This window comes from Barbus barbus (genome assembly GCF_936440315.1).
Source record: "Barbus barbus genome assembly, chromosome: 4".
Lineage (NCBI taxonomy): Eukaryota > Metazoa > Chordata > Actinopteri > Cypriniformes > Cyprinidae > Barbus > Barbus barbus.
In genome coordinates this window covers 38,683,906-38,915,530 of record NC_136732.1, presented here as the reverse complement: position 1 = coordinate 38,915,530, position 231,625 = coordinate 38,683,906, and the positions used below count along the sequence as shown (strand labels likewise).

The following is a 231,625-nucleotide window of genomic DNA, read 5'->3' as shown; positions in this document are numbered from 1 at the left end:
CCAGAAACTGGGCTAGATAATGTAATTCAGTAGCACAATAAACAATAGTTCAATGCTTCAAGGGGGAAAACTCGTTTTACACGTATTTGGTGCCACCTACTGTTGCGGGTGTATTATTGACATGTCGAAGTCTAGACGCCAAATATTGTGATCACACAGGAAATTAGTGTTAGTTCAAAATGTTTTTTTTACCACATAAATTCCAATCCACTCTGCTGAATTTCAGAAAAACACAACCAAGCAGTAATTATTAATGCCTAAAAATGACTGTGTTGGCGCCGATAGCCTTGGGCAGTGCGTCAAAATGCACCGTTGCATTACAGGCGTCCCGAGTTCGAATCCTGGCTCAAGTACCTTTCCCTATCTCTCTTTCCTGCTTCACTTCCTGTCAGCTCTACGCTGTCCTATCATAATAAAGGCAAAAAAGATAAAAATAAATCTTTAAAAATAAAATTACAGTGCCTTTGACATTGCATAGCTGTAACTTACTGTATTGTTCCGAATATAAGACAACCCTAATTATAAGATGACCCCCTTTTTTCAAGATGTATCTTTTGGAAAAAGGAATATTGTGATCAGGTAAGAAATTAGTGTTAGTTCAAAATGTTTTTTCACCACATAAGTTCCGATCAGAAAATGTTTTACAAACAGCTGTTTTATAAATATCTACATTCTGCTCTAAGGTGAATTTTAGGCTGTTGGCTTGGAAAAAAAACATAGCAAAGATGACAAGTGACAAAACTGGTTTTAGAGAAGGGTGTTTGAATTACATTTTTTTTTTAGACATTTCATACAATTGTTCTAACATATGCCTTTATACTGCATTAGTTAGTTTGTTAGTTCGATCGAAACCATAAACGCTTTACAAAGCAACACCCCATGAATTTTTTACTTTGGATTTAAAAGTGAACGGCATCCACACTTATATTATCCTGGGCTTCCAAGAGTCATTCTAACCCAGTCTATATCCAGGCTAGATGTGTGGCAAATAACCAGTTAAGACCACTCAGTCCTCTATGAAATAGCAAAGACCTCAACATAGACCACTGTGGCCAGTTAAAACTGTGGCACCGACTCCAACTATCAATGATACTTTTATAGCTTGTCCGACTACAAACACTGTTTATGATTTACCTATGATTTCAGCCTGTTTCCGTCACAATCTCCTTGGCATATCCTGTCTATATTATTAATGATGAAACTATGAACTGAAACTACTGGCTGAGAACACTGAATTAACTATTGTGATAATTTATTATCCTTTGTTGATTTAAATTGTAATTGAAATGACTAATTCACTGAAGACTCAGACACTAATTTTACTGTAAATAAATCTGTATTATATAGGACAAGTGACCCATACTCGGAATTTGTGCTCTGCATTTAACCCATCCAAATGCACACACACAGCAGTGAGAAGTGAACACACACACACACACTGTGAACACACACCCGGAGCAGTGGGCAGCCGTGGAGCAGTTGGGGTTCGGTGCCTTGCTCAAGGGCACCTCAGTCGTGGTATTGAGGGTGGAGAGAGCGCTGGACATTCACTCCCCCCACCTACAATCCCTGCCAGACCTGAGACTCGAACAAGCGACCTTTGGGTTACAAGTCTGACTCTCTAACCATTAGGCCACAACTGCCCCAGACTCTCTGTCCATTAGGCCAAGACTGCCCCAGTCGTTATGTGACGCACTACACAAGTAAACTTTACTATATCTGTGATATATAAGACATTTCAACCTACCATGTGACTGACTGACTGTAAGACACTAGCAGAACTGGTTTTAATGCCCCTGAGTGTTTTAGAGCTGTTCAATGTTAGTAATTATTAAATACCTTTTTTTTTAAATCAGTGAAAGATACAAAATTGACGTAGTAAAGCGAGCTGAATAATAGTTCAATTTTTAATTTTAATTACTTGTTATCAAATGTTTATGGTTCACAATGCTAGACACACATTTATTTTACAAGTAAAAAAACAAGGTGAAAGTGAAAGCCACTGCTATTAAATATAGTGATTGAATTTATAATTCTTACACTCTGCTATATATTTTCATAATAAAGCAATAAATACAAATGTTATAAAGAAAGTTGGTACCTGTGTGTTGAAGTACTGCTGGAGTGCAAGGAAGAACTGACTCTGTGTGTACAGGTGGGTGTCACAATTTGGCTCCAGTAACATGAATGACGAAGAGGATTCAAAATATTCAAAAAATTCAAAATAGTCTTTAATAATATAGACAGGAAACTCCAAACGAAGGCGGGCAAGCAAACACAACCATTAGGTCACAGAATGACTAATCGAATAAGTAACCAAAGGAACTAACTACTAACTCAGGCTGACAGAAAAACATCAATGACAAAAACCAAAGTCAAAACTAAACATAAATATGACAGTGGGTGGAGTTAGTAAAATGTAGTTATCACTTTTACTCTTCACTGGTATGAGGAAGAGTCTACGACTCCAGAATGAATGAAACAACCAACCTACAGTGGAATGTTCTGCACAAGAATAAAAACAAACTAGTTACATAGCAATGTCACAACCCACAACCATGCTGAGAATTCTGGGCTGAGAACAGTTTGTAATCGAGCTGTGTCAAACCAATCACAAACCAATTCGGCCTGATGGTGTATAAGTAGCTATTCAGTCCCTTTGAAGATATGACTTTAAAAATACTTTTTGATTTTCATAATTGCAAAAGTATAATTGTTATGCAGAATAGAATCATAATGCTTTAAGAAAACTGTCTTCTCATAAATCCTTATTTTTGTCCCAACATCTATTCTATTAAAGTGTAAGTCACTTTACAGATATTAGCATGTGGAACAGATAGAACGAAGGCTTGAATTCTTCTGTATTGTGTGTACTGAGATTTAAAGAGCTGGAACTTGTTTTACTTGTTCAAATAAATGTATTTATCCAAACTCTCTAAAGCATCCTGCTTAGAGTAGGTTTTCCATTCAGCTGGAATATTACCCTGTCCATCAAATGTTTTCCTAAATTTTTTTTCCAGATGCTTCTGGAATCTGCACACTAACCACTTCCAGTAGGACAGTTCATAGAGACCAGGGGTGGTGCTCCATTTCGCATAATCTTCTCCTGCTGTTCTGTATTCTTTCCAGAGGACTTTATGTGATTCATTGGGAACAAAATAGAGAGTGCTGCTTGCTACTGCAGATGTGCAGATATGGGCAGACAGGTTTTCTGTATTAAAGAAATATATTCAATTTAGTCCAATGACACAATGAAATGAAACACTGTGATCTCCAGGATGGTTTTCTATGTTGTTGGTGCAGATGGCCTTACAGAATGGACACTGAACCCAACAGCACTGACAGAAGTGAGCAATCAGGAGCTCATCTGGTCTGAATTTATGATCCAGCTTTAGTGGCAAAGTATTTGTTTTGAATTTACTGCTGATGTCTGACATTATAGCAGGAAGTTCATTTATTATCACATCTTCTAGGAGGTTGCAATCATCAACATCACCATGTTTCACTCCACTGAGGTCTTTTTCAGAGAAGATCAGCTCATCTGAGAGCTGCTGTGTGAAACTCTTCAACCACAAACCAACATCTCCTCTGTTCACTTGAATATGTTCAGTAGATTCACGTGCTGCTTTCATGATCTTCTGCTGTAAGAGTTTAATGTTCTCCTTCATCTTTGGTGAAACACTGACATTGAACTGATCAAAGATGTACCGACTGACTTCATCTCTGATGAATCTCTTGAAGTAATCTTCGGGTTTATGAATATAGTTCATGTATTTGTCAAAATCCTCCTCTTCTGCCAGTGTCTTCAGGATGTGCTTCTCCAGATTTGATCTGTTTCCATTCAGTGATTCACAGTTTGATCTCATTTCATCTGCTAAATCTCTGGCAGTGTTTTCTGATTTGTCATTGTGTTTTCTTATTGTTATAATGTTTTCTGATTTGTTGTTGTGTTTTCTGAATTGTTATTTTGTTTTTTAGATTTGCATTTGCGTTTGTAATTTGTTATTTTGTTTTCAGAATCGTGATTTGTTTTGCACTTCTCGACCACCGTAGTATAGTGTACTGTCTGTTTGAATAAATCTCTTACTCCAAATCACTTATTTCATTAGCAAATTATTCCAAAAAAAAAAAAAAAAGTTTGTTACAGCCAAGATTTAAAAGATTTGCAGTAAAATATATTTACTCTCAATTCAATCTACTCTTTAAATCAAAAGGGCATTTCCTTTTGTTATCATTTAATATTACACAATAAATCATAAGAACAAAAAAAGAACCATCCAAATAAGTAACTCCGATCTAGTTACAGATACAGTCTAACAGGATTTACAGCTTGAAGAAATAAAGGCTGTCTAATCTCCAGTAATTCAGTTTGCTTTTCAAAATGTGGTCAGTTTTACAGATCAAATGCTTTCTTAACCTCCTGGGACCCGGGGGAAAAAAATAGGAAAAAATTAGTATTTTTTCAATGTCATTACATTGTTTAGAGCATAAAAAAAAAAGAAAAAAAAAAAGAAGATGTTTCATTCTTATGTTATGCTATGTCCTTGGTAGAGGACATCCGGACACAATAAAAAAAAAAAATAAACAAATAAAAATACATGAATGAACATGCATAGGCAAAAACAACAGATTTTTAAAATCACCAATGCATTTTTAGTTTTCAGGATTTTTTATTTTTTTTATTTTTTAACAATCATTGTATAAAGATGATTCTCAGCTATGTTATAAAATAATGATTCGATATACCATTTTTCTTTCTGCAAAATGTGTGTAAAATGGCCATAAATGGCTTTTCTCATATACAATGTATCTATAAACTAAATCTAATTGGCATATTAATGTGTTTTTGGGGCAACATGTAATGAAAAAAAGAAGTGCAATAATGGGAGTAATAATTGACAAGATTTTCATAATAATATATAATATTTCATATTGAAATATGATTTCTTTCCCCATATGAGGACATGTATGAAATCAATTTCCTGTTTCATAACAGAAAGTCGTATTTTGATTTGAAACCCCATAACATTTTCCAGAGATGTTGAATTGACACAGTTTAAAAATTAGACAGATTTAAATATTATCATATTTCCATAAGAGTGTCACTAAATTAATTTCAGACATTTTTGAAGACCAAGGAGAGGGAGTGGTCATGGTGAATCATCCAATCATCTAGTATCCCTGAAAAGCCCTGAATGTGCTCTGTACAGGACATCCAGACTTAAAACTGTGGCATGTATAGTCTCAGAGAAATTCACTAAAATAGAATGTCCTCATATGAGGCCGCAGGGTCTCAGGAGGTTAAATGCTTCTTTAAAAGCTTTATTTTTACTATTATTATTACCCCCCACCCCCCACCCCCACAAGTTGAATGTTGCCCCTAAAAATAAAGATGAAATTCTATGGTATCCCTGCCATGGCAAATTAAGTAAATCAAATTCTGGTTCTGAAAACACTGAACAAATTCAAAACAATCTAGTGGAATTTATCTTAAATACTGTACATGTGCAAAGAGAAACATTTTGAGTTCAGCAGCTGGTTGGGGAACAGTGCAGGATGATTTGTAGTGCATGAGCATGTAAACATACATACAGTGGGTACGGAAAGTATTCAGACCCCCTTCAATTTTTCACTCTTTGTTATATTGCAGCCATTTGCTAAAATCATTTAAGTTAATTTTTTGTCCACATTAATGTACACACAGCACCCCATATTGACAGAAAAACACAGAATTATTGACATTTTTGCAGATTTATTAAAAAAGAAAAACTTAAATATCACATGGTCCTAAGTATTCAGACCCTTTGCTGTGACACTCATATATTTAACTCAGGTGCTGTCCATTTCTTCTGATCATCCTTGAGATGGTTCTACACCTTCATATGAGTCCAGCTGTGTTTGATTATACTGTTTGGACTTGATTAGGAAAGCCACACACCTGTCTATATAAGACCTTACAGCTCACAGTGCATGTCAGGTTACAAAAATAATTCTGGCCAAGGTTACAAAAATAATTCTGCTGCACTTAAGGTTCCTAAGAGCACAGTGGCATCCATAATCCTTAAATGGAAGACATTTGGGACGACCAGAACCCTTCCTAGAGCTGGCCATCCGGCCAAACTGAGCTATCGGGGGAGAAGAGCCTTGGTGAGAGAGGTAAAGAAGAACCCAAAGATCACTGTGGCTGACCTCCAGAGATGCAGTCGGGAGATGGGAGAAAGTTGTAGAAAGTCAACCATCACTGCAGCCCTCCACCAGTCGGGGCTTTATGGCAGAGTGGCCCGACGGAAGCCTCTCCTCAGTGCAAGACACAAAAAAACACCTGAAGGACCACAAGATGGTGAGAAATAAGATTCTCTGGTCTGATGAGACCAAGATAGAACTTTTTGGCCTTAATTCTAAGCGGTATGTGTGGAGAAAACCAGGCACTGCTCATCACCTGTCCAATACAGTCCCAACAGTGAAGCATGGTGGTGGCAGCATCATGCTGTGGGGGTGTTTTTCAGCTGCAGTGACAGGACGACTGGTTGCAATCGAGGGAAAGATGAATGCGGCCAAGTACAGGGATATCCTGGACGAAAACCTTCTCCAGAGTGCTCAGGACCTCAGACTGGGCCGAAGGTTTACCTTCCAACAAGACAATGACCCTAAGCACACAGCTAAAATAACGAAGGAGTGGCTTCACAACAACTCCGTGACTGTTCTTGAATGGCCCAGCCAGAGCCCTGACTTAAACCCAATTGAGCATCTCCGGAGAGACCTAAGAATGGCCATGTTTCAGGAGGTAGGGGTTTGCATGGGGCTTCAGAGGGGGGCGGGGTGGTTTGAGTTCAGGGCTCTCACAGCCTGGGGGAAAAAGCTGTTGAGCAGTCTGGCGGAGCGGGCTCTGATGCTCCGGTAACGTCTTCCTGATGGTAGGAGCTGGAAGAGACTGTGGGAGGGATGGGTGGAGTCCTTCAGGATGCTGTTGGTTTTGCTGGAGCATCGTGTAAGGAAAATGTCCAGGATGGAGGGGAGAGGGGCACCGATGATCTTTGCAGCTGTGTTCACTGTCCGCTGGAGGGTCTTGCGGTCAGCAGCACTGCAGTTTCCGTACCAGACAGTGATGCAGCTGGTCAGCACACTCTCAATGGTGCCTCTGTAGAATGTGGTGAGGATGGGTGGAGGGAGACTTGCTCTTTTCAGCCGGTGGAGAAAGTATAGGCGCTGTTGTGCATTTTTGGAGAGTGACATGGTTTTGGCGGTCCAGGTAAGATCCTCTGTGATGTGCATAGCACATCACAAGCAATTTACCACAGCAACATAATGAAGCTAAAGCCACAAGTCTACTCATGCTTCATTTCAAATCTGAGGACATTATCTGTAAAACTGGGCATTTTATGAAACATTTTCTAAGACCATGTCATGTGTGTTTTTAGAGAAGGCTAATAAAAGGCTAATAAAATTGATTTATGCTCCCTGTAAACTCTCCTGTAAGCTGTATCCTCGAGTCTGGCTCGGCAAACTGTCACATTCATGATTCTATTGTTCTTACTCGACGAACATTTCACACCTCGGCCAGGTATGAGACATTATCCTCATTATTCATTTATCATAATTATTTTGTTTTATTCAGCCATTATTAACCTTTACATTTCAGGCATGTATTTCCAATGAGCCTGGGTTAAGATCCATAAAGTGTTGACAGTCACATGAAAAGCAAACATCATTTGGCGTCAAAAAAGACCCCACCAGCAGTTATCATGACAGCTCTTCTCACAGACGAGAAGCTGTGTTTCTGTTCCTCCATGATTCATTTTCAATGAGGACTTTTTCTTTGAAAACTGTGAAGTGAAACTTTTTACATTCCTCAATCTTCTTTCTGTTCTGTCAGTTCTTTTATTTTTAGCTCCTTCAGCTTTTATTTGAGCTCCTTTAGTCTGCCAGATTAGAGACACAGGCCTCAAGTTGCCTTCGCTCTTTCAGAGCATCTATTGTCATCTGAACACTTTTTCTGTTCTTTTCCTCCAGGAGTGTGAAGAACCAATTCATGCTTTTCTCTGCCATTTAAGTGTGTTCATACTGTTTGTCTCTTTTGAACAGGTTCATTGTCTTTATCTCTTCTGCAGGGTATTTCTGCTGTTTTAATGGCATCTGTTGGGTATCCTTGTTTATAGTGATTTAATCTTCTTTTTTTTTAAACAGTCAGCTATGAGGAAGGAAGGAGGAAGGTTCAAGAGGCTGAGGTTAGATCTGACCTTCATTCACATGGCAACAAGTTCAACCCATTCTGTAATTTTTGATGTTATATTCTTACAGTTCTAGCACTAATTTACAAAATGCTGACAATATATTATTTTTAAGCAGCATCAACTCAATTCAAAGCAACTCCAGGAAACCAATTATGAAACTGAACTTGTACTTGAAAGACACAGAAATGGCAAGCAAGTGATTTCAAAGAAAAACTGGTGAGTTGAGAAGTTTTCTCACCAAACAGAAACAATGTATGGGATTATTGTTTTTTTTTAATGATTCACACCTTTATTTTCTTTTTCAGATTTACAAAATATATTCCATTTTACAGATGTACATTTTAGCAAACCCCTCCCCCATTCCCCACCCCAAACAGTGTCAGTTATTATAATGAAGATTGCTAACATACATCTGTAAGAAATAATTCCAAAAATAAAAATCAAAAAAATTAATCACCATAAACATTACTTCTCTTATATTGCGTCTCACCAGCAGGTCCAATTTATGGGACTATTAAATAAATATTAAACTTAATAAAAAGAAAATATTATATTGTGTGTGTGTCTTTGTCACGATCACACACACACAGCTCCAAGATCCCAAACAAATACTATCACTAATCACCATTATGGTAACTTCAAAACAATTACAGTAGTAAACAACTAAATTTCTTACAGTGTAAGTTCAGTTAAAATGACAAATTCATTCACATTTTCATTCATACATGGTTACCCACTTAACGTTCTATGATTAAATAATGCTTGATTATTATAATATCATGATATAATGCTTGATTGGGTGATGCTAAGAGTGTACTTTCATATATGACTGCAAGTCAGTCCATGCTCGGACACCTTTGTAACCAGCATGCATGTCGCAGTGATCACCGGTGATTGGTTCTGCGCAGATTTTGCTCTTCTGAAACGAGCCTAAGATCATAGCGGAGGATTGGACATGCCTCTTGAATTTTTCAGATGCTGCATTCACCACACTTTTCACTCGCTATTACTAACCAGTGTTTCCCAAAACCAGCTATGGTGGCAAGTTCCATCGCTACTAATAGAGTTCAGTGGAACTTACCAACATAGTTAGCTAATGATGCTTTTGGGAAATGCACCCTAGATTGATTTCAGTCAAATGTCTACAGAGGTTTAAATATTGATGTTTTATTGAATGTTTCATTTGAAGTCACCAATATCATGATTATTGGCTCCTTTGTTTGTGTTCATGGCCCTTGACTCTTTGACATGAGTTGCTTTCACACCACCTAGTGAACTCAGTTCTAGGAACTAGCCAGGGTTGTGTTTCCCAAAATACTAACTATGGTTAACCATAGCTAACTATGGTTGTTCGTTCCACTGAACTCTATTGGTAATGACTGAACTTGCACCCATAGTTGCTTTTGGGAAACGCACCCTAGCACGATGGTTCCTAGAGAACTAATTTAGTTCCCCTAAACGGAGTTCCTAGAACTTAAACCATTTCTAGTTCCTTTGGCGCACACATTTAAAAAAGCAGGTACTTTTTATTTTTGCTGTTGTTTTTATTATGGCTTTATTTGCTTTTTGTGAAGTTCAGAGTTGATCTGTTTATCTGAATATTTTGTCGATTGTCACAATTGTTGAGATTTATATGCAGATTTCTGATGTCTGTTTTTGTCTAATTTATGCTGCAGCTCAAAACTTTATATCATTTTCTTAAAAAAACATAAAACAAAATAAAAACTTATACTCATAAGCTTCAGTATACTCATAAACAGAGTATATATTATATCTGTGTACTCATAAACAGTTACAGCAGCCAGATAAAATGAAACAGTCAACAGCCCAAAATAAAGGTTACACTAATCACAATTTTGGTGACTTCAAATGAAACATTCAATAAAACATCAACATTTAAACCTGTTAATTCATAGAGATAGATTCAAACAGGTTAGTAAAGTGAAGCTGGTAAAGATGTATTTGTTGTTTAATGCTCTGAGATCTTCAGAGATGTAATGTCTTTTATCTTCAGTTGATTTTTGTGCCGTTTATTCCAACCAAAATTTAAAGTCTGACCGATCCAAGTTCTGTTCAGATTTATCAAAATTAACATAACACACATATCACGACACAAGGATTCAACATACTTCTGTGTTAAGAGGAATAACACAGTTGAATTACAGGTAACATATATATGACACAGAACAGCCAGAGTATCACACCAGCCAATCCCAGCGCACTCCCTCACCAGAATTATAATCACATGCACCTGTCTCACATCAGCACACTCATCAATTTGGCTTTATAAGCAGCTCCATCACCTCACTCCAACGTCCGGTCTCGTTCACACGTATTGGACTCGTCACTACGCAAGTCAAGCCTATTGAGTGTTTATCTTCAAGTGTTATTTCCTGTACTTACCTCCTGTGTTTTTCCAGCGTGTATTCCTCGTCCTCCATCGTCTCCTCGTCCTCCTAGTCTCCGATTAAGTTCCTGTTGTGGACTCTCACTCCAGTGCATCCATCCACGATCTCCTGGTTCAGTGAGATACAGCAACCATCACCAACCTCCTCAAGTTATCCGAAGTTACATTGCTCTGAATACTCACCTGAACCCCCTGCTCATTCTGCTGTGTTGTTTGAATAAACTATTTAACATTCCTCTCTTTGTCCTGGGTATACTTCTGTAACAATATAAACAGATATGTTTAAAGAAAACATCCCAAAAGCAGCATTGTTAATTAGGGGTTCAAGCGTGAATAATGTACAGTACAGTGAGTCTGTCCAGTTATAACCCATGGAAACAGTTTAAAAGTAGCCCAATTCTGTAGAATGTTTTTACAACAATGCATCCAACATGAGCTGCAGGAGATTTTACTGATCATGGGTCGAGAGTAAGGAGAGATGACTGACAAGACATTGCTGGAGGATTTGCCGCTCAACAGATTCTGAGCTCACTGACTAGGCCTCCCTTTACAGACTGTATGCGTGATCGCGAAAATAAAAATGAACAGCACTCATTCAAAGGCGATTTCACTACACCGCATATGTCATTACTCCCTGATGTGCAAAATATACAGTTGCAGGAGCGGGCGGTAATGGTGAGTAATTCAAGGGAGCGTGATTAAGAAAACAGTCCCGCACACTAGTCGTGACTAATGCCAAGCTGCCAAAAAGCTCCTCTCCCTCCCTCCAGAAACAGTTCAGTGGTATGAGTTCAGAACCGGCTGGTGTGGATTTGCCATGTTTTTTTGTCACATGTGCCACACCTGATTCTGTCTAAAAGGTGTTTTGCCAACCAGATTAATTTAAAATAATTTGCTTTTGTCACTTGCCATATTCTGAATTAGTATCTGTGGTTCGAAGTAGACGTCTTGACGGAGGACCCGGGACCCGGGTCTATATTTTAAATGGTCAGCCGGGTCCGGGTCAGGTCCCAATCTATTATTTCGGGTCTCGGGTCTGTTTAACATTGTGTGTAATACCCGAGTCGATCGGAGAACACCTGCAAGTGGTCAGTGTCAGTCGGCACTTTGCCTGTGTTTTATAACTTGCAACTTGTAAAATTAGGATGAGAAAAGTGTGAGCGGGAAATAAGGTGGGGAAAAACACGCGTGGCGTGTGACCTCACCCACAAGAAGCAGAGCTGGCGAGATTTTTACTCTGCCATAGTACGCATAGTACGCGTTGCATTCCTTCTTACATGTTTATAATAATATGGAAGAACCGTCTTGTTATATTTAAAACTTTTTGGTCAGACTCAACAGGCTCGACTTTTTGGTGACTAATTTAGTTCCCCCAAACGGAGTTCCTAGAACTTAAACCATTTCTAGTTCCTTTGGCGCACACATTTAAAAAAGCAGGTACTTTTTATTTTTGCTGTTGTTTTTATTGTGACTTTATTTGGTTTTGTGAAGTTCAGAGTTGATCTGTTTATCTGAATATTTTGTCGATTGTCACAATTGTTGAGATTTATATGCAGATTTCTGATGTCTGTTTTTGTCTAATTTATGCTGCAGCTCAAAACTTTATATCATTTTCTTAAAAAAACATAAAACAAAATAAATACTTATACTCATAAGCTTCAGTATACTCATAAACAGAGTATATCATCATCATTATCAATATTATTGATATCAGCTGTGTGTATCAACAATAAGCAGTTGTAATGGCTTGATTAGTATGGTGTACGGACCTTTTATTGACACCTTCTCTCGCCGAATTAGCAGCTCACTGGTCTCACATTAGTTTTGAAAACCAAAACAGAAACCTTACTAAAACAACCTGTTATTGAACACTCACACAATAAAGTTTAACGCTCTTATTGTTCTGTGCATTTTTGCTAACATTTTTTTTATAAAAATAATTGCGCCGAGTCTTTATTACAACCTACAAAAAGTATTGTTATTGTAGTTCAAAATAAACACAACAGTCCAAGTTGACTCAACATGGAAAAAACAACAACTGCGAAGTTGCATTAGTCATCCGTCAGCGATCGTGACAGCAAGTAAACTTTTAAAGCTGGAATAATGAGTGGATTAAGAAGGCTAGTCAGCAAGAGAGAGGAACAGCCTAACATGGATGTAAATTTATTGGCAAGGAGGATTATATGCATTGCAGTCAGGGAGAAGGCTACTAACAGTAGTTAAGCTCATTTGTTTTCTTCGCAAATTATTTTTTACTTGTTAATAGCAGTTGGCTGTGCAATATGTGCCGATCAGGTGCAGTTGGATCAGTGTCTTTCCAGCCGGGTTCGGGTCCAACTTTCGAATAATGGTCGGGTCCGTGTCGGGTCCTGGTAGTACATTTAAGGCATTTCTCTGGTCTGCACGGGTTCGGGTCCCACTTTCAAATAAAATACGGGTCCGGGTCGGTTCCGTGCAGCACATTTACAGGTCTCTTCGGGTTCGGGTACAAATTTTTGGACCTGTGAAGACCTCTAGTTCGAATTTTCAAACTGGTATGGATACAATTTAAAGGACATACGGCTGTAAAATATTAAGATACTGAATAAAGTCTAGTTTAGGCTTAGGGGGGTTGGTATAAAAAATGCTGACTGATAAAGTAGCCAGTTTACTCAAAACTCAATGACTCTGATTGCTTCACCAATAGACGGCCAGTATCTCGCTCTGGAATTCAAATCGCCTGCAATTGACTCGAGTACGCATGCAACAAAACAAACAATTACACTAAGCTATATATGAGCTTATATATAGTCAGTGTGCTAACTAGTAAGTTAGTGAAGCTAATAAATGTTGGAAATCCTTAACTAAGTGAATTAATTATTAAGATCACACCAGCTAAGTTACTTTATTTATTTATTCAATAAATCATCTAATTGATCGATCGATTGATCAATCAATCAGTTCTACATTTTGAGTTCTGTAAGGCTCTTATAATTTCTGTAGGATGTATCCTGTCCTGTAAGATTTTCATTCTGCCTGGCAGGATTCCTGCATGATTTTCTTTTTTAAAGAAGTTGAGAACTTTTTGAGTGTGGACTTCGAGGGAGGGTTTTGACAACACTGCTATGGGGTCGTTTTTGGTAGGAGGACAGGAAAAAAGGAAGGATATAAAAGCTTGATCATGGTGTGGCCGGAACAACCTCTTTCCTTTCTATCTTGATTCTTTTGAAGAAACAGAGAAGTGAGTAAGAGTACTACTTTTTACTCTATTTGTATACGATAACATGATCACTGTAGTGCAAATTGTTACCAGGGTCTGTTCTAGTGCTCAGATATTTCTGGACGTTTCAGGGAAATATGTGTAGCTTGTAATTGGCGTATAATATAATTTTTTTTTATTTTTTTTCCCAATAACCTGTCATGCAGAGCAAAATAGACTATTCTATGGTAGATAGTTTGTAAAGTACACTGTATTAGTCCAAATAAGATGAGCTTTTATTTTTTATTTATATCGATTGTGTGTGTGCGTGCATCACCCTGTAAGTACTCAGATCATTTTTGAAAGCTTTCAGCAAATATAAAGACAAACGCTATTCCACCTGTATCTGTGTTTACATTTAATGTTATTTACATGATTCGGCTGATATGACATTACTGCCATCCCTTATTTATTTATATCACTGAGTGTCAGTATTAGGCAGGGGCAGATTAAAGCATAGGCTAGCCTATACGCTGCAGAGGGGCCCTTATGATCATGGGGCCTCTGTTCATAGTTTTTGCAAATATTTACTCCAATATATTGCAAATGTTACTGAATAGCAGGCAACTGACGAGCACACAGCGCGTATGACACGTCACCCTCGATATCACAAAGGTTTGGCATTTCCAATTAATGTATTAAGCTATTATTATAATTATTATTACTATTATATTATTAATATTAATATGCTACTTTTATTATTAATGTTACAATTAATTTGCCCTGCAGTTATTTCATAGCTCATCATCTGCAGATAACGATTAGAGAGATTAGTTTACTCACTGAAAATGTTTTTAAAACATTTAGCTCTTTTATACAATGAATTATTGGCCTATAATTACAATTTTCAACAGCCTATAGTATATCCAGTTACACTTTATTTTAAGGTGTCGTTGTTCCAGGGTAATTATACATTTAAGCACTGAGTAATATTAATTAACTACATGTACTCATGGATAGGGTTAGGATTTGGTTTAGGGTTACTTGCATGTACATGTAAGTACATGTAACGTGTAACAAGGACACCTGAAAATAAAGTGTTACCATATATCAGAACACTGCAATCATCAGTCATCAATAAAAATAGCTTTTTCAAATGCAGAGTTTCAAAAATTACTTCTTTAACCTTCTTTTCTCATTTCGGTATGTATGGGTCACAAGATAAATAGCAAAAATTAAATTAAAACAGTTAGGCTAAATGTTATCTGTATATTGAAGTAGATTCGTCTCTTGTGAGAATACACGCCGTTAATACAGCAACAGATGCATGAAAGGTCGATCAGTTTTTACTTTCGCTTTCTGCAGTGAATAATTGACTGGAGTTTGAGACTTCATAAACAGCATACGCAGCTCGTCTTCATTGATATACTAAACTTTACTTTTGTTATTCGAATTTTTAATGAATTTATTTTTATTTTATTTTTTTTAGCCAAATCTCAAAACTGTTCTATGTTGTGACTGTCCCAAGCATGGTTCAATAAATTATAACTTTGATCAATTATATAGAAAAGCATAAAAATCTTAATAAATACCTCAGGCATAATTTTAGAAGTGGCTATTTTATTATTATTTTTTTTTTAATCAATATAGGCCTATTTCTAAAAGCGTAGGACCTTGATACATTTTGTCACCGAAAACCATGACACCATATTCTGATTTTAAATCAGTCAACTCCACTGACAACTTCAATTAGTTGAAGGACTCCATTCATGATCATGTTACTGAAGCACCCATCAAGCCCATGATGTGTGCACATGGTACATTTTTGTCTCAGAAATGTTCAAATATTTAACTTTTTTGGAACCACTACAAAAGTGTTACGTCTTGTTGTCCTTTGGTGTGACACCACTAAATTAGATGTGGCCGGCTTGACGTCCTTATTATATGTTAAGGGAAAACACAAAGTCAAGACATCTAGCAAAAGGATTCTTTTATTCCTGACTGAGCCTAAAAAGGGGACAAAGCATTAATGTTTTGTTGGGGGAAAAGATTTGGGATTCTAATCCAATTAGATGAGAAAAATTTTACAAAACAGAGTAACGAAAACAAAGACAAACACCCACTTTTCTTCAATGGGTACAGGAAGCAAAACAGTAAACAATAATATGTAAAAGGGTTCTTCACACAATCTCAAATCAAAAACTCCAAATCACAAGCCCCATTCAACTTAAACCAGTGCAAACCAGGTTACAAAACGTATAAAGGGTGTACAAAACAACGGCAGTGGCCTGTTTGTGCCTAATAAAACAAATAGAACACAGAATATGAGCAATCAGCACATTTCACCACATGAATGCATCACCCCCTTTATACATAGTTCACATGTTTATCTTCTTTTGAGCATATTAATCAGTAAATAAACTAAAGGTAACAGTACACACTTTACACAGGGAACAATCCTTTTCATGCAATATACGGAAACAAACTTTGGGAGAATAAAATGAACAAAACACTCTTATTATGCCTTATTATATTAATTGGCACTTGTGTGATCTCGCGTATCGTTTCTCTCCCCTCTAACACAGTATAAAGGACAAGAGTTACTGCATCTTTAGTTAATATATGAAATAAACAGTTATTTTACATTTTAACAACTCTTACAACATATTTAGGGTAACTCACGCTCAATCTCCGTCAATGTGATCTCAATTCCCCTCCCCGACGGGCGATCTCTCACGTGCAGGAACACAATGCTTGTATGATCGGCAAATTAAACCATCCACTCAATATAATCACACAACTGTAATCCCCACACACTCAGAAGTTGATATAAAGCTGGAAATTTCCTCTCTTTAACAGTTTTATCAACTATTTCTTCCTCTGTGTAACTCCCGTTTCTAACTTTGCTCTCTTCCAGTCTGACATGCACTTCCCTCTAGCGCATGCACAAACTATTAAAGGGGATAGCACACATAACTTAGTTAAAGCAACAAAGGTGAATTACTGGGGAACTTAACCAAGTATAAAGTGAATCTTGCCCCGGTTACACTCTCCCCTGCCTACAGTCAACGTCCCCGATGACTGCAAACACCCTTTAATCATTCACTACTCCTTTGCTTCCTGTACCCATTGAAGAAAAGTGGGTTACTCCCGCTAACACTTGGGAAAGGACATCGGGACTGAAGGACACAGCATTACAAGTGGATTTAGGCAGTCTGTTTGGGTTACTGTGAACACCAGCAGTTGAACGCTGGGTCCTGCTGGCGTAGGAAGTGGGCGCATTTCGGGGAACAGGAACTGGTCTGGTCCACACCATGTCTGAAGGTGAATCAGTTCTCTCCGTATCAGGCAGAGAGAGCTCTCCAACGACACTCGCTTCATTATTTACTTGTGCATCATTATCTTCCATTACCACCATCTTTCCTGTGCTTCTTCAACTCCACCCTCAGCACAACTGTCTGGTTCCTCATCTGACTGCTGTGACTCCTCAAGCACTGGATCCTCTGGGTCCTCCTCAGGCTATCTGGTTTCTTCCACAAGCACACATTCCACATCTAAAGAAGGCATCTCATCCACCAACACTGAGGTAGGTGCTTCTTCTACAGGTCTCACTTTTCTCCGTGGCATTGGGACTGGTCTCGGACAGGGCCTAATGTCTGATCTATGTACTCTTTTTGCAGGACAGTCTCCTACTGGCTCCACAGTGTAAGTCGTACCATGCACCTCCACCTCCTTATAGGCTGTGGGTGCCCAGACATCCTGGATCTTGTTCCGTCCTGGGGGATGATACCGTAAGTACACCTGCTGACCAACTGCCACCTCTGGACAGTATACCCTACTCTCACACTTGGCAACTCAGTCTGCTGCCTTCCTTTCAGTGTACTCACGTGCCTGGGCATGAGCCTCCCGAAGCCGCTCATTATGGACAGACAACTAGGCAGGCTCCTTCTCAGGCACTGGCTCCTGGCCCAACAATGCATCGAATGGTAAATGTGGCTGCATCCCAAACAGCATATAGTAAGGTGAGTAACCAGTGAAGGAATGAGGTGTCACATTAGGCGTACACCAGCTCAGTTAAGTACTCTGGCCACTTCCGTTTCTTTTCAGGTGGCAAGGAACGCAAGAGTTCTGTTAAATCTCTCGCACTGTGCATTTCCCTGGGGTTGATGTGGCATAGTGCGGGACTTTCTTACCATACAGTTTACAGAGCTCTGCAATAATGGCACTCTCAAAGTTCCTTCCTTGATCTGAATGAAGGCGCTGGGGCACACCGGACTTGAGGAACCATTCCTTCAGAAGGATCTTAGCAGTAGTGTCTGCCTTCTGATTGCATACTACTGTAGCTCCTGTCATTTCGCTCTGCGCCCCTCAACCGCCGGCCTGCATAGGCTATCAAAGTCTTACTTCCCCCTTGTTGCTGGTACAGCACAGCGCCCAATCCCAGGTTACTGGCGTCAGTCTCCAGCACAAAAGGTAGGGTGAAGTCAGTGTAGCCTAGTGTCAGAGCACAGGTGAGCTTCTTCTTGAGGTGCTCAAAGGCTTGCTGGCACTCCGTTGTCCAGGAGACCTTAAACAACTTGTTGGCCTGTTCAACACTCCCCTGGTGAACATAAGTGTTTACGACATCATGAAGCAGACCAGCCACCTTAGAGAAGCCCTCAATTAATCTTCGATAGTAGCTGCAGAATCCTAAAAAGGATCGCAGCTCCTTCAGAGTGTTAGGGACTGGCCACTGTCTTACTGCACTCACTTTATCTGGGTCTGTAGACACCCCTTGAGCAGATACCACGTGCCCTAAGAATTTTACCTCAGACTGCAGGAAGTGGCACTTTTCCACCTTAACCTTAAGTCCGGCCACCCTCAACCTCTGTAACACAGTCTCAAGCCTCACTAAGTGTCCCTCAAATGTACTTGAGTACACCAGAAAATCATCCAAATAGACGAGTACCATTTGAAAGACCAGGTCACTCATTATGGCCTGCATGAGATGTTGGAATGTCGCTGGTGCGTTACATAGGCCAAACGGCATCCGCTGGCACTCATACAGGCCAAATGGTGTAATGAAAGCTGTTTTGTGACGGTCCTTCTCGTGAACTGCTACCTGGTGATAGCCACTCGCGAGGTCAATAGACGAGAACATCTTGGCCTTACTCAAAGCATCCAGACTCTCATCTATTCATGGCAATGGGAATGCATCACGCCTAGTTTTACAGTTCAGCTTCTTGTAGTCAACGCATAGCCGAAGACTCCCATCATTCTTCTGGACTAACACCACTGGAGATGCATACGAACTGGAGCTTTCTTGGATGACACTCTTTTTTTGGGGAAGTCGTGGCCTAATGGTTAGAGAGTCGGACTCGTAATCGAAAGGTTGCGGGTTCGAGTCCCCGGCCGGCAGGAATTGTAGGTGGGGGGAGTGAATGTACAGCGCTCTCTCCACCCTCAATACCATGACTGAGGTGCCCTTGAGCAAGGCACCGAACCCCCAATTGCTCCCCGGGCGCTGCAGCATGGCTGCCCACTGCTCCGGGTGTGTGTTCACGGTGTGTGTGTGTGTGTGTGTGTGTGTGTGCATTTGTTCACTACTCACTGCTGTTTGTGTGCACTTGGATGGGTTAAACGCAGAGCACCAATTTCGAGTATGGGTCACCATACTTGACAATACGTCACGACTTTTTTTTTTTTGAGCAGTCCAGAGATATGGTCCTTCACTTCCTGGAATTGGTTTGGGGGTATCTTGCCCCGGTTACATATATGTTTAAGTAAAAACTGTATGTTAAACTATGTAATCATAGAATGTAATCATTTGCTAAACGCTAATGACAGGTTAGCTTGGAATAGCAAGGTATAATGCTTGCACCGTCATGTCAGATCAAAGAACAAGGTCTCTTTAAGAAGCATTTTAAGTAATTAAATAAAATTTGTGTAACTCTTTTTCAAATATTTTTTCCCCCTCATTTTCAGTGTTCTTAAATACAAAAATAGGGATCAGGGGGTAGAGACGGGGTAGGTTTAGGTATATGTAAGGTGGGAGAAGTTGGATCTGGATTATGCAGTGAGGACCATCTCCAGATAACATGTCTATGAAATAAAAGACCCGTGGTAAAGGGTAAACAAAACAAAACAGACGGAGCTGAACATAGCAAAACAAGCAGAAAGCTAGCTATAACTAGTCTTGACAGCAACCAGGGAAAGAATTAAGGACAACTAACTATCCCAGGACAGAAAACACAAAAAAGCAGACACAGGTGGAGAAAATGAACCAATAACCAGATAACAAGAAGGGCGAGCACATGGCAAAAGCAAACACATGACAAGCCATGTGCTCAAACACAGACACAGACCTCTGGTGGGCATCTACGGTACACCAGCTGATAACAGTGACAAAAAATAAGTGTCTAACAATGAAGATAAATCTCTCTCATGCTATTTGTATATAAATTTTTTTCTATGTTTCACCATAGGACAAATTTGCTGTACAGTTCAGTAAGTTAGTGACCCTTTATACTGTATCTCAAACATTTCTCAAACTTCAGACTTCACATTACATAAATATATGTATTTCTTCTTCAAAAGTGGTCTTTTACAAAAGCAAAAAAAAAAAAAAAACCTATTTGTGAACAACATTTGTAAATACAGTACAACGGTTATTACAAAGAAAAATGCTTACAAGCCAATAAGGCTTGAGTATGAAAGACAAATAGTTTCACTGGCAATGTGTTCTTTTAATCACACATTAGTAAAAAAAAAAAAAAATAGAAAAAAAAAGAGAGAGAAAGGTTCCCAAGTTGATCAAAATAAAATTATGAATAAAATTCCACAAAGAATGTTCTTTTTAAACAAAACTTTAACCAATTGATTTTGAGAGTATTATTTAGAGAAATCTATAAAAAGAGGCCACTATTTTTAAGCAAATGTATAACAACAGATTTATGAATGTAGTGTGCACGATTCTTCCATAAATAATTAAATAAAGTCTGATCAATAGTTTAAAAAGTTTTATTGTCTAAATGTATTGATGAATATAGGTTAGTCTAGAAATTCCTTCTTCTTTTGACAGAAAACTCTACCTCTGAGGAACAGGTCCATTAATAACCAAAGATTGCATTTGCTTTTCATTTTTTCAAAGGCAGGATTAAAATTCAGAGAAACTCTGTCACTTTCCACATTTTTCAATATTAAGGCTCAAACCTGAAGCATCTACAAATAACTGAGTATTTTTAATTGTCTAAATAACCTGCCTAGAGTTTTTTGTTTTGTGTTTTTATTTTTAATTAAAAAAAGCAATGACAATGACATGAAATGAGCGACAATAAGAAAAAATATATAAGAGAATATATAAGAATTTTATATAAAATATATAAGAATATAATAATTAAAATATATAAGAATTTATATAATATATAAATTGCCAAATTCCTCTTTCTAAAATAAATCTCTGTGTTGTAACATGGCCTATTTTCACTGAGCTATTTCCCCCCACAAACTTTTCATAGCATTACAAAAATAAGTCCTGAAATGCTCTCTCCACACACACACAGAGAGAGAGAGAGAGAGACGTTTGATAAAACCTTATTTTGAAAGACATTTCATAACAATATTCACATTATAACAAATAATAAATATTACTAAATCAAAATTAAATAAACATAATAAATATTAAACTGAAAAATTCCAACCCAAATGTCCATCATAAACAATATACAAAACATCATTAACACAACACAGGTCATGGAAAACCATCTCATTATTTAAGAGACTATAATATGCTAATTATATTTTTGGTCTACCAGCTACTAATTTCATGAATGTCACTTCAGCGTTAATACTATATTTAATACTACAACCTGCTTTCCGGAAATGTTGGGACGTTTTTTATTTAATTTGAATAAAATGAAAACTAAAAGAATTTCTAATCACATGAGCCAATATTTTATTCACAAGGGAAAGGGAAGTGGTGTGTGGCCAAGTATGGTGACCCATACTCAGAATTTGTACTCTACATTTAACCCATCCAAGTGTACACACAGTAGTGAACATACACCCGGAGCAGTGGGCAGCCAATGCTGCGGCGCCCGGGGAGCAGTTGGGGGTTCAGTGCCTCTAGGGTCTCACCTCAGTATTGAGAGTGTAGGTTATTCACTCCCCCACCTACAATCCCTGCTGGACCTGAGACTCGAACCCACGACCTTCAGGTTACAAGTCGAACTCTCTATCCATTAGGCCACGCACAAAATGAGCTCATTTGAAATTTGATGCCTGCTACAGGTCTCAAAATAGTTGGGACAGGGGCATGTTTACCATGGTGTAGCATCTCCTCTTAATCTGCAGATGGCACGGCGGATTGTGTTTACCGACATTGGTTTCTGGAAGTATTCCTTGGCCCATTTAGTAATGTCAATGACAGAATCATGCCGATGAGTGATACAGTGTCGTCTGAGGGCCCGAAGACCACGGGCATCCAACAAAGTTCTTTGGCCTTGTCCCTTATGCACAGATATTTCTCCAGTTTCTCTGAATCTTTTGATGATGTCATGCATTGTAGATGATGAGAGTTGCAAAGCCTTTGCAATTTGACATTGAGGAATGTTGTTTTTAAAGTATTCCACAATCTTTATACACACTCTTTTATAGCTAATCATGTTACAGACCTGATGTCAATTAACTTAATTAGTTGCTAGATGTTCTCCCAGCTGAATCTTTTCAAAATGTCTTGCTTTTTCAGCCCTTTGTTGCCCCTGTGCCAACTATTTTGAGACCTGTATCAGGTATCAAATTTGAAATGAGCTCATTTAGTGGATAAAAGTGTAACATTTATCTATTTTGAATAAAATTGGATATGAAATCACTCATATGATTTTAAAGTCTTTTAGTTTCCATTTTATTCAAATTTAAAAAACGTCCCAACATTTCCGGAATTCGGGTTGTATAATATTTTCTGAGACAGACCCACCAATATAGAAGTTGAACTCAGAACATATAAAGCGTGACCACACTATATGTCGGGATGCAGCCCACAAGGCTATCGGCACAGATATATCAAACGTATTTTGCAAATATGCTTTCTGACTATCTGACAAATTTTCAAGTACAATCTTGATAATAGAAGAGATTTCACTGACAACTATAATATCTTCAAGACGTTTTGATTTAGCAAAAACATTTAACTTAATTATTTCCCAATTTCAAATTTTAACAGGTACCAAATATTTTTTCTTGTTTAATTTTGCTCTATAAAAACCAACAAGTCTTTCCAGCTCTAACTTAACTTCATTATGGTTAAGTAATGAGCTATTCATTTTCCAGTAATACGATCCCCTGTTATATCTAGCTTCAGGAGAAAACAAAATTTTAATAGAAGCAGTCTTATGATCCATTAATAGGGATGTAGACATATCATCATACATATTATCTTATTCCTAGAGACTAAATAAAAGCCAATTTGTGAAAGTCTAGATTAATATTTATTGCTCCCTGTGTGCACTGTCATTTATATTTTTAACTCCATATATTTATAAGCTCAAACATATTTATAAATGTGTTCAAAGCTGAGTGTGAATTTGTTGGGTGACCAGGTGGTGAGCTATCAAGGGTTTCATTTAGAACAATGTTAAAATAATCACCAATCAATAAGTAGGCATTTGGAATTTTTGACCGCCAATAAGTAAGCTTAGCTTCCAAAAAGAAGAAGAAGAAGAAAAACTAGATTCTCATATCTAGAGTTATATCCATAATAATTAACAACAATAAGTTTCACATTATTACACTTCAGAATTAATAAAATACTCATCACAGTATGTATGCAACACATCACCTGGAAAGGAAACCCCTGTTGGGGGCCACTGCTGGATGGTGAGAATGCGTTACCATTAGCCATCTTAGCATCGACTGAAAAGTAATTTTGGTACCACTTTATATTAAGTTGCCTTAATAACTACTTACATAAAAAAATAAGTACAATGTACTTACTGTGTTCATATTGTATTGAAAAACACATTTGCTGCTATTGAGGTGTGATACGGGTAAGGCTAGGGACAGGTTTGGTGGTGTGGGTAGGTTTAAGGGTAGGTTAAGGTGTAAGGGATCGGTCAACAGTGTAATTATAAATGTAATTACAGAAATTAATTTCAGATGTAATTACATGCACGTATTTGTAAAATATAAGTACAATGTAAAAATGGTGTGACAAAAATACAATGCAAGTGTGACTCAAATGTTTAATATCATGATTGTTACTATCTATTTGCATTAGTTTATATGCAGCTGGTCGCTGTTATGCATTCGTCATGCAGCGAAGTTGCATATTTAAAGCTAGTGATGTCAGAAAGCAAACTGCCACGCCCCCTTGTTTAGTCCTCTTTGTCTGAGTGTTGTCACCTGCCCCTCATGTCTCTGTTCTCGTTTGTCTGAATGTTCTCACCTGTTCCTCATGTTCTCCTCTCCTTTATATTGTGCTCCCTTTCTCTCTTGTGTTGTCAGTTAGTTATTTCTAACCTGTTGTGCGCATGTCAATGTTTACTAGCTCTGTCTACCAGTCCTGTGATTCGGCGTATTCCCTGCCAAGTTGTTTTTTGTTTTAGTCTCTCGTCGGTCCAGTCTTGTCTTGTCTTGTCTTGCCCTGTCTTGTCCTGTCCTGCAGGCTGAGATCCTGGTTGACTCCCTTTTCCTGCCACTCAGCTAATCCTGTGCAAGACTTGCGAGACCTTGAGTGTGGAGTAGCCGCGCCACATGTTTCTGTCTGGCCCCCGCTGCGAACCACCGGCCTTGAGCTGCACAGCCTTCCCTGCTCTCTGGTGGATTACCATCCTGGGCTGGACTCTGGCTGTTCTGCCAGTCTACCCGTCTATTAGCCTTTGCCTGCCTATTGTTTGGACTCTCTCATCTTGTCTGCAAGTTTGTTCAATAAATCTGTTTACACTCATTCTGCATTTGAGTCCTCCCTCCAGATCCTTGACACAAGATGCCAAATAGAAACAAAATGAGTGTAGCTGCTGTTCAAATCAAGCAAAAATGATGTTGAAATAATCAAAAAATTGTTACAATAATGAAATAATGATACTCAGTAAAACTACAAAGTAGCCATATACTCAAGTACAGTAACTAATTACATTTACTCAAATACTTTACTGCATTTCACCATTTAATTGGTCTTCTTACAATGCACTTCTCAAAATAATAATAATAATAAGAGTTCAGTATTATTAAACATTATTTTTACGGATAATCACACAATGTTTTTCCATGTTTAATGATTGAATTAATGAATGATGGGGGGTCTCTCAGCATCCACTTGTATGATGCAACGATAGCCACAGTACAATGGCACCAATGCGCTCACCACACACCAGCTACAGGTGGAGAGGAGAGAGAGTCATAGAGCCAATCAAGTGGATGGGGATTATTAGGAGGTCATGATGTTCAGAGGCAAAATAAATGAAGAAATTGTTCAAATTTAATTTCATTTAGATTTTAAAATATTATTTATCTATCCCTCTCTCCAGCATCCCCACATCTGAACTTGCAAATGGGGGAAGTGGTGCATGTTGGAACCAAACTGTCCCACTCTGTTGCTGCAAGCTCCCAGGTATCAACCAAAAAGTGTCAGGCCCCGCCACCACAAAAGCCTGTGGGCCCAGTTTGCACTCCCCGTCATCCTGTGATAACTCTCCAGCCACTACCACAATGCCAGGGCCCACACCCTCCTCTATCTGCTGTAGGTGAACCAGAAACAACTGATAACAGTGATATGTATAGCCCCTTTTCCACCGCAGGAACTTTCCCAGGGACTTTGGGCCGGTACTTGGTGTGTTTCCACCGAGAATGTAGTTGTTTAAAACTCAAATTTAAAACTAAAGTTTATTTATAAAGACAGCGCCTATTTGAAAATGTGCTTTGCCGATTTCAGAGACGTTAGCTCCACGCGATCGGTGCTCATGTTTCCCGACGAGAGCAGCCTCAACTCGGCTAGTCTGTCTGACATTTGCCACTGGCTCTGATGTCTCTGTAGTGGTTAAACATAAGATGTAATTAATTTTGGGTAACTCTAACAGGTAACATTCGGTCTTTATTCTATTATTCTATTAATCTATTACTATGTTAAAATTAAAAGAGGCAATACTGTTTGATATAAAAAAAAAATTCATTGTAATGTATGTACGTCCCCTGAATTACATTTCTGAGGCTATTAAAATGCTTAAATGAAACTGAAAGAAGCAGTGGTGATTGATATCATATTTCATCTTATTGTAAATATAGTAAGGAAAACTGCCGTAGCCAAAGTGAGCTGACTGATGTTATCTGCTCTTTGCAGAATTACCGGACTTGCATCGTCCCGTCTGTGGGAATTCACACTGCCGAGTCGAACTTGTGAAGTCCGAACTACTGAGGATGCAAGTCAGAAATTTGCGTACTTTGTAATGAGAAATTTGCCTAATCTTCTCAGTACTTTAGGCCGCGATGGAAACGCAGACAGTAACAGGTCTGGGGGAAAAAAGTTCCTGGGACAAATTGTTCCAGGTAATTTCGGTGGAAAAGTGGCTTATGTGTGTGTCTGTGAAACAGAAACAGAGGGCTGATGTAATGAAAAATGAAAATAATTTCACCACAAAAATAAAAAATTGTATTTAAATATTGAATCAGGTTACTAAACAATGATGATTACAAAATTAACTAAAATCACCAAATCAAATTTTTTTTTTTACCATATTTACCATAACAACTGTGCCGTTAAAGCCACCAGAGAAAATTTAATGTTAAAAGTCAAGGGTCAAGAGCCCAACTAAAGTAAACACTGACCGCCATGATGGTAACATCAAACAAAACACTTTCATTAAGACATCAACATCAGAAACTCAACAGCAGTAAAAAGCATGAAAAGACAATGCAGAAAAGCTGAGCCCATGTGGCAGAAGACAAAACGTCTCAGTTATGTACGTAACCCTTGTTCCCTGATGGAAGGAATGGAGACATTATGTCTTGATGACATTGGGGGTCTTACTTGGGAGCCCCATTCACCTCTTAGTTTAAGAGAAAACGCCAATGAGAATTGGCGAGTAGATTTTGCATGCCAAGCCGACAGTGTACATCTACTAATTCAGGTTTATGCTGAGGTGCCGAGGTGCGTGTGCTGGCATTCAGCGAGTGGTTGTGACAAGGGGACATAATGTCTCCATTCCCTCCATTAGGTAATGAGGGTAATGTATGTAATCGGGACGTTCCCTATCTGTCGGTCACTACGAACTATGTTGTGGCGATATGCAAAGCACCACAACCATTGAATGGAGTTACAAACTGTTGTGCTGCAAATGTTGACACACCATAGCATGTCAAAGCAAATGCAATGCATAAGTCGTTACTTTCCCAATGCCCCAGCGCAAATTCACTGATGTTGGTGCCAAGAGGGGCCAATTGTGAGTACAACCCGAATTCCGGAAATGTTGGGACATTTTTTTAAATTTGAATAAAACAAAAACTAAAAGACTTTCAAATCACATGAGCCAATATTTTATTTACAACAGAACATAGAGAACATAACAAATGTTTAAACAAAAAATGTGATGCCTGACATAAAGACAGCGATCATGGCCGTCATCGGAAAACAGGAAACGACGACAACCAAGAGGACACGGATGGAATGGCATCTTTAAAAAGATGCAGACTGTCTGCAATTTGCTCTTTTAGGAAACTGCTCTTTTGTGAAACTGAAGCGCCCAGGGGAATCACCGCTGAATGGGGGGATGCCGCTGTTGCACCGTAACGCCAGTCCAGAAAAGCAGCAATCTCTTTTAGAGGTGAAATGGCTTTGTGGCTCGTAGAAACACAACCATTCGGCTCCGAAGCAAAAAATCTGAATGAGTGGATGTACAATGTGGGCTTATATACCTGTATGTACGGGGAGTGGGTCAGCAACCAAAATCTCTTAAACTCAGAGATGATTGGGGCTCACAAGTAAGACCCCTAATGTTATCATGACATAACTCATAGCGATTGACAGATAGAGAACTTGAAATACACTTTAACATCCATAAAGAAAGCCTTCATAATTTCAATGTGGAACTAACCACAGCTAGACAGAACGTCTTCTTAAATACTATAAACAGCAGCTTAATGCACACACACACACACACACACATACAAACAAACACACACACTTTTTGCTACTGTTGAGAGACTAAAACCCCCATAATTTTCAGGACCCTGAAGTGCAGAAACATGCCACAAAAATCCTCAGAAAGATGTTGGAGCAGGAGGAGGCAGAGCTACAGGTATGCGTTCAGTGTTCCTCTAACACATGTGTTCTGTCATGTCACATTTAAACCATTATAAATGTCATTTGGTGCCCTCTCTGCACAGAACCTTCTGGAGGAAAAGTCTCGAAACCCCTCTCCTTTACTAGAGAAGCGAATAAAAAGTTCCAGACGAAGAGCCAATCAAGTCAGAAAGAAGATCCAGCAGTATGTGGTGAGATTAGTGCTTAACTTATTTCACTAATGAACTTATTAATTATTAAATATTATTAATATGTTCATTAATTATGAACTAATATTAACTTATTAACTTGTTCCTTGTTTATTTTTCATTACTCTTGTTTATTTTAGTGATAACCCAAAATAGTCTAGATCAACTAGTGTATATCATATAATGTCATATAATTTTAGTCCATGTTAAATCAAAATCGATTGTTTTTACTGTGTACTTGACTGCTTAATGTAAATTTGGACAATCCAAAATAATTAAGCAACACATAATAAATACACATAATTCCATAAAAGCTCCTACTTTATGTCTTTTTGGCAACATGTAATGAAAAAAAGAAAGAAATAAAAATAATAATAAATAAATAAATATATATAATATTGGGAGTAATAATTGGCAAGATTCTCATAATAATATATAATATTTTATAGAAATATGAAATATGAATTCTTCCCTATTCACTTGTTGTGTCTCCCAAAATGCATAACAAACGTGCTCTATGTTTTGGTGTACAGTGAACATGTATGAATCTGTAATGAGGCAACGGGAAGCAAGAATAATTTATTATCGAGCAGAGAAAAATATTCAATATTCACCCTCTGAGCAGTTTGAGACTTGTGTGGGCATCCCATGCTGATGTGGCCTGCCTCCCCACAATAAAAGCACAATCGAAGTTGTCTATGCCTTGTCCTTTCATCTTCAGACAATCTAGAAACACCAATTTGCATGGGCTCACTGTTCGCCTTGGTCTCTGCTGTAGACGAATCCCGGGGTGGAATTATTGAGTCGTGTCGGATGCCTCTGTTGCCTCTTCGTTTGGGTGCTTGTCTCATCAGATTGTCTATTTTAATAGCGAGCGTAACAAAATCTGAAAATGGTAGATCCTCCCCTTTACAAGCTAGCTCTGCCTGCAGATCAATGTTAAGACTTTGCTGGAATATGGCCTTTAAAGAAACATCATTAAAACCGCTTTGAGCAGCGAGTGTTCCAAACTCCACAGCATAGTCAGCGGCAGTACGAGTACCTTGTGAAATGTGTAGGAGTTGAGTTGTTACAGTTTTCCCTCCAGCAGGATACTCAAACACTTCTTGGAGTTGATGAATGAAGTAATCAACAGAGGATCTAAACCGTGAGTCTGTGTCCCAAACAGCGGCTGCCCAGTCGATAGCTTTACCGGTCAACAAAGTCATCAAAAATGCACATTTCTTCTCTTCCGATTCAAACTTATCATCTTGATGATCTAAGTAGATCTTCACTTGACGAATAAAGGCTCTACATTGTTCAGGAGATCCATCAAACTTATCAGGAAGAGCAAAGCTTACCGTCTTAGGTGTTGGTGAGGGAAGTGCCCGTATGTAATTCGTCAGGTGCTCGTTGATTGATTGTAGACTAGAGAGCTGTTCCTGATAACCCCTCAGCAACTCATTTTGATAAGCAAACGCTGCTTGTAAGTTTGAAACATCCGCTGGACTCATAGGTGGCGAAGTATTCTGTAATGAGGCCGCTGAGGCTGAGTTAGAATCCATAAGCAGAAGTTTATTAAGCAGACTTTTAACAGGCAGAAACGAGAATTCAGGCAATGGGTCAATACCAGGATAGCAGTCCGATCCGTCGACAAGTACAGGGTTGATCCAATAGACAAAGATGAGTAGGCAAGCATAAGGTCCAAACACAAACATCAGAAGAATCAGGCAGGCACAGCAGAAGGGAGAATCCAGAACAATCGTAGTCAGATAAACAGGCAGAATCATACACAGCAAGGCAAACTAAATACAGGATGAACGCTCGGTAAGGCAGTGTAACTGGCAATACTTTGCATGGTCTAAAAAGGTCAGCATGCTTATAAATGTTCCAAACAGGAAGTGATAAGAGAAGCAGAGGGAGTGGCGCACAGTCAGTATTCAGGTGAGGGCTCCCCCTGCTGGTTTGGCATTACAGAACCCCCTCCTCTAGGAGTGACTCCTGGAGCTCGACGTGGCCGTCCCCGTGGTCGTAGCGCTGGTCGGTCGGGTCTGGCTCGATGGAATTCCTCGATGAGCGATGGATCCAGAATATCCCGGGCAGATACCCAGGACCTCTCCTCAGGCCCATAGCCCTCCCAGTCCACCAAATATTGGAGTTGACCCCCTCTCCTCCTTGAATCCAGCAACACATTCACCCGATAAGCAGGATTTCCATCAATGTCCAAAGGTGGTGGTGGCTCTTGGATCTCGGTTCCGGGGTCAGTATCCCGGTGGACCGGTTTGAGGAGGGAAACATGGAAAGAAGGAGATATACGATAATTAGCAGGAAGCTCTAGCTGGTAAGTGACCTCATTTATTCTTCGAAGAATTTTGAAAGGGCCAACATACCTTGGGCTGAGCTTCCTGCTGGGTAGCCGAAGCTTGATGTCCCTCGTTGAGAGCCAGACCCGGTAGGAGGGATGTGGGCGACGTCGTTTTTTAGCCTGGAACTCCTGTGTTCTTACGGCTCTCTGAAGACGGACGTGCGCACTGTCCCACACCCCCTCACTACGCCGGATCCAATCATCCACAGCAGGTACCGAAGAAGGTTCGCCAGACCATGGGAACAGTGGGGGTTGAAACCCTAGGACGCATCAGAAGGGGGTTAGGCCTGTAGAGGGATGCGTGATGGAATTCTGGGGGCGTATTCAGTCCAGGGCAAGAACTCTGACCATCTGTGTTGTTCTCGCATGCAATAGGTTCGTAAATATCTGCCCATCTCTTGGTTGAGGCGTTCAACTTGGCCATTTGACTGAGGGTGATAACCAGATGTTAGACTCACGTTAATGTCCAAATGTTTACAGAAGGCTCTCCAGACTTGGGAGGTAAACTGAGTGCCTCGATCACTGACAATATCTTCAGGTAAGCCGTAAACTCTCAAGACCTGATGGAACAAGGCGAGTGCGGTTTCCATAGCTGTGGGTAATCCTTTGAGTGGTGTTAAGCCCGGCTCACACTGTGCGATTTTGGCCACGATTTGTTCGTCTGAGACAAATTTTGAAAATCCTAACATCCTAAAAGATTCCTATAATCCTAGGCTAAAATCGGTTGTCTAGATCGCTGGTTTGACATGTTCACCGACAGCCGATTAATGGCCGTTGCGATCAATTGTTTCCTCCGATTAAATTCTGGCAGTGTCAGAAGATTTCAGACACTTTCCTCAAGTTTTCTGCAGTGTGACATCTCCTACGACGACCGTCAAACCAAGAACCAATAGGAGCACTGAACTTGATGACGCAATTAGCGCGACAACTTCAAACCATTCATTATTTGTAAAAAACAATATATGTACAACGTAAAGTTTACTTAAAGTTTATTTATTAAGGGGCAGGATGTTTAAACTCGAATAACAAAATTACCTCAAGTTCGCTCTGTAGAACTGGAAGTCCATAAAGTCCTCTTTTGCCCAGCCATGACTTGCTCCACACACGTAGTCTTTTTCGTTTTTTTTTTTTTTTTTTTTAACATCAAGGCATGTAATTAATAAAACTAACGCTACACGTTGCTGTTGTTTGCTAGCTACCATTATAGCGAGAGAACGCGGGTCACGTATTGATGACGTAAAACTCCGGACAAGTCTTCTTGATTATGTCCGTTTTTATCGCGTCTTGACTGTCGTACAGTCTGACATTAAGACAACTGAGATCCTACAGTCTGACATGGGGATCATGTTCGTACAGTGTGACAAGCAGCAATCGCAAAAGATTATTAAAAATCGCACAGTGTGAGCCCGGCTTTAGACGACAGGATTTGGAGAATCGATCTATAACTACAAGTATGGTGGTAAAGCCATCAGATGGGGGAAGATCAGTTACAAAATCGATGGAGAGATGGGACCAGGGACGTTGTGGGATGGGTAATGGATGAAGTAGCCCTGATGGTAGTTCTTTGGGAGTTTTGGATTGTGCACAGACTTGACATGACTTGACATACATGGTAATGTCCTTGGTCATGGATGGCCACCAGAACGAATTTTGAAGTAAGTGGAGGGTGCGAGATATCCCAGGATGACCCGCACTGATGGAGGTGTGGACCCACTGCATAATTCGTTGACGTAGATTGTGTGGTACATATTGTTTGTTTGGTGGGCAGTTATTAGGTGAAGGATCGTGTTGTTGTTCTCGTTGAAGCTCTTCCATAATATCCCAGGTTACGGGAGCAATGATAACAGAAGGAGGAAGAATGGGTTCTGGTGAGACATTTTCATTAGGAGGGTCATAACGCCTGGATAGGGCATCAGCCTTGCTATTTTTACTGCCTGGTCGATAAGTGACTGTAAATTGGAAACGGGTGAAAAACAGGGACCAGCGAGCTTGCCGTGGGTTGAGACGTTTGGCACCTTTTATATACTCGAGATTTTTATGATCAGTAATGACTTGGAATGGGTGGATGGCTCCTTCTAGCCAGTGTCTCCACTCCTCAATAGCGGCTTTCATTGAAAGAAGTTCCTTATTACCCACATCATAATTTCGTTCTGCTGCTGTCAACTTTCTTGAGAAAAATGCACATGGGAACAACTTGCCTGGTTGACCATGACGTTGGGAAAGTACAGCTCCGATTCCACAGTTTGAGGCATCGACTTCAACCACGAATGGTAAATTGGGTTCAGGATGTTTCAGGATTGGTGCTGTGGTGAATTTTCCTTTCAGGGAAGTAAAGGCGGTATCAGCTTCTTCTGTCCATGTAAGTTTTGTAGGTTTACCTTTTAGGAGAGATATCAGAGGGCTGGAAATCATGCTGTGGTTACGGATGAAACGTCGATAGAAGTTAGCAAAACCTAGAAATCGTTGAAGTTCTTTGACTGTAGTAGGCCGAGGCCATTCAGTGACTGCTTTTACCTTCGTCTCATCCATTTTTACCCCCTCGTGGCTAATATGGTAACCCAAGAATGTTGTTTGTTTGACATGGAATTCGCATTTCTCTGCTTTAACGTATAGTTGATTCTCTAGAAGTCGAGAGAGAACAGTTCTTACATGGTTGATATGTTCTTCTTCTGATTTGGAGTAGATTAGGATGTCATCAATATAGGCTACCACATACTTATTAAGCAGGTCTCGGAATATTTCATTGATGAACGATTGGAAAACAGCTGGTGAGTTCGCAAGCCCATAAGGCATGACCTGATATTCATAGTGCCCCCTGGTGGTAAGAAAGGCTGTTTTCCATTCATCTCCCTCCTTAATTCTGATAAGATTATACGCACTCCTTAAAACAAGCTTGGTGTATATGGTGGCCTCACGAAGTAGTTCTAGGGCTGATGGAACTAAAGGGAGTGGGTAGCGAAACTTGACCGTGGCATTGTTGAGTCCTCTGTAATCGATGCAAGGCCTTAGTCCGCCATCCTTCTTCTCAACGAAGAAAAAGCCTGCGGCAGCTGGTGAGGTAGAAGGACGAATGAAACCAGAGTTTAGAGCTTCATCGATGTATTCTTCCACAGCCTGGCTTTCGGTTCTGGACAGGGGATACATTTTGCTTTTGGGTGGCATGGCATTGGGAAGAAGATCAATGGCACAATCCCCTGGTCGGTGTGGTGGTAGACTAGTGGCTTTGGTTTTACTGAACACTTCAGATAAGTCATGGTAGCAAGAAGGGATGTTTACGGTCTTATTAGTTTCTGGACTTTCGATGCTGGTTGTAAGACAAGGTTGCGGCAGTAAATCAAAACAGTGGTTCATACAAAACGTGGACCATTGAGTGAGCTCACCATGATGCCAGGAAATGTTCGGGTTGTGGATGGATAGCCAGGGGTGACCGAGAATGACTTCATGTTTAGAAGAGTTAACAACATACAGGGTAATGGATTCTTGATGAAACAGTCCAACTTTCAGTGTGAGAGTTTGTGTTCTTTGAGTGATTCCTTCCCCAATAAGTGCTTCGTCGATGGTTCTAATCTTAATTGGGGGGTTGCATGGTTGGGTGGGAAGGCTGTACTTTTCAATGATGTTTTCACTGATTAGATTAAGAGCGGCTCCAGAGTCAATCATCGCGGTTAATTCAAGAGAAATATGTTCAGTCTTAATGGTAACGGGAAGCAAGAATAATTTATTATCGAGCAGAGAAAAATATTCAATATTCACCCTCTGAGCGGTTTGAGACTTGTGTGGGCATCCCATGCTGACGTGGCCTGCCTCCCCACAATAAAAGCACAATCGAAGTTGTCTACGCCTTGTCCTTTCATCTTCAGACAATCTAGAAACACCAATTTGCATGGGCTCACTGTTCGCCTTGGTCTCTGCTGTAGACGAATCCCGGGGTGGAATTATTGAGTCGTGTCGGATGCCTCTGTTGCCTCTTCGTTTGGGTGCTTGTCTCATCAGATTGTCTATTTTAATAGCGAGCGTAACAAAATCTGAAAATGGTAGATCCTCCCCTTTACAAGCTAGCTCTGCCTGCAGATCAATGTTAAGACTTTGCTGGAATATGGCCTTTAAAAGAAACATCATTAAAACCGCTTTGAGCAGCGAGTGTTCTAAACTCCACAGCATAGTCAGCGGCAGTACGAGTACCTTGTGAAATGTGTAGGAGTTGAGTTGTTACAGTTTTCCCTCCAGCAGGATACTCAAACACTTCTTGGAGTTGATGAATGAAGTAATCAACAGAGGATCTAAACCGTGAGTCTGTGTCCCAAACAGCGGCTGCCCAGTCGATAGCTTTACCGGTCAACAAAGTCATCAAAAATGCACATTTCTTCTCTTCCGATTCAAACTTATCATCTTGATGATCTAAGTAGATCTTCACTTGACGAATAAAGGCTCTACATTGTTCAGGAGATCCATCAAACTTATCAGGAAGAGCAAAGCTTACCGTCTTAGGTGTTGGTGAGGGAAGTGCCCGTATGTAATTCGTCAGGTGCTCGTTGATTGATTGTAGACTAGAGAGCTGTTCCTGATAACCCCTCAGCAACTCATTTTGATAAGCAAACGCTGCTTGTAAGTTTGAAACTTCCGCTGGACTCATAGGTGGCGAAGTATTCTGTAATGAGGCCGCTGAGGCTGAGTTAGAATCCATAAGCAGAAGTTTATTAAGCAGACTTTTAACAGGCAGAAACGAGAATTCAGGCAATGGGTCAATACCAGGATAGCAGTCCGATCCGTCGACAAGTACAGGGTTGATCCAATAGACAAAGATGAGTAGGCAAGCATAAGGTCCAAACACCAACATCAGAAGAATCAGGCAGGCACAGCAGAAGGGAGAATCCAGAACAATCGTGGTCAGATAAACAGGCAGAATCATACACAGCAAGGCAAACTAAATACAGGATGAACGCTCGGTAAGGCAGTGTAACTGGCAATACTTTGCATGGTCTAAAAAGGTCAGCATGCTTATAAATGTTCCAAACAGGAAGTGATAAGAGAAGCAGAGGGAGTGGAGCACAGTCAGTATTCAGGTGAGGGCTCCCTCTGCTGGTTTGGCATTACAGAAACTGATCTTTTTTTGTAACAGAAAGTCATATTTTGATTTAAAACCTCATAACATTTTCTTGAAATGTTGATTTATGAAAATCTATTGGAAAATGTGTTATATTAAAATGATAATTACAAATTATTCCCGTAATTCCATAAGAGTTTTAAATTTGATCACTACATTAACCCTCTGGGGCCTGAGGGGATTTTGGGGCCCAGAAGAAGTTTTGACGGCCAAGACTTTTGTACTTTTTTCAGTTTCATAAAGGGATAGTACACCAAAAAATGAAAATTTGATGTTTATCTGCTTACCCCAGGGCATCCAAGATGTAGGTGACTTTGTTTCTTCAGTAGAACACAAACAACGATGTTTAACTCAAACTGTTGCTATCTGTCAGTCATATAATGGCAGTCAATGGTATTCACAGCTTTGAGAGAAAGAAAACAAAAACATACACAGACAAAAACAAATTTTCACAGAGACGACTAAAAGTGCACCCTGTTTATTTTCTTTATTTTACAAAACCACAAAGTTTTTTGTTGATACGGTGAGCATACACAAATAAAATTAGACCCTTTACAGATTCAAGTGGTGTATTACTTTTATGTGTCCAATTAATAATGACGGAGCAGTTTAAGTTCTTTTTGCTGTCATCTGGAAAATATGCAAGTGCTCCTACTGATGCCTTTGCCATCCCCAGGCAGTTAATGCTAGCCATTTTTCCATGAAAATAGCCAAACTAAAGAAAACACTGATCTCTATTAAGTCAAACAATAAATCATCAACATCTAAACCTCTGTTAATTCACAATAAGAATTTCTGTAGACATATGACAGAAACTGTCCAGTCAAACTGGTTAGTAATTATTAGAAACAATTCTAAAAAGCTGAAAATAAAAGTTTTCAGCCAATGACCCTGCATCAGTGTGGAAAGGAATGAATAACATCACCAATTACATATACCATCCCCCAGCATGGCTGATGACCTGAATTAGTTTTACTGCAGGTTTGAAAAACCTGGGGCCTCATTTATAAAATGTTGTGCAGAAACCATCCTAAATTTGATCTTACAATCATTTCTGAAATATGTTTACGTGTGATTCATAGAATGAACGTATGTGCAGAAAACGCATGTACGCCTCTTTTTCAGATGTGAAATCTATGAATCGCAAATTATCTTGAACTTGGGCGCAACTTATCTTTCCAATGCTGATGCTGCGCACTCTCCTATTGCTATCTTTCATCTTGAAAGCAGTTGATAATTAATAAAATGCAGCGCTTATCTTTTGATTTCGATGACGTGAACTTCGTTAAATTTAAATTAAATTAAATTGAAAATCGGATTTATATCCGTTTTGCGACGACACATTTATGTGGCCAAGTGTAAATGGAAACGTTGTAACAAAATCTGATATATATCCGATCAGCGAAAACTCATGAAATGACCAGGTGTAAACAGGCCCATATCGCCTCCCAGAAGGCAGCAGTATGAACAGAGTGTTTCCTGGGTGAGAGTCCTGGAACACAGCCCTGAATTATGTGTTCTGCACATTACAGGCATCTAGCTCTGTATCAGTGAGGGAATCTGTGTCCTCATGCTTATGATGTTCTCTGCTGACTTCCTGACTCTGTCTAGAGCCCTTATATCAGCCATAGTGCTGCTTTCTGACCACACCAGGATGTTGTGGGTGATGATACTCTCCACAGAAAACTTGTAAAAAGACAGCAGCAGTTCCTGGGACCGACTGTCTCTACTCAGTGACCTCACAAAGTACTGTCACTGCTGTGCTTTTTCCCCCACAAGGGTATTAGTGTTAACAGACCATGTGAAGTCCTGAGAGATGAAAATTCCCAGGAATTTAAAATCACTCACCCTCTTCACAATGTCCCCTTTGATGTAAAGAGGGGCAGGTTCCTCCCTCTTCCTTCTGAAATATATCACCACAAAGCACTCTCCTGACCTCCATACTCACAGTGCACGCAAGTTAGGTGGTATTGGTGTGGGCCCAATCTCTGCCTCAGTCATCTTGAAACATGCATAGAAGTGGTTGAGCTACTTGGCCAGGTTAATGTTGGTGCTGATGGCTGGATCTTTGGAGCCCTTAAAGTTTGGTGCTGGATGCCCTGCCAGATGGGCTGGGTTCCCCCTCACAGACACATATCGATAAAAAAATAAATTTATACAACTATTTTGTCAGTTTGATCAAATGAATCAAAATGTCAATATTAAAAAAATGCAGTTGGTGTTTCCTTTTCTTCTCTTGTTTTGTGTCATTGTTAACTAAAACTAGTGCAAATCTTTTTCCTTAATTGAAATAAAGCTGGTATAAAATTAAATGTTAGATTAAAATGTAAATTTAAAAAACTCAAAATCATGTAACAAAATTACTAAAATGTAAACAAACTGAAAAGAAAGCTACATAAAAATATTAACATATAATATAATCTAATACTAAATCTAATACTAAAATAGCATTGCTTTGGCTAAACTGGGATTGTAGTTGACATGTAGACAGTGACGTGAATGGAGTAGATTAATGTTGAAATCTTTCCCTTGCTTCATATAAGATGGACGGGTCTGAACTTCAGCAACAGGTGCTTCCAGACATTGAAGTCCAGCTTCAAGACTACAGGTGTCTTCAACATTCATTTTTATGTTGTTTTCTAATTCCTGATTCTCTCATATCGTTTAATCTGTCAAAAATTAAAGTTTAATTTAAATGTCCATCTGAAATAATTCATTATCTTTTCATAGTGCTGTTAAAGACCCTGTGAAAGGGAGAAAGGTGGTGGACAAACAGGTGGTGCCGCTCAGGGAAATCCTGTGAGTTACTCTCTCTGTGAAAATGACTTCAAAGACCACACGAGCTCAACACTGACACTGACTTTACTTGTGCTAATGCATCATTCATGACTGCAGAAGCCTATTTTATAAAACATGTTTACCAAATAAGCCAGGCTTAATTCAGTTATTCTGACTCATTGTCAAATGATTTTAGTTTCATAAAGAAAATATTATTTATATTTTATAGTTATTTTTTACAGAAATTTCACACAAGTTATGTTTATGTTATGTTTATATAAGCACACAGAAAACAGCCCGTGCTTGTCTGAATGCAAACTGCAGTAGAATAAGGGGACTGTTGCAATCAATCAATCAATCAATCAATCAACTACATCACAGTCACTTAATGATGGTTGTGGGACGTTTAAAAAAAAAAAAAAAAAACTTTTAAATCACATGAGCCAATATTTTATTCACAATAGAACATAGATAACATAAATGTTTAAACTGAGAAATTGTACAATTGTATGCACAAAATGCTACAGGTCTCAAAATAGTTGGGACGGGGGCATGTTTACCATGGTGTAGCATCTCCTCTTCTTTTCAAAACAGTTTGAAGACGTCTGGGCATTGAGGTTATGAGTTTCTGGAGTTTTGGTGTTGCAATTTGGTTCCATTCTTGCCTGATATAGGATTCCAGCTGCTGAAGAGTTTGTGGCCGTCTTTGACGTATTTTTCATTTAATGAGGCGCTAAATGTTCTTTATAGATGAAAGATCTGGACTTCAGGCAGGCCAGTTCAGCACCCGGACTCTTCTGCTACGAAGCCATACTGTTGTAATAGCTGCAGTATGTGGTTTTGTATTGTCCTGCTGAAATACACGTCATCTGGAGGGGAGCGTATGTTGCTCTAAAACCTTTATATACCTTTCAGCATTCATTCCAGAACATGCAAGTTGCCCATATCATATGCACTTATGCACCCCCACACCATCAGAGATGCTGGCTTTAGAACTGAAAGCTGATGACATGCTGGAAGGTTTCCCTCCACTTGGACGAGGACACGGAGTCCGTGATTTCCAACAAGAATGTCAAATTTGGACTCGTCTAACCATAGAACACTTCCAATTTGAAACAGTCAATTTTAAATGAGCCTTGGCCCACAGGACACAATGGCGCTTCTAGACCATTTTCACATATGAGCTTTAGTTGGCATCTGCAGATGGCATGGCAGATTGTGTTTACTGACAGTGGTTCCACTTTTTACGCACTCTTTCACAGATTGGAGAGCCTCTGCCCATCTTTACTTCTGAGAGACTGTGGCTGCATCCGGAAACTTAGGCACCTGACTTGCTGCCTTGCTGCCTCATGAGGCAATGACTTTGCAGGCAGCATTTTTGCACGATGGCACCTCACGAAACTGATTTCGGACAGGATTCAGAGGCAGCGTAATGGTTTAATGATCTACAACAAAATAGAACGAGTTTTGATGATAACTAAACAAATATTTGATTACTATAATACTAATTTCTCGCTCGAAATAACATTAAAAGTGCACAAAGTTAATCAGAAATATACATTTACACACAAACTAACCACCAAACGCAACTTTCAGACGCCATCTTTATTTTTTAGCTTAACTGTCACAGAATTGAACGCACAGTATTGTGGGATATTAAAGGCAGCAAAGGATACATCTGTGCTGCCTTCAAAATCGATCAGATGAAGGTATCTCATGAGACAGGAAGTGAAGCTAATTTTGGATTCGGACGTGCCTTGATGCCTTCCTACCTTGGAATGTGTCTTCCGAAGGCAGTATTTTTCAGTTTTCGGATGCAGCCTCTGCCTCTCTAAAACATCCCTTTTATAGCTAGTCCTGATGTCAATTAACATAATTAGTTGCTAGATGTTCTCTCAGCTGAATCTTTTCAAAATGTCTTACTTTTTCAGCCTTTTGTTGCCCCCGTGCCAACTTTTTTGAGACCTGTAGCAGGCATCAAATTTGAAATGAGCTCATTTAGTGCATATAAGTGTAGCATTTCTAAGTTTAAACATTTTTTTATGTTCTCTATATTCTATTGTGAATAAAATATTGGCTCATGTGATCTGAAAGTCTTTTAATTTTAATTTTATTCAAATTTAAAAACACGTCCCATTTCCGGAATTCGGTTGAAAGAACTTCAAAATGACCAACATTTAACTGAAATCACCTAATCACATTTTTCTTGTTTTAAGTTGCCATAACAAATGGTTGTTACAGCCATTAGAGTATAGCTAATGTGATAAAGTCAAGGGTCAAGAGCCCTAAAGCAAACACAACCAGCGATGCATTTGCCAAAAGCAACTATGGTTGTAAGTTCCATCATTACCAATAAAGTTCAATGGAATTAACAACCATAGTTAGCTAACAATGCTTTTGGGAAACGCACCCCTGGTTAGTGATAAGTGAAGCTGGAAAACGCACCCCTGGTTAGTGATAAGTGAAGCTGGTAATGCTTTTTGTGGAGTTGTTTAATCCTCATCTGCTGATTTCATCAACTGGAAGTCAGTTGTAGTTCTTGTGTTTCTCTTGTTCATTTTTTCTTCAGTGATTCTGCTTGTTAACATCAGGTTGCATTACTAATAGTCAATCATCACTTAATGAATGATGTAAGTATCTAATAACAGGCAACAGTGTTAGTTTTTAACACTAGAGTGAACCCCATGAGACACCAAACGGTGTTAATTTAACACTGTGGGTTTTGTTGCGTACCTTCTCAACCATACATTTGTATTCTCATAGTTAACTTCTGCAGCATTTGTCATTGCATCATACACTGAATCAGCTTCTTCTGCATCTTTCCATCCAGTGACTCCTCCTCCAATGGCTCCAGCAAGAGCAACAACTCCAAGAACACCTCGAAGAATCGCAGGACCTGCTGCTGTTGCGGCACCTCCAGCTGTTGCTGCTGCTGCCTCAAGTGCTGCAAATGCTCCTCCTGCTGCCCTAACTGCTGTAGCTGCTCCTCCTGCTGCAGCTGCTCCTCTTGCTGCAGTTGCTCCAACTGTTGCACCGACTGCTGTAGCTGCTCATCCTGCTGTACTGACTGCTGCAGCTGCTCCTCTTGCTGCAGTTGCTCCAACTGTTGCACCGACTGCTGTAGCTGCTCCTCCTGCTGTACTGACTGCTGCAGCTGCTCATCCTGCTGCAGCTGCTCCTCCTGCTGCCCCGACTGCTGCAGCTGCTCCTCCTGCTGCCCTGACTGCTGCAGCTGCTCCTCCTGCTGCCCCGGCTGCTGCAGCTGCTCCTCCTGCTGCCCCGGCTGCTGCAGCTGCTCCTCCTGCTGTACTGACTGCTGTAGCTGCTCCTCCTGCTCCTCCTTTTGCACCCACTGCTGCAGCTGCTCCTCCTGCTGCCCCGGCTGCTGCAGCTGCTCCTCCTGCTGTACTGACTGCTGTAGCTGCTCCTCCTGCTCCGGATGCTCCTCCTTTTGCACCCACTGCTGCAGCTGCTCCTCCTGCTGTACTGACTGCTGCAGCTGCTCCTCTTGCTGCAGATGCTCCTCCTGTTGCACCGACTGCTGTAGCTGCTCCTCCTGCTGCCCCAACTGCTGTAGCTGCTCCTCCTGTTGCAGATGCTCCTCCTGCTGCCCCGACAACTGTAGCTGCTCAACCTGCTGCTCCTCCTGCTTCAGCTGCCTCAAATGCTGCTGCTGCTCCTGCTGCCGTTGCCTCAAATGCTGCTGCCGTTGCCTCAAATGCTGCTGCTGCTCCACCTGCTGCCGCTGACACTATAACCCCAGCTGTGGCTGGTATCTTGGATTTTAGCAAATTCATTGCATTATACACTGAATTAGCTTCTTCTACATCTTTCCAACCAGTGACTCCTCGTCCAACAGCTCTGAGAACACCTTGCAGAATCTCAGAACCTTTCTCTGCTCCGGCACCTCCAGCTGCTGCTCCTCCTGCTGCCCTAACTTCTGCAGCTTCTCCTTCATCAGCTGCATACTTAAATTCTGCAGCTTTTCCTCTTGCATTCACAGCCTCAACTGCTGCAGCTGCTGCTGCTCCTGTTGCCTCAACTGGAGGCTTTCTCTTGCTTTTTTTTTTAAAGTTCTGGAGACAAATTGTTCTAATTTTTCATCTCCTTAGAGAGTTGGACTTGTAACCTGAAGCTTGTGGGTTCGAGTCTCAGGTCCGGCAGGGATTGTAGGTGGGGGAGTGAATAACCAACACTCTCTCCACCCTCAATACCACGACTGAGGTGAGACCCTTGAGCAAGGCACTGAACCCCCAACTGCTCCCCGGGCGCCGCAGCATTGGCTGCCCACTGCTCCGGGTGTATGTTCACTACTGTGTGTACACTTGGATGGGTTAAATGCAGAGAACAAATTCCGAGTATGGGTCACCATACTTGGCCACACACCACTTTCCCTTTCCCTTTTTAAGCAGCTCATTGTTGTAGCAGCGATACACTTTCACCATCTTTTCAATGGTGTCCAGTAGATCTTTTCACCTGAACGCTATTTCTTTTGAAACCCCATGAATGGTTTTGCATTGCACATTTATTGACATGCTCCACTAATTTGAAATAAGCCTTAACAAATTCTTCAATGGTCTGGCCTTCTAGTTGCTCACCAAAAATAAACCTGTGTGTTTCAAAGCATGTTCTTCTGTCAGAGTGTTCATAGATTGTTGTACCACCTCTTTTTCATGTCTTGTGTATCTTCCAACATTTAGAACAATGGCAACGGTATAAACACCAAGAGCACATTCAATAAGAGATTTGATGATCTCAGATTTTATCTCCTTATTATCCCAATCTGTGTCATAGAATCCAGCTGTGTCAATAACTGTAACCTTTCTTCCATCCACCATCCCATCACTTTTAACAGATTTATCTATGACAGAATTAGCTGAAGCTATATGGATGGATTCCTTTCCTGCACTGCTTTTGCCATCTTGTGTTTTTCCAATAAGGTCAATCCTCCTCCCTATTACTACCACTACTACTAATAATAATTGTTACTATTATTAGTCCTGTCAATCAATAAAAAAAAAAAAAAAAAAAAATATATATATATATATATATATATATATATATATATATATATTAAATTATAACTAATCATGATTAAGTATATAGAGCAAATGCAGGAAATTATACTTCACACTTAATAAATAGATGTATACAGTAATAGCAAACATATTAAAGACAAGTTTACTGAATATCAAAGCAACACTTAACATACAGTATGCCTTAACTGAAAATTGAGTGTTTAATCTTATTTTTTATACATTACTAACACTATCCTCCAATTTGATACTGCTAAGTGCTTTGACACAATCTGTATTGTTAAAAAGCGCTATATAAATAAAGGTGACTTGACTTGACTTATAATCTATTAAAACCACAGCAAACTCCAAAAAACGTCTGTATAGCTTTGTTAGTTTGTGCATAACCATTTGTTGTAAAACTGTGGTTATACAAATGCAATAAATCCACCAAAAAACAACAACAAAAAAACATGGTTATTACACTTCTGCTATTATGACAAAAGGGTTTGCTGTCCAGTTCAATTCACGTGACCAACAATATCAGCTTCTTTGGGACAACATACAGGACAGGATGTATTCTGCTTTTAAAAGCAGATAAGAACAGAAAGAGGAGAACCTTTATTTGGTGAAATTATACACATAAAATACACAAAATAATGTGCACTTATGTTCCTGAGAGTAAAATATTTTGATGAGCATCTCTTTAAAAAAAAGGAATTTGCTGCATGGTGACTTGATGGACTATAGACCTTTATATATTGTATCATTTTGTGATCAGCAATATGTCACTCCTAGATACAAAAATTATTTGTGAGAAGGTCAACACCTTAGGTAAATGTATGAACTATGTGTGTGGTGATTATTTCTTTGATTACAATTTTCAAGTTAATTAGTATATTTCTGTTTGTTGGTAAATTGGAGAACAAATATGGTCTTATGTTGGAAAGGGTTTCAGATATTGTTCTATTTGAAAATGTATTTGACAGTATATAACAGAGTTTTATCATATTTGATTAATATTTTGTATGATTAATGTTTTGAAATGCTTACAAATCTATTAACAGTAAGTTTTTATAATAGTATTTCCTTGTAAAAAAAAATAATTGTGGTGAAAAAATGCAAAATAAACACAAAAAGTATTTAGACAGTATTCAATGCTTCAGTGTAATTTTATGATAAAGGTGTATTCTGATCTGGAATTTTTAATAATATATTTTATATTAAAATAAATAATTATTGTAAATAATTACTAAGTAAAACACAGTTGTTTTGGATGTATACAAAAAGGTCAAACTAATGTGTTTACTAAACTAACACATTTGTCTGTTTTTTTGTTGTTGTTTTTTTTTGCTTGAATTTAACACAATGTATGTGTTGTTCCTGAGCACACGCAGAACGTGTTGAAAATGACATTGTGTTTTTTCAACACATTTGTTTTAAGAATGTACACTGTTTTATGTTGTTTCTACATTATTTTAGATATTAAATGGGAAAGTATTACAACATAGAAATACATGAAAAACTTTAATATAATTGCTGGAGGAGATGTGGAAGAGGAGTGATGACCTCAGTTTCATTAGATAGACATTTGGGATTAACTAACCCGTCTAAAAATGTACGCAAGTTCACCCAGGCCATATGAGTGATCAAATACTTCTTAAAACGCTATGCTTTTCACCCCCCCGCCCCCCCCCCCCCCCCAAAAAAAAATAAATAAATAAATAAAATTCTGTCAAATATTAATTTTGTATAGTACTCGAGCATCTTACTTTACAATAAATTACACTTGATTTGATATTTTATATAATGCAGACACAATTCAGACATTTTAAGACATTATTTTCACTAAATCATGTATTAACGCGTATTAACACGTTCACGTTGAACATTGTGCTCAGGTCTCATTGTACAGTGTCTGAAATGTATAAAACTAGACACTGACTGTGCAGGCCCGAGGAAACTAAGTATTAATTGTGTTTTTTGTGTGAAAAATACACTCTCTGTGAATAGTGGCACTTCATGAAGCAAGGTTGGTTCTGGAGAGCTCTTCTTTTCCCTGTCTTTAGTTCTAGATATCCAGATGCAAGTGAGAATCCAAATGAAGTGGTGGAAGAAGAAATGGATTGACATTTTCAAAACATCCAAACATTTGAATTTCTTTGTTGATTTACTCTCTTGTGTGTCTTTTTCCTCTAATGATTAAATGTGGTGAATCCAAATCAGATACAACCAATTTAGTCAAACATGAGATGCATATAACTTAGGTCAATGGTAATTAGGATATAATAATAATAGTGCTGTCAAACGATTAATCACATCAAAAATAAACGTTTTTGTTTACATTATATACTGTATGTGTGTATACTGTGTATATTTATTATGTATATATAAAGACAAACACATGCCTATATATATATATATATACACATAATAAATATACACAGTACACATACATATGTTATGTGAACAAAAACGTTTATTTTGGATGCGATTAATAATAATAATAATAATAATAAATGTTAATGTCAATACTTTCATAGCATTTCAAAGTTACACATAGCAGTGATAACCAATACTTATCTATTGACTGACTTCAACGGAATCCTAATCTCCATGAAAATCATATAAATTGTGAAAGTATGTTTCAGTTTCTGAACTTGTGTTCATTTATTTCTAAATGTTGTCTTCGATTGCTGACTTTAGTTTGGACAACCGATTTAGTTTTCTCTGTGCAAAAAGAAAAGTTGAAAGTTGAAAAGTTACATAAATCTCAATGTCAACTTTGTTGTCGATTTGCATGAAGAGGATTGAAATTCATGTTTCCCTCAAACACACTGTGTAAGACAGCAACATGGCACAAGATAACTATTAAAAATGAAAATCAGTTAGATACAATACATGCAGTACAATAAAAGATATCACGGCACAGAGTTTGAATAAATATACATTGTAGTGTACATCAGTCTGGTGGATAAACCTGTTCTTCAGTCGAATGCAGGGGTGGTAAACTTTGGTCCTGGAGAGCCACAGGCCTGCAAACTTTAGCTTCAACCCTGATAAAACATCACCTGCCTGTAGATTTTTAGTAACCCTTCAGACCTTGATTAGCTTGTTCAGATGTGTTGCCAGTCCTCTGTCCTCTGTGTCTTGTGTTCCCACCTCTTGTGTCCTTATATGGTTTGTTTCCTGTCCTTGTTGGGACAAGGGCAGTCGTGGCCTAATGGATAGAGAGTTGGACTTGTAATCCGAAGGTCGTGGGTTTGAGTCTCAGGTCCGGCAGGGATTGTAGGTGGGGGGAGTGAATAACCAACACTCTCAATACTGAGGTGAGACCCTAGAGCAAGGCACCGAACCCCCAACTGCTCCGGGTGTATGTTCACTACTGTGTGTGCACTTGGATGGGTTAAATGCAGAGCACAAATTCTGAGTATGGGTCACCATACTTAGCCACACACCACTTCCCTTTCCCTTGTTTAATGTGATTATTAGTTAAGTCTGTTCCAACTGTGTGTTATTAATTATCCCTTGTATTTAAGTTCCTGTCTGTTTAGTTACTTTGGTCTGGTCTACTCGTTACTCCTGGTGTTCCTGTGTGTCAGCCCTGCCTTGTCTTGCCATGCCTTGTTTACATTAAAAGCCCTATTCGGACGGTAATTTTTCTTAGGGGGACGTAAGTGATTTTCACCATTTACAGGGGGTAGTTGATGATTTTAATGCCGTCCGAATCCAGGATGTCGTTGTTTTTCTCTCACCACCCTCGTAAAAATCCCCGGCCGAATTACCTACTGTTTTTTGACAAACACCAAGGTTGTGTGGTGATTTAATTGCCGTCCGAATCCACATCTCTTAGTTTACCAGAATAAATCAATTCAAAATTCAGTGTTTAAACCCTTTTTGAGCACTCCCGAACACCGTAAGGTAGCTGTTGTACTTTGGTGTAATTTGCATCCATATTTATTTCTGAAATGCTGGAAAGTATTTAAAAGAACAATACTTCATAACTGCTCCACGTCAGTGACTGGGAGCAGAAAGAGAAGAAAATCATGTAAACATTCAAAATGTGTCTTTATTATGGCAGCTGCAGGTATGCAATACAATTTTAAAATGTGTATTATAAACGGATATATATCGCGTATAATTATATTACACGTCAAATGTCAAAGTCAAGTTCGCGGGCTGCCGCTCGCTCAAGCCGCCGGCTGCGACTCCCTCAAGCCCACCGTCCGCAGGGAAATCAACGCCGTCGTCCGCGGCTCCCTCAAGCCCGCAGTCCACGGGGAAATCAACGCCGCCGTCCGCGGCTCACCCAAGTACGCCGCCGGCCGCGGCTGATTCAAGCCTAGAGCAAGTTCCCGTGGATCCAGTCCACACATCACGGCCAGGAGTGCCGTGCCATGTCCCCAGAGTCATGGATTTTAAGTCTTGTCGTGCCCACAAGAACAGTTTTAATCCATCTTGTCTTGTCTGTCCATGTAGACTCGTCGGGGGCAGGCGGCTCCTCTGGTTATGGCCACAGAGGCCATTCCCAGCTGCCTGCCTCTCCTGTCAGGGAAGTGGAAGCGGTTGCTGAGGGACCCTGTGAGGGCCCCTGACTCCTCGTCATGTCCAGAGGAAGCCTCAGCTTCTGGTCTACTCGTTACTCCCGGTGTTCCTGTGTGTCAGCCCTGCCTTGTTTACATTAAAAACTGTATATTTGAGTTTACTCCTCGTCTTCATCTTCGTGTTCCTCGTTCCTCCCCGCTGTGTGCACCGTGACATGTCTTTGATTAGGGTTGAAGCAAAACTCTGCAGGACTGTGGCTCTCCATGACCGATGTTCACCTCCCCTGGTCTAGTGGTTTGAACCTCCTCCCAGATGGCAGAAGACTAAAGATGCCATGTGACTGTTCTCGTTAGTTACATGACATTAACAGATAGGCACAGTACTATAACAAAACGTTTTTTTTTTGTTTGTTTTTTTCCAATACAGATATTTATGGTTTATATGGGATTGGGAAAAAATTGAAAAAAAGATCTGCACACTGTTAATCTCCCTTTATTCATTTTTTTTTTTTTAAAGTAGCAACGTTTCGGTCAAAGACCTTCATCAGGCAAACACTTTTTTGCCTGATAAAGGTCTTTGACCGAAACGTTGCTAATTTAAAAAAAAAATGAATAAAGGGAGATTAACAGTGTGCAGATCTTTTTTTTTCTATTTTTTGATAATACTCTTTGATCTTGCACCTGGCCAAGACATTTTTAGATGTGCGTACCTTGTTCCTCCTTTTATATGGGATTGTGGACATCACATTTTAATGTTCCTTTAAGATATAAAGAATAAAATGTTTTTTCATGTAGTTGCCCAGTATCATTGGAAAAAAAATTAATAAATAAAAAAATTCTCTCAGAATCATAAAAGAACCTCTAACTCTGAATCCAAAATTCGTGAAATTACTTCGTTGTCTGTGTTAGGACTCTAGATGTTGTCTAGGGTTGGATGAAGTAACATTTAATAGATAATTATTGTTGTGTGTGGATAGCAAGAGACAAAACATGGGTCAAAATGAGGAAAAATAATTGAGTTTATTTTACACAAGCGGGTGAAAATAACAAAATATATAGATATATACAATATTTATGATGATGACAAAAAGAAAAAAAGAAAGCACCAAGGGAAAAGGGACACAAGTGGCGCCAAAGAAAACAAAAGAACAAAACAAAACCCAATTCTAATGGCAATAAAATAAAAGGTCTTCTTTATTTGCACGCCCTACCCATCCAAACACAAAACTTACAGGGGATGGTGCTCATTCCTAACCTAGTGTATCTAATACAAATACACAAACATCTATATGCTGCACTATATGTCACGTGATGTCTTACCTGTACGCTTTTCCCTGGTACACAGAATGACTAGTCACTAGTAGAATCATAACGATACAAAAATAGACCGTACAAGGTGACAAAACACAACAGAGCAGACAAAAGAATGACATAGTAGCAAAAGGTTATGATAATTAATTGCAATAACAAAAGCAAAGACAGTCAGCGAGTCAAAGTAAACTAGCCCGCACTGTATCTGTCATTCTATTTAAAGCATAACAGGACAGTCTGTTAGCACTGAGAGTTGTGAATTCATGCAGGTAAATTAAGATGAACACCCCATTGGGCAGACTGGGGCGAGTCTAAGAAAAGACAGAGAGAGGCACACACCCACAGAGACGTAACTGGCTATTAATCTTTGGGAGATAACTTTTTCCTGTCTGAAGAAGATTTTTGCAACACTAAGCAACAGTGAGGGAGAACAGACATAACACTGTACATCGAAGAAATGTTTTATTTTGGGTCTGTGTAGCTGCCTTTGAACAAATGTACACTGTAAACCCGAACAGTACAACTAACTTATAAAAAATGAGAACACCATAATTATAATCAATTACATAGTTTATTGAACTTAAAACTATAGCATTTTTTGAACAAATGACTTAATTTTAATTTTGCGTTGCTCATCATTTTTGAGTATACATTGCTACTGAAGTGATATTTTTTAAGTATACGGAGTGACGTTCAATGACGTCATCTACGTCAGGACGTACGCCATCGTTCTGACTGACGCTACCAGAAAACATAACCAAGATGGCGGACACTCGTGTGAGTATTTCATGCACATTTTTTAACCATTAACCCCATTGCCATATTTAATTTATTATGTAACGTTAATATTGTAATCAGTTAGTCAGCGGAACCAAGTCAGCAACATAGTTTTGGCCCAGATCCGGTCTATATCTGGCCTGAGTGAAATCCATGCGGGCCAAATGTGAGCCGGATCTGGGCCAAAGCTGCTTGCTGTCTGGGAAGTCATAATTTTTTATTCTGTTTTTGTTAAGCGATCTGTTCTGGAAAATGCTTATTTATGCTTGCCTTCAGCTGTTAATGTGCTTGCGGCTAGCTGTAACTTGTATCCATTACGTTAAGGCTAATGACACAAAGTTATATATTGGAAAAATAGTTAATAATAAGAGTTGTGAAAACTAGGTATGGTAGAGACACCGGCAAGCTCGTATTAACAGTTACATATTTTTTGCCTTGTAGGCTAAAGTGGATGCAGAGTCTGTGAACTTGGTAAGTATCCTTTTTTCGTTTACTTCAGATATTTTTAGCAGCTTCACACATAAACCTGCATTGAATATTTATCTAATTTTGTACAGATCAAGTTAGCAAGTGAGTGAAGTAAAATAACGTGTTCAGAGTTTACCACGCAATGTACAAATTGTACAAAACAATGACTGAAAGTCTGAAACATGCTTTGGCCTCATTGGTCGACTTTGTAGCATTTGCCAGATCTAATCCATTATAATCATGAAAACTAAAATGCTGCTATTTTTTGTTTTCCTGTATAGATGTATAGTACCTGTTATTGTGAAGATCTGATTCAATTCCAGTGGTAAGTTACATAACACAATGTAAAGTTAAGGCTAAATTTCTTGGTTTTAAAAAAGTATTCACCCCAATTGTAGGGATAAAAAAATCAATGGAGTGGAAGTGCAAGTTGTGTGCCGTCTAAAAAAACATATTTCGAAAAAACATTTCCTGTGGTAAAGCCAGTGCAGTACGTGTTGGAGTCTGGGCGCACAGTCGTTTATGTCCCAATACTTCAGATGATCCAGGAAATATTCAAACATACTGACATCCTTGACCGAATAAAAGGAAACCAAGGCATCACAAGAAGGTCATTATATGAGCCATAAAGATGGCAAGTATTTCCAGGAGAATACTTTGTTGTCATCTTCAGAACTGTCACTGCCATTGATTTTATACATAGATGATCTAGAAATCGCTAATCCACTTGGGACTTCACGTAAGATCCACAAACTCTGTTCAGTCTATTGGATGTTTGGTGATCTGCCATCTAAATATCGATCTGCACTGCATGTGATTCAGCTCGCAGTCCTATGTAAGGTACCAGATCTTCACAGCTGTGGCTATCAAAGAGCACTTTCTCCTTTGTTGCAAGACCTTGGCTGCCTTGAACATGATGGGGTTTTTATCGAGTCCCTTGGTCAGTCAGTTCGGGGTACTGTTTCAGTTGTTGTGGCTGATAATCTAGCAGCCCATTCCTTAGCAGGCTTTGTGCAGTCTTTCAGAGCTGGATATGTTTGTAGGTTCTGCAAAGCTACACGAGAAGAGATTCAATCTTCTGCTGTTGGAGATGGCGAATTTACCCCAAGGACAAAAGCCAACCATGATCATGACCTGCAGGATGTTTTACAAGGGGATGGTCACAGTCAGTTTGGTGTCCAAAGAGACTGTGTCTTGAGAGAGAGTTTGCAGTGTTTTCACACAATCACTGGTTTCCCGCCTGATGTCCTTCATGATCTTTTTGAAGGCATTGTTCCAGTGGAGTTGGCCCTGTGTATTATATATTACCTTAATATATATTCAACTTTATTTCACTCTACTTTTGCAAATTCTCTATGTGTGTTCTTGTCTAGTTTTTAAATTTGGGCCAATTCTGTGTAAACTGAAAAGGCCTGCCTGGTTAAGTATGATACTATATTAAAGTGATAGTTAACCAAAAAATTCTTATGATATACCTGATGATGTAATTCATTACTAGACATGTTTACAGTTGGACCCTCTTTGTGCATTCCAGGTGGAGGAGTCGGATGAGCCAGACATCACTGGTACCCCTCTTGCCCTTGTGATGGAAGTCACTGAGAACACTGGTCCTGTCTGTTTCAATCCGGCAAGGACCGCTGTTGTGGTGGAAGATGAGTTTGTGCTGAGCGACATCCCCACGTTTCCTGAGGCCTTTGTGTTACTCTTTGGGTTAATGTATGCATTGCATTTGGATTACCCAAGAAAATTGATTCACACCTTCACATTCATCCAGAAAATGCTGATGGGGCTTGATGGGGGAAGTCGTGGCCTAATGGTTAGAGAGTCGGACTCGTAATCGAAAGGTTGCGGGTTCGAGTCCCCAGCCGGCAGGAATTGTAGGTGGGGGGAGTGAATGTACAGCGCTCTCTCCACCCTCAATACCACGACTGAGGTGCCCTTGAGCAAGGCACCGAACCCCCAATTGCTCCCCGGGCGCCGCAGCATGGCTGCCCACTGCTCCGGGTGTGTGTTCACGGTGTGTGTGTGTGTGTGTGTGTGCATTTGTTCACTACTCACTGCTGTGTGTGTGCACTTGGATGGGTTAAACGCAGAGCACCAATTTCGAGTATGGGTCACCATACTTGACAATACGTCACGACGACGACAACGACTGATGGTAAACCTCTGAAACCCTGCTTACTCAATCTAAAAAATTAACTATTACTTACTTTGTAGGCAAATTCCATCTTGTCTACAAGTGCTGTTTTAAGTGCTTGGATGTTTTCATTGGGTAGGTTGTGTCCTGGCCACCAAATCTATCTTGATTGCACTCTGGGTTTGTTAGTTCCTGCTAAGTCGTTTTGTAAGCGTATGTTGTAGAAAATGTAGTTTAAAGCATTTATACATTTGGTATGTTGTCTTCTGCACCAAATCCACCTCAGTTGCACTTCTACAACAAAAACTTTTTGCAATCAGATTGTATTTTTTTATTCTAAGGTGTTTTACAAGTGTATATTGTTAAACATGTAGTTTAAACATTTGGTAGGTTGTTACTTTAATATTGTCACTTCCTTTGTTTATCTCAATTTGTTTTATAAGCTAAACATGTAGTTTACAGCATTTTTACATTTGGTAGGTTGTTTTCTGCACCAGATCTACCCCAGTTGCACTCTTACAACAGAAACTTGATTTTTGTTATCAGATTTTGTTTATTTTAAGGTTGTTTACAAGTGTATATTGTTTAATATGTATTTTAAACATTTGGTAAGTTGTTAGATCTACCTCAGTTGCACTTTACACAATGGAACATGTAGTTTAAAGCATTTAAATGTTTACATTTACGTTTTGTACAATCTATCTCTGTTGCATATTTAATGCAATCAGGTATGTATTATTGTTTGTGTTTTGACTTAATTTATTGTTTTTATTTCCTATAATTTATAATTTTTTTAACATTTCTTTTTGGAGGAGCTTTATTTATTTTATTGATTTTATTTATTTTGATTTGCCATGTTGCAAAATAATGGCCATGGGTGTAAAAAATTATAATCAATGTTTTAACAGTTTCTAATTTGATTTGTTACATGTTTACAGAGATTTATATAAACAGTTGTGCAAAATAGACAAAGAATTTAATAGTAAATAAAAACCCTTTAATTATATGTCAACAGTTCTGTGTGTGCTTTTTAGTATTTTGAACTCAAATATGTATCAGGCTATGAGTTATTCAGGAGTTTATTTCTTGAATAAAATATTTTATTTATATAAGTGGTAATTAGTTAAAAACAGTTAGTATTGAAAACATAAAACTTTAGTGTAGCATATGTAAAGTTTTTAAGTACACTGTACTTAAAATTATAAAAAAAGGAAAGAAAAATATTTAAGTTTAGTGTAATTGTAATTTTTAAGTATGTTTACTTAAAAAATCTTAGGTAATCAGTTTCCACAAAAGTTTTGAGTACTCTGAACTAATCGGGTTTTACAGTGTAGGCATGTCATTATGACCTACCAAAGAGACTCTGTCTGTAATTTGCAAGTAACTCTGCTTGTTCTAATGTGTTTTGAAGGGTTAGAGCTGAACTTAGCAGGACATTGGCCCGCCATGACTGGAATTGAAGAGCCCTGACACACATCAATGTGAAAAAAAAAAATCACAATTTCAAGAAAAAAAAAAGTTAGCTTAACTAGTATTTCAGAAAGCTTGAAAAATAAATTATGGCCCATTTTTATCATTTGTGTCTGACAAATTCTTGCTCAGTACTACAAAAAAGGTGGGTAGCTAAAATCAACATAGCAACGAAATGCTTTGGGTCTGTACAGTTGTCAAATTGACCTGCAAACTTCAAAATAGTAATAGAAATTTTGTTTACATTTCAAAAGTTTCATGGGTTAACCAGTATTTCTGACAACTCCTGAAAAAAAAAAAGGTAAAACCAACCCGAAACCTAAATATTAAAATCAATTAAAGGGATAGCTTATGCGTTCCTCTGCTCGTAAACAAGGTGCAGTGCATGTGTGTTCTATATCAGCATCACTACGTGCTTGCGTTGTTTACATGCAGAGGTACTTTGGACGTGATTTGGAGGAGAAGAATTGTTGAATAAAGTCATTATTTTTGTTTTCTTTGCACACAAAAAGTATTCTCGTAGCTTCGTAAAATTACGGTTGAACCAGTGATGTCACATAGACTGTTTCTGGCTATGCAGGGGCAGAAAGCTCACCGATTTCATCAAAAATATCTTAATTTGTGTTCCGAAGATAAACAAAGGTCTTATGGGTTTGGAACGAGATGAGAGTGATTTATGACAGAATTTGCATTTTTTGGTGAGCTATCCCTTTAATATTGTCAGACAGTGATTTGTCAAGAAAAGATCCTATTAACATGTCAAGATAATATAGTTAAAGGGAATTTCTAATGCTATTTCATGCATTCTGACTTATTTACACTGAGCTGGATTTGAATGCTAAATATGGTCAAAGTTTTAAAAAATTATTTGGACATATGACAGTGCATTTCTGTGCCAAATACACTCCTTCCGGGTTCGAAAGTTTTTTTTTTAATATGGCCCTGTATGATGTCATAAAGGGCAGAACTTCTTGAATGGGCACTTCTCCCATCAATGTGCTTCATATGGGTTATCATCAGCAGAGCTGCGCAGGACTTACTCAAGGAGTATTTGTCATTTTGTTTTTAGAACATGAAATCAACAATGTCACCAAAGAAGTGTTTTTTTGGTTGTGAGGGAAAAATAACCTCGTTTTTTGTATCTCCCCTTTAATTACAAAAAGTAATAAAAAATAATTGTTATGAAATGATTGCAATGCAGAGTCGAGTCAAACGGCTTTGTAAAGGTACTTTAAATCTGATACTTAACCCTCTACCGCACACATTATGATAGACCTATAAAAAAATTGTTTGACTCTTTTTCTTCTCTTGGAATGGCTTAAAGGGGTGGTTTACTGCCTTTTTTCTTTGCTTGATTGTGTTTATGGGGTGCAATATAACGTCTTTGTGTTTCGTTTGTTAAAAAACGCCTTATTTTTCATAAATTTCACCTTTATTGTAAGCCGCACTCCTCTGTCATTTGAACGACCGGTTGACTTCCTGATTCTATGAAACCACTCCCTCAGAAACAGGCAATGGGCTCTGATTGGTTAGTTGGGCTGGTGTGTTGTGATTGGCTAAACTGCGTACGCACACTGTCCGGAAACTTCACGCCCATTACCTTTACGGGCGACAGTTGCATGTGCTCCGGTCAAATGTAAATAATGGTGTCAATATTGCCGTATCAGTTTGAACCAGAATCAGACCCAGAAAGCGGTAATGAAGAGAGTCAAGCAGAACCTCCGCAAACACGGCTCTTACAAATGTTTCTGAATGGTCAATTTTTTTATTATTATTTTCTCAAAGAATTTCGATACGCTGTTACTTGAAAATGCTGTTTGTTAGCTTTTGAGATACGGTTTTCTCCTGATTAAACATTTAATATAACTGAATACATGACTGAGTAATTACATGAAAAATTACGTCATAAAGTATACATGGAAAATACATTTACAAAATTAGTACATAATTACAAATTCAGGTCCAAAATGTTTGTACGCGTTTGTCATAGACACACGAAATAGCATAACTAACTGGCTACTAAAGCCAGCGTTGGCATTTGTTTACGTCCTTGATAAAACGAAAACATTACGTCTGAAATTATACACTCACCTAAAGGATTATTAGGAACACCATACTAATACTGTGTTTGACCCCCTTTCGCCTTCAGAACTGCCTTAATTCTACGTGGCATTGATTCAACAAGGTGCTGAAAGCATTCTTTAGAAATGTTGGCCCATATTGATAGGATAGCATCTTGCAGTTGATGGAGATTTGTGGGATGCACATCCAGGGCACGAAGCTCCCGTTCCACCACATCCCAAAGATGCTCTATTGGGTTGAGATCTGGTGACTGTGGGGGCCATTTTAGTACAGTGAACTCATTGTCATGTTCAAGAAACCAATTTGAAATGATTCGAGCTTTGTGACATGGTGCATTATCCTGCTGGAAGTAGCCATCAGAGGATGGGTACATGGTGGTCATAAAGGGATGGACATGGTCAGAAACAATGCTCACTTTAGGCCTGCACTAAGGGGCCTAAAGTGTGCCAAGAAAACATCCCCCACACCATTACACCACCACCACCAGCCTGCACAGTGGTAACAAGGCATGATGGATCCATGTTCTCATTCTGTTTACGCCAAATTCTGACTCTACCATCTGAATGTCTCAACAGAAATCGAGACTCATCAGACCAGGCAACATTTTTCCAGTCTTCAACCGTCCAATTTTGGTGAGCTCGTGCAAATTGTAGCCTCTTTTTCCTATTTGTAGTGGAGATGAGTGGTACCCGGTGGGGTCTTCTGCTGTTGTAGCCCATCCGCCTCAAGGTTGTGCGTGTTGTGGCTTCACAAATGCTTTGCTGCATACCTCGGTTGTAACGAGTGGTTATTTCAGTCAAAGTTGCTCTTCTATCAGATTGAATCAGTCGGCCCATTCTCCTCTGACCTCTAGCATCAACAAGGCATTTTCGCCCACAGGACTGCCGCATACTGGATGTGTTTCCATTTTCACACCATTCTTTGTAAACCCTAGAAATGGTTGTGCGTGAAAATCCCAGTAACTGAGCAGATTGTGAAATACTCAGACCGGCCCGTCTGGCACCAACAACCATGCCACGCTCAAAATTGCTTAAATCACCTTTCTTTCCCATTCTGACATTCAGTTTGGAGTTCAGGAGATCAGGACCACACCCCTAAATGCATTGAAGCAACTGCCATGTGATTGGTTGATTAGATAATTGCATTAATGAGAAATTGAACAGGTGTTCCTAATAATCCTTTAGGTGAGTGTACATGCAAATACATTTAAAATGATTAAATCTTACTTACATGTTGTGGCCCAACAACTGCTGCCTCTGGTTTTAAAGTTGGAACTGCTCCATGTTTTAGTAAAAGTTTCTGGTTGAATCCGGCATTGAACTCATGTAGATTCTGGAAGCTGTCTTCCGTAAAATGCGCAGCACAGAGAGCTAAGTTACGATTGTAATTGTCAGGAACATAATCAAACATAAATTTTAACCATTGTTGACAAACTACAGAATCCGTAGGAAGCCCGAACACAGAAGACCTGACAGCTGGGTGAAAATAACACACTTTCGACGGCATGGCTACAGCTCTCCACTATAACTCTTCCTCTTCGACAAAGCCACAGAACATGGCCTTGCCCCCTTTTTTTGCATGTTCCGGAGGGAGGGTTGATGTAAATGTATGGGTTTGTTACGTATGAAACCCAGGAAGTATCTCGTTGTAGTCCCATTTGAGTCGTTTTTGTAGGCATTAAACTTCCTGATTTTTAAAAGACATAAAGACACAAAGATATCTCCGCTTACGTTGAACTTTCAGCGCAGCAACTTTGCAGATACTGTTCATGCACCAACAGCAACATTACACACTATTTCAAATGAAAAATCATCAGGCGCAATAAACCACCCCTTTAACTTGAAGTGCTGTAAAAAAAAAAAAATGGGGAAAAAATATTATTTTAAGGTACTTTATGATATGTTGCCATACGGCAACAACATACACTAGTGGATCTAACCTAGAATAAGTGTAAGTTTACTTATAGCTAATATTTTTCCTCAGAAATGTTTGTGGTGATTCAATTGGTGTCATCATAAGCTTTAACACAGTACTTATAACCTTATACATACTTTCCAACAACTTCTGCTTTCATTTATTCCATTCTTTTTAGTTGAATAATGCTTTATATTTTTTGAATTTCATTACATGTTTCATGAATATTATTTAAATGTCAAATTTAAAACAAATATAATACTGTATATCATGTATCATAAAACACTAACATAAAATCAAAAACACTGCAGTTCATGAAAATTCAACATTACACAATCTTATGAGAGGAAGACTATGAACTTTTAGTTTGCTTTCAGCAACTATTGACAAGAGATGGCAGTCTATCAGAAATCGCACCACAGAAAATAACTGCATGTCATGTGACTTAACCAAAGCACATCATTGGCTAAACTAAGGTCTTCTCTTTCCAACAACAAAAAAAAAAACGAGAATGTTCTCTTAACTTTTTGAGCGGTACAGTCCCACATATGGGATTTAGAACGTTCGGTGATGTCACATAACTACCAAATTCAAACTGCACTTTCGCACGTTTGCTGGCCCTGAGAGAGGTGCACTGTACTTGTCATGTTATCACAACTATGCAGTGTTCTTAACCACATACTGCAGCACACGCTTGTATTACCTCTCTGCATTCTAGCCCTGCTATGCCGTACATGGCATCTTCGAAGAAAACCAAATTCGGTCTAAAAACACATTATTTATCTCTCCTTCTATAAACGTTAACTCTATTCATATATAATTTACTCCTAACACTTATAACCTCAGTTGTTTGATTCCCCGTAAGAGGGTTCGTGCCGTTAAGAAAATCACTACAAACCATCGTTTCTCCATCTTTATTACACAAATTAGCATATGAAAAACCATTATAATCTATTTTCGTATAAAAACATTTCTTCCCATGTCTCCTTTTGCTGATCTCCTTCCTCACGCATTTATCCAACAATTTTACATTATTCTGATAATGCTCTTTGATCTCTTTATCTGTCTTCAATGATCTATTTAGCTTCATTTTGGTCAAATATGTATCTGTCTCCCATTTAAAGTTATCAATGTCCCAGTAACCTATTTTGAAATTAAATTTAGAGTCATCTTTTTCTTCCAAATCCACAGACATGATTTATTTAATTTTAAGTCGATCCAAGTTTTCTGATAGACTCCATTTCTGCGTAACCCTTTTTCCGTGAATTTACTAGTCTATCTCTCGCCGTGGTTAGCAAACCAAATTCGCCTTCTGGGTTAAGGATTTTACTGGTTTTAATCCAGTCTTCTATATTTCTTATTATTTTTCCGATCGATGCCTCCTATTCTTTTCCCTTATTTCTTTTGCTCCTCTTTACTGTCCCCTTATATTTACACTGGCCTATTTTCCATGCATTAAAATTTTCCCGTGACCTAAATATCCAATATCCCCCGATCTGCTCGCTTGTTCTGGTTCTATAAGTTGGTCCAATAAAATATTTAACAGTTTCATTTCCATCTTGCTCTTCAATGAAGCTGTTTTCCTCATATTTCTACTACTCATTTTTATGTCAGTGCCTTTACAGTACTTTTAAGTTTCACTTTAGGCTTCCTGACCATATAATACATTATTTTGTCTGTACTAACGTTATCCAACCATTTCCAGAAATGTATGGTGTTCTTCACAATTTCACTTTTTACTTTGTGACTGGCTCAAACTGTTAATTCATAACCGGAAAAAATTTCCCGTTCCACCTGCACCTCGGCTAAGATAATTTTACCGGTCATAATTTCCCATTCTAAAAGGTAACTTACTCTAATTAATATCAACAAAAATATTCCTAATATTAAAATTGACCATAATATGACACTCATCCATCTGCAGAGTCGCCACTGTGTCCACCTCCTCAGAGGAAGCCATTTGTTGAATGACAAAAAGCAAAAGCCGCACGTGCTTTTATGCTTCCTGGTTGATTACATCACCCGTCTGTGACGTCTCGCCCTTCCATTGGACAGATTACACAGATTACACGCCTCACTAACACCTCTTCCAACAGCAACCTAGTTTTCAACGGAGGTCTCCCATCCAGGTACTGACCAGGCTCAACCCTGCTTAGCTTCAGTGGGCAACCAGTCTTGGGCTGCAGGTTGATATCTCAAAAAATGAGCTTTCAGTAAAATTTTGTTTGGGCGCAGTAGTGTTTGTGATTTGCAGTAGAGTTTCTCTCTCTCAAATTTTACAAGAACACATGCACACACACACATTTTGTTTATGACACACATACAAACCACACTCTGACAACTATACCAACACACCTACACAATTATAGCTGCATTATTTATCCAATTGGCTCTATAATACATAGAAGCAGAAAACAGGAATAAAGCAAGTATTTGCTTTATAGACCCTTTATAGACCAAACCTGAAAAAAAAAAAAAAATCTGGTAACAAATTGTAAAAAATAAAATTTTGAAGCCTTGCCAACAGAATGAAAGCCTATTAACAAAAATTGCATCATTTTACAGTTAAACGGCACTGAGATTAAAAATAGCAGTTTTAATGGGTTTCAATGGGGACATTTTGTCCAAACGGTGCTGAATGTTTTACTTTTTTGTACCTAGTGTAAAATAGATTTATTAAAGGAAGTGAGGGTGGAATATTAAAATTACAATAAAAATACACACCTGAGCCAAAATTTATGCAGTTAGCATTAACAAAGGCAAAATTATAAAAAAAAAAAAAAAAAACTCAAATGGACAAAAATGTCCATAAGGGTGCACAAGGGTTAAGAGAATGAAAATGTGAAATCCCAAGTTTATAGCAATATGTACAATTGCATAGACCACCAATCACCAATCACCATCAACCATCAATCACTTAAAGTCTGTGTAAAGTCAATATTAAATGTGTGTTCTGAGTTTACCACATGCACCACAGAAAAATGTGTTATTACCCACCCAGCCAAATTTGAATGCTAAAAAACCACCAAGTGAATAAAATAAGCTATCAAAATCTTGAAAAAATAAGCAGTATTCTCTGCTCTCATACACTGGGGGCGTGTCCGCTGGCGTTGCTGAAACCACGCCCACTCAGGGAAAAGCTGCCAGCTCCCTCAACTGTCTTCCTCTACAGCTTATTTAAATGAGGAGACCAAGCTGTTTTGACAGATAAAAAATCAACAAGTGACTGACTCTGTTAGAAATATAATAATGGGCCATGTTTGGATTTTCCAACCGTACAATAATCCAAACACAAACCTCAAAAACAACACAAAAATGGGTCACTGAGCACAAAACCAAGCTTCTGCTGGCCATTCCAGTCCTCTGACCTGAACCCTGTAGAAAATGAGTGAGGTGAACTGAAGAGAAGAAGCACCGGCATGGAGCTGTGAATCTGAAGGATCTGGAGTGATTCTGGATGAAGGAATGGTCTCTGATCTCTTGTCAGGTGTTCTCTAACCTCATCAGGCATTATAGGAGAACATTTAGAGCTGTTAAACTGGCAAATGGAGGTTTCAAAAAGTATTGAATAAAAAGGTGTCGTTAATTGTGTCCAATGTGTATTAGAGAAAAACATTTATTTCATAATGATATTTCCCCCCCATTTTAAATTCTTATTATCCAATGAAAGGTTAGCTTTTTGTGATTTTTAAAAGATAAAAGATCAAAAGGATTAACAATGCAGATTCATTTTCACAGCCTTTTTTGATCATATTTACCAAGGGTGCCGATATTTTTGGCCATGATTGGATGTACAGGACAGATTCTTTGAATACTTGATTCCAAGTTTAATTCACAAACAAATACATTTACAGCTGAATGTTTGTTTATCTGAATGATGTTCATTTATAGAGAAAGACTTCAGATGGCTCTCCATTCGTGCCCTGACTGTATAGTAGTTCTCTTTCAGGTCCTTTAAAATGTCCAAAAAAAAAAAGTATTAAAAACTAAACTGTCTTTGAAATCAAAATGGTTTTTAATATCATAACTGTCCATATGTGTAATTAAATGTTCATACTTTGATTTCTTCCTCCGTCTCAGTGAAGCTGTATGGTGTCCGTGTGTGTCTAAAAGATGAAGGTCTCTGACGCTCTTCTTCAGGTCTTCCTCCTCCAAAGTGATGTGATAGCACGCTAGAAGCCTGCTGTAACCTCCTGGGCTCGATGGCGACGTCTTCTCCGATCGGACGCCTGACTGAAGCATCTGTTGTCTGACATTTATGATCCGTCTCAAACACAGCGCTCTGCTCCTCCTCTTCCTCAATCTCCTGATCTGGACGGCTCTTAATGAGGCAGCAGGAGCTGTCAATCAACTCCAGAACCTCGCTCATGAGGGAGGGGCCGAGGTCCAGCGTGAAGGACGAGAGTGAATCAGATCGTGTCATCGAGACCTCGCTGTTCTCCAGTAAGGAGCTCCGTCGACTGTCTGCACTGAGCTGTTCAGATGCTTCTGCAAAGCTATGGTCGAGTCGGGATAAACGAGGCAGCGTGATGAAACCAGAATGAAGACCTGCAGGAGAAGAGAGGAAATTTAAATATTACCACATTAGTTAAGTGTGCAAGGATTAATCAGAAACACTAATACGATCACTATCAAACATGAAAAATAAAATGAATTGCCTGAAACTTATTTTTATGACTGATTTTTCTGCAGTGTTTATTTGTCAATAATATAATGGCACATTAAACCGTCAGTTCTCATTCTGTATAATGAATATATTGTAGGTCTAACAAAGTTATATTTAGTACATCTTTATTATAATACTATAGTAATATAATATAAACTTATATAAGTTTTTTTTTTTTTTTAATACAAACATTTCATTACAAAGTATATCTTTAGCATACAGTTTGAGAAAACCAGGGCTCCTAGGGCTTAATACATATTCCTCCTTTTGATAAATAAGACTTTTTTCAGAGAAGACCGTTGTTCTTGTTTGTTTGTTTTTTCACTAACATTTTTGACAAACACATTTGAACCTCAATTTAATCTTCTGTATAGATATATAGTACTAATAGCTAATATGCATATATACTCAAGGGGTCCATTGGCTATATTTTGTATTTGTTTTTGCTGTTGTTTGTTTGTTTAATTTTAATTTATTTACATTTGTATGTACTTAAAACAAGTGTTTCATTAAAAAATTATATTTATATATTGAATGCAGTCTAAATCACTATGGATTATAGTGCCTGGCAAATGCATAAATGCAAATGAAATATAATGTCTGCATGTTTGTTTTGTGTCTGTATTAGGGATAGGGAGCTACATGAGCAAAACCTGATAAACAACTGGCCATAAAAGTCACATAATCTATGACACTTTTTCACATTTATCTGCTGTACTTACAGTACATTTACATTGAGGTCACTGTCCAGTAGGTGGCAGGATGAGACCTATGTGCTGTGTGTGTGTGTGTGTTATATTTAGTTGTCTCTATGTCAGTCTTTCAGAGTTGGTTTGGGGTTTCTGAGAATAAGGGAATTCCAGACACATTAAACACACACAGCACTGAAAACATCACAGCACTTTTCTTTTCTTCTGTCCCTCCCTCATATACTGTTTGAGTCTCTGCTTCATTTCCTGCAGGTGTGTGTGTGCAGGTGTTTGTACTCAAACTGATAAAGGTCATTCAGTCTGTCTGTGCCTGCGGCCCAATGTGCATATTATCCATCCTAAATTCTATGTGATAGTAGTCATTTTCAATACTCTTTAGGGCAGATAGGGTGGATAGAATGCACATTGGGACGCACGGTCTGTCTTTGGTCATTACAGATCGTATCTGTTTTCTCAGCGTCTCATTTTCAAGTGGGAGGTTTATAAGATACTGTGTCAAGTTAAAAATACCTCAATTTAAGATTACGTAGTGCAGCAGATCAACAACAGTTTTCACCAATAAACCAATCAGATTAATTAGAAAGAGGTATACACATATTTACCTACTGACAAATGTATTGAGTTTACTTTGGGCTTAACTTTTCATTGGGATTTCAAAATAAGCTCAAACCCACACTCTGCGTTTACACATTTTGATGTCCACATATTCAAGAAATGACAGTGGCTGTAGCAATTCAGTTGTGAAGAAATGGCCAAATATTAAAAATTAAGTGGACGTTTGAATTAAATATTGTTTAGTCAATATTAAACAATGATTAGATCATGCTGTAAAGTGTAAAAACAATCATCAGGCCGTTGGCGGTCTCTGCAAGTCTTTGATATAATGCATAATGTACATTAATTCTACTGTTTATAATACATTATGTATCGTCACAGTTTTGTTCAGTAAAACCATATAAATTTCCATAATGAATACCATAATAAACCATAATAAATGTCGATAATAGATGTGTGTTGGTACCGTAGGAGCAGAGCGGCTCGTCCGGTGAGCTGGTGGAGGTGGGCAGCAGCACCCTCATCAGGCTGTCATTGTTCATGTTGAGCTGAGGCAGAGATATGGCGTTTTTAATGATGGGCGAGATGGGTGGTGGATGGGACGAGAAGTCACGTGACCCTCCTCTCAACCGGGGCAGAGGAGTCTTTCGTACGTGCTGTAGCGTTCTCGACAAAAAACGTGTCGGTTTGGAGCCGGGGGGTGAATCCGGGTACCGTTGGCCATCGCTGTTACTTGATCCGCCATAGTTGCTCAGAAACGAAGTGTCACCGAAGACGTCCCCGCCGCGGCCCACGTGCATCGTGTGGCGGAAGTCACCGAGCGGCGGACTGATCATGTCCACCGACAGGTCACTCTTAAGTCGCCGTTTGCCATGAGACGTGGACACCAGGCCTTTGATCGCCGGCAACTTCCCCAGACTCATGACGAGAAATATGATTTAAATGATCCTTAAAACCAAATCCAAAATGTCTGTCAAAAATATAACAAGCTGCTGATGATGTGCTCCTTAAATGTAAACAGATGCCAGATATAAATGCAGCAGAATAAAAAGTAAATTAATGTCAAATAATCATTAAAAAAGTCACTGGTGGAAAAATTGAGGTGTCAGAAAATACTTTAAAAATGCTAACTTAAAGCGATTAAATACCCAAATAAATGAAGCATTATAAAAGCTAAATGTTAAATAATCATTAGGAGACATCTACAGAAAGAAAAAGATGTGTCTGAAAACAAAGCTTAATGCTTAACAAAGCAATCAAACACCCAGATAAATGCAGCTAAATAAATGGTCAATTAACTTCAAACAATTATTTGACTATAGATCCAGAGAGAGAAAAATGATGAAAAAAACAAATATAAATGTAAATATAAAGGCATTAATTAAACAAAACAAGAGTTTTAACTAATTGCTAATACGCTAATAAGTGTTCCTCCGTGATCTGATCAGATTCAAACACAAAATCTCTTACTTTGAATATAATATCCTGCAAAAATGCCACTGAAGACCGTTTTAAAGAGTGTTGTTATGACAAACTCTCAGGCGAAAGATATGCACGCCATCAAATCTACTAATAAACATGAACTACTACTACAAAAGTGTGTTTAAATGTTCACAGGTCTGTAATATATGAGCTCCATCGGTTCATGATCTGCTGCCCATCCCGAGCCGGAGTTTAAAAATAACCTGTTAAAGAAGCCTAATAGGATTTACGAAGAATTTAAACACCTTCCAGTGAACACAGACAGCCGGCACGCTCTCTGATAGCAGAAAAAAATATGTTTCTTAAACAAAATGTCTTCAAAAAATATCTAACATGTCACCGTCCTTTTAAAAGATTTGCTGAATCCCACAGTTTTTAGAGACTTATTCAGATTTACATGATGCAGAACTTCTTCCAAACATCACCTCTTTTATATATCCTTTAAAACCGCATCTGAGTTCATGTCCACATCAAAGTTGAACGCTGTTTCTCCAGAAACATTTTCCTTCAGCTCTGTCCTGACACACCTGGCATCCAAGGGTTGCTCTGATCTGTTGTTTTAGTGTTCACGAATCCCACTGCAGGCCTTCAGCGTCCCAGGATCCCCCAACACAGCCCGTCTAAAGCACATCAGACGCGCGTGTGATCCGCCGTGTTTTGTCTGTGACTCCAGAGGAGTCTGAACGGCTGGGATTGTCCGGGATTAGCTGGATTATTCATCCTCGCTCTCTCACTCTCTTCTCTTATTCTTTCACTCGACGGACCGTCTCAATCCATTTAGCTGCCTGTCAGTCAGTATTTTCCTTTCACACTGTGACACGCGTCCTGAGAAAGAGAGAGTCAAACACCAGACGACTGGAGTAATACCATGTCATCTTTACATAAAAACATACATACATATACAGTATATATGAAGAATTCAAATGCAAAAGCCTCTAAGTATGTCTAACGTTTTTCTTAAAATTAGCATTTCTTTCTGGCTACTATGTTTCTATGTAAGAACTGGTACTTCTGAATGGGTTGAGGCTGGGATTTAGTGCATCTGAAGTGAAAGTACTTGATGAATACTATGTGTGGAGAACATTCACTCAGTATCGTTATCTCATTTTTGACAAAGATGGCTTTTACATTGGAACTCTTCATATATATATATATATATATATATATATATATATATATATATATATATATATATATATATATATAGTATGCATGCATATGGTAGCATTTCTTTTACCTATATGGTGATTTAATTTTCAAATCTTTATTTATTTTTAAATAAGTTTTTTTAAATCAGAGATATTATAATAATGTGAATTCTGGGGGGAAACATGCTTAATCATCATGAAAATACAGAATAAAGTCTCTCCTCACAGACTCATTTACACAGTTTAACATACCGTTCAAACACACGTCTCCATCCAGACTGTTATTGTTGGAGTTTAATTACACCTGTGTGTGTCTCTGCACACACACACACACACACACACACATGTTGGGTTTCCATGTTTTATGGGGACATCCCATAGGCGCAATGGTTTTTATACTGTACAATCTGTATGTGCTATTGCCCTACACCAACCCTACACCTAAACTTAGCCCTCACAGGAAACATACTGCAGTTTTTGATTTTCAAAAAACTTTATGCTGTATGATTTATAAGCTTGTTTCCTCATGGGGACCAAAAAATGTCCCCACAAGATTAAGATTTACTGGTATTACTATCCTTGTGGGGACATTTGGTCCCCAGGACGTGATGAATACCAGGTGCACACACACACACACACACACACACACACACACACAAAGTAAATCAGACAGACTGAGGAAGTGAGTGGGAAGTAATGGAAACATTCTGTGTGTGTTTAGCTCATGCTGCCCTCTCATTCACTCACAGACCATGCATTCTTCTTCATGCATTATGCTTTTTATCATGATTTTTCATCTGCATAGCAACACCTTGGCAAACTGACAACCCCCTAGCATCGACATTAAAAATATTTTAAGTAACTTTTTAGCAATATGTTTCATAAATACAAAATAAGAAATATTTACAAATACATAAGTTTTAATTTGCAGAAAATATTTTACTTTAAAGGCTGGTTAATAGCCTACATGATAATGATATTGAATATCAGAGCAGATCCAATAGAAGATCATAGACACCTTAGCAACCGCATAGCAACACCTTGGCCGTCTGACAACAACATCATTTTAATTTTTTCATATTATTTGTATTTATTTTTGTATGCTTGATAGAAGATATTGAAACGGTTTGATTAAACTGTGTTCACCTTTCACGCCAAAATCAAAAGATTTCGGTCTGAAATATGTAGGAAAAGACACTTCACAAACACACTTATGATGAATGAACCATGTCAGTATAACGTGTCAGTTCATTATAACCCTTCCTTCAGTCTTCAGTTTAGCGTCAAACCTTTAGTTTGTTTCATAACCGAATAAAATAACGAAACTTCCACATTTGTCTATAAAACGTCTGATAATTTGTCCACACAAGCCAGTTTTAATTTTCTCGGACGTTATAAACATTTAAACTTACCTTAAACCCCGAACAAGAGCAAAGTTTTAGTGCGTTGATGAATAAACTCCAGACCAGACGCGCCTCCGCTCAGCGCGCAGAGAGACGACACCCACGCGCATGCGCACGGACGGAACCATTTCAATCAGACACGCGCCTACATCAAAAGGTCCAGAATAAATTCCATCATTTCTGTTCTAATTCTGGATCACCCCCTTGACCCCTTGACCTACAAGGACAAACGTGAAGCTCCCAAACACAGAGGAGCTGTGGTCCAGCTGCGAGGAGGTGAAGGAGGAGCTGTTTTCTGTGCTGAGACAGAGATGTTTACAGTGAGGAGGTTTGTGCATCCCAGCTAACGTTCTCAGAACTTTGGTTAACCTTGGTGTATATGCGTCATTTTTGGAACATTTTTCTGAAATGTAATAGTTGGATGTTCATCTAACTTTTTTAAACGTTAATAATTATTAGTTTCTGATGGTTCAGAGAACTTTTAAATGTAACATTTCCATAATGTCTCTAAAAAAATGCTAAAATGGAATTGCCCTAATATTTTCTCTAATATTCACCTTTTTTAAAATATTTTTTTCATAACTTAACAGAAACATTAGCAACATGTTTTGTCATTTGGGATTAATGTGTTTGTGTGAGTATGGGTAAAGGTTTATTAGGTTAATGAACTCGCTCCTCAACATGATTTTTCCTCTTTTCCCTCTGATTCTCATCCTCATTCCATTCATCTCCAAGTAAAACACTCTCCGACTGAGCGACCGAAGTGAAAAAGGTTTTTTGGACTTGGATGGCAGACAATTGCTCCCACTGCAAGGACAAAATGACATCCTGCACCTTCTCAGTTTCTTTGATGCCATCTGGATTTCTTTTTCTCATTCTCACAAATATCACTGTGTAGACATTTGATCTTTTCTCTGTTCATTTTTTGTCTGTTTTCTCTGTTTCAGAGGATGATTCCTCCGCTCTAATACTTAGCTGTTTTTCTCTCCTCCAGCTGCTGTTTCTTCTCAAAGTCCATGACCACAGACACAGCCTGGTCCTCGAGCCAAACGCTCTCACTGCCCACACTGGCTTCCCGCAAGACTTTTACAAACTTCTCACAGCGTTTATGCAACTTTAATAGCGTCTGCGTACTGGCACTCAGGGTTTATGAAGCCTCAAACTCTCCAGACGTCCCATGAGGATCCATCACGGTCCGGTTATGCTTAGAAATGGTTTGCTGGTGTTTTCTGGTGTGGGTTAATGGTTTCGACGATCACATGTTCCCATGCAACATACAGACTGATAAAATATAGATCAAGAAGTCACATTTTGTGATAAATGCATAAATGTAAATCAGGAGTCACTCAATCTTGACAGTTTTTAAAATGTGTTGATTTCTTGAATCTGACCGCTGATAGCTCACAACTGCAATAATAATAATAATAATAAATAAGTAAATAAATAAATAACAGGCTAATAATAAAATAAATGAATAAAAGAAAAAAAAATAGCTGCATTTTCAGTTACTTTCCCATTAGTTTATGTATTATATTTTTGGTTTTGTGCTCTATTTTTATTTAATTTGCATATTATGTTGCAGTGAAAAAAATAAACTCAGAAATGCCTAATTTAACAAAAACAGCAAATAACACATATTACATTTATTGTCTTAATAATTATAAAGTAGATTTCTTTTTTAATCGTATGTTACATTAATTATAGTATTTGGTCGGTTTTTATAATATATAATAGTGTATAATATTTATTAATTTTTTTGTATGAAATAGTGTTCCTAGCTCAAACATGCAACATATATCATAGTGTATTTCTGATGGTTTACAAGAGATCTGGGATTTGTCCCGTACCCACTTAAGAGTCAAAAACCATTGTCGCAATTACATGAAATTTTAAATAAAACCTTTATGTGCTTAAATCACGAATACATGAGGCATTTGTGTGCAAGTATTCGAGGTACTTCATTTGCCTGCACAGGTTTCAGGTTTTCCCACCCACTCATCCATAAACATGATGTCATGGAGAGAATGATTCTAATGACCATGATTGTGGTTTGGGGGATTTTAGTCATGGATGACTCAGCAGCAATCCCAGGATTCCTCACTGTGTCTTTCACTGGAAATTCACTTTGGATAAGTGTCTGCTAAAGGAATGCATGTACAGGTACATCTAAAAAAAATTGAATATCGTGAAAAAGGTCAATATTTTTTGTCACTCATTTCAGAAAGTGAAACCCATATATTATATAGATTCATTACACATAGAGTGAAATATTTCAAGCCTTTATTTCTTGAAATGTTAATGATTATAGCTTACAGATAATGAAAACCCACAATTCAGTCTCAGAAAATTAGAATATTACATAAGATCAATAAAAAAAGTATATTTTAAACAGAAATGTCAGGCTTCTGAAAAATATGTTCATTTCTATGCAATTAATACTTGGCTGGGCCTCCTTTTGCATGAATTACTGCATCAATGCAAGGAGGACTTTGGACCACTGAGCAACAGTCCAGTTCTTTTTCTCCACAGCCCAGGTAAGATGCTTCTGACGTTGTCTCTGGTTCAGAAGTGGCTTGGTAGCTCTTTTCCTGAAGACGTCTGAGCGTGGTGACTCTTGATGCACCGACTCCAGCTTCAGTCCACTCCTTGTGAAGCTCTCCCAAGTGTTTGAATCAGCTTTGCTTGACATTATTCTCAAGCTTGCGGTCATCCCTGTTGCTTGTGCACCTTTTCCTACCCAAATTTTTCCTTCCAGTCAACTTTGCATTTAATATGCTTTGATACAGCACTCTGTAAACAGCCACCCCTTTCAGTAATGACCCTCTGTGACTTACCCTTTTTGTGGAGGGTGTCAATGTTCGTCTTCTGGATCATTGCCAAGTCAGCAGTGTTCCCCATTATTGTGGTTTCAAAGAACAAGAGATACCCAGAATTTATACTGTAGGGATGTCATTTATTGAAACTCAAATGTAAATATTCTAACATTTTGAGATACTGATTTTTGACTTTCATGAGCTGTAAGCTCTAATCATCAAAATTATTATTATTATGTTTTAAATGTTTTACTTTACATGTAATGAATCTAAAATATATGAAAGTTTCAATTTTTTTTTTTTACTTTTTCACGATGCTGCAGAGGCAGACATTTTTACTCTGCTGTAAAAGTACTTTTCAAGTGTCTGTACTTTATCAGAGCGTTTTTCTTTAGAAAACTTAACTTCACAACATTCCAAAGCGTATATATTGAACTTTTTACTGCACTATGTTTCATATTAAATATAATTTAATACTTACATTAGAAATCACTACAATATTCCATCTTATCTCTATGGCTTTTGTGTTTCAAGTTAAGATTATGTTCATGGTTATTTAGCTAATAGTCTGTCAAATTAAAACAGTAAAATTTGTTCTTCCGTGTCTCCAGGAATCTATTGTTCCTCAGATTGACTGCAGCTGGTGTCGGGACAACCGAAGAGCTCGAGGAAGCAGCTCGGGACCGAAGCGAGAGGAAATTCTCATGTTTTTGAGGAATCAATCACTGCAGAAGGAAGCTCACAGTCAGAGCACATTTCAATGTAAATGGTGCTTTATTTTAGCCTCCGCAGCAGAATTCCACGGCCTGATGTCTCCTTGGTTTCGTTTTTCACAACTGTACCAGAGTCCACAGCAAACACTCTCTGTCCAGTTTGCATGCGTGCTGACTGTAAAACTGCACAGATAGGGGTGGAGTGGGGGAAAACGCTCCCCTACTGTTTTTCACAAAATAACCACAAGATAAATTGAAGATTTTTTTATTGTAACTATGGACTACGTTGACGAGAGTGATGTGGAAGTTTTCACCATGAAGCTTACACTGGTGTAGGCTACTGGAGAGAAAACAGATTTCACAATAAATTATCTCATTTTCAGCAATAAGAACAAAGTGTTTTAAAGCTTGTTGCTTTGTAAAACATCACAGTTATATATGATATGAGAACAGCTGGGCGTGTAGATAAGGAGTACGTGTTATTTAATAAAAATATAATTATATTTTCAGAATGACATGTTTTTTTTTCTCAAACATAGTGTGTGGGGTAAAATGCCTCCAGGTTGGCAATGGGCAATTACTGTAGTTATTCTATTCTGAACATCAAATCCTTTGTTTTTCCATCAAATGTATTGTAGTTGGTTGAATAAAAATATTTAGCCAGTTAGCATCAGCTAACATTAATTTTATTTTTTAAATTTTTTTCAAATAGATATTTTGTAATTATTGATTATATTAATTTTTTTTTATTATTATTTTAAGCTAAAACTACCTGTACTCTGATTTTGCTGTAAATGTTTAAAGCAAATTGCTTTGTCAGACTGGGGGGCATTTTTACCTCACCCATGGGGGCGTTTTGCCCCATAGGTGGGTAAACGCCCCCTTGATACAATTTTTGTTAAAAATCTAATAACATGAAAACTGTACATTTTTCATACATGGTTTATATTTTATGTCATTGTCACTAAAACTATGATAACTTTTCTGAACACATTTAACTTTTGTTTCGCTGAAAAGAACAACACAATCCTTAAGGGGGGCGTTTCCCCCCACTCTACCCTACTAACTTGAGGGCTGTCGCGGGAGAGAAAGATGGCACAATATTGTTTCAATGCTGCTTTACTGAAAATATTGTTATGTTCATGGCCGTGGCCGCGTAAATTGTTCATGTTCAAAAATAAAATTTGTTCTTTGAATGACTGTAATAAGCTGTTTAAAATTCCTCATTTGAGTGTCTGCATGTATATTTAAGTGTGTTTAGAAACGCTGGGGGTGCGGGCGCGTCCTCCATTGCCAGATCCAGCTAATGTACACGTCCTTGGATTAGTATTTTTCCACTTAATTTGAAACTTTAGTTTAGAAAGTTATTAAAGTGGGAAGTTGCCGTTTAGGGTTAGCTTTATCTTATCCATTTATAGAAGATTTTAACAAATTTTGGTTTAATATTTAAGCTATTTATTTTTCGGCTTTTATGTGTTTTCATAGCCATATCTGCAACACTGTTTCACCGACGCTTAAAACATCATGATGTTGTCTGTCCAAAAAATGATCAACGCAATCAAAAACAGTAGCATTTAACATTAGTACACAGAACAACATTAGCCATAAAGAAGGCTGCTGTTTCACTCAGTAGAATATCTATATTCAGCTTTATAGTCTGTAGCAGTGCGAAATATCCCACATTTTTGAATCAAGCAGGCAAGAAGCCTATTCCTGTTGTATACTGTAAAGAATGCTGGGTTAAATACAACCCAGTGCTGGGTAAATATTGGACAGAGCACGTGCTGGGTTGTTTTCAACCAAGAATTGGGTTAAATGTTTAACCCAATCTTCTGAGCAGTAACCCAATTGCTGGGTTCGTCCATATTTTACCCAACACTGGGTTGCATTTAACCCAGCATTTTTTAGAGAGTAGGATATCAATTTTATTGTTTTATTTAATTTTTTGTTTATTATTATTATTATTTTAATCAATGGACGATAATAGTTTACATTTTGCCACAAAACCACTGGATTCTATGCCCTTTGATGTAATTATATCTGTAGTGAGAGTATGAGGTAACTGACTGAATCAGAGATTCCAATGAAATTCAAGGCTCATGTTCAGACATGATCACCTGACACTGTGATCATGCAATCGTTGTTTAAGTTATCAACTGTTTAAGCCCCTCATGATTTAAAGATTGTTTGTGAAGTCATCAACTGTTTAAGCCCCTCATAATTGAAAGTACTCACAAAATTTTAACTTGGTACAACTAATGATTCAAATAAAATGTGTTATTTGAATCAATTTATTGAAATGACTCATTCTACTGTATGAAGCTCAGGCTTACTAAAGTCACAGATCTCAATATGAACTCCAACATTTATCATTACATATATATTTTTTATCTCTATACTCTTACTGTATGATAACTATTGATTCATGTGTCCGTTTACAGTTTAGAAACATGCTCTTTTCTGTATCTTCTAAGCAGTGAAATGGTCATGTTCCTCTGGCATGCTCTGGTGATGTCAGATCCTATTCAGCTGTCTATTAATGGCACAACAGTATTAATGTGTCTGAAAAGAGTCATAAAGCGTCATTCTTCTGCAGAACAAAGCTCTGATTATGTGTTCGGATCAGATGGAAAGAAGCTGCTCTCGGCTGCCCTTCGACGCATTCCTCCTTTGCAGAATCGCTGGATGTCTCTTGATCTTCTGCTTCTGGTCGAGCGTTTGGTTTTGTGGCTGGTGGCACAGAGAGATGATTGAGCATAAGACAGACAAATGAACAGAAGATGCAGAATGAGACACTACAATACTGTCATAATAAACCTTAGTCAGGGTGGCACCATAGTTAATATTTGTCATGAAACTGAGGCTGTGATAGAGGTACAGTGCCCTGTTGTTTAACAACATGCCAGTTGTTCAGCTGATGAAAAATCTTTCCAAAAACTTTCAAGAACTATGTAAAAATCAATTTGGCATCTACAGAAGACTTTACAGACTATTTAAAAAGTCTATTTCGAGACTCAATCATATTTTAGGCCTACAAACAAAAATACTTAACCCAACATTCCACGGGTATACAAAGGAAAAAAGACAATCAATCAATCAGTTGTCAATAAAAATCAATTAATTAATTAATTAATAAAACGTAATGTGTGTTAAACGACATAGTTCATATTGCTTTCAAGCTCTTACTTTTAGATAGCCTATCGTTATTGATATTTTAATGTCAGGTTTAAATTGTTCAAACAGACAAACATGTTCACTCCTTTGCATTTAATGAATAAAACAATACGCAAATATAAAAATCAAACAAACTGCTATTTATCACCATCCGATGAGAAACACATTAACATCACATATAGCTTCTACAAAGATAGATAGACAGAGAGACAGAGAGATAGATAGATAGATAGATAGATAGATAGATAGATAGATAGATAGATAGATAGATAGATAGATAGATAGATAGATAGATAGATAGATAGATAGATAGATAGATAGATAGATAGATAGATAGATAGATAGACAGATATCTGAAGCAGGAGTGTCTGTCCGGTCAGTCCGTGTTTCATGTCCAGTCTGGTGTCTCCCTCCAGTGGCTCATCCTCATCCTCACAGACATGAACTAACAGGTCACTGAACTCTCTGACCCGCCCGGAATCTGACTAATCACGCCGGATATAGGCCTACGTTAAATCGATTCATGAAGTTTAAATGTAAATAGTGTGGGTGTCAAGGGAGAAAGGGAGGCGAATGTAAATGATTATGCCAATGTAGCTTTGACTCCTGAGAGAGAGAGAGAGAGAGAGAGAGAGGAGCGCCTCACATCTTCTCATCTGGTTTGTGTCTGTCTGAAGTGCAGCTGTGTTCATTTCTCTCATCTCATTCGTTCTTCAGCTGAATCATGAGCGGTAAGACCTTTAACTTTCAGTTCTTTATCTGTTCAGCCTCATCAGCAGCTTCACAAACCGAATATACAGAATCAAATCAATCAATTAATCAAAGGATAGCTACTAAGGCATTATGTGATATTATGGGGAAAAAAAGCACGTTTATATTTAAAACTTGACTAGTTTTTTCAGTGTCCTTGACACACAGGTGATTGCATCATTCTTGTGTTGTTTTTAACGTCATTCTTGTGTTTTGTAACGAAGCCTATTGCTTGTTTGTATATCAGTTAGTGTATAATAAAAAAAGGATTTAAGCTGAAACAAATTTAACTCCAAAAAGTGGTAGTCATTTTCACAAGTAGCCTAATTACAAAAACGGCAAACGTGACAATTTTATGCATTTTTATTTTTTTTGTAAAACGTACTTAATTTATGTTTTATTTCTAATTTTGGATTAGCTTTATGTTAGCATTGTGTTAATATTACTGTATTAGTATTGCTTGTTTGTAATGCAGCCTGTCATGTGTGTAGTAGGCTATATTTGTTAGTGTACAGTAGTCTAGTGTGCTTGTGTTCGTGTATAATAAAGTGTTGTTGTTCCCAGCACTGGATTCTTTCACTATAAAGTCAAAAAAAAGTAAAGTCGTGACGTATTGTCAAGTATGGTGACCCATACTCGAAATTGGTGCTCTGCGTTTAACCCATCCAAGTGCACACACACAGCAGTGAGTAGTGAACAAATGCACACACACACACACACACACCGTGAACACACACCCGGAGCAGTGGGCAGCCATGCTGCAGCGCCCGGGGAGCAATTGTGGGTTCGGTGCCTTGCTCAAGGGCACCTCAGTCGTGGTATTGAGGGTGGAGAGAGCGCTGGACATTCCTATGAGACATTCATTGAGACATTCATTGAGATTCCAGCATGTGTTTGGACCTGCCTGACCTGAACTCAAACCCCTCACACATCTCTAATCTTAGAGGTGGTGATTTCGTGTGACTATTTTATTATGTGATTTGTACAAGAATTTTTTTATATATACAAAGTAGCTACCAGTTCACCAAAACACAAAGAAAGAAAGAAAGAAAGAAAGAGAAATATCTGTTGAAACAGTCTTCACTTACTCAATTACAAAGAAACAGCAAGTAACACATAGTAAACATAGATTTTTTTTTCTTCATGGTAGAAAGACTGAAATATTATTGTCTTATAAAACTTACTCCAATAATTTAGATTTATTTAAAAGTTACAATGAAAAAATCTTTTTTTTTTTTTTACCATTGGGACTTATTTCGCTTGTGATCTGATGCTGCAAATCTCCCATAGCTGTACAATCACTTGAATCCTTAGAATCAGGTTGTTTGACAGTCTTTCTCAGATTCGTTCACCAATTCACTGCACTGTAAAAAAAAAATGTTTCAAAAAGTTGTTTCAACTTAAAATAATTTGTTACTCACTTAAAATTTTTATTTTAGTCAGCTTGAAATTTTAAGATACTCAATGTTAATTAAAGGGACAACTGAAATATTTTAGTTGTCTAAACTAAAAAATTGAAGTCAGTGGGGTAACAAATTATTTTAAGATGAAACAACAATTTTTTGTCCCAAACACAATGAAATATTTTACTTTTGCTTGTTTTACTCTGGTTGAGTCTGCATGCTGCTAGATGACGCACAATATTTCATAAATAGGCTTCTTATCACTGTAAAAAGTGATGCTGACTTAACTTAAAACGAAATGAGGAAACCCATTGCCTTAAAATTATTAAGTAATTAATAATAAAAAAAGTATAAGTTAAGTGAATTGTCAATTGTCACTTAACTTTTTTTCACTTATTATTTACTTAATAATTTTAAGGAAATGGGTTTCCTCAATTTTTTTAAGTTAAGTCAGCTTATCACTTTTTACAGTGTGGTACGAAATGATTAGAAGTTTGTTTCGTGAATGAAGGGCAGTAATTTTATCATAACGCCCATCTGGAGTGTTGATGATTTGTTATGTTGATTTGTAGGTGTCTTATGACCCAAATGTTGTTTGACCTTTGACTTTTTTGAAGTCGGCTACTAACTAAAGCAACCACAAAAACAGGAAACAGGCACAATTTGGTTCCCACACCACCTGCCTCTTGAGCATCACACTGCTTTGTGTTATGATCGTGAACCTCATAAACGTCTTCTGTTTTCCCACAGGTGAATGTCCGCTGGGAGACGAGAGTTCGTTCATGTCTCTGTCAGAGGAGGAGAAGTACGAGGAGCTGTGGGAGCGAGTGGAAGGAGTGCGACATAAACTGACCCGCATTTTAAACCCAGCGAAGCTGACGCCGTACCTGCGGCAATGCAAGGTGATCGACGAGCAGGACGAAGACGAGGTGCTGAACTCCACTCAGTATCCACTGAGAATCAGCAGAGCCGGTGAGACACAAAACACCACACATGAACACTTTCCAAACACTGCGACGTAAATGAAGTTGTATAGAGCAAAAACAATAAAAATACATAAATAAATACATACATAAAGTAAAAACCAAAAGCCAGATGAAAAAAATAAATTCAAACAAGGTTAAACATTGCGAGTAATTGTTTTTCTTTTTTTAATGACTATCAAAGACCAAACAGGAATTATGACATTAGTCTATTCTTACCCCCAAAAAAGTCGATTTATGTATAAAAAAAATATGAAGTATAACAAAAAAAAATGAAAATCTACTGAATATGAGAATTTGAGTCATGGATAAAGAAATTTTCTACTGCAAGTGTTTATTTTGCGATATACTATTTTGAAAATGTTTGGCATCTTAAAAAATATGGTGAATTTAATGAACCAGTGTCTACTATGGTTTTAATGAATTTTGGGTCGGCTTTATAATTTCGGTTTAGTTACAAATGTACTAAGTGTCCAAATCCTCCCAAAACACACACAATAAAGCAGTAGAAACGAATGGAAAAACACACATTTTACATTCATATTTATATTTCATATTTAATGATTTTTTTTTTATTTTATTTGATGGTTTACTCTTTCATCAAAATATTTTCCATTGCTTTGTAAAAGTCTGTACATGATTTCTTACTGCATTTGCAGCAGTTTCATGCGAGAACCAGAAGAGAATCGTTTTGCATTGGTAGATTGCATTAATAGATCAAACTTTTAGAAGAGATTTTCTGTTGGTTTGTAAAAGGAGTTTATGCATTTTAATGTTTTGACCAGCTGATTTGAACTGTGTTTTCTGAGTGCTTCAAAAGAGTGAATCATTTTGAATTTGTAGAATGCATTTAATAGAGATCACACTTACATGAAAATGTGTGATTTATTTGTAACATTTCTGTATGTTTGGGTTGAGTTCTTATTGCATTTACACTGTTTCGACCAATTTCAAGTGAATAATTTTGAATTTGTAGAATGCATTTAATAGATGACTCTTTTATTAAAACAGTCCCACCTGTGGGATGCTTGGCACTCTTTTTTGTTGTCCTTTTTCTCTGTCAAATCTTTTAGGAATTTTCATAAATTATATATTGTTTGAAAGCTTAGAAGCTCAAGATTCATCCTATTTTGAAATCGGACATTGTGTTACCATGGAAATGGTACTTTAAAATCTTTTAGCGGTCTCCTCCCCTTTAGCAGGCGGTGTCAAGTGTCATATTACAAAATGCATTACGGCCTTTTATAATCAAAACTTTTTATAATCTTGGCAATATCATTGGAAAGATCTGAGTCTGAGGATTCTATATTTTGTGATAGAAGTTATACTGACAGAGAAATCTAGACATTTGTGTCAAAGAAAATCATAAAAAAAATTCAATGACACCGGTGGCTTCTTGTGGTATAACACCCTAAATGAAATCTCACAGGAACCTCAATTTTTTTAAAATATCAACTTCAAATTCAAACTTATTTAGACCAGTAAAACCTGTTATGTAAAATATTTATTATGTATAAGATAAAACAAAATTAATGCAGTCTATTTGCTTTACAGTACATTTAAACTTCTGTAACTTTTTAATGCTTTAATTTATTTTTTTATTCCAAAGTGTTCATAAATTACAACAATTTAAGTTTGGATAGTGCACTTTCATGCTTATTTAAAAAAAATGGGGGGTGACAGTTAAGGGGTTAAAGTGCCTTTTAAACGTGTCTTTTTGATATGTTTCGGTTGAGTTCTGCATTTCCACAGTTTTGGCCAGCCGATGTCGTCAGCACATTTTCTGAACTCTTTGTAAGTGTGAATCATTCATATTTCTCCCATCGGTAATGGAAAGTACATTTTTTTTAGAGCTTGTAGTCAGAATTTTGCCATGTCATAATATTTTGTTATTAAACTACAGACACTTTTGTGCCAAATGTTTGCATTCAGTTTTGTTCCTTGAAAAGCTTCAGCCTCATTTCCCTGACATTTTTTTATCTGGAAAAGTCAATAAGGAACCAAATAAGCTTTTCCTCATGTGTGGTGCAAAGGGTTGTGGGTAATATTTAACCCTTTTACATTGTAATGATTTAGGATGTACTCATAGCCAGTGTTGGGCTAGTTACTCAAACAATTTAATATATTACTCATTACTAGTTTCAAAAGTAATATTGTTACTTTACTTGTTATGTTCTGGCAACAATAATTAGTTACACTACTAGCTTGCCTGCTGCACTGGGACACCACATGCATGTGCGAGTCCTGAAAATTATGAAAATAAATAAATTATTTGATTGTTGGACTTTAAATCAGGGGGGTTGATGCATCAAAAGTAACTAAGCTGTTTTATGGATGGCAACTGTAATATTATTACTGAAATCTTATTAGTAATTAGTTACACTACTAGTTACTGCAAAAAGTAATATTACAGTTACTAGTAACTAGTTACTGCACAACACTGCTCATAGCATACTATTTATGGTGGATAGTAATTGAATCTGGATGCAAATGTTCACATTAAAAGAGAATCAGTGGAGGAATGAATGTGGAGTGGAATGTGATTGGTGCCCGTGTGTGCCTGTATCAGTGTGCAGAGATTTGATTGGCTATTGTGCTCAGGGCGTTTACTGGACATCCTGAGGGGGCGTGGCGAGCGTGGTCTCCAGGCCTTCATGGAGTCATTGGAGTTTTACCATCCGGAGCAGTTCACGCAGCTGACCGGGCAACAGCCGACACAGCGCTGCTCCATCATGCTGGGTGAGTTTGACTCAATTCACAATCCTACACAAGTATACTACTCATACTATTTCTTATATGTTTGTGAACTTGCATCATCTCACTCATTATTATATCAAGTGGAGCGAATTCTAATTTACTGCTTTCTGAATACTGGTTCAGTGAACACAGTAATAGTATGTGAAACGGAATATATTATTTTTGGAATTTTAGTTGCTATTTAGAATTTTTAACTTTTGTATATTTAATATGTTATCCAGGCATTATTTGCATACTATGCACTGTGTGCATGCTATATACTTCAGAGGTATGACAGCATGATAAATGAACAGATTAAAGTTAAGTGAGTTTATGCTGAAACCAAAGACATTTTCATAAAATTAAGTGATTTTTGCTTAAAGCAAGAACAATTTTATCAAAGATATGTAAGTTTATGCATAATGAAACCGATTTATCAAAATGATGTGGACTGTATGCTTCAGACAAGAACAAATTTATCAGAATTAGGTGAGTTTATACTAAAAACTAAAAATGAACACGCTACACAATTATGGATTTATGCTAAAAGAAGAACAACTTTATGAAAATTATTTAAATTTATGGATGACACAAGAACAAATTAATTGAAATTAAGTGGGTTTATGCTAAAACACAACTTTTTTTCCAAATTAATTAAGCTTATGCTTAAAACGAATAATGTTATCAAATTATGTATATTTATGCATAGATACATAATTGATCAAAATTAAGTGATTTTATGTTAAAACAAACAAATTGAATAAAAAGTGATTTTATTATATTTTTCTTCACTGTAAAAAATGATTGTGATTTTAACGGTAAAAAACTGTGAAAATGCTACGGTAAAAACCTGTTACATGGTTAACGGAAAGTTCCTGTAAAATGTACAGGGAAAAACCGTAAACTGACGTTCCCAGAATTCCCTGCGTTCCATTTCAAATTCTGTTTGAATTTGATGTTTTTTCTTTGAAATAACTATGTTTCTTCTTAGTGTTTTCTTATCAGTTATGTTTATTAGGGTTGTATGTTATATCTAATATTGTTAAATTAATGTTTCTTGCATATTTCAGTTTAAGGAGTCTCACCATGATGGTGTTTAGTGCTTGTGTGAATGACACTGTGCACCTTCTGTATATGCTATTATTTAAAAGTTGCTTGTGATGGGCTTTGGCTCATCATGTGACTTTCTCATCATCACCTGCATTTGGTGGTTATCAGTGTATTTCAAAGGAACAAAACAGATTTCAGTACTTTAATAGGTTGGTATATTAAGATTATGTCAGTTAAAGAGATTACGGTAGTTAACTGTAAATTTAAGTTAAAACCGTAAAACCTAAAACATTGCTACCGTATTTTATACGGTAGAATTCTGGCAACCACAGCTGCCAGTTTTTTACCGTAAATTTTACGGATTTTTTTTTACAGTGTTGTTTTAAACAAAATTCTAATTTATTAAATTTGATAAATTTATCAGAAAACAAGACTTAATATCTTAAGTCCTCTTGTCTGACTATTTAAGAATGTGTAGATATTTGCACTGGAAAACAAGATAAATAATGAGAATTTAACTCAATAAAGTAATAATTTTTTGCTATATAGAGCCCAAATCTTCCTCTACGCTTCATTTCCAGCGATATCGCCGACCTTATTGCAAAGACACAATTCAAACTTATTGACACTTTATTTTCCTTTTTTTTTTTTTTTTTTGATATTGTGCAGTGCTTTGACACAATTTGCATTGTAAAAAGCGCTATATAAGTAAAGGTGACTTGACTTGACTTGACTCTAGGAAGAGACATTAATCAGCACGCAGCAGTTCTAGCTGTTTGTTGATGTTTTGTGTGTAGATGAGGAGGGTCCTGAGGGTCTGACTCAGTTTCTGCTGCTGGAGGTTCGTAAGCTGCGAGAGCAGTTGCACTGCAGCCGTGTGTGTGAGCGGCGTCTGTCTCAGCGCTGTCGCGTGGCTGAGGACGAGCGCAGCCGAGCTGAACGCAAAGCGCAGGAGCTGCGACAGGACCGCATACAACTGGAGAGGTGAAGAAAACACAGATCCAATTTCTTCTCAAACTGAGTGTATTTAAAGTGCATTTACACTTTTAAACATTTCTTATTTTCACTTAATCAGAACTTGATATACTAAAAAACTGTATAGACAATTAAAAAAATTACAAACACGTCAAAATGACTAAAACTTTAAATTAAATGAAAAAGGAAAATAGAAAAATAAAATCAAAGTCTAAATAAGAAAATACTAAACACTGGTCTATATATAGTACAGATATATATATATATATATACATATATATATAGTACAGTGATACTAAAGACTAATTTCTATTTATCTATATAGCTAGACAGACAGACAGATAGATAGATACAACATTTACTGTTGTAATCATTTACATTTAGTCATTTTAATCATAAAATATGTATTGGCATGAAATCAGTATGTTTACATAAAATTAAAAGTATAATTGTCAGCTTCATTTTGTTTTAACGTGTGAATCATTTTGTATTTAATGAGGTTTGTCATTTTAAGATATATCTCACAGTTTTTCATGTAACATGAAAAAATATTTATTTATGCTTACATTTTGTTGCAATTGACAATGACAAAAAAAAACACAACACATCGCTAGTAAATAGTGATTTGTTGTGTTTTTTTGTAATTTTCTTCAGGTTTGGTTCATATATACAAAGTTCTGGCATGAAACTCTAGTGCAGTCCGCTAGATCTATCTCAATATGACATAAAGACATCTTTATCATGTCACAGCTGATTGGTTCTCTCCTGTATTGGTAGCCAATAAGCTCACTGCTCAACACTTGGCGTTTGCTGTAGCAGTAGCAGCTCACTTTAGAAACCTTCCACCTTCCCCAGCTCCACCTGTATAGATCTGCTGCGTTGTGATAATATATGGTATGGAGTATATACATATATGTTATATGTGCAACAGCAGTATTTCTTACATGCTCACAGCAGCATGTTGTGAATGTTTTGGCAGTAGCAAGTCTCGATACTTACTCTCCCCCAAATACATTAAAGGTGCAATAGGAGATTTCGGAAAATGCTAAGTTTAGCCTGATAGCACTGAAAGCGAATGTCCCACCCTCCCAGCAATCGCCGTCCAAAGCCACGCCCCCTGCCCCTGAACACACATATGCTCAAAGAGCAGAATACCAGAGACAACATTAAATTACTACAATAGGCTACATCAACGGTTTCCAATTACAGTCCTCGAGCCCTCCCCGCTCTGCACTTTTCATATCTTATCACGTCTGACGGTTGTTCTGTGCGACCGTAAGTCATAAGTGCCCTGCGAAGTGGACATCACCAGATATTCCGCCATGATTCCAGTTCAAAGCGAGCGTATATGTACAAACGGCATTAAAGTGTGCGAGACGTGAATTTAAATAGCATTTATTTGCAGAGGTATATTATGTCACACTTCTCTAGTAAGTTTCTCGTCTGTGTGTGAAGACGCTGCGCAACGCATTCCATGAGTGAATGTTCCGAAGCGAAATAAACTTCAACGGATTTTCCCTGCTCAAGGAGTACGGAGCAATGAATACTGTGTAGGGAGCATGTCAATCGGAACACAGGTCATGCACATAGCTCTCTTCTAACGAGCTGGTTATCTGAATCAGGTGTGTTAACTAAGCAAGACATGCAAAATATGCAGAGTGGGGGGGGGGCACGAGGACTGGAATTGAGAACCGCTGGGCTACATCATGTTTCATTCACCGGTGAGAAAAATTTATAGCACAGTATATAAAAGTACTAACTGTGGAAGGAAGATTGGGTTGTTGATGTTTGCCTGCCATTCTTGCTGCACAGCGTGCGTGAACGCGCTGATGACGTATCGTGTCTGCGCGAACGGGGTGCGCAGAGGTATGCAAATAAATACATTGACAGGCAGGTAGGAAAGACAATTTGATTGGACGAACATTCCTTAGTCCTACACCTTTCACAGAATATATAAATACTAGGGGTGGCACGGTACATGTATTCGTACTGAACCATCACGGTACGGACATCTCGGTTCGGTGCATGAGGCCTTACAACGAATACCGGCAATTCACCCCCAATCCAGAAGGGGCCGCCCGCAGCAATGCAACGCTGTTTGATAACCGCCAGCAAAAGAACAGCGAATGCCATGTAGCGCCATACGTATCCCTTCTAGACTTAGAGTTGCGCACTTGAAAACAATGCCCACTAGACAGTGACCATGTGCTGATTCTGAACACGTCTCTCACATAGACTGACGAGTATATACTTTAAAGACTTGCGCACTCAACTGTTTGCAAAATGTGGCTTTATGCTCGTGTATCCTACCTGTCTCATTCGTCACAAATCCAAATATTCCATAATATTTCCATATTTGCGATGTAACGTATCTGAATGCTAAACTATTAGTTATTATGTAAATGATAGGCTTTGTACTTCAGTCACGTTACAACGGTGACACAGAGGCGGCTGCGCTGATGTTTGGCTCACTGTATTTTATTTTTATAAAGTACCAACTGTGTTGTCAAGTTAACAATGCTGGAACTGATGTGTGTGTTTTTTTTGTTTCTTTGTTTGTGTGTGTGTGTGTGCGCGCACGCGCTCCGGCGCGGTCACTTCAACTGTTTCTTTAAACCAGCAGAATCAACTTTAAACACTTATTGTCTTATTAATAATCACTGTTTAAAGTCTGCTTTTATTTGTGTACACTCACAATGAAAACAAAACAGATTTTATATATATATATAACGTAATAATATTTAGTATTTTCACATCTAGATGGATTTTTTTTTTAAATTTTCTGTCTGTTCAAAATAAATGAAAAGAAACTGAGCATAGTAGATTTCTCTTTTTTTCCCTGTTGCACCGAAATCGTATCGAACCGTGACCCCGAACAGAGTTACGTACTGAACCGTGACATCTATGTACCGTGCCATCCCTAATAAATACAGATAAATACATTTAGACCACTTAACTTAATGGCTGCTATCAGGATGTGAAGAGACTTTCAACCAGAATAACAAAAAATGTTTCTGAAGACAATCACCTATGGCACTTTTAACATTGTCATGTTCCAATCCCTCAGAGAGTTGTCATGACAGAAATATATATATATAATATATATAAATTAAATGTAGATCTGTTTCTATGCGTGTGTTTGTGTTTATGGGTCAGGTTGAGGCAGGACTGGGAGTCTGGCAGTCGTGAGTTGGGTTTACTGAAGGAGAGACATCTGGAACAGGCTGTAAAATACTCACGAGTGTTAGAGGAACAACGCAGAGCTACAGCGCGCGAGAGAGAACTGCTCACAGAGGTAGTCAACATTAATCAGTATTTCACACTCTAGATACACAGTTCATGTCAGGCTCAAAGTGAGTGTGTCCATGCGATGATACCACTTACAGGTGGAGCAGCTCAGGAAGAGATTACAGGAGGTGGAGAAACGAGTTCATGGTGGCTCCGGGCCCTCGTTGTCTCATCACTCGAGCATTGGGGTGTGTGATGGCACCCCCGCAGGACCGGAGGAGACACCACCGCTCGCCGTGAGAAACAGAGAGCTTAACTCTGGAAATCAGGTCAGAGTCATGTGAGGGACCCTGCTGACACTTACAGGAGTGCGTGTCGGTCGTCTGATGTATTGTGTGTGTTTTAGGCTCTGTTGGACATCCTGAAGCAGGACCGGCAGGAGGCGTCGGAGCAGCGGCAGGAGCTGAGCAGCACCATCGCCCGACTGCAGGGGGAGCTGGAGAGCTCTGAGACTCAGAGAGAGAAAGTAAGAGCGGACCTCTGCATGTCTGTGGTGTTTACAGGCTCAATGTGGAATCACATACTAGCATAGTACTCATTATCTGCCAAATATGAAACAGATAGTATGAGTACGCCATTCTGAAATCAGCCTTTATTTTGTATGCTCTGTAAAGGTGGATTTAACGTGTAAATAAAGTGCAGTTGGAAATGTAACTAATTAACATTCATTACAAAATTACAGTTTATTTCTATAGTGCCTTATACAACACAGATGCTTCAAGCAGCTTTTAAAGTAATACACAGGAAAAACGGCATCAGTGTTCAGCAATCAGTTAATTCACTTCAATAATTCAATTTCAATAAAGCAGCTCTAAAGAAGATAATATAGTGTCATGAATAAAATTTTTCAGGAATGTCTTGCGATAGCTTTAAATAGAGGTAAATTGATTGATTTTACTGAAGGTTTTTAATGAATACGTAATATCCTTTTACTAAACTCTTAAATACAGTATGAATTCCATGTTTAAATGTCATGGTGATGGTTTGACTATACTGGTGTAGCTAGTCAAAAATATCTGTATATGCACCTGTATATGTACATACACGCATACATATATAATATGCTTGTGTAGTTGGCGTCTCAGTGTGAGCAGCTGCAGCTGTGTCTCAGGACTCTGCAGCTGGACTGGGAGACGGAGCAGAGCAGAAATGTGTCCTACTTCAACCAGATCATGGAGCTGGAGAGAGAGAGAGACCAGGTACCAAACACTCACTCACACATACACACACATATACACAAACATGCACTTAAAAACTTGTGTGTGTATGTGTGTGTTTGTTTGATTGTTTAAGGCGCTGCGCAGTCGCGACAGTCTGCAGCTGGAGTTCACAGACTGCCTCCTGGACAAGAACCGTCTGCGCAAACGTATTGCGGAGCTGCAGAGCAGCCTGGAGCAGCTGCAGAGAGAGACGGAGAGAAACCAAGAGCGGAGAGAGCAGAACAACACCTGCATGCACTGCGTACGTCTGCATCACTACACGCTACATACTATAGACTACACATGGCATGCTTGTGTTTTTTAATTGGGGTGGTGTCTAAAAAACACTACTAAACTCCCACCATATACTATACTATACTGTTACATACTATACTCTGTTGAATAATATTGTAAAATATGCTTTACTGTACCATAATGTACTATTCGATACTGAACTATACCCACTCTATACTACACTGCACTATACTATGCAATACTATACTATACTACATTGTAATATACTACACTGTACTATATGACACAGTACTGTACTATGTGGTACAATACTATATCATACTGTACTGCACTACACTGCCCCATACTGTAATATACTACATAATACTCATTACACTGTACTGTACTGTACTATATGGTACAGTACTACACTGTACTTCACTGTATTGTACTTTAATGCACTACACTGTACTATACCATACTATACTACACTGTACTACACTATACTATACTATACGTGTGTGTATGTGTGCGTTTCTGTAGTCTCACCTGTCGTTGTTCAGTGAGGATCAGTGTTTCGGCCCGTGTTGTTCCGTTGATTTGAGTGCCAGTCCACTCACACTCAGAGCTCAGCTGAAGGTCAGAGTTCACACACACAAACACTGTTGTATTATGAGTGCACATGTGTGTGTTGTTCCCTCATGCTGTTATTGTGTTTTTACAGTCAACCTCTCAAGCTCAGATCTGTGAACAGTCTGAAGGTGAGTGTTACTGTGTGAATAGTAATAGTATGGATTTAATTTACACGAATGAGAACAGAATTTGATATGGATTTGAATTGAAGTGGATAACAACACTATTATCTTCTGTAGAGCTGCTGTACAGCTGAGATTGTTTCATAATTGAAACATTTTACAACATTAACACTGTTCTTCTGTTATTTTATACTGTGAAGCAGCTTTGAAACAGTCTGTATTGTGTAAAGCATGTTGATGTTGTTTTTAATGCTGTTGTGTGTTTGTATAACAGACTCCTGCGGTTCTAATTCAGATGAGAATCTGCTCACGCCGGTAAATAATATATCATTTCAGTTGATGATTCTGTGATGATCTTGTCCTGTGTTTGAATCTCACTGTGTGTTTTGTGATTGTGCAGGAGTGTAACGCTGAGAAGGATATCAACAGACTCTCCACATTTCCCTTTCCTCCCTGTATGAACTCCATCAACCGCAGAGCAAACATAGAGTAAGACAAATCAAACATTGTAAATTGTGTTAAATACGTTAATCTACAGCTCAAGCTTTAGTTTACAGACATTACTAAACTAGTGAAGGTCAATGCCTGATCCATGATTCACTGGCGTCTCACTGTCTGTGTGTGTTTGCAGGTTTGATCTGAACTCTAGGGGGAGCGACGAGAATGAGCCGTATACAGGTGTGTGAACCAGCTCTCTGTCTGTCTGTTTGTGCATCTTACTCCAAACCTGTCTGTCTGTTACAGGTGGGAGAAAAAAAAAACAATTCTCTTATGTCACCATTCTTTGTTCAACAATTCTGAATTGATTCTAAAGAACTGCAGGATTGATTCATTTTTAACCACATTTTGTAATTGCAACTTTTTATCTCACAATTCTGACCTTTTTTTCTCAAAATGTAAGCTCAGAGTGATGAAAAAAATGTCAGAATTGTGAGATCTAAACTCAAGTCAGAATTCTGATTTTCTCACAATTCTGAGTTTATATATCGCAATTCAGACAAAATAAGTCAGAATTGTGAGACATGAAACTGCGGTAATGTTGATGAAAAGATACAAATTCATTGCGCTTTACTAAATTCAATTTTTTTTATATATAAAATCCTTCATTTTCCTGTTTATATTTATATGTTTTTGTGTGTCTGTTGTTTTTTGTTGATTTTGTATTTTAATATCTATTGATTTGGTGATGTTTTTTATCATGTATCTATTGTATAGCACTTTGGTCAGTGTCAGCTGACTTTAAATGTGCTTTACATTTACATTTAGTCATTTGGCAGACGCTTTTATCCAAAGCGACTTACAATTGGGGAATACAAGAAGCGATTCATCTTGAAGAGGCAATCAGACAGAGGAAGTGCTCGTAACACCAAGTCTCAGTCATTGTTCAAATAAGTACAAGCTAGCCAGGGAAGGAGAGAAAGATAGAGGGAAAGATTAAGGTTTTTTTTTTTAGTTTAGGATGAAGTCAAGTAGTGCCGAAAGAGATGAGTTTTCAGTTGTTGCTTGAAGATTGACAGGGATCCAGCATTCCCTATAGGGGTGGGAAGATTATTCCACCAGCCAGGAATGGTGAACGAGAATGATCTGGAGAGTGATTTTGAGCCTCTCTGTGATGGTACCACAAGGCGTTGCTCACTAGCAGATCTCAGACTTCTGGAGGGGATGTAGATTCGTAATAGTGAGTGGAAGTAGGAGGGTGCTGAGCCTGTGGTCGTTCTGTATGCAAGCATCAGTGTATTGAACTTGATGCGAGCTGCCACTGGTAGCCAGTGCAAGGAGATGAAGAGAGGTGTAACATGGGCTCGTTGAAGACCAGTCGTGCCGCTGCATTCTGAATCATTTGTAGAGGTTTGATTGTGTTTGATGGCAGTCCAGCCAGAAGAGCATTGCAGTAGTCCAACGTCAAGGGCCTGGACAAGAAGTTGTGCAGCATGCTCTGTCAGAAAGGGCCTGATCTTTCTGATGTTGTGTAGTGCAAACCTGCAGGATCGAGCAGTCTTTGCAATGTGCTCTTTGAAGGTCAGCTGGTCATCAAAGATTACACTAAGATTTCTGACCGAAGTTGATGGGGCAATCTTTGTTGAGCCTAACTGAATCGTGAAGTCATGCTGTAGAGTCGGAGTGGCAGGGAAGACAAGAAGCTCTGTCTTTGCCAGATTGAGCTGTAGGTGATGTTCTTTCATCCATGCCGAGATGTCCGCCAGGCAGCCTGAGATCCGTGCAGCTACCGTTGGGTCATCTGGTTGAAAAGAGAGATAGAGCTGTTTGTCATCGGTGTAGCAGTGATAGGAGAAGCCATGTGCATGTATGATGGGACCCAGTGATGTAGTGTACGTGGAGAAGAGGAGGGGTCCAAGAACCGATCCCTGAGGAACTCCAGTTACCAGTTGATGTGGTTTGGATACCTCCCCTCCCCAGGCCACCCTGAAAGACCTACCGGTGAGATAGGATTCAAACCAGCGAAGTGGAATCCCAGTGATGTCCAGTGATGAGAGGGTGGACAGGAGGATCCGATGATTGACAGTGTCAAAAGCAGCAGAACGATCCAGCAGAATCAGGACTGATGATTTGGAATCTGCCTTTGCAATTCGCAGGGCTTCAGTGACTGAGAGTAGCACCGTCTCTGTTGAATGGCCACTCCTGAAACCTGACTGTTTAGCATCCAGTTTGTTGTACTGTGAAAAAAAACAGTGAGAGCTGGTTGAAGACAACTCGTTCGAGTGTTTTCCCTACGAATGGAAGGAGAGAGACAGGTCTGTAGTTTTCTAAAAGAGAAGTGTTTAATGTAGGTTTTTTGAGCAGTGGGGTTACCCGAGCCTGCTTGAATGCTGTGGGGAAGATGCCTGTGAGGAGAGATTTGTTGATAATGTGTGTGAGTGCTGGTAAGAGTGTGGGAGAGATTGTTGGAGAAGGTGTGAGTAGATTGCGTCGAGAGGACATATTGTAGGATGGCTGGAGAGGAGAAGTTTGGATACTTCTGCCTCGGTAAGGGGATAGAAGGAGAAGATGGGAGTTTGAGCAGTGGATGTGGTTGATTGGAGGTCCTGTGTGTGTGGAGTTGAGAACTGGTTACTGATTGTTCTAGTTTTGTCTGTGAAGAAAGTGGCAAAGTCGTCAGCTGTTATCGAAGTGGTGGGTGGTGGAGGAGGGAGACAGAGGAGAGAATTAAATGTTCTGAAGAGATTACGCATGTCTGGAGTAGGGTTGTGACGGTGAGGAAATTTTCCAACCGGTTAATCGATGTGTGACAACACCGGTAATACCGGTATCACCGTGGTGGTGGTGGGTCGTTGTGAGTTTTCCATCTTTCCATCTCACTTTCCTTCAGTTTTAAATATAGCCTGTAGGCGCCGTGCGCATGTTACTTTCACTTTTAATTTGCGGCAATTAGGCGTCAAGCAGTTGTTTGTTTTTAGTTTTTCCCTCTTTTCCTCACTTTCCTTTGCTTAAATAGCTTATAAAAGCTCCGTGCGTGTTTTACTTTCTCTTTTAAATTAGCGGCAGTTCGCCTTCAAACAAAATACAATATAGAACATAGAACTTTTATTAATAAAACGAATAAAAATACACCATGCTCTATGCCTAATATAAAATAACAAATAACTTACACAAATTTTAAATAGGAATACAAAACTAAAAATCAGTAAAGATTGAGGAACAAATAATTATGAAACGTAGAACATTAGCAAAATGAATAAGAAAGTTTGGAGGCACGGACGGCATAGGCCTACACCTTGATGTGAAATAATGGGAAATAGCTGTGAAACCAAATAAATGAGAAACAAATGTTTTTTTTATTATTTTTAACTTCCATTATCACTTAGATTAATGGCAGAAGTCAACAGGCTTTTCAAAATCCAAAATATTTTTTAAAACAGGCGCTTTTACATTTCGTTTTGAAACTCTTCTTCCATGGTCTTGTCTGTCTCACCCGGGTGTGTCTCACTCATACTGGAAAGTGAAGCTGCGGGCTCTTTGATCGCCCCCTGGTGGCTGGCTGCACTACAGGTCATAAACCCCTGCAAAAATCTAAATGACGGTGGGGGACGGTGCCGCGGTGGCAAGTGACGTAACCGGTGTTGCGGCTTATCACCGGTATCACCGCTAACACCGTCTATCGCAGCAAGCCTAGTCTGGAGTGCTGTTGATCTTGTAGTGGAAATGTGAGGATTTGGCATTGTGGACTTCAGTAGAGAAAGATGAAAGCAAAGACTGATACCTACTCCGGTCCGACGGATCGTTTGATTTGCACCATTTTCTCTCTGCCACTCTGAGTTTGGTCCGATGCTCACGAAGAACATCGGATAACCAGGGGTTAGAAGGGGCAGCCCGTGCTGGCCTGGAGGAGAGAGGACAGATGTCGTCTAGACAAGAGGTTAAGGTAGAGCATAAAGTGTAAGTAGCTGCATTCACATCCAGAGATGAGAAATGTGAAGGCGAGGGAAGAGAGGAGGATACTACAGAGGAAAGAAGGGAGGGGGAAAGGCTGCGTGGGTTACGTCTGAAAGTAACCGGTAAGGGAGATGGTGGCACCCGGGTAGCAAGTAGTGGTAAGGCGTTTGTGATCAAATGAAGCTAGGAGTGAATGGAAGTCTGTAGCATAAGGCCTGTCTAGGTGAATGTTGAAATCGCCGAAGACTAAGAGTGGAGTGCCATCCTCCATGAAAGAGGAAAGCAGCCCGTCCAGCTCCTCTAGGAAGGTGGCTAGAATTTGGCCAGGGGGACGGTAGATTACCACAATCTGGAGTTTTATAGGAGCTGTTACAGTAATGGCATGAGATTCAAATGAGTTGGGATTGCTTAGGGGAGAGTGGGTTGAGTATTTCCAATTGTTTGAAATGAGCAGACCAGTGCCCCCACCCCAGCCAACTTGCCTTGGGGTGTGAGAGAAAGAGAAATTGTGAGAGAGAGCAGCTGGGGTTGCTGAGTCTTCTGGACGAACCCAGGTCTCAGTCAAGCCCAAGATGCTGAGTGTGGAATGTAAGGAAAAAGCAGAAAGGAAGTCAGCTTTGTTGACAGCTGACTGGCAATTCCAGAGACCCACAGAGAAAGAAAGAGGTGCAGTGGAAGATGTAGAGATAGGGCACAGGTTAGCCGGGTTACGTAGCCTTATGCGTGTGTTTTTAAAGCGAGGTTGAGAGAGAACCGGAATGGTTTGGAAACACATGATAGAGGTGGAAGGATAGAGGATAGGAAAGGAGAGTGTGTGAGGGAAGATAGAAATGATATTTAAGTGTGTGCTCGGTGTCGTTGCTTGGTTAAAGTGGTGCAGGAAAAAGTCGTTGGTCTTCACACGAGGAGGCTGAGCACGACGGCTGAACGCTTCCTCAGACGCTTCCGCGTCAGCGCTCGGACATCAAATACATACAGTCTAGGAAACTAGAGTGTAAACAGCTGTGGCCGGCTTCTGATCAGCCCAGCCAATAAGGTTAAGGGACTGCTAATAGATCAAGACGAAACTAAACACTTAAAGGACTGCTAATAGCTCAAGACGAAACAATTCGCACAATCACACAGGCTCGTTCTTAGCTGAGGCACAAATTATTCTAATTACCAGTAAGTGCAGTCAAACATATAAACCTCAACGAAAATGCAGAGTAGATATAGGTAGGAAACTAACTATTCCTTCCTAGCAGCAAGTAAATAATTTAAACAACATAACTGCGACCAAGTATTCCAACACTTACGCGAGCTGGCGTTCGTCTCTTCTGGTGACTAATCGGCTTTAGAAATAAAATTATTAATTTCATTATAATTAAAAAAAAAAACCACTTCATAATTAAATTGTATCAATTAAAAAAAAAATAAGTAAGAAAGTTGGTTTTGAGAATCATTGCAACTGAAATGTTGGTGTCTTGACAAACTGACCGCTGTATTGTATTGTAAAAATGTGAGATCTTTACCTTTTAGAATCAAATTGAATCATGGGACCTGTGAAGATTCTGTCTGTGTTCAGTTTGTATTTAGATTGTTAGTAATGGTGTGTGTGTGTTGTAGAGGACTCCGACTCGTGTCTGTTGAGTTCGTGGAGTTCTCTGCCGTCTCAGCTCTTTCCTCCTGACGTGATCACCGTGACCCCGACTCTCCCGATCAAACCTTCATCATCCTCCCCACAGTACGAGCCCTTCATCAGCATCAAAATGTCCTTCATCCTGTTTGTTTTGTCTCATTTTCCTCTTGTTTGTTTCTCAGATTGTGTCTGGCACTCTCCTCCTCTTCCAAAAGCGTCAGTCTGGCGGAGGACATCACTATCATTGGAGGAAACCGGACGGGTGTGTTTGTGCAGACGGTCAGGGCGGGTTCACCTGCTCAGATCTGCGGCCTGAGGGAGGGTAGTGAACTACTAGAGGTGAGAGAGACAGAAAACTGTTTCCTGTCAGACGTTCTTCCTTCACTGAAACACATTCAGATCATGTGCTCTGTTGTCAGTTGGATCAGGTGTTGTTCGGCGAGGGTCGCGTTCGTCTCAGTCAGTGTACGGCTGAAGTGGCTCATTTCTCGCTGCAGTGGTGGACCGAACCGAACGTGCTCAAACACACACACAATCCCGACGGTGAGAGACAAACATGTGCTCCATCAGTATTTCTGTAAAAACATACATGGAAAATTTGAAATTGATCATGTTCAGATAAACATCATGAGATTGTGAATGTTTTGACATTGTATTTTCTATTATGATTCAGTCTTTTCCTCTCTCTTCTCAGGTTATTCTCGTTTACTCGCTGAACTCTCATCTCCGTCTTTCACTGGCGCCGACTCGTTCTACGTGCGCGTGAACCTTGACCTCTGTCACCATGGCGACGCACCGTGTCTCAGGGTTTGCTGTGACGATGTGCTGCACGTCACAGACACGCGTTACAATGGTAAATATCAGTGGCGCTGCGTTCGCGTCGACAAACACACAGGGGCGCCGCTGCAGGCCGGAGCCGTGCCCAACTACAACAGGTACATAATGCATACAATACATGATCACTGAAATATTATCAAGTATTTAAATAGCATCCCTTTAGCTGTAGTGACTAAAAATCTATGAAAATGCACATAATTGGTGGTTTAGGGTGGGATGGACTTTGGGATGGAAAAATTGTAAATCCATTATTTTATGCCTGGAAATTAAAATGTTCTTTATGTTGTTGTTGTTGCTATTTTGCTGTCCTATGTTTTTTCCACTCCCGTAAAATTGTTTATATTTATATATGGCTTTTCCCCTGGTTAAATAATAATATCCTTTTAACTGTATTGACAAGAAATTTATTAAAATTGGTGGTTCAGGGAGGAATAAACTAAAATAAATCAATTATTTGATGACTGAAACTACAATTTATTTTAATGTTGTTTAATTTATGTATGTTGTTTTATTAATAATACTCAATTTTGTCATCCTATCTCTTTTAAACTCCTGTAAAAGTGGCATTTTCCTTGTAAAACAAACACACACACATACATATATTATTATTATTTTATTCTATAAATAAATGTTTGATGCTTGTTGCCATCATCTCCAGTCTCACAATCTTCTCTAATAAAGCAACAACTGCTGACAATATTGAATAAATATTATTTATTATATAACCACATCACAATTCAGCATGCAAAAATATTCAGGGAAGAAGAGCAATTGCAAATTCATATTCAGATGTCGTGGATGTTTAATTTTAAATTGATCATATCAAACATGTCAGACTTGTGTTTTCTCTTCAGGGCTCAGCAGCTGCTGTTGGTGAGACTTCGTACGATGGCGCTGGAACAGAATCAGTGCAGGAGGAAGGTGACGGTCTTTCCGTCCGTCTGTCTGTCTCTGTCTCTCTCACAGACACTGACTGATTGTTTTTTGTCTGTCTGTAGTTCTGTAAGAAAATCCCTGAGCGCGTTCGGCTCATTAAAGCAGTCGCGGCGAACTATCGCGAGATTGGCTCATCTAGTGCGGTGCTCTACACACTCAGTAACCGTAAGCCCCGCCCACTCTAACATTTAACCAATCAGAGCGAATATTGTGAGTTCTGAATGTGTGGGTGTTTGTAGGGCATGAGGAGCAGCTGATCCCGTTCAGTCTGGTTCAGAAGGTTGGGGTCTTCAGAAAACGGCCAGTGGTCTTCTCCCCGTCTATTCTGTCCCGCGGGATCATCGAGCGGCTGCTGCAGCCGGCAGAATCTGGTCTGGACTTCAACACCTGCCATCCAGGTACAGCGGCGGATCCTAACTACAACCACAACCATGCTGCCTGTCCCTTGAAATAAACTAAATATATTCACTGAAAATATACAAATAAACAGTGCACAATATAAAAACAATAAAAAGTATTTATATGCTTTATATTTATATTTTCCCCAGATTTCAACTTAATTGACAGCTGGTCAATTTTATAAACCTACTAAAATTACTAAAGATGACTAAACAAAATAAAGACTTAAACTACACGAAAATGAGAAGTGTTGCCTTGTAAACCAAGATATATATAAAGATGACATAAAAAAGATGGCGTTAAACAAATATTAAAACTATACTTTCTTTATGTTGTTTCTACATTAATTTGAAGATTGAATGTGAAATTATTGCAATATAAAAGTATAATTAAAAACTTTAATGTTAGGTGGGATTAATCACAATTAATTTCAGAAAAAGGTGCGATTTAATTATTTTTTTAATCGATTGACAACATACACATACACACACACACACACACACACACACATATATATATATATATATATATATATATATATATATATATTATAGAAAAAACAAAGTATATTTTTAATATTTGTTTAATGCTGTCTTGTTTATGACTGAAGGCAAGTATCACTGATGTCTCTATTAATTTTTTTCCTAATATTTAACCATTGACTATAGCCATTTAACATGCAGTATAAGTGAGAGCTATTGTTAGACTTTAAAAAATAACTTCTAATTTAAGTGAACTTAAAACAATCTTCACATAACCCCATTATAATAAATGTCATATACCTGTGCCCCTCAGCAAGAAAACATAGCCTAATTTAATAAAGTTATCAAATACTAAATTCTATTTTAAATAAAGATAAAGTACAACTAAAGAAGTTATTGATTTCCTCTTTTTAATTTTGTTCTTTGATTAACAGACATCACAGCAGCTGGTTATTAGGTTATTTTGTCTGCTGCTTTAAAAACTGTCACATTTGATGCAGATCTGACACTGCTTTGAATGTGACTATAAATAACAAACACTTGCATGCACAGTTTTAAGGCAGCTTTAATAGCCTTCTTTTGTAATTTCATGACTTAACTGATGACATATCTACGACATTGCATACTCGTAGTTTCATTTGGGTTTGAGTATGATACAGCGCTTTAATATAGTCTAACTATTTGTGGTGCACTTGAAGAGCATGCTCTACGAGCACAGTATGACAGCTGACAGGACAGGAAGATTCGTTTATATGGCCTGACAACATCTCATCTGACCGCAGTTTACTGATATACTGATGCTTCTCGTCTCCGGTAACGTTTCCGTGCTCGTTTGATTCGCGTCTGGTCTGGCGCAGAGGTGAAGTTGGAGCTCACGTCTGAAAACTGTCCCATTTAATGTGCTTGTAAAGACGTTCTGCATCTGAATAAACGCAATTCTTTAGCAGGGGCACGTTCAGGCTCACACCGGTGTCCAACGTTTTGCTCCGGTTTCCAGGTTGAACGACATGCGTCCTGGAAACGATGTGCAACGGGGTTTGAGATGTTCACTACTCACTGCTGTGTGTGTGCACTTGGATGGGTTAAACGCAGAGCACCAATTTCGAATTCAAAAAGAACACAAAGAATGGCCTTCTCAGCTTCCATAGTTGCAACTCTTGTGTCATCAGAACAAGGTGTTCAACGAACCACCATTTCCGTTTAATAAACCTTTTGCACCGTTTTTTCGGGGCTGATCGTGGCCCAGTTTTGAGTGGGGTGGCCAAAACTGGCCCCGCCCCTGTGTTAATAGCATTAAATATTTTTAACGCGCTAAACTGAGAAACTTATTCGTCTGTGTTAACGTGCTAATTTTGACACCACTTATATATATATATGCTTAAATAACCTACTAAAATTACTAAGGATGACAAAACAAGCATAAAATAAATAGTAAAACTTGAACTAAAATTTAAACGAAGATAGAAAAATTTACTAAATGCTACAGTACTACCACTAAAATATATAAAAAAAAATACTAAACATGGCACAAACACACATGGAAATTACTACTTTTATTACTACTTATAAAAATAAAGTTACAAAAGAAAAAATGGAAATATAAAAAACTAATTCAAAGTTTAATAGTATCAAAAAAAACAACAAAAAAAAAAAAAAAACGAAATGAAATGAAAATGGATAATCTTAAACTTCATTTAAAATGAAAACGAATACTATATAAAAATTCAAAATATTAATAAGGGGGAAAGGGAAGTGGTGTGTGGCCAAGTATGGTGACCCATACTCGGAATTTGTGTTCTGCATTTAACCCATCCAAGTGTACACTCAGTAGTGAACATACACCCGGAGCAGTGGGCAGCCAATGCTGCGGCGCCCGGGGAGCAGTTGGGGGTTCGGTGCCTTGCTCAAGGGTCTCACCTCAGTCGTGGTATTGAGGGTGGAGAGAGTGTTGGTTATTCACTCCCCGACGGACCTGAGACTAAAAATGACTAATAAATCAATGATACTAAAATAACACTGCTACTGCATTTACAGCTGGGATTTACTTTGTTTATTTGAAAATGGTTTGTTTTTAACATGTCATAAAATTTTTTGTGTTAAAAATCTTGATACCTTTTAGTTCATAATTTCAATAATTTATTATCGCAAAGCTACTTCTCAATCTATTCTCAATTTAGTTGGCAATTCATCAGCAGAAAACAAACAGCAGGACTTAAATCTCCCTCGATGAAACTAAACACGAATCGGGCGTCTCTTTCAGAAACGCCAAGTTATTTTTGGTTCCATCGTTCTGTGCTTTATTTAAGCTGCTTGCAATCATCTGCACTAATAGCAGTGATACTAATTATTGGAAACATGCTTCATTTTAAAGACGGAGTTAACAAGTTCAAGATAAAAGATGTAAAATCATTGCTCGAAAAGGATTTTAAATCTTTTATCTTCAACTTATTAACTCCGCCCTCAATACATTTCCATTGCTTGAAAATAAAGCATGTAATAGTAGCAGGTTTAAGCCAAGCTTATTTCAGTTAGTCTGACCTATTTTGAACCAAATCAACTGACAATAAGTCAGACTAACTGAAATAAACCTGAGGGGTATTGCACAAAAGTAGAATTAAGAAAGCCAGGATAACAGAACAGTCGCAGCTTGACCTAGTTTAATCAGTGCATCCTGTCTTAATCCGTTGCACGTTTGCTGAGCCAGGATGAGAACGCGTGGATATGTCAAGCCAGGAGTATACAGGTCCTTTTCAAAAAATTAGCATATTGTGATAAAGTTCATTATTTTCTGTAATGTACTGATAAACATTAGACTTTCATATATTTTAGATTCATTACAACACAACTGAAGTAGTTCAAGCCTTTTATTGTTTTAATATTGATGATTTTGGCATACAGCTCATGAAAACCCAAAATTCCTATCTCAAAAAATTAGCATATCATGAAAAGGTTCTCTAAACGAGCTATTAACCTAATCATCTGAATCAACTAATTTACTCTAAACACCTGCAAAAGATTCCTGAGGCTTTTAAAAACTCCCAGCCTGGTTCATTACTCAAAACCGCAATCATGGGTAAGACTGCCGACCTGACTGCTGTCCAGAAGGCCATCATTGACACCCTCAAGCAAGAGGGTAAGACACAGAAAGAAATTTCTGAACGAATAGGCTGTTCCCAGAGTGCTGTATCAAGGCACCTCAGTGGGAAGTCTGTGGGAAGGAAAAAGTGTGGCAGAAAACGCAGCACAACGAGAAGAGGTGACCGGACCCTGAGGAAGATTGTGGAGAAGGACCGATTCCAGACCTTGGGGGACCTGCGGAAGCAGTGGACTGAGTCTGGAGTAGAAACATCCAGAGCCACCGTGTACAGGCGTGTGCAGGAAATGGGCTACAGGTGCCGCATTCCCCAGGTCAAGCCACTTTTGAACCAGAAACAGCGGCAGAAGCGCCTGACCTGGGCTACAGAGAAGCAGCACTGGACTGTTGCTCAGTGGTCCAAAGTACTTTTTTCGGATGAAAGCAAATTTTGCATGTCATTCGGAAATCAAGGTGCCAGAGTCTGGAGGAAGACTGGGGAGAGGGAAATGCCAAAATGCCTGAAGTCCAGTGTCAAGTACCCACAGTCAGTGATGCTGGTGTTGGTCCACTGTGTTTTATCAAGGGCAGGGTCAATGCAGCTAGCTATCAGGAGATTTTGGAGCACTTCATGCTTCCATCTGCTGAAAAGCTTTATGGAGATGAAGATTTCATTTTTCAGCACGACCTGGCACCTGCTCACAGTGCCAAAACCACTGGTAAATGGTTTACTGACCATGGTATTACTGTGCTCAATTGGCCTGCCAACTCTCCTGACCTGAACCCCATAGAGAATCTGTGGGATATTGTGAAGAGAAAGTTGAGAGACGCAAGACCCAACACTCTGGATGAGCTTAAGGCCGCTATCGAAGCATCCTGGGCCTCCATAACACCTCAGCAGTGCCACAGGCTGATTGCCTCCATGCCACGCCGCATTGAAGCAGTCATTTCTGCAAAAGGATTCCCGACCAAGTATTGAGTGCATAACTGAACATAATTATTTGAAGGTTGACTTTTTTTTTTTGTATTAAAAACACTTTTCTTTTATTGGTCGGATGAAATATGCTAATTTTTTGAGATAGGAATTTTGGGTTTTCATGAGCTGTATGACAAAATCATCAATATTAAAACAATAAAAGGCTTGAACTACTTCAGTTGTGTTGTAATGAATCTAAAATATATGAAAGTCTAATGTTTATCAGTACATTACAGAAAATAATGAACTTTATCACAATATGCTAATTTTTTGAAAAGGACCTGTATAGTTTGGATAAATGCACGTTCACGGCATTCTTAAAAAGATCACGAAATCGATCACAGAATCACCGATGCAAAAATCGACAAAACCCGTGCGGCATACTTTTCGCCTAATGAGCAACAGCTTCTTATGGAAACGTATGAAGAAGTGAAACATATAATATGTAAAAAAAGGCAATACAGCTGCTGTAATAAAGCAAAGAGAGAATGCCTGGCAAACAATAGCGGACCGATTGAATGCGTAAGTAGTCCAAATAACCAGTGCTCCACTGAAACCCTCATAATTACAATTCAAGGAGTTACTTGTCATTTTCCAAAATAATTGTATACTTTGCCTTAAATGTGACCAGTGGACATGCATTTAACATGAAGAATAATTGCAAACACCTACCCACTATGTGCATCTATTTGATCTATTTAGTTTCTTTTATGTCTATAATCTGTTTAATCTTTTTACTCTTATCTATTTGTATGTAGGTTTTGTTTCTAATTGATTTGATGTAATCTATAATCAGATAATTTGCTCTATTTTTATCCATCTAATCTATTTTATCATTTGTATCTATCTATCCCACAGCCATATCACCCTGTAGCCCAAGACTGGTTGCCCACTGAAGCTAAGCAGGGTTGAGCTGGTCAGTACCTGGATGGGAGACCTCCTGGGAAAACTAGGTTGCTGTTGGAAGAGGTGTTAGTGAGGCCAGCAGGGGGTGCTCACCCTGTGGTCTGTGTGGGTCCTAACACCCCAGTATAGTGACGGGGACACTATACTGTCAAAAAAAGCACCGTCTTTTGGATGAGATGTTAAACCGAGGTCCTGACTCTCTGTGGTCATTAAAAATCCCAGGATGTCTTTCGAAAAAAGTAGAGGTGTATGTATTGAATATGGCAGAGGGAAGCCACATCTACGGCAGTGGAGTGCACTTCTGCCGATGATGAGACCGTGTCGCTGGACTCCAGAAGGCTCGAGGTATCATGTCAATTTTGTGGAAATGGACACATTTTTTTAAGTTCATAATAGATAAGTCAGGGAAGTGTTACTAATAGAAAATATCATTTGTTACAGGATCCTGACATTGGGCAGCCTGGTAACATAGTGAGTATTGCCTAAAGTAAATTTACATTATGCAAAAATTCTGCTATGCTAAATAAAAGGTGTTGACAGAATTCACAAACTGTCAGATATCTCTACACAACACATCTTAAGAGACAGATCGAGCTGACAGAAGTCAAGATTGATGTGAACAAAAGAAAGCTGCAGGACATGGACCTTGAGATGCAAATTAAACGCAAGACACTGAGGAAACTAGAACTGGAAATCCAGAAACTAGAAAGAGAAGTAAGTGACTTCAGTTCATACTGTAACCATGACTGTAACACAATGTATTAATCATCATAATTGTTTCTCTCCAAAGCTGACAAGTGATAACAGCTAAATAATAAAAGAAAAATATTCCAAAACCAATGTGGTCTTGTAACTTTTTTTTTTATGAATGTCAAGTACACTTTATAGTTATTGAGCCAGTGAAGTGGAACTAGAATTTGGGAAGATAACCACAGTGTGTGCTACCGATGCCAAATAAAATTCATGTACACATGAAAAAGTTATATAGCCTACATTATCCCTTATTAAGGGATGGGCTAAATCAAAACTAAATTAACTGAAATAATTTGCAATGTATTGTTCTCTAACAAGTCTACCATTTCTGTTATCTGGGAATATGGCAGCATTGTCCCAATCAACATCCAAAGCAACTCTGGGAGCCCTTTCTTTTCTTAGGCTGGCAATATTGTGCAGCACTGTGCAGGCAACAGTCACGTCACATGTTCTGTCTGGGGAGACCCTCAGGTGGTGCAGGCACTGAAATAGTGATTTCAGGAGGCCGAAGGTCATTTCAATTCGAGCCCTGGTTTCGGCATGGGCATGGTTGTAAGCTTGCTGTGCTGGAGTTTGGGGGTCTGTAAGGGGAGTCATCAGAAATGTCTCACAGGCATAGCCTTTGTCCCCCAGCAGCGCACACCAGAGAACTCCCCTGCGAATACAAAACATAATTCTTACAAGTACTGTACTCTTGATGTTCAAGGTGCTTAAAAAAATGGGGTGGCTTACCTAGAGAGGAGTCTCTGGTGAATTCTACTGGCCCGAAAGATTCTGGAGTCATGGACTGAGCCAGGCCACTTTGCCTCTAAATTTGTGATAGGGCAGTCAGCATCACAGATCATCTGTAAAAATATATAGCCTATTAAGGTCATTTAATGCACAGAATAATTATGTAGCTGACAGTAACCATAACTCATTCTTAACTGAACATTGACACAGTGGAAGGATTTCCTGTTAACAATCTGAGGGGCGTTGGATACGAATATGGGTGCAATCCACTGTACCAATTACATTAGGAAAAGCTGTAAAACAAAATAATGAGTGTCATACTGTGACTGCTAATGTACCATTTGTAGTAATCTGTTATTATTCGTGTTACCTGCAATCTTGTAGAACTCCTCCTTGATGTGGATGAATCTTCTGTGACCAGGGAAGGTGATAAATATGTGCACAAGAGATTTCAATGTCAGACTTACATTTCTTATTGTGCGGCAAATAGTGGCTTTATTGAGGTTTTCTGCATCACCGACAGAATACAGAAACATGCCACTTGCAAAGAATCGCAGTGCTACGCAGACCATCTGTGGGACAGTGAGAGCATGGCTCCGTGCTGTCCTGTGCTGTATGTTTGGACCCAGCAGCCTACACAAATATCTGATGCCATCACCTGAGAAACTGTACCTCTCAGTCAGATATTCGTCTGAAAAGGCCAATGGGTCTGCCCTATCTCGGAAGACTCTTTCATGCCTGAATGCTCGTCTGAGTATTAAAACTTCCTCATCAACTACATCATCCAACAAAGGGCAAACCATTGTGAATAGGAAACACACAAATCTTTAGTCTATATATACTACATATTGACCTCATTACGGACTTAATTGAAACCACATTTGCAACTTCATGAGCCATTTCTTATCTCATCAACTGCAATAAAATATAATATATTGACATTTGTTCTCATTCAACAGTACATTTCTACTCTATACTTGCATATATAGATATACACAGTCTATATTCTATTTCTCATATTGTATAGTATAGTTCTTTTGCACTGTGTTGGCATTCATTGTGGACAGCAAAGTAATAATTGCTCAGGAAAATCCGCTTTCCTCACTGGGTGTATGACAATAAATGCTTTAAATCTCGAATAATATATATATTCATCAAACCTCTGACAGTGAAATGAACAGCAGTTTTCAATAATAACTAAAATAACAGTACGCATACTTAGATGAATGACAGTATATCTACCCCCGGTTTCATAGACAAGGCTTAAGCTAGTCCCAGACTAAAATGCATGTTTGAGCTGTCCCAACTGAAAATATCTTGCTCTGACATATCTTAAAATATGTCAGTGTCATTGTTCTGTGTCAAGATGCACACCTGTAATGTTTTCTTCTTAGGCATTTTTGTAAAAGTTGTTTAAATATCTTAATTGAACTAAGGCCTAGTCCTGGCTTAAGCTAAGCACCGTTTGTGAAACCGGGCCCTAGTATTTTAATGCAGGACCATGAAGTGACTACAACACAATATCTAGTAGGATTTAGGGAGGAACTAGCCGATAAATCACTAGGATTAATCTTAGCCTGGATGTTAGCCTGCTCCGGAGCAGGCTACCTGCAAAGTGTAAATCTCCATAGTAACTTAATGTAGATTAATTTAGCCTCCCTTCATGCAACCGAGTCAGGGCTAAATTCAGACAGGATAACTGGAAAATCCCAGCTTAATCCCTTATCTTGCTTTTGTGCAATACCCCTCTGGCTTATTTGGTAAACTTGTTTTATGAAACAGGCCCCTGTATGTATTATGTTTTAAAGCTAAACTAGATTGTAATAAACCGACCAAATTATTCCAGGTTGGAGGTTAATTATTGAAATTAACGAGCTTAATGATTCCAATTAAGAGCGTTTAAATATTGGCCATTGGTGCAGGTGATTGAGAGTGACAGAGCTTGATAGAGTTCTGCAGTGTTTCTGAAGTTCGTGACCTGATTTGGGGCTATAGTCTTGGATGATTGTGCTTCATGGCTATGAAGGCGATTTGTGTTTGGAAAGGGCTCATTTTAGCCCTTTTCTTCTTTGCTGTTGATGGACAGAGATCCAGACCGTAAGTAAATTGGTTTTGAGAGAGAAAAGTTGTTTTTGTTTTAACCTGTTTCCTTGTGGTCCGTTTTTAGTCTCTCCTAATATTATGGAATGTTTGCTGATCTGATTTATTACTGCTGATGATAAATGTCAGTCTGATGTTTTCACAGATCCTTCTTGGTGACGTTTCCTGCGTTGATTGAGTCTGGCTCTGCTGCCAACTTTTGTTGGAGTCTCTTAAAACCCAACGAAAGTCTCACAATGACCATGTTTCTGGTTGATGAGAAAAATAGGACAACCCTGCTTGGGCAGCGGAGCTCTTTGACAGAGTTTCACAGCTGTTTTAGATTTCAGGTTTGTCAATGTGTGGCACATGCAACACTCATCCCCCCTCATCCTTAACAATGTGTTTCTTTACAGGCTCCTCGAGTAGATGGTGAATTAGTGCAGAGCTTGAGGGTGATACTTCAAGGGAGGTTCTTCAAAATGACTGAAGAGAGGAAAGTGATGTTTAGATCCTACCTGCCTTTGACCTTCATCCAAACAGACAAACCCATCTACAACCCAGGACAAACTGGTGAGCTACAAATGACCCTTGGATAAATGCTAGAAGTGATCAGAACTTGGCTTAATGGACTCCCCTTGTTCAAATTCTTTATCAATTTATCCGTGTCCCTTCTGCAGTCAACTTCAGGGTTGTGACCATGGATGCTAAATTTGTTCCTCTTGATCAAATGGTAAGGCCTGATCTGCTTCTAATCTTTCAGTGCCTTTTTTAATTTTTATTTTTTTTAGTACTTGAATGCCTAATATTACTGTTTGTCTTTACAGTATAGTCTAGTGGTGGTGGAGGTAAGCTTGTTCTGGATCAGGTCTTTGGATAGAATCAACACTGGTTTACTTCTACATGTTCTCTGTTTTTACTTTAACTTTTGGCTTGCAGTTTCTTATTCCAAGCTTTGTCCCTCTCAATAGGACAGTCATAGTAACCGCATTGGTCAGTGGACAAATGTCTCATCAATGACATGGATATTGCAGCTTTCTCACCAGTTAAACCCAGAGGCTCAGGACGGGATGTACACATTGAGGGCTTTCATTGGTGACCGAATGTTCTCGCAGGTTTTTGAGGTGAAAAAGTATGGTAAGTCACCACATGTGATGTGCAACTGGTAGATCTGATGACACCTCTCCGGTCCTGACTTGAAGCATTTGTTTCTGGTTTAGTTTTACCCAAGTTTTCAGTCACTGAAACTGTACCGCAGATGCATAGTGTGGGAGATGTGGGACTGAAAGTTGAGGCTTGTGCCAAGTAAGAGTAAGCTCTTATTTTCTTGACGTTTTGTTTGGTGTGCGTTTGATCTCAACGTTTTTCTCAGATACACATATGGTCAACCTGTACCTGGTGACGCGTTGGTGGAAGTGTGTCGTGAGCCATTTCCATACTCTGTGGTCCCTGGCGTGTCTCGTGTGTGTCTAATTAAAACCACCAAGGTATGTGACTTGCTGTACAGAGCAGGATCTTTATTCCCCTCTTTTCTGCAAATTGCTGTTGGGCAGAATCCTCTCATTTCCAACCATTATTTCTCAGGAAATGAAAATACAATATTGAATTATTAAACATTGTATCATTAAAGTTGCAATTATACCTTATATTGCTATCATATACTGTTGTGTACCAACATTAACATTTCCCCAAAATCACGTTTAATCGGAGATAAGAATGCTGGCAGCAGCGCCGTCTGTGTTCATTAAAGTCTGTGGCCACGCTGAGCCTTTTGACGAGAAGGCTTCAATGGTAAACCAAAGCTAATGACCGTGGTTGCATGCATCTTCCTAAACTCCATTTTTAAAGGCTTAAAAATCTATCCTCAGAAACGATACATTACACCTTAGCACTACCATTACTTCAAGAGAGAGATGAACCATTATATAATTCATATAACGGAATCATGAATAACCAGTGTTTTGAGGACACTTGCCTCGAAGGACGTGTTGCTCGACGAGGATCCGTTGTGACTTTCAATCTTGAGACCTAATGCCGCGAGGCTCCTGTGGAGTTACGAGACTTCTCAGACAGTTGAAGTGTCCAACGGAGTTAAGAGATTTGCTCTAACCAAATCTAAAGTGTTGAAAAATGGCTAATTTGTAAATAAATAAAAAAACAGACCCATGTGGGGACTGGCCAATAGCATCGATTTGTGAAATGACGCTGCCAATTTGGACGTAGGTGGTTTCCACCCGACAGCGAAATCTACTCTTAAATCTGACTTTTTGTTCTGCTACCAGATGAACGACACTGGTTGTGCTTCCCTTACCTTCAGTACGTCAGCATTTTTCGGCACCAAATTTGAAGATAACCTGCAAGATTCATTTCTTGTTAACGTGAACGTCACCGAGGAGGGAACCGGTGAGTTGTTGGTAGATTTGAGCCAGTGACTTGTCTTTATTTGGTGCATTCATGTTTGTGGCACTACTGTCCTCCCAGACATGGTGATGTCCAAATCCACAACTGTGTCCATTACGTTTGAAGTTGGCAAGGTCACGTTTTTGGAGCTGCCAGGTTTCTTTGACACTGGATTAGTGATTAATGGAAAGGCAAGTTGAGGTTTATTTCTTAATAGAAAGTTATGCTCGCTGGTTACCTTTTTTTTTCTAACCTTCTTTCCCAACAGATCTTGGCATCTTATTTCAATGGGACTTCAATGGCAAGCAAGGCAGTCTATCTCCTGGATGGTAGCCAATGGCCCAACAAACTGCTGTTGAATCTGACCACAAACCAAAATGGACTTGCTACTTTCTCCCTCAACACTGCCGACTTCCCTAAAGCAGATCTGAATTTGGTGGTACGATTTGCCTTTTATCCTATTTTTAAATGAAGACTTCTTGCAAAAACCAATTCTATTATCCGGTTCCTCAGGCAAGTGCAACTGCAGAGGTTGTTTATGGTTATAAATCGCCATACTTCAGCACCGATACGAGGACTGTGTCGCTTTTCCATACTACTCCAGACAATCCAACATTCAGTGAACTGACAATAGTGAAGCTTGAGCAGCCACTGAAATGTGGCACCAAGTATCCAGTTTTGGTCAAGTATTTGTTTGTTGGAGAGACTGGTGACTACAGTGCAGACATCATCTATATGGTGAGTGGACTCTGGTTCTGTGACCCTTTGTTTTGATGACAGTGCTATAGTCCACTTGTAGACACTCTTTATGCACCAGTCTGTCTTCTGTCAGGTCTTATCCAGAGGAGTGATTGTTCGGCATGGATTTCAGAAGGTCACAGCGAGGGCTTTGAATACACTTACAAGTGGTACAGTGTCGTTTGAGCTGTCTGTCGGTGTCCCTATGGCTCCAGCAGTCCAGATTCTGGCCTTCTGCGTTCTGCCCAGTGAGAATATTGTTGCTACAAGTGCATCTTTTGACACTGAAACGTGTTTCCAAAACAAGGTATCTGGACCTTTCACCGCTCTACTTCATGCGAGTACTCATGATTTGTCCTTCAGCGTGTGAGCTGGTTCTTGTTCCAGGTGTCTCTGCAGTTTTCTCCTGATACGGCTGTTCCTGCTGAGGGAAACATTTTGACTGTCTCTGCTGAAGCAGGATCCCTGTGTGGCCTCGGCGCTGTTGATCAGAGTGTCCTGATCATGGAGTCCGGGAGACGTCTGACTGCAGAAGCGGTAACCATGTGCCACTGATCAGATCTCCTAGTTTAACTTGGCTGGATTAACATCTATTGCTGACATGCCTATTGGGGGGGTGGATTTTTTTTTTTTTTTTTTACTAAATCGTGTTTGACTAGGTTCCCCAATGTGCCATAGTTGGTTTGCTTCAAGATCCCCACCTGGGGTTTTCAAGCAAGCCCTGGAGCACTGCTTGTTTGTGCAACATTTTGTACGTTTCCCTTCTTGGACACCCAATCTGGTCTCTACGGAGCAGTTGAATTGGATGTTAAATCAGGGGGACACACAAACAGTACAGTGCCTTGGGTGCTCCAGGACATGTCTTAAATTTAGCTTAACGAGGTGTTTTTGACATTGACCCCCCCCCCCCCCCTGTTTTTAGGTGTTCAACTTGCTCCCAGTGCGTTCGCTATCAGATTATCCATTTGGCGTTGAGGATGAACAGGAGTGCCTGAATGTTCGACCCCGTCGAGCTGTTCTTCCTGACCAAGCTTACGAAGCTTTCAAGGTAGGAAATGGCTTGTAATGTAGTGTGTGGTTTTTTTTTTTTTTTTTTTTTTTTTTTAAATGCGTCCTCTGCTTTGACAGAGTGTGGGGATGAAGGTTGCCACGAATCTGCCTGTCCGAGAACCTCACTGCCTGACGTACAGAGGCCTGAATTACTATCGCAACTTCCATGACGGTATGGCTGATAGGGTCTTGATCTAAGTGTCTCGTAAGTTTAAAGTGTCTAAGGCTTGCTGGATGATGGTCTGTATAGGGTTGTTACCGCAAAGGCCTAAACGGTGTTATTCCCGATATGGTGCATTGAATGGCAAGATGTACTAATTGGTGTTAACTAAGCTTTCAATGCAAAATGAATACTTATTCTGGTGACGTGAATCCTTGCATGTACCCTGCAAAACATGTAATGAAACGACTTGCACCCCTTAAGACCACCATTTAATATCTTATCTTGGAGTTAAGTGTGCTACCGCACCATCAGAATGGCTCTTAAAAATGAGAGCCTGGTGCACAGACTTCACTTATCTAATGAATGGACAAACCTCAGTTGGCTGTTGCAGTCCTGGTATTAATGGCTCTTCTCTTACAGTGATGTATGTTCGTGGTCCTGTAGCCTTTGCAATGGCTCCTGCACCAATGGCAGAGAGTGCTGGAGGCGAGAGCAGCTCCTTTGACGTGACCGTCAGGACTTACTTTCCAGAAACCTGGATCTGGCAGCTTGTTCAAGTGGGGTTAGTAAAGCATCTCGTTTCATGTAGTGCTTGAAGAACTTGTCTAGCTGGATCGGGTGACTTATAGGGTTGAATCCTAAATTCTGCCAGGCTGTGGCCCTCCAGGAACTGGGTTTGATTCCCCTGGGCCTGTTTTCACAATCTTGAGGCTAAAAGTAGCTCATAACTTGCCAATTTGGGAGAGAACCCTAAAATTGATGGGCAAGTCCGTCCTAAATTTAGGACCCCTAAACGTTTGCTTTCAGTGTTTTGATGTTAAAACTACCCTGATAGCGCACGTCCGTCTCGCAGATGTAAATCCAAACATGAAAGACATCTCCAAGACGTGTTTGCTCCTCTGCAATGCGTCTATAGGACGTTTCCTTTTAGATGTCAAATGGACTTCTATTGGATGTCTTTAAGAGGGTTATGATTCAGATGTCAGACGTTTGTACACCGCAGATGCTTTCCAGATCAAGAGATCTTTAACCTATCTTGCAGATGTACATGTGCTATCTGGGTAGCTCCTAAATCTGTGAAACGTTAGTAGTGAAGAGGACTCCTGAGTCACTAAGACCGAGCTACAAACTACCCTAAAATGGCTGTTGCTGGCAATCTGCCTCAGAAGGAAAGCTTGGGGCTAACCTTTTAAAAATAAAGTTTCTAAAATACTTGCGTTCTATGTCCTTGTTTTCATTAACATCCAGTTGTGTGGCTTTTTTTTTAACTGTTTGCATGCATTACTATCAGCCAAGATGATTCTGCTGTTAATTAAAAGGCCATTTACGTAGACCTAGCCACTAACTGTTTTTGAAAAGCATGCATGTAAAAGGCAGACACTAAGCTGAACACTTGCTTAACTAGTGACGCTTATCCTGCGTTTTAATCTGTGGCACTTTTTTTTATTAAACCTTTTGAGTACAGCAACAGCATATTGTGCTGTACCATTTCTATGAATAAATCTGACAGTCTATCACTGTGCATGGTTGGTAAGCATGCTGAACTCATCCATAGCAACTAGGTAAACCCCACCCCCTTACTCTTACTATAAGGAAGTCTTTTAGCTAAAAGTTTGTCTCAGCAGCTTTATGAAGGGTTTAAAAACACTTGGCTACACTTTTACTGCCATTTAGGAGAAGTCTTAGCGGTAAGACTGTTTGTGACAACGGGCCCAGATCTAAAGCCACTTGGCCCCAATTGGTTTACCTCTCCTGCCCCCTTCATTTATACTTTCGTTTGTCCTTCAGAGACTCTGGATCCACACGAGTTCCCCTTAAGGTTCCTGACACCATCACCACATGGGAAACGGAAGCATTCTGCTTGTCCTCCAAAGGTTTTGGTTTGGCTCCTCCTGTTAAGATGACTGTCTTCCAGCCCTTCTTCCTGGAGCTCTCCCTGCCTTACTCCATCATCCGTGGGGAGTCTTTTGAGCTGAAGGCCACAGTCTTCAACTATCTGCCCAAGTGCATCAAGGTCTGGATTCACTAATGCAATGTGTCTTTGGTTGTGAGATCTATAATATCAGCTTACACATCTCTAACAGAACTGGAGTATGTCACCTTGCTTTGAGCTCTCACTGCAAGATGTAGAGAAGATGCCCTTATCTTTACTAAATGTGCACTAACAATGTGACTTTCATTGGCAGGTTAAAATGAGTCCAGCTCCCTCCTCGAACTTCACACTTCAACCTCTTAATGAGCTTTACTCATCGTCCCTCTCTGCCAATGGGAGAAAGACCTTCAAATGGATTCTCTCAGCTTCTGTTCTCGGTCTGTTTTGGACTTTATTTCTTTCCTCCTTCCTAAATTGAGGTGTTGTTGCTCTCTTCCTGTCTGTCTCTGCAGGACCTGTCAATGTGACCGTCAGTGCTCAGGCTGAACCATCCCAATGTGGCACTGTGTTTGTGCCTGCGCCTGAGAGAGGACGTGTTGATGTAGTCTCGCGAAGTCTACTTGTTCTGGTAAGTGTTAACCAACCTTCTGTAGCCTGATCGTGGAGCTCATGCTGCTTTACTGATTTGGTGCCTTTTGTCTTCTAGCCTGAAGGAGTTGAAAGGATCTTCACCCAGAATTGGCTACTGTGTCCAAAGGGTTTGTTTGGCTTTACAGGGAGGATGGATTTATTCAAACAATAGACTAGTACTCGGTGCTGATCTGTTCTGTCCACAGGAAGTGATGTTTCAGTAAACTCGGCTCTAAGGTTTCCAACAAATGTTATCCAGGGATCAGCCAGATGCTCCGTTTCAGTCCTTGGTAAAGTGTGGGTTTTCTTTTGAGGGGACATTCAACAATTTAGTTTCTAATATGGCTTTTTGGTTTGACCTTTTCCTCTAGGGGACATGATGGGCCGAGCACTAAAGAATCTTGCCAACTTATTACAGATGCCATATGGCTGTGGAGAACAAAATATGATCATTCTTGCTCCCAATATTTACATCCTGCAGTACTTGGAAGTCACAGGCCAACTCACCGACGCCATCCGACAGAACGCCACCAGTTACCTTCGGAAGGGTATGGATAAACCGATCCATTGTTTATTTGGACTAAATCCCAAATCCTACGTATTGGGGCATATTATGCTGTAATCTGTTTCCTGACCGAGTTCCCGGGGTTTTGTTTTTGACCTGTACAGGATACCAAGGGCAGCTGAACTACAGACACAGTGACGGTTCATACAGCACATTTAGTTATGGTGCATCCAATACATGGTGCGTTTCATAGTATTCTTGTGTTGCACATTGTTGTGGTTTGTAACGAGACTTTTTTCATGGCCAGGTTGACCACCTTCGTCATGAGGTCTTTTGGCCTAGCAAAGCGTTTCATCTTCATTGATCCGAATGGCCTCCAGAGCTCAAAGGATTGGCTGATCAGCAAGCAGGGTTCAGATGGCTGTTTTATGCAGCAGGGGACTCTGTACCACAGTGACATGAAGGTGCGTGCTGGTTTTAAATGTGCCACAACTGATCTGAGTTGAGACCGCTCTTAATTATGCTGCTCCATTTTTAGGGTGGTGTTGGTGATAACGTGACCATGACCGGCTACATTGCTGCATCACTGCTTGAACTAGGCGTCCTTGTCACGGTAAAAACATGCCTACCAGCAGTTATACAAGCTCCTAGCAGCTGACCTTCAGTTACGTTGTGTGTTCCCCTTTGCTTTCAGGATCCAGTAATCACCAATGCCCTGTCTTGCTTGACGCCTTTTGTTGGGAACCTGGGAAACACTTATGCCACAGCTCTGCTGGCCTACACCTATAGTCTGGCTGGAGAGACCAGCACTTGTTCACAGCTTTTAAATGCCTTGGACAGGGTTTCCATTTCTGAAGGTGAAATTTTACCAGCTTGTTTGAGATTCACCATGTTCTTTTGCCGTCAACTTTCTCTCCTGTCTCTTCGTAAGGCGCTAAGCTCCATTGGTCTCAGACTACATCTGGTGACACTCTGGCGGTGGAGATCAGCTCTTATGTGCTGCTGGCGGTTCTCTCTGTACAGCCTCTCACGCCAGCTAATCTGAGCTATGCTAACCGCATTGTCAACTGGCTCGTGGCCCAGCAGAATCCCTATGGAGGCTTTTCTTCTACCCAGGTGTCTTAAAGTACCAAACAGAAGTGCAATCGTCCATATCGGAGTGGTTTTTAATCTGGTGCTTTGTTTTTAGGACACAGTGGTGGCTCTTCATGCTCTGTCTCTGTATGCCACTGAAGTGTTCAGCTTGACGGGCTCCAGCACCGTTACTGTAGAGTCATCTTCGGCAGGAGAAGTGTATAACTTTGATGTGATTCCGAAAAACAGGCTGCTATATCAGGAGAAGCCGTTGAAAAACATTCCTGGCGAATATAGTGTTAAAGCAAAGGGCTCCACCTGTGTGTCCGTGCAGGTCAGTATCTTCACCTGTTTAACTTCTGCTTCTGTTGAGCCGAATTCTAAATTTTGACTTGTGTTCCCAGGTTGCATGTTTCTACAATATCCCCACACCCATTAAAGCTGCCAGAACACTTGGCGTTGAGGTGACGGTGGTGAGGGACTGCAAAGTGCGTGGAGCTGATCTCACGTTGAACTTCACTGTAAGGTAAGAACAACTTGGCTGTGTAAAGATGCCCTAGTCAAACCGGACAGTCAAAGGCCGCTGTGTGCCTGAGCCGTTCTGTCCCATGAAAGGCAGACCAAATCATACTGTTCTGATGCACCACATCCCCTAGTATCAAAGCATGGTTGAAATGGCTGCCACCTGAGCAGCATTAAACCATTATTGTTGAGACTTGTGTGGAGATTGTAAATTCAGAAGAGCTTGACTTGACGGCATTTTCCCCTCCATTCAGATACAATGGTGCAAAACCAACTACTAACATGGTTATCGTGGATATTAAACTCCTATCAGGTTTCACAGCAGATACATCACTGGTTCGTATGTTTGAATGAATTGTCAAGCCCCAAAATACTTGAAGCTGCTTCGGCTGCAAACAACGGTATCTATCTTCACAGCTTGGGTCTCCTCCAGATTCACTTGCACCATTAGTACAGCGGGTTGATGCTGGAGATGATCGTGTGCTCGTGTATCTGAAAGAGGTGAGATGCCCACTGGGTATATTCTCTATCTGCCCTCCTTCGTGTATATGTATGCTCATGTACTTCTCTTTATCCCTTCTCTCTCACAGGTTCCCAAAGGCGTCCCCATGACCTACAGGATGCAACTTAAACCGGTTATTGCAGTGCAGAATCTCAAGCCAGCAGTCGTTGAGGTTTATGACTACTATCAACCAAGTATGCATTCAGTGACTGTTTCTGGCCAAATTCTGTTAAACCCCATTAAGCTAATTTTCCCCTTTCTTTCAGGTGACTCGTTTGAGACCACGTACCTGCCCCCATGCCCATGATTGTGCTTCATGTCTGGCTTTAGAATTCATGAAAGAAATAAACTTAAATCAGTCACTTTGTTGCCTCGAGCATCTGTTTTATTTTCTTTGAAGCTGGTCAAAACTCAAACTTCTGTTTGACCTGTGATCTGAGGTTCTTACATGGTTGAAATGCATTTGTCCACACAGTGGCTGTTAAAGGGGTAGTTCACTCAAATTCTGTCGTTCCGAACCCTTAAGACCTTGGTTCCAAGAGATGAACGAATCACGATTTGAAATCTGAGAGCATTCTGACCCTCCATAGACATCAACGGTAGGACATCAGTGGTTCAACCGTAACTTTACAAGGCTAAGAATACGGCTTCATTCAACAATTCTTCTCCACATCACCCTAGGTGCCATTATGCCGAGTATTAGGACTAGGGATGTGCATCTCCTCACTGAGGCTGAGCCAATGCACAGCCTACAATACATTAACGATGCATAAAGCAGCTACCGACGTGATTCACCCTATTACAATGCCGTGTCATTCAATGCAATATGATGTAATGGAAAGAGATGATTGCTCTCTTCGGTACAGACAGCAAATCCTAAATTCTTAACCTGTTAACCATCACCGGCGCACTGAACGCTCTTTGTTTGCATGTGTCATTGTTTTCTAACAGAATAAATTAAACGGGACAAAGTTAATCTTGACAAACTATATCATTCTGAAGGTTTAAGCCTCAAGCATCGATGACAGATCGCTGTTTTTCGATGGAAAGCTTAAGGAATGTATTTGCTACATTTGTGTAAGCAGTACACATCAAAACATGCAGAGTAAAAAAAATCAGTACGTACCTTTTTATCATTGTAATAACGAGTCACAAACGCGTCCACTGCTGAAATCCCAGTTTAGTTAGAGGTAAGGGTCCACAGAACAACATCCCAGCGAGCACTTTTAGTCCAGCGACACAACATTGTAATAAGGATGACTATTCCTTTGTTTTAATTTCTTCTGGAGTTATTGTTCGCGTCTGTAAATTACGCTCAAAAACAGAGTCTTGGTGGTAAAAAACAACACTGTGCTGTAGCATACAGTTTTACAAACAGAATGAGATCATCCACGGAAAAAAGTCTTAAGCGGAATATAGTTTATTTGAATTTGGCGCTCTCTCCAGACAGCGAGTGATGCAGCTGTTATCTGAGCGGGCCGTAACTTGGCGATCTGCTTTTCCATAAACTTTTTTTTTTTTTTTTTTTCTCTAACATTTTGTGTATTGTGTGGGGAATGTGGCCGTATCTGCATGATTATCTGTATGGACGCAATACATTTGGTGGTTATTTTTTCTCAAACGGGGGCTGGGGGGACTATAAATATTTTCAGAAAAAATATTGCAGGAATCGCATTTATTTTTTTTTCATGGTATCGTCTTCAAATTTGAAATATAAACTCATGAGACGTGTGGCTTTCAACCCATTACTTTTCTGGATTGCTCCAGGACATATTTCATGTATATGAAATAAAAAAACATTCAGTGTGGGAAAATATTTTTCAATGCACGTGTCTATAACTTTTTATCTTTTTGAGCATTATCAACTCTGGATTATAGATAGTAAAGCCAAGAGTGTCTTCTTTCCAAAGATGCCTAATTTGTTTGTGTAGCGCACTTTGTCAGGAAATGTTACCTTTTTAATTTAGGTATGTTATTTTTACCTGTGAGGCCCCAAATGGGGGGTGATGGTTAACAGGTTAAGTGAAAGAAAGTGAAGAGGACTTTGACGATCTTGAAGAAGTTTATTGATGCATAGCAGTGACAAAGTACATGTAGTACCTTGGGTTCAACGGAGTCGGAATCAGTCCCGAACATAAGTTCTAACTTTTTGTACATTTCCAGTCTACATGTAAATGAAGATGCTCGTTTTGTAACAGCTGTGGTCTGTAGGTTAAGTTCTGACACCCCTTTGTCTGAGGTGGTTCTCTGTGTCCCACACCTGCTACCATTTTACAATTGGTCACCTTTTGCTCAGGATTGATCATCCCAAATGGTCTACAAACAACTGTTGACTTATTTCCCAAAATGGCTTAATTATAGAGAATGAGCATGATCAAATATATTGTGGAGTGGAAGTTGGGTCGAGGCAGACTATAGATTCTTACAGTCCCCTCTTTGATGCTCTTGGCCCAAAAGAAGCATCACATCCACTCCCTTACACAGATTACACCTCCCTTCCTGGGTATAGTGCCCAGTGGCGGTGAAGCCCTGTCTTAGGTTGTCCCCCTCTGGCCAAAGGAAAATCTTACCCGTCATTGGGTCATCACCTCATGCACACTGGTTATCGCTCCGTCTAATCAGGCAAAATTTATCAGAGACTTTTCTCAAATTTGGCAATTATTTTATTTATTTTTATTTTTTTTGGGGGGGGGGGTTTGGGAGAGGAGCACTTGAGAACCACAACAAAAAGCAAAAGGAATTTTCTAAATGTACTAAACATGATGACAGTACAAACATAGCCAAAGGAGCAAAAACATCAATCAACAGGCAACGTGTGTGTGCTGTTTTCTTCACATGTGTTCTGTCCCTTTTATCAATGTGAACATCCTTTGTCCACGTGTGTATTCAATAGACAATCCTGTATTTGAGTATGCATATGTGTCTTTCTAGTGTCATGTGCAGTGAGTCTGTGTCTTTGTGCATTTCTTTGTGTGGGTATGTCCTTTGCCCACTCGTTTTTCATCTTGGTGGAACGACTGCTGTCCATAGTCTCTGAAATGGTTTGATCTCTCCTTGTTTCTCTTTTCCATTTTTTTATTCTTTTTACTTTGAAAGTCCTTCTAGAAGCAGTCAATGCTGTTGTTGCAGTTTGTGAAGTTCCATCAGGCCCATCCATCCCATGGTGGGTTTCTAAATCTTTTTGGCTTGGAGTCCTGAATCTTGTAGGTCTGGAAATCTCTGGATTTCTGGTTCTGATGATCACTCTGTTCTTTAATAAGTCTTTTTCTTGTGGAAGTTTCCTGGCTCCACTAGTTCTGCTGGCCTTCTTGTCCTTCAGATGACCGAATCATCATTCTCCTGGAGGTACTTATAAAAATAAAGTTCCAAAAGAAAAAATGGAAATATAAAAAACTAATTCAAAATTTAATACTATTATCAAAAAAACAAAATGGATAATCTTAAACTTAAGGGGAAGTCGTGGCCTAATGGTTAGAGAGTCGGACTCGTAATCGAAAGGTTGCGGGTTCGAGTCCCCGGCCGGCAGGGATTGTAGGTGGGGGGAGTGAATGTACAGCGCTCTCTCCACCCTCAATACCACGACTGAGGTGCCCTTGAGCAAGGCACCGAACCCCCAATTGCTCCCCGGGCGCCGCAGCATGGCTGCCCACTGCTCCGGGTGTGTGTGTGTGTGTGTGTGTGTGTGTGTGTGTGTGTGTGTGTGTGTGTGTGTGTGCGTGCGCGCATTTGTTCACTACTCACTGCTGTGTGTGTGCACTTTAAACGCAGAGCACCAATTTCGAGTATGGGTCACCATACTTGACAATACTTCACGGCTTTTTTTACTTTACTTAATTTAAAATGAAAACGGATAATATATAAAAATTCAAAATATTAATAAGGGGGAAAGGAAAGTGGTGTGTGTCCAAGTATGGTGACCCATACTCGGAATTTGTGTTCTGCATTTAACCCATCCAAGTGTACACTCAGTAGTGAACATACACCCGGAGAAGTGGGCAGCCAATGCTGCGGTGCCCGGGGAGCAGTTGGGGGTTCGGTGCCTTGCTCAAGGGTCTCACCTCAGTCGTGGTATTGAGGGTGGAGAGAGTGTTGGTTATTCACTCCCCGACGGACCTGAGACTAAAAATGACTAATAAATCAATGATACTAAAATAACACTGCTACTGCATTTACAGCTGGGATTTACTTTGTTTATTTGAAAATGGTTTGTTTTTAACATGTCATTCAATTTTTTGTGTTAAAAATCTTGATACCTTTTAGTTCATAATTTCAATAATTTATTATCCCTTTTATGGATTGTTTCCCCTGTTGTTATTATTGTGTGCAGAGCCAGTGGAAAGTTGTGTGCGTCAGGATAAGAGTGTGTTCCTCATAGACTCTACAGATCAACCACTGGAAATCAAACTACAGAGTATTCAAGAGGTTATTAACCAGGTAAACATTAACACACACACACACAGTCACAGCTGTGTCAAAACTTTGTGTTTGTGTGTCTGTGTTCAGGACAAGCACTGTCTGCTTCAGCTGGGCTTGAATCATGTGGAGAATCTCCTAAAGCAGAGCATCTATCCCATCATCATCTACATCAAACCCAAAGACAAGAAGGGACGCAAGTTCAGGTGCGGATCTGTATCTTTCTGTCTCTTGACATTGTACTCACAACATCAACCCGACATTGAGCTCTTGATATCACGCAAACATTAATCCCCAATGAAACCTGTGTGTGTGTGTTTCAGGAAGGTGTTATCGGGCCACCGAGAGGAGGACCTGATGGAGACCTGTCAGATGGAGGAGCTACAGCTCGAGACTCTTCCTGTGATGTTCAGCACGGTGGAGCCAAACGTGTGGAGCAGCACGGATGAGCTTCTGGCCGTCATACGCAGCACAATCCTGAGCCAGCAGAGTGCCATGGTGTGGCTGGAACAGGAGCGACTCCAGTAGATACGCTTCCTAATGCGTTTCACACTTACTGTTGTTTAGGATTGGTTATGGGACAGATGGTTAATGACCATACCTGTCATATAGTGGTTACATCTCATATACTTCATAATGTGAATCCACTAATTTGAATAAAAAGAAAATAAAAAATATATTTGAACAAACTAATGCTGGAGATTGGGTTTTCTAAAGTTTTATGCTCATTTACATTTATGCATTTAGCAGACGCTTTTATCCAAAGCGACTTACATTGCATTCAAGTTACAGTTTTTACATTTGATCAGCTCTTCATTTTATCAGTTCATGTTTTATATCACCTTTTTACTGTGCACTTCATTGAAGTAGTTCAACTTTAGATATCACGGAACTGTACTGTATGTTCTTTTTTGAGATGTATCTGTGAAATTATCTGTATTTATTATGATCTCCAACCAGGAGAACTGCATGACTACATTCATACAGTGTTTGGGATTGACTACCATCAGGGGTTACAACAATAGAAAATATTTTTTATATTAATCAAATCTGTGATCCATATATTATCCATATGACTGTAAAGCAGCTCATGTTCAGATCTTCTCAATGTCACAATCATTTCCAGCATCAACCTGCTCCACTCGTGGGTGAGAGGAAAAGACCATCTTTTAGATAAACATTTACATTTGAAAAAGCTTCAAGCATCTTGGGATTTTGCAAGTCATCTTAAAACACATACAAACCAGGGACATATCTGCTGTGAAGCCTGATGAGGCATGTTAGTACTTTTGCTCCTTTGCATCTCTTGTTTTAAACTAGTATAAAACAACCAAAGAACACACTTTACAGACTCTTCATATTTATTATTGGTATTTGATGATTTGTAAATTGCACATTTTCAATAAAACATTTGCAATTGGTTGTATAAGGCATTTTCATGCATGTTTGGCTTGAGTTTTGTTGTGCTTGCACAAAGGTTCAATTCTCTCTTAAAAAATGTTTCGCAAAGCTCCTTCTCAATCTATTCTCAATTTAGTTGGCAATTCATCAGCAGAAAACAAACAGCAGGGGGCTGTTCCATAAACCAAGATTAGAGTATAAGCCAGGCTTATTTCGGTTAGTCAGGCTTATTTTTGGTAGATTCGGTTTCATAAATCAAACTTAAAAAAGTTCAAACTCAGTTACCCCGGCAACTTATGCTGGCAAACTAACCTGGTCCGGAGCAGGCTAACTGTCAGGCTAAGCTGAGCTCCTCTAACTCTGACCAATAGGAACGCATCCATATTACCACTGACTCTCTCACATACAGTCAGTTTAATTTAGTATCGGTCCAAAAATAAAAGTATACAGAAAATACACCTTAAATAATCAAATAAATAAAAAATAGGCTACAACCAACTGTATTTAATGTATTGTGCCCAAAATGTAGGCGAATGACATTTTAACATTGTAGCTACTTGTGCATGCAGTTGATCAGAAGTTTCTAGCCATGCAGCCTTTCTCTCTGAATTTATGACAGCTGTACCTTTTATGGTTATTAGAACATTAAAACATTACAATCTAAAATGTCTCTTTAAAGCATTAAAGCATAAAAACACAATCAAAAGTTAAAATCACTGAATTAAAAATTTAAATTTATAATAGAAATCAGAGTACATTTTAACTGATAAGAGGAACACACATTTAACTCATTTGAGCTAGTGATTAACAGTTGCTGCTATCATAAAAATACACTTATATGTAGTAAAATTCTATGTGTCACATTTAATGTCCAACAACAAATATTTTAGCAGAATGTATATTTTATTCAGAATTCTTGCGCTAGTATTCTATTCCGCTCTGTCTGTGTAGCGCGCATGCGCGCCGCAGCGCTCGTTCTGTCGCATAAGCCCCGCCCACTCCTGACAGCTAAATGGATATATTAGCATGGCTTTCTGACATTTACAGATGTAAAAAATATACCTGTGACGTATCAGTTATGCACTGAGGAAAACACAATGTTTCAAATGCGTTAAACAGCACAAATATTCGCTGTTTGCTATGGTGGATCGATTTGATCCATGATCGACATTAAGGGCTGCTTCAGAATAAGCGTGTACGTCACATTATCCTGACTCACTGAACCTGGATAGCATTAGTCAGATTGCGTTAACTTGAATTGTCGTTTATGGAACCGCTTTAGTCCCGATTGATTTGTTAGGTTATTTCAAGTCAGGTTTTGGACTTTAATCCCCGCTTTTCTTAGCGTCTTTTATGGAACAGCCCCCAGGACTTAAACAAATCTCCCTCGATGAAACTAAACACGAATCGGGCGTCTCTTTCAGAAACGCCAAGTTATTTTTGGTTCCATCGTTCTGTGCTTTATTTAAGCTGCTTGCAATCATCTGCACTAATAGCAGTGATACTAATTATTGGAAACATGCTTCATTTTAAAGACGGAGTTAACAAGTTCAAGATAAAAGATGTAAAATCATTGCTCGAAAAGGATTTTAAATCTTTTATCTTCAACTTATTAACTCCGCCCTCAATACATTTCCATTGCTTGAAAATAAAGCATGTAATAGTAGCAGGTTTAAGCCAAGCTTATTTCAGTTAGTCTGACCTATTTTGAACCAAATCAACTGACAATAAGTCAGACTAACTGAAATAAACCTGAGGGGTATTGCACAAAAGTAGAATTAAGAAAGCCAGGATAACAGAACAGTCGCAGCTTGACCTAGTTTAATCAGTGCATCCTGTCTTAATCCGTTGCACGTTTGCTGAGCCAGGATGAGAACGCGTGGATATGTCAAGCCAGGAGTATACAGGTCCTTTTCAAAAAATTAGCATATTGTGATAAAGTTCATTATTTTCTGTAATGTACTGATAAACATTAGACTTTCATATATTTTAGATTCATTACAACACAACTGAAGTAGTTCAAGCCTTTTATTGTTTTAATATTGATGATTTTGGCATACAGCTCATGAAAACCCAAAATTCCTATCTCAAAAAATTAGCATATCATGAAAAGGTTCTCTAAACGAGCTATTAACCTAATCATCTGAATCAACTAATTTACTCTAAACACCTGCAAAAGATTCCTGAGGCTTTTAAAAACTCCCAGCCTGGTTCATTACTCAAAACCGCAATCATGGGTAAGACTGCCGACCTGACTGCTGTCCAGAAGGCCATCATTGACACCCTCAAGCAAGAGGGTAAGACACAGAAAGAAATTTCTGAACGAATAGGCTGTTCCCAGAGTGCTGTATCAAGGCACCTCAGTGGGAAGTCTGTGGGAAGGAAAAAGTGTGGCAGAAAACGCAGCACAACGAGAAGAGGTGACCGGACCCTGAGGAAGATTGTGGAGAAGGACCGATTCCAGACCTTGGGGGACCTGCGGAAGCAGTGGACTGAGTCTGGAGTAGAAACATCCAGAGCCACCGTGTACAGGCGTGTGCAGGAAATGGGCTACAGGTGCCGCATTCCCCAGGTCAAGCCACTTTTGAACCAGAAACAGCGGCAGAAGCGCCTGACCTGGGCTACAGAGAAGCAGCACTGGACTGTTGCTCAGTGGTCCAAAGTACTTTTTTCGGATGAAAGCAAATTTTGCATGTTATTCGGAAATCAAGGTGCCAGAGTCTGGAGGAAGACTGGGGAGAGGGAAATGCCAAAATGCCTGAAGTCCAGTGTCAAGTACCCACAGTCAGTGATGCTGGTGTTGGTCCACTGTGTTTTATCAAGGGCAGGGTCAATGCAGCTAGCTATCAGGAGATTTTGGAGCACTTCATGCTTCCATCTGCTGAAAAGCTTTATGGAGATGAAGATTTCATTTTTCAGCACGACCTGGCACCTGCTCACAGTGCCAAAACCACTGGTAAATGGTTTACTGACCATGGTATTACTGTGCTCAATTGGCCTGCCAACTCTCCTGACCTGAACCCCATAGAGAATCTGTGGGATATTGTGAAGAGAAAGTTGAGAGACGCAAGACCCAACACTCTGGATGAGCTTAAGGCCGCTATCGAAGCATCCTGGGCCTCCATAACACCTCAGCAGTGCCACAGGCTGATTGCCTCCATGCCACGCCGCATTGAAGCAGTCATTTCTGCAAAAGGATTCCCGACCAAGTATTGAGTGCATAACTGAACATAATTATTTGAAGGTTGACTTTTTTTTTTTGTATTAAAAACACTTTTCTTTTATTGGTCGGATGAAATATGCTAATTTTTTGAGATAGGAATTTTGGGTTTTCATGAGCTGTATGACAAAATCATCAATATTAAAACAATAAAAGGCTTGAACTACTTCAGTTGTGTTGTAATGAATCTAAAATATATGAAAGTCTAATGTTTATCAGTACATTACAGAAAATAATGAACTTTATCACAATATGCTAATTTTTTGAAAAGGACCTGTATAGTTTGGATAAATGCACGTTCACGGCATTCTTAAAAAGATCACGAAATCGATCACAGAATCACCGATGCAAAAATCGACAAAACCCGTGCGGCATACTTTTCGCCTAATGAGCAACAGCTTCTTATGGAAACGTATGAAGAAGTGAAACATATAATATGTAAAAAAAGGCAATACAGCTGCTGTAATAAAGCAAAGAGAGAATGCCTGGCAAACAATAGCGGACCGATTGAATGCGTAAGTAGTCCAAATAACCAGTGCTCCACTGAAACCCTCATAATTACAATTCAAGGAGTTACTTGTCATTTTCCAAAATAATTGTATACTTTGCCTTAAATGTGACCAGTGGACATGCATTTAACATGAAGAATAATTGCAAACACCTACCCACTATGTGCATCTATTTGATCTATTTAGTTTCTTTTATGTCTATAATCTGTTTAATCTTTTTACTCTTATCTATTTGTATGTAGGTTTTGTTTCTAATTGATTTGATGTAATCTATAATCAGATAATTTGCTCTATTTTTATCCATCTAATCTATTTTATCATTTGTATCTATCTATCCCACAGCCATATCACCCTGTAGCCCAAGACTGGTTGCCCACTGAAGCTAAGCAGGGTTGAGCTGGTCAGTACCTGGATGGGAGACCTCCTGGGAAAACTAGGTTGCTGTTGGAAGAGGTGTTAGTGAGGCCAGCAGGGGGTGCTCACCCTGTGGTCTGTGTGGGTCCTAACACCCCAGTATAGTGACGGGGACACTATACTGTCAAAAAAAGCACCGTCTTTTGGATGAGATGTTAAACCGAGGTCCTGACTCTCTGTGGTCATTAAAAATCCCAGGATGTCTTTCGAAAAAAGTAGAGGTGTATGTATTGAATATGGCAGAGGGAAGCCACATCTACGGCAGTGGAGTGCACTTCTGCCGATGATGAGACCGTGTCGCTGGACTCCAGAAGGCTCGAGGTATCATGTCAATTTTGTGGAAATGGACACATTTTTTTAAGTTCATAATAGATAAGTCAGGGAAGTGTTACTAATAGAAAATATCATTTGTTACAGGATCCTGACATTGGGCAGCCTGGTAACATAGTGAGTATTGCCTAAAGTAAATTTACATTATGCAAAAATTCTGCTATGCTAAATAAAAGGTGTTGACAGAATTCACAAACTGTCAGATATCTCTACACAACACATCTTAAGAGACAGATCGAGCTGACAGAAGTCAAGATTGATGTGAACAAAAGAAAGCTGCAGGACATGGACCTTGAGATGCAAATTAAACGCAAGACACTGAGGAAACTAGAACTGGAAATCCAGAAACTAGAAAGAGAAGTAAGTGACTTCAGTTCATACTGTAACCATGACTGTAACACAATGTATTAATCATCATAATTGTTTCTCTCCAAAGCTGACAAGTGATAACAGCTAAATAATAAAAGAAAAATATTCCAAAACCAATGTGGTCTTGTAACTTTTTTTTTTATGAATGTCAAGTACACTTTATAGTTATTGAGCCAGTGAAGTGGAACTAGAATTTGGGAAGATAACCACAGTGTGTGCTACCGATGCCAAATAAAATTCATGTACACATGAAAAAGTTATATAGCCTACATTATCCCTTATTAAGGGATGGGCTAAATCAAAACTAAATTAACTGAAATAATTTGCAATGTATTGTTCTCTAACAAGTCTACCATTTCTGTTATCTGGGAATATGGCAGCATTGTCCCAATCAACATCCAAAGCAACTCTGGGAGCCCTTTCTTTTCTTAGGCTGGCAATATTGTGCAGCACTGTGCAGGCAACAGTCACGTCACATGTTCTGTCTGGGGAGACCCTCAGGTGGTGCAGGCACTGAAATAGTGATTTCAGGAGGCCGAAGGTCATTTCAATTCGAGCCCTGGTTTCGGCATGGGCATGGTTGTAAGCTTGCTGTGCTGGAGTTTGGGGGTCTGTAAGGGGAGTCATCAGAAATGTCTCACAGGCATAGCCTTTGTCCCCCAGCAGCGCACACCAGAGAACTCCCCTGCGAATACAAAACATAATTCTTACAAGTACTGTACTCTTGATGTTCAAGGTGCTTAAAAAAATGGGGTGGCTTACCTAGAGAGGAGTCTCTGGTGAATTCTACTGGCCCGAAAGATTCTGGAGTCATGGACTGAGCCAGGCCACTTTGCCTCTAAATTTGTGATAGGGCAGTCAGCATCACAGATCATCTGTAAAAATATATAGCCTATTAAGGTAATTTAATGCACAGAATAATTATGTAGCTGACAGTAACCATAACTCATTCTTAACTGAACATTGACACAGTGGAAGGATTTCCTGTTAACAATCTGAGGGGCGTTGGATACGAATATGGGTGCAATCCACTGTACCAATTACATTAGGAAAAGCTGTAAAACAAAATAATGAGTGTCATACTGTGACTGCTAATGTACCATTTGTAGTAATCTGTTATTATTCGTGTTACCTGCAATCTTGTAGAACTCCTCCTTGATGTGGATGAATCTTCTGTGACCAGGGAAGGTGATAAATATGTGCACAAGAGATTTCAATGTCAGACTTACATTTCTTATTGTGCGGCAAATAGTGGCTTTATTGAGGTTTTCTGCATCACCGACAGAATACAGAAACATGCCACTTGCAAAGAATCGCAGTGCTACGCAGACCATCTGTGGGACAGTGAGAGCATGGCTCCGTGCTGTCCTGTGCTGTATGTTTGGACCCAGCAGCCTACACAAATATCTGATGCCATCACCTGAGAAACTGTACCTCTCAGTCAGATATTCGTCTGAAAAGGCCAATGGGTCTGCCCTATCTCGGAAGACTCTTTCATGCCTGAATGCTCGTCTGAGTATTAAAACTTCCTCATCAACTACATCATCCAACAAAGGGCAAACCATTGTGAATAGGAAACACACAAATCTTTAGTCTATATATACTACATATTGACCTCATTACGGACTTAATTGAAACCACATTTGCAACTTCATGAGCCATTTCTTATCTCATCAACTGCAATAAAATATAATATATTGACATTTGTTCTCATTCAACAGTACATTTCTACTCTATACTTGCATATATAGATATACACAGTCTATATTCTATTTCTCATATTGTATAGTATAGTTCTTTTGCACTGTGTTGGCATTCATTGTGGACAGCAAAGTAATAATTGCTCAGGAAAATCCGCTTTCCTCACTGGGTGTATGACAATAAATGCTTTAAATCTCGAATAATATATATATTCATCAAACCTCTGACAGTGAAATGAACAGCAGTTTTCAATAATAACTAAAATAACAGTACGCATACTTAGATGAATGACAGTATATCTACCCCCGGTTTCATAGACAAGGCTTAAGCTAGTCCCAGACTAAAATGCATGTTTGAGCTGTCCCAACTGAAAATATCTTGCTCTGACATATCTTAAAATATGTCAGTGTCATTGTTCTGTGTCAAGATGCACACCTGTAATGTTTTCTTCTTAGGCATTTTTGTAAAAGTTGTTTAAATATCTTAATTGAACTAAGGCCTAGTCCTGGCTTAAGCTAAGCACCGTTTGTGAAACCGGGCCCTAGTATTTTAATGCAGGACCATGAAGTGACTACAACACAATATCTAGTAGGATTTAGGGAGGAACTAGCCGATAAATCACTAGGATTAATCTTAGCCTGGATGTTAGCCTGCTCCGGAGCAGGCTACCTGCAAAGTGTAAATCTCCATAGTAACTTAATGTAGATTAATTTAGCCTCCCTTCATGCAACCGAGTCAGGGCTAAATTCAGACAGGATAACTGGAAAATCCCAGCTTAATCCCTTATCTTGCTTTTGTGCAATACCCCTCTGGCTTATTTGGTAAACTTGTTTTATGAAACAGGCCCCTGTATGTATTATGTTTTAAAGCTAAACTAGATTGTAATAAACCGACCAAATTATTCCAGGTTGGAGGTTAATTATTGAAATTAACGAGCTTAATGATTCCAATTAAGAGCGTTTAAATATTGGCCATTGGTGCAGGTGATTGAGAGTGACAGAGCTTGATAGAGTTCTGCAGTGTTTCTGAAGTTCGTGACCTGATTTGGGGCTATAGTCTTGGATGATTGTGCTTCATGGCTATGAAGGCGATTTGTGTTTGGAAAGGGCTCATTTTAGCCCTTTTCTTCTTTGCTGTTGATGGACAGAGATCCAGACCGTAAGTAAATTGGTTTTGAGAGAGAAAAGTTGTTTTTGTTTTAACCTGTTTCCTTGTGGTCCGTTTTTAGTCTCTCCTAATATTATGGAATGTTTGCTGATCTGATTTATTACTGCTGATGATAAATGTCAGTCTGATGTTTTCACAGATCCTTCTTGGTGACGTTTCCTGCGTTGATTGAGTCTGGCTCTGCTGCCAACTTTTGTTGGAGTCTCTTAAAACCCAACGAAAGTCTCACAATGACCATGTTTCTGGTTGATGAGAAAAATAGGACAACCCTGCTTGGGCAGCGGAGCTCTTTGACAGAGTTTCACAGCTGTTTTAGATTTCAGGTTTGTCAATGTGTGGCACATGCAACACTCATCCCCCCTCATCCTTAACAATGTGTTTCTTTACAGGCTCCTCGAGTAGATGGTGAATTAGTGCAGAGCTTGAGGGTGATACTTCAAGGGAGGTTCTTCAAAATGACTGAAGAGAGGAAAGTGATGTTTAGATCCTACCTGCCTTTGACCTTCATCCAAACAGACAAACCCATCTACAACCCAGGACAAACTGGTGAGCTACAAATGACCCTTGGATAAATGCTAGAAGTGATCAGAACTTGGCTTAATGGACTCCCCTTGTTCAAATTCTTTATCAATTTATCCGTGTCCCTTCTGCAGTCAACTTCAGGGTTGTGACCATGGATGCTAAATTTGTTCCTCTTGATCAAATGGTAAGGCCTGATCTGCTTCTAATCTTTCAGTGCCTTTTTTTAATTTTTATTTTTTTTAGTACTTGAATGCCTAATATTACTGTTTGTCTTTACAGTATAGTCTAGTGGTGGTGGAGGTAAGCTTGTTCTGGATCAGGTCTTTGGATAGAATCAACACTGGTTTACTTCTACATGTTCTCTGTTTTTACTTTAACTTTTGGCTTGCAGTTTCTTATTCCAAGCTTTGTCCCTCTCAATAGGACAGTCATAGTAACCGCATTGGTCAGTGGACAAATGTCTCATCAATGACATGGATATTGCAGCTTTCTCACCAGTTAAACCCAGAGGCTCAGGACGGGATGTACACATTGAGGGCTTTCATTGGTGACCGAATGTTCTCGCAGGTTTTTGAGGTGAAAAAGTATGGTAAGTCACCACATGTGATGTGCAACTGGTAGATCTGATGACACCTCTCCGGTCCTGACTTGAAGCATTTGTTTCTGGTTTAGTTTTACCCAAGTTTTCAGTCACTGAAACTGTACCGCAGATGCATAGTGTGGGAGATGTGGGACTGAAAGTTGAGGCTTGTGCCAAGTAAGAGTAAGCTCTTATTTTCTTGACGTTTTGTTTGGTGTGCGTTTGATCTCAACGTTTTTCTCAGATACACATATGGTCAACCTGTACCTGGTGACGCGTTGGTGGAAGTGTGTCGTGAGCCATTTCCATACTCTGTGGTCCCTGGCGTGTCTCGTGTGTGTCTAATTAAAACCACCAAGGTATGTGACTTGCTGTACAGAGCAGGATCTTTATTCCCCTCTTTTCTGCAAATTGCTGTTGGGCAGAATCCTCTCATTTCCAACCATTATTTCTCAGGAAATGAAAATACAATATTGAATTATTAAACATTGTATCATTAAAGTTGCAATTATACCTTATATTGCTATCATATACTGTTGTGTACCAACATTAACATTTCCCCAAAATCACGTTTAATCGGAGATAAGAATGCTGGCAGCAGCGCCGTCTGTGTTCATTAAAGTCTGTGGCCACGCTGAGCCTTTTGACGAGAAGGCTTCAATGGTAAACCAAAGCTAATGACCGTGGTTGCATGCATCTTCCTAAACTCCATTTTTAAAGGCTTAAAAATCTATCCTCAGAAACGATACATTACACCTTAGCACTACCATTACTTCAAGAGAGAGATGAACCATTATATAATTCATATAACGGAATCATGAATAACCAGTGTTTTGAGGACACTTGCCTCGAAGGACGTGTTGCTCGACGAGGATCCGTTGTGACTTTCAATCTTGAGACCTAATGCCGCGAGGCTCCTGTGGAGTTACGAGACTTCTCAGACAGTTGAAGTGTCCAACGGAGTTAAGAGATTTGCTCTAACCAAATCTAAAGTGTTGAAAAATGGCTAATTTGTAAATAAATAAAAAAACAGACCCATGTGGGGACTGGCCAATAGCATCGATTTGTGAAATGACGCTGCCAATTTGGACGTAGGTGGTTTCCACCCGACAGCGAAATCTACTCTTAAATCTGACTTTTTGTTCTGCTACCAGATGAACGACACTGGTTGTGCTTCCCTTACCTTCAGTACGTCAGCATTTTTCGGCACCAAATTTGAAGATAACCTGCAAGATTCATTTCTTGTTAACGTGAACGTCACCGAGGAGGGAACCGGTGAGTTGTTGGTAGATTTGAGCCAGTGACTTGTCTTTATTTGGTGCATTCATGTTTGTGGCACTACTGTCCTCCCAGACATGGTGATGTCCAAATCCACAACTGTGTCCATTACGTTTGAAGTTGGCAAGGTCACGTTTTTGGAGCTGCCAGGTTTCTTTGACACTGGATTAGTGATTAATGGAAAGGCAAGTTGAGGTTTATTTCTTAATAGAAAGTTATGCTCGCTGGTTACCTTTTTTTTTCTAACCTTCTTTCCCAACAGATCTTGGCATCTTATTTCAATGGGACTTCAATGGCAAGCAAGGCAGTCTATCTCCTGGATGGTAGCCAATGGCCCAACAAACTGCTGTTGAATCTGACCACAAACCAAAATGGACTTGCTACTTTCTCCCTCAACACTGCCGACTTCCCTAAAGCAGATCTGAATTTGGTGGTACGATTTGCCTTTTATCCTATTTTTAAATGAAGACTTCTTGCAAAAACCAATTCTATTATCCGGTTCCTCAGGCAAGTGCAACTGCAGAGGTTGTTTATGGTTATAAATCGCCATACTTCAGCACCGATACGAGGACTGTGTCGCTTTTCCATACTACTCCAGACAATCCAACATTCAGTGAACTGACAATAGTGAAGCTTGAGCAGCCACTGAAATGTGGCACCAAGTATCCAGTTTTGGTCAAGTATTTGTTTGTTGGAGAGACTGGTGACTACAGTGCAGACATCATCTATATGGTGAGTGGACTCTGGTTCTGTGACCCTTTGTTTTGATGACAGTGCTATAGTCCACTTGTAGACACTCTTTATGCACCAGTCTGTCTTCTGTCAGGTCTTATCCAGAGGAGTGATTGTTCGGCATGGATTTCAGAAGGTCACAGCGAGGGCTTTGAATACACTTACAAGTGGTACAGTGTCGTTTGAGCTGTCTGTCGGTGTCCCTATGGCTCCAGCAGTCCAGATTCTGGCCTTCTGCGTTCTGCCCAGTGAGAATATTGTTGCTACAAGTGCATCTTTTGACACTGAAACGTGTTTCCAAAACAAGGTATCTGGACCTTTCACCGCTCTACTTCATGCGAGTACTCATGATTTGTCCTTCAGCGTGTGAGCTGGTTCTTGTTCCAGGTGTCTCTGCAGTTTTCTCCTGATACGGCTGTTCCTGCTGAGGGAAACATTTTGACTGTCTCTGCTGAAGCAGGATCCCTGTGTGGCCTCGGCGCTGTTGATCAGAGTGTCCTGATCATGGAGTCCGGGAGACGTCTGACTGCAGAAGCGGTAACCATGTGCCACTGATCAGATCTCCTAGTTTAACTTGGCTGGATTAACATCTATTGCTGACATGCCTATTGGGGGGGTGGATTTTTTTTTTTTTTTTTTACTAAATCGTGTTTGACTAGGTTCCCCAATGTGCCATAGTTGGTTTGCTTCAAGATCCCCACCTGGGGTTTTCAAGCAAGCCCTGGAGCACTGCTTGTTTGTGCAACATTTTGTACGTTTCCCTTCTTGGACACCCAATCTGGTCTCTACGGAGCAGTTGAATTGGATGTTAAATCAGGGGGACACACAAACAGTACAGTGCCTTGGGTGCTCCAGGACATGTCTTAAATTTAGCTTAACGAGGTGTTTTTGACATTGACCCCCCCCCCCCCCCTGTTTTTAGGTGTTCAACTTGCTCCCAGTGCGTTCGCTATCAGATTATCCATTTGGCGTTGAGGATGAACAGGAGTGCCTGAATGTTCGACCCCGTCGAGCTGTTCTTCCTGACCAAGCTTACGAAGCTTTCAAGGTAGGAAATGGCTTGTAATGTAGTGTGTGGTTTTTTTTTTTTTTTTTTTTTTTTTTTAAATGCGTCCTCTGCTTTGACAGAGTGTGGGGATGAAGGTTGCCACGAATCTGCCTGTCCGAGAACCTCACTGCCTGACGTACAGAGGCCTGAATTACTATCGCAACTTCCATGACGGTATGGCTGATAGGGTCTTGATCTAAGTGTCTCGTAAGTTTAAAGTGTCTAAGGCTTGCTGGATGATGGTCTGTATAGGGTTGTTACCGCAAAGGCCTAAACGGTGTTATTCCCGATATGGTGCATTGAATGGCAAGATGTACTAATTGGTGTTAACTAAGCTTTCAATGCAAAATGAATACTTATTCTGGTGACGTGAATCCTTGCATGTACCCTGCAAAACATGTAATGAAACGACTTGCACCCCTTAAGACCACCATTTAATATCTTATCTTGGAGTTAAGTGTGCTACCGCACCATCAGAATGGCTCTTAAAAATGAGAGCCTGGTGCACAGACTTCACTTATCTAATGAATGGACAAACCTCAGTTGGCTGTTGCAGTCCTGGTATTAATGGCTCTTCTCTTACAGTGATGTATGTTCGTGGTCCTGTAGCCTTTGCAATGGCTCCTGCACCAATGGCAGAGAGTGCTGGAGGCGAGAGCAGCTCCTTTGACGTGACCGTCAGGACTTACTTTCCAGAAACCTGGATCTGGCAGCTTGTTCAAGTGGGGTTAGTAAAGCATCTCGTTTCATGTAGTGCTTGAAGAACTTGTCTAGCTGGATCGGGTGACTTATAGGGTTGAATCCTAAATTCTGCCAGGCTGTGGCCCTCCAGGAACTGGGTTTGATTCCCCTGGGCCTGTTTTCACAATCTTGAGGCTAAAAGTAGCTCATAACTTGCCAATTTGGGAGAGAACCCTAAAATTGATGGGCAAGTCCGTCCTAAATTTAGGACCCCTAAACGTTTGCTTTCAGTGTTTTGATGTTAAAACTACCCTGATAGCGCACGTCCGTCTCGCAGATGTAAATCCAAACATGAAAGACATCTCCAAGACGTGTTTGCTCCTCTGCAATGCGTCTATAGGACGTTTCCTTTTAGATGTCAAATGGACTTCTATTGGATGTCTTTAAGAGGGTTATGATTCAGATGTCAGACGTTTGTACACCGCAGATGCTTTCCAGATCAAGAGATCTTTAACCTATCTTGCAGATGTACATGTGCTATCTGGGTAGCTCCTAAATCTGTGAAACGTTAGTAGTGAAGAGGACTCCTGAGTCACTAAGACCGAGCTACAAACTACCCTAAAATGGCTGTTGCTGGCAATCTGCCTCAGAAGGAAAGCTTGGGGCTAACCTTTTAAAAATAAAGTTTCTAAAATACTTGCGTTCTATGTCCTTGTTTTCATTAACATCCAGTTGTGTGGCTTTTTTTTTAACTGTTTGCATGCATTACTATCAGCCAAGATGATTCTGCTGTTAATTAAAAGGCCATTTACGTAGACCTAGCCACTAACTGTTTTTGAAAAGCATGCATGTAAAAGGCAGACACTAAGCTGAACACTTGCTTAACTAGTGACGCTTATCCTGCGTTTTAATCTGTGGCACTTTTTTTTATTAAACCTTTTGAGTACAGCAACAGCATATTGTGCTGTACCATTTCTATGAATAAATCTGACAGTCTATCACTGTGCATGGTTGGTAAGCATGCTGAACTCATCCATAGCAACTAGGTAAACCCCACCCCCTTACTCTTACTATAAGGAAGTCTTTTAGCTAAAAGTTTGTCTCAGCAGCTTTATGAAGGGTTTAAAAACACTTGGCTACACTTTTACTGCCATTTAGGAGAAGTCTTAGCGGTAAGACTGTTTGTGACAACGGGCCCAGATCTAAAGCCACTTGGCCCCAATTGGTTTACCTCTCCTGCCCCCTTCATTTATACTTTCGTTTGTCCTTCAGAGACTCTGGATCCACACGAGTTCCCCTTAAGGTTCCTGACACCATCACCACATGGGAAACGGAAGCATTCTGCTTGTCCTCCAAAGGTTTTGGTTTGGCTCCTCCTGTTAAGATGACTGTCTTCCAGCCCTTCTTCCTGGAGCTCTCCCTGCCTTACTCCATCATCCGTGGGGAGTCTTTTGAGCTGAAGGCCACAGTCTTCAACTATCTGCCCAAGTGCATCAAGGTCTGGATTCACTAATGCAATGTGTCTTTGGTTGTGAGATCTATAATATCAGCTTACACATCTCTAACAGAACTGGAGTATGTCACCTTGCTTTGAGCTCTCACTGCAAGATGTAGAGAAGATGCCCTTATCTTTACTAAATGTGCACTAACAATGTGACTTTCATTGGCAGGTTAAAATGAGTCCAGCTCCCTCCTCGAACTTCACACTTCAACCTCTTAATGAGCTTTACTCATCGTCCCTCTCTGCCAATGGGAGAAAGACCTTCAAATGGATTCTCTCAGCTTCTGTTCTCGGTCTGTTTTGGACTTTATTTCTTTCCTCCTTCCTAAATTGAGGTGTTGTTGCTCTCTTCCTGTCTGTCTCTGCAGGACCTGTCAATGTGACCGTCAGTGCTCAGGCTGAACCATCCCAATGTGGCACTGTGTTTGTGCCTGCGCCTGAGAGAGGACGTGTTGATGTAGTCTCGCGAAGTCTACTTGTTCTGGTAAGTGTTAACCAACCTTCTGTAGCCTGATCGTGGAGCTCATGCTGCTTTACTGATTTGGTGCCTTTTGTCTTCTAGCCTGAAGGAGTTGAAAGGATCTTCACCCAGAATTGGCTACTGTGTCCAAAGGGTTTGTTTGGCTTTACAGGGAGGATGGATTTATTCAAACAATAGACTAGTACTCGGTGCTGATCTGTTCTGTCCACAGGAAGTGATGTTTCAGTAAACTCGGCTCTAAGGTTTCCAACAAATGTTATCCAGGGATCAGCCAGATGCTCCGTTTCAGTCCTTGGTAAAGTGTGGGTTTTCTTTTGAGGGGACATTCAACAATTTAGTTTCTAATATGGCTTTTTGGTTTGACCTTTTCCTCTAGGGGACATGATGGGCCGAGCACTAAAGAATCTTGCCAACTTATTACAGATGCCATATGGCTGTGGAGAACAAAATATGATCATTCTTGCTCCCAATATTTACATCCTGCAGTACTTGGAAGTCACAGGCCAACTCACCGACGCCATCCGACAGAACGCCACCAGTTACCTTCGGAAGGGTATGGATAAACCGATCCATTGTTTATTTGGACTAAATCCCAAATCCTACGTATTGGGGCATATTATGCTGTAATCTGTTTCCTGACCGAGTTCCCGGGGTTTTGTTTTTGACCTGTACAGGATACCAAGGGCAGCTGAACTACAGACACAGTGACGGTTCATACAGCACATTTAGTTATGGTGCATCCAATACATGGTGCGTTTCATAGTATTCTTGTGTTGCACATTGTTGTGGTTTGTAACGAGACTTTTTTCATGGCCAGGTTGACCACCTTCGTCATGAGGTCTTTTGGCCTAGCAAAGCGTTTCATCTTCATTGATCCGAATGGCCTCCAGAGCTCAAAGGATTGGCTGATCAGCAAGCAGGGTTCAGATGGCTGTTTTATGCAGCAGGGGACTCTGTACCACAGTGACATGAAGGTGCGTGCTGGTTTTAAATGTGCCACAACTGATCTGAGTTGAGACCGCTCTTAATTATGCTGCTCCATTTTTAGGGTGGTGTTGGTGATAACGTGACCATGACCGGCTACATTGCTGCATCACTGCTTGAACTAGGCGTCCTTGTCACGGTAAAAACATGCCTACCAGCAGTTATACAAGCTCCTAGCAGCTGACCTTCAGTTACGTTGTGTGTTCCCCTTTGCTTTCAGGATCCAGTAATCACCAATGCCCTGTCTTGCTTGACGCCTTTTGTTGGGAACCTGGGAAACACTTATGCCACAGCTCTGCTGGCCTACACCTATAGTCTGGCTGGAGAGACCAGCACTTGTTCACAGCTTTTAAATGCCTTGGACAGGGTTTCCATTTCTGAAGGTGAAATTTTACCAGCTTGTTTGAGATTCACCATGTTCTTTTGCCGTCAACTTTCTCTCCTGTCTCTTCGTAAGGCGCTAAGCTCCATTGGTCTCAGACTACATCTGGTGACACTCTGGCGGTGGAGATCAGCTCTTATGTGCTGCTGGCGGTTCTCTCTGTACAGCCTCTCACGCCAGCTAATCTGAGCTATGCTAACCGCATTGTCAACTGGCTCGTGGCCCAGCAGAATCCCTATGGAGGCTTTTCTTCTACCCAGGTGTCTTAAAGTACCAAACAGAAGTGCAATCGTCCATATCGGAGTGGTTTTTAATCTGGTGCTTTGTTTTTAGGACACAGTGGTGGCTCTTCATGCTCTGTCTCTGTATGCCACTGAAGTGTTCAGCTTGACGGGCTCCAGCACCGTTACTGTAGAGTCATCTTCGGCAGGAGAAGTGTATAACTTTGATGTGATTCCGAAAAACAGGCTGCTATATCAGGAGAAGCCGTTGAAAAACATTCCTGGCGAATATAGTGTTAAAGCAAAGGGCTCCACCTGTGTGTCCGTGCAGGTCAGTATCTTCACCTGTTTAACTTCTGCTTCTGTTGAGCCGAATTCTAAATTTTGACTTGTGTTCCCAGGTTGCATGTTTCTACAATATCCCCACACCCATTAAAGCTGCCAGAACACTTGGCGTTGAGGTGACGGTGGTGAGGGACTGCAAAGTGCGTGGAGCTGATCTCACGTTGAACTTCACTGTAAGGTAAGAACAACTTGGCTGTGTAAAGATGCCCTAGTCAAACCGGACAGTCAAAGGCCGCTGTGTGCCTGAGCCGTTCTGTCCCATGAAAGGCAGACCAAATCATACTGTTCTGATGCACCACATCCCCTAGTATCAAAGCATGGTTGAAATGGCTGCCACCTGAGCAGCATTAAACCATTATTGTTGAGACTTGTGTGGAGATTGTAAATTCAGAAGAGCTTGACTTGACGGCATTTTCCCCTCCATTCAGATACAATGGTGCAAAACCAACTACTAACATGGTTATCGTGGATATTAAACTCCTATCAGGTTTCACAGCAGATACATCACTGGTTCGTATGTTTGAATGAATTGTCAAGCCCCAAAATACTTGAAGCTGCTTCGGCTGCAAACAACGGTATCTATCTTCACAGCTTGGGTCTCCTCCAGATTCACTTGCACCATTAGTACAGCGGGTTGATGCTGGAGATGATCGTGTGCTCGTGTATCTGAAAGAGGTGAGATGCCCACTGGGTATATTCTCTATCTGCCCTCCTTCGTGTATATGTATGCTCATGTACTTCTCTTTATCCCTTCTCTCTCACAGGTTCCCAAAGGCGTCCCCATGACCTACAGGATGCAACTTAAACCGGTTATTGCAGTGCAGAATCTCAAGCCAGCAGTCGTTGAGGTTTATGACTACTATCAACCAAGTATGCATTCAGTGACTGTTTCTGGCCAAATTCTGTTAAACCCCATTAAGCTAATTTTCCCCTTTCTTTCAGGTGACTCGTTTGAGACCACGTACCTGCCCCCATGCCCATGATTGTGCTTCATGTCTGGCTTTAGAATTCATGAAAGAAATAAACTTAAATCAGTCACTTTGTTGCCTCGAGCATCTGTTTTATTTTCTTTGAAGCTGGTCAAAACTCAAACTTCTGTTTGACCTGTGATCTGAGGTTCTTACATGGTTGAAATGCATTTGTCCACACAGTGGCTGTTAAAGGGGTAGTTCACTCAAATTCTGTCGTTCCGAACCCTTAAGACCTTGGTTCCAAGAGATGAACGAATCACGATTTGAAATCTGAGAGCATTCTGACCCTCCATAGACATCAACGGTAGGACATCAGTGGTTCAACCGTAACTTTACAAGGCTAAGAATACGGCTTCATTCAACAATTCTTCTCCACATCACCCTAGGTGCCATTATGCCGAGTATTAGGACTAGGGATGTGCATCTCCTCACTGAGGCTGAGCCAATGCACAGCCTACAATACATTAACGATGCATAAAGCAGCTACCGACGTGATTCACCCTATTACAATGCCGTGTCATTCAATGCAATATGATGTAATGGAAAGAGATGATTGCTCTCTTCGGTACAGACAGCAAATCCTAAATTCTTAACCTGTTAACCATCACCGGCGCACTGAACGCTCTTTGTTTGCATGTGTCATTGTTTTCTAACAGAATAAATTAAACGGGACAAAGTTAATCTTGACAAACTATATCATTCTGAAGGTTTAAGCCTCAAGCATCGATGACAGATCGCTGTTTTTCGATGGAAAGCTTAAGGAATGTATTTGCTACATTTGTGTAAGCAGTACACATCAAAACATGCAGAGTAAAAAAAATCAGTACGTACCTTTTTATCATTGTAATAACGAGTCACAAACGCGTCCACTGCTGAAATCCCAGTTTAGTTAGAGGTAAGGGTCCACAGAACAACATCCCAGCGAGCACTTTTAGTCCAGCGACACAACATTGTAATAAGGATGACTATTCCTTTGTTTTAATTTCTTCTGGAGTTATTGTTCGCGTCTGTAAATTACGCTCAAAAACAGAGTCTTGGTGGTAAAAAACAACACTGTGCTGTAGCATACAGTTTTACAAACAGAATGAGATCATCCACGGAAAAAAGTCTTAAGCGGAATATAGTTTATTTGAATTTGGCGCTCTCTCCAGACAGCGAGTGATGCAGCTGTTATCTGAGCGGGCCGTAACTTGGCGATCTGCTTTTCCATAAACTTTTTTTTTTTTTTTTTTTTCTCTAACATTTTGTGTATTGTGTGGGGAATGTGGCCGTATCTGCATGATTATCTGTATGGACGCAATACATTTGGTGGTTATTTTTTCTCAAACGGGGGCTGGGGGGACTATAAATATTTTCAGAAAAAATATTGCAGGAATCGCATTTATTTTTTTTTCATGGTATCGTCTTCAAATTTGAAATATAAACTCATGAGACGTGTGGCTTTCAACCCATTACTTTTCTGGATTGCTCCAGGACATATTTCATGTATATGAAATAAAAAAACATTCAGTGTGGGAAAATATTTTTCAATGCACGTGTCTATAACTTTTTATCTTTTTGAGCATTATCAACTCTGGATTATAGATAGTAAAGCCAAGAGTGTCTTCTTTCCAAAGATGCCTAATTTGTTTGTGTAGCGCACTTTGTCAGGAAATGTTACCTTTTTAATTTAGGTATGTTATTTTTACCTGTGAGGCCCCAAATGGGGGGTGATGGTTAACAGGTTAAGTGAAAGAAAGTGAAGAGGACTTTGACGATCTTGAAGAAGTTTATTGATGCATAGCAGTGACAAAGTACATGTAGTACCTTGGGTTCAACGGAGTCGGAATCAGTCCCGAACATAAGTTCTAACTTTTTGTACATTTCCAGTCTACATGTAAATGAAGATGCTCGTTTTGTAACAGCTGTGGTCTGTAGGTTAAGTTCTGACACCCCTTTGTCTGAGGTGGTTCTCTGTGTCCCACACCTGCTACCATTTTACAATTGGTCACCTTTTGCTCAGGATTGATCATCCCAAATGGTCTACAAACAACTGTTGACTTATTTCCCAAAATGGCTTAATTATAGAGAATGAGCATGATCAAATATATTGTGGAGTGGAAGTTGGGTCGAGGCAGACTATAGATTCTTACAGTCCCCTCTTTGATGCTCTTGGCCCAAAAGAAGCATCACATCCACTCCCTTACACAGATTACACCTCCCTTCCTGGGTATAGTGCCCAGTGGCGGTGAAGCCCTGTCTTAGGTTGTCCCCCTCTGGCCAAAGGAAAATCTTACCCGTCATTGGGTCATCACCTCATGCACACTGGTTATCGCTCCGTCTAATCAGGCAAAATTTATCAGAGACTTTTCTCAAATTTGGCAATTATTTTATTTATTTTTATTTTTTTTGGGGGGGGGGGGGGGTTTGGGAGAGGAGCACTTGAGAACCACAACAAAAAGCAAAAGGAATTTTCTAAATGTACTAAACATGATGACAGTACAAACATAGCCAAAGGAGCAAAAACATCAATCAACAGGCAACGTGTGTGTGCTGTTTTCTTCACATGTGTTCTGTCCCTTTTATCAATGTGAACATCCTTTGTCCACGTGTGTATTCAATAGACAATCCTGTATTTGAGTATGCATATGTGTCTTTCTAGTGTCATGTGCAGTGAGTCTGTGTCTTTGTGCATTTCTTTGTGTGGGTATGTCCTTTGCCCACTCGTTTTTCATCTTGGTGGAACGACTGCTGTCCATAGTCTCTGAAATGGTTTGATCTCTCCTTGTTTCTCTTTTCCATTTTTTTATTCTTTTTACTTTGAAAGTCCTTCTAGAAGCAGTCAATGCTGTTGTTGCAGTTTGTGAAGTTCCATCAGGCCCATCCATCCCATGGTGGGTTTCTAAATCTTTTTGGCTTGGAGTCCTGAATCTTGTAGGTCTGGAAATCTCTGGATTTCTGGTTCTGATGATCACTCTGTTCTTTAATAAGTCTTTTTCTTGTGGAAGTTTCCTGGCTCCACTAGTTCTGCTGGCCTTCTTGTCCTTCAGATGACCGAATCATCATTCTCCTGGAGGTACTTATAAAAATAAAGTTCCAAAAGAAAAAATGGAAATATAAAAAACTAATTCAAAATTTAATACTATTATCAAAAAAACAAAATGGATAATCTTAAACTTAAGGGGAAGTCGTGGCCTAATGGTTAGAGAGTCGGACTCGTAATCGAAAGGTTGCGGGTTCGAGTCCCCGGCCGGCAGGGATTGTAGGTGGGGGGAGTGAATGTACAGCGCTCTCTCCACCCTCAATACCACGACTGAGGTGCCCTTGAGCAAGGCACCGAACCCCCAATTGCTCCCCGGGCGCCGCAGCATGGCTGCCCACTGCTCCGGGTGTGTGTTCACGGTGTGTGTGTGTGTGTGTGTGTGTGTGTGTGTGTGTGTGTGTGTGTGTGTGTGTGTGTGTGTGTGTGTGTGTGTGTGTGTGTGTGTGTGCATTTGTTCACTACTCACTGCTGTGTGTGTGCACTTTAAATGCAGAGCACCAATTTCGAGTATGGGTCACCATACTTGACAATACTTCACGGCTTTTTTTACTTTACTTAATTTAAAATGAAAACGGATAATATATAAAAATTCAAAATATTAATAAGGGGGAAAGGAAAGTGGTGTGTGTCCAAGTATGGTGACCCATACTCGGAATTTGTGTTCTGCATTTAACCCATCCAAGTGTACACTCAGTAGTGAACATACACCCGGAGAAGTGGGCAGCCAATGCTGCGGCGCCCGGGGAGCAGTTGGGGGTTCGGTGCCTTGCTCAAGGGTCTCACCTCAGTCGTGGTATTGAGGGTGGAGAGAGTGTTGGTTATTCACTCCCCGACGGACCTGAGACTAAAAATGACTAATAAATCAATGATACTAAAATAACACTGCTACTGCATTTAAAGCTGGGATTTACTTTGTTTATTTGAAAATGGTTTGTTTTTAACATGTCATTCAATTTTTTGTGTTAAAAATCTTGATACCTTTTAGTTCATAATTTCAATAATTTATTATCCCTTTTATGGATTGTTTCCCCTGTTGTTATTATTGTGTGCAGAGCCAGTGGAAAGTTGTGTGCGTCAGGATAAGAGTGTGTTCCTCATAGACTCTACAGATCAACCACTGGAAATCAAACTACAGAGTATTCAAGAGGTTATTAACCAGGTAAACATTAACACACACACACACAGTCACAGCTGTGTCAAAACTTTGTGTTTGTGTGTCTGTGTTCAGGACAAGCACTGTCTGCTTCAGCTGGGCTTGAATCATGTGGAGAATCTCCTAAAGCAGAGCATCTATCCCATCATCATCTACATCAAACCCAAAGACAAGAAGGGACGCAAGTTCAGGTGCGGATCTGTATCTTTCTGTCTCTTGACATTGTACTCACAACATCAACCCGACATTGAGCTCTTGATATCACGCAAACATTAATCCCCAATGAAACCTGTGTGTGTGTGTGTTTCAGGAAGCTGTTATCGGGTCACCGAGAGGAGGACCTGATGGAGACCTGTCAGATGGAGGAGCTACAGCTCGAGACTCTTCCTGTGATGTTCAGCACGGTGGAGCCAAACGTGTGGAGCAGCACGGATGAGCTTCTGGCCGTCATACGCAGCACAATCCTGAGCCAGCAGAGTGCCATGGTGTGGCTGGAACAGGAGCGACTCCAGTAGATACGCTTCCTAATGCGTTTCACACTTACTGTTGTTTAGGATTGGTTATGGGACAGATGGTTAATGACCATACCTGTCATATAGTGGTTACATCTCATATACTTCATAATGTGAATCCACTAATTTGAATAAAAAGAAAATAAAAAATATATTTGAACAAACTAATGCTGGAGATTGGGTTTTCTAAAGTTTTATGCTCATTTACATTTATGCATTTAGCAGACGCTTTTATCCAAAGCGACTTACATTGCATTCAAGTTACAGTTTTTACATTTGATCAGCTCTTCATTTTATCAGTTCATGTTTTATATCACCTTTTTACTGTGCACTTCATTGAAGTAGTTCAACTTTAGATATCACGGAACTGTACTGTATGTTCTTTTTTGAGATGTATCTGTGAAATTATCTGTATTTATTATGATCTCCAACCAGGAGAACTGCATGACTACATTCATACAGTGTTTGGGATTGACTACCATCAGGGGTTACAACAATAGAAAATATTTTTTATATTAATCAAATCTGTGATCCATATATTATCCATATGACTGTAAAGCAGCTCATGTTCAGATCTTCTCAATGTCACAATCATTTCCAGCATCAACCTGCTCCACTCGTGGGTGAGAGGAAAAGACCATCTTTTAGATAAACATTTACATTTGAAAAAGCTTCAAGCATCTTGGGATTTTGCAAGTCATCTTAAAACACATACAAACCAGGGACATATCTGCTGTGAAGCCTGATGAGGCATGTTAGTACTTTTGCTCCTTTGCATCTCTTGTTTTAAACTAGTATAAAACAACCAAAGAACACACTTTACAGACTCTTCATATTTATTATTGGTATTTGATGATTTGTAAATTGCACATTTTCAATAAAACATTTGCAATTGGTTGTATAAGGCATTTTCATGCATGTTTGGCTTGAGTTTTGTTGTGCTTGCACAAAGGTTCAATTCTCTCTTAAAAAATGTTTCGCAAAGCTACTTCTCAATCTATTCTCAATTTAGTTGGCAATTCATCAGCAGAAAACAAACAGCAGGACTTAAATCTCCCTCGATGAAACTAAACACGAATCGGGCGTCTCTTTCAGAAACGCCAAGTTATTTTTGGTTCCATCGTTCTGTGCTTTATTTAAGCTGCTTGCAATCATCTGCACTAATAGCAGTGATACTAATTATTGGAAACATGCTTCATTTTAAAGACGGAGTTAACAAGTTCAAGATAAAAGATGTAAAATCATTGCTCGAAAAGGATTTTAAATCTTTTATCTTCAACTTATTAACTCCGCCCTCAATACATTTCCATTGCTTGAAAATAAAGCATGTAATAGTAGCAGGTTTAAGCCAAGCTTATTTCAGTTAGTCTGACCTATTTTGAACCAAATCAACTGACAATAAGTCAGACTAACTGAAATAAACCTGAGGGGTATTGCACAAAAGTAGAATTAAGAAAGCCAGGATAACAGAACAGTCGCAGCTTGACCTAGTTTAATCAGTGCATCCTGTCTTAATCCGTTGCACGTTTGCTGAGCCAGGATGAGAACGCGTGGATATGTCAAGCCAGGAGTATACAGGTCCTTTTCAAAAAATTAGCATATTGTGATAAAGTTCATTATTTTCTGTAATGTACTGATAAACATTAGACTTTCATATATTTTAGATTCATTACAACACAACTGAAGTAGTTCAAGCCTTTTATTGTTTTAATATTGATGATTTTGGCATACAGCTCATGAAAACCCAAAATTCCTATCTCAAAAAATTAGCATATCATGAAAAGGTTCTCTAAACGAGCTATTAACCTAATCATCTGAATCAACTAATTTACTCTAAACACCTGCAAAAGATTCCTGAGGCTTTTAAAAACTCCCAGCCTGGTTCATTACTCAAAACCGCAATCATGGGTAAGACTGCCGACCTGACTGCTGTCCAGAAGGCCATCATTGACACCCTCAAGCAAGAGGGTAAGACACAGAAAGAAATTTCTGAACGAATAGGCTGTTCCCAGAGTGCTGTATCAAGGCACCTCAGTGGGAAGTCTGTGGGAAGGAAAAAGTGTGGCAGAAAACGCAGCACAACGAGAAGAGGTGACCGGACCCTGAGGAAGATTGTGGAGAAGGACCGATTCCAGACCTTGGGGGACCTGCGGAAGCAGTGGACTGAGTCTGGAGTAGAAACATCCAGAGCCACCGTGTACAGGCGTGTGCAGGAAATGGGCTACAGGTGCCGCATTCCCCAGGTCAAGCCACTTTTGAACCAGAAACAGCGGCAGAAGCGCCTGACCTGGGCTACAGAGAAGCAGCACTGGACTGTTGCTCAGTGGTCCAAAGTACTTTTTTCGGATGAAAGCAAATTTTGCATGTTATTCGGAAATCAAGGTGCCAGAGTCTGGAGGAAGACTGGGGAGAGGGAAATGCCAAAATGCCTGAAGTCCAGTGTCAAGTACCCACAGTCAGTGATGCTGGTGTTGGTCCACTGTGTTTTATCAAGGGCAGGGTCAATGCAGCTAGCTATCAGGAGATTTTGGAGCACTTCATGCTTCCATCTGCTGAAAAGCTTTATGGAGATGAAGATTTCATTTTTCAGCACGACCTGGCACCTGCTCACAGTGCCAAAACCACTGGTAAATGGTTTACTGACCATGGTATTACTGTGCTCAATTGGCCTGCCAACTCTCCTGACCTGAACCCCATAGAGAATCTGTGGGATATTGTGAAGAGAAAGTTGAGAGACGCAAGACCCAACACTCTGGATGAGCTTAAGGCCGCTATCGACGCATCCTGGGCCTCCATAACACCTCAGCAGTGCCACAGGCTGATTGCCTCCATGCCACGCCGCATTGAAGCAGTCATTTCTGCAAAAGGATTCCCGACCAAGTATTGAGTGCATAACTGAACATAATTATTTGAAGGTTGACTTTTTTTGTATTAAAAACACTTTTCTTTTATTGGTCGGATGAAATATGCTAATTTTTTGAGATAGGAATTTTGGGTTTTCATGAGCTGTATGCCAAAATCATCAATATTAAAACAATAAAAGGCTTGAACTACTTCAGTTGTGTTGTAATGAATCTAAAATATATGAAAGTCTAATGTTTATCAGTACATTACAGAAAATAATGAACTTTATCACAATATGCTAATTTTTTGAAAAGGACCTGTATAGTTTGGATAAATGCACGTTCACGGCATTCTTAAAAAGATCACGAAATCGATCACAGAATCACCGATGCAAAAATCGACAAAACCCGTGCGGCATACTTTTCGCCTAATGAGCAACAGCTTCTTATGGAAAAGTATGAAGAAGTGAAACATATAAGTAAAAAAAGGCAATACAGCTGCTGTAATAAAACAAAGAGAGAATGCCTGGCAAACAATAGCGGACCGATTGAATGCGTAAGTAGTCCAAATAACCAGTGCTCCACTGAAACCCTCATAATTACAATTCAAGGAGTTACTTGTCATTTTCCAAAATAATTGTATACTTTGCCTTAAATGTGACCAGTGGACATGCATTTAACATGAAGAATAATTGCAAACACCTACCCACTATGTGCATCTATTTGATCTATTTAGTTTCTTTTATGTCTATAATCTGTTTAATCTTTTTACTCTTATCTATTTGTATGTAGGTTTTGTTTCTAATTGATTTGATGTAATCTATAATCAGATAATTTGCTCTATTTTTATCCATCTAATCTATTTTATCATTTGTATCTATCTATCCCACAGCCATATCACCCTGTAGCCCAAGACTGGTTGCCCACTGAAGCTAAGCAGGGTTGAGCTGGTCAGTACCTGGATGGGAGACCTCCTGGGAAAACTAGGTTGCTGTTGGAAGAGGTGTTAGTGAGGCCAGCAGGGGGTGCTCACCCTGTGGTCTGTGTGGGTCCTAACACCCCAGTATAGTGACGGGGACACTATACTGTCAAAAAAAGCACCGTCTTTTGGATGAGATGTTAAACCGAGGTCCTGACTCTCTGTGGTCATTAAAAATCCCAGGATGTCTTTCGAAAAAAGTAGAGGTGTAACCTCGGCATCCTGCCCAAATTTCCCCATTGGTCTCTGACCATCATGGCCTCCTAATCATCCCCTTACACTGATTGGCTTCATCACTCTGTCTCCTCTCCACCAGTAAGCTGGTGTGTGGTGGGCGTTCTGGCGCACTATGGCTGCCGTCGCATCATCCAGGTGGATGCTGCACACTGGTGGTGGACGAGGAGACACCACCCGTCACAATGTAGAGCGCTTTGAGTGCTTAGAGAAGCAGAAAAGCGCTATATAAATGTAATTTATTATTTATTATTATTCCTCTTAAAGAACAAACATGTCTGGCCAAAAAAGGACTTGGCAGCAAGTCAAGATTAAATGCAAGAATATTTTGCAGGCTGGTAAGTGACTTGTTTGCGGAGAACATAGGTGACATGTTTGCTGACATTTTATTGTCGGTGCTGATTTTAGCAATAAAAAAAAAAAAGTCATGTACGGGGGGTGGCCCTCCAACCCAAGACTTCACCACAGCAGAGGAGCTGGCCCTGGACTTAAATAAAGGGAAGCCAGTGATTGAAGGGATCCAGGGAGGGACAGCCACTGACTCTGGCCCAGCAAGGGATACTGGCCTCTTCATACAAGGTACATTATTGCCATACAACTGCACATGGAAAATATTGAAATCCATATATATTTTGTAATGTGGACTGTGTGACTTTGCCTTACCTTGCAGTGGCTGGCAACACCCTTACACTTTTGGAGCCACCAGACTATGATTCGCCGGTGAGTACTCTTTATTAATCATAGGCTTTGCATGTCCTGTCAAAAATATCAATACAAGTATTGAATATGGCAGAGGGAAGCCACATCTACGGCAGTGGAGTGCACTTCTGCCGATGATGAGACCGTGTCGCTGGACTCCAGAAGGCTCGAGGTATCATGTCAATTTTGTGGAAATGGACACATTTTTTTAAGTTCATAATAGATAAGTCAGGGAAGTGTTACTAATAGAAAATATCATTTGTAACAGGATCCTGACATTGGGCAGCCTGGTAACATAGTGAGTATTGCCTAAAGTAAATTTACATTATGCAAAAATTCTGCTATGCTAAATAAAAGGTGTTGACAGAATTCACAAACTGTCAGATATCTCTACACAACACATCTTAAGAGACAGATCGAGCTGACAGAAGTCAAGATTGATGTGAACAAAAGAAAGCTGCAGGACATGGACCTTGAGATGCAAATTAAACGCAAGACACTGAGGAAACTAGAACTGGAAATCCAGAAACTAGAAAGAGAAGTAAGTGACTTCAGTTCATACTGTAACCATGACTGTAACACAATGTATTAATCATCATAATTGTTTCTCTCCAAAGCTGACAAGTGATAACAGCTAAATAATAAAAGAAAAATATTCCAAAACCAATGTGGTCTTGTAACTTTTTTTTTTATGAATGTCAAGTACACTTTATAGTTATTGAGCCAGTGAAGTGGAACTAGAATTTGGGAAGATAACCACAGTGTGTGCTACCGATGCCAAATAAAATTCATGTACACATGAAAAAGTTATATAGCCTACATTATCCCTTATTAAGGGATGGGCTAAATCAAAACTAAATTAACTGAAATAATTTGCAATGTATTGTTCTCTAACAAGTCTACCATTTCTGTTATCTGGGAATATGGCAGCATTGTCCCAATCAACATCCAAAGCAACTCTGGGAGCCCTTTCTTTTCTTAGGCTGGCAATATTGTGCAGCACTGTGCAGGCAACAGTCACGTCACATGTTCTGTCTGGGGAGACCCTCAGGTGGTGCAGGCACTGAAATAGTGATTTCAGGAGGCCGAAGGTCATTTCAATTCGAGCCCTGGTTTTGGCATGGGCATGGTTGTAAGCTTGCTGTGCTGGAGTTTGGGGGTCTGTAAGGGGAGTCATCAGAAATGTCTCACAGGCATAGCCTTTGTCCCCCAGCAGCGCACACCAGAGAACTCCCCTGCGAATACAAAACATAATTCTTACAAGTACTGTACTCTTGATGTTCAAGGTGCTTAAAAAAAATGGGGTGGCTTACCTAGAGAGGAGTCTCTGGTGAATTCTACTGGCCCGAAAGATTCTGGAGTCATGGACTGAGCCAGGCCACTTTGCCTCTAAATTTGTGATAGGGCAGTCAGCATCACAGATCATCTGTAAAAATATATAGCCTATTAAGGTCATTTAATGCACAGAATAATTATGTAGCTGACAGTAACCATAACTCATTCTTAACTGAACATTGACACAGTGGAAGGATTTCCTGTTAACAATCTGAGGGGCGTTGGATACGAATATGGGTGCAATCCACTGTACCAATTACATTAGGAAAAGCTGTAAAACAAAATAATGAGTGTCATACTGTGACTGCTAATGTACCATTTGTAGTAATCTGTTATTATTCGTGTTACCTGCAATCTTGTAGAACTCCTCCTTGATGTGGATGAATGTTCTGTGACCAGGGAAGGTGATAAATATGTGCACAAGAGATTTCAATGTCAGACTTACATTTCTTATTGTGCGGCAAATAGTGGCTTTATTGAGGTTTTCTGAATCACCGACAGAATACAGAAACATGCCACTTGCAAAGACTCGCAGTTCTACGCAGACCACCTGTGGGACAGTGAGAGCATGGCTCCGTGCTGTCCTGTGCTGTATGTTTGGACCCAGCAGCCTACACAAATATCTGATGCCATCACCTGAGAAACTGTACCTCTCAGTCAGATATTCGTCTGAAAAGGCCAATGGGTCTGCCCTATCTCGGAAGACTCTTTCATGCCTGAATGCTCGTCTGAGTATTAAAACTTCCTCATCAACTACATCATCCAACAAAGGGCAAACCATTGTGAATAGGAAACACACAAATCTTTAGTCTATATATACTACATATTGACCTCATTACGGACTTAATTGAAACCACATTTGCAACTTCATGAGCCATTTCTTATCTCATCAACTGCAATAAAATATAATATATTGACATTTGTTCTCATTCAACAGTACATTTCTACTCTATACTTGCATATATAGATATACACAGTCTATATTCTATTTCTCATATTGTATAGTATAGTTCTTTTGCACTGTGTTGGCATTCATTGTGGACAGCAAAGTAATAATTGCTCAGGAAAATCCGCTTTCCTCACTGGGTGTATGACAATAAATGCTTTAAATCTCGAATAATATATATATTCATCAAACCTCTGACAGTGAAATGAACAGCAGTTTTCAATAATAACTAAAATAACAGTACGCATACTTAGATGAATGACAGTATATCTACCCCCGGTTTCATAGACAAGGCTTAAGCTAGTCCCAGACTAAAATGCATGTTTGAGCTGTCCCAACTGAAAATATCTTGCTCTGACATATCTTAAAATATGTCAGTGTCATTGTTCTGTGTCAAGATGCACACCTGTAATGTTTTCTTCTTAGGCATTTTTGTAAAAGTTGTTTAAATATCTTAATTGAACTAAGGCCTAGTCCTGGCTTAAGCTAAGCACCGTTTGTGAAACCGGGCCCTAGTATTTTAATGCAGGACCATGAAGTGACTACAACACAATATCTAGTAGGATTTAGGGAGGAACTAGCCGATAAATCACTAGGATTAATCTTAGCCTGGATGTTAGCCTGCTCCGGAGCAGGCTACCTGCAAAGTGTAAATCTCCATAGTAACTTAATGTAGATTAATTTAGCCTCCCTTCATGCAACCGAGTCAGGGCTAAATTCAGACAGGATAACTGGAAAATCCCAGCTTAATCCCTTATCTTGCTTTTGTGCAATACCCCTCTGGCTTATTTGGTAAACTTGTTTTATGAAACAGGCCCCTGTATGTATTATGTTTTAAAGCTAAACTAGATTGTAATAAACCGACCAAATTATTCCAGGTTGGAGGTTAATTATTGAAATTAACGAGCTTAATGATTCCAATTAAGAGCGTTTAAATATTGGCCATTGGTGCAGGTGATTGAGAGTGACAGAGCTTGATAGAGTTCTGCAGTGTTTCTGAAGTTCGTGACCTGATTTGGGGCTATAGTCTTGGATGATTGTGCTTCATGGCTATGAAGGCGATTTGTGTTTGGAAAGGGCTCATTTTAGCCCTTTTCTTCTTTGCTGTTGATGGACAGAGATCCAGACCGTAAGTAAATTGGTTTTGAGAGAGAAAAGTTGTTTTTGTTTTAACCTGTTTCCTTGTGGTCCGTTTTTAGTCTCTCCTATTATGGAATGTTTGCTGATCTGATTTATTACTGCTGATGATAAATGTCAGTCTGATGTTTTCACAGATCCTTCTTGGTGACGTTTCCTGCGCTGATTGAGTCTGGCTCTGCTGCCAACTTTTGTTGGAGTCTCTTAAAACCCAACGAAAGTCTCACAATGACCATGTTTCTGGTTGATGAGAAAAATAGGACAACCCTGCTTGGGCAGCGGAGCTCTTTGACAGAGTTTCACAGCTGTTTTAGATTTCAGGTTTGTCAATGTGTGGCACATGCAACACTCATCCCCCCTCATCCTTAACAATGTGTTTCTTTACAGGCTCCTCGAGTAGATGGTGAATTAGTGCAGAGCTTGAGGGTGATACTTCAAGGGAGGTTCTTCAAAATGACTGAAGAGAGGAAAGTGATGTTTAGATCCTACCTGCCTTTGACCTTCATCCAAACAGACAAACCCATCTACAACCCAGGACAAACTGGTGAGCTACAAATGACCCTTGGATAAATGCTAGAAGTGATCAGAACTTGGCTTAATGGACTCCCCTTGTTCAAATTCTTTATCAATTTATCCGTGTCCCTTCTGCAGTCAACTTCAGGGTTGTGACCATGGATGCTAAATTTGTTCCTCTTGATCAAATGGTAAGGCCTGATCTGCTTCTAATCTTTCAGTGCCTTTTTTTAATTTTTATTTTTTTTAGTACTTGAATGCCTAATATTACTGTTTGTCTTTACAGTATAGTCTAGTGGTGGTGGAGGTAAGCTTGTTCTGGATCAGGTCTTTGGATAGAATCAACACTGGTTTACTTCTACATGTTCTCTGTTTTTACTTTAACTTTTGGCTTGCAGTTTCTTATTCCAAGCTTTGTCCCTCTCAATAGGACAGTCATAGTAACCGCATTGGTCAGTGGACAAATGTCTCATCAATGACATGGATATTGCAGCTTTCTCACCAGTTAAACCCAGAGGCTCAGGACGGGATGTACACATTGAGGGCTTTCATTGGTGACCGAATGTTCTCGCAGGTTTTTGAGGTGAAAAAGTATGGTAAGTCACCACATGTGATGTGCAACTGGTAGATCTGATGACACCTCTCCGGTCCTGACTTGAAGCATTTGTTTCTGGTTTAGTTTTACCCAAGTTTTCAGTCACTGAAACTGTACCGCAGATGCATAGTGTGGGAGATGTGGGACTGAAAGTTGAGGCTTGTGCCAAGTAAGAGTAAGCTCTTATTTTCTTGACGTTTTGTTTGGTGTGCGTTTGATCTCAACGTTTTTCTCAGATACACATATGGTCAACCTGTACCTGGTGACGCGTTGGTGGAAGTGTGTCGTGAGCCATTTCCATACTCTGTGGTCCCTGGCGTGTCTCGTGTGTGTCTAATTAAAACCACCAAGGTATGTGACTTGCTGTACAGAGCAGGATCTTTATTCCCCTCTTTTCTGCAAATTGCTGTTGGGCAGAATCCTCTCATTTCCAACCATTATTTCTCAGGAAATGAAAATACAATATTGAATTATTAAACATTGTATCATTAAAGTTGCAATTATACCTTATATTGCTATCATATACTGTTGTGTACCAACATTAACATTTCCCCAAAATCACGTTTAATCGGAGATAAGAATGCTGGCAGCAGCGCCGTCTGTGTTCATTAAAGTCTGTGGCCACGCTGAGCCTTTTGACGAGAAGGCTTCAATGGTAAACCAAAGCTAATGACCGTGGTTGCATGCATCTTCCTAAACTCCATTTTTAAAGGCTTAAAAATCTATCCTCAGAAACGATACATTACACCTTAGCACTACCATTACTTCAAGAGAGAGATGAACCATTATATAATTCATATAACGGAATCATGAATAACCAGTGTTTTGAGGACACTTGCCTCGAAGGACGTGTTGCTCGACGAGGATCCGTTGTGACTTTCAATCTTGAGACCTAATGCCGCGAGGCTCCTGTGGAGTTACGAGACTTCTCAGACAGTTGAAGTGTCCAACGGAGTTAAGAGATTTGCTCTAACCAAATCTAAAGTGTTGAAAAATGGCTAATTTGTAAATAAATAAAAAAACAGACCCATGTGGGGACTGGCCAATAGCATCGATTTGTGAAATGACGCTGCCAATTTGGACGTAGGTGGTTTCCACCCGACAGCGAAATCTACTCTTAAATCTGACTTTTTGTTCTGCTACCAGATGAACGACACTGGTTGTGCTTCCCTTACCTTCAGTACGTCAGCATTTTTCGGCACCAAATTTGAAGATAACCTGCAAGATTCATTTCTTGTTAACGTGAACGTCACCGAGGAGGGAACCGGTGAGTTGTTGGTAGATTTGAGCCAGTGACTTGTCTTTATTTGGTGCATTCATGTTTGTGGCACTACTGTCCTCCCAGACATGGTGATGTCCAAATCCACAACTGTGTCCATTACGTTTGAAGTTGGCAAGGTCACGTTTTTGGAGCTGCCAGGTTTCTTTGACACTGGATTAGTGATTAATGGAAAGGCAAGTTGAGGTTTATTTCTTAATAGAAAGTTATGCTCGCTGGTTACCTTTTTTTTTCTAACCTTCTTTCCCAACAGATCTTGGCATCTTATTTCAATGGGACTTCAATGGCAAGCAAGGCAGTCTATCTCCTGGATGGTAGCCAATGGCCCAACAAACTGCTGTTGAATCTGACCACAAACCAAAATGGACTTGCTACTTTCTCCCTCAACACTGCCGACTTCCCTAAAGCAGATCTGAATTTGGTGGTACGATTTGCCTTTTATCCTATTTTTAAATGAAGACTTCTTGCAAAAACCAATTCTATTATCCGGTTCCTCAGGCAAGTGCAACTGCAGAGGTTGTTTATGGTTATAAATCGCCATACTTCAGCACCGATACGAGGACTGTGTCGCTTTTCCATACTACTCCAGACAATCCAACATTCAGTGAACTGACAATAGTGAAGCTTGAGCAGCCACTGAAATGTGGCACCAAGTATCCAGTTTTGGTCAAGTATTTGTTTGTTGGAGAGACTGGTGACTACAGTGCAGACATCATCTATATGGTGAGTGGACTCTGGTTCTGTGACCCTTTGTTTTGATGACAGTGCTATAGTCCACTTGTAGACACTCTTTATGCACCAGTCTGTCTTCTGTCAGGTCTTATCCAGAGGAGTGATTGTTCGGCATGGATTTCAGAAGGTCACAGCGAGGGCTTTGAATACACTTACAAGTGGTACAGTGTCGTTTGAGCTGTCTGTCGGTGTCCCTATGGCTCCAGCAGTCCAGATTCTGGCCTTCTGCGTTCTGCCCAGTGAGAATATTGTTGCTACAAGTGCATCTTTTGACACTGAAACGTGTTTCCAAAACAAGGTATCTGGACCTTTCACCGCTCTACTTCATGCGAGTACTCATGATTTGTCCTTCAGCGTGTGAGCTGGTTCTTGTTCCAGGTGTCTCTGCAGTTTTCTCCTGATACGGCTGTTCCTGCTGAGGGAAACATTTTGACTGTCTCTGCTGAAGCAGGATCCCTGTGTGGCCTCGGCGCTGTTGATCAGAGTGTCCTGATCATGGAGTCCGGGAGACGTCTGACTGCAGAAGCGGTAACCATGTGCCACTGATCAGATCTCCTAGTTTAACTTGGCTGGATTAACATCTATTGCTGACATGCCTATTGGGGGGGTGGATTTTTTTTTTTTTTTTTTACTAAATCGTGTTTGACTAGGTTCCCCAATGTGCCATAGTTGGTTTGCTTCAAGATCCCCACCTGGGGTTTTCAAGCAAGCCCTGGAGCACCACAAGCAGTGCAACATTTTGTACGTTTCCCTTCTTGGACACCCAATCTGGTCTCTACGGAGCAGTTGAATTGGATGTTAAATCAGGGGGACACACAAACAGTACAGTGCCTTGGGTGCTCCAGGACATGTCTTAAATTTAGCTTAACGAGGTGTTTTTGACATTGACCCCCCCCCCCCCCTGTTTTTAGGTGTTCAACTTGCTCCCAGTGCGTTCGCTATCAGATTATCCATTTGGCGTTGAGGATGAACAGGAGTGCCTGAATGTTCGACCCCGTCGAGCTGTTCTTCCTGACCAAGCTTACGAAGCTTTCAAGGTAGGAAATGGCTTGTAATGTAGTGTGTGGTTTTTTTTTTTTTTTTTTTTTTTTTTTAAATGCGTCCTCTGCTTTGACAGAGTGTGGGGATGAAGGTTGCCACGAATCTGCCTGTCCGAGAACCTCACTGCCTGACGTACAGAGGCCTGAATTACTATCGCAACTTCCATGACGGTATGGCTGATAGGGTCTTGATCTAAGTGTCTCGTAAGTTTAAAGTGTCTAAGGCTTGCTGGATGATGGTCTGTATAGGGTTGTTACCGCAAAGGCCTAAACGGTGTTATTCCCGATATGGTGCATTGAATGGCAAGATGTACTAATTGGTGTTAACTAAGCTTTCAATGCAAAATGAATACTTATTCTGGTGACGTGAATCCTTGCATGTACCCTGCAAAACATGTAATGAAACGACTTGCACCCCTTAAGACCACCATTTAATATCTTATCTTGGAGTTAAGTGTGCTACCGCACCATCAGAATGGCTCTTAAAAATGAGAGCCTGGTGCACAGACTTCACTTATCTAATGAATGGACAAACCTCAGTTGGCTGTTGCAGTCCTGGTATTAATGGCTCTTCTCTTACAGTGATGTATGTTCGTGGTCCTGTAGCCTTTGCAATGGCTCCTGCACCAATGGCAGAGAGTGCTGGAGGCGAGAGCAGCTCCTTTGACGTGACCGTCAGGACTTACTTTCCAGAAACCTGGATCTGGCAGCTTGTTCAAGTGGGGTTAGTAAAGCATCTCGTTTCATGTAGTGCTTGAAGAACTTGTCTAGCTGGATCGGGTGACTTATAGGGTTGAATCCTAAATTCTGCCAGGCTGTGGCCCTCCAGGAACTGGGTTTGATTCCCCTGGGCCTGTTTTCACAATCTTGAGGCTAAAAGTAGCTCATAACTTGCCAATTTGGGAGAGAACCCTAAAATTGATGGGCAAGTCCGTCCTAAATTTAGGACCCCTAAACGTTTGCTTTCAGTGTTTTGATGTTAAAACTACCCTGATAGCGCACGTCCGTCTCGCAGATGTAAATCCAAACATGAAAGACATCTCCAAGACGTGTTTGCTCCTCTGCAATGCGTCTATAGGACGTTTCCTTTTAGATGTCAAATGGACTTCTATTGGATGTCTTTAAGAGGGTTATGATTCAGATGTCAGACGTTTGTACACCGCAGATGCTTTCCAGATCAAGAGATCTTTAACCTATCTTGCAGATGTACATGTGCTATCTGGGTAGCTCCTAAATCTGTGAAACGTTAGTAGTGAAGAGGACTCCTGAGTCACTAAGACCGAGCTACAAACTACCCTAAAATGGCTGTTGCTGGCAATCTGCCTCAGAAGGAAAGCTTGGGGCTAACCTTTTAAAAATAAAGTTTCTAAAATACTTGCGTTCTATGTCCTTGTTTTCATTAACATCCAGTTGTGTGGCTTTTTTTTTAACTGTTTGCATGCATTACTATCAGCCAAGATGATTCTGCTGTTAATTAAAAGGCCATTTACGTAGACCTAGCCACTAACTGTTTTTGAAAAGCATGCATGTAAAAGGCAGACACTAAGCTGAACACTTGCTTAACTAGTGACGCTTATCCTGCGTTTTAATCTGTGGCACTTTTTTTTATTAAACCTTTTGAGTACAGCAACAGCATATTGTGCTGTACCATTTCTATGAATAAATCTGACAGTCTATCACTGTGCATGGTTGGTAAGCATGCTGAACTCATCCATAGCAACTAGGTAAACCCCACCCCCTTACTCTTACTATAAGGAAGTCTTTTAGCTAAAAGTTTGTCTCAGCAGCTTTATGAAGGGTTTAAAAACACTTGGCTACACTTTTACTGCCATTTAGGAGAAGTCTTAGCGGTAAGACTGTTTGTGACAACGGGCCCAGATCTAAAGCCACTTGGCCCCAATTGGTTTACCTCTCCTGCCCCCTTCATTTATACTTTCGTTTGTCCTTCAGAGACTCTGGATCCACACGAGTTCCCCTTAAGGTTCCTGACACCATCACCACATGGGAAACGGAAGCATTCTGCTTGTCCTCCAAAGGTTTTGGTTTGGCTCCTCCTGTTAAGATGACTGTCTTCCAGCCCTTCTTCCTGGAGCTCTCCCTGCCTTACTCCATCATCCGTGGGGAGTCTTTTGAGCTGAAGGCCACAGTCTTCAACTATCTGCCCAAGTGCATCAAGGTCTGGATTCACTAATGCAATGTGTCTTTGGTTGTGAGATCTATAATATCAGCTTACACATCTCTAACAGAACTGGAGTATGTCACCTTGCTTTGAGCTCTCACTGCAAGATGTAGAGAAGATGCCCTTATCTTTACTAAATGTGCACTAACAATGTGACTTTCATTGGCAGGTTAAAATGAGTCCAGCTCCCTCCTCGAACTTCACACTTCAACCTCTTAATGAGCTTTACTCATCGTCCCTCTCTGCCAATGGGAGAAAGACCTTCAAATGGATTCTCTCAGCTTCTGTTCTCGGTCTGTTTTGGACTTTATTTCTTTCCTCCTTCCTAAATTGAGGTGTTGTTGCTCTCTTCCTGTCTGTCTCTGCAGGACCTGTCAATGTGACCGTCAGTGCTCAGGCTGAACCATCCCAATGTGGCACTGTGTTTGTGCCTGCGCCTGAGAGAGGACGTGTTGATGTAGTCTCGCGAAGTCTACTTGTTCTGGTAAGTGTTAACCAACCTTCTGTAGCCTGATCGTGGAGCTCATGCTGCTTTACTGATTTGGTGCCTTTTGTCTTCTAGCCTGAAGGAGTTGAAAGGATCTTCACCCAGAATTGGCTACTGTGTCCAAAGGGTTTGTTTGGCTTTACAGGGAGGATGGATTTATTCAAACAATAGACTAGTACTCGGTGCTGATCTGTTCTGTCCACAGGAAGTGATGTTTCAGTAAACTCGGCTCTAAGGTTTCCAACAAATGTTATCCAGGGATCAGCCAGATGCTCCGTTTCAGTCCTTGGTAAAGTGTGGGTTTTCTTTTGAGGGGACATTCAACAATTTAGTTTCTAATATGGCTTTTTGGTTTGACCTTTTCCTCTAGGGGACATGATGGGCCGAGCACTAAAGAATCTTGCCAACTTATTACAGATGCCATATGGCTGTGGAGAACAAAATATGATCATTCTTGCTCCCAATATTTACATCCTGCAGTACTTGGAAGTCACAGGCCAACTCACCGACGCCATCCGACAGAACGCCACCAGTTACCTTCGGAAGGGTATGGATAAACCGATCCATTGTTTATTTGGACTAAATCCCAAATCCTACGTATTGGGGCATATTATGCTGTAATCTGTTTCCTGACCGAGTTCCCGGGGTTTTGTTTTTGACCTGTACAGGATACCAAGGGCAGCTGAACTACAGACACAGTGACGGTTCATACAGCACATTTAGTTATGGTGCATCCAATACATGGTGCGTTTCATAGTATTCTTGTGTTGCACATTGTTGTGGTTTGTAACGAGACTTTTTTCATGGCCAGGTTGACCACCTTCGTCATGAGGTCTTTTGGCCTAGCAAAGCGTTTCATCTTCATTGATCCGAATGGCCTCCAGAGCTCAAAGGATTGGCTGATCAGCAAGCAGGGTTCAGATGGCTGTTTTATGCAGCAGGGGACTCTGTACCACAGTGACATGAAGGTGCGTGCTGGTTTTAAATGTGCCACAACTGATCTGAGTTGAGACCGCTCTTAATTATGCTGCTCCATTTTTAGGGTGGTGTTGGTGATAACGTGACCATGACCGGCTACATTGCTGCATCACTGCTTGAACTAGGCGTCCTTGTCACGGTAAAAACATGCCTACCAGCAGTTATACAAGCTCCTAGCAGCTGACCTTCAGTTACGTTGTGTGTTCCCCTTTGCTTTCAGGATCCAGTAATCACCAATGCCCTGTCTTGCTTGACGCCTTTTGTTGGGAACCTGGGAAACACTTATGCCACAGCTCTGCTGGCCTACACCTATAGTCTGGCTGGAGAGACCAGCACTTGTTCACAGCTTTTAAATGCCTTGGACAGGGTTTCCATTTCTGAAGGTGAAATTTTACCAGCTTGTTTGAGATTCACCATGTTCTTTTGCCGTCAACTTTCTCTCCTGTCTCTTCGTAAGGCGCTAAGCTCCATTGGTCTCAGACTACATCTGGTGACACTCTGGCGGTGGAGATCAGCTCTTATGTGCTGCTGGCGGTTCTCTCTGTACAGCCTCTCACGCCAGCTAATCTGAGCTATGCTAACCGCATTGTCAACTGGCTCGTGGCCCAGCAGAATCCCTATGGAGGCTTTTCTTCTACCCAGGTGTCTTAAAGTACCAAACAGAAGTGCAATCGTCCATATCGGAGTGGTTTTTAATCTGGTGCTTTGTTTTTAGGACACAGTGGTGGCTCTTCATGCTCTGTCTCTGTATGCCACTGAAGTGTTCAGCTTGACGGGCTCCAGCACCGTTACTGTAGAGTCATCTTCGGCAGGAGAAGTGTATAACTTTGATGTGATTCCGAAAAACAGGCTGCTATATCAGGAGAAGCCGTTGAAAAACATTCCTGGCGAATATAGTGTTAAAGCAAAGGGCTCCACCTGTGTGTCCGTGCAGGTCAGTATCTTCACCTGTTTAACTTCTGCTTCTGTTGAGCCGAATTCTAAATTTTGACTTGTGTTCCCAGGTTGCATGTTTCTACAATATCCCCACACCCATTAAAGCTGCCAGAACACTTGGCGTTGAGGTGACGGTGGTGAGGGACTGCAAAGTGCGTGGAGCTGATCTCACGTTGAACTTCACTGTAAGGTAAGAACAACTTGGCTGTGTAAAGATGCCCTAGTCAAACCGGACAGTCAAAGGCCGCTGTGTGCCTGAGCCGTTCTGTCCCATGAAAGGCAGACCAAATCATACTGTTCTGATGCACCACATCCCCTAGTATCAAAGCATGGTTGAAATGGCTGCCACCTGAGCAGCATTAAACCATTATTGTTGAGACTTGTGTGGAGATTGTAAATTCAGAAGAGCTTGACTTGACGGCATTTTCCCCTCCATTCAGATACAATGGTGCAAAACCAACTACTAACATGGTTATCGTGGATATTAAACTCCTATCAGGTTTCACAGCAGATACATCACTGGTTCGTATGTTTGAATGAATTGTCAAGCCCCAAAATACTTGAAGCTGCTTCGGCTGCAAACAACGGTATCTATCTTCACAGCTTGGGTCTCCTCCAGATTCACTTGCACCATTAGTACAGCGGGTTGATGCTGGAGATGATCGTGTGCTCGTGTATCTGAAAGAGGTGAGATGCCCACTGGGTATATTCTCTATCTGCCCTCCTTCGTGTATATGTATGCTCATGTACTTCTCTTTATCCCTTCTCTCTCACAGGTTCCCAAAGGCGTCCCCATGACCTACAGGATGCAACTTAAACCGGTTATTGCAGTGCAGAATCTCAAGCCAGCAGTCGTTGAGGTTTATGACTACTATCAACCAAGTATGCATTCAGTGACTGTTTCTGGCCAAATTCTGTTAAACCCCATTAAGCTAATTTTCCCCTTTCTTTCAGGTGACTCGTTTGAGACCACGTACCTGCCCCCATGCCCATGATTGTGCTTCATGTCTGGCTTTAGAATTCATGAAAGAAATAAACTTAAATCAGTCACTTTGTTGCCTCGAGCATCTGTTTTATTTTCTTTGAAGCTGGTCAAAACTCAAACTTCTGTTTGACCTGTGATCTGAGGTTCTTACATGGTTGAAATGCATTTGTCCACACAGTGGCTGTTAAAGGGGTAGTTCACTCAAATTCTGTCGTTCCGAACCCTTAAGACCTTGGTTCCAAGAGATGAACGAATCACGATTTGAAATCTGAGAGCATTCTGACCCTCCATAGACATCAACGGTAGGACATCAGTGGTTCAACCGTAACTTTACAAGGCTAAGAATACGGCTTCATTCAACAATTCTTCTCCACATCACCCTAGGTGCCATTATGCCGAGTATTAGGACTAGGGATGTGCATCTCCTCACTGAGGCTGAGCCAATGCACAGCCTACAATACATTAACGATGCATAAAGCAGCTACCGACGTGATTCACCCTATTACAATGCCGTGTCATTCAATGCAATATGATGTAATGGAAAGAGATGATTGCTCTCTTCGGTACAGACAGCAAATCCTAAATTCTTAACCTGTTAACCATCACCGGCGCACTGAACGCTCTTTGTTTGCATGTGTCATTGTTTTCTAACAGAATAAATTAAACGGGACAAAGTTAATCTTGACAAACTATATCATTCTGAAGGTTTAAGCCTCAAGCATCGATGACAGATCGCTGTTTTTCGATGGAAAGCTTAAGGAATGTATTTGCTACATTTGTGTAAGCAGTACACATCAAAACATGCAGAGTAAAAAAAATCAGTACGTACCTTTTTATCATTGTAATAACGAGTCACAAACGCGTCCACTGCTGAAATCCCAGTTTAGTTAGAGGTAAGGGTCCACAGAACAACATCCCAGCGAGCACTTTTAGTCCAGCGACACAACATTGTAATAAGGATGACTATTCCTTTGTTTTAATTTCTTCTGGAGTTATTGTTCGCGTCTGTAAATTACGCTCAAAAACAGAGTCTTGGTGGTAAAAAACAACACTGTGCTGTAGCATACAGTTTTACAAACAGAATGAGATCATCCACGGAAAAAAGTCTCAAGCGGAATATAGTTTATTTGAATTTGGCGCTCTCTCCAGACAGCGAGTGACGCAGCTGTTATCTGAGCGGGCCGTAACTTGGCGATCTGCTTTTCCATAAACTTTTTTTTTTTTTTTTTTTTTTCTCTAACATTTTGTGTATTGTGTGGGGAATGTGGCCGTATCTGCATGATTATCTGTATGGACGCAATACATTTGGTGGTTATTTTTTCTCAAACGGGGGCTGGGGGGACTATAAATATTTTCAGAAAAAATATTGCAGGAATCGCATTTATTTTTTTTTCATGGTATCGTCTTCAAATTTGAAATATAAACTCATGAGACGCGTGGCTTTCAACCCATTACTTTTCTGGATTGCTCCAGGACATATTTCATGTATATGAAATAAAAAAACATTCAGTGTGGGAAAATATTTTTCAATGCACATGTGTCTATAACTTTTTCTTTTTGAGCATTATCAACTCTGGATTATAGATAGTAAAGCCAAGAGTGTCTTCTTTCCAAAGATGCCTAATTTGTTTGTGTAGCGCACTTTGTCAGGAAATGTTACCTTTTTAATTTAGGTATGTTATTTTTACCTGTGAGGCCCCAAATGGGGGGTGATGGTTAACAGGTTAAGTGAAAGAAAGTGAAGAGGACTTTGACGATCTTGAAGAAGTTTATTGATGCATAGCAGTGACAAAGTACATGTAGTACCTTGGGTTCAACGGAGTCGGAATGAGTCCCGAACATAAGTTCTAACTTTTTGTACATTTCCAGTCTACATGTAAATGAAGATGCTCGTTTTGTAACAGCTGTGGTCTGTAGGTTAAGTTCTGACACCCCTTTGTCTGAGGTGGTTCTCTGTGTCCCACACCTGCTACCATTTTACAATTGGTCACCTTTTGCTCAGGATTGATCATCCCAAATGGTCTACAAACAACTGTTGACTTATTTCCCAAAATGGCTTAATTATAGAGAATGAGCATGATCAAATATATTGTGGAGTGGAAGTTGGGTCGAGGCAGACTATAGATTCTTACAGTCCCCTCTTTGATGCTCTTGGCCCAAAAGAAGCATCACATCCACTCCCTTACACAGATTACACCTCCCTTCCTGGGTATAGTGCCCAGTGGCGGTGAAGCCCTGTCTTAGGTTGTCCCCCTCTGGCCAAAGGAAAATCTTACCCGTCATTGGGTCATCACCTCATGCACACTGGTTATCGCTCCGTCTAATCAGGCAAAATTTAACAGAGACTTTTCTCAAATTTGGCAATTATTTTATTTATTTTTATTTTTTGGGGGGGGGTTTGGGAGAGGAGCACTTGAGAACCACAACAAAAAGTAAAAGGAATTTTCTAAATGTACTAAACATGATGACAGTACAAACATAGCCAAAGGAGCAAAAACATCAATCAACAGGCAACGTGTGTGTGCTGTTTTCTTCACATGTGTTCTGTCCCTTTTATCAATGTGAACATCCTTTGTCCACGTGTGTATTCAATAGACAATCCTGTATTTGAGTATGCATATGTGTCTTTCTAGTGTCATGTGCAGTGAGTCTGTGTCTTTGTGCATTTCTTTGTGTGGGTATGTCCTTTGCCCACTCGTTTTTCATCTTGGTGGAACGACTGCTGTCCATAGTCTCTGAAATGGTTTGATCTCTCCTTGTTTCTCTTTTCCATTTTTTTATTCTTTTTACTTTGAAAGTCCTTCTAGAAGCAGTCAATGCTGTTGTTGCAGTTTGTGAAGTTCCATCAGGCCCATCCATCCCATGGTGGGTTTCTAAATCTTTTTGGCTTGGAGTCCTGAATCTTGTAGGTCTGGAAATCTCTGGATTTCTGGTTCTGATGATCACTCTGTTCTTTAATAAGTCTTTTTCTTGTGGAAGTTTCCTGGCTCCACTAGTTCTGCTGGCCTTCTTGTCCTTCAGATGACCGAATCATCATTCTCCTGGAGGTACTTATAAAAATAAAGTTCCAAAAGAAAAAATGGAAATATAAAAAACTAATTCAAAATTTAATACTATTATCAAAAAAACAAAATGGATAATCTTAAACTTAAGGGGAAGTCGTGGCCTAATGGTTAGAGAGTCGGACTCGTAATCGAAAGGTTGCGGGTTCGAGTCCCCGGCCGGCAGGGATTGTAGGTGGGGGGAGTGAATGTACAGCGCTCTCTCCACCCTCAATACCACGACTGAGGTGCCCTTGAGCAAGACACCGAACCCCCAACTGCTCCCCGGGCGCCGCTGCATGTGTGTGTGCGTGCGTGCGTGCGTGCGTGCGTGCGTGCGTGCGTGCGTGCGTGCGTGCGCGTGCATTTGTTCACTACTCACTGCTGTGTGTGTGCACTTGGATGGGTTAAACGCAGAGCACCAATTTCGAGTATGGGTCACCATACTTGACAATACGTCACGACTTTTTTTACTTTACTTAATTTAAAATGAAAACGGATAATATATAAAAATTCAAAATATTAATAAGGGGGAAAGGGAAGTGGTGTGTGGCCAAGTATGGTGACCCATACTCGGAATTTGTGCTCTGCATTTAACCCATCCAAGTGTACACTCAGTAGTGAACATACACCCGGAGAAGTGGGCAGCCAATGCTGCGGCGCCCGGGGAGCAGTTGGGGGTTCGGTGCCTTGCTCAAGGGTCTCACCTCAGTCGTGGTATTGAGGGTGGAGAGAGTGTTGGTTATTCACTCCCCGACGGACCTGAGACTAAAAATGACTAATAAATCAATGATACTAAAATAACACTGCTACTGCATTTACAGCTGGGATTTACTTTGTTTATTTGAAAATGGTTTGTTTTTAACATGCCATTCAATTTTTTGTTAAAAATCTTGATACCTTTTAGTTCATAATTTCAATAATTTATTATCCCTTTTATGGATTGTTTCCCCTGTTATTATTATTGTGTGCAGAGCCAGTGGAAAGTTGTGTGCGTCAGGATAAGAGTGTGTTCCTCATAGACTCTACAGATCAACCACTGGAAATCAAACTACAGAGTATTCAAGAGGTTATTAACCAGGTAAACATTAACACACACACACAGTCACAGCTGTGTCAAAACTTTGTGTTTGTGTGTCTGTGTTCAGGACAAGCACTGTCTAGTCCAGCTGGGCTTGAATCATGTGGAGAATCTCCTAAAGCAGAGCATCTATCCCATCATCATCTACATCAAACCCAAAGACAAGAAGGGACGCAAGTTCAGGTGCGGATCTGTATCTTTGTCTCTTGACATTGTACTCACAACATCAACCCGACATTGAGCTCTTGATATCACGCAAACATTAATCCCCAATGAAACCTGTGTGTGTGTGTGTTTCAGGAAGCTGTTATCGGGCCACCGAGAGGAGGACCTGATGGAGACCTGTCAGATGGAGGAGCTACAGCTCGAGACTCTTCCTGTGATGTTCAGCACGGTGGAGCCAAACGTGTGGAGCAGCACGGATGAGCTTCTGGCCGTCATACACAGCACAATCCTGAGCCAGCAGAGTGCCATGGTGTGGCTGGAACAGGAGCGACTCCAGTAGATACGCTTCCTAATGCGTTTCACACTTACTGTTGTTTAGGATTGGTTATGGGACAGATGGTTAATGACCATACCTGTCATATAGTGGTTACATCTCATATACTTCATAATGTGAATCCACTAATTTGAATAAAAAGAAAATAAAAAATGTATTTGAACAAACTAATGCTGGAGATTGGGTTTTCTAAAGTTTTATGCTCATTTACATTTATGCATTTAGCAGACGCTTTTATCCAAAGCGACTTACATTGCATTCAAGTTACAGTTTTTACATTTGATCAGCTCTTCATTTTATCAGTTCATGTTTTATATCACCTTTTTACTGTGCACTTCATTGAAGTAGTTCAACTTTAGATATCACGGAACTGTACTGTATGTTCTTTTTTGAGATGTATCTGTGAAATTATCTGTATTTATTATGATCTCCAACCAGGAGAACTGCATGACTACATTCATACAGTGTTTGGGATTGACTACCATCAGGGGTTACAACAATAGAAAATATTTTTTATATTAATCAAATCTGTGATCCATATATTATCCATATGACTGTAAAGCAGCTCATGTTCAGATCTTCTCAATGTCACAATCATTTCCAGCATCAACCTGCTCCACTCGTGGGTGAGAGGAAAAGACCATCTTTTAGATAAACATTTACATTTGAAAAAGCTTCAAGCATCTTGGGATTTTGCAAGTCATCTTAAAACACATACAAACCAGGGACATATCTGCTGTGAAGCCTGATGAGGCATGTTAGTACTTTTGCTCCTTTGCATCTCTTGTTTTAAACTAGTATAAAACAACCAAAGGGATAAGGGAGTTGATGGTCAGCTCCCACTTGAGGTCGTGGGTGATGTGGGTGCCCAGGAAGCAGAAAGAGACCACAGTGGTGATGGGGGTATCTGTCAGGGCAAGGGGAGGCAGGGGGGCTGTGACTTTCCTGAAGTCCACAATCATCTCCACTGTTTTTTGGGCATTAAGCTCCAGGTTGTTGCTGTTACACCAGGACACCAGCCGCTCCACCTCTCTCCTGTAGGCAGACTCATCACCATCCGAGATGAGCCCGATAAGAGTGGTGTCATCCGCAAACTTAACCAACTTCACGGAGTCATGGCTGGAGGTGCAGCAGTTGGTGTACAAGGAGAAGAGCAGAGGAGAAAGTACACAGCCCTGTGGAGAACCTGTGCTGATAGTTTGAATGTCCGAGACATTCTTCCCCAGCCGCACGCACTGCCTCCGGTCCGTTAGGAAGTCAGTGATCCACCTAGCAGTGATACTAATTATTGGAAACATGCTTCATTTTAAAGACGGAGTTAACAAGTTCAAGATAAAAGATGTAAAATCATTGCTCGAAAAGCATTTAAAATCTTTTATCTTCAACTTATTAACTCCGCCCTCAATACATTTCCATTGCTTGAAAATAAAGCATGTAATAGTAGCAGGGACCTGTTTCATAAAACAAGTTTACCAAATAAGCCAGGCTTATTTCAGTTAGTCTGACTTATTTTGAACCAAATCAACTGACAATAAGTCAGACTAACTGAAATAAACCTGGCTTATTTTGTAAATTTGTTTTATGAAACAGGCCCCTGTATGTATTATGTTAATACATAAACTAGATTGTAATAAACCGACCAAATTATTCCAGGTTGGAGGTTAATTATTGAAATTAACGAGCTTAATGAGTCCAATTAAGAGCGTTTAAATATCGCAGCCATTGGTGCAGGTGATTGAGAGTGATAGATATTGGTAGAGTTCTACAGTGTTTCTGAAGTTAGTGACCTGATTTGGGGCTATAGTCTTGGTTGAATGCTCTTCATGGCTATGAAGGACATTTGTGTTTGGAAAGGGCTCATTTTAGCCCTTTTCATCTTTGCTGTTGATGGACAGAGATCCAGACCGTAAGTAAATTGGTTTTGAGAGAGAAAAGTTGTTTTTGTTTTAACCTGTTTCCTTGTGGTCAGTTTTTAGTCTCTCCTACTATGGAATGTTTGCTGATCTGATTTATTACTGCTGATGATAAATGTCAGTCTGATGTTTTCACAGATCCTTCTTGGTGACGTTTCCTGCGCTGATTGAGTCTGGCTCTGCTGCCAAGTTTTGTGCGAGTCTCTTAAAACCCAACGAAAGTCTCACAATGACCATGTTTCTGGTTGATGAGAAAAATAGGACAACCCAGCTTGGGCAGCAGAGCTCTTCGACAGAGTTTCACAGCTGTTTTAGTTTTCAGGTTTGTCACTGTGTGGCACATGCAACACTCACCCCCCCTCATCCTTAACAATGTGTTTCTTTACAGGCTCCTCGAGTAGATGGTGAATTAGTGCAGAGCTTGAGGGTGATCCTTCAAGGGAGGTTCTTCAAAATGACTGAAGAGAGGAAAGTGATGTTTGGATCCTACCTGCCTTTGACCTTCATCCAAACAGACAAACCCATCTACAACCCAGGACAAACTGGTGAGCTACAAATGACCCTTGGATAAATGCCAGAAGTGATCAGAACTTGAAGCTTAATGGACTCCCCTTGTTCAAATTCTTGATTTTATCCATGTCCCTTCTGCAGTGAACTTCAGGGTTGTGACTATGGATGCTAAATTTGTTCCTCTTGATCAAATGGTAAGGCCTGATCTGCTTCTAATCTTTCAGTGTTTTTTTTTTTTTTTTTTTTTTTTTGTACTTGAATGCCTAATATTACTGTTTGTCTTTACAGTATAGTCTAGTGGTGGTGGAGGTAAGCTTGTTCTGGATCAGGTCTTTGGATAGAATCAACACTGGTTTACTTCTACATGTTCTCTGTTTTTACTTTAACTTTTGGCTTGCAGTTTCTTATTCCAAGCTTTGTCCCTCTCAATAGGACAGTCATAGTAACCGCATTGGTCAGTGGACAAATGTCTCATCAATGACATGGATATTGCAGCTTTCTCACCAGTTACACCCAGAGGCTCAGGACGGGATGTACACATTGAGGGCTTTCATTGGTGACCGAATGTTCTCGCAGGTTTTTGAGGTGAAAAAGTATGGTAAGTCACCACATGTGATGTGCAACCGGTAGATTTGATGACGCACCTCTCCGGTCCTGACTTGAAGCATTTGTTTCTGGTTTAGTTTTACCCAAGTTTTCAGTCACTGAAACTGTACCGCAGATGCATAGTGTGGGAGATGTGGGACTGAAAGTTGAGGCTTGTGCCAAGTAAGAGTAAGCTCTTATTTTCTTGACGTTTTGTTTGGTGTGCGTTTGATCTCCTCAACGTTTTTCTCAGATACACATATGGTCAACCTGTACCTGGTGAAGCGTTGGTGGAAGTGTGTCGTGAGCCATTTCCGTACTCTGTGGTCCCTGGCGTGTCTCGTGTGTGTCTAATTAAAACCACCAAGGTATGTGACTTGCTGTACAGAGCAGGATTTTTATTTTTTCCCCTCTTTTCTGCAAATTGCTGTTGGGCAGAATCCTCTCATTTCCAGCCATTATTTCTCAGGAAATAAAAATACAATATTGAATTAATCACTGTATCATTAAAGTTGCAATTATACCTTGTATTGCTATCATATACTTGTGTACTAACATTTCTCCAAAATCACGTTTAATACAAGACTTATGACTTGGGAGCAGGGAGATACAAGATTATGCTGTCGTTAAGAATGCTGGCAGCAGCGACGTCTGTGGCCACGTTGAGCCTTTTGACGAGAAGGCTTCAATAGTAAACCAAAGCTAATGACTGTGGTTACATGCATCTTCCTAAACTCCATTTTTAAAGGCTTAAAAATCTATCCTCAGAAATGATACATTACACCTTAGCAGTACCATTACTTCAAGAGAGAGATGAACCATTATATAATTCATATAACGGAATCATGAATAACCAGTGTTTTGAGGACACTTGCCTCAGAGGACGTGTTGCTCGCCGAGGATTCGTTGTGACTTTCAATCTTGAGACCTAATGCCGCGAGGCTCCTGTGGAGTGAAGAGGTGGAGTTACGAGACTTCTCAGACAGTTGAAGTGTCCAATGGAGTTAAGAGATTTGCTCTAGCTATTTTTCAACACTTTAGATTTGGTTAATTTGTAAATAAAAATAACGGACCCATGTGGGGACTGGCCAATAGCATCGATTTGTGAAAAATATGAAGCTGACAATTTGGACGTAGGTTTCCACCCGACAGCGAAATCTACTCTTAAATCTGACTGTCTCTGTTCTGCTACCAGATGAACGACACTGGTTGTGCTTCCCTTACCTTCAGTACGTCAGCATTTTTCGGCACCAAATTTGAAGATAACCTGCAAGATTCATTTCTTGTTAACGTGAATGTGACCGAGGAGGGAACCGGTGAGTTGTTGGCAGATTTGAGCCAGTGACTTGTCTTTATTTGGTGCATTCATGTTTGTGGCACTACTTTCCTCCCAGACATAGTGATGTCCAAATCCACAACTGTGTCCATTACGTTTGAAGTTGGCAAGGTCACGTTTTTGGAGCTGCCAGGTTTCTTTGACTATGGATTAGTGATTAATGGAAAGGCAAGTTGAGGTTTATTTCTTAATAGAAAGTTATGCTCGCTGGTTACCTCTTTCTAACCTTTCCCAACAGATCTTGGCATCTTATTTCAATGGGACTTCAATGGCAAGCAAGGCAGTCTATCTCCTGGATGGTAGCCAATGGCCCAACAAACTGCTGTTGAATCTGACCACAAACCAAAATGGACTTGCTACTTTCTCCCTCAACACTGCCGACTTCCCTAAAGCAGATCTGAATTTGGTGGTACGGTTTGCTTTTTATCCTATTTTTAAATGAAGACTTCTTGCAAAAACCAATTCTATTATCCGGTTCCTCAGGCAAGTGCAACTGCAGAGGTTGTTTATGGTTATAAATCACCATACTTCAGCACCGATACGAGGATTGTGTCGCTTTTCCATACTACTCCAGACAATCCAACATCCAGTGAACTGACAATAGTGAAGCTTGAGCAGCCACTGAAATGTGGCACCAAGTATCCAGTTTTGGTCAAGTATTCGTTTGTTGGAGAGACTGGTGACTACAGTGCAGACATCATCTATATGGTGAGTGGACTCTGGTTTTGTGACCCTTTGAGGTTTTGATGACCGCGCTATAGTCCACTTGTAGGCACTCTTTATGAACCAGTCTGACTCTGTCTTCTGTCAGGTCTTATCCAGAGGAGTGATTGTTCTGCATGGATTTCAGAAGGTCACAGCGAGGGCTTTGAATACACTTACAAGTGGTACAGTGTCGTTTGAGCTGTCTGTCGGTGTCGCTATGGCTCCAGCAGTCCAGATTCTAGCCTTCTGCGTTCTGCCCAGTGAGAATATTGTTGCTACAAGTGCATCCTTTGACACTGAAACGTGTTTCCAAAACAAGGTATCTGGACCTCTTTCACCGCTCCGCTTCATGCGAGTACTCACGATTTGTCCTTCAGCGTGTGAGCTGATTCTTGTTCCAGGTGTCTCTGCAGTTTTCTCCTGCTACGGCTGTTCCTGCTGAGGGAAACATTTTGACTGTCTCTGCTGAAGCAGGATCCCTGTGTGGCCTCGGCGCTGTTGATCAGAGTGTCCTGATCATGGAGTCCGGGAGACGTCTGAGTGCAGAAGCGGTAACCATGTGCCACTGATCAGATTTCCTAGTTTAACTTGGCTGGATTAACATCTATTGCTGACATGCCTATTGGGGGGGGTGGATTTGTTTATTTTTTTTTTTAACAAAATTAAACCGTGTTTGACTAGGTTCCCCAATGTGCCATAGTTGGTTTGCTGTGGCTGTCTCTTAAACCTGGGGTTTTCAAGCAAGCCCTGGAGCACCACAAGCAGTGTACATTTCCCTCCTTGGACACCCAATCTGGTCTCTACGGAGGAGTTGAATTGGATGTTAAATCAGGGGGACACAAACCGTACAGTGCCTTGGGTGCTCCAGGACTTGTCTTAAATTTTGCTTAACGAGGTGTTTTTGACATTGACCCCCCCCTGTTTTTAGGTGTTCAACTTGCTCCCAGTGCGTTCGCTATCAGATTATCCATTTGGCGTTGAGGATGAACAGGAGTGCCTGAATGTTCGACCCCGTCGAGCTGTTCTTCCTGACCAAGCTTACGAAGCTTTCAAGGTAGGAAATGGCTTGTAATTTAGTGGCTGAATTTAATTTTTTTTTAAATGCGTCCTCTGCTTTGACAGAGTGTGGGGATGAAGGTTGCCACGAATCTGCCTGTCCGAGAACCTCACTGCCTGATGTACAGAGGCCTGAATTACTATCGCAACTTCAATGACGGTATGGCTGATAGGGTCTTGATCTAAATGTCTCGTGAGTTTAAAGTTTGTCGAAGGCTTGCTGGATGATGGTCTGTATAGGGTTGTTACAGCAAAGGCCTAAACGGTGTTATTCCCGATATGGTGCATTCAATGGCAAGATGTACTAATTGGTGTTAAAACTATATTAAGCTTTCAATGCAAAATGAATACTTATTGTGGTGCTGTGAATCCTTGCATGTATCCTGCAAAACATGTAATGAAACGACTTGCACCCCTTAAGACCACCATTTAATATCTTGTCTTGGAGTTAAGTGTGCTACCGCACTCAGAATGGCTCTTAAAATGAGAGCCTGGTGCACAGACTTCACTTATCTAATGAATGGACAACCCTCAGTTGGCTGTTGCAGTCCTGGTATTAATGGCTTTTGTCTTACAGCGTATGTTCGTGGTCCTGTAGCCTTTGCAATGGCTTCTGCGCCAATGGCAGAGAGTGCTGGAGGCGAGAGCAGCTCTTTTGACGTGACCGTCAGGACTTACTTTCCAGAAACCTGGATCTGGCAGCTTGCTCAAGTGGGGTTAGTAAAGCATCTCGTTTCATGTAGTGCTTGAAGAACTTGTCTAGCCGGATCGGGTGTCTTATAGGGTTGAATCCTAAATTCTGCCAGGCTGTGGCCCTCCAGGAACTGGGTTTGATTCCCCTGGGCCTGTTTTCACAATCTTGAGGCTAAAAGTAGCTCATAACTTGCCATTTTGGGAGAGAACCTTAAAATTAATGGGTAAGTCCGTCCTAAATTTAGGACCCCTAAACGTTTGTTTTCAGTGTTTTGATGTTAAAACTACCCTGATAGCGCACGTCCGTCTCGCAGACATGAAATGGACATCTCCAAGACGTGTTTGCTCCTCTGCAATGCGTCTATAGGACGTTTCCTTTTAGATGTCAAATGGACTTCTATTGGATGTCTTTAAGAGGTTTATGATTTAGACTGCATGTAAAACTGACATCTGAAAGATGTCAGACGTTTGTACACCGCAGATGCTTTCCAGATCAAGAGATCTTTAACCTATCTTGCAGATGTACATGTGCTATCTGGGTAGCTCTTAAATCTGTGAAACGTTAGTAGTGAAGAGGACTCCTGAGTCACTAAGACCAAGCTACAAACTATCCTAAAATGGCTGTTGCTGGCAATCTGCCTGAGAACGTAAATATTTTAGAAACGGTTGACCTATTTGTTTTTTTAAAAGGTTACCCCAAGCTTTCCTTCTATATCCTTGTTTTCACTAACCAGTTGGGCAAGGAGTAACGGCTGTTCTTGCATCCAGTTGTGTGGCTTTTTTAAACGTTTGCATGCATTACTATCAGCCAAGATGATTCTGCTGTTAATTAAAAGGCTGTTTACGTAGACCTAGCCACTAACTGTTTTTGAAAAGCATGTAAAAGGCAAACACTAAGCTGAACACTTGCTTAACTAGTGACGCTTATCCTGCATTTTAAAATCTGTGGCACTCTTTATTAAACCTTTTTGAGTACAGCAACAGAATATTGTGCTGTACTATTTCTATGAATAAATCTGACCGTCTATCACTGTGCATGGTTGGTAAGCATGCTGAACTCATCCATAGCAACTAGGTAAACCCTACCCCCTTACTCTTACTAGAAGGAAGTCTTTTAGCTAAAAGTTTGTCTCAGCAGCTTCAAGTGAAAGTGACATACAGTCAAGTATGGTGACCCATACTCGGAATTCGTGCTCTGCATTTAACCCATCCAACGTGCGCACACACAGCAGTGAAAACGCACACCGTGAACACACCCGGCGCAGTGGGCAGCCATTTATGCTGCGGCGCCCGGGGAGCAGTTGGGGGTTCAGTGGCTTGCTCAAGGGCACCTCAGTCGTGGTATTGATGGTGGAGAGAGCGCTGTACTTTCACTCCCCCCCCCACCTACAATCCCTGCTGGCCCGAGACTCGAACCCGCAACCTTTGGATCACAAGTCCGACTCTCTAACCATTAGGCCACGACTTATGAATGGGTTTAAAAACTCTTGGCTACACTTTTACTGCCATTTAGGCAAGGCAAGTTTATTTATATAGCACATTTCATACACAGTGGTAATTCAAAGTGCTTTACATAAAAGAGTGAAAGACATTTAAAATCAATAAAAACATGGAAATAAAAACAAAGAATTTTAAAATGATATAGAAAATGATTTAAAATAAATTTAAAGAAAATGATTATACATAAAATTTATTGCAGTCAGTTCGGACATAGCACAGTGCTCATTCAACAAATGCACAGTTAAACAGATGAGTTTTGAGTCTTGATTTAAATGTGGCTAATGTTTTAGCACATCTGATCTCTTCTGGAAGCTGGTTCCAACTGCGGGCCGCATAATAGCTAAAAGCAGACTCCCCTTGTTTTGTGTGAACCCTTGGTATTTCTAACTGACTCGATCCTAATGATCTGAGTGGTCTGTTTGGTTTATATTCAGTGAGCATATCAGCAATCTATTTAGGTCCTAGGCCATTGAGTGACTTATAAACGAGTAAAAGTACTTTAAAATCAATCCTAAATGTAACTGGAAGCCAGTGTAAGGACCTGAGGACTGGTGTGATATGCTCAGATTTTCTGGTTCTAGTCAGAATCCTGGCAGCAGCGTTCTGGATGAGCTGCAGTTGTCTAATGGTCTTCTTGGGAAGGCCGGTGAGGAGACCATTACAGTAATCCACCCTGCTGGTGATAAAGGCATGAACAAGTTTCTCCAAGTCTTGACTGGAAACAAAACATCTAATTCTTGCAATATTTTTGAGATGATAGTATGCTGATTTAGTTATTGCTTTGACATGACTACTGAAACTAAGGTCTGTCTCCAGAATCACCCCAAGATTTCTGACTTGATTTTTAGTTGTTTGACCCCTAGAGTCAAGGTATGCATTCACCTTGAGAACTTCATCTTTATTTCCAAATGCAATGACTTCAGTTTTCTCCTTGTTTAACTGAAGAAAGTTCTGGCACATCCAACTGTTAATTTCATCAATGCATTGGCAGAGGGAGTCAATGGGGCTGTAGTCATTTGGAGATAAGGCTAGGTAAATCTGGGTATCATCAGCATAGCTGTGATAGGCAATTTGGTTCTTCCTCATTATCTGACTTAGTGGGAGCATATACAGATTAAACAAGAGCGGTGCAAGAATTGAGCCTTGTGGGACTCCACATGTCATGGCCGTCCACTTAGACTTATGCTCTCCTATACTCACATAATAACCTCTCCCTTCTAAGTATGATCTGAACCATTTGAGTGCCATCCCAGAAAGCCCGACCCAGTTTTCCAGTCTCTCTAAGAGTATGTTATGATCTACAGTGTATTTAGGAGAAATCTTGGTGGTAAGACTGTTTGTGACAACGGGCCCAGCTCTAAAGCCACTTGGCCCCAATTGGCTTTACCTCTCCTGCCCCCTTCATTTATACTTTCCTCTGTCCTTCAGAGACTCTGGATCCACACGAGTTCCCCTCAAGGTTCCTGACACCATCACCACATGGGAAACGGAAGCGTTCTGCTTGTCCTCCAAAGGTTTTGGTTTGGCTCCTCCTGTTAAGCTGACTGTCTTCCAGCCCTTCTTCCTGGAGCTCTCCCTGCCTTACTCCATCATCCGTGGGGAGTCTTTTGAGCTGAAGGCCACAGTCTTCAACTATCTGCCCAAGTGCATCAAGGTCTGGATTCACTAATGCAATGTGTCTTTGGTTGTGAGATCTATAATATCAGCTTGCACATCTCTAACAGAACTGGAGTATGTCACCTTGCTTTGAGCTCTCACTGCAAGATGTAGAGAAGATGCCCTTATCTTTACTAAATGTGCACTAACAATGTGACTTTCATTGGCAGGTTAAAGTGATTCCAGCTCCTTCCTCGAACTTCACTCTTCAACCTTTTAATGAGCCTTACTCATCGTCCCTCTCTGCCAATGGGAGAAAGACCTTCAAATGGATTCTCTCAGCTTCTGTTCTCGGTCTGTTTTGGACTTTATTTCTTTCCTCCTTCCTAAATTGAGGTGTTGTTGCTCTCTTCCTGTCTGTCTCTGCAGGACCTGTCAATGTGACCGTCAGTGCTCAGGCTGAACCATCCCAATGTGGCACTGAGTTTGTGCCTGCGCCTGAGAGAGGACGTGTTGATGTAGTCACGCGAAGTCTACTTGTTCTGGTAAGTGTTAACCAACCTTCTGTAGCCTGATCGTGGAGCTCATGCTGCTTTACTGATTTGGTGCCTTTTGTCTTCTAGCCTGAAGGAGTTGAAAGGATCTTCACCCAGAATTGGCTACTGTGTCCAAAGGGTTTGTTTGAATAAATCCATCCTCCCTGTAAAGCCAAACCATAGACTAGTACTCGGTGCTGATCTGTTCTGTCCACAGGAAGTGTTCTTTCAGAAGACTTGGCTCCAACGTTTCCAACAAATGTTATCCAGGGATCAGCCAGATGCTCCGTTTCAGTCCTTGGTAAAGTGTTTTTTTTTTTGTTTTTTTTTTTTGAGGGGACATTCAACAATTTGGTTTCATGTTTTTTTTGGTTTGACCTTGTTTTCCTCTAGGGGACATAATGGGCCGTGCACTAAAGAATCTTGACAACTTATTACAGATGCCATATGGCTGTGGAGAACAAAATATGATCGTTCTTGCTCCCAATATTTACATCCTGCAGTACTTGGAAGTCACGGGCCAACTCACCGCAGCCATCCGACAGACCGCCACCGGTTACCTTCGGACGGGTATGGATAAACCGATCCATTGTCTATTTAGACTAAATCCCAAATCCTACGTATTGGGGCATATTATACTGTAATCTGGTTCCTGACCAAGTTCCCGGGGTTTTGTTTTTGACCTGTACAGGATACCAAGGGCAGCTGAACTACAGACACAGTGACGGTTCATACAGCACATTTAGTTATGGTGAATCCAATACATGGTGCGTTTCGTACTATTCTTGTGTTGCACATTGTTGTGGTTTGTAATGAGACTTCTTTCATGGCCAGGTTGACCACCTTCGTCATGAGGTCTTTTGGCTTAGCAAAGCGTTTCATCTTCATTGATCCGAATGGCCTCCAGAGTGCAAAGGATTGGCTGGTCAGCAAGCAGGGTTCAGATGGCTGTTTTATGCAGCAGGGGACTCTGTACCACAGTGACATGAAGGTGCGTGATGGTTCTTTTAAATGTGCCACAACTGATCTGAGTTGAGACCGCTCTTAATTATGCTGCTCCATTTTTAGGGTGGTGTTGGTGATAACGTGACCATGACCGGCTACATTGCTGCATCGCTGCTTGAACTAGGCGTCCTTGTCACGGTAAAAACATGCCTACCAGCAGTTATACAAGCTCCTCGTAGCTGACCTTCAGTTACGTTGTGTGTTCCCCTTTGCTATCAGGATCCAGTAATCACCAATGCCCTGTCTTGCTTGACGCCTTTTGTTGGGAACCTGGGAAACCCTTATGCCACAGCTCTGCTGGCCTACACCTATAGTCTGGCTGGAGAGACCAGCACTTTTTCACATCTTTTTAATGCCTTGGACGGGGTTTCCATTTCTGAAGGTAAAATTTTACCAGCTTGTTTGAGATTCACCATGTGCTTTTGCCGTCAACTTTCTCTCCTGTCTCTTCGTAAGGCACTAAGCTCCATTGGTCTCAGACTACATCTGGTGACACTCTGGCGGTGGAGATCAGCTCTTATGTGCTGCTAGCAGTTCTCTCTGTACAGCCTCTCACGACGGCTAATCTGAGCTATGCTAACCGCATTGTCAACTGGCTCGTGGCCCAGCAGAATCCCTATGGAGGCTTTTCTTCTACCCAGGTGTCTTAAAGTACCAAACAGAAGTGCAATCGTCCATATCGGAGTGGTTTTTAATCTGGTGCTTTGTTTTTAGGACACAGTGGTGGCTCTTCATGCTCTGTCTCTGTATGCCACTGAAGTGTTCAGCTTGACGGGCTCCAGCACCGTTACTGTACAGTCATCTTTGGCAGGAGAAGTGTATAACTTTGATGTGACTCCGAACAACAGGCTGCTATATCAGGAGAAGCCGTTGGAAAACATTCTTGGCAAATATAGTGTTAACGCAAAGGGCTCCACCTGTGTGTCCGTGCAGGTCAGTATCTTCACCTGTTTAGCTTCTGCGGTAACACTTTAGAATACTGATCCTTTGTTAATGCATAACTACACAGGAACAAGTGACTAATGCACTAACATTGTAGTAACTACCATTACCTAACAAGAAACTATGATTATTGATTTAGTAAGTAATGGAGCTCAGTTGAAACTGGTAGTTCACGATTAGCTAATCAATATATTTTTTTATATATCCTGGAGAACTACTGTATACAGTTTCATAATTAATGTGAATTATGCATAACGTATAATTCTAAAATGAAGATCATGGTAACCCACTATTAATGACTCAAGAATTATCAAATTCTTTTAAAGGAACTACTAATTATTTGTATCAGTGTTCTAAAGGGAAAAGCATCATAACTCCCTAATATTGACTGACGTCATTTTAAGCTTTTGAGATATATGTAAGGTTTTGGATAGTAATGACTCAAGTGTTACTACATCCTTCTGAATAAACTACTAATTATTTGGATCAGTATTCTAAAGTGAAGATCACGGTAACCCACTAGTAATGATTTAAGTGTTACCAAATCTAGCAAAGTTAATTACTAACCAAAACCTTACAAAAACCTTAAGTTTACAATGACTTCCGTAATTACTAGTGGGTTACCATGACCTTTACTTTAGAATTAATTATACATTATGTATTGTTCATTATTAATTATGAACCTGTATGCAGTAGTTCTTAAGGAGGTATGAAAAAAATAAGTTATTGATTAGCTAATAATGAACTACCACATTCTACTAAACACTATTACTTACTAATTCATTAATCAGAGTTTCTTATTAGTTACTAGAGTGCTAATATTGCATTATTCATGTGTCTTTGTGTAGTTATTCATTAATGATGGAACAGTATTTTAAAGTGTTACCGCTTCTGCTTCTGTTGAGCCTAATTCTAATTAATGGTTGACTTGTGTTCCCAGGTTGCATGTTTCTACAATATCCCCACACCCATTAAAGCTGCCAGAACACTTGGCGTTGAGGTGAAGGTGGTGAGGGACTGCAAAGTGTGTGGAGCCGATCTCATGTTGAACTTCACTGTAAGGTAAGAACAACTTGGTTGTGTAAAGATGCCCTAGTCAAACCGGACAGTCAAAGGCCACTGTGTGCCTGAGCCGTTCTGTCCCATGAAAGGCAGACCAAATCATACTGTTCTGATGCACCACATGCCCTAGTATCAAAGCATGGTTGAAATGGCTGCCACCTGAGCAGCATTAAACCATTATTGTTGAGACTTGTGTGGAGATTGTAAATTCAGAAGAGCTTGACTTGACGGCATTTTCCCCTCCATTCAGATACAATGGTGCAAAACCAACTACTAACATGGTTATCGTGGATATTAAACTCCTATCAGGTTTCACAGCAGATACATCACTGGTTCGTATGTTTGAATGAATTGTCAAGTCCCAAAATACTTGAAGCTGCTTCGGCTGCAAACAACGGTATCTATCTTCACAGCTTGGGTCTCCTCCAGATTCACTTGCACCATTAGTACAGCGGGTTGATGCTGGAGATGATCGTGTGCTCGTGTATCTGAAAGAGGTGAGATGCCCACTGGGTATATTCTCTATCTGCCCTCCTTCGTGTATATGTATGCTCATGTACTTCTCTTTATCCCTTCTCTCTCACAGGTTCCCAAAGGCGTCCCCATGACCTACAGGATGCAACTGAAACCGGTTATTGCAGTGCAGAATCTCAAGCCAGCAGTCGTTGAGGTTTATGACTACTATCAACCAAGTATGCGTTCAGTGACTACGTTTCTGGCCAAATTCTGTTAAACCCCATTAAGCTAATTTTCCCCTTTCTTTCAGGTGACTCGTTTGAGACCACGTACCTGCCCCCATGCCCATGACTGTGCTTCATGTCTGGCTTTAGAATTCATGAAAGAAATAAACCGAAATAAGTCACTTTGTTGCCTGGAGCATCTGTTTTATTTATTTTCTTTGAAGCTGGTCAAAACTCAAACTTCTGCATGGTTTCGGTTTGACCTGTGATCTGAGGTTCTTACATGGTTGAAATGCATTTTTGTCCCCACAGTGGCTGTTAAAGGGGTAGTTCACTCAAATTCTGTCATTCTCCATGTTCCAAACCCTTAAGACCTTCGTTCATCTCTTGGAACCAATCACGATTTGAAATCTGAGAGCACTCTGACCCTCCATAGACCGCAATGGTAGGACATCAGTGGTTCAACCGTATCTTTACAAAGCTAAGAATACGGCTTCATTCAACAGGTCTTCTCCACGTCACCCTAGGTGCCATTATGCAGAGTATTAGGACTAGGGATGTGCATCTCCTCACTGAGGCTGAGCCAATACACCTCAATGCACAGCCTACAATACATTAACGTTGCATAAAGCAGCTACCGATGTGATTCACCCTATTACAATGCCGTGTCATTCAATGCAATATGATGTAACGGGAAAAAAATATGATTGCTCTCTTCGGTACAGACCGCAAATCTTAAGTGTAAGAAAGTGAAGAGGACTTTGTCACTGCTATGCTGCAATAAACGTCATCAAGATCGTCAAGTACATGTAGTACCTTGGGTTCAACGGAGTCGGAATGAGCCCCGAACATCAGTTCTAAACTTCTTATACATTTCCAGTTTACTACCCTACATGTAAATGAAGTTGCTCCTTTTGTAACAGCTGTAGTCTGTATGTTAATTAAGTTCTGTGCAGTGAGTCTGTCTTTGTGCATTTCTTTGTGTGGGTATGTCCTTTGCCCACTCGTTTTCCATCTTGGTGGAACGACTGCTGTCCATAGTCTCTGAAATGGTTTGATCTCTCCTTGTTTCTCTCTTCCTTTTTTTTTTTTTTTTTTTTTTTTTTTTTTTTTTACTTAAGTCCTTCTAGAAGAAGCAGTCAATGCTGTTGTTGCAGTTTGGGAAGTTCCATCAGGCCCATCCATCCCATGGCGGGTCTCAGGGTTTCTAAATCTTTTTGGCTTGGAGTTCTGAATCTTGTAGGTCTGGATTTCTGGTTCTGATGATCACTCTGCTCTTTAAGTCTTTTTCTTGTGGAAGTCCCCTGGCTCCACTAGTTCTGCTGGCCTTGTCCTTCAGATGACCGAATCATCATTCTCCTGGAGGTTACACCTTTCAAGCAAACATCTCAATGCTTATACCTGAAACAAGATAAAAAAGAAGTGGTTGCCCCCCTTTCCCCTACAAGAATCTTTTCACATTTAAAACAATTGTTACAGAAATTTAATCACAATGTAATTGTAATGCAATGCAAAATACGAGGACCACAATGGAAATAAGTTTTTAACTTGTGTTATCCTCGACAGTTTCTGATTTATGTATAATGTCATTGTGATGACTTCATGTTATGCATTTATTTTAATTTTTTTTTACTGTCTAATAAATCAAATTAAATATTCTCATATTTAAATATCAATGCCATTAATACCTTTCTTGTAAATGAAGAATCACAAATATCAATGCCATTAACACATTTCTTATAAATTATAAAGAATCACCCCCTTTTTGATAGTAAACGTTTTTCTAAAATATAATTTTATGTCCTTTGTCCTATGGACATAAAATTATGGACATAATTTTATGTCCATAATGCTATCATAAAACCATTTCTCCAGTTCACATCAGCATCTGCTTGTGACTGAACTACAGTCATGTTGTTCATGCAGTGCTGTGTCTGGTAAGGTGTGAATGGCTTCTTCCTTATTTCCTTTCAACAGTGCTATCTGAGTTTCTAAACTGCATATCTTCTTAAATCACGGTAGCCCATCCTTCTTTTGTGTGAAAAATGACACTATCTTGCCATGTGTCCCATCCTTCCACAAGCAATTCAAACACTTCCTGATCTTTCCTACTTTTCTCCAAACAATGCCTTGCTATGTGACCATCCTTTCCACATGCATAACAGAGAGTAACACCTTCTGAATTTACTCTTTCAAATCATCCACAGCTCCTTTAATTGCTTTTACCTCAAATACACTTTCAGGGGGGTGGGTGTGTTCATCTTCACAAGTGTGTGGTGTACCTTCATATAGGAGTGTTCGGGGAAGCATTGAGTTGGGCTTGTATACAGTTTTCAAATTTTTAGACCCTAATTCTAACATTCACCTGCCTAGTCTGGCACTGGATACTCCCTTCACCTTCCCGTTTAAAAGAAGCTGCAAAGGTGTGTGCGGAGTATGTCATGTTACTTCATTGAAACCATAAATGTATTCAAAATGTGACATTGCCCAGTGGACAGACAGGAGGTGACTTGTACAGGAGTCAAAAGCTTTTTCAACTGGGGTAAGGACTCGAGAAGCATATGCAATAGGACGCAGATTTCCCTGAACTTCTTGAAGGAGGACAGCTGAAAGAGCTTCCTCAATCTAAGAGAAACCTCAATCTAAAGAAACATTTTTCTTCTTTTTTCCTGAAAGCAGAGTGTTCAGAGGTTTTGCAATATCTGCGAAGCCTTCAATGAATTCTCTACAAAATCCCACTATGCCTAAAAATGACCTCAAAGCTATTACCGATACTGGAACTGGGAGTCTCTGAATAATTTCCACCTTGTGTGGATCAGGTGTACACCCCCCTTTACTTATCTTGATGCCTAGATAAGTGACCTCCGACTTGAGCAACTGAGCTTTTTTTGGATTCAATTTTAGTCCAGCCTCTTTTAGTAACTGAAGCAATTCTGCCAGTAAAGTGAGATGTTCTTCCCTAGTAGCTGTCAGTAACAACAAATCATCTACATACTGAATCAGACATTCAGGCTTAGAAAACCGTTCCAGTATTTTAGCTAAACACTGGTGGAATAGTGTAGGTGAGTTCACAAAACCTTGTGGAAGGACATTCCGTGTGTACTGCGTGTTTCTGAACTTAAAAGCGAATTTATACTGAAACCCATTGGACACATCAAGGGCAGAGTAATAGCTAGCTTCTGGTAAAAGAAGCCACTACAGGCGCACACGTTTGTGTACATTTGTTAAGTTCCCTGTAGTCTATGCATAATGATGGAGAAAAGCATGGTCTGATGACACCCTGTTCTAATAAAGAATCCACAGTACGCTGTATATATGAATTTGCTTAATCTGGATAATTATACTGTCTGAGAGAGGGTGGGTCACGCCCCTGAATCTTCACTTCCATCACACAAGTATCAACTCGGCCACAATCATGTTTCGAAATAGCAAAAACACCTCTGTTTTTACTCAAGAGTTTGAATAGTTCGGAATCGTCCACTGGCAACAAAGCATCTAAATCATAATCCTCCAACTTCTTGATTGCATGTACAGCATGTACATCAGAAATCTCCACCACTTTGTCTCCAGTCTGAGGATTACGAAAGATACAATTGTTGCCATAGTCAATAACATAACCATGCTTGGTCATAATGTCTGAACCTAGGATACTGCGACCATCACCAGTTCTGCTGAGCCAGGTTTTTTCTTTAAACTCATCTTTGTCAATCTGAAATGACATGTTATCTGTTTGTGATGCTAGAGAAATTGTGCCATCAAAACCCTCTAACGTTATTGTATTTTTACTTTTCTGTGAGGGATTATCTGAATGAAGAATTGTTAAGGAAGCACTGGAATCCACTAACCAATCATTGCATTGGCCACCAACAGCAATATTTATGATTGGTCTACCATGATTGTCTCGTGACAGTGGTGCTACATGTGTTATGGAGGCCTTAAATTCCTATGCTGAAAAAGACTTGCCGTGAGAATTCTGCGTCTCCATATGAGAACACAGTTCTTCGTTCTCCTTACTCAGTTACATCATTTAAAAAAAAAAAAAAAAAAAGTTTTAGATATTGCACTAAATAATGTGATTTGTTTTAATTTTTTATTAATAATTAATGACCACTTGGGTGATATTACTATATCTGATACTAAATTAAATTGTCTAAGCTTTCATTTTTGGTACACAATATTGTTGCTATCTATTATACATTTGCATCGTTTTGAATGTTGAACAATTGCATCAATATATATCAATATATATGTGTATATCTGTATATTCTATATCCCGCGGTCCAACAGAGGATAAGAGGTACAGAGAATGGATCAGATTTTATAGGGAAAGACAGCCTCGTTAAATGTTTAGCCATGTCACTCCTGATTTTTGAACTAATCAATCATGTTAACAACTTTACAGCACTTGTTGTGAATTTCACTGACACTGTAGTAGGGTTTCTTTGTGAAAACATCTAAATGGTTAATTATAGATCTAGTAAGACAGAAACTCACCCGTTCCCCACTCATATTGGTCTGAAAAGGTAAAGAGGTGTTTCAGGTCTTGGGAGACTAGCGTAAATTGACCAACTGCGCCATCTGCTGTTTTGGAAAATAAATTTGCTCAATTGCACATGTGAGAAAATCAGCCTGTCGCATTTGTGAGAAAATCAGCCTGTCGCATTTGTGAGAAAATCAGCCTGTCGCATTTGTGAGAAAATCAGCCTGTCGCATTTGTGAGAAAATCTGCCTGTCGCATTTGTGAGAAAATCTGCCTGTCGCATTTGTGAGAGAATCTGCCTGTCGCATTTAGAAAATCAGCCTGTCGCATTTGTGAGAAAATCAGCCTGTCGCATTTGTGAGAAAATCAGCCTGTCGCATTTAGAAAATCAGCCTGTCGCATTTAGAAAATCAGCCTGTCGCATTTAGAAAATCAGCCTGTCGCATTTAGAAAATCAGCCTGTCGCATTTGTGAGAAAATCAGCCTGTCGCATTTGTGAGAAAATCAGCCTGTCGCATTTAGAAAATCAGCCTGTCGCATTTGTGAGAAAATCAGCCTGTCGCATTTAGAAAATCAGCCTGTCGCATTTGTGAGAAAATCAGCCTGTCACATTTAGAAAATCAGCCTGTCGCATTTAGAAAATCTGCCTGTCGCATTTGTGAGAAAATCTGCCTGTCGCATTTAGAAAATCAGCCTGTCGCATTTGTGAGAAAATCTGCCTGTCACATTTAGAAAATCAGCCTGTCGCATTTGTGAGAAAATCTGCCTGTCGCATTTAGAAAATCAGCCTGTCGCATTTAGAAAATCTGCCTGTCGCATTTGTGAGAAAATCTGCCTGTCGCATTTAGAAAATCAGCCTGTCGCATTTGTGAGAAAATCTGCCTGTCGCATTTAGAAAATCTGCCTGTCGCATTTGTGAGAAAATCTGCCTGTCGCATTTGTGAGAAAATCAGCCTGTCGCATTTGTGAGAAAATCAAGCCAAGTTTCCTCATAAAAAGGCAAATGAGTCTCACAGTTGTAACACACAATACATATATTTGTCCATACCTCTGCATTTTCTCTCAAAGAGTTTTGTATTTGAAAATCACTTTGCGTTTGTTTGAAAGTTGAGTTTTTCTTTGCAAAGCAGATTGGATTTGTTTGATAAATATTGGCACAAAAATCGCTCCATAGTGATGGGTCGTTCTTGAACGATTCGTTCATTTTGCTGAACGAGACTCAAAGGTCCGAGTCAGTAAATGATCCGATCTCCCATCACTAGTGGAAATCACAGCGCCCTCTGCTGGTCCGTCCACATTAAATCATACAAATGTTTTTGTGACAGACGTCTGTGACACGCTTACATCTTTAATCAACATATTAATCATTGTAAGAGTCACTATCACACCTGTTTAGCGGTCGGTGGGAGAGGTGTGTGTTTATGTGAACTGATACCCGGATGTTGCTCGGCGCGGCTGCAGGCCGGATTGACTGAGGTGAGCAAAACAAACTCAAACATTTGCAAACACACTCAACATATATCACACTAGCAACAACATACGCATGTATGCATGTGAAATAATATGTTAGATTCGTGTTTGAAAGCCGTCTTTATTGTGTCGCGAGCAGTAAGTTACAGAATTTAGGTTTGATCTCTTAATCTGTTTACCATCGAAATCCAGTGAATAATTGAATTTATAGAAGCCTTACATAAACTAACGCGGCCTGAGATGATACAAGTAACTCTATACTACTTGCTTCGAGTGCTATTAAAGCATTTTTTTCCGTGCGTTTGAATGTTTGTGGCTAAATGCGCCACAATTAGCATGTTAGCTTGGTAAGTTTTAGCAGAACGATGAATAAAACCGCTTTTTGGCTCATATCAGCAGTGATTCATAGTTAATTTGAAGTAGTACATCGCTCTTTGAAGTCCACTGGAGAACTAATATCGCAGTATGGTCGTCAGTCAGTAGCATGATATGTATCCGAGTATTTGTACTATTTACCATCAGTGTAATACTGTGCAGTGTTTGTGTTAGAAAGTTTCTAATCATTAACACAGAACAGAATAAAGTATTTATTGTTTCATGACTGGGCAAATGTTGCAATTAACAACATGCATGGGACTTTAACGACATGAAAACAGAACTGATGTGTATCCTATAAAACAGTGCAATTAAGCACAGAGTTATAATGTAATGTGTGTCATGACACAGGAACAGGAAGGGAGCAGCAGTTCATGGAAGACAGTCACTGTAAGACAGGAGACAGCAGTCATCAGGAGGTGCTGTACATACTCAAGAAAACATACATTAGCTGTATATGAATGTACAGTCGTCTAATTAGCTTTTTTTTATTACAGGGCACTGAAGACAGCACTAAAGGTTGGTATTTTACAATTAACTTTTGAATACTCAATTATGAAATAGTTACACATGGACACTATCGTTCAAAAATGTTGTGGTCAGTATGATTTTTCTCTTCTGCTCACCAGGACTGCAAAAAATAGTAGTATACATTAGGGCTGCAGCAACTAATCGATTATTATCGATAATGAAAATCATTCTCATTATCGATTAGTTGGGTCTGCCCACAGTGCACGTCCAACTTCAATCAGATGCTGTGGGAGAAGTATGTGATCCAAGCTGCCCAAAACATGAGAAATATAAGCTTTATGCTAATATAATGCATTAGTGTACTGGCTTGCCCTGTCAGGCGCTTTGACAGATGCGTGTGCATCCTCAGCGCAAAAAACTTTCAGTTTACGGTCATATCCTTATCTGTAAATGTCACATTCACGCAAGCATTTTCATTTTCGCATGAAGGCCCGTCCTGACATTCTGTGTTAAGTTTTAAAGGTCCCATGAAATCAAAATTGAAGTTTTTTGGGTGTTGGTATCAATATGTTAGGCTTAAGGTTATCTATAAGGCAGTGTGCCCCAAAACAGTGACAAAATTTGCATTTAGAAGATATAAGCATTCAAAGCTTGCAGTTTGTCACTTCTGCCAAAACGGCTCAACGATTTTTCATCGTACTTCATCATCTCATCAAACTTTCTGTCCAATCAAATGCTCTCTAGAATTCGAAGCACCCGCCCCTTACACTATAAATAGACACCGAAGCTGCTGCTGAAATAGGTCACTTGTTCACAGAATTAGTATTTTCTGTACGGTGAATGGCACGTAGTGCACTATATAGGGGACAGGGAACGATTCAGACAGTGTAAATATGCTGTGCTGTGTCACGCTGCACACACTCTGCTCCTTCCAGAGACACGATAGCACAGGCAGACCACAAAACGTATCGGACCTATTTGAATTCTACACAGAATGCTATATTTTATAGCAATATGGATGAGATTGTGGCTGTCATACCCTGTCAAATGCGGCTTTACGGAGCTCAACGGCTCTGAACGGCTTTAGCCAAAGCTGTGATTTAAACGAACGCTAATGGCTATTTTAAAAAGGGGCGGGGCTGCTTGATATGTCTTCCTGTTTCAGTTAAAATGACGTCAACACAGAATAACGCTGGGTGTTTCAAAGCATTTCAGGGGACCTTTAATTTTTACTGAATGACCGTTGGCGCGTGCACTCAAGTCAGACAGACGTTTAAAAGTCAACATGCAGTGCACGTATTTTATGAGTAGGAACTGTAAAAGGGATAACTGCGTGTAATTGTCTGAATATAAATATCAGACGCTTCATAGGTGCCTTTTAAAGGATAAAGAAATTAAACTAGGCTATATTCACTAGCCTATATACAGTGCTTAACAAATTTATTAAAACAAATTATATAAGGTTTGTGCCACTGCTGCTCTATATTGGTGATTTACCAAAATCTTTGTATTTTTTAGCTTTCTGTATTGGTTAGTCCTTCAATATGCACAAGCTCTGTAGTAACATTAGGCTATTTCTAATGCTATAATATAATTATTGCTGTTTTCTATGAAATAAAAGCAGAAAAAAAGTCAAGCGCTTTATAGTGTTATTTTTTTACCCAATTACAGTCAAAAAGTACATAAACAATACCAGCGAGAATGCAAGCTGTTATGAACGACATAGGAGGCCATTTTTGTTATTATGTGAATGAATACTATTTAGTTGTTGTTTTTTTTTCCAATAAATAACATTTTTATATTTAAACCATTCTTTGACAGATGAGTTTTCTCTTTATGATGACAGGTGGTCTAATAAATTGTTAAGCACTGTATGTTTTCATAGCATTCAGTTGGCACGTTTGTTTGAAGGACATTGGGCAGAATGTGGATGTTTTTTTTGTAAAAAAAAAAAAAAATGCAAGGTTAGAAAGAAAAAAAAAGATTTTTATTTTTTTTAAATCCGATTAATTGGAAAAAAAATTGGCCAATTTATCGATTATCAAAATAATCCTTAGTTGCCGCACTAGTGTACATATTTATTTGACACATTTTTCAAAGAATTCCAACAGTAAAATGTAATTGGATTGAATAATTGAATTGAAAAAGTAAAGCTAACAAATGCCGCCTCTAGTTTTATTAATTTAACAGACCTTTGAAGTTTGGACAAAAACTCGTGGAGGTGATGCGTTTTCATGCATTTTATTTTTTTCATATGGTGATTGTGAAACACGAAACAGATCACATGATTTTATGGTGAAATGTTTTATTTTTCATGTTAATCGGGTCAATTTTGATCTAGTACAATGCAGTGCGGTGTGAAGGCTCTAATCTGTTAACAGGGGCACCAAAACAAATATGCGCTGCTTGCGCTTTGTTTACTCGTGCTGTCACTTGGGCTTATGTGGTAACGTCCGCCCGGGACCGCTGCTTGGGTGCCACGTGGACCATAAATACAAACTGAAAAACCTGTGAAATCCAAGTTGAAAGGTTCTGAGAATGTTCAACATCTGTATTTATTTTATTGTTTTACAATTGTTTTGTTTTCTTAAGGAATCCTGAAATCCTGCACTTTATTTTTCTTTAATATTAAGCAGATGTCATTTTTTGTTCAGATCAAGATGTTGACGTATGTTACAATTGTAAACTGTGAACCTTTAAAGCAGGGTCTAAAAATATATATGGTCTTTTTTTTATCAAATACATTTTATACATATTATACATTTTAAATAAAGAATCCTGCAAGCACTTTAATTTTCCCCCCTTTACTCTTACTGCACAATTAGGGAAATTGTTAACCCTGGGTCATCCTAAACCCTAATAAACGGAATCCTGGGTTATCTGTAATCACGTTTCACACTGCTCATACTATACCTGGGGTTAACTGTTAATCCTGGGTGTTCATTAATAGACGTTTCACAATGTATATTCCTAAACCCCGGGTTAGCGTTCTTGTTTGCATATTTGCAGTGTCACCGTCACTGATTGAACAAACAGCAGGCAACCTGTTTACACAGCTTTTTCCGCATCTTGCCAGTTAATAAAAAAAGGTAAAAATATCCGTTTTAAGCCTCATGAGACTTTACTTTGTCATGTAGCAGACGCTTTTATCCAAAGCCACTTACAAATAAGTAAAAGTAACTAAAACTAAAAGTCAAAACTCTGTAAATACTATATACACACTCTAAGAAAATAAAGAAATTAAACAAAATTGACAAATGCATACAGCATTTCAATACTAAACATTTAAATGAAAACAAAAAATAAGCTAAAAACTATTCAAAATATTAAAACAAAAGGTATGAGTATAATAATGCTTCTAACATAACACTGCCATACATATACATATAAAAATAAATTCAATATATATATTATTTCATTTCCATAGAGTATGAAGTACTAATAAAACTAAAACTGAATAAACAACCTATACAGACATCAGCACTGAGCCAAGCACACGTTTTAAAACAACAACAACAACAACTTACTTACACATAGTAAGAAATGGTTATAAAAACTGAAACAGAAGTAAAACAAGTTGTAGGAAAGAGGAAAAATCAAAAGCGATACTTATATCCTTTGTCGGTGTCTCAGTCCGGTGGAGTCGCACGGTAGAGTCGATGGTCTTTACACTCTTCGGTCATCACACGATGAGGACTTCACACGACGGCTGCCGCGGTATAAAAACCTTTTTTATACCTATCTAACAAATCACTATTTGAATTCAGCTGAACCCACTTTCCTGTTTATCACAAAAAATGGCCAAGCAAGTGCAGACACTGACAAGATATGCGATACAGTATGAGACCAAACGCGATTTCAGCAAGTCTCACACCATAAACAAAAGAAACACAAAGGCAAGAAAACAAAGACAAAACAAATAAGTGAATAATAATAGTGCCCTCATCACTCACACGCTTTCCATCTTTTGACATTTCTTACTTTTCTCTCCCCGGCTGTGTTTCTTGTTACTGACGTGACACGAGCCTCGCTGCTCAATTTCTGATTGGCTGTCTGTTGCCAAGCGTCCAGCAGCAACAAGCAAACACCGCTCCATTTCACACTGAACAAACTTGGCACCGCAGTGTGGGGTTAACACCGCAAATGCGGTGCTAACCCTGCTCCGGTGCAGGGTTTCATAACCCCGGGTTAAAAGTATTGCTAAGACTGCTTTCAAATTACAGGTGTGAAACATTTCTTTACCCGGGGTTAAAAGCGGTGTTTAGAACGACGATAACCCGTGGTTAAGTGCAGTGTGAAAAGCCCTAAAAAGTGGTTCAATAATATTGAATGTTATAGGGACTGATTATTGCAAATGCAGATCCCACTGTTTTCTGGTTAAATAATTTGTATTTATTTTTTGCTAAGGTTTGCATATGGTGGTGTGTTCTTAATGACAGCTTTCCTAAAAATATTTCCTATTCCTAAAATAAGAAATATCACAATATATCGCAACATATCGTATCGCAACCCCTGTATCGTGATACTGTACGTATCGTCAGATTCTTTCCAAGACACAGCCCTAGTGTTTATATACTGTTTTTTTTGTTTTGTTTTTGGTTAGGGTTAGTACACAATCTTATTTTTAGGAGGCAAATTCTTTTACAAAAAAACACCGAGACTGGAATTAGGTTTATATTCAGCTGACAGCTAAAGCCTGGTACACATCAAGCCGACGGTCGGCCGTCGGGCAGTTTTTGTTCGTCGGCCGACTAAGTTTTCTCAGTGTGTTCCGTGGCGTTGGCTGAAGTTGGTCCTCGTCTGCTTTTTTCAGCCGATTCGACATGTTGAATCGGCGTCAGAGCTTGTTGGTCAGTCGGGCCATCTGATCATTCTGATTGGCTGTTCATCTGGAGAACCAGTGCACGAGTAAAGCTCCAAACGGACACGCTACTTGGCCGTCGTGTGTCGAGCTTTGGCTTGGTGTGTTAGGGCAACTTTGGACCCAGACGCTACCGACGTGAGCCGACCCCGCAGTCTGCTTTCGTCGCCACTAGTTCGTCGCCGTCGGCTTGGTGTGTACCGGGCTTAAAAGCTTTAGGTAATTAAATTTGGTTATTTGGGTAATTGAACTCTGCATGGTGTTCAGTTTTGACCGAAACTGTTTTTTTTTTCTTTTTTCTATGATGTTTCACCACTAGTTTTATCTTTTCTGACTTTCAAATATGTTGGTTCAAGGTTTGAAACTCAAATCAACAAATATTTATTTATTTATTTTTTTTATTTTTTTTTTAATATAAGTGAAGTTTTCTGCCATTATGTAGAAGTCATTTTAAGAAATGCTGTCCATTGCTATGTACTATTGACTGCATCTCTTCTCAACCGCTGTCCTCCTGTCAGAATTGGGTACATCTCCATCTGCCGCATCCATTGTCACCCTTACCTGTGCTTCATCTCGACCGGGTCCCACCGAAATAACCTCCCCCTGTCCTGTTGTCGGGGGTTTGCCGGACACCCCTGAGGGAGGGAACAATGCAAAGTGGACCGCTGTGGCCAACGGACAGCCCCCCTCCGCGGTGTCCCAGCGCTACATGCCCCGTGAAGTGCCCCCGCGCTTCCGCAACCAACAGGAACCAAAAGTGCTACTGAAGAGGGGCCAGCCACCACTGTCCTGTATGCTGCTGGCGGGCGGAAACGGAGGGGACTCTGTGCCCCAACTTCCCCTGCAGGAGCAAGCTGATGCTTCAGGTGGGTTGAATGAAAAATGTTATTGGACAGTTTTTTGGGGGTCTTTTAAACTTTTCTGATGTGATGTATTTTTCTCTTCCAGATCCAGCAGTAGATTCTATTTCTCTGCACTTATCATCAGACGCCTCTGCCACTCCCACTTATGCAAATTACACATGGGGGTTGAGCTCTGGACGTCAACCCTCCACTCAGGGAATGGACAAGGACAATTCTGATGTAGAGAAATGGCCAAAACCGGAAGACTCATGTAATAACGATCAGACCCCACATTCTGCCATGTCAGGGATGGATGAGTCTGATGGCCTAAGAACGGTGGACAGTTTTTCTCAACTCTCTGAATATGCAGAAGCCAGTGCGGTAGGAGGTGCATCTTCACAGTTTGAGAATAAAGAATCCATTGAAGGAGGCAATCAGCACTTCAATTCCAATGTGTCAATGATTTCTGGAGACCAGGAGGACACTCAAGGTCTAAAACCAAATTCCAACCCCGATCACTCTGATGGAGCAAACCACACTGCTTCTGAGGAATCTTCTCCCACACCCTTGAGTCCAGCCAGTACAGTGTACCAGACACTCTCCAAGAACGAAGAGTGCATTACAGGGGATTTGGCGGAGCTTCAGGCAGGACCAAATCGTGGTGGAGATAGTGGAGTCTCTAGTACAGAATTATGGGATACAGGGGAAGACCCTGTTGGGAAGAGAATGGATGCAGTAGGTGGAAGTTCAAGTGAATGCACTGGTATCTCTCAGGGAGTGTGGAATGGAGACACGGCAGGTTCAAACAAACAGACAGCTACAGGATGGACCTCAGACTTAGCAGTTGGAGCATCAAAGGAGAATGTGAGAGGAATTTCTGAGGTAAGCACAGATAGCTTACAGGACTCTTCAATGTTTGCAAACAGTGTGGCATCAGGAGAAGACAATCAGAAAGCAGTCGATGATTGGGATGGGTCTGAGGAAGAATCAGCTGGCAGAGGAAGCAATGAGGATGGGATGCACGCCCCAGATCTGGTCCAGAGCCCCTCCAGAAGTCAGGCCCTCCACCCAGAAGAAACCTTACAGAGCATGATCAATCACACTAACCTGGATCCTAAAGTACTGTGCAACACAGGATGGGGAAAGACTCAGATCAAGCAGAATGTTGCCTGGGATTTTGAGGGTGACCGTGGGAATGTTAGCTGGGATGGAGAAGTGCACACCGACCGCAGTAAGGAGGGTTGGCGGGACGCTGGTGATCTTTCCAGTTCCAAAATGCAGAAGCAGGAGGTTGGCCAGGTGGGTAGAGCTCAAGGGTGGCCCGGGCATGGAGACATGAGCATTGGGATTGGTTGCAAAGGGAGTGGTTGGGGAGAAGACCAGGAGGTTGAAGATACTTGCAGGAGGGAAGGGATGGGGCGGAACCAGCGTGGTGGAAGTGAGTGGACTCCATTAGCCGAGAGTGGAGGCTGGAATGAAGAGAGAGACGGTGACTGCAAGAATCAGGATGAAGGGTTATGGGGCAGCGCGGAAGAGTCTGGACAGCGGAGTGGTGGCTGGGGAGGCAGCAGTGTCAAACCGCACCAGGGATGGGGCGAGAAGCTTCTTCCATCACAGATACCAAACAAACAAGCAGCACTTAAAACCCAAAATCAAAAACCCCAGCAGCAATCGCAAACCCAGCAGCAAATGCCGGGATATCCAAAGGCCTTGGATGAACAGGGTCGTCCAGGAGACACCGATGACCAAAGTAAAGGGTCTGGCTGGACCTGTGGGCCCATCCCTCAGGTGCCTTCAGTTGTAGAGCCGAGTGGGTGGGATGAACCCTCGCCACAGTCCATCAGCCGTAAAATGGAAATTGACGATGGCACGTCAGCATGGGGCGATCCGTCACGCTACAACAGCAAGACCGTCAATCTTCGGGATAAGAAAAGCTCACAAGATCAACAGAAGTTATCTGGAAGACAGGCTGGAGCTCTATCTAAAAACTCTGGTAAGAAGGCAGCAGTGCATATTAAAATAGTTCAACAGTTTCAAACCAGAAACATTCTATTCATTAAAACACATTCACGTTCCAGTTCCTGCAACATGGGCACGCAGCAGTGGTCCCTCCGATCCTTCCGTGGACAGCGGTACATCTGCTTGGGGGAAATCGTTTGATGGTTGGGGAGAATCCAGTGAACCAGGGAAAGGAGGAGGATGGGGAAACTCACATTCCCATTCTACTAAATCTGGTAAGAGCCTGCCTAAGTATGCATGATCAAGGGTTGCCAAGGCAGTGGTTTTTACAAGGAATTGGGCTGCTTTTAAACTATTTACAGGTTTTTTCCTGTGGGTTGAGGGTTTGACACATTGCACTAATTATGCTAGTTTTTAAATATTGTACTCTACCAAATTTATATTCCATAAATGATAAAACTGTATCAAATGAGACACAATAAGGAGAATTATGTTAAATCCTTCATGAAAACACATAATTTGATAATTGCTATTATACAGTGATTATTTGGGCTAGTCTTGGGGCTAGTTTAATTGGCCATTAAAGTAGTTTTGATTGGCCAATCGCTTGGGTTTTTGCTATGCAGATCTGGCAACCTTGAGTACAACAGTAGGATGGGATTTAACAGTAAGATGGCACAGTTATTACAAATCATAATTGTTGATTATTTCTCTTTCTATTATAATTGCAATTTGTTAATTTTGAATAATCAAACTTGCATTAAAATACCACTTTTTTTTTGGGGACAACATCATGTTGTATTCTTCATATAGATTATCCTTATTTGGTTGCTAATATTACATTGGTTACCTTGATTTGCCATTGTGTTCATCCACGCCGAAGACATAATTATAGCTGTGTTTCCATTAGGGGTGGGAATCACAGGGTACCTCACGATACGATATAATCACGATACATGGCTCACGGTAACGATAATATCACAATACAGCGATAATCAATATATTGCTAGACAATCATATAATGATACATCACAATATCTGTCTAACTATGAAAACAAAATGCCTGTGAAAAGGTTAAGTGCAAATTTTCTTTATTCAAATCCAAACTGAAATAGCTGTTTACATCGCGTCTTTTGCGCGCTCAGGTTCGTTATTTCAAATGTAGATGCGCGACAAGCACACACACTTCTGCGCCACATGACGGCTCTGACGAGGTTTTGTTTCGTCGTCCATGCCATAGGTGCAATATGCATGCCCTGCAATGTCATAATCGAATGCGATTCATCTGCGATTATGAACGTGATAATGCATAGCTTGTCAGTGATCTATGGCTCGTACTGCCCTATTGCGAATTGAAAATGCAGCCAATGGAAACGTCAGTTTTGCATAAACTCCCATATATCACAAAACATTTGTTACGCTCACATGAGGTTGTTTTTCAGGCAATTCGAGAGAGGAATATTTCGCCTTTTTTTTTCGCATTTACAGGTCACCTGGATTACACAAGTCACATGATCATTCTTAAATGTACTATAATCTCCAAGAAACACCTTATACTGTACATGGCCGTACTCAAGTATAAGGGGCTATCCTTGTAATTAATGCTTGGATAATTTATCCTGCACACGTCTGAGGTGCATATGGATCCAACACGGCCACTCTAGTCAGTGCTTGAGTTTATACCAGCTGCGATGCGGCACGTATTAGAAGTGTCCCAGATGTAGCTCTCCACACTGCTTCGCTAAAGATACACACCTCCGTCTCCTTCGATTAAAAGTAATGGCTAATGCAGTGGCTGCGTTATAAGTAAATTTACCAGCATCCGTCGCCTTGACTTATGGCAAGAGAAAAAAATAACGTTTTACTCTACCAAAAACGTTATGCGTTTTACTCGCATAACATCGGTTAATGGAGATGCTGACATTTCGCAATTGTTTTTTATTGAAATTGATAAAATATCACAAAAGATTTGCACAAGTCTGTAATGGTAACACAGCTTGTGATTGGTTACAATGTTGAACAAGAACATTGTAAATGGCAACGTTTGATGTTATGAAGTAAATCTAAATATAGGCCTAATGCTGTGTAAGACTTTTCACATTTAATTAACTGACAAAATAATCATGATTATGGCGACCATGATTACCTAAACTCTACCTAAACAGGTTCAAAGTCTATGCAAGAGGGGTGGGGTGACGAAGGCTCGAATGTATCCCGACACTCCAGTTGGGAGGAAGAGGACCATGGCACTGGTGTTTGGGGCAGTCGGGGATCTCAAAGCAACACATACAACTCCGGGGGCTGGGGACAAGGCCAGGGGGCCAAGAGACTCAACGCTAAGGTATGATAGGAGCTTTTTTGACATCACCAAGACTTTTTGACTTTGAGAAACTATCAATTCCCAAGTAACCCTTTGGTTTGTCCCTTAGAGCCCTCTTAAAGGTAACAGTGGGGACTCATGGGCATCTCCTGTGAATCGGCAGTTCTCAAACATGAGCGTTACGGTAAGCTGGCCACTACCACTGTGCTGATCTGCTTTTGTGTGTTGCTGCAGATCTGTAGGAATATGCTTTATTTAATTTTTTTTGTCAGGATGAAGACTCCGGTATGGGTCACGATAGTAGGCACGACAGGAGAGGAATGAATGATGGTGAGATGCGGAGAGGCGGCAGGACTGGGGGAGCTTTCCGCTCGCAACCTTCCAAAGAGATGCCATGCGGGGAGACCGGACCTTACCTGGACAAGGTACTGAGACGCATCCAATCCCATCTTCCCTGGAGGAAAAAGAGAGTCACATCTTATAACAAAGATTCCATGACATATTGGCTAAATGCAGAAACCCTTTCAAGAATGAAAAGCAGCTGAACTTATTGCAGTCCTGAGTGACCCTGGGGCAACCTGAGGTTATGAGAGCAGATTTATGTGATACTACTCACAAGGGATAATATCAAATAATGTTCTGTTTTTTGTCTTATTTGATAAGCAGTTTCACTCAAAAGTTATTTACCATACGGAAGTCCATTGCAGCTTCCATTTTATGCTGATTAAGTTCGTTGTTCAAGGTCACAAGTGTAAAAGTCCAGAGCTAGATTTTTAAAAACCTTTTAATGCCCTAAGCTTTAAGTGTTGCACTTCTTTGCTGTTGTTTTGAAGGTTGGAGGTCATAGTATGTTTGGCGGTGGTGGAATTCCTCCATTGAGAGGAATGCATCAGGCTGGTGTGCACCCCTTAAACCCTTCCCCTGGGATACGAGCACAAGTGCCTCCCCAGTTCCTGCCGCCTCAGGTCAGTTTGTGTTCTTGGATTTAACACTGGGATAAATGGATATTTATTAGGGCACAGTCATATCATGGTTCCTCTGTCATTCTTCAGGTTCCTGGGCCGATGCTAAAGCCAATGGCGCCCCCTAGTGGAGGCATGTTCCCTCCACAGCTTTCCCCCCAACACATCGCCATGCTTGGTGGCATTCATCCACACATGCAACAGTTTCAACTGGTACGTATCACATTAAGGGCCAGATTTACTAAACAGGGCAAATTAGCGTTAGAGCACAAATTCCATAAAAGCTTCGATGGGAGGGGAAAATTCTGCGGTTGATTTAAAGCCTGCTTTAAGACATGCTTTTTTGGGCGTTAAATAATTGATTCATTTTAATACTCTCCTCCCATAAATTTTGTGTCTGGAAAGGGGAAACTCCTACAAATGCATAATCAATAAGGTCAGGCACAAAAACAACTGTGTCCATGTCTTTTCAGCGCTAATTCTTCACTGCGCAATTAGTAAATCTTGACAGTACTATTTTAACGCCAAAAGATGGCTTGCGCTGGCTTCAAGCTGTTAGTAAATCCGGCCCTAAATCCTCAAATATAACGTATGACATTTAAGAAGCATTGTTTTAATGTTTTATATACATTTTCTATTTCAGGCCTGTCAGCTGCTATTGCAACAACAACAACAGCAGCAGCAGTTTCTGAATCAGAGGAAGTTTCCTCCTCCTGTAAGACAACAGCACGACCCGCAGCAGGTACAGACAGCATAACTGCTCAACCAAATAACACCACAGTGCCCCCTACTGACTCAAGCCTGTAAAGCCTGCCAAATCAATTTGATATGGAAATTTCTAAGGCTTTTAAATAATCCACATGATCAAAACTGTTGCACACAATCAATCAGGCAACATAAGGCATGTAGTACATGTCTTCTGTTGCCTGATTGATAACTTAAACTCTTTTATATCTAAAAATTCTGGAAGCACGTTCTTGAAGATAGTAATTTTCATTTCATTTTTTCTCTACTTGGCATGCTGGCAGATTTACACTTTATATATAGATAATGAAGTCAATATAATTCTACATTCAACATGAAATCTATGAAAACAAGTTTTAATATCTTATTCAGTGTGGCTTCTAAAAATACATTTTTATATATTTTAACCGGAATGCAAATCGTTGAAAGAACATTTTGAGTCTGTTTCACTAATGTGTGAATTCCTTGTAGTTGGCGCGGATCATGGCAATCCTACAGCAGCAGCAGCAGGGTGTTGGTGGGCCTAAACTCTCACCGCCACCCATGGGAGGACAGGTTCCCAAACACCCAGACGCACATCTCCATCCGCTGGGCATGAATGCCCACAAACAGCCTGATGGACCAGTGCATGCAGCCATGGGCGGATCTGAGCTGCACAGCAAAGCTCCTGCTGCTTTCACAGGTGAGGACGTCACCACCTCAAACACACGAATGAGACATTTTGGATTATAAAGCATCTTTTATAGGCATGTGCTGCTTTAAATTATATTAGGGAATAGTTTTATTTAAATTTTTCATTAAAGGTATAGTTGTTGTTTTTTTCCTGGAAATGTAGTCACCCTCAGACATCCCAAGATGTTGATGATCTGGAGAAATGCAGCATTGCATCACTTGCTCACTAATTGATCCTCTGCAGTGAATAGGTGCCTTCAGAATGAGAGTCCAAACAGCTGATAAAAAAAAAAATTACAACAATCAGCAAGTAATCCGCCGGACTCCAGTCTGTCAGTTAATATCTTGTGAAGGGAAAAGCTGTGTGTTAGAGAACTCATAACCGTAAGCAGCATTTTTAAGGGGTCATATGATGTTGCTAAAAATAATATTTTGTGTATTTGGTGTAATGCAATGTTTACGTGGTTTGAGGTTCAAACAACACATTATTTTCCACATACTGTACATTATTGTTGCTCCTCTGTGCTCCGCCTTTCTGAAACACGATGATTTTTTACAAAGCTCATCTTTCTGAGAAGTGAGGCGTGCTCTGATTGCCCAGCTATCTGGTGCATTGTGATTGGCCGAATACCTCAAGCATGTGACGGAAATGTTACTGTGCGTTCACACCGCCGCCAGGAAGAGCGTCAAAATTCGCTCTCGCCACCCTACCAACGATGCTATAGAAGGATTCAGGTCAGCGCGACGAGACTAAAACAATAAAACCCATTATGAACGAGGCATTTGTTGCATTCAGTGAGGACATAATTACTGATTATAATGACTCATATGGTCTTTTTATGCATTGCGCCTCCTAAACATAACACCATGTGTGTATTTGTGATCGTCGAAACGCCAAACAAGCGCTACTCTAGACTGTTCAAAACTCGCGTTTTCAAATTCTTTAAATATCGAAATGTACTTACAGGCTGTGAGTCAGAAGCACCAGACTGTCCTTGCGACGTTGGAATTGCCCCACTTTATAGTGTTCACATCACAGCCATTCATAGTGTTCACATTGTAGGCTATTCTCTCCTAGGTTCAGGAAATAGTCTTCCGTAAAATACGCTGCACATGCTCTAATATTTGGGTTTAACTGTTCTGGAACAGTGTTGTAAATATAACTTAACCACTGATTTCTAGATGTGTCCTCTTTTGGAAGGCCAAATAAAGTACTTTCGCAACGAAACACAGCGTCTCCAGGACATGGCGCTGGCGACAGTAATAGTTATGTCTTCTTTCATTGCGTGTACCTTTGGGCGTTGTGATGCAAATCTTCCCACACCGTGACGTAGACATGTGGGGGCATGTTTAACTGAGCTGTTTTAGGTGGGCGAGGAAGAGTCTTAACTTTTATAAAGAATGTACAAACAGCTTGTAACTCTCGTCTCCAAAGACAAAGGAAAACATGAAATCGCATCATATGATCCCTTTTAAAAAAATCTTAGTCATGGATTTGTTTCTTACAAACATACAGCTTTTGGCTTCACACGATGTTAATTGATGGACTGGAGTGGTGTGAAGTACTGTGATGTTAAATTGTTAAATGTCAATTCAGTTGATTAGACATCCTTTTTGATTAGTAAAATGTAATTATTTAGTTATTAAAAAGGAAAACCCGGAATTTGAGGCAAAAAAAATAAAAGGCGATTTCATAGGCTCCTATGAGTTGGTGTTAAACTCTGTGTTTGTGTGTTCAGGGCCGGTAAAGCAGGCTGGTGGCTCCTCGTTCTCCCAGTATGATGTGTTGGGCGGCAGCTGGCACAGAAGCGCAGGTGGGAAAGTCGATGCGTCTCCTGCCAACCCCACCTGGCCTCCAGGTAACATTTAAATCTTATTAGTGATTTCCCTCCTTTGAAATGGTGAAATTACTTAAATTGGTCTCGACTTTGTTCACTCTGAACGCTCACATCTGATTCGTAGGCATAGCCACACTATTGGTCAAAAACAGATTTCTGATGTATGTGTGTGTGTGTATATATACACACACACACACACACATACACATATATATATATATATATGTAGTTATGATATGTTATATTCAGAGGGTGGGGAGATGGGGAATTCCCCTGGTCTATATGTCTCTACATCGACTAAATTATTTTTTTAATTTAAGTTTTTTTTTTTTTTTTTCCCAAAAGTAATTTAACGTACTTATTCACAATATTTTATTAATCTTTAAGTTACATATCAAATGACAAGGGGTCAACTTATAATCATGTTTATATCTATATATATACACAGTTGAGGTCAAAAGTTTACATCCCCCTTTCAGAATCTGCAAAATGTTAATTATTTTACCAAAATAAGAGAGATCATACACAATGCATGTTATAAGATAATGTGAATAAGATATTTCACAAAAAAAAGATGTTTACATATAGCCCACAAGAGAAAATAATCGTTCTTATGAAAAATCCTTCAGGTCCCACAAATTCTTTGGTTTTCCAGTGTTTTTGTGTATTTGAACTCTTTCCAACAATGACTAAGCTTTTGAGATCCATGTTTTCACACTTGAGGACAACTGAGGGACTCGTATGTAACGATTACAGAAGGTTCTAACGCTCACTGATGCCCCAGAAGGAAAAACCATGCATTAATAAATACAATGCATTACACACACACTTTAAAACATAGTTTGCTTTTTTTTTTGTCACCAGAATCTGCTGAAATCAGATGCTTACAAAAACCCATCCAAAGCACATTCAGGAAAGCCTTAAAATAATTTTTTTGATTTTTTTGTCTGAATATAATGTCACATTTCACAGTAACAGTTCTTGTTTCATTTTTAGTTGTATGTGACAGTTCAATAACTGAGAGTGAGTCGTTAGACTGGTCATATAAACAGATCAGATGACTTAAAGACTGATTTGTGAGTCATTTTCATTGATGCTTGATGAAAGCAGCAGCCCATACGAGTCATTTATTTCATGTTCTCATCACATTCAGTTCAGCTCAGCATTTGATGTCTGATGTCATATGAAAGTCACCCAACATCAGGAGCCCCACAGTGTGCAAGATTTTGACTTTCACATGTGTTTCGTATGTTGTCTCACTCAGAGTTTCAGCCGGGCGTCCCGTGGAAGGGTGTCCAGAGCCCTGAGCCTGAGCCTGACCCCTACATGAGCCCTGCGGTAATGCTGGGATCCTCCGTGCTCAGTGATACCGAACATCATCTGCTGCAAGACAACACAGGTACTGAGACAGTGAGCGTTTACGTTAACCTCGCCTTCAGACAGAATGACCCGTGAGGACCGCGTGATGTTTATCGCATGATGTGCTTTACGTAACTAGTCAGGAGTTTATATCAGTGTTCAAGGAAGGAAAGTCATGTTTACTAGTTTTGAGAAGAAACAAACTAGATGTTCACCAGCACAGCTTATCAAATGCATGCAGTGTTTATTTTATATATGTTAATTATGTAAATGTTATTTTTACATAGAATTTATTATATATATATATATATATATGCAGATTTTTAAATAATAATAATAAAGGATTTTATATACAGTTTAACCCTTTCTTTGCATATTGGATACATCAGGCTTTTATGGCTCATATAGTCTGATATAGTGAGAATATGGAGGAAAAAAAACAGCACATATTGATATGCAATATGTGCTGATATTTATATGATCAAAAAGATGAAATTCTAAAACTCTTGTAATGTAAATCAATGAGATCTGTATAATATCAGTCATTCTATATCTCTATATATCATATATATATAATCATTCTATAGATCATATATAGTAATATGTTAGAAAGGTGAGATTTAAATGATCCAAACATATAATGCAATTCAATCCAATGATGATTGAGAGATGAAGAAATAAACGCTCCTCAGAAGATGACATGTTTTGGAGGCTTGTGAAGATCGTTCCTCCGCTGAGGAACAGTGAAACTAAAGCTTCTGATGATCAGATTTGAGGAGCGCTGATTTTTCCAGTAAAAATTATTGAAATATTACTAAAGTTATTCTGATGTTTACTTTAGGAAAATCAGTAAAGCTTTGACAGCAGAAAGATGCGTGAAGCACCAGCTGTGAAGGTGGACGTTTGTACAATTAGACTAAAAGAGCTTTTACTTGATTTTAAAAAAAAAAGCATAAACTATCAATCACATGAGAGAAGGCATGTAGTAGATTGTGAACAACAGTTTTTTTTTAAAAGGCCTTAGAGATTGGTTTTGCTATGCATACTTGAAAAATGTAGCCGTGTTTGTCTGTCTGTGATCAGGGTCGAACTCTCTGAACACCTGTATGCCTTCACCTGGTGCCTGGCCGTACAGTGCCTCAGAAACGCCCCTCACTGCACACGGTACCGGTAACCCTGACTTCAATATGCTAATCAAGGTTTTAATGAAAATGCACAAAGGTTTCAAGTCATTTGAATTGCAAGGACAGTCAGTAACATTGTGCATCACCTCTTAACGTTTCCAGCTAAATACTCAGAGCTGAAGTCCAGTTGGCCGCCGGAGCCCATTGGACACGGCAAATCATGGCGGACCAATCGGAACACTTCTCATCTGCCCCGCCCCCCTCCGGGTCTCTCCAGTCAGAAGCAGCCATGGTCGGGGGAGGGGCCTTGGGTGCCCAAGACTTGGGGGGGCGGAGCCAGCGGCCCAGAGTCGTCCTTTAAAACAGGTACTACACACACACAGTCACACTCATATGTGAGGAACAGATGTTTGAGAAGATCAACCTGTTCATGTCTCGTGATCTTCAGAATGGAGCGATGGAGCAGCTTCCGCAGGGAAATCATGGCTGTTACTGCGAAACCTCACGCCACAGGTGTGCACAAATACACCCACTACTGTTCAAAGATTTTATTTTTGAAAGAAGTCTCTTCTGCTTACCATTTTATTTGATCAAAAATAAATGAAAAACTTTAATATTAGGCTACTTAAATAATGATGCTTAAAATGACAATATATTCACATAGAAAACGGATTGTAAATTAGTAATATTTCACTTTTTACACATTTTTTCAATTTATTTTTTAGTTTTTAATTGTGTTTTTGATCAAATAAATGCCACTATGGTGTGTATCAAGTATTTGTCAGTGTATTTAGTATAGCAAAGCATCCTATTTTTATGATTTCTTGTGGTTTGTGTTGCAGATCGACGGCTCGACCCTGAGGACGATCTGTCTGCAGCACGGCCCTCTGCTGACTTTTCACCTCGGCCTGACGCAGGGCAGCGCTCTGATCCGCTACTGCAGCCCTCATGAAGCCGCCAAAGCCCAGAGCGCCCTGCACATGTGAGTCACACGATCACACACACAAACACGTGTTTACTGATTATATATGTGATGAGATGTAGAACGTGGAGATGTCGCCAATGTTTACATCAGATCTTCCAAAATATGCATTTGAGTTTAGCTCAACTCATAAATTTTATTTGCATAGATTTAATTTTGCACAGATCAATCAAGCGTTCTCCATTTACTGAAACTCTTTTAATGTCAACATAAAGAAGTGTTTCATATATATTTACTGCTGTTAAATGACTGGTTGATGAAAACATGCATGTAGTTATAATTTGAGTTCAACATGTCACAACACAGGTCACAAACATTAATAAATATAATTAATGTCAAACATGAATGCAAGAACTTCCTAGTAAGTTTATTTTATTTTTATTTTTAATAAATTGACCGTCAACGTTGTATCTGTTGATCAGGTGTGTTCTGGGAAACACCACCATCCTGGCCGAGTTCATGAGCGAGGAGGACGTCGTCCGTTACTTCACACATTCCCAGGCCGCAGGGGTCGCTGGGTCACCTGAGGGCTCACCCGGCTCTGACCTCATCCCGCGAGAAGGCGAGCGGCCCGTGGGCTCCGGGGCGGATGGAGATGCAGTGGTGGGCTGGCAGGGGCTGGACGTGACGCCCGGCTCCACGGTGGAAGCACCGGGACTCGCCCTCCTCAGCCAATGGAGCAACAGCGGCGGGGAGGGAGCGGGGAAAGGGGTCTGGGGGGGCGTGGCTCTCGGTTACCACGGCAGTAGCCTATGGGGCGCTCCTCAGTTAGAGGACAGTACAGCTGGGTTGTTGCCAGGCAACCTGCTTGGAGGCGGGACAGATAGTTTGTGATTAACAGCAGTCAGTTATTAAGTTTCTGGTACGTGGAGTTTAAAGTGCGTCAAACTGCAAAAATAATGATTTCAAACATGAGGAAGCCCATGCATTATAGTTTTTCAGTCTAGCTTCAAGAACATTTCATTTTTTTAACCCCAAACTTAGAGCGAGAGAGAGAAAGTTAATCACTTACCCAGCTAGTTCTCAGAATATATTTGGATATATTGTTTTACTGGAAGTTTTCATTATTCCCGAAGTGATTTTATTTTTTTCCCCAAGTGATTCCGAAGTGATTTTTGCTGTTATGGCTTATAAGATGTGTGTGTGTGTGTGTGTATGTATTAAATATTTGTGTTTATATAAAAATTATTTAGATATAGTTTAAAGGCATTGCAACAAATATTATGAAAAATAATTTATTTGGCATGGAAATATCACAATGCTACTTTATTAGTAAAACTAAATTATTTATTGAGTAAAAGCATAATGGATGGCCTCTGTATGTTTTCATTATTTTTGCAGTTGTTTCTGAACAAAACACTTTGAACAAACACTTGCATACAGAGAGCTACATTTCCACACAAACACTGGACATGTTGGGAAGCTTTTGTATCTTACCAGTGAGATCTTAACATACACACACACACACACACACACAGGTGCAGTGTGAGCGTCGTAGGGATTTGCTTACAGACATTCTCATCATTGCCAGAGTTAAGCTATCATGTATTTGAATGCAGGGACTGTTCCTTAAGGCCTTCTTACACACACACACACACACACACACACACTGCTCAACTTGAATGACTGATTTCAATTTGATGTTACGCTGGCAAACGCAGACACTGTTTGATGCTTCAACAACAGATTTATTGATTTGATTAGAGCGCAAGGTCATTTGAAGCCGGTAGATGCGTTAAACTCGCCAAAAAAACACATCTAAGTTTCATTTCACTCCAGAATTAAAATTACGATTGATGACTGAGCACATTTACTCACACATTCTCATTATTGTAATGTGGAAAGTTTTCCATTTCTCATTACCGTAACAGTAATATTTACTATATTACCGCAATGCAATTAGCTTTTAATTTAAATAAACTAGTATCATGATAGATGAACACTTTACATTTTAAATAACGTCATTTTTTTTTCTGCATGAAAGTAATGAGAATTTGGAGGGGGAGGAAAAGTTTAAAGGTTGGAAGGTCCTAAAAATTTGCTATTTTCATTGCTGCTTTGGGATTCCGGAGTGAAATTGCTTCCCTGTGTTTTGGGAGGTTCACGCAGGAGGTTTTTTCGGCTTTTCTGTGGCTCCGTTCATTATCCAGCGTGGCGTTCCTGTGGATTTGTGTATCTTAAACGCTGATCTGATCTCTCATTCAGACCTTCCACTGTTCCATTCTTGATCTGTTCGTCAGGTTTGCGGTTACATTTATATGATTCATACGTTTTTTGCTGAGGCATATACAAGTTATCTTCAAAGACTTTCAAGTGATCGGACGGACGGATGTGTGTAACGTGTGTATGTGTGCACTTTACTGTTTTGGTCTGTGTTTGAGAGTTTGTGTGCAGCTGTACATTGTTAATTGTGCACTATACACTGCTGGTTGTGTTTTACAAACGTTGGCATTAGCGAGTTTCTGCGATTGGCGTTTCTTTTGTGCTTTTTAAGCGTACTCATGTAGCCTTTTGTATCTGCTGAATTGCAATAATGATTCTGCAAGCATTTTTAAGACACGAACGTGTGACGGCGTTTCTGCCAAACTTACCCGCCTGTCCAGAGTTTACAAACAGCTGAAAGACGTATGTGTTTTTATGTGTCTGTACTGTTGTTTTTGTTTTAAATTAAGACTTTAACACTCCTTTTAGTGTTTGTTTTTTGAGATTTTACAGAGAAAAAAAGAAGTGAAGAGTTTATTTAAATAAAAGTGACATGCAGCTGTTATAAACACTGACGTATCAGATCTTTTGTTTATTTTTGTGGTTCCTGGACTCTTTTTATCACGCATGTTACTAACCATAAACAGATTTAGTCTCTTTGCTGTAAACATGTCAGTGCGTTTTCTGGTTTTCCTTCAATAATTGAGAGTTTGACTTGTGTATAATAGATGCAATATTGTAATGTAATATAGATTAGTGGTCGCACTCATACATTTTATTTGAAATATCTTTTGATTATGTGGATGTTTTGATTTTGTAATTCCAGATGGTCTTTGATTTTTAATTCTATTTCCAGTAATGTTTATCTTTAACAATCTCTTAAATGAGTGCATTAGATGCTACTGAATGCACATTGAAATAGATTTGTATTTTTTCCATATACAGTACAAGTTAAGTCTGTATTATTCTCAACTCAGCTGCTAATCTTTCACTATGAGAAGTTAACAGGTTTTCTTTCAGTCATGTACATTTAACCAAAGTCGTCTTTGTTTTTTAATTGTGAATGTTTTGCTTTGTGTGATTATAGATACTCTTTCTTTAGTAGCATTTAAAGTAAAGACCATTTAGTCAAACAATTTACATTAGATACTAGTTAATAGTGCATTAGTATTTATAAATGTCAAGTTTGGTGTATATCTTTCCATATACAGTATTAATGTGGGCACAATTATTCAGGTTGTTGGCGTTTTGTGTAATAGAACATTGTTAAATGTTGTAACATTTAACAAAACGACAAAAATGAAAACTGCACTTTTATTTGATCTCTCTCTCTCTCTCTGCAATGTTTCAAAGCAGCTTGATGTCAGATTGAGTAGTTTAGAGCTGGACGATAATGCTCAATGCTTCATTACTGATAATGTTTTTGTAATGCTTCTAAACACCATGAGGAGGATAGAGCTTAAAAAAAAGGATTATTACTTCACTGTCTTGTAAAACTTAAAAATACAAGTTCCATTTTCCATATATTGAAGGCATACAGTGATTTTGATATTTGCAGTAACAGCGAATGTATTCCGCGTTATCTGTTGTGTGCTAATGACTTATTAATGCATGTGATTGTGAAGCGTCGCCTGGCGGACGCGCGGTGACGTCACCGGGAGTGAACGCTCGCTCGCGGAGCAAAGCGTCATGCGGGTCTTCAGGTCCTGGAGATCCACTGAGTAACGTGAGTACTGGGTTTTGATCGATGTGTAGGTTCGGGAGATCTGTTTGATCGAGATCAGCTCGAGAGACCGCAGCATCAGCATCCGCTCGCGACACCGCAGCGCGCGCATGATCCTCCGCAGAAACGATGGAGGAAATTATAAGCGTTCTCGTTTCGTGTCGATAAAGAGTGAACGCGTTTGATTTATAAAGCCGGTTTATGATTTGCTCGATCGTGTGTCAGCGATGTCAGTGTGCTGGAGATCTTTATAAAACCACAAACATCAGAGACCCTGAAATAACGCGGCGTTTGATTAGTTTGTGACTCAGACAGAAGGAGGCCTGATCATTGTATCTTCATAAATATTAAATCTCTCATCATATAACATTCTCATCATGCGATTGAAAAAAAAAAAAAAAAAAAGCAAATGAGTTTTTTTCTCTTAAAATAGTGTTATTTGCTACAGAGATGTTCATCTTGTGGAGCACAAACATGAGCTCAGATGCTGTCAGTGTCTCGGTCAGTCGTGTCGTGATGCTGCTGTCTCCAGCTGACCGGGTTGGCATGGCAACACTGAGAACATCCACTTCCTGTAAGAGAGTCATGCGTCATCACTGCAGGAGGAAGATCTCCACTTATTCTTGTATTAATAAATACTGGTGCCACGTCTAAAATCCACAGATTTTACGAACTTCTGTTTTTTGTATCATAAGGCTTTAGGTAAGTGTTTAAAAAAACTTTGTATGATTCACGTGTTTCACTAGTAAAACCTCTATGGACCTTCACCTTTTCACATTTCCGGGTTTCTCATCAGCGGAAGTCGTCATAGTTGGGCTAACGTGTACGAAAGCGTGTTCTAAGAACCAAAGTTGTTGATCACACGGACTGATATAATGAGACACGCAAGAAGACAGTTTGGTGAATGTTCATTTCTGCACGCTCGTTCTATGTTCTGTGTAATGCGTTTATGCCTTGATAGCATTAATACAGATCACATTACCAAAGAATAACTGGTGCAGATGACAACTCAAAGACTGTTTAATAAATGCATCTTTGTGAAGAATCTCTTCTCCAATCCTTGATTCTCTTAAGCCGGGCTCACACTGTGCGATTTTTAATAGTCTTTTGCGATTGCTGCTTGTCACACTGTACGAACATGATCCCCATGTCAGACTGTAGGATCTCAGTTGTCTTAATGTCAGACTGTACGACAGTCAAGACGCCATAAAAACGGACGTACTCAAGAAGACTTGTCCGGACTTTTACGTCATCAATACGTGACCCGCGTTCTCTCGCTATAATGGTAGCTAGCAAACAACAGCAACGTGTAGCGTTAGTTTTATTAATTACATGCCTTGATGTTAAAAAAAAACGAAAAAGACGACGTGTGTGGAGCAAGTCATGGCCGGGCAAAAGAGGACTTTATGGACTTCCAGTTCTACAGAGCGAACTTGAGGTAATTTTGTTATTCGAGTTTAAACATCCTGCCCCTTAATAAATAAACTTTAAGTAAACTTTACCTTGTACATGTATTGTTTTTACAAATAATGAATGGTTTGAAGTTGTCGCGCTAATTGCGTCATCAAGTTCAGTGCTCCTATTTGTTCTTGGTTTGACGGTCGTCGTAGGAGATGTCACACTGCAGGAAACTTGAGGAAAGTGTCTGAAATCTTCTGACACTGCCAGAATTTAATCGGAGGAAAAAATTGATCGCAACGGCCATTAATCGGCTGTCGGTGAACATGTCAAACCAGCGATCTAGACAACCGATTTTAGCCTAGGATTATAGGAATCTTTTAGAATTTTCAAAATGTGTCTCAGACGAACAAATCGTGGCCAAAATCGCACCGTGTGAGCCGGGCTTTACTGGAATCCTGTCCATATTTGGCCGCCTCAATCAGCGTAAAATCGATGTAACGCACCTCCATTACATAAGTGGTCCTTCGAGCTGGATTGAGAGCAAGATCGAACCAATATGGACAAAGCACAAAGGGACGCATCTGATACAACATCCAGACTAATCTGCCTACCCATCGGAATGATTACGATGTTGGCTACCAACCAGCAGGTGACCTTCCTTCAAAGGCTTCCTCTCACTGTCCTAGTCAGCCCAGAAGCAGCTCAAGGAAAACGTCATGCAGTGGTGTCAGCTCTTATTCCAGGACGAGTAGAAGTTCCATTACGTCCGCTGGTGTTTATGTTCCACCAGAGCTCTCTAGCGTCCAGACTGCTATGTTGGAGGAGAAGATTAAACAGAGACAGTATGACAGTCTACGGCAGCAAATAGAAGAGGACTCACTGATTGAGCTGGAACACCAACGACTGCAGGCACAAGCTAAAGAATCCCAGCGCATGCAAGAGGAAGCGCTCACCGCGAAGGAGGCCCTGTTGAAACAACTAGAACGTCAGTGTAAGCTTCAACAAGCAGAGACTGAACTCGAAGTAGCTAAGCTTGTATCCTCCATGCTTTCTGTAGGGCAACCACTCCAGTTCCTACCGACTCTGGTTCTACAAACGCACAACAGCTTGCATCCCAGCGCAGTCAGGCTTGTTCACCACAGCTCATGTCTTCTAATCCCCAGCAGCTCCCTTCCCATTCGCCAGCTGTGACGTCATTGCAGCTGCCCTGTCCTACAGAACTACCTGATCCTGATGTCTCTGCAGTGTCCCAGCCATCATCTAGACCGCCACAGTGGGCCGCACCTGCTCCTTACTCTGCGGATGCACTCATGCATGCTGCACTCAACCCAGGGCCACAAGCATTCTCATCGCCAGTCCCTGACATTGTACCGATGGCTCTTACTGCCGCTCCAGTACACCCTGTGTCATTAATGTCAAATGTGACCTCTCAGCCTTCAGCAGTGTTCACCATCCTGACCTCCGCAGCGTACCCCATGAGCAACAGCATGCAGCGCGTGACACAGCAGCCTGTTACCGCCACACAACCTACCCTTCGATACAGGCTACAACAGACAGCAACAACGCCGGTGACAACACTTCCAGTTCCGTCGCAGCTCCCTGTCTCTAGCCACCAAGCATCGGCGACGACATTTCATGCTCCTGGTTACGTTAAAGCATCTGTGCCTTTCCCCCCAACTGCCTACTCACCTCAACCGGGTCCAGAGTTCCTGTTCGCCTCAGCCTATGGCGTTCCACGACCTACGTTACCAGTTTTCGAAACTGGTGCGGAGAGTGACTTCGCTTTAAGTTAGCATTGGACAATTTGTTGAGTAATCACCATCATATCAGTGAGCAGTATAAAAACCATGTTCTCTTAAGCCATTTGAAACTTTCCAGTGCTCATCAGCTTGCTAAAGCCTTCGTGTATCACCCCCAGCCTTACACTGCTGCCCTGCAGGCACTTCAAGACAAGTATGGACAACCAAGACAGCTTGTTCAGTCCGAGTTGGGTGCCATCCTCAGCACCCCGCCTCTTAAGTTGGGTGACGCTAGCGCCTTCGACTCATTTGCATTGGCAGTACAGTCTTTAGTGGGTATGCTGAAGACTCTCGAGGGCCAAAATGGTTACAAGCTTTTGTGTGGCTCGCATGTGGACCGTCTTTTGAGTAAACTGCCACCAGCCTATCGTGACAGTTTTGTTGAGCACTGCCTAAGTAGGGTTATTCTACAGACAGGCACCGACAAGACCTACACACTTCCTGATTTCGCAGACTGGCTCCAGGTCAAGTCCCAAGCGAAACGTATCTCTAGCAGAGCTGTGGCTAAGTTCCAGAGTGAAATTCTGAAGGCCCCTGGTAGAGCTAGAGGAGCACCTTATCCAAGAGAGCAGCCAAGGCCAGTTCTCCTGACCCATGAGAGTGTAGCTAAGACTCCTGAGTCGACAGCCCCTAAGTCAAGCTCCAAGTCCAAGCCATACTGTCCCCATTGTGACAACAGGGATCACTACCTCAACTCTTGTGACGCATTCAAGAAGTTGACTACCTCCCAGATTGTAGCTTGGATTAAAGATGGTAAACGCTGCTGGAGATGCGGACGGTTCCATACTATGGAGTCTTGCAACCTTAAACATCCATGTAGAATCTGTAAAGAGCTACATCTTACCGTTCTTCATGATTCCATCAAAGACACCACCAGTGCTGTCCTCACCGTCAGCCTCCCATCGATCCGGGTTTACTTGGACAGACCGAACCGTACACCCAGAGTCATGCTGAAGGTCGTCAAGGTCCTCCTCCACAATGGACACCACACAATGGAGGCACATGCCGTTCTCGACGATGGGTCAGAGAGGACACTCGTGCTTTCCCCAGTCATGCAGCAGCTCGAGCTTACCTGTACCCCAGAGTTACTTAATTTACAGACTGTCAGACAATCTCACTCAAAACTAGAAGGGTCGTCTGTTTCCTTCGAGGTCTCAGCAGTCACCAAACCCATGCAGAGGTTCACTATCCCCAATGCCTTTACTGCGACCAGTTTGAGTCTTGCAGAACATGACTATCCAGTAGCTGCGCTCCAACGAGCTTATCGTCATCTGAGAGATCTTCCTCTTCCCCCTGTTGACAGAGTCAAACCACTACTCCTCATTGGTTCTGACATGCCGCACCTCTTAATGCCGATACAGCCTGTATGCCGAGGACCAGACGGAGGTCCAATAGCCATCAGAACACAGCTGGGTTGGTCTCTTCAGGGTCCCATGAGCCCCAAGCAGCCCTCACGGTGTTATCAGCAGTGCCTTCATATCACCACCGCTCCACCTCACGATAGTCTTATTCGGCATGTCGAACGACTCTGGCAGGTCGACACCCTCCCGTACAATGAGAGAATGGTCACCAGGTCTAAGCAAGACAAAGATGCTCTAGCCATGCTCCAGGAAGCCACCACCAGAGTGAACGTAGATGGCATTCAACGTTATGCCACACCATTACTCCGCCGTATGCCCATGACCATCTTACATGCCAACAAGGATGCTGTTCTTCCTAGTCTTCGAAGTACCGAGCGCAGATTGGCACGAGATCCTGAGCTAGCCAAAGCCTACTGCACTGAATACCACAAGTTGGAATATGCTGGATATGTAGCCAAGATAACCACAGAATAAGCACACAATGCTTCTGAGTCCTGGTTCATTCCACATCATATTGTACATCACAATGGCAAGGACAGGATCGTCTTTAACTGTTCCTTTCAACATCAAGGGCAGTCCTTGAACAGTCAGCTACTTCCTGGTCCGATGCTGGGACCATCTCTGTTAGATGTGCTCCTGAGGTTCTGACAACACACGATGGCTGTGAGTGGGGACATAAAGGTTATGTTCCACCAGGTACGCTTGTTGCCGAAAGACAGGCCAGTGTTGCGGTTCCTTTGGAGGAACATGTGCAGAGACCAGGAGCCTGAGATATATGAATGGCGGGTGCTTCCGTTCGGAACTACATGCAGCCCGTGTAGCGCCATCTACGCTCTCCAGCGCAGTGCCCAAGAACACCAGAGTGACCAGGTCAATCTGATTAACATAGTTGAGAATTCCTTCTATGTTGATAACTGCCTGCACAGCACTTCGAGCTCTGATGAAGCTAAGGAGGTAGTTGATGGGCTTCGTCAACTGCTGTCTGTGGGAGGCTTTGACATAAGACAGTGGGCCTCCAATGTACCCTCTGTCATCAAACATCATCCCGCAGCAGAGAAATGTGTACAAGACCTTGGCCAGCCAGTATGACCCGCTGGGATATATCATCCCGTTTACCACCTGGGCAAAGGTTCTCATCCAAGACCTCTGGAAGCAGAATTTGGGCTGGGACGATCCGATAACACCTCTACAGCTAAGACAGAAGTGGTTAACATGGATTAGAGATTCCTAATCTCCTTCAGCTGCAATTTCCTCGAGTTTATGCCCCAGCCTGTGCTGATTACCCTAGTGCCGTCCGAGAACTCCACATATTTTGCGATGCATCAGAAAGAGCATACGGCTCAGTGGCCTATTTGCGCACTACTGATGATCAAAGCCACATCCATGTCGCCTTTGTTTTGGCCAGATCCAGAGTGGCTCCCAGGAAATGCCTCTCCATACCTCGTTTGGAACTGAGCCCAGCTCTGACTGGAGCTCAGTTAGCCAAAGTGATCCAGACTGAGCTGTCTCTTACCCTCCATACAGTCACTCTCTGGTCCGACTCAACAACCGTGCTGAACTGGCTTACCTCTGAATCCTGTCGCTACAAGGTATTTGTAGGGACACGAATAGCAGAAATCCAGACCCTCTCAGACTCAATTGAATGGCGGTACATTGATTCAGCTCACAACCCTGCTGACCACATCACAAGAGGCCTGACACTGACCCAGCTAGCAGGTCCCCACCAGTGGAGTTCAGGACCAGACTTCCTCCGTCAACCTTCTGACCGGTGGCTATCCACACCCATCACTGAGGTCGAATCAGAGATCAGTGAGTTGAGGAAAACTGCATTCATCGGTACTGTCACAGTCTCCAATTATTCATTTCCGGACCTCAATAAATTCCACACATGGCTAGAGCTTGTTGAGGCCACTGTCAGGTCCTTACACGGGGCGGCTGCTGCAGACAGTGACTCTTCACTGCAAGCTGATGACTATGTTGAAGCAGAGAAACTAATCCTGGCTCAAGCTCAGCAGGACTCATTTCCCCTAGAAGTCCAAGCTTTGAAGACTGGACAGCCGATTCCAGCTACCAGCCGTTTGGCATCCCTTGCACCAGAGTATGATAAGGACACAGGTCTCATCAGAGTAGGGGGACGATTACGTAGAGTGAGTGACCTCGACCTAGATACCATCCACCCGATATTGTTGGAGCCTGGTCATTCTACAACGAAGCTGTTAATTAAAGAGACGGACCGCCGACTACTGCATCCTGGTTCTGAAAGGGTGCTAGCAGAGTTGCGTCGCCAGTATTGGATACTTCGGGGCAGGGAAGCCGTCCGTAAGCACCAGCGCAAATGCCAAGATTGTCAGTTCTGGCGAGCCAAGCCTGAAGTCCCCCAAATGGCCGATCTCCCATCCTGCAGGCTGCAGCTTCACCAACCGCCGTTCTATTCTACTGGGGTAGATTGTTTCGGCCCATTTCCAGTTAAAGCTGGTCGTCGCCACGAAAAGAGATGGGGCATCCTTTATAAGTGCATGACAACCCGATGTGTGCACCTTGATCTGTTGGAGCACCTTGACACTGATGCCTTCCTGCTCTCTCTGCGTCGCTTTATAGCAAGACAAGGTAAGCCCATGGAATTGCTCTGCGACAACGGGACCAACTTTGTAAGAGGGGATCAAGAATTACGTGACACATTTGATGTCATGGCACCCAAGCTTCAAGAGCTGCTTGCTCCACAGAAGATCAGATTCTGCTACATTCCACCTAATGCTCCTCATTTCGGAGGAACCTGGGAGCGTGAAGTCAAATCTGTAAAGACTGCACTACGGGTCATTCTGCGATGGCAAACGGTGCCAGAACCAGTGCTGCAGACGTTGTTAGTGGGGGTTGATGGCATTCTAAATGCCAAGCCCCTCAGCTACGTATCTTCCGATGTTGCAGACGTGGACCCAGTGACTCCGAACTTACTCCTTATGGGCCGTCGTGATGCCTCCCTACCTCAAGTCTTATTCGACTCTACCAACCTGCTCGGAAGACGCAGATGGAGACACAGCCAGGTGTTGGCGGATCATTTCTGGACTGCCTTCATCCGGAATTACCTCCCAAGTTTACAGGGTCGGCATAAGTGGGGAAAGGATGGCAAAGAACTGACTGTGGGCCAAGTGGTTCTCATTGTTGATCCCCAACTTCCTCGTGCCCTCTGGCCTGTGGGAACAGTGACTGAGACGTTGGTTGGACCTGACGGAAAAGTTAGCAAAATAAAAACTCCATGATGGTGTTTTCATGACTTTCAATAAAAGGAAAAAAATTGAGAAAGACTGATAGAGTCTCTCTTCGCAGTCAGAAGAGAGAACAATGTCAAATTTACCGTCCCTCCCATCAGAAACACCCTCGCATTAGCATTAACTAGTTTTTTTTTTGTTTTTTTTGTAATTTGATGCAAAGGTAATAATACATACATAAAAAAAAAATACAAATATGAAGAACTTTCGAGGATTTACGATGCTGATGACCATTAAATGCGTCATCACAGTCTTGTTAAAAGGGTCCATTTGGACGATTTGTTCTGACTAGTATTAGCTCCTCCCCCTGGTGTGTTTGCCGTGTTCTGATTGGCTCTCGTCCACAGATGGCTCTGCTGTGGAGGAGGGGCATGTCACTATTGGAGCGTTCAGGGAATGACTCTCTGGTTGGCATGGTGTCGGGGCCCGGGGTCGTTACGGTGGCCCCTGGGGGTCACAACAGGTCGTGGGAGACGCCGGTGGTCATCCCAGAGACGCCCATCTTCCTCATGACCCCCGCCGCTCAGACCATCTCTGGGATCTTTACCTGGACGGCTCTGCTGCTCACCTGCCAACAGGTGCCTCACATGCATTCAGAGAAAATACAGAAATAGTCTACTATATATATATATATATATATATATATATATATATATATATATATATATATATATATATATATATATGTATGTATATATATATGTATGTATATAATACTGGCTCAACAACAAGGCTTGATGAAAATCTGAACGCTTATCTTTAAGCAGTTATATATTATGTATAAATATGTGTTTTCTTTTGTTTAAATAAAACAAATATTTTATAATATTTAAATGTATAATAATGTTAATATTGCTGTAAATACTAATATAATGTATTATTACTTGTTTTTGCGTGTATATATTAATATGAAATATATATTGTTTATAATATATTATAACATTGAATTTCATAAGGTCCAGGCATGTATTAATATATTTTATAATGTATAAATGTAAATGTGTAAAATATAATATTAATATTACAGTAAATACTAATGTGTATCATTTATTACATTCTATTCTGTTCTATTTATTTTACTATAGTGTATATATACAGTATGTGTATTATATATGTACAGTTTGTGTGTATATGCAACGGTTAATTTTTTAATGTAAACGTAAATTGCGCAAGGCAGTTTTTACATTAACTTAACATTAAGTAAATCTATCATATATGTAAATCACAATATTTATTGTAAAGTTCACATTACATAAAATATCTGTGGTATCTAGAGGTTCAGCTGACATAATGACGAGCAGTTGCTCTGGCAACAGGTGGCATGACATCAGAGAGCAGAGGTGGTTGCATAGCAACAGCATTCAGAGCACTGTGTGTGTGTGGTGTGCGTGGTAGTTCATCTTATGTTAACTTGTAAAACACACACACACATGGATAGTTGTGCTGACAGAAGAGACACCTGCTCCACTGACACAGACATGTTTGACAAACATAAAGGAAGTTCTGTTTCTGCACAGTTTACGTTTAAGTCATTAGCATGATTGTTTTATGTACAACACCTCATCAATATATGCTGCATGCATATTAATAAGGAATAATAAACGACAAAATATGAGTAGGCATGATAATACATATGAAAGTATTAATATCAGATTGTCTGTGTGTCTCAGATCTACATGCACTTGCGCTACTATAACACTCCTAACGAGCAGCGGCACATCGTTCGCATCCTCTTCTTCGTGCCGATCTACGCCTTCGACTCGTGGCTCAGTCTGCTGTTCTTCACTAACGAGGAGTATTACGTTTACTTCGACACCGTCCGCGACTGCTATGAAGGTCAGACACGCACATCTGCTCTGTTTACAGTTAGAAACTTTAGCACTTTTTTGAATAATCTTAAGCCTGCTTCTGTAAATTCACATTACAATTGCAATTCAGCATCATATTTGCACAATAAAACACTGTTTTTCACACAACTTTGATGTCTGTATAGATTAGCTAATGTTAAGGTTTTTTTTTCTTTCTAGTGTCAGTGATGCCTAACCAATCTCCCCTATATTGTATATATTGTAAATCAGTGCGTTAATACCATGTTAACACAGTTTCCATGTAGAAACAGTAACTGTCTGAACTAGGAGTGTGCGATATTGACAAAAAATATTTTCTGATAATGGTAATTAAACTATATTTGTGCTGGAACCCGGTAATAACTAAATATGACACTCAAACCACCAGTAGATGGTGTCTACTGGCGACTCATTAAGTCGCTGTCTTAATGAGTGATTCATTGAACCATTCATTTGTATGATTCATTCAGAACTGCTGATTCATTTAGAAATGGACAAGTGACTGTTGCATGAATGGCACATTGAATCATTGACTCACATAACTTGTTCAAAAACAGATTGATTTATGAACGAAACACAGCAGTGCTACTATGTAGTGATGGGGAGATCGGATCATTTACTGACTCGGACCTTTGAGTCTCGTTCAGCAAAATGAACGAATCTTTTTTTCGAATCATTTCATTCATTTTAGCTAAATATAATTAAAATGTTACGTGCTACTTCCCTAAAACATCTACTACTTATGCAACGCTGATCACACTACAAACAATACAAAACTATAATGGTATAAGAAACAGAAAAAAATGAATTCATTGTTTACCTGGGTCTTTAGTCTGTGATTAGCTCACCTCTTATCTGACAAGTGTTCGGGTTTGAGTCGTTCGTTCGTCACGTGATAGTCTCATAAACTTAACCAATGCAGCCGGAAACAAAATTGATTAGTTCATCTCTCAAGTCTTTCGAGTTGTTGTCACGTGACATGACAGCATTGAATAGAGAAATTAGTTAATTTATAACCTTCCTTACAAACGGCTGCATAAGTTATTACTATTATTATTATTATTTACTCTTACAGTTACGTGATGCGTTTCTAGTCTCAAATTGCAGCTTTTTATTTCTTAGTTTATAAATGTGTGAATTTTTTCATGATGGTTATTTTTCATAACACTGAATGTGGTAACAAAGGTAATAAACTAAAGGGTTGGTTATTATTATTATTATTATTAAGTCTTTTTCTGGCTCAGACTGCATAGATCATGTGTATGGGGTTGTCACGTGATGAACGAACGACTCAAACCCGAACACTTGAACAAGGGGCACGTTCATACTCACACCGGTGTCCACCGTTTTGCTCCGGTTTCCGGGTTGAACGACATGTTTCCTGGAAACGGTGTGCAACGGGGTTTGAGATATGTTTTCTCTTGTTTGGGGGGTGTGTCAGAAATGTCAGGCCAATCAGCAGCAACATGTTTATAAACCACGTGGTATTAAAGAGACAGATCGCACTATCTGTCCAAGTGAAGTCATTTAATATGTGAATTTGTAAGTAAATGTAATTAACTTCAAAATAAATTCACAAGAGCAAGTATATTGTTTGCACATGTTTATTTACATTAAAGGCAAAATAACTGAAATAATAAGAGCACAAGTATAGATCTGGAACTTCTTTAAGTCTAAATATCATGTAGTAATTGCAATGTCTTCTGGTCCATATCCTTTCCTCAGGAAGGTGTGCTAGACACTGATTAATGTAACACAAAAATACTATACATATTTATATATTTTGCTATTGTATTGTGGAGTGACACTTTCATAAACTTTTCTATGCTCCTCGGATTATAATATATAATGGTAAATATTACAATACCATAGCACAACAACAGTGATCAGCAATAATGATAAGCCTAATACTCACAATAAAAATAATAAGGTCATATATCATAACACAGTCTCGGAGGTAAGAAGTGGATTATCCTTCACCTGAAATTTCTTTTCATCCTGAAATGCGAGGCAAATATTGGATCACGATAATTAGGAACCACAGTTTCCACAAATCCCTTCACTCGATTGGGATGTTCTTTTATTCTGGACGGCAGTGACTGTAACATTGAGCGTATTTTGCAGCATTAAAAATGTATTTATACTGATTTCATCAGGCTCCGAAAATTCTTCAAAAAGAACACAAAGAATGGCCTTCTCAGCTGCCATAGCTGCAACTCTTGTGTCATCAGAACAAGGTGTTCAACGCACCACCGTTTCTGTTTAATAAATGCTTTGCACCGTTTTTTCGGGGCTGAACGTGGCCCAGGTGAAGTAATTCAGTGCAGAACCTGTAGGATGTTGTGCATGCGCGACTGAACGAATCACTCCCTGGGACGACTCGTGCTTCCCGAGTCATGTGGTGTTCTACAGACTGCACCAAGCTCCTTCGAACCAAGCACTATTTTCTTTGGCAAACTGAAGACAAACAATGTTTTGTCTACAATGTATCTCACTTAATATGAATGTCTTGTTTATTGAACGTGCTGATATTCAGGAAAACTGCATTTTTGCTACTCGTATATATATCGCACTCCCCTAACTATGGTAATTCCAGTAGAAACTGTGGTTTATAGTAAATGTGTAGAAATATTATCAGGATGTCTCATATTCAGTGTCGGGTCATAGTAAGGAACGTGATGTTGAGATGTCCTTCACGTCTGTCAGTAGAAACAACTCCTGAAGCGGCACAGATACAGTGGACCTTGATCGCTACAGTGGACATCTGTTATGTGGTTAAATTATGAAATATGTCTCAGATGTTTCCACTAATATTCAGTGAACAGACCCAAATGAGTCAGTAGTCATCATCCATCTAGAGCTACATTTATTCCTTTAGCAGACGCTTTTATCCAAAGCGACTTCCAGTTGGGGAATACATCAAGCGATTAATCTTACAGAGGCAAACAGACACAGGAAGTGCTCGTAATACCAAGTCTGAAGCATTGGTCAAATAAGTTCAAGCTAGACAGGGAAAGATTAAAGAAAAGAGAAAAAGTTGAGTTCATATTGAGACTTTAGTGTCTTTAGTTGTGCTGTGTAGGATGAATTATTGTGATATAACGGTGTGTTTCTGCAGCGTTTGTCATCTATAACTTCTTGAGTTTGTGTTACGAGTATCTGGGTGGCGAGAGCGCCATCATGGCCGAGATCAGAGGAAAAACCATCCAGTGAGTTCAGCGTTTACTGCTCTTCTCTGTTTCTCTGTCACGTGTGAAATCAGCTGATCTTAGGTGTGTGTGTTCATTCAGGTCCAGCTGTGTTTACGGCACTTGTTGTCTGTGGGGCAGAACGTACTCCATCGGCTTTCTGCGCTTCTGCAAACAGGTATCTCACACACTCACATACACAGGCGCGCCGCTATGGTTTCTGGGCCCCCTGGACAGCATGTTCCTCGGGCCCCGTTCGGGGGGGGTTGGGGGGTTGAGCTGGTTGCTGGATTCCCCTCAGTAGCAATAGCGTTTCCCCCTCGGACCCCTCCCTCCATCGTCGGGCCCTTAGAATCATTCTAACTAACTGCCCCTGAACACACACACACCTCCAAACATAAATAGGTTGATGTTTCATAAGGAGTAGTGGAAAAACTATTTTAACACACATGAGAAGTGCTTAATAATGACTCAAACTGCATAACAATAATTAATAATAATAATTAATAATATAATTTGAGAAGATATAATACATTATTATCAGTAGAAATAAAAAGCAAATAGAGTATTTTTCTAGGAATTTTCTCATCTAACATGCTAATCTGAATTAATGTTTTGCGTGAAAGAAGGATGAAAGTGTGTTATTATGAAGAGTCAGTCATGAAAATCTGCAGTGGTTATCACACTGTTTTTATTATTATATTTTAAAACAATATTGCTTCACCATTGACTTTTTTTATAATAAAAGGTTATGTCTGACTACTTTATAAAGTTTATTTGTAAAAAATCTGGCATTTTTCTTTATGATCTTTTTTTGATAAATTCATTTGAGAAATTTAAAACATTAATTTTAGAAGTCAATTCAGAAGTGAATTGAATTGAGTGAAAAAAAGTATGCATATATTCCATACTGAATTTTTAATGATAATTTTAAAGGTATTTTGAACATTTTATTTTGTTGTAATGTTACAAAATGAATGCTTTTAAATTCAATAGTAGAACTAACGTACAAAATGCATAATAACAGTACAAATACAATATCATATTTGTGTGCAAAACCTTTAGACATGTTTTTCAAATTAAAAAGTATTTCAGAAATATTGTGGATTGAAGCTTTAATATCTTGAAACTCCATTTTAAAACCTAAACTTTTAAGTTTTATACATGGTTCAAATTTTATGATATTTGTAAAAGATGAGGCTCTTAATTGATTATCACACATTTCTAGATTTTTCTTGACCTTAATTTGGCAACAAAGGTCTTTGTTGTTGTTAATCTAAATAATCTAATTTTTTTGGAAATAATAAAACCACCTAACTCCAGGCTACTTTATAAAGTACAAATAAAAAAAACTAAAAAATCAGAAAATGAAGAATGTTTATTATAGTTAGAGTCATTTGAAGTCCGCTGAGTTCTGTGTTTTTCTGAAGTGTATTATTGTCTGGACTGTGTGTGTGTGTGTGTGTGTGTCTCAGGCGACGCTGCAGTTCTGTGTGGTGAAGCCGCTGATGGCCGTGATCACCGTCATCCTGCAGGCCTTCGGGAAATACAGAGACGGAGACTTCAAGTGTGTCTGTTCATCGCACTAATCAAACACACAGACATCAGGGAGTGCTTTATGAGAGACTGACAGTAAACTGCATCTCTCTGTCTGTCTGTGTTGCAGCGCGGCCAGCGGTTATTTATACGTGACCATCATCTATAACGTCTCGGTCAGTCTCTCGCTCTACGCTCTCTTCCTCTTCTACTTCGCCACTCGTGATCTGCTGGAGCCGTACGGCCCCATGCTGAAGTTCCTCATGGTCAAATCCGTCATCTTCCTCTCCTTCTGGCAGGGTGAGTCTTCATCTCTGACCTGACATTTGATTTTCCCAAATAACACATCTTTTTTTGGGGACATTTCATGGAAATCATCCCTGATGGAGGAGGACAATTGTTGAAGAACAGTTGTATTTGCTGTTTTGTACGAAGATATGTTCATTAAATCAGATTGATTTCTCAAATGATCACTACTGAATGTAATGTACACCTTATCTTTAATATATGTGGTTAAATAAATTAATAAATATTCATAAATATTAAAATTATAAAATGTTGGATATAATTCTTAAATATTGTTGTTAAAACATCAATATAATTCTTAAATAGAAATCTGAATATCGTCAACTTGAACGTTTAAACAAATTATATATCTAAATGTTGTATGGAAAATTACAGACTTGTAACAGATTAATTTTTTTTTATAATTTTTACATTCAGTAGCCACATTTCAGATAAATTTTACAATATATAATTTTTAATTAATTATACAATTAAATGAAATGACAGAACATGTCAATATAAGAGTTATTTTTAGGTAATGAAAGAGAAATCTATGTTTTGTTTTTTGGGATGTTGTTATTGAACTACATATTGTTCTTAAAGAATATAATTCTTAAATCTCAAAGTGCAGGTGTTCTGTTACATGCATCATTTATACATTTTAAAAGGAAAGAAAACGGTTTTTTGTTAGGTATAGAACCTTCATGCACTCATTTGTTTTTTGTCTTGTTAAAATGTATTAATTATAGAGACATTAGAAATGCTTGGGCGATGCACATCTGAGTTGAACTGTGTTATTCTGTGTGCTGCAGGGATGCTGCTGGCGATTCTGGAGAAATGCGGCGCGTTTCCTCGCATAAACTCTACTGATGTCAGTGTGGGGGCGGGGACTGTTGCCGCCGGTTACCAGAACTTCATCATCTGCATCGAGATGTTCTTCGCCGCTCTGGCGCTCAGACACGCGTTCACTTACAAGGTCTACATGGACAAGACACTCGACATTCAGGGTAACTGCATGTGTGCTCATAGTTAGTCTAGATTCTGATTCACAAACTCAGTTTGAATCTATTCATTTTGGATATATTTCAGTTTCACACTTGCGAGATGAGACTTTTCACTGCCGTGGCGCTGAGAGTCTGTGACAGAGATGTATTTAGATTTATAAATGTGCGAAATCTTCAATGATTCTGACTGGTCTTTCTCTTTGTCTTCCTCTCTTATCATTCGTCATCCCTCATTCCTGGATTTATTTCTATTTTTAAATAATAATTTCCATGTGGATGTGTTGTGTTTTGTCTGTTTCTCTGTATTTTGTGTCCATCTCTGTCTCTCTCAGGTTGTGTTCCTATCTATGGCCAGTACGGTAGGTTTACTCGATTTTATTTAATGCATAATTCACTTTAACACACATTGTGTCTGTACAGGCAACCTTTCATTGTATTTAATTAGGTGTGTTTATTTTTTATGCATTTTTAACAATAAATTTTTTTTTTTTTTTTTTTTTTTTTTTTTTTTAAGTTTTAGTGATTTTGTTGTGTTTGCTATTTTTATAATAGGTTTTTCTTTAAATGTGAATGGAATTATTTATTTTAATTTTTTTTTGTTATAGTTGTTGCAGGTGTTTTTCCAATTAAATACTCTCTAGTTTCAGACCAAACTCTAATGTGGTTTATAAAAAAATAGCAATGGAAATAACATTTTTAGATCAACTTTTCATAAAGAAGAGTTTAATTTTCTGTAGCATTTTTCTTAAGTACATTATTGTCCCATGTTGTATGTGAGTCATTTGTCATTTTGGAAATAAATATGAGATTTTAATTCATTAATTAATATTCAGATTTGTATGAAAATGTATGGTAAAATGTTACAGCCATGGTTTTGTCAGGCTGTGCAGTTAACTAAAGGCTATTGCCAGTTTTTCCTTCAGTTCACCCCACCTCATAGGGAAAGAAAATTGCTCTGCAAGTGGATTCAAGCGGTTATAGGCTCGGTATAACTGTCTGTCTGTCTGTCTGTGTTTCAGGTCGTTGTGCTCCCATGAGCATCTCCAGCAGTCTGAAGGAGACGATGAATCCGGGCGACATGCTGCAGGACGCCATCCATAACTTCTCTCCGGCGTATCAGCAGTACACCCAGCAGAGCCGCTCCGAACCGCTGAGCCGCTCCAACAGCTGCAGCAACGAGAAAACCCTGCTGCTCAGCTCCGACGACGAGTTCTGACGCGCTCGCGTTCACTTACAAACACCAGTGAGACGATGATCATGATGCCTACATAGACAGCATGTTTAGGCCGCATCAGTGCTTCCAGTATGCTACCTTGCGGTACGTCGTTGTGGCCAAAAGATTGATAGAGAATACTTTAATCCAGTGGTTCTCAAACCTTTCAAATGCAGTCACCACCTTTGATCAAATCATTCTCTTAACAGTAGTGGAAGAATGTTCTGGCAAGGTTCTCTCAAAGTTATGAACAAACGTTCCAGTAATGCTAATAAAGTGTTTGTTCAAACTTATGTTCTCAAAATGTTAGCACAAAAGCATTTGATCATTGTTCACAAAACATCGTTCATGGAAGGTTTTTTCTTGAAATGATTTAATTGGAAGTTTGTGTAACCTTGTTTTTAATGCTCCGACATGTTCAGAGAACATTCAAAAGTAACGTTCCCATAATGTTTAAACAATGATAAAACGGAATGATAAAACATTTTTAAAACAAAAAATAATCTAGGCGTTCAGAACATTCAGAAATAATGTTACTAATATAACGTAATGAAAATGATTTTGAGTAATATCATGCTCTAATAATATCAGTAACCCAGTAGTTCAGATAAATCATGACGCTATCGGGCGCCTTTTTTAGGGCTCATCCACACGAAGCCAGAGCCCTAATCCAAAAATACAATCTTTTCTTTTTTTTTTTTTTTTTTTTTACCTGTTCTTCCGTAAACATAGCGTCGTCTCAAGAAATATGTGCATACATACAAACCACTGAAACCGACTCAAACTATGTATTATACATGCCAGACCAGTATCCACCTTATTTTTCAACAAGGAAGTAAGCCGTTTTCTGTCAATGTGCGAGATTTCTGGTTCATTAGCCGCTGTAGGAAAATAATGCGAAGGATAACAAAGTGCAGTAAATGGTAAAACAGTTTGCACTACAAACCAGTGTGTTCATAACTAAGAAAAAGCATTAAAATAATATGGTAAGACACACCAGTTCGAAATATCAAGCAGCAAAATGAGTGGTTTTGTACAGCTAAAAATAGCTGGAAGTGGATGAGCACCGAAACCAATACAGACCAGTATGTGGCGCTGTAATTGTGCAATAAAAACAAACAAGACGACTTGGAGCATGCACATAAACCTTGCACGCTATATACAAAAAAATAGTGTTTCAAAGATAGTTTTCCCACTCCCAAAACGCCGGATCCGTATGGACAAAATCCCGATACAATCTTTTTACGTATACAGCTAAATGATGGGCCCTTAGACTTGAACTTTTTCGTCATATTTTCATTTAAAATAAAATGAAAGAATAAAAATTTGCGTAAAATAATCTTCTGAAATATTAATTTAAAAGTGTGGTTTGAGAATCACTGGTTTAATATTGTAACTGGAGCACTAGTATGCGTGTCACGTGAAGCTGCTGCCTGTGTAGAGCGTCTCAAATCACTCACTAATGAGGGTTTATTATTAGCTGTAGTGGATTTGAAAGAGTGAGACAGACTGGAGGATGATTATGAATCATAATGATGTGCCATATAAACACAAACGCTCCTCTCGGCACTTTCTACATGTATATTTCAGGGTAACGTTAAGATTTATTTACATGAAATATCTAGGTTATAAACTGCTGCATAATAAACTACAGGAGGAACAAGCTCATGACTGAAATGCCTTAAACATCTGTTACTCATGTGTTTCACACTGGATTGAGAACTTTACCATAGTAAACAGCTGCAGATTTGAGTGAAGTAGTTTGTTGTCTCTTTTTCTTTTCACTCTTGAATGTTTTCCTGCTGATGTTTTTCTGAGTAAATGAGACTGAAATCTCCGCTCAAACGGATGTAAAGATGCACGTTCCACTAAGAATGTAACAATAAATAATTTTAGTGCAAATGTAATGTATACCGTCATCATCAGCACATAGAACGCTGATTCATATCAAGTGATTTCATAACATAACTCACGAAAGGCTATAAGCCTGCTCACTGTCAGACTCCTGCCATGTTCATGTCATAAATCACACGATCCACGCAGCGCGACTAGTCAACGTCAATCAAAAAGCATCGTTGCACAGCATTAAAGTCGACCAGTCTGTGCAACCCCTACTGTCACGGTACACACAGCAAGGATGAACGAGGAACAGGAGACGAGGACCTAAACTCAAAACACAGTCTTTAATGACTCCAAATAAAGAAGAGCAGGACAAGGCAAGACACAGACAGGAACACGGGGAGTAACGAGTAGACCAGATGACAGGAAACTGAACAAGCAGGAACTTAAATACACAGGCTAGTTACACAAACACAGCTGGAACAGAATGAGCTAATAATCACATTAAACAAGGACAGGAAACAAACCAAATAAGGACACAAGAGGTGGGAACACAGGACAGAGGACTGACAAGTAGACTTTTTTCAGGTTTCTTTGATGAATAAAAGGTTCAGAAGAACAGCATTTTTCTGAAATAGAAATTGCACTTTATCTTTTACTCTCTTTATCATCACTTTTGATCAATTTAAAGTATCCTTGCTAAATAAAAGTATTCATTTCTATAATTTCTCCGTCCCCCCGAAAACACACCCACACACAAAAGTTTGTTTACATAATATATGTATGCATGCTGTGTTTATTTATTATGTGTACATAAATACACACACATGCATGTATATATTTCAGAAAATAGGTTGTTTATATGGCATATTAAATATATTAATTTATAATATAAATGACTTATATATTATTTATATATACATAATAAATATACAGAGAACACATATTATGCAAACAAAATATATTCAAATATAAAGCAGTTATTTTAGTAAAAATATTTAGCTGTATTTTGGATCAAATAAATGCAGGCTTGGTGAGTAGAAGATACTTAAAAATTGAAGAATTAATCATTCATGTTTGTAATGCAGGCATTTGACTTGATTTATGCATATTCTCATTTCAATTTTTTTATCCAGTATAACTTTAAGTTCTGAAGCCTGAAATGTTAAAGCATGAAAAAATGAGTACTGTTCATCAACAAATGAATGTTTGAATGAATATATTTAATAGTTTTAAAGTTATGTATTAATAGAATATTATAATTATTTTTCTGTATTATTTATTGTTCTGTGACTAAAACCACATATTTGTAGTAGCCTATTTGTTCAGACTTCTGTTCTATTGTAGTTGTCTGTATAAATCTGCTTTATATAAAAAATGTAACAGAACAAAACCAATTTAACAATTACATTAAAAACATTTTCGCAGAATTCATTAATGCTACATATTTGCAATTTTTTTGGTGCAAATATTTAAAGTTTACATTAATACAGAGACTAGTTCCTGCAAACAATGGTCAGCAAGGCATCACGAATGGAAACAGATGCACTGTCATCCCTGTTGTCAACAACAGCTCTTTCCACGCATTCTTGGGGATAGTCCCAGTTGTCCAGGTATTGCTCACGGTGGAATTCACAGAAATTATGCAGAACGCAGCAGGCTAGCACTACATCTGACACAATGTTAATGTTAATGTCATTTCTCTTCAGTAAGCACCTCCACCTTCCTTTAAGGCGTCCAAGAACTATCCTTGCCGAGCTCAACCGATGGTTGAAGTGTCGCTTTTCTTGGCTGAGTGTAACACTGTTAGGGAAAGCTTTGATCAGCCATTTTTTCAAGGGATAGGCCGGGTCACCGATTACATATAGAGGAATCTCCAAGCCATTAATGTGCCCTGACTGCTAAATAAATAAAAAATAGTATAGTATTTAATGGATGGTTCAATTTTCAAAGATGTTGTTTGACTATTACAGTATAGATGAATTACAGGAAAGAACATTTATGGGCTATGAAACATCCATAAATCATTCTAGCAAATAATTAACACTGATAATGTGTGCTCCAGCCTATAGCACTTCTCTCACCTCTCTTGCGTAAAGATAACCACCCTGTTGATGCTCAGCAAGACAATAAATGGGAATTTGCCAGTACCCCAGCATCATGTGTCCTTCCAGGCCACCCAACGTAAACATCTATGAAACTATAAACAAAATGCAGCAAATTGTGATTACTAGCCTAAATAATTAATTAACCAAATGAAAGAAAACTGTCTGTATAGTTACTTGCCACATTTTGTGATCTACTACGCCTTGTAGGATTATTGAATGCCAGCCTTTGCGATTATGATAGTCTGCGGGGTTTGATATGATTGGGATCTGTGTACCGTCAATAGCACCCACGCAAAAAAGCATTCCTCGACTGGCAAAACCAGATAATGTGTGTTCAAGTTCGCCTCGCCGATGCCGAACAATTCAGCCACAGTCCTGTACTCACAGGGTGTAGCAAACCACCAAATCACAGGGCAAGTCGTCTCTGTAATCAATTGGCTTTCGCCAGTTTGTAACCTGCTTTTGTAGAGCTGGTTTGAGTTCATTCGCCAAGGACATAAAAGTATCTCGACTCATCCTAAAATGCTTAACCCAGTCAGTATCGCTGTAATTGTGTACCGTTACATTCCAAAAAACATCTCCTTGCAGACGACATTTCACCCAAACACGACGGTCTGGCGACATCTCCCCTGGAAAGCTAACGCTATCAATAATGTTTGTTTGTTGAGTGACTTTCTGGCTCTTTGAAACAAATTTCGGCCTCTTTTAATCGTGCGGCGATGTCCCCGATGCAGTAATTCATAATTTATTTTAAGTGTTTTTTCAAGTTGGAACAATTTTGTTAAGAAAAAGAAAATAACTGTCAATACCACAGAAGCTAACATTGTGACAAACGTCCAGCGCAAGATACACTGTAGCACGCGCAGGAAATTTAAATTGAATTTTAAAATGTCGTGTTTGTAACCCCAGTAATGATACCCGCTATATTTAAGCTGGGGCCTAGGTAAGTATTCCTGTCACAGTTATGATTACCTGTAATAATCACATGTATTCCATTCCCTTCAGCAGCAATCAAGACTATGGAAGTGAATAATAAGTGTTTTTTTATGTCTCTAAATGTGAAATGTAATAACAGAAAATATGAAAATTCAAACCAGTCTTTTGGAATAAAATAAAATGTCAACTTAAGTGTAAAGGATTTACAATTTCAGAAAATAAACCAAACACATCTCACAAGTGGTAAACACCCTCACATGTATAACTGTTTAACTCAATTACACAGTCTTCAAATAGGTATTCAATTAACTACTCAGTAATTCAAATCAAAACTCACTTAAATGGGCCCACATTCACGCTTTCATTACCCCACACACTCTACGTTGCAGGCCTGATGGTTTCCCGAACGCGATGTGTCCCGCGATATGACAAGGTCAATGACAGCGCGCGTGAGCGGCTGTCCCACTGTCCCGCGATGCAACAGAGGAACTACAGGCTTTTCCAGTCACCCGAGCGCTATCTGTTGTGACGACTTTTCCCTCGTTGCCAGAGGAACTCCGGGCTTTTCCGGTCACCCGGAGCATCTGGTTTGCCCCAATTGCGATGGGCTCGTTGCTCGCGCGAATCACCTCACGAGCGCATGGAGTGAAATCCAGGATGAATATCACAAATAATAGCTAAATAAAGTTCTTATCAGCAAAGCAACAATATTACTGACTGATTCTGTCTGTATATACGGGATTATCGTGTGAAAATCCTAATATTTAGCTTTCACATTCTTTTGCATCGTCCGACTCGTCTCGTTTTTTTCTTCCTCCTTCTCGATCCTTTCACGCCCCTTTTTCTAATTGCGTCATACGTCAGTACGTAAATCAGATATTATACATTAAATAATAGTATATATAATTATATAACTATATACATACAGATGAAAACACTGTGAAGGCACAGACTAAATAAAATATACACATTATAATGTAAAATAAACATTACTTTCAAATTTAGTTTCTTTAGGCTCACCGGGCTACATGTTTTTATTTATTTCGTGTTTATTTCGTTTTATATTATTTCTTCTTTTTTATATTTGTTATTTAATTTTATAGCATTTGTTTTTAAAATTGTAGTTATTATATAAAAGGTTTATGTTTCCCACAATTTTAATTCCTGTGTAAATGCATTTATGCCGCTTCAGAACAGCATTAAACGGTTTTACGTGGTTTTATGCCGCTTCAGATTTGGTTTCAGTGCCGCCTTTGCTGTGTAAAGATGCCTAAAGTCGCTTTTTGTATTCTATAAACTTTGATTAATTCAACATTGTTGAAGAAAAATATTAATTTATATTTTTTAATCTTACCCAAGACTGAATGGTATCACATTTTCCACAAACATATTGTGCAGCACAACAGTTTTCAACATTGATAATAATCAGAAATGTTTGTTGAGCAGTAAATCAGTATATTAGAATGATTTCTGAAGATCACGTGACACTGAAGACTGGAGGAATGATGCTGAAAATACAGCTTTGATCGCAGCAATCAATAATATTTTACTATATATTCACATAGAAGACCCCTACTTTAAATTGTAACATTATATATTTCACAGTACTGTATTTTTCATCATCAAAATAATTTGTATGCTCTTTTCCACAATTGGAGCTCTATTGCTTAAAATGATAGATGTCAAGCTCCTGCAAAAGGACAAATACTGTATATGATGACCAATAGAAAGGACCCATAAAAACAGTCCACATTCTGCACTATTCAAGTCTTCTAGACGATACCGGAGCATCGTGTCATATGGACTGATAATATTGGTATTTAACTTTAGTGACATTAAGCTATAATATCCAAACTGAATATATTCGGCTAAAACTAAGATAACAGTCTCTGTATTTCTTAAATGAAACCAATATGACCAGAAAGACAGCAGAGGTTCATTATGGGAATGGCAAACAATACTTTCACATCTTATGTGCAGGATACATCAA

The 231,625-nt window shown here is 40.0% G+C and overlaps 9 protein-coding genes and 1 long non-coding RNA gene across 13 annotated transcripts; 9 read left to right on the top strand and 1 right to left on the bottom strand.

The window, feature by feature from the left end:
- Positions 1–50,022: 50,022 nt before the first annotated feature.
- LOC306864107 lies at positions 50,023–52,761 on the top strand. Its single transcript, XR_013783741.1, has 4 exons — positions 50,023–50,146; positions 50,588–50,617; positions 50,896–50,939; positions 52,149–52,761. It is a non-coding gene; the product is annotated as an uncharacterized lncRNA (long non-coding RNA).
- Positions 52,762–62,030: 9,269 nt separating this feature from the next.
- Positions 62,031–68,270, bottom strand: LOC306863686 (cdc42 effector protein 1-like; the record flags this gene model as incomplete). 2 transcript variants are annotated; one of them, XM_079407186.1, is made up of 4 exons in its annotated part: positions 68,191–68,270; positions 64,615–66,455; positions 62,275–62,765; positions 62,031–62,169 (listed from the first exon to the last, which is right to left on the bottom strand). In XM_079407186.1, exons 2-4 carry the CDS (start codon positions 65,069–65,071, stop codon positions 62,050–62,052), a joined length of 1,068 nt encoding a protein of 355 aa, XP_079263312.1. In that variant the 5' UTR covers positions 65,072–66,455; positions 68,191–68,270. The 2 variants fall into 2 exon arrangements, with proteins under 2 accessions (XP_079263312.1, XP_079263313.1); XM_079407187.1 differs by lacking the exons at positions 62,031–62,169; positions 68,191–68,270 and having other exon boundaries at positions 62,269–62,765; positions 64,615–66,305.
- Positions 68,271–70,329: 2,059 nt separating this feature from the next.
- On the top strand, positions 70,330–142,834 carry LOC306868633 (caspase recruitment domain-containing protein 10-like; the record flags this gene model as incomplete). The annotated part of the gene is made up of 26 exons (XM_079414891.1): positions 70,330–70,341; positions 71,606–71,738; positions 74,304–74,423; positions 77,785–78,006; positions 80,619–80,756; positions 82,601–82,787; positions 85,935–86,073; positions 86,165–86,335; positions 86,413–86,532; positions 87,140–87,265; positions 87,360–87,527; positions 88,043–88,138; positions 88,224–88,260; positions 88,529–88,569; positions 88,655–88,743; positions 88,886–88,932; positions 94,252–94,369; positions 94,447–94,603; positions 94,684–94,807; positions 94,959–95,199; positions 95,956–96,022; positions 96,100–96,202; positions 96,277–96,435; positions 142,219–142,325; positions 142,395–142,510; positions 142,630–142,834. 26 exons carry the CDS (start codon positions 70,330–70,332, stop codon positions 142,832–142,834), a joined length of 3,243 nt encoding a protein of 1,080 aa, XP_079271017.1.
- Positions 99,274–104,023, top strand: LOC306861346 (uncharacterized protein; the record flags this gene model as incomplete). Its single annotated transcript, XM_079403560.1, has 5 exons — positions 99,274–99,318; positions 102,141–102,218; positions 102,315–102,344; positions 102,414–102,587; positions 103,743–104,023. 5 exons carry the CDS (start codon positions 99,274–99,276, stop codon positions 103,773–103,775), a joined length of 360 nt encoding a protein of 119 aa, XP_079259686.1. The 3' UTR covers positions 103,776–104,023.
- Positions 103,893–126,977, top strand: LOC306861337 (alpha-2-macroglobulin-like; the record flags this gene model as incomplete). Its single annotated transcript, XM_079403548.1, has 40 exons — positions 103,893–104,065; positions 105,604–105,787; positions 105,854–106,010; positions 106,118–106,170; positions 106,265–106,285; positions 106,409–106,574; positions 106,658–106,742; positions 106,810–106,924; positions 107,720–107,840; positions 107,919–108,028; positions 108,106–108,276; positions 108,351–108,575; positions 108,670–108,882; positions 108,963–109,112; positions 109,498–109,623; positions 109,704–109,797; positions 110,233–110,350; positions 111,577–111,802; positions 111,975–112,098; positions 112,174–112,289; positions 112,368–112,419; positions 112,498–112,581; positions 112,663–112,839; positions 112,961–113,036; positions 113,104–113,260; positions 113,335–113,409; positions 113,491–113,653; positions 113,728–113,912; positions 113,986–114,204; positions 114,275–114,396; positions 114,647–114,728; positions 114,810–114,893; positions 114,983–115,088; positions 119,222–119,328; positions 119,398–119,513; positions 119,631–119,805; positions 125,095–125,172; positions 125,269–125,298; positions 125,368–125,541; positions 126,697–126,977. The coding sequence occupies 40 exons, from the start codon at positions 103,893–103,895 to the stop codon at positions 126,727–126,729; spliced, it is 5,043 nt and encodes a 1,680-aa protein (XP_079259674.1). The 3' UTR covers positions 126,730–126,977.
- LOC306861329 (alpha-2-macroglobulin-like) lies at positions 126,847–138,156 on the top strand (the record flags this gene model as incomplete). The annotated part of the gene is made up of 34 exons (XM_079403536.1): positions 126,847–127,019; positions 128,558–128,741; positions 128,808–128,964; positions 129,072–129,124; positions 129,220–129,240; positions 129,364–129,529; positions 129,613–129,697; positions 129,765–129,879; positions 130,675–130,795; positions 130,874–130,983; positions 131,061–131,231; positions 131,306–131,530; positions 131,625–131,837; positions 131,918–132,067; positions 132,453–132,578; positions 132,659–132,752; positions 133,188–133,305; positions 134,532–134,757; positions 134,930–135,053; positions 135,129–135,244; positions 135,323–135,374; positions 135,453–135,536; positions 135,618–135,794; positions 135,916–135,991; positions 136,059–136,215; positions 136,290–136,364; positions 136,446–136,608; positions 136,683–136,867; positions 136,941–137,159; positions 137,230–137,351; positions 137,602–137,683; positions 137,765–137,848; positions 137,938–138,043; positions 138,116–138,156. The coding sequence occupies 34 exons, from the start codon at positions 126,847–126,849 to the stop codon at positions 138,154–138,156; spliced, it is 4,371 nt and encodes a 1,456-aa protein (XP_079259662.1).
- Positions 142,835–147,161: 4,327 nt separating the features above from the next.
- Positions 147,162–165,355, top strand: LOC306868632 (alpha-2-macroglobulin-like; the record flags this gene model as incomplete). Its single annotated transcript, XM_079414890.1, has 43 exons — positions 147,162–147,225; positions 147,296–147,466; positions 147,558–147,607; positions 147,681–147,758; positions 147,855–147,884; positions 147,954–148,127; positions 149,321–149,325; positions 149,423–149,512; positions 151,142–151,325; positions 151,392–151,548; positions 151,656–151,708; positions 151,804–151,824; positions 151,948–152,113; positions 152,197–152,281; positions 152,349–152,463; positions 153,259–153,379; positions 153,458–153,567; positions 153,645–153,815; positions 153,890–154,114; positions 154,209–154,421; positions 154,502–154,651; positions 155,035–155,160; positions 155,241–155,334; positions 155,770–155,887; positions 157,114–157,339; positions 157,512–157,635; positions 157,711–157,826; positions 157,905–157,956; positions 158,035–158,118; positions 158,200–158,376; positions 158,498–158,573; positions 158,641–158,797; positions 158,872–158,946; positions 159,028–159,190; positions 159,265–159,449; positions 159,523–159,741; positions 159,812–159,933; positions 160,184–160,265; positions 160,347–160,430; positions 160,520–160,625; positions 164,744–164,850; positions 164,918–165,033; positions 165,151–165,355. The coding sequence occupies 43 exons, from the start codon at positions 147,162–147,164 to the stop codon at positions 165,353–165,355; spliced, it is 5,247 nt and encodes a 1,748-aa protein (XP_079271016.1).
- Positions 165,356–166,177: 822 nt separating this feature from the next.
- On the top strand, positions 166,178–179,595 carry LOC306868631 (alpha-2-macroglobulin-like protein 1; the record flags this gene model as incomplete). Its single annotated transcript, XM_079414889.1, has 35 exons — positions 166,178–166,252; positions 166,336–166,514; positions 167,401–167,584; positions 167,651–167,807; positions 167,914–167,966; positions 168,061–168,081; positions 168,205–168,370; positions 168,456–168,540; positions 168,611–168,725; positions 169,553–169,673; positions 169,752–169,861; positions 169,932–170,102; positions 170,177–170,401; positions 170,505–170,717; positions 170,800–170,949; positions 171,327–171,452; positions 171,521–171,614; positions 172,032–172,170; positions 175,076–175,301; positions 175,474–175,597; positions 175,673–175,788; positions 175,867–175,918; positions 175,997–176,080; positions 176,173–176,349; positions 176,471–176,546; positions 176,614–176,770; positions 176,848–176,922; positions 177,004–177,166; positions 177,241–177,425; positions 177,499–177,717; positions 178,667–178,788; positions 179,039–179,120; positions 179,202–179,285; positions 179,375–179,480; positions 179,555–179,595. 35 exons carry the CDS (start codon positions 166,178–166,180, stop codon positions 179,593–179,595), a joined length of 4,473 nt encoding a protein of 1,490 aa, XP_079271015.1.
- A 5,647-nt stretch (positions 179,596–185,242) lies between these two features.
- LOC306863165 (trinucleotide repeat-containing gene 6B protein-like) lies at positions 185,243–206,717 on the top strand. Of its 2 annotated transcripts, none has more exons than XM_079406377.1 (20): positions 185,243–185,424; positions 186,145–186,212; positions 186,291–186,312; positions 191,644–191,991; positions 192,074–193,960; positions 194,046–194,201; positions 196,092–196,267; positions 196,356–196,430; positions 196,519–196,671; positions 197,080–197,211; positions 197,299–197,421; positions 197,852–197,950; positions 198,424–198,634; positions 200,364–200,483; positions 201,727–201,861; positions 202,905–202,985; positions 203,108–203,311; positions 203,394–203,458; positions 203,788–203,927; positions 204,350–206,717. In XM_079406377.1, the coding sequence occupies exons 2-20, from the start codon at positions 186,168–186,170 to the stop codon at positions 204,759–204,761; spliced, it is 4,584 nt and encodes a 1,527-aa protein (XP_079262503.1). In that variant the 5' UTR covers positions 185,243–185,424; positions 186,145–186,167; the 3' UTR covers positions 204,762–206,717. The 2 variants fall into 2 exon arrangements, with proteins under 2 accessions (XP_079262503.1, XP_079262502.1); XM_079406376.1 differs by having other exon boundaries at positions 202,905–202,991.
- Positions 206,718–207,764: 1,047 nt separating this feature from the next.
- LOC306863614 (transmembrane protein 184B-like) lies at positions 207,765–226,727 on the top strand. Of its 2 annotated transcripts, XM_079407051.1 has the most exons (10): positions 207,769–207,855; positions 216,027–216,257; positions 217,350–217,515; positions 220,645–220,735; positions 220,817–220,892; positions 222,190–222,281; positions 222,381–222,550; positions 223,348–223,542; positions 223,872–223,898; positions 224,559–226,727. In XM_079407051.1, exons 2-10 carry the CDS (start codon positions 216,027–216,029, stop codon positions 224,753–224,755), a joined length of 1,245 nt encoding a protein of 414 aa, XP_079263177.1. In that variant the 5' UTR covers positions 207,769–207,855; the 3' UTR covers positions 224,756–226,727. The 2 variants fall into 2 exon arrangements, with proteins under 2 accessions (XP_079263178.1, XP_079263177.1); XM_079407052.1 differs by lacking the exon at positions 223,872–223,898 and having other exon boundaries at positions 207,765–207,855.
- Positions 226,728–231,625: the final 4,898 nt, after the last annotated feature.

What these genes read in the sequence shown, in the direction of transcription:
- LOC306863165 (XM_079406376.1), top strand. Translation starts at nt 186,168, where the DNA reads ATGGAAGACAGTCACTGTAAGACAGGAGACAGCAGTCATCAGGAG. An exon ending in TCTCAAACATGAGCGTTACG is followed by an intron (nt 196,431 to 196,518) that starts GTAAGCTGGCCA and finishes TTTTTTTGTCAG; the next exon opens with GATGAAGACTCCGGTATGGG. An exon ending in AGCTCCTGCTGCTTTCACAG is followed by an intron (nt 198,635 to 200,363) that starts GTGAGGACGTCA and finishes TTGTGTGTTCAG; the next exon opens with GGCCGGTAAAGCAGGCTGGT.
- LOC306863614 (XM_079407051.1), top strand. Translation starts at nt 216,027, where the DNA reads ATGGCTCTGCTGTGGAGGAGGGGCATGTCACTATTGGAGCGTTCAGGG. An exon ending in CTTCCTCTCCTTCTGGCAGG is followed by an intron (nt 222,551 to 223,347) that starts GTGAGTCTTCAT and finishes TGTGTGCTGCAG; the next exon opens with GGATGCTGCTGGCGATTCTG. An exon ending in CAAGACACTCGACATTCAGG is followed by an intron (nt 223,543 to 223,871) that starts GTAACTGCATGT and finishes TGTCTCTCTCAG; the next exon opens with GTTGTGTTCCTATCTATGGC.